Source organism: Biomphalaria glabrata, chromosome 9, assembly GCF_947242115.1.
Source record: "Biomphalaria glabrata chromosome 9, xgBioGlab47.1, whole genome shotgun sequence".
NCBI lineage: Eukaryota > Metazoa > Mollusca > Gastropoda > Planorbidae > Biomphalaria > Biomphalaria glabrata.
This window is the reverse complement of record NC_074719.1, coordinates 15,736,135-15,980,789: the sequence shown is the minus strand read 5'-3', so window position 1 is coordinate 15,980,789 and position 244,655 is coordinate 15,736,135. Positions and strand designations below refer to the sequence as shown.

Below are 244,655 nucleotides of genomic sequence, written 5' to 3'. Positions count from 1 at the left end.
CTTTCAAACTGTCAGCAATTTGGGTTACTGGGTTACAATAACGAGACGGGTCTGACAAAACAATAACATTTAGTATCACAGTTTGTATCAATGTTTAATAGTTTTACACCTACAAGTGCTTTTGCCATGTAAATACGCCTAAAGGGAAATAGAACTCATAAAACATTTCTTTATTTATTTGAAACATCTTTTAAAGTCGTTTAATTATGCTAAGAAATTGTATAAACATGACTTTAAATGCACTATAACTTGTTGGAGTCCAGGGGCGGACTGGGTATCAAAATCGGCCCGGGCATTACCTTATAAACCGGCCCACAAATGGCATGTCATATATTTTCGGTGGGGGGGGGGGGTTAACCCACTCCGCAATTTATATATATATATATATTAGTGTGTGTGTGTATGTAATTAATCTTCATTACATTCTGATCTTTCATTCTTTCAAAGTTTTTTTCTACCCTAGAATACTCTCTTCCTATAATTAGTGGAAAGACAGTAGCCTACACACCGCCAAGGGACAGCTAGGGAGTGTGGGGGAGCGCTGCGAGCTCGCCCCAGTGGGGTCCGGTGCGAAGCTCCGGAACCAAGCATTATTTCTGTTATTTTAAGCTTTAAAAATGCATATTCTGAGGTATCTACATTGCAATTAGCCTGCTACTCTTTCGCTAAAAAAATTCAAAAACCAAATCTGCTATTCATTGGAGTCCAGCGACTGGTAGAAAATGGTAAAATGGTTTAGTTTTTGTATTGGAGGGGAAAGGGAAACCACAAAACCCCTTTTGGCTGCGCTCATGAAATTTGGAAACTGTAGTTTGCTTACGTTGGCTGCACTGGGCTGCACGGGGGCAGTAAGTAAAGTTTCCCTTTCTGACAATGAGGTCTGAGGCAAGTGATGTTTTGAAGACCCTCCCCTCCCGGCTACGTCCATGTGTTATATTATAGGTGTAAGCCTAATTCTCTACAAAATATATAAAGTTTGATAACGCATCGAAAACTGGATCTATGCATTCGTAGGATTACATAATGTATTCTATTTATACATGTATGTAGTCTGAAAACTATAAACTATAAACAATGCAATAGCAGCCTAATGAGTTTGAAGCTTTTTGGTATTACCTCTGTACAACAAACGTTTCTTCAAAAAATAAGATTGTTACGTCTTGCGCATTTCATGTGTCAATCTAGTCATGCATGTTGATCTGTGACTTAAAATATGCTAAATCATTGGTTTTCCTGGCTGACTCAGGCAACCCATTCCATTAAAAGATAAGAGATAGCAGAACGGTTATGGAGGCACTTACTTAATGTGAAAAGCTCTTGCTTCCTCCTAGTACATTCTCAAAAAACGAGATTTGTATATGAATATACCATGACCCATTATTTAAAATATAATTCTCCTTTCATTAAATATTGGATGTGACAGCGCTATATAAATTATTGTAATTATTGTAATAATTTTCATCATTAATGACTTCATACTAAGCATAAGTTTGCCCATTAATTATAATAGCATAAATTTGTTTGTTTTGTTTTTTTTTAAGGAAAAAAAAAAGAGAGGGGGGGGGGGGGGTAACAGAAGTTCTGCGTCTAGCTAGCATACCATTCCTATTTTAATAATTGTCTTTTGGTTAATTGTTTTTAAATTTACTTTCACATTTTTTTAATTCAAGTAACGACCGCTGTGCACATCGCAGTGAAGGCCTATCTAAAGGCGACGTTGAAGAAACCCAGCAAATATTCTGTATCAGTTACAAAGAACTTCTGACTAAATAAGGACTTCTCAATGTCTAAACAGCTTGCATGTAGGTCATTCAAAACTGCAAAGTAGAAACAACGAGACTTCCATCTTTTTTACCTTTTGATTTTACAGGGTTTTTTTTTGTTGTTTTTTTTTCCACTGAAAACTATGTTTAAATTAGGCCTAATCAGTTTAGACTAAGAATATTATCATATGAAATATATTAATCCATTAAAAATATTAAGAAAGGAAAACAGTATATATTTCATTCACTTTTTAAAAATATAATTTTCATAAATATGCATTTTAATTGTTAACTCTTTATCTCCCAATTACTTTCCGCGTTCTGACATATTTTTTTCCTTTTTCATATTTGTACTGATTTGTTTTGATTAAACTTCAATTACATCAGAAAACGTTACTTTTGGTATAGAATTATAGGAAAATGCATGCTCTTTTTATATAACACAAATGAAAGTTAATAAAGACAAAAAATTAATTTAATTTCATGGGGTTAAATCAACGATGGTAGCGTTAGTTTGGAGAGAAAGAGTTAACGTTGTTAACATTTTATTATTTTTTGAATCCGTTCTACCTTGTTTGTAAGTGAGATTACAATTAGTGACTTACTATTAGACATGACTTTTGAAAAGCCTAATGATGAACTTGCCTATAAGCTGTACATCTCTGAAGATTTTGGAGCCACGTGACCATGCTGCTTACTAGGTCTAGCAGCTCAACTTAATATGTCCCTGGGGTTTCAGTTAATATGTTTTACTTATTTCCACAAACACTGCAGGTGGGAAAAAAGGGGGGGGTGTAAGTATAGTTACACTAGCAGAAATTCACATGTTGATATCCGTGTATATATCTGTTTAGACGAATACATTTGGATATATTTACTTTGAATTTTGGTATTTCGAATGTTCATTACAACAAGATATCTGTAAGCACTAAAATTACAAATCCTTTGATAATAAATTACAATTACAACCAAACCAAGTAGTTAAAAAAGACACTGCCTAGAAAAGTTATTGCGGAGAACTATGGTATTCAGCGAACACTTTCAAAGTAACAAAAATAAATGATCTTTTTTTATATACAAGAGAAGTAATTTTTAAAGAATATTAAGCTTAATGAGTTGTCTCCCTTATTGGCATGCTCTTAAATTCGAAAGTTGTTATTACCACTTCGAATCAAGCGAATGGAGAGATAGAGAGAGAGAGAGAGAGAGAGAGAGAGAGAGATAGAGAGAGAGAGAGAGAGAGAGAGAGAGAGAGAGAGAGAGAGAGAGAGAGAGAGAGAGAGAGAAGTTAGACTTAAGAAGTCGCTAGTTTAAAGAGAGAGAGAGAGAGAGAGAGAGAGAGAGAGAGAGAGAGAGAGAGAGAGAGAGAGAGAGAGAGAGAGAGAAATTAGACTTAAGAAGTCGCTAGTTTAAAATTAAATAGTTACTCATTTTAATGATCATTATTACTGTATCCTGTGTCTGCTTTATATATATAATTTGTACATATATTTATTATTTCAAGTTTGATTTGTAAATTATTAAAACTTAAGAAAAGCATATCAGCACTTTGTTACTTCATTAATTATCTAGGCTAAGTGTTTGAATTATAATCAAGGCACCTCCGAACCTGCAAGTTTACCTTATCAAGATCTTCAAGTCAAACCAACATAATAAACACGTGACAGACATGGTGTAACCCTTGGGCAAACATTGGTCTGCACTATAAATTACCAAGAAACATCACTTATTCCTGTCCGCTAGTATATGTACGTTTCTAATTATAGTTTTTATTGATCAAATTCATTATGAACATTTATAGGTTTCGTTTCGATGAATATGCATGTATTATTCAATTTACTTGTATTGTTCTCTCAGGCCTGTTACTAAAGAAAGGACTGTAAATCTTTGCTCTTCAGAGTACCCGTTTTTAACGTGTCTTTCTATTGAGGCTACAATAGTGCCATTCTTTCTTTTATTCCACCTCTTTCCCGAAGATATTTACATATCACACTGTGCTGTATGATTCAGAGTCGGATATTCATTAATCTTAACTAAATAGCCTTCCCCTATCAGTGTTTTCAGTCGTCCTAATAGAGTGTCTGAAACATGCATTTTTTTTTTGCGAACGCTTTGTCAATAAAATATTACAATACTTGATTGTGTGTTCTAAACAAATTTTTAATCCTTAATTATTACAAAAACAAAAATCTTTATTATTTAGTAGACTCCATTAGGATAGTTGTATTTTTTACAGTAAGTTTTTTCCCCTGTAAATTATGTTCAATATTTTTTTGGTAGACTGTAATAATTGGACCTATTTTGCAGGGCCGGCCTTAGGCCACTGTAACGTATGCGGCCGCAGTGGGTCCCGCACTTCCATAGGACCCGCGCTAATTCTAGGTGTAAATTTTTAAATTAAACCATTTTATAACTCACAACAGATTTCCCGCGGCCGCCTGATTTACCAGGAGCTCCTGGAAATCTCCTGAAATTGCAAAATACACGAAAAAGTCATGGAAATCTCCGGAAATTATAAAAAATCTTTTGAAAACTCATACAAATCTCATGAAATCTATAGACAAAAATTGTCATCTTGGGGTGTCATTCAATATGGAAAACGCCAATCCGACGCGCGATAAATAAAATCTGGTGAAAGAAGCTTCTCGCGCCTCAAATTAATGAAGAATTACTTGAGGTCAACAATTCTCGTAGATAGATTGAAACATTTGGTAATTCTTGCTATTGAGCGTGATCTATGTAGGAAATAAAATTTGTATGATATACTGTATGACTTCGCAATAAGCAAGGTTCGTAAAGTAATTCTGTACGTAGTAAAGAATTAATAAAATGCAAAGACGATTTTATTTTTTAATACAAACTCTTAAAGTTCACTTATTATCCGTATCCCTACCCAAACTTGGCCCCGCGAAATCTGTTTCACATAGGGCCCCACAACGGTTGAGTCCAGCCCTGATATTTAGTGACGGGTGAATACAGAGTAGATTACTTGTTCTCCTAGTCCACCCCCCCCCCTCTTTTTTTGCACCGCTAAAACTACGTGGGGTAGAAATAAAAAATAGTGATATTTCCATGACTTCTTGGTCACAACGGTTAAGTCCGACCCTGCTATTTTGTGACGGGTGAATACTACTTGTTCTCCCCCCCCTCCTCATTTTTTTCGTAGGGTAACTCTAGTCCGAATTGCAGAAATAAAAGAGTGATGTTTCCTTTACTTCTTGTCCATTAGCGCTGGGTGGACTCAGAGGCGCTCAATGATCCCGAAATTAAAAATTCCAGTCTTCACCAGGATTCGAACCCGAACCCTGGTTCGGAAGCGAAGCGCATTACCGCTCAGCCACCTCGTCTCCCAAATTGTTCTCTTAATACATAAATCTAGTCTTTAATATTTACATTTTTTTACCAAGCTTATATATACCTAGAAAATAATAGGGGGTTGCTTAGTTACTCTAAGTTTGATATTGAATGTTTATAATAAATGTTATAATTTGTTTGTATTGTCTGTCATTATGGAAATGAATGAATTCCACCACGACTAAAACACCAAGTTTAATATCATAGAAATACACAGAATACTCAAGATGTTGTTCTGTCACAACCTCTTGCTAACAACATTTGTGTCATGAAATATGTACAAACAAAATAAGGAATCTAAAATCAATTGGTTCACAATAGCTAAAGGTCTAAAACTAATGTCTATTGGACAGGAAGTCTTTGTTTCTTGTCTGATCACTTCAGAATGCACATCTACACATGTCTCAATGAGAACTAAGGGGAAACATCGACATTAAAAAAATAGCTACCCTTTAGTCAGCGGCCACATCCGGAATTTTCATCCTGATATAACAATCGAATATGGTGGGAAAAAAATAAACAACATTGGACAATTATCAGGCTGGAGTCAAGGACAATGAACAAAAAAAGTGTATTATCAGTATACACAAAAATGAACTTCTTGTATTCCGAATTGTTGATTTATCAATTTTCGTTAGTTTCACTAGCTGTTTATTTCAATCAAAGATATTATACATGTTATATTTCATTTGAATAAATTTAGACATATGCAAGTGTAAGCGAAATAATGCTTTTAGCGTCAAAGAATCTGCATCAAGTTGTGCCTGTTTAAAGGCGAAAGTTAAAGATCAAAGAAACATGTACCATTAATCTTTAAGCACTATAACACCATAGTGTTGATTGGTTGATCAATTACACAGAATGCATTATGCATCTTTATGTCCCACGTGCTTGGGATGTGGAAGCATGGTCGAGAGGCTAAGTACTTGAACTCGGCTACCAATAAAGGGGGCTTGAGATTCGACACCGACTCGAGCAGAGTTGTGTTTACTAACCGCCTAAAGGCAGCACGGAAAGCCTTCTCCCAGTTTAAATGCAGCACGGAAAGCCTTCTCCCAGTTTAAATGCAGCTCGGAAAGCCTTCTCCCAGATACCCCCTCTCCCCACTTGTCCACAAATGAGAACATGCTATAAGCATGAAAGTAGCGCTATATAAAAGCTATAATTATTATGTATGGATAGATCTGGATAAAAGTAACCATTCCAATTGGTAGCCTTCTCGTTCCCTATTTATTGAAAGGTTGCTGAGCAGAAGGATCTACACACATCTCCTCCATTGAACATCTCAATTCATACATTGAAAACTTTCGTCGCTTTAGACATCATCTCACCCCCTCCCCCCATTACTACAAGCATTTGTTTAAATTAGAGCTCTACCGTCTGGCCTGATCGTCTATCCAATGATCATGTCCTGCTCTACATGTTACAGTTTGAAGACAAGGCTGTTACAGAGAACTGAACATTACAAGGACAAATATCAAAGTAACTTCTCAAATAATGAACACAAAATATGTATAGAGTAATATCATTTCCGGCTTGATGAGCTAGAATAAGAAATGTGAAGGTCAGTCTTGTTATAAATGCAATGAATCAAATAAATGAGTTATTTACAAGACGAGACGAACACGCTCATAGTTAACAAAGTCAAACACACATACACACACACTTCATGGACCTGATAGGTCAAACACACATACACACACTTCATGGACCTGATAGGTCAAACAAAACAATCTTGGTTTAAATAAATGATCAGGGTGTTTGTCTAACACTACAGACTGACTTCCTCCTATCTTTAGAAAGAACCTGAAATATCCTCAATGTAAAGACAAAACTGTTGGTACTAGAATATTAAGGTATATCTTCGTGATGTGTTTCAATGTATTTCAGTTCGTCGTCATGTAGTCCAGGAGAATGTTTAGCACAAAACAACTTCACATATTTGTAGGCAATGCTTCGAGCTAAATGTTCAAAGAAAAAATTACCCAGCTTCTCTGTTTTTATATCTAATATGAAAATGAAATTTAAGCCTTTGATTTTTTATTTATTTTTTTTTTGCTTTGCGAATACATACATAAATGTGAAATGTGATGTGTGGATGACTTGCTCAGACTTGACTTAAAACACAAATAGGAAGGCAAGAACAGTAACTCCAAACAAGAAACTGGGACAAACAAAAATTTCTACAAAACGTTAGACACGCAATTAAAATTTAAAAAAAAAATAATAAAAATTCAATTATCAATAAACATTTCAAAGTAGGCCTACAATCCCCAAAGGATTGAACAACAATTAAAATAGGCAGGCGAGCAGAATTAGACATTACCAAAGTTATTAACTCAAAACCATTTTAATGGCTACAAAGAATAAAAAAAAAACGTAAACGATAGTGTTGTAGTTCGACAATGGCCAGAGGTAAACTTCTCAATTAAAGACAAAAAAAAGTAGGCCCCTTTGCTTAAGATGGGTGAGATAAGACTTCAAAACCCAAGTTACTGGTAAAAACTAAAGTTTGCGTTCTCTTTAAATGCACAAGAATTATTCTAACGAGACAAAGAAACAAAAACACGACTCTAGTAGGCCTGTGTAAGTAAAACCACAACAGTTGTGCCATTGGAGATGATAATTGAACAAAACAAGAATTTTAGTTTCACTTTCTCAAAAAAAGACCGCACTTTACGAAACATACATAAAAGTACTATTTATTTGAGACTATCCACTTCACTAGGAGCTTGCTACAACAGGCCACTCAGTAATACATTTTCCCTTTAGGATTCTCCTCGTAAGGTTTCCATATTTTGTTGAAAAGTGTGTGCCGGGAGCGCAGACAGCGGGGTTTTTCACCGGGGCTCCACTTGCCATTCACACAGGCCGCTCCTCTGGGCCCCTCAAGCTTGAAGTTTCTCTTGCATTCGTAGATCAGGCGTTCTCCGTGCTTGATAGTCACTATGTAGTCATTGAACAGAAACTTGCCCAAGCTGCCCACTTTGTAGATGTTGCCGTCAAGCAGCGTGCCAGGGTTGGGGCAATAACCTGGCAACAAAATGATATGTACAAATAAAGAGGAAACTTGTTCACAAAGTGGAAGGTTGTCATGATGGCAAGACACTCTAATACAGGTCATACTAAATCTTGTCTTATAAATTAAGGACGTTCTTTCAAAAAGACGAGTTTTAAGTCCTACGCGTAGCCATCTCTTAAGACGTTAGTTTTCTGGTAACCCAGTGGCATAGCTAGGAATTTGCCATTATTCGGGGGTCCCGGGGGGAAGCTTGACCTCTTTTGGGGTCCCTGCATTTTGCGTAATATTTAATATATAATGTAACCCCCTCCCCCCCCCCACACACACACACATTTGGGGGAACCGGGGGTATTTTGAAATTTTCCTCTTCCATCCCCCAACCCTAACTACGCCTCTGGTTTCATGATCTAATGGCACTAGGGAAGTTAGAGCACTTCTATACGAATTAGTCCTAGCATATGGACTATGACATGAAAGGTCAGTGGAATGAAACATGGATAGGCTATTGGTGAGAACAAGACTGGCTCCCAGTGGCTCTTGGAGATTAACGCCTCCGAGGCTTTGGGGTGAAACCTTAACGTCATTCTAACTTCTGAGCTTTAAAAAAATAATTAGGTTTCCATGACGACCAAGGTAAAAATATAGAAAAAATATTTTCTTTTGGCATAAAAAACTATGATAACAACTAAACTATATGTATCATTTTGAAAAAAAAAAAGTGGTGTCAGAATAGGATTCAATATTATAGCCTCATTAGTTTGTGGTATCTAGGCTACATGGTTGTCTGCGCGCTGGACTGTCGTTCAGACTTATCGATGGTCCAGGGTTCAAACCCTACCCCATCCCATCCCCCGTCGTCCTGCGGGAGGTTTGGACTGGGGAATAAATTGAGGGAACATTCAAAACAAGTAAACCATTTGACTTGGCAACGAGCCGGGAAGTTGACAAATCATTTGACATGGCATCGAGCCGGGAAGTTGACAAACCATTTGACATGGCATCGAGCCGGGAAGTTGACAAATCATTTGACATGGCATCGAGCCGGGAAGTTGACAAACCATTTGACATGGCATCGAGCCGGGAAGTTGACAAATCATTTGACATGGCATCGAGCCGGGAAGTTGACAAATCATTTGACATGGCATCGAGCCGGGAAGTTGACAAATCATTTGTATTTCTATTAGATGTGTTACTTTTTAAAATCTCATCAAATAGAACCTAGTGTGCATCAAGATTTCTATGACACATTGACAATTGAAAGAGGAACAATTAATGCATTATAATAAATATTTACGTAGATCATGCTCTGGGTACGATATGGCGGACATATCATGCCTAATAAGATCAGAGAATGAGATGAATTATGAATGAAGACACTTACTCTCTTCACAGGCTGGCTTGATGCCAGTCCACTGCCCGTATTCACAGCTCATGTAGCGGTTATTGTCCACTAGTTTAAAGCCAGCCATACAAAAGTAGCGGGCCTTGCTCCCGTGAGATAAATCGAAGAATGTTCTGTGTCCGTTCTCAACTTGTGGTGGGGGCTGGTCACAAGGAGCTGCAAGAGAATGAACAGTTCTTAAGTTTGGTAACAGGCAATGAAATCAACAGAAGAACAATTTAAACATCATTAAGTTAACAGAGGGACCTGTATTACGTATGGCGCACAATTTAAAACTATTATAAGGACTGCAGGCACAGCATTGCAGGCAGTTAAGTGTTGCGCTATAGTGAATGTAGGCAACACATACTAATCATATCGGACCCGAGCCCAGGGATAGAACAGTATAAACAAAAAGAAAAACAACAAGCAAAAAATAAAACAAGGTTATAAAGACAGTTTGTGTGGAAACACAAACTGAAAATCCGACCCCGAAGTGGTCCACCCAGGCAGGTAAAAAGGCAGGTTTCAATATTATCAGAAAGAACATAAGAATGAAATTCTATCAAAGACAAATGACAGAGAAAAATGGAGACAGATGTTATGTGGTGCCCCCGCGGTCCAGCTGACCCTAACAAAAAAATCAGCATGTACGCAATGAAACTTACGTAACTTAACAATACCAATGTAAGAAAAAAATTGTTGACAAAAATTCTAAAACCATTTGCATAAATGTCTTTAAAAATATAGTATATTGTCATCACCCCTACTAAAGAGCCTTCAGTGCTTGTTACTATTAATAGTGAATAGTTGTAAAGTGGTTTATTTTTATGAAAAAACTGCTTGCATAAGTGATTTTAAAAAATTAGATTTTTCGCTTTTAGAAAAGAAAAAAAGTAGCCGTTGCATCAGAACTATGAATGGACTAAAATATTATGATGTAAGATTTTCACTAACTTTTCTAGTTTACGAGATCTAAACGGGACGGACGGACGGACAGACATTCCACACAAAACTAATAGCGTCTTTTCCCCTTTCGGAGGCCGCTAAAAAATCCTTAAAAAAACAAAGCTTATCTAAAGGGAAATCATTTGCCCTAAAAACCATATTTATCGATATTGTACAAGTTATTTCCCACTAATTAATTGACTTAATTGATTCATGTTCTGTTAGGTAGCCTATCAGATTGTTCAGAGAATGTGTAAGGGAGAAATAGCGTTAACAAGTAAGGGGACTAAAACAAACAAATTTAGCCATATCTGTGAATACTAAAGGATAAGTTTCCCTTGTTGGTATTAAAAAATTAAAATAAAAAACATAGCTTATTAGTTGTATGAATTAGTTTGGCTCAGTCAATTAAATGTGTAATAGATCTAGGCTAACAACAATAAATCTGTGCGATTACAAATATTTTACCAATTGTTTTTGTTTAGCGCTACCTCATGCTTTTAGCTTTTCTCACTAAGTTATGACCCTATCACTTGTCTGGACCAGTTGGGAAAGGGTAGAGAAGAAAGAAAGGGGTATCTGGGTGATCGCTTTTTAAATGTATTTTTTTTTTTTATGAAACGACCTGAATTTGAACTTTTGGGCTAAAGCCTATTCAAGCCAACTCGGTAATCTCTCTACCAGCGAAAAGTATATGAACATAACATGGAAAATTGTATATTTATCGATTGTTTCTATTTCAAATTTGTATTCAATGAGCCTTACATGACGATCTATAATGGGGAATAATTCAGCTTACACTACCACCTCAGTCACGTACAAATTGTTTCCCTTGTTTGAGATACCAAACAAAATAATTTATTAACAATAGTTAATTTACTAATTAGTTAATTTTTAAAAAATATTTCTTGTGTTGTAAGGTAAAATAAATAATTGTTCAAAATTTCAGTTTGATCCGAAAATGGGTGTCGGAGAAATAACGTGTACAAACTTTGGCCAGACCGACAGACAACCAGAGTGAGTTAATATAAGCTTTGTAAAAAAGAATGAGACATTGATTCATGCACCACACAGTTCACCACTTGGTAAAGCTTGAAGTACTAGTGGTATGTAAACCACATTTTCAAAAGACACTGATATAATTAAATAAGTATGGTTGCTTATAGAAATAACAAGTGAACGGCTTGACGGACGGATAGAGCGATAGACGCATAGAGTGCTAGACGGATAGAATGATAGACAGATACAACGACAGACTGATAGAAGGATAGACAGATAAACAGACATGTAGAATAGATAGACAAATAGACGGATAGAACTATACATTGATAGACGCTAAAATTATTAACAGAACAGATAGAAAAGACACTTCGATAAACAGATTGACGGATAGAACGATAGATTGAACGACAGACGGATAGACAAATAGACGGTCGCTAAAATTGTCACCAGAAGTATATGAACGTAATAGGAAACACTGACCTGGAACACATCTAGGTATCACGTTCCAGGTTCCATTGACACAGGTGACTGGCCTGGAGTCGTTGAGCACCAAGCCATTCAGACAGCGGGGTTCAATGACAGTGCCTGGGTCCACCCAGATCTCTTCTCTAGCGTTTGTGATAGTGCCATTCATGATGTAAGGGATCTGACATTGACCTGAGGATACACACAGATAGTCAGACAAAAAGATGGATAAACTAATGCATTGGAATGACGAACAGACAAAGATATTGCTATATTTGAAAGATTGATAGATAGATAGATAGATAGATAGATAGATAGATAGATAGACACACAGACAGACAGACAGACAGACAGATAGATAGATAGATAGATAGATAGATAGATAGATAGATAGATAGATAGATAGATAGATAGATAGATAGAAAAATAGATAGATAGATAGATAGATAGATAGATAGATAGATAGATAGATAGATACTTACCTAAACACAGAGGGGGAGGGTTTGACCACTGTCCATTCTCCATACACTGTGTAGAAAAATGTTCTCCACTAAACTTCGTCCTGGTGTTACATCTGGTACAGACAGACAACAAAAAGACAATAAAGCTACACCGAACTATTTGATTGCATAGCGGAGGAATATAAACAGGGAGGCTGCGAAGAGGTCACGTGAATGTGAAAACAAAAATATTTAAAGAAAATAACTGCTATCAGTTGTTCTGGGAAATACATTTTCTGGAAACACACTCGGTATGTCATGTTGATTGACTAGTCGGTATGTCACGTTGATTGACTAGTCGGTATGTCATGTTGATTGACTAGTCGGTATGTCACGTTGATTGACTAATCGGTATGTCATGTTGATTGACTAAGTCCTTACCTGACATGTAACATATATTAATATCAGCACTAAGGTAACAAGGCACTGTCCAGAGGCACTGGATTGCAGATGGTCTACACACTGGAAGTAGAAAGAAGTGTGAAAATGCTGCAGCACCTGGTAATTACAGATGCCCAACCTGTGACCGCAGCTGTGTATCAAGGATTGGCCTTTTTAGTCACATTAGAAGTAGCTAAAGGAAAAGACCATCTAGAAATGTAAAATGCCACATAATGGACTAATAGCCTTGCTATCTTAGTGTTGCTATTAATTTATCTTATTTGTCGTGTCTACTCATTTGTTTCATCACTAAAAGTTTTAAATTCCATTTAAAAGGTCATTACCTGTAAAAATAAAGGGCTCCGACTGTAGTTCTGTGACCATCCAGATAGCCATTGAAGATAGGCCCAGGTATTCCACAATTGATTTCTGGGGAAGAGTGGTCAGTTTGAAATAAAACTTGTCCAAGGAAATCAGAACGTTTGCTCTGTCCTCCTCCTCCTCCCTTTCTCTCTCATATCCCTCTTTGTACCCTCTCGTTCACACTCTGTTTCCTCCTCTTTTCTTTTCCTTTTCTCCAGTTTTTTTCTCTCGCGCTCTCCCAGTCCATTTTTTTTCTCATTCTCTGACTTTCACTCTCTTTGTCTCTCTCTCTTTCGGATACACTTTTTTTTTTCTTATAAAGTTCTTATAATTTTGAAACATATACATGTCTGCTTAACCTTCTCTTAAGTGTATCAAGTAGCACGTATGGTATCTTCTAATATGAGGAAACTGACAAGAAATATACATGGCCGCACTAGATCAATTGTATCGATTTCTCAGGAAACTCTGGCCTGTGACATTGGCTATTATTTGACATCAATATTCATTAGACAGAATAGAGCGTCCTATGAATGAATTTGAGTGGATAGAGAAACTGAGGGACTCTAGTCTCCTTCTTGCAATGCGCGAAATTTTGCACTTCAAAGTAACCGCTGGGGCAAAAGTTAAGAGGTCAAAGTTCACGAGGAAAGTAGGACATAGTTTCCTGGTGATGATGATTCTGAAAGACTGTCCTTGACCAAAGGGAAACAATCTCAAATCATACAAGGAAGCACAACTCAGAGATGGGGAAATAGAAGAATATACAAAAATACCGAAGGAACTATCTCAGCCTTCAACAGGAGCCACACATGAGATCCTCGTTACAGAGGCTGAGGACCACTCTTCTACCTGCATTTGTTATATTTCTCGAAGTTCATCAGATCCTTAGTGTAAGTTCTGCTAGTCCACAATGCTTACACAAGTTTTAAACCTAGATATTTTACTAACTAACACAAGTTTAAAACCTAGATATTTTACTAACACAAGTTTAAAACATAGATATTTTACTAACTAACACAAGTTTAAAACATAGATATTTTACTAACTAACACAAGTTTAAAACCTAGATCTTGTACTAACCAACACAAGTTTAAAAACCTAGATCTGGTACTAACCAACACAAGTAGATTCCTGCCCACTCCATGTTCTATCCGCCTGGCATGTTCTCTCCTGTGATCCCACCACCTTGTACCCGTTGTTGCACACGAACCTAATGACAGAGTTGAAGGACGTTGACGAGCCAATCATCGTGCCGTAAACTGGAGGGATCAGTTCTGTACAATGGACGGCTGCAGATATAAATCCAACAGAATGGGAATGAAAAAGACATTTGGTTTAAAACGATTTAACTAAAAAGGGAACACATTCAGCTGATACCACCACTTCAGTCAAGTACAATTTCTTTCCCTTGTTCGATATTCCAAAAAATAAATAATTACCAATAGTTAATTAAATAATTAATTTTTTTAAATTGATTCTTGTGTTGTCGAGTAAAAAAAAATAATTGTGCAAAATTTCATCTTGAACCGAGATTGGGTGTGGGAGAAATAAGGTGTAGAAGCTTTCCCCAGACAGGCAGACAGACAGACAGAGTTGATATACATTTGTGAGGACCTTTTAGCACCCCATGTGATAGTACGAATTATTTTGAATAAATTAAGCAATTGATATAAAAAATGTAGGTATTAACAATGAATGTGTGAGATTAGAAATATTTGTATTAATTGTTTTTGTTTAACGCAACTTTCGTGCTTCTAGATTGCTCAGTGCCATATGGTCCGTAATGCTTTTTTCAAAAGCTATTTTTGTTTAAATTGTTTTATAGTATCAAAAATCTTGAGTTTAAATTTTTAAGCAAGTGCTATAATGTAACACAGAAGGTTTATCTCCCCATAGCTTTGTTTTATTTTTTTACATATAAAACAAAATAAATTAGTTACGACTAATTGAATAACTAATTGGTTCATTTTTTTTTTTTTGGATTGCTTCATTTGTTGGCATCGAGAATTAGTAATTGTGCAAAGTTTCACCTTGATCCGAGAAGGAAGGAGAATTAACGTGGACAAGATTTGTACCAGACAGACAGACAGACAGACGGAGTGAGTGAAGGTTGGTAAAATGTACGTACGGACACACTCTGGCAAAGTTCCAGACCACTCCCCGTTGGCCTGGCACTCTCTGTATGGTCGCCCGGTCATCTCAAACCCTTCGTTACAGTGGTAGGTCACCCTGGTCGGGTATGTGAAGCGGTAGCCCGTGTCACGATAACCGTTGTTGATCTCACCTGGTGCCCCACAATCTCTGGCTGAAATGAAATGCTAATGAACTAAAATTCACTGGAGACAGAAATTTTCTGCTATATCTATATGGCTAACGAGAAATGAAAATATATAGACACAATGGACCTCATTCACCAATCGTAAACAAACAACATTGAGTCACGTGCTTCTCTATCTCTTCTAGACAATTACGATCTAATTTTAATCCACAATGGTTATCACGTGACAGTTTTTTTTTTTCGTTTTTTTATCAGAATTATCACATGACCGTTCGTTTCAGTGTATGAGGTCCATTGGTGTAAAAATGTTACGTATAAATGTAAACAAAACTAGAAGAAATCTAGGTCTTAAGACTTTTAATACTTTTCTGCATCAATGAATGCATATTTTTAAATTTAAACAAATTGCATATGAAATCTATATTTTTAGATCTATTCTTATTCTATATGCCACAAGTTCTGTAGGCCTACTACAGATAGCGATCGGTTTCTTTTTTTTTAAACTCAAAGTTTGGATGTTGTTTTTCAATCTACTGACCTTTACATGTCATGGTGGGCCCAATCCACTGACCTTCGGCCCCACTACAGATTGCTCTTTCACTCCCCTCCCTGTAATAACCAAACTGACACGTGTACATCAGGTGGGTGCCAGTTAGAAATCGAAACTGGTCCTTTGGGGCGTCGTGCTCTGCGTGCTCCACGTGTGGGGGAGGTCCACACACCACTGGGATACATTAGTAGAAATACATGTATAAGAATACAAATGCGTGTTTTCTAAAAATAAAATGAAATCATAAGCTTGCAAGCCTGTTGATCTTGAAACTGATATTGCAGTCTTGCTAAATTTAAAATACGCTCTTCGCAAGTAAAAATATTTCATGCATAGAACAGCAACACTTATATGCAGTAAATTTATCATCCCCCCCCCCCCCGTGTAAAACGTAATGTTGTATTATGTAGTATTGCGGTCATTGGCCATTATCGCTTCTCAGCCTTCAAAAGCTGGCTCAGTCAGTTTCGTATATCCTACAATACACGTAATCAAAAGTTATGATTTATTTATGGTTGAAATTACACACCTAACTTTCGAAACACAATTTTATTCTGAATAAATTTTGTTTCCTTAACACTGTGAATGTCTATATGTGAACTCAAAGAACATTTGATCAGAACGTGACAACGTAAAATGTACAGCAAACAGCTAAGTCAATAATTATGAATATGTCATTATTCTTTTTTGTATTTGGCATTGGCCTCCTTCAGTCGTGAAACGACTGTAGTTCTTCTCGAACACTTTGTCATATGACTGTGGAGCTTTATTTTGGAGAGACACTCCCGTCCACATATCGTATTATTGAAGATAAAAATAACAAAGTCTTAATTCTTTATTATTAAATATTGGTCTTAATTTGAAGGAATATATTCAGTTTGTATTAAAGGCACATTCCTTGTCCCATATGCTAGGACAAATTTGTACAAATACTCCTTCTTCCCTAGTGCTATTAGAGCATGGAATGGGTTGCCTGAGCTAGCCAGGAAAACCAGTGGCTTGGCAGAATTTAAGACATTGGTTAATATGCATCACGCGTAGGACGTAATCATCTTCTTTTTGAAGTAACGTCTGTATTATATAAGATAAGATAAGATAAGATAAAGTGTTCTCGTGCGTGCAACATTATAGATAAACTAGTTCCAAGTTGTATAAAAACTCAATTATTAAAATGGGTTTATCTTTCAACAGAAGCCTCTACTACTCGGCTCTTTACCTACCTTGTTCACAGCTGGGAGATCTACCATCCCACGTACCGTCCCTGAGGCAAGTTCTTTCAGCGTTGCCCACCAGGAAGTAGCCCTTGTTGCAATGGTACCTCATCTTGCTGCCCACGGTACTGGGGCCCAGCAGATCAAAGTAGCCGTTGTCTATCTCAGATGGGGTAGCGCATCCCGAAGCTAGGCAAGACAAATGACAAATGAGATGAAACAGGTGACATCAAATTAAAACTAATTACCCTAGAAGATCTCTATTGTAAGCAAGTTTAAAACAAAAAGCTCACAGCGTGGACAATAAGAGAAATCAAAATCAATTAGGATTGTTGTCACAAATGTGACAGATGAGCACTGTAAATCAAAACAAAGCTAAAAAAAACAACAAAAGGCTAAAAAAAGGTTAATAAAAAACAACAACAAAAGGCTTAAAAAGCCAAAAGGCTATAAATAAAAACCAAAAGGCCAATCACAACATCCCGTTGCACATTTAATATTCATGTAGTGTTCATGTCATTGTAATACTATGTCCTTAATACAAATAAAGAAGCACAGATGTCATGTCTTCATTCATTGGATCTTCATTCAAGATGTCATGTCTTCATTCATTGGATCTTCATTCAAGATGTCATGTCTTCATTCATTGGATCTTCATTCAAGATGTCATGTCTTCATTCATTGGATCTTCATTCAAGATGTCATGTCTTCATTCATTGGATCTTCATTCAAGATGTCATGTCTTCATTCATTGGATCTTCATTCAAGATGTCATGTCTTCATTCATTGGATCTTCATTCAAGATGTCATATCTTCATTCGTTGGATCGTCATTCAAGATGTCATGTCTTCATTCATTGGATCTTCATTCAAGATGTCATGTCTTCATTCGTTGGATCGTCATTCACGATGTCATGCCTTTATTCATTGCAGATTCATTCAAGTTGCCCAATCCCAATTCGTTATAGACATAAGTACAAACCTAAATGCAGACTCATTAAAAACTAGGATTCGTTACTTACTGGTACATGTGATGTTTGGTCCTACCCACACCCCGGCGCCCACACACCACGCCCGCTCGACACTGTCTTTGAGCTGAGTGAAACCTGGTAGGCAGGTATACTGGATGTTGGCGCCCAGTTTGAACCGAGTCTGACCAGGAGGCCCGTTGTGCGTGGCATGATGGACTGACGGAGGTGTCCTACATTCCTGATTGCCGTCTGGAGACAGAGAGAAACATTACATCTTGTATTAGTTACACAGTGTAATGACACTAGCTAGTTTGATGACACCATCAAATTGAAAGATTATTCTTAAGTAGTAGTAGCAATGAGCAACATTTACACATCAAAGCTAAGATATTTGCTTTTAAACAACTGTCAAGATGACATTATTTATTTCTTCAAGACGAGTACAGAGCACACAATGGGGGTGGGGGGGGGGTGGAGGAGGCTCTTTGTTACATCTCAAGCCTTTAAACGTGCTGATTTTTTATGAATTTGATTAGAAAACCAAACCAAGTCACTAAGTGCCGAGTCCTGGTGGTAGAAGGTGAAATAAGTAAAAGGTAAATTTGTTGAAAAATTCAATTCTATAAAGTAGAGATGTAACTAAAACTTGAGCAGGTGGCGCTTTAAAAGACGAGTATAATATTTTAATTTCAAAGAATAACAACAAAATTTGATAATATTTTGTTCCAGGTTTGTTTAATTCTTGGTGGTGTTTCAAAGATACATAAGACCGCTAAACTCAAAATCATCTATTTATGATGGCTTCACTCGGACTTCATTGATTCAACACATTTAATATTATAGATACTCTCTAAAACTGTCATAGCACTAAATGTGCTTTGACACTAAACCTGTCATAACACACTCATTAGTCATAACACTAAACCGATCATAAAACTAAACCTGTCTTCAATCATAACACTAAACCTGTCATAACACTAAAAGTTGTCATAAGTCATAACACTAAACATGTCATAACAGTAAACCTGTCATTACAGGTTTAGACCTGTCATAAGTTATAACATGACCTGACATTCATGACAATCAGGGGCGTAACTAGGGATTTGGGGGCCCGGGGGGATAGACCTCTTTGGGGGCCCCTTGCATTTTGACATTCGACATATGACATGAGATAATGTACGCAAAAATATATAAGCCCCAAATCAAATTGGTTCAGTATATCAGTAAACTTAACAAAAAGTAATCATCAAGACTCTTTTAATGAATAATACCGTTGTTTATTAGTTAAATAATGCACAAGTGACAAATCTCAATTAATATCGCTTCACGTCGTGCATTCTGTGCAGCAAAGACATCTATAACATCAACTACATCGATACTTTCTAGTATTTGTGACTTCACTGACATTAAAGCCATGATAAGCCTTTCTTGTGTCATTGTGCTCATGAGATAGTTTTTGATGAACTTGAGCTTTGAGAATGATATCTCACATGACGTAATGGAAGTGGCCTGAGTTAGCGGTATTCGGAGGAGGTTGCAAAGTCTGAGCACACGTAATTCCCATATGAAGCCTGTTTCCTCAATATGTCTATTGGTGATTGTATTACTGGTTGTTAATGAAAAGTGCTCGTACATCAATGACATCATTGAAAAAGCGATTTGCCATTTATTTCCATACAAACAGGAAAAGTAGCACAGTTTGTCATAAGCGGGTCTTCATTTAATAGGTGTCTTGGTTCAAGAAGAAACCCAAAGGTATCCATTTTCTTTCCAGCCTTTGGAATCTGCCCTTCATCTCCATATGAAATCTGTCCAGCACTTCTGTCGCAACACGTTTGAATTGCAGTTCTTTTGACAGTCCTACATTAGAACTCAACTTCCCATCAAGTCTTTTCTTTCTTCTGGTTGTTTTGATTACAGGGAATCCATAGTATTCACTACCTTCTTTTGCTTTTTCGATGGATTGGGTTTTTGTCAGTTTCTCATCATTTTGCAGAAAGCATAAAAGGGTACTAATTTCTTTAGCAGCTTCCCGTATAAGCAGTCCAGACTTTTGTTATTTTGTTCTGAACTATATTAATTGGGCGCATGAGCTTTGACCAGAATTCAAGATAAGCAAAAAATTCTTAATTTTCCACTGCATGAAGAAGATTCTGTGCTAATATTATATGGTATTACGTCATTGTTGGTTGTTTATGTTTTGTGCGAAAGCAAAAGGATTCCGAGCATACAAAAGTGGGAAAGATCCATATCTCGTTATGCTCGAAAATAGAAATACTCCGATAAGTTGACAACTGCTGACGAGTAGAAGACTAAGGAAATCATTCCAACTGATCCCAAACTATTGAAACCATCGGTAGCTGAAAATGCAGAGACATTACTCAACGAACGACAGATGAAAAGCAAAGTGAAATACGATGCAAAAGCAAGACTACCTAAAGATTATTCTGTCGGAGAGTTCGTCTAGGTCAAACATGGCAGAAAGCAGTTGTCATAAAAAAAACATTCAGCACACAGATCTTACATCATAAAGACAAACGATGGAAAAACATACAGAAGAAATCAACGCTTTTTGAATAAGAGTTTCGATGAAGACATCTCTGGGTGCTATAATACCGATGAAGACAATGAACTGCAAACTGTTGGAACAAACGAAACAGACAGTTATAGACCAACGTCTAGAGAACTTGTGCCAGTCAAGACAACCAGAAGTGGACGAATTGTTAAAGTTCCTATGTATAGTAGACAGGGCCGGCCTTAGACCACTGCAGCCTATGCGGTCGCAGTGGGCGCCGCGCTTTCATAGGCCCCGCGCTAATTCCAAGTGTACATTATTAAATTAAACCATTATAACGTATATAAAATAACAGGGTTTTCGCGACCTCCTGATTTTCCAGGGCCTCCAGGAAGTCTCAAGAAAAGGCAAAATATACGATAAAGTACTGAACTTTTTTTGAATTTATTCAAATCTCCTGAAGAATAGACGAAATTGACATTTTGGGGTGCCAATAAATAAAAAGTGGCATTGCGAGCTTTCATTAGATAAAAATTTATTGCAAAGACGAAAGTAGGCCTATTTTCTAATTCAAAAAAATAATTTTGACATTATGCTTATCCCTACCCAGACTAGGCCCCGCGCGATCTGTTTCGCATAGGGCCCCGCAAATGCTAAGCCCTGCTAGTAGATATCACTCTTAATAACTTTAAAGGAAGGGTGTGATAATAACTTCAAAAGGAAGGATGTGCTAATATTATATGATATTACGTCATTGTTTTTTGTTTATGTTTTGTGCAAAAGCAAAAGGATTAGATGTAAATAAAAAGAGAGTTTCCATTGGATTGAGGAAAGATGAATAGAGGGGTAATAACTCGAGTGTGAAGTTTAATTCTGAAATTATAGACGCCAAACCCGAATAATGGACTATTTTAGCATTATTAAGAATAACTTTTAGATCTGTTATATTCGATTCTGTAAATTTTCCTTCAAGGTTAATTAGTGTAGCCATACAATACTTGCCATTTAGATCTATTATTAGTAAAGGTAACAAGATACCTGGAACTCGCTGTATATCATGCAGTTTTATTCGTGGCAACAACGTTTAAAATGTAAGAATAACTTTAAAGAAAACTTTCATCTCTGTGGGAAAATTTATTTTTTTTAAATGTCAACAAAGTCAACGTACTGATAGACCTAGATCTAGTTTTAGTCTTTGTGATAAATTTAATCCATAAATGTTGAAAAAAAAAAGACACTATTTGTCAATCAAATATATTAATTTATGTATTTACAAATAAATTTCGGACACCCATTTGGGGCCCCCCCAGGTGGGGGCCCGGGGGGATTTTAAAATTCTCCCCCCCATCCCCCCCCCCCTTAGTTACGCCACTGATGACAATAAACCTATCCTGTCACCTGTCTAATGCAACAACAAAAAGAACTAATGGTAAGTTTTTACCCGAGGGATCAGTTTTGAGCTCACATCTCGGCTCCTCTCCCATCCAAGTCTCGTCACCTTGACACACACGTGCAGGCAGCCCAACTATGACGTAGCCTTCGTTGCAAGTATACGTGGCAATAGCCTCAAACCTACAGGGAGTGGCAGGACTTTACATTTTAATACACACAGACAAACCTCAAGACATGACTTGACATTTAAATAGATGTACATTAAGAATCCCATGCATTAACACCATTTTAACGCTAGACTTTATGGCAGTGAAATGATTCAATGGAACACTTGTCACATTCTAGACAAAGAAATCGATGAAGATCTTTCACTTTTAGTGTTGACACATAACACGATCATTATTTTCAAAAAATGTTTTACAAAACTTTTTCGTATAAACTTTTGACTAGATCCGCACAGGTGTGTGTGTGTGTGTGGAGGGACTCTAGTCCTGAACCACAACAGAAGGCCTTCAATGTTTGCTGACTTTATACTCATTGGAAGAGGGTTTGGTGTGTGGGAGGGGGAAGGCAGACGGTCCACACGTTCCCAGTTGCCTAGGGCCTACACAGTTCAGAAGGCGGGCCTGTTGGATTTTAAGTTGTGATTACAACAGAACCAATGTCTGATTTGGTAGAAACTGTTTTAAACGTTAAAAACTAAAAGCATAGAAATGGCTCATTCTAAAATCCTGTGTTTCTCAAACTATGGGGCCCATCTGGGGGGAGCCTACAGCGTCCCAAACCCACTCGCTGAGAGGGTGCGAACGTAAATTGCTTCATTGGGGGGGGGGGGAGGGAGCTAGCAAAAGTTTTAGAAACAGTGTTCAAATGTCTTTTGTAATTTGTGAGTTGTTTTCTTATCCTGGGGTAAAAAAGACAAACTATTGAATATGAATTGTTTGTTAGGAACAAAATACGAAAGCAATTAAATAAATATACCAATTTTAAAAAATTCTATTTAGAATTTAGATCACATTTCCCATTTCTCAGATGCTGTCTCACTCTGTGGCTATTCACTAGCGTAAGAGGAGCTCCAATCAAATGAATCACTCTCTAAAGACTTACTTGTTGTATGGTTTGATGTCAACACGACCATTGGGAATATTGGTTGGTATCGGGTAGCATCTCAGGTCTAAAAAACGACAGAGATAATAATAAGCTGGTCATGACTTGGCTTAAATACTTTGACAATTTCTTGAGTATTTTATTTCAAATGTATTGAGTTCATTATTGAAACACAGGATGTACTGCTAGATACAATATTAAGTTGCTCTTACTTTTTTTTTTTTTTTTTTTTGCACATTTTCAAAATTCACTAAACAATGTCAAGGACGCTCAATTGAAATGAACTGTTGCCAACTAAAAAAAGGAAATTGAGCAATAATTTCAATTGTAATAATATATCGTCTGCGCAACAGTTGATTTTCGTCTCAAGTCTCCTTTAGTGCTGCTAGTTGCCTGTTTGTTTTGAATTAAGTGTTCAGTCAAAGAGTAAACATTTAATGCTTCCTCCATATTGAAATAAATAGAAAATGTGTTTGTGCAGCTCTAATAAAAAGTACACTAAAACTAAAATGATCCTAGACCTTTAAAAAAAAACTTATCAACACTTTTTTTTACCTTTGTACACCGGATAGACTAATAAACTTGCTCTACACTATTACTAATAACCTTGTCTCCAAAATAAACAACGAATAACAAACGAATATTCATCTTCAGTTCCATGGTTAAATCATTAAATTTAGAGACCGTTCAGGATAAAAGACTTAAAAGTAAAGTAGCGATTATTCACAAAACACTGAACCCTAACTTTCAAAACAAAACCTAACAATAAAAGACTTTAAAGTAAAGTAGCGATTATTCACATAGCACTGAACCCTAACTTTCAAAACAAAACCTAACAAACTACTAAGAACGACCCAAAGATAAAGGCATGACTTCCATACCCTATACTAGGACAACTCTACACAAATGCTCCTTCTTCCGCTGTGCTATTAGAGCACCGTATGGGTTGCCTGAGTCAGCCAATGACTTAGCAGACTTAAAGTTATCGATGAACATGCATGACTAGATTGACCCAGGGATACAGTGACGACTGTATTTTAGAAGACACCAAAGAGAGACAATGACTAATGGCAGTACTAACTGTATTTTAGAAGACACCAAAGAGAGACAATGACTAATGGCAGTACTAACTGTATTTTAGAAGACACCAAAGAGAGACAATGACTAATGGCAGTACTAACTGTATTTTAGAAGACACCAAAGAGAGACAATGACTAATGGCAGTACTAACTGTATTTTAGAAGACACCAAAGAGAGACAATGACTAATGGCAGTACTAACTGTATTTTAGAAGACACCAAAGAGAGACAATGACTAATGGCAGTACTAACTGTATTTTAGAAGACACCAAAGAGAGACAATGACCAATGGCAGTACTAACTGTATTTTAGAAGACACCAAAGAGAGACAATGACCAATGGCAGTACTAACTGTATTTTAGAAGACACCAAAGAGAGACAATGACCAATGGCAGTACTAACTGTATTTTAGAAGACACCAAAGAGAGACAATGACCAATGGCAGTACTAACTGTATTTTAGAAGACACCAAAGAGAGACAATGACCAATGGCAGTACTAACTGTATTTTAGAAGACACCAAAGAGAGACAATGACCAATGGCAGTACTAACTGTATTTTAGAAGACACCAAAGAGAGACAATGACCAATGGCAGTACTAACTGTATTTTAGAAGACACCAAAGAGAGACAATGACCAATGGCAGTACTAACTGTATTTTAGAAGACACCAAAGAGAGACAATGACCAATGGCAGTACTAACTGTATTTTAGAAGACACCAAAGAGAGACAATGACCAATGGCAGTACTAACTGTATTTTAGAAGACACCAAAGAGAGACAATGACCAATGGCAGTACTAACTGTATTTTAGAAGACACCAAAGAGAGACAATGACCAATGGCAGTACTAACTGTATTTTAGAAGACACCAAAGAGAGACAATGACCAATGGCAGTACTAACTGTATTTTAGAAGACACCAAAGAGAGACAATGACCAATGGCAGTACTAACTGTATTTTAGAAGACACCAAAGAGAGACAATGACCAATGGCAGTACTAACTGTATTTTAGAAGACACCAAAGAGAGACAATGACCAATGGCAGTACTAACTGTATTTTAGAAGACACCAAAGAGAGACAATGACCAATAACAGTACTAACTGTATTTTAGAAGACACCAAAGAGAGACAATGACCAATGGCAGTACTAACTGTATTTTAGAAGACACCAAAGAGAGACAATGACCAATGGCAGTACTAACTGTATTTTAGAAGACACCAAAGAGAGACAATGACTAATGGCAGTACTAACTGTATTTTAGAAGACACCAAAGAGAGACAATGACTAATGGCAGTACTAACTGTATTTTAGAAGACACCAAAGAGAGACAATGACTAATGGCAGTACTAACTGTATTTTAGAAGACACCAAAGAGAGACAATGACTAATGGCAGTACTAACTGTATTTTAGAAGACACCAAAGAGAGACAATGACTAATGGCAGTACTAACTGTATTTTAGAAGACACCAAAGAGAGACAATGACTAATGGCAGTACTAACTGTATTTTAGAAGACACCAAAGAGAGACAATGACTAATGGCAGTACTAACTGTATTTTAGAAGACACCAAAGAGAGACAATGACTAATGGCAGTACTAACTGTATTTTAGAAGACACCAAAGAGAGACAATGACTAATGGCAGTACTAACTGTATTTTAGAAGACACCAAAGAGAGACAATGACTAATGGCAGTACTAACTGTATTTTAGAAGACACCAAAGAGAGACAATGACTAATGGCAGTACTAACTGTATTTTAGAAGACACCAAAGAGAGACAATGACTAATGGCAGTACTAACTGTATTTTAGAAGACACCAAAGAGAGACAATGACTAATGGCAGTACTAACTGTATTTTAGAAGACACCAAAGAGAGACAATGACTAATGGCAGTACTAACTGTATTTTAGAAGACACCAAAGAGAGACAATGACTAATGGCAGTACTAACTGTATTTTAGAAGACACCAAAGAGAGACAATGACTAATGGCAGTACTAACTGTATTTTAGAAGACACCAAAGAGAGACAATGACTAATGGCAGTACTAACTGTATTTTAGAAGACACCAAAGAGAGACAATGACTAATGGCAGTACTAACTGTATTTTAGAAGACACCAAAGAGAGACAATGACTAATGGCAGTACTAACTGTATTTTAGAAGACACCAAAGAGAGACAATGACTAATGGCAGTACTAACTGTATTTTAGAAGACACCAAAGAGAGACAATGACTAATGGCAGTACTAACTGTATTTTAGAAGACACCAAAGAGAGACAATGACTAATGGCAGTACTAACTGTATTTTAGAAGACACCAAAGAGAGACAATGACTAATGGCAGTACTAACTTGGATTGACGCAACTCTTGCCACACTTTCCGTCACACATACACTTCTTCCTGGAACTGTTGCAGTCTAGGTCAGAGTTACATCTCTTGCTACACTTCCTGGAGCCCCTGTCTTCAGACTGGCGCTCGTGATCACAGACAGTTGTGTCTGAGTCTGAGGAAGAGAACATGTTTCTGATCATTTCAATGGTCCATGCTAAATGTTGTTCAAACGTAATCTGCGAAATGAAAACCGTTCAAAGGGCGACTAATGGTAAGTTAACATGTTTGAGAACTCAACAGACACTATCTTGTAGTTTACTGGTTTACTTTGCATTCAAGGCCGAATAGAGGTGGTGGACTTGGAAAGTATTTTTTGTGGAGCGCTGTACCTTCTATTGAAGTCTTTAACGACAATGCGTTGCCTTAATGGACAGTTACTGACAAAATATATTAATTGTAAATAAAATCAGATTTTTCTTTAACAAAAAAAAATATGCATGTTTGAATAAAACTGTACATATTTTATTTTGTGGGCGCCTTCCTCAAATTCGGCTTTAGGTGGTGGCGGAGTAAGGCAACTGCTCCAGGCCACGCGCCCTAGTGGGGCACCAGGATAATATAATCTTTATCTCCGTCAGTCCATCGTACTAATATTTGTGGCCCTAAAAGGACACTCGCCCAGGGACCCCACTTTATCTTTATATCCTTAAAAGCAACCTGTTTTCAGCAATTAAAAGTTTTTTTAAAAACTTAATAACCTCTCCGTTTTTGTTTTTTTTAGAATAGCATAATTCTTTAAGATACATAACAGCATTTACTATAGGACTGCATTTATTACACGTCATCATTTAATACATGACTGCATTTATTACACGACATCATTTAATACATGACTGCATTTATTACACGTCAGCATTTAATCCATGACTGCATTTATTCCAAGAAAGCATTTAATAAGCAAGTTTGTTGAATATAGTCGATGTCGTTAGAACTTCCAAATGCATTATGGGAAGGGAGTATAGCGGGTGGATACAAGTTGTTTTTTTTTTTTTTTTTGAAAAGCATAGTCCGAGCATTACGTACAAATCTTGTGATCCCTTCACAAGTGCGAAACTATAACTTGAATTAAAGAGCTGACTCCGTGCCATTGAATATCTTCCTGACAATTATCTCGAGTTGCTTTCCAAAGTGACAGACGTCCAGTTTTGTCACATGTGTATTGGAGGTCAGGAGAGTAGCACAGGCTGCTGGTCATTGGAGGAATGTGTGTCATATGTTTCATTTTTTTTTCACAAATATTTGTAGCATTCTAAGATCACAATATTGTGTCAGAGTTTCCTTTCTGTCATTCTTTCTAACATTTCACTATCACTCTCTTTCTCTCTTCTATCGCCTATCTCTCTCTCATCTTTTTCACGTTTCTTTCTCTGATTTCTCTTATTTCTATTTCCATACTCTGTCTCAATCTCATCTTTCTCTCTTATCTCTTAATATCCCTAAACTCTTTTTCTTTTCTCTATATTTCTCTCATCTCTCTATCTATCTATCTATGTTCACGTAATCTCTCTTTTCTCTAAATCGCACTTTTCAATTTGTTTCTTCTTTCTCTCTCTCTCTCTCTTACTATTTCCTCTCTTTTCTCTCTCTCTCTCTCTCTCTCAACTCTTATTATGTCGTACTCAACAATTACACACAATCGTATCATTCACGTCCTAGTATTTATAAGTTTCTAAAACTGAAAGAAAAATAGAAAAATAAAAAAAAAACATCCAGACAGCAGCACGCTATAAAACTTGTGCTGAATGAAGAGATGATGAGGGGAGGTAATAACTGGAGACAACAAGAAGGGAATTAAGAATTTTAAAGAAATTAAGGGGAAGTAAGAACAGAAAGATATATATATATCTTTCATATATATATATATATATATATATATATATATATATATAAATACTAGCCGGATATTATTCGCGGCTTGAGGGCCTTAGTTTGTGTATTACTAATCTAGTGAATTGGATTTAGATCAATGTCAAACTTAGCTAATGTACCTCTCAATTTTATTTTGTTTCGCCACGAAAATAAAATAGATTTGTTTAAAAGTTTATTTAATAGACATAAATTTAGATTTTTTTTTAGGGCTGCAAGGGGGGGGGGGGAGGTCCCGTTGGACATTAAACATACACTACGGTCTCTGCCATTATCTAAGAAACATTTATGCCTAGTTTATCAAGATTGGTCAAACGGTTTTGATTTCTATGCGGGACATACATACAAACATACGCCTAAATATATATAGAGAGAGGAGTCAATGATAGATTGAGATTACATCAAGAAAGTGTTAAAACAGATCTAGACTAAACTACAGCGGCGCTGCACAGAATAGATCTAGACTAAACTACAGCGGCGCTGCACAGAATAGATCTAGACTAAACTACAGCGGCGCTGCACAGAATAGATCTAGACTAAACTACAGCGGCGCTGCACAGAATAGATCTAGACTTAACTACAGCGGCGCTGCACAGAATAGATCTAGACTAAACTACAGCGGCGCTGCACAGAATAGATCTAGACTAAACTACAGCGGCGCTGCACAGAATAGATCTAGACTAAACTACAGCGGCGCTGCACAGAATAGATCTAGACTAAACTACAGCGGCGCTGCAGAGAATAGATCTAGACTAAACTACAGCGGCGCTGCAGAGAATAGATCTAGACTAAACTACAGCGGCGCTGCACAGAATAGATCTAGACTAAACAACAGCGGCGCTGCACAGAATAGATCTAGACTTAACTAAAGCGGCGCTGCACAGAATAGATCTAGACTAAACTACAGCGGCGCTGCACAGAATAGATCTAGACTAAACTACAGCGGCGCTGCACAGAATAGATCTAGACTAAACTACAGCGGCGCTGCACAGAATAGATCTCATTGTTTGGAGACATCAAGGGGGACTGAGAAGCGTGAAGCTAAGAAAGACAACTCGGACAAATGTAGTTTATCTCCCCTCACAACTCCAGATAGTCGTGTCCTCAATAATTCATGACACTTGGTCTAAGCAGTGTCATCCCAGTGTCACTGATCTGTCATTTTGTCTACCGGACCCCCGGACTCGTGGTGTCGTCTGGGACTGTATGTGGACTGCTAATGGTGGTATCTTTTTTTTTTTAAGTCTCACTGGTGTTATAGATGAGGGTGAGGTGTGGTGTAGTTGAAAAAACAAAACAGAAAAGTGTAAACACAGTTGTATGGCAGCCAGAAATATGTGTAGACTATTGGCTCGTTCGCTTTTCTTTCTCCCCTCTCCCTGTGTTTGTATATCTCTCTTTCACACTCTCTTTCACACTCTCTTTCACAATTCTCTTTCACACTTCTCGTTCACACTCTCTTTCACACTCTCTTTCACACTTCTCTTTCACACTTCTCTTTCACACTCTCTTTCACACTTCTCTTTCACACTCTCTTTCACACTCTCTTTCACACTTCTCTTTCACACTCTCTTTCACACTTCTCTTTCACACTCTCTTTCACACTCTCTTTCACACTCTCTTTCACACTCTCTTTCACACTTTTCTTTCACACTCTCTTTCACACTTCTCTTTCACACTTCTCTTTCACACTCTCTTTCACACTTCTCTTTCACACTCTCTTTCACACTTCTCTTTCACACTCTCTTTCACACTTCTCTTTCACACTCTCTTTCACACTTCTCTTTCACACTTCTCTTTCACACTTCTCTTTCATACTTCTCTTTCACACTCTCTTTCACACTTCTCTTTCACACTTCTCGTTCACACTTCTCTTTCACACTCTCTTTCACAATCTCTTTCACACTTCTCTTTCACACTCTTTTTCACACTTCTCTTTCACACTTCTCTTTCACACTCTCTTTCACACTCTCTTTCACACTCTCTTTCACACTTCTCTTTCACACTCTCTTTCACACTCTCTTTCACACTCTCTTTCACACTTCTTTTTCACACTTCTCTTTCACACTCTCTTTCACACTCTCTTTCACACTTTTCTTTCACACTTCTCTTTCACACTTCTCTTTCACACTTCTCTTTCACACTTCTCTTTCACACTCTCTTTCACACTCTCTTTCACACTTCTCTTTCACACTCTCTTTCACACTTCTCTTTCACAATCTCTTTCACACTCTCTTTCACACTTGTCTTTCACACTTCTCTTTCACACTTTTCTTTCACACTCTCTTTCACACTTCTCTTTCACACTCTCTTTCACACTTCTCTTTCACACTTCTCTTTCACAATCTCTTTCACACTCTCTTTCACACTTCTCTTTCACACTTCTCTTTCACACTTCTCTTTCACACTCTCTTTCACACTTCTCTTTCACACTTCTCGTTCACACTCTCTTTCACACTCTCTTTCACACTCTCTTTCACTCTCTCTTTCACACTTTTCTTTCACACTCTCTTTCACACTTCTCTTTCACACTCTCTTTCACACTTCTCTTTCACACTTCTCTTTCACACTCTCTTTCACACTTCTCTTTCACACTCTCTTTCACACTTCTCTTTCACGCTTCTCTTTCACACTCCCTTTCACACTTCTCTTTCAAATCTCTTTCACACTCTCTTTCACACTTCTCTTTCACACTTCTCTTTCACACTTCTCTTTCACACTCTCTTTCACACTTCACTTTCACACTTCTCGTTCACACTCTCTTTCACACTTCTCTTTCACACTTCTCTTTCACACTCTCTTTCACAATCTCTTTCACACTCTCTTTCACACTCTCTCTCACACTCTCTTTCACACTCTCTTTCACAATCTCTTTCACACCCTCTTTCGTAGAGTCTCTCTGTATTTTTCCCTTCCATCCTTGGTTACTCAGCCTTTTCTTCTCACTTTCTTGTTATCATTGTCTTTCGCTCTTCACTTTCTCTCTCTCTTTCTCTCTCTCTCTCTCTGTCACCTCTCGTCTTGTCCTATCAGACAAAATGGTGCCGCAGGGGAAACTAAAAAGAAGTCGAGATCCCAACAGACTCGGACAAACAAACCAACAAACAAACAAACAAACAAACAAACAAACAAACAAACGGTTGAGCTAAAATACATTGAAGAAACATGAACATGTCAGAATTAAGTTTTAAAAAGTTTACCAACAGTCATTGTGTTGAGAGAAAGTTGAAGAAAAAAAGTAATTTAAAAAAAAAAAGAAAGAAAATAGTTTGATTAGACAACGGCTTGAAACACAGTAAGTAGAGTGCGATCATAAGGGATTGCATTATTCAAAGTAAGACTCGTCACATCGATAGAATAATTCTCCAATAGATAAAATCATTCTGTTTTCTTTTAATATACTCGTACGACTGTAGTAGCAAAGTTTGTTTTTTCGTATTGCTAGTCAATTCACGCAATGCGGGCATGTTTCAGCACATGAGAAAGTAGTTCTGAATATAAAACACCTCATATGTCTTTCACAAATACTTCTGAACATAAACATCTCGTATGTCTTGTGACAATTTAGTTCTGACCATAAAACATCTCGTATGTCTTGTAACAATTTAGTTCTGAACATAAAACATCTCGTATATCTTGTGACAATTTAGTTCTGAACATAAAACATCTCGTATATCTTGTGACAATTTAGTTCTGAACATAAAACATCTCGTATATCTTGTGACAATTAAGTTCTGAACATAAAACAACTCGTATATCTTGTGACAATTTAGTTCTGACCATAAAACATCTCGTATGTCTTGTGACAATTTAGTTCTGACCATAAAACATCTCGTATATCTTGTGACAATTTAGTTCTGAACATAAAACAACTCGTATATCTTGTGACAATTTAGTTCTGACCATAAAACTTCTCGTATGTCTTGTGACAAATAAGTTCTGAACATAAAACATCTCGTATGTCTTGTGACAAATAAGTTCTGACCATAAAACATCTCGTATATCTTGTGACAAATAAGTTCTGAACATAAAACATCTCTTATGTCTTGTGACAAATAAGTTCTGAACATAAAACACCTCTTATGTCTTGTGACAAATAAGTTCTGAACATAAAACATCTCGTATATCTTGTGACAAATAAGTTCTGAACATAAAACATCTCTTATGTCTTGTGACAAATAAGTTCTGAACATAAAACATCTCTTATGTCTTGTGACAAATAAGTTCTGAACATAAAACACCTCTTATGTCTTGTGACAAATAAGTTCTGAACATAAAACATCTCGTATATCTTGTGACAAATAAGTTCTGAACATAAAACACCTCTTATGTCTTGTGACAAATAAGTTCTGAACATAAAACACCTCTTATGTCTTGTGACAAATAAGTTCTGAACATAAAACATCTCTTATGTCTTGTGACAAATAAGTTCTGAACATAAAACATCTCTTATGTCTTGTGACAAATAAGTTCTGAACATAAAACACCTCTTATGTCTTGTGACAAATAAGTTCTGAACATAAAACATCTCTTATGTCTTGTGACAAATAAGTTCTGAACATAAAACATCTCTTATTTCTTGTGACAAATAAGTTCTGAACATAAAACATCTCTTATTTCTTGTGACAAATAAGTTCTGAACATAAAACATCTCTTATTTCTTGTGATATCTGTTACACCAACAAGTTCCCACAGCTTTCATCCAAGATGCTTAAAGCTAAAAATAGCTCCTTGACTCACAGATCTGTATCCTGGGCATGCACTTGTCCCCGTGAGCCAGGGTCAACTCCAGGGCCGGCTGACAGCAGTTATTGCTTGCACCCGATGTTTGGAAGAGAGAGAGAGAGAGAGAGAGAGAGAGAGAGAGAGAGAGAGGAAGGCGCAAGAGTTGGGAGAGAGAGAGGGAGAAAGTTTAATGACATGAATATTTCAGACCAGGCAATAACTTAACGAAATGGAACGATTCTGTTTGTGTTCCCTGCATTTATGTCAAGATGGTTTGTTTTTATTTGATGAATAGATTTAACCTCCAGCTCAACTCTTTTAACTCCAGCTCAACTCTTTTAACTCTTAGATCGTATATATATATATATATATATATATATATATATATATATATATATATATATATATATATGACATATAGCACTCTTCTCAGTGGCGTATCGAGGGTGCTAGGCGACCGGGGCTGCAAGTCCTTTTCTAACCTCTCACCTTAAATTTGCAATGAGTCAACAGTAAGTCATACAATAAGTCATACAAAACTTACATCTTCTGTAAACGAATTTAATGAACGAACAATCTGTAGCGAATAAAATATATTAATAGTTTATGCAGTGTTTTGATACACATTTTGGCGCCCCTCCGACATCCGGGGAGTCTCACCACTAGCACCCCCTTACCTCTTTTAGACACTGAATTTGTAAAAATCTTCTGACTCCAAGAAAAATCTAATTATTAGCAAACTTTAAAGATATTTTTTTTTTTTTAAATCTTGATACACTAGAAGAAATAAACGTAGGCACTGCTGGCCGAGGCTTCGGTGGAGACTTCTGGCAGAGGCGTTTTTAGGGACTGCTGGCTGATGCTTCTCTAGGGACATGACGCTTAAAGCCAAATTTTTAGGATTCAGAGAATGGAGTAAAAGCGTCCACACGAGAATACATACTGCATCCAATTAAACTTAGCCTTATTAGAGTCTCCCTTTATCAGCGAAAAATCGGATCATTATTAGTGTCTTTTTCTGGATGGATGACCTTGTCCGACAGGGGATACAGCTTGCTGTTCATCAAGGAATGATTTACTCTTTAAAGAGCCTCTCCCACAGCTCAATGCAAACTAATATCACACTTTTTAGAATAATACAACAGACATTCGTGTATATCGACTCTGATCTGTTGGATAATTGGCGAGATAAAGATACGAAAGTGGATACTTATTTAAGTTTGCACAATAGTAGGCTTAATTATATTATGACAGAAACATTTGAAATGTGACATTATCGTAATTAAAAAGCGGTGACATTTACGCAGATATTCCTTTTTTTTTTTTTACCTCCCCCTTTCTTTTCCCAACTGGTCCAGACAAGTGATAGGATTATAGCGCATTGACACAAATGATAGGATTATAGCGCATTGAGACAAGTGATAGGATCATACCGTAGTGAGACAAGTGATAGGATCATACCGTAGTGAGACCAGTGATAGGATCATACCGTAGTGAGACCAGTGATAGGATCATACCGTAGTGAGACAAGTGATAGGATCATACCGTAGTGAGACAAGTGATAGGATCATACCGTAGTGAGACAAGTGATAGGATCATACCGTAGAGAGACCAGTGATAGGATCATACCGTAGTGAGACAAGTGATAGGATCATACCGTAGTGAGACAAGTGATAGGATCATACCGTAGTGAGACCAGTGATAGGATCATACCGTAGTGAGACCAGTGATAGGATCATACCGTAGTGAGACAAGTGATAGGATCATACCGTAGTGAGACAAGTGATAGGATCATACCGTAGTGAGACCTGTGATAGGATCATACCGTAGTGAGACCAGTGATAGGATCATACCGTAGTGAGACCAGTGATAGGATCATACAGTAGTGAGACCAGTGATAGGATCATAGCGTAGTGAGACCAGTGATAGGATCATACCGTAGTGAGACCAGTGATAGGATCATACCGTAGTGAGACCAGTGATAGGATCATAGCGTAGTGAGACCAGTGATAGGATCATACCGTAGTGAGACCAGTGATAGGATCATAGCGTAGTGAGACCAGTGATAGGATCATACCGTAGTGAGACCAGTGATAGGATCATAGCGTAGTGAGACCAGTGATAGGATCATAGCGTAGTGAGACCAGTGATAGGATCATAGCGTAGTGAGACCAGTGATAGGATCATAGCGTAGTGAGACCAGTGATAGGATCATAGCGTAGTGAGACCAGTGATAGGATCATAGCGTAGTGAGACCAGTGATAGGATCATACCGTAGTGAGACCAGTGATAGGATCATAGCGTAGTGAGACCAGTGATAGGATCATACCGTAGTGAGACCAGTGATAGGATCATAGCGTAGTGAGACCAGTGATAGGATCATAGCGTAGTGAGACAAGTGATAGGATCATAGCGTAGTGAGACCAGTGATAGGATCATACCGTAGTGAGACCAGTGATAGGATCATAGCGTAGTGAGACCAGTGATAGGATCATACCGTAGTGAGACCAGTGATAGGATCATAGCGTAGTGAGACCAGTGATAGGATCATACCGTAGTGAGACCAGTGATAGGATCATACCGTAGTGAGACCAGTGATAGGATCATACCGTAGTGAGACAAGTGATAGGATCATACCGTAGTGAGACCAGTGATAGGATCATACCGTATTAAGAAAGCTAAAAACATGTAATTGCTCTTTAAAAAAAACAACAATTGGTACAAATCCTATACTCTTAAGCGAGCAATTCTTGTATGTATGTATGTATATATATTTATATTTATATATATATATATAAATTTTATTTCGAAAACGGCTCTAACGATTTTCTTTAAAAGTTCACGGTATGTGCATAATAGTGAGAAAAAAATTCTCAACTCATTGGCCACATCGGGAAAACTCGAGGTCGACCGTTATATCGGTTTGAAAATGCCTCATTATCGAAAAATTAATTTTGGCTAGAATGTTTTATGAATGAAAATTTTCCATGACGTAAACGGGAAAAACGCTGCTTACGTCACTAGGCTTACCGCAGTACACTAAAATATTTCTTTGCAAACAAGAACAAGTTTTAAAGAATCAATAGACCTAATTAAACATTTGCGCACCATCTTACTGTAGATTGATTTATTATAGAACTATGAAAGAGAAGTAATGAAATTAAATGTGCCGATGTATGATTAGTATAGTTCCATGATTAGTTATTGTGTTTTAAGTGCTTAATAAGTTGTTTACACTTTAATTGTGTAGAGCGGTGTAGATACCTTTTACTTTGTTGTTTATTTTGCTGGTGACCTCCAGCTGTCTCGTTCTGAGGTTGCATGCAACCATGTGCTCTCTTCTATGTCAGCTAAGTCAAGTTTGCGCCATAAGCTGGTCTTTTAAGGGTTTCGGTGTTACGTCGACCACTTTTTAGCTCACCAAAAAAGACTGCCTTTGGCATGTGTTCGTCTGAGATTCGTCTCCCATACAGGATACTGCTCTGTCCAGCGTAACTGTCGGACTTAAAGAATTCCCTCTATACAAAGGCCGCGGATACACATTTGAGACCAAAAGAAAATTTCTGCCGAGGACAGACGCAGACGCTAAAAGAAAATCTTAATCGAGCACCGCGGACAATGGTTATGCTTGCCCTGGATGTGGCAAGATATGTAGGTCACAGCTGCAATCCTCATTAATTTTCGGACTCTAAGACAAGCCTTATTATTATAATTATTTTGCTGGTGAATTATTACCATGTGTTCATGCTTCAGTGTCTACCTCTACTGTACCAAAACAAAGGAAATGGTCATAACACAGCTTCTCTACGCCTTACTTGCTCACACTAAACATGATATCCATCTAGCGGTCAACGAGTTTGCGTACACTGCAGCCTCTTTTGATTTAACTATAAACCTCAGTAAAAAGCTTGGAGTTAGGGCCAGGATAGATCTGAATGGATGGATGTGTAAAAGCAGGCCATAGCACCACTAGGATGGATGGATGGCAAAAGCCGGTATGAACTTCCTATAGTCCGACAGTCAGGCTGGGCAGGGCAGTATCCCGTATGGGTAACGAGCATATTGTTTGGCGTAACAGAGGTGCCCCACGGAAACGTTTCTTTAGAAAACTAATGCCATGATTTAAGTCTAATAAAAAAAAATGCGCCATTTTACTTTGTCACTAAGTGCATGTTTTACCCTATAACGTAGAGAAGTTACATTGCAAAGACTTTCTTCCAAGCCAATAATAGTAGGCCTACAATAGTTTTACGCAAAAGATGGATTGTAAAACTATAAGACGGACGTGAGCTGTAGTTTGTCTAGACTGTAGGAGGACTTAAGACTTTAAATTTAATCGACATGTACAATTAGGCCTACAATTAGAACTAACAGAACACTAAAACAACTCTTCAGATTAGTAGTCTTTATCCGGTCGTTCATTTTCGTAATTACAATAATATTCCCAAAATGACTTCGGGTATATAGCCTTCCGAAATTATTTAACAGAGCGAGGTTCGGCCACCTGGTACAAAAATATTCTCAAAATTACTTCGGGTATATATCCTTCCTTAACAAATTATTCATCCAAGCGAGGCTCGGTCACCTGATATTATTTCTAATCGTAGAGTTTTATTATTGTTAGTCTAGATCTAATACAAATTTAATTACATGACTCGTCCAAAATAATTGATAAAATTACACGTTTTTTCAAGTATTTTTTATGTTTTTCATTTTTACATCAGATGATTAGATTGTTGTAGGTCTTTGACATCAAGCATACAATTTGGTTGAGAGAATGTCCATTCATTTTGTATTGATGACAAGCACACAATTTGGTTGAGAGAATGTCCCTTCATTTTGTATTGATGACAAGCACTCAATTTGGTGAGAGAATGTCCATTTATTTTGTATGGATGACAAGCATCAACATTGTATAAATGTAACTACATTTTTTACTAAGGTTTTGATAACATCTTTCTTACAGATTTAATAACATCTTTGTAATGGTTTAAATAACATCTATGTAATGGTTTAAATAACATCTATGTAAAGGTTTAAATAACATCATTGTAAAAGTTTTGATAACATCATTGTAAAAGTTTTGATGACATCATTGTAAAAGTTTTGATGACATCATTGTAAAGGTTTTGATGACATCATTGTAAAAGTTTTGATGACATCATTGTAAAGGTTTTGATGACATCATTGTAAAAGTTTACAGCTGAACTCTTTCATTTCCAAAGTTTTTGTCTTCAAACAAGCTTTAAAAGAAAAGTTGCTTTTATATTTTGTTTGAAGATTTTAGCAAATCACTTTATCGGAAAGTTATGAAAATTCTTACTTGAGTAAAAACAATTTTCTGTAAAAACATATAACTGAATTATCGATAACTGTACTGAGGTTTCAGAAGCCATAAATTGTTCTTGCAACAACTAACTTCTAAGAGATATATCTTTACAATTTTTTTAGAGTTCAATTGACATGTGTCAAAGCATTACCTTTATATAATACAGAACACAAAACTGTGGAGTTATTAGTGTATAGGCGCGTTTTAGAATAACAGACAGCCGAAAAGCAATATAAGACTTTTACATCTTGTTTTAGAAATGGTGTTCATGTGTAAAATAAAACCTATTTGTGTATCAATTTTAAAAACAAAAAGGATTTTGCTTTCTGGAAACCAAACGCAGCCATTGTGATTATTCTGAGCACAACACATGCGACGGTGAAATCTGATTTTCAAAAGAACTTTTACTTACAGACAGACAAAAAGCAATTCAAAAAGCTGGCATGAAAAGAAGTCGATGTGAAAGCCCACCTCCCTGTAGGCAATGAAAGATGCACATCGAAAAGGTCGTTAGAATAAATAGCTCTATGTGACATAGTAATTAGCCTAGAGAGTCTTTGTAGGGGACATAGTAACAGCAAATCAAGTGTGTAGTGCGGTGACAGATCGATAAGGAAACATCATATAGTCAATAACAATGGCAAGGAAGGACATATACTACGTAATGAGTCAAACGATTGCGCCGATTTGACGGTCATAAAAAAAAGCGTTAAAAAAAAAAAGGCACAGACCCCCTCCCATATTTGAATCAAATTTGTGAACAAATTCGTCTCAACAAAGTTGAAAATAGTTTTAGAAGATAACCGCCACTCGCGCCATCATAATTACGGCCGGATTTAAGTATGTGAAGGCCTCGGAGAAGGATCTGTGTAGAGGCCCCTACTCTTTTTTTTAAAGTTTTAATAAAAATCCACTTATTAAAAATAATATTTATATTTTACAGCAAGCTGTATTTTAGAAATATGAGTACTTGCAAATTTTATTTTCTTTATTTAAAAAATATTTAATGTGCATATTTTAGTACAAAAAAATGTATATTTTTGAGTTTATGGTTAGGTTTAGTCCCTGGGATGACGCAATGCCGTAGATCCGGAGTTTCATTTCTTTCTAATGAGCTCGCACCAAGCAAACTTTTCTTCATCACGATTGTGTTGCCAGCCTTAAGATTTTAAGTACTTATAGATTTTTTAAAAATGCGACTTTGGGGGGGGGGGGGGGGGGGGGGGGGGGGGCTTTTTAGTGAATGCCCGCCTGCTCACCCTTAAATCAGGCCCTGATCATAATTATATCTGGACGTCATGAGCGACTTCTGTCCATTCAGAACTGAACGCGACATAAACTGGTTTGTTCCTTATCCAGTGAGTCTGAAACTAGACCCATACGTCTGTGTGGGTAGTTCATGAACTTCTCTGAATGTTGTGTCTGTTCAATAAATGTAGAATGTTGTTGTTCTTAAAATGAAAAAAGAGTCCTTGTAATAACTACACAACTCCAATAAGAATCAATGAAGCAGTCTTAGTTTTAGTCTTAAACAATCTGGCAATGAATATTTAGAAAAACAAAATATGTTCCTAATAACATGAAGAGAACAATCTGGAAATGGAAGCTATAAAGATACGATACAAAGCTCTCACACTTAATTTCTATCGGCTATTTATGTCCTGGCTGTTTATTTGAAGTTGACAGCGTATCTTAAAACCTTCAAGAGAAAGTGGACCAATTTATTTCAATCATAGGCCACCTCACACCGGAAGTCTCCCATAATCTAAACACGTTCATGCAAATCGCCTCCCGTGTCACCCCGCTTCTCCAGCCAATCGAATTTGGACAATCTAATTTCACGGCTCCTGATTGGTTAAACGTGGAGGATCAACGTAACCACACCGTGTAAGTTTCTCTTTCTCTCCAGCACCCCCGCCCCTCTCTTTTCTCTCTAACGTCCATGTAGTAACAACAAAAAAAATGTTTAGTCCAAAGCAGTGGTTCCCAAACTTTTTACTTAACGGAACACTTTGCATATTCTGAGTATTTAGCGGAACACTTTGCTTATTTTTTTAGAGATGTTAATTCACTTGGTGGCCTACTGGTTAATTATTCCAGTAGTTCGTGGACACACCTATTCAGGCCTCGCGGAACACAAGGGTTCCGTGGAACACAGTTTGGGAAACACTGGTCCAAAGGATTTATTGGCGCGAGAAATTGAGTCGGTCTTGCGAGACATGCAGGGTTGCAATCCCCGCATTGTCACAACTCCTTTCCCCCTCCTCTCTGTCTAGGTTTTTATTTTCAGGCTAGGGGAGGAACAGGTTTGGGGCGGACGTTCCGTAGAATCAATTGCATGCCCGTGATTTCATTTACTACAGTGTAGTGTCAATAATGTAAGGATCATTCGTTACATGTCCTCAGCTAGAGACGATGTACTTACGGATAGACCACCACACGTAAGGGGAAACTGTTTCCTTTTGTCAAAATCAATAGTGTAGCTCTATTTGATAATGTTAAATCTCCCTCTGTCTCTCTCATTCTCTCAGTTTCTCTCTCAGTCTTTCTCTCTGTCTTTCCCAGTCTCTCTCTCTCTCAGTCTCTCTCTGTCTCTCTCTCTCTCAGTCTTTCTCTCAGTCTCTCTCTCAGTCTTTCTCTCTGTCTCTCCCAGTCTCTCTCTCTCTCTGTCTCTCTCTCTCAGTCTTTCTCAGTCTCTGTCTCTGTCTCTCCCAGTCTCTCTCTTAGTCTCTCTCTCAGTCTCTCTCTTAGTCTCTCTTTCTCTCTCTCAGTCTCCCTCTTCCACTCTCTATCTCTCAGTCGCTCTCATTTTCTCTCTCTCTATCTCCCACTCTCTATCTCTCAGTCGCTCTCATTCTTTGTATCTCTCTCTCCCACTCTCTATCTCTCAGTCGCTCTCATTCTTTGTATCTCTCTCTCCCACTCTCTATCTCTCAGTCGCTCTCATTCTCTGTCTCTCTCTCCCACTCTCTATCTCTCAGTCGCTCTCATTCTTTGTATCTCTCTCTCCCACTCTCTATCTCTCAGTCGCTCTCATTCTCTGTCTCTCTCTCCCACTCTCTATCTCTCAGTCGCTCTCATTCTTTGTATCTCTCTCTCCCACTCTCTATCTCTCAGTCGCTCTCATTCTCTCTCTCTCTCTATCTCTCACTCTCTATCTCTCAGTCGCTCTCATTCTCTGTCTGTCTCTCTCCCACTCTCTATCTCTCAGTCGCTCTCATTCTCTGTCTCTCTCTCTCCCACTCTCTATCTCTCAGTCGCTCTCATTTTCTGTCTCTCTCTCTCCCACTCTCTATCTCTCAGTCGCTCTCATTCTCTGTCTCTCTCTCCCACTCTCTATCTTTCAGTCGCTCTCATTCTCTGTCTCTCTCTCTCCCACTCTCTATCTTTCAGTCTATCTCCGTCTAAGTCTCTTTCTCCATCTCTCACACACTCTCTCTTTATCCTCTCCTTGTTCCCCTCTATTCTCTCATGGCTTCTCTCTCCCTTTCTTTCTCTACCGTTCAATTTATATTTGTGTCATTGTTTTATTTCCCCTCTGACCCGGCCATGCTTATTGTGTCTTGTGTCTTGTTTCCCCAATAGTTTGTTTTGTTTTTTGAATAGACAATCTAAAGACAGACATAAATACATGTCCAAACACAAATTTTAAAACAAAACAAGTCTTGTAAAATATATAGAAAAATATATAAAGCAAACATTGCATTTAGCAGCAGACGTCACTTGTAATCATATTTAAGTATAATTTTAATTTCAGACCTTGTGGTCTATAGGACAGATGATGTAAATGTCATCTGTTTCTGTGGCCTACAGTTAACGAGGGTGTCATGTAGCCAGCACAACGACAAACCGCCTTTACTTTTCCCCAACTAATATTAGGTTCCCATTAGAGCTGGGTAGGCTCAGAGGCGCCCGAAGATCCCGAAAAATCTCATTCTTCACCCAGTCTTCGAACCCCGGTTTGGAAGCCAAATGCTTTACCGATCAGCCTCCAAAAATATATAATATTATAAAATATTTGGCTCCATCCTAGACATTTTCTCTTATTGACCTATATACATATATTAGGGAAGAGTGCAGTATTTCTGGACGATTCAAAATACATTTCCTCCAGCCTGCGTTCAGTATTTTTAAAGGGATGATTGTCTTGCGCATGTCCAGAGACCTCTCTTTACACTAAATGTCATCCATAGTGGCCCAGAAGTTCTTGACAGCTGCGAACAACATACAGTCTTAGCTTTTGCACGTGAATGGTACATGATTTGTGATTGGTTGGAGTGATTGGTATGTCTGTAAATACGCCAGATACGTACTCGTAGTCATCTCAGCAACTCTCATGAATCTATACAGGGGTCAACTCAGAAGGTGGTTCCAGATACTGAAATGGCAAACAAAAATTCTAACTAGTTGGACATCTGAGGACATTTGAGGTTCTCTCCAGTTAATAGTCTGAGCAGACTTCCATTAAGGCCGACCAAAGGCATTGGCAAATTAGGCCGCCGCCTAGTGTCTCCAATAGATAGATGCCTCGGAAAGGACTCCGTAGACAATATTTAGAGAAGAAATGGTTGAACTTGTTCTCAATGGTATTGTTGGAGTACAGAAGTTTTAAATATTCTGATTTTATTTTTTAGCTGTTTTTTTTTTTATTTTTCTATTTCATTTGTGGCCACCACATTCACTTTAGCTAGGGCCTCCAATTATCTAAGACGGCCCTGCTTCCATTGTGGTCACATGACAGAGTGCCAGGGAATACTTCAATATCTTCAATAATTAAGTCACTTAATCTTCTAGCCTGATGCCTAGAGTATAGTGAGAGCAGTAGTTTACATTATAAGTTACAAAGCATTCTGTAAGTCTTGATTAAAACCAACTCCTAAGCCTAAGTTTTTAAACCCATGTTTTAATAGTGTCCAACTTTCTAAGCATGTCCAACTTTTGCTAGACAGCCCTGTTATAGGAGAGTCACTTGAGGTCTAATTCCCTTGAACCGTGGGCTACTGAAACATATGGCCTTTTACGTCCTCTAACTCACAGATGGCAAGGTCTGAATGAGGGAACTTTACTCTGAATGAGGGAACTTTACTCTGAATGAGGGAACTTTACTCTGAATGAGGGAACTTTACTCTGAATGAGGGAACTTTACTCTGAATGAGGGAACTTTACTCTGAATGAGGGAACTTTACTCTGAATGAGGGAACTTTACTTTTTTTTTGTACAAAGCTTATATCGACTCACTCTTTTGTCTGCCTGGTACAAACATGTAAATAGTTGGTAATTAAATGTGTTTGTTTGATGTCGGCAAGTTCAATAGATCCCACAGTATTGATATAGATGTACTATGAGTGTGTAGTTCTTTCACTTAAATACGCTAGCCTGTTAATATTTTAAATTTTTCTTTTTTTTTTAATTCCCCTATTTATTGTTGAAGAGATGTTTAGAAAAAGTCTACATAAATGCAGAAAGACAAGAAATAATATTGTGTACAAGACTAGAAATATGCTTTAGAATAGTTTGGAGGCTTCCCTAAATTGTAAATAAAGTCCTGTGAATGATATAGATGATACAGATGTGTCTAAAGTCCTGTGAATGGTAAATATGTGTCTAAAGTCCTGTGAATGGTACAGATGTGTCTAAAGTCCTGTGAATGATATAGATGATACAGATGTGTCTAAGGTCCTGTGAATGGTACAGATGTGTCTAAAGTCCTGTGAATGATACAGATGATACAGATGTGTCTAAAGTCCTGTGAATGATACAGATGATACAGATGTGTCTAAAGTCCTGTGAATGATACAGATGTGTCTAAAGTCCTGTGAATGGTACAGATGTGTCTAAAGTCCTGTGAATGATACAGATGTGTCTTAAGTCCTGTGAATGATACAGATGTGTCTAAAGTCCTGTGAATGATACAGATGTGTCTAAAGTCCTGTGAATGATACAGATGTGTCTTAAGTCCTGTGAATGGTACAGATGTGTCTAAAGTCCTGTGAATGATACAGATGATACAGATGTGTCTTAAGTCCTGTGAATGATACAGATGATACAGATGTGTCTTAAGTCCTATACGTTTAGCAATATATTGCTTGTTGATCTGAAAACAAGTGTAAATTGAAGATTATGAAATTGTTGTCTCGTAACATTATAATATTTTAAGTTTAAACCTTGATGTTTTAACCTTCTTATAGAATGGAAAGTGTCAAAGTATTATTGTCTTACGATGACACAACAGGATGACTCGTTCAGACACACTAACGCTTTCAAGGCAATGTCTTCGATTCCGAAGATTAAGGATGAGTACAGTATTTCAGTAACTCTAAACTTTAAAAAAAAAAAAAAAACAACCACCAAATATCAACATTATAAAGTAGGATATTTGATCTTGATACTGCTTTATTCAGCATGACAGCTAGGCGTGTTACTGTGTCTTCCTGTAGTAACGTAATCCCTCGCAGGAGTTTTTTGTTGAACAGATCTATCTAATATTTCTTTCGTGTTTTTTTGTCTGTTTGTTTGTTCGTCTGAATTTCAACCTCAATGAAATCAATAGTTTAAGAGCAATACAGTGTTGGCTAGTAATAAGTCAAGTTGAGGATCGAGAGAGAGAGAGAGAGAGAGAGCAAAGAGAAGGAGAGAAATAGAGAAGAGAATGCAGGTAAGAAAGAGATAGAGAAGTAAGGAGATGAAGAAGAAAAGAGAGGAAGTGAAATAGAGAAAAGAAAGGGGTAGAAAAAGAGAAAAAGAAGACAGAGAGAGAGAAAGCAAAAGAAAAAAAGATTAAGAAAAAATAATTATTTGTTAGGGTTTTGCTATTTTTAATATGAGTAATTTGTAATATATAAATAAAACTAGACTTATAACTAGACATGGAATTGAAGAATTTATTCAAAAATACAATACCAACTATACAACTTTCAAGACACAATTTGAAACGTGTTTTACGTTAGCGATATTGTACTGAATACGAGTGATACATTAAAATTCCTCTATACGAGAGATCTAGATATGTATTAGAAACATGATTGTCACTTCAATAAATTGTGCGATATGACCAAACATAACCATTCGCATTCTAACTGAAACAGTTTTATTACACCAGCAGACCAGTTATAACATGTTTAAGTTGACGTCTGCTGTGCAGATAGCCGTAGTGTTTTAAAGTAGGTCATGTCGACGTAACCTTTACTTATCTAAAACTTCCCCAAACACCTAGAGTAGTGTAAGACTCTTTAAGTTTCATTGACAGTTTATTACATGATATTATTTTCAGAGCGTTCAGGATTTCACGTACATCAGGTATTGACATAGAAACTGTTCTCTTCTTTAAGGACTCTACATAAAGTGGCAGAACAATGGGACACTGTGTACATAAATAGATCTAGACTATTTGTTTACAACAGACTAGGAGGAGGTAACGATATCGAGGCTGCCGGTGTCAGTTTAGTTTAGTATACCAAGAAGAAATAGTTGTTTTTTCTTTATACACCAAAATGTGGAAAGCACAGCTTGTTGTACTCGTTGCTTTAGCCGCTGTTTTAATCCATTACTATCTGAACAAAGACCAAGGCAAAGGAAATCAGTTCACCCAACGACCACGAGACTTCTATGATTATATTATAGGTGAGCACACAGTGAATATACAGTGACTTCTATTAGTTACTCGAGTGCTACCCAAACTGTGTTCCGGGGAACCAAGGTGTGTTCCGCGAGGCCTGGACAGGTGTTCTACGAACTACTGGAGTAACTAACTAGTAGCCAACCACGTGAATCAATCTCTCTAATAAGAAAATTAAAAAAATACTTAAAAAAAAAGCCTTTATTAAGCGTACTTGTATAAATTAGTTTGGATCAGTCACGTATTATTACTAGACTAACAATAAAAAAAAAAGAATTTATAAAAAAATTCTACAAAAAAAAAAGAGAACAACCTGAATTCGAACTCATGGCTATGAACATGGAAGATTGTCTAGTTATCTATTGTTTCAATAGTCTCGTTCTATTTCTCAGGTTGTGTTCACTTAGACCAGGGGTTCTCAACCTGTGGGTGGCGACCCCCTTGGGGGTCGATTGACCATTTGCCAGGGGTCGCCTAAGACCATCGAAAATATGGATTGGTATTGTCTACTCTTCTATTGCTGTATGTGTGTGTGTGTGGGGGGGGGGTCGCGGCAGAGTGGGAGATTGTAAAAAGGAGTCGCCGAGCTTAAAAGGTTGAGAACCGCTGACTTAGACTCAGACAAAGACCTATAAAGGGGACTTATTCTGCTAATACCACCACTTCAATCAAGTAAAATTTCTTCCCCTTGTTCAAGATACCAGACAAAATAATTTATTACCAATAGTTTTTTTTTCATTGATTCCTGTGTTGTGAGGTAAAACAAATAATTGTGCAAAATGTCAGCTTGATTGGTCGAGGGAGAAATAACGTGTACAAACTTTGACCAGACATAGTGAGGTGATAGAAGCTTTGTACAAATAATCAGGGAGTGTTCCGCTAAATACCCAGAATGTGGGAAGTGTTCCGCTAAATACTCAGAATCTGGGAAGTGTTCCGCTAAATACTCAGAATGTAGAAAGTGTTCCGCTAAATACTCAGAATGTGGGAAGTGTTCCGCTAAATACTCAGAATCTGGGAAGTGTTCAGCTAAATACTCAGAATGTGTGAAGTGTTCCGCTTAGTACTCAGATTGTGGGAAGTGTTCCGCTAAATACTCAGAATCTGGGAAGTGTTCAGCTAAATACTCAGAATGTGTGAAGTGTTCCGCTTAGTACTCAGATTGTGGGAAGTGTTCCGCTAAATACTCAGATTGTGGGAAGCGTTCCGTTAAGTAGAAATGCTTGGGAAGAACTGGTCTAAGAGATATCAAATGTGGCGTTCTTAAACCTCGTGGCATCTAAATAGTTACGCAAACTGCAACGAGGCTCGATGAGACTTTTTAAGTTCAGATTTAAAGACACTTTGCGTTGGTACGTTTTATCAATGACCAAACTCCGCTACACACGGCAGAATTAAATACACATTACAACTAAGTTTTTAACTCATTTAAAGCGGAAGTAATGGTTGAGGTTTAGTTGAAGTAGCACCCCACCCCCCAATCCCATAAAGGAAGTTAGCACACATTTTTATTTAAGAAGAAGAAGTGTTTAATATAACACTCTCAACCTGGAACTGCATGTAATATCATCATCATCTCATCTCTACCTGTGGTCCCTTCTGGAGCATAGGCCACGAACCAGCTTCCTCAAGGCATCTCTGATCTGGGCGAGTCTCTCCAACTGTCCCCACGTCTTGCCCATCTGCTTGGCATCTGCTTCGAAATCACGGCGCCATGTATTCCTGGGCCGTCCCCTCTTGCTCTTTTATTTGGGGGTTCCAGGTTAGGGCTTGCATTGTTATGTTGGATATATTCTGCCGAAGGGTGTGACCTATCCATCTCCAGTGTCTCTGAAGAATATCTTCTTCAATTGGCTGCTGCTTTGTTCGTTGCCACAGTTCCTCATTCGAGATCTTGTTTGACCAGCGGATCATAAGAATCTTCCTCAGGCAGGTATTGATGAATACCGGGATTTTTTTCATGGTGGTGATGGTGGTTCTCCAGGTCTCTGCTCCATACGAGCTTTTGCATGCAGTATACACAGTCCAAAATTGACAAAGAACAATTAGAAATTATAACACACGGACAATTATAATTTTTTAATACATGTATAATTGAGGGCTTCTAAGATTTAGAAAAATTGTCCTTAACTTTTAGTTTACAACTAACGCCTATCAGTACTAGTCCATTGACCAGGTGACAGACATATTGCTTCACGTATGAAACTAGCCTCGAATCTGTTCTTTCAAAGTACCCGGTACTGTAACTTCTTTACTTTCTTATATTACATGCTTCAACTTAAGTGCACAACAAGACATGACCCTGACCTAGTTGGAATGTACCATTATTAACTATTAACTTCAGACACACCATGTGACCTTTGCCCTATATTCTTTTTTTATGTAGTCATATTACAACAACACTCCCATTGTTGTCTGCTGTAGTTCATCTAATTGTCACTTGACCTGGACGCTATCAAGGCAACTAGGTCAATTAACATGCGACTATAATAAATTTACCATTATTCTAACCATATTTTTCCTTGTCTGCGATTCAGTGGGCGATTTTATACCTGTACACAAATTAACTGCATAGTGCGGTAATGGTTTATATTACCGTATACTATAAAGTCTAACTAAACAATAGGCAAACGAATGGTCACAAAAGCTCGTGTGCTTTTGGACTTATATGCTTGCATTGGTGACGGGCTGTAACTAATGGCATAGAATGACGTTCTCGTATTTTCGAAGAAAGGTTATCTATGTAATGAATCTAATAATTGATATTATGGATGAAACTCTGTTGCAGTTGGTGCAGGCTCAGCTGGTGCAGTCCTTGCTCATCGACTTTCTGAAGATGCAGACGTCACGGTGTTACTTGATGAGGCAGGGGGAGACGACCGAGGTATCGCTGAAATTTCAACCCCAGGTCTAGCTCTGTCCACACAGAAAAAGTCGGACTTGGTCAGAACATTTGCTACTGGTACATCAGTCTAGATCTTTGTGTTATTTATTTTTAAAAATCTTCTTTATTTATATGTTAGCTCAAATTTAGTTTATTCCTTATAAAAGACTATACAATTAAATAATAGGATTATATCCTGACCTATTTATTGTCTCCAGCGTTTGATACTTCAGACCTTGCGACTATCGTCGATTTATCAATCGATCATTTACTATTAATGATCGAACACTAGTCAATGATTCTGTGCATGTTTAAATCCCCCATCAAGTTCGTCATATTGAATGATCCCTGTCAGGGCTGGCCCTAACTATTACGGGGCCCTGTGCGAAACAGTCTGGGTGAGGAATATGGATAAGAACTGAAAATTAAGATTTTGTAAAAGACAATAAATGTGTCTTTGTTTTAACCTTTTTTCAATGAAAGTTGATTATCCCCCCCCCCTTTTTTTTTTTCTTATCGCGCGAAGAATTGACGTTTTCCATTTTGAGTGACACCCCAAAATGACAAATGTGTCTATTTTCTAGGAGAGTTTTATGAGTTTTTAGGAGATTTTCATAATTTCAGGAAATTTCCAGAACTTTTTTGGGGCATTTTTTGCAATTTTCTGAGCTTTTAAGGAGCTCCTGAAAGATCGTGAGAACCCTGGTAGAAGTTATAATAGTTTAATTTAACAATTTACATCTAGAATTAGCGCGGGGCTTTGAAAGTGCGAGACCCACCGCGGCCGCATTGGTTGAAGTGGCCTAAAGCCGGCCCTGATCCCTCTAACGTATTCCATGCCAATGAGGTAAACAGCGGGCATTAAATGCCATGATTATATTGAAATAAAGGGGGATAACACTTGAAAAAAGATGTTATGAATGCATAAACATTAAAGGGGGATAACATATAATAAGGTGACATTAACAATAAAGGTAAGATTACACCAAGGACTACACAAAGAAGAAATAGGTTGTTTTTTTTTATAATAACAATTACAATGTCTTCACATACTAACTGCATATTTTTCCACACTCTGTGGCATTTTACGTCTCGAGGGACCATTTTTTCCCTTTCCCATTTCTGATGCAGCAATGTCGTTGTCCTCCTGGGGCTTATTCCTTTTCCTCTTCTGCACTCGAGTTTGACAAATGCTGTTCTCTAGACCTCAAATGTGTGTCCTGGGTCCTTCGTGTGAGTCCTCCATCTGTCTCTTTCAGAGGCCATCTGCGTCCAGCTCCTTTCCTCTATGCCAGTTAGATACATTTAAACTATTTTAGTAACTACTCATGACTGTATTTTGTTTTTCTAGAGCCAAACACTCATAAGTACAAAGGTCTTCCTAATGGACAAAGCATCTGGCCACGTGGGCGTGTTCTCGGAGGTAGCAGCAGCGTCAACTACATGCACTACGTCAGAGGCTCCAGTCACGACTTTAACCAGTGGGCGAACTACTCAAGAGACCCTAACTGGGGCTACGACCATGTTTTGTCGTACTTTAGAAAGTCACAGAAGGTGACAGATCAGTCTCTGAGCGAGTCGACCAAATATCACAGTCGATCAGGAGTCATGGGGGTTAGCAAGGTGAAGGCCACGTCTTTATTTAGCAGTAAAATATTAAAAGGCTTTCAAGAGATGGGGTTCCCTCTCAACGATGACTACAATGGTAAGTCAATGGATGGCATTTCTACGCTACAGGTGACGCTGGAAAATGGAATCAGGTCGAGTACATCTAAAGCGTTTCTTCATCCCATCCTTGACCGCCCAAACCTAGACATCATGGTCAACGCCTTTGTTCATAAAGTTGTCATCAAAGACAAGCACGCCGAAGGTGTGGAGGTGATATTCCAAAATAAAAAGTATGTCGTTAAAAGCAACAAAGAAATCATTCTATCAGCTGGAGCTATACAATCCCCTCAGATATTAATGTTATCTGGAGTAGGTCCGAAAAAGCATTTGGAAGAACTGGGAATACCCGTTGTTGTGGATCTTCCTGTTGGACAAAATCTTCAGGATCACGTGTTTTCACATTTCCAATTCAGTTTGAAGGAGCCTACCTCGCCTTGGTTTAGTAAGCTAAAGTCTCTATTTTCATCCATTGAATACTTGGTTTTCAAGACTGGACAGCTGTCAACGTTTGGGGTAGAAGTCAATCTCTTCACGTCAATCTCTGAGCAAGCAAGAGCTATTGACTGGCCAGAACTTCATATTATCTTTCTACCCATGTGCTTCTCTGCTCAACTGTCCAGCTGCTGGACATGTTTGCCTTATGCTACCAGGCCAGCAAGCAGGGGATACTTGAAGCTACGAAGTACTGACCCATTCGACGACCCAATTACTTTGACGAGCAAGCTGATGCCGACATAAATTACAAAGGCCTAGAACTTTGTAAGAATTTAATAGACACTTCTGCCTTTAAGGAATTAGACTCAAAATTACTACGCAATGTTCCAGATGTTTGCCAGCAACAAAAGTTCAATTCCAAAGAGTATTGGATGTGTGTCATACGTTCCTATCCCTACAGTGTGTTCCATCCTGCTGGAACTTGTAAAATGGGACATGCCAATGACGCCAGTGCCGTTGTGGACTCTAAACTGAAGGTACTTGGTGTCGGCGGCCTTAGAGTGGCCGACGCTTCGGTTATGCCGTTCATTGTTAGCGGCAATATCAACGCTGCTACTATAATGATTGGTGAGAAAGCTGCTGATATGATAAGACAATTCAAAACGTAAATTGCTTAGGTTAAAATGTGTACATAAAGTAGCAAGAATTAAAATTGATGATACTATTGAGAATGATTCAACATGTAGCTTGAGCTGACATCAACTTGAAGTAGACCAAATAGAGCAACGCTCTTTTAATAATAAAATAGTTGACATATTCGAATTCTAAGAAGGTAAATATATACAATATTTACTGATACGAAAACCGAAAAACATTAAAAATAATTTTTGAAATAAGTGAAAGTATAAGTCTGTTCGAATATATAATATACTGCTGATAGGCCTTAAGATCTAGACATTGAAAACGATGCGAAAAATTGTCCTGAATATTAATAAATTAAACTCTGTAATCAATAATGCCTCACATTCGGAAATTTCCTAACAGGATAGTCTTTTCAAGAATGCGATAGTCCATTCAAAACGGATGTTGGAACAAGATGTAGACCTAGTTCTCTAGCCAAATTTTAAATTTTTTTTTTTTTTTACTTTGCAAAATTATAAGTCAAACTAGATTTTTCGCAGTGTAACCTACGAGCTAGTAATTCTGTACTCAGTGACATACATCAACTTATGGGAAAATCGATAGAGACGTTTTTTAAAAATCCGAGTCCAGGTTCCAAGTTCCTCCATGAAGTTGTGAAGTGAATGGAAGTATTGTAAAAATTCCGTGAACTAGTCACGCTTATGTATAGGAAGGTCCAATTAAAAAACTCTGGCGTGAGTTACTTCCTGGTTTGCTAAATGTTACATAATGAGTGCATGAGATTTTTTTAAATCTTTCAAACTGCATCTTTAAAAAATGTGTTTAATTATTTAGCCTTCAATTGTATAGAATAAAACGAGAATCTACTGAAGGTAGGACTCTATGTTAAATGAGTTTTTACTTTTTTCATTTCTTTTTTTGGATAACATAATTGTATACGGTTAATTTGCTACTAGTGCATTTAGTGTGGCCCATCAAATATAGATATTAGATATTATGGTCAGCCAATATTCTAATAACATTAACTAAGTACTTGTAAGATTAAATCCTACAACCCATGAAGAGCGTGCAAGCCAATAGCCTCATGTGAATGTTTCTGTTGTGTTGTGTTTAAATTAGAAAAGAGTCCTTGTAATCTCAACGAATTTCCATAAGGATCAATCAAGCAGTCTTAGTCTTAGTCTTAGCAGTCATAGTAAAAATGCTAAGTTAATGATGGAAGTGCTACATGAACCGTGATGACAGTCACGAGGTTAAATCACAATTGAGGCTTAATATTTCTTAATTCGAATTACAATTTCCGCTTTTTAAAATACCTCAATTCAATGGCACCTTCCAAATGGGTGGGTAAGACCGAAACAATTTGGAAACGCACTTCGGCATGTATTTCATTAAATTATTTTAAAATGTTATGTTCAGGGACATTTTTGCGCACTGCCTTATAAGTCTAGATTTAAAGGCCTATCATTAGAATATTATGCATGAAGTCTAGTAGATTTCTACTTTCCATTAACCAGGATTAGTTTCTCCTGGAGGGGTGGAGAAATGGAACGGGATAAAAACAATTTACCATATTTGTTTAAATCTAGCATTCATTAGTTATTAAGAGCAAGTTAATCGCTTTATAAAATTATATGATGTTTAAAGGAGGTATTGTCTTTAAAAAACAATATGTATGACCTGAACAAGTCCACATAATGTTGGATTCAATGTATGACCAATTCAATTAACTGTATTAACTCAATCGCTCCTAACTGACGATACCAACGTAGTGGTACATTGTCTCGACATTAAAGGTTCTCGGTCACATGACCACAACGTTGTCTTATTTGGCGTGTACAAACAGTAATGTCCCTTGTTCAACAGCCGTTGACCCGTTGACCTGTGTGATTGGCCTGAGTCGAGTGTATCAGTAGGCCGCACACACATTAACCCTTTCAGTCCGCCACTGGAGTTACTACAGTATATATGGGAATTTCAATTAACCTAATGAATGTTAATTAAAGAAGATTCCATTAGTCCTTTTTTACAATTCTTCTATTCAGCTTGCGAATTCATCTGGTCAAAAAAAAACAAAAACCTGGGTGGGTGGAGAGGTCCTCGGAAACGGCTCTAACGATTTTCTTAGAATTTAGACACTTGATGTATACCTTTGGGAAAAGATAGCTATTTGGCCATGGTGGGAAAACTCTAGTTTGACCATTATAAATTTTCAAAGTAGAAAACAAAATCGAACATCGATTACTCATTAAGAGTAAACTAATGTAATTGTAATGTAACTGTAATAAGGAGGTAGTGTCTCTTTTTTAAAGGTGTTTTGGTATTTTATTTTTCGAAAAAAGCATACAAGATCACTTATAAGTGTTTTGTATATTTAAAAATTATTTCTGATAGTATTGTTTATATAAGATATGCCTACTTTGACTGACAAAACGGTGGATTTTAATCGCCCTGATCTGCTGTTTATAGACAGAAAAGAAGAAAAAAACGCTACCATGATTGACATTGCCGTACCACTGTCTCATAATATACGGAAAACTGAAATGGAAAAACAAAGAAAATATGGAAACCTAAGATTAGAGATCAAGGGATTATGGAAGTTGTCTAACATAACAATATACCCTGTTGTTATATCAACTGAGGGGATAAAGACAACTGACATCACAGATAACTTCAAGGCCCTTAACATCCCTAAGAATGTTGCTTGTCAGAGGTTGGTACTGCTGCAGAGCTGCCACATCACCAGAAAATTTCTCAGTGGACACTGTTAAAGGGATTACAATTAATTTGGTTTCTCTCTAACGAAGCCCCTCGCTGGCAGTGCCAGAGAATGAATATTAGTTAGTTTTTAGCATAATAATATCTGTATAGTTCAATATTTGATGCCTGTAATTTACAATTGGGCAGAACACTTGGCACAAACAAGGGACACCGAATAATTAATTTCTGTCAAGAAATTGTAAGAAAGTAAAAAGAATTCCTAGTATCATTTGTTTTTTTTTCCTCAATGGTGAAGAGAGACACTATATCCTCAAATAAAAATATATAACGTCCCTCAGGATTTCAAATTAAGAAACTCGGTTAACGAAAATTTTTTAACAGTTTTCTCCGCCATGGTTTCTAATTACAATAAGATGATAAGGTCTCAACTTTGTTACAGTATTATTTTCTTTTCGTTCGAGATGAGAACCACTGGCGTCTTGGGCCTATTGATGTGTGTATAAGTACTTCATGCACTGTTTCAGTTGGTATCTAGATCTAGGTCAATGAAGAAGTCTCCCTCCGTCTCAACTTTCACGCAAAGCAGTCTCGCTTATGCCGTGATACGGAAACAAATCAAATAATGTTTAAGTTGATTGTCATTGTTCTGATTTGTGCATTGCTAATCAGTCGGTATTTGGACTATCCAGCATCCCTCAACAATGGCAGTCAGTTCGTCCAAAGACCGAAAGAAACGTACGATTATATTATCGGTAAGTATCTTTTCATTCAGAAACTTTGGTAATACGTTGTAAAAGCATTAGCAATAATAAAAAAAAATAAGTACTACTTTAAAAAACAATTTTTTTGTAAAGACAACTGACATTTTTCTGGGTGGAAAGACATGCTCCAATTTGATTCCCATTTCTGTAATTCATCTAATTCTCTTTGTAAAATATCTGTGTTTTGTGTTGTTTTTATTGTTCTATATATTATGCAATCGTCTGCAAACAATCTGACCTTTGTTCCTGAAGTAATACAATTTGGTAAATCATTTATGTAAATTAAAAATAGTAGTGGACCCAAGACTGTTCCTTGAGGTACACCTGAGTTTACTGTTATCTGTGTTGATTTAGAGCCATTTATTATTACAGTTTGTTCCCTCCCTATCAGAAAATCTTTAATCCGCTGATGCAGTGGACCATTAATGCCGAAATATTTTAATTTTTTAAGCAAACTATGGTGGTGAACTTTGTCAAAAGCCTTAGAAAAATCTAGTAAGATAGCATCTATTTGTTCTCTATTATCTAAACCTTTTGAAAAATCATCAATTAGTCCTATTAGTTGTGTTTCACATGATCTATATTTCCTAAAGCCATGTTGCTATGGTGTGAGGACATTATGTTTGTCTAAATGGTTTATGATGTTGCTACATATTATGTGTTCTAGGATTTTACATGTGATGCTGGTAAGTGATACTGATCTGTAGTTTCCTGGGTCAGATTTTTTTCCTTTTTTAAATAAGGGGGGGGGGATGACATTAGCTTCTTTCCAGTCCTTTGGTACTCTGCCCTGGTTAAGTGAAACCTGAAAGAGTATTTTGAACACTGGGGCTAGCTCATTGCTTAGTTCTTTGAATAATCTAGCTGGAATACCATCAGGTCCAGACGCTTTATTTGGTTTGGTGTTGGCTAATAGTTTTTGAATTCCATTTTCTTGTACTACTATATCTTCAATGTTGTCTATTTGTTCAAATTCAGTTATATGTCTTTGTCTCCTGGGGCTGAGAATGCTGATGCAAAGTATTTGTTTAGGATGTTTGCTTTAGTTTCATTATCATTATGTATTATGTTATGTTCATCTTTTAATAGCGCTATGCCTGTTGTTTCCATTTTCTTAGACTTAATGTATCTTATTCATATTAAACCAGTAACACAGACTAAAAACGAAAAATACCTAGGTGTTATAATAAATGAAAAACTGTCATGGAATCCCCATAATGATGAAACTAAAAAAAAATCAAACAAAGCATTAGGGTTTATTAGAAGAAATTTCTATAAATCAAATAGGAACATAAAACTAAAATGTTATTTAACCTTGGTTAGGCCAATAACATCCTTTGTTTGGGACCCCTCAACTCAAGAAAACATTAAAAAACAGGAACAGACACAAAATAGAGCAGTGAGTTTCATAACATTTCATTCACATTTGACTAGAGTAACACCTTTAGTAAAATCACTAAATTTAGAAAGCCTTCAGGATAGAAGACTTAAAAGTAAAGTAGCAATTATACATAAAACACTGAACTATAATCTTCAAATACAAAACAAAATTTAATAAAATACTCAGAATGACACAAAGATAAAGGCACATTCCTCGTCCCATATGCTAGGACAAATTTGTAAAAATACTCCTTCTTTCCTAGCGCTGACAGATCATGGAATGGGTTGCCTGAGCTAGCCAGTAAAACCAGTGACTTGGCGGAATTTAGGTCATTGGTTAATATGCATGACTAAATGCATGACGCGTAGGACGTAATCATCTTCTTTTTTGAAGTAACGCCTGTATCATATACGATAAGATAAGAAGATGTATAGATAGATGTAATTCTTTATTAATTCATTCATTTTTTGTTTTAAGTTGGAGCAGGGTCAGCTGGTTCTGTTCTAGCCAATCGTCTGTCAGAAGATGCTCACGTGACGGTGTTACTTGTTGAGGCAGGGGGAGATGATAGTGGTATCCCAGAGATATCAACGCCAGGACTCACCTTAGCTTTAGACACTATACCAGACGTGGCGAGAACGTTTTATACAGGTGAAGTCATGTTACTACATTGAAACAAATAGACTTCTGAATAGTGAATAACTACAATGTTTTTCGATATAGTAATAGATGAGTAATTCTAATTATGCAAACGTTTTTTCTAAAAAAAAATGTTTAAAAAATGTTTATTATTAAATTAAGTATTTTCTGTCACTGTTATAAAAGCAACTTAATGATTAGATAAACTGTTTACTTCAATTTTAAATCAGAGCTAATTCATTTAGTATGTATATAAATTGAATTTAATTTAAAATAACAATTAATAAGCAGTATTTGAAACAGTACAAATACAGTGCAAAGATAGACAGATATATTACCCTTTAAAATATAACAACAGTTAAAAGTTTCTCCCTTGAGGCCTTCAATGAGAGATTGGCTCTTTATCAAACATTTCAATTGATTAGATAATCATTCAATATAATCAGTTTGAATAAGATTAATAAATCTCCGTATCCTGTTGTATCAAGTCGTCAGTCGGGTTGACACTACACTGTTACTTTTATACTACTTAAAATTAATTATATTTTACACTTTTTTTTTCAGAGCCAATGAAAACAAAATGGCCCCGCGGGCGTGCCCTCGGTGGGAGTAGTAGCATTAATTATATGAACTATGTCCGAGGTTCCAAACACGACTTTGACCGATGGGCCAACTACACCAAAGATCCGTCCTGGGACTATGCCCATGCATTGCCTTACTTCAAGAAATCAGAAAAGATGACAGATCCAGAGCTTAAACAATCAGAGTTTCACGGAGGAGATGGTCAACTAGGAGTCACCAAGATGGAGGCGAGATCTTCCTTTAGTTCGTCCATCCTGGCAGGGTTTCAAGACTTAGGGTTCATCTACAACCAAGACTATAATGGAAGGACTATGAACGGGGTCGGGAAAGCTCAAACTACGATAGAAAATGGGATCAGGTCAAGTACCGCTAGAGCGTTTCTTCATCCCATCCTTAACCGCCCAAACCTGGACATCATGGTCAACGCCTTTGTTCAGAAAGTTGTCATCAAAGACAAACACGCTGAAGGTGTGGAGGTGATATTCCAAAATAAAAAGTATGTCGTTAAAAGTAACAAAGAAATCATTCTATCAGCTGGAGCTATACAATCGCCTCAAATATTAATGTTGTCTGGAGTAGGTCCAAAAAAGCATTTGGAAGAACTGGGAATACCCGTTGTTGTGGATCTTCCCGTTGGACAAAATCTTCAGGATCAAGTGTACTCAGCGTTGGAATTTCACATTAAGGACGCAGCAGTTCCGTCTTTCCCTTCTTTGAGGCAATGGTTGTCACATTTACAATACAAGTTTTTCCACACTGGACAGTTGTCTTCCCTTGGTATAGATATAATGGCATTTACTTCGGTGTCGGAAGAAATGAAGCAAATGGGATGGCCTGAAATTCATTTCATCATTGTCCCTATCTGTTTTACCTCCATGGAAGTTTCTAACTGCTGGACCTGCGTGCCCTATTCAACTAGACCAGCAAGCAGGGGGTATATACAGTTGAAAAGCAAAGATCCTTTTGACGACCCTGTAATAGTTCCAAACTACTTCCACCAAAAGGTAGATGCAGAATTAAACTACGAAGGTTTAAAGATTTGTCAAAAGTTATCGCAGACTAAGTCTTTAAAGAGTTTGGGAACTTCTTCTTATCACAATGTTGGGGACATATGCAAGCAATATCAGTTTGATAGCCAAGAGTTTTGGAATTGTTTCATCAGGTCTAGGCCGGACACAGTTTTTCATCCAACCGGAACTTGCAAAATGGGATTTTCTGGAGATCCAAGCGCAGTTTTGGACTCAAAGCTTAGAGTTATTGGCATCAAGGCATTGCGAGTAGCTGATGCTTCAGTAATGCCATTTCTTGTTTCAGGCAATACAAACGCAGCGACAATCATGATTGCAGAGCAAGCATCTGACTTCATCAAAAATCAATCTTAGCTTTGTGAAACAGCAAATCTTGAATTAGTCAAATGTTTTGCTATTTCTCATCTTCTTAACTACCTCATTCATTATGTATTTGTTTGTGAGTGAGTTTGTAAGAGAGAGAGAGAGAGAGAAAGAGAGTGAAAATTTATCTAAGTAATGAAAACATAAACTTATGTTTCACTTATACATTAAAATGTGTTTAAATTGTATAAATAAAATGAATATAATTATATTTTTGCTCATTCTATGTTGTTTTGTTTCTGACTTGAGTCTAAGCAACTTCTGTAACAAGTCACCTCGCGTTACACTTAAAGGGAAACTCCGATGGTTTTGACAATTTTTTTTATAATATGTGTTTTGATTTACAGATAATGAATATATTATTATTTTGTTTTTATTTGCAATAATAACTTAGTAATTAATATTTTTCTGACGTAATTTTCCTGCGCATCCAAAACGGCCAGACTTTCACCGGGTTTCTATGTGACGTCACACATGCCTATTAATTTAATCTATTGACTTACTGTATAACAGAAAACCATACAGTAACGTTAACATTCTCGTAAAAGAGATATATCTTCGTCTATGCAGTTAGATCTAGATCTTGTAAGCAAAGAAAAAAATGCGTGTTAAAGGAGATTTACATGCTTGACTAACTACGGGAGTGTGTATCTTCTCGCCTGACCACTCAACACACAACAAACACTATCGCTGGGTTGTCTTGTCATGACTGACTACACGTAGTCTAGACTAGCCTTACACTGACCAGTCAGACCTGCGATCTATTTACTTCTTGGGACAGGGAGGGGCTAAGATGAAAATGTTACTTTTTTTCTCGAGTTGGTGGTCCTAATGCTTTTAAATCTATCTATCTATATATAACTGTACCATAGCGCTTAACTTAGACTTACAGCCTAACAGCTACTATAGGAATGAAGCGATACGATTGGTCAAAACGAGTTTTCCTTTCAGTATTGTTGAGGGAAGTGACGTATGCCTAACCTAAAAACAAAATATCAAAGAACCCCGTTTGTTTTTTGTTTTTTTTTGAGATGTCAAGAATTTACTGTCTATTTATGAAATATAAATGTTTTTAAGCATTTAAAAAAATGGAAAACTTTTACTACTACAACTTTTTACGCAGAATTTAAATATGTCAATAACTCAAATTTGAAATACCACCGGAGCTTCCCTTTAAGGTGGGTGAGTTTATAACATGAAAGAAATGAGATCTGTTTTAAACTAAACTCAACAATGGAAAAGTCAAACAAAAATATCGATGCTGTAGAAAATGTCTACTAAAAGGAAATTACACCAAAGCAAGATTTCTTTTGTGTCTTAATTGAAGACAATGAAAGCATAAAAATAAAAAACCTTTCCTTTTGACTTTTTTGCATGACAAAACAAAAAAATCAAGTGATCAACAATAGAATTATGATTAAAATGATGTCATCAACCTGTTCGTTGTTTTGTGTTTTCATTATGTCCTGTTCATGTCACAAGGGAAACCCCCCAATCTCTGATCATGTTTGAGAGTGTACAGGGAGATGAAAATGAATTAGCTTCTAGCACGAGCTGGGAAGAAAATGAAGGCGACAAATATTGAAAATGAACAACCCTAACCTACTAAATTCCAAACAGTCAGGTAGTTAAGATTTTGTTATTGCGGATGACGTGGGAAGGGGTTAAAATCTGTGACAGAAGTGTTCGAAACTTGCATGATGTGGTATCGTTGGCATCACACGATCTACAGAGACATCTTTGGCACCACTATAGCAGAGATGAAATATAGCAACAGTGACATCTTAAACATCACACTAGAATCAGTGACATCTTAAACATCACACTAGAATCAGTGACATCTTAAACATCACACTAGAATCAGTGACATCTTAAACATCACACTAGAATCAGTGACATCTTAAACATCACACTAGAATCAGTGACATCTTAAACATCACACTAGAATCAGTGACATCTTAAACATCACACTAGAATCAGTGACATCTTAAACATCACACTAGAATCAGTGACATCTTAAACATCCCACTAGAATCAGTGACATCTTAAACATCACACTAGAATCAGTGACATCTTAAACATCCCACTAGAATCAGTGACATCTTAAACATCACACTAGAATCAGTGACATCTTAAACATCACACTAGAATCAGTGACATCTTCTTGATTTAGCAATAGATCGCAAACAAAAACGAAAGCCTCATTATCAAAAAGCCTACATCAACTCTATTTTCAGTTATTTTTACAAAGCTTCTCTAAACTCAGTCTGTCTGTCTGTCTGGTAAAAAAGTTTGCACACTTTATTTTCTCCCACACCCAATCTCGGATCAAGTTGAAACTTTGTAGAATTATTCATTGGCAGAGACAAGACATGAATCAATAAAAATCAATGAGTCACTTAGTTACTGGTTTGTACATGTCATTTCTCTCCCACGCTCATTCTTGGATCAATTTGAAACTTTAAACAAAAAATTAACAAAATTAACAAATTAATCAAATAATTAATGGTTATTAATTATGTTTGTGATATCGAATAAAGGTAATAACATCTACATTATTGAAAAATATAGTTGTAAGTGCAGAGTTCTTCGCCTTAGATATGCTTGTTTTAAGGATTTAATGAAAACTATTGTTTTAATTGTAGGATTTGGTAATGTTTCAGATCACCCGCCATCTTGTATCGTTATTCTGAAAATCGATATAGATCAACATAAATTTCTTTCTTTTGTGTTATCGATGCCAATTATCCAATCAGGGTCTCACTTTATTTCATTGACCCGAGTCACGTGACTATGTACAACTTTGTTGTGATGTTGTTATCATGAGAAGACTGTCTCTCAGGACAACAATAACAACAACACACACACACACACACAGTCACACACGGGCTCGTGAAACTGTACACTACAGTGATCATGGGCATTTTAATCGTTCGTAAGATAATTATAAAATAAAATTGGTGACAACGACAATGTGGTGGGTGGGGGGGGGGACAGGTGATTTTTAAACTCTCCCCCTCCTCCCCCCACCCTAGCTACTCCACTGGGTGGGGGGTGCAATTGTTCAGCGACGAAGTATGAGCAAACAAACAACATAATAACCTTAGAAGGAGCTAACAAAAGTACTATATATATATATGGCCTCCTTCAGTCGCGAAGCGACTATTGATCATCTCATGGAAATGAGACTAATGCCTGGGCATTAGCTGTGGTCGGCTTTATATCGCCACACATCAGTTCCCCCTTCTCCACGCAGCTGATGTATCCAAAGGAACGGCAATGCCGATACAGTTTGGGTCAGCGGCGTCGCAGGTTCTGCCAAGGTGTAGCACTGGGTGCTGCAAACTGCCTTAGGGTCGCCAGATCCTGATTTTTCCTCAGGGTTGACTCCCGAAACCTTTCCCATGATTGGATATAGCTGCAAGGCAGCAGAGGTTTGAATTCAAAGTTTTCCTTCACCTTGGTGGGTAGCCAGCCATGGCTAACGAGCCCCTCCTGCCCGAAGCTTACTGGTTCCGCAACAAAAGTACTAAATGAATGCTAACCCCTGTCAAAAAAGTAAACTATGGCCACATCACAAGGTCCTCAGAGCTAGCAAAGACCTTTCTTCAGGAAACAGTACCAAGAAGAAGAAGAGGCAGAGAAAGACAACATCAAAGAATGGACAGGTCTGTCATTGAATAAAATGCTATCCAAGGCAAAGACAGAGAGGAAAGGAATGATGGTGAACAAGAAAACATTGGACCAAGACAACGTCAATATATGTCTGCCTGGTCTTGTGGTATGCGCTCTGAATTCTCGTCTCGATCGTCCCGGGTTCTAATCCTGCCTGCTGCAATCTCACGCCGACCTCCTGGAGGATGTAGTAACATTCAATTCTGAAAGGAAATGTTTGTGTAAATATCAGAGTCTCTGAACCACAGACTAGTGATAACTACAATCCTGCGTACATAATGTATACTGAAAGCTTCATTGCTTCTCATAGCATCGGTGTTGCCTTTTTTGATAAGGGCTAGTGTAGGCATTGCAGGATATTTTACACGTAGAATACGGACATACCTTATGTATAGAAAGCCTTCAGGAAGAAGACTCAAAAGTAAAGTAGCAATTATGCATAAAACATTGAACCATAATCTTCAAATACAAAAACAAAAACCTAATAAAATACTCAGAAAGATACAAAGATAAAGGCAGATTCCTCGTCCCATATGCTAGGACAAATCTGTACAAATGCTTCTTCTTCCCTAGTGCTATTGGAGCATGGAATGGCTTGCCTGAGCTAGCCAGGAAAGCCAGTGACTTGGCAGAATTTAAGTCATTGGTTAAGATGTATGACTAGATGCATGACGCGTAAAACGTAATCATCCTTTTTGAAGTTACAGCTGTATCTTATAAGATAAGATAAGATATGATAAAAAAATGATTTCAATTACATTGCAACACGAACTGCCTATTAAATCTTGTTTTAAAACATTTGAAAAATTATTAGCATACAATATGTATATTCTTTTTAGGTAAATAAAAAAAAATACTAAGTATCTAGAATCATATTTTAAAAATATTTTTTATCGCATTCTTTTCAGTAGTAAAATACTTTATGTGTAAATATTTTTTAAAAATAAGAAAGCACCTATGTATTGTACTTATCTAACCTTTGTAACAAACTGTAGTAAACTTGTACATGTTTTTAATGTATTTGATATATATGAGAGAACTGTGTACATAATTAGAACTAAAAACAAATTCAGGCACTTATTTTTAGCACGCTAAGGAATATGAAATTGAATTTAGCTTTTTAATTTTGAAATCTTATCGTGACAGACAGGCGTATAGACGGACAGACAGATAAAGAGACATATAGACTTCGCTAAACAATAGCGGTTTTTCCCATTATGTTCACCCTAAGAAGTTAGGAATCATTTCCTAGTAAGACTTGGTTAGACTGATTTAAAAAGTGGCTTGAGCTAGATAAATGTTTATTGTTTGATTTGTATCAGTTTTCATATAGATAGATGTATTCATATTTTGTGAGCAGCCATTGAGAATGCTACACTAGTTCATATTTTAAAAGACATGTCTATTAGAACTTTAATTACAAATATATGTCTATGAATTTCCTGTTCTCCATTGAGTTACGGATATTTCCGATATTATTTATATTGGACGGCTTCGAGCAACTAAAACAAAGAATCCATTGTGGTCTGATTTCAGCTCATTTCCTAAGTTTTATATCTCTCTATAAATCTATACTATAAATACATAAGCAAATCTAATGAAAGGGAAGTGCACTAATTAAGTTTCTTTGTTCAATACATTTTCTATTTATTGTTATTCTAGTTTTATTTCTTACTAATGCCTGAAAAAGGAAAATTGAATGAAAAAGATTTTAAGCGGCTTCGGGTTAATAGTCTCTATTTAGTGGAACAGATTGAGCCTTTAAATCTTGTTGATTTCTTATTTGAAAAAGATGTGATTGATCTGAATGATCAAGAAAGTATCCGAAGCAAAGTCACTCAAAAAGAGAGAGCTCAGGAGCTGTTGAGGATTCTATTTCACAGTGGTCCAGGACAAAGTTTTAATCTCTTTCTGCAAGCGTTGAAAGAAACAGGATACACACATGTGTTTGAAAAACTTCAAGACTCAGGTTTTGTTTCGTTTTATAGCTCACCTATATTTATACATTGTTATTACAATTCCTCTTTTTAAGTTTGCAAAATCTTCATTGGATAAGGTCGAAAAATTGACAAATCTGCACACGGTTCTCGAAAACAGCTCCAACAATTTTTCTAGAAATTTGACAGTTGATCTGCTAATGTATATCTTTGGGAAAATTATTACTAGCTAATTGGCCACACTGGGAAAACTCTGTTATCTCTATCATCTTACAAAATTAAATTTGGTCTAGACATAATTTATCTTAAACAGGCAAAGCAGGTATTTCAGCTCTCTTCATTGAATATCTATTTAATTAAATAGACGTGAAGGAACAATGTGTGCACCATCTTCTAAGTCTGAATCTATTGGCCCATCTTTAGAATATGTCAATTGTGCACCATCTTCTAAGTCTGAATCTATAGGCCTATCTTTAGAATACGTCAATTGTGCACCATCTTCTAAGTCTGAATCTATAGGCCTATCTTTAGAATACGTCAATTGTGCACCATCTTCTAAGTCTGAATCTATAGGCCTATCTTTAGAATACGTCAATTGTGCACCATCTTCTAAGTCTGAATCTATTGGCCCATCTTTAGAATACGTCAATTGTGCACCATCTTCTAAGTCTGAATCTATAGGCCTATCTTTAGAATATGTCAATTGTGCACCATCTTCTAAGTCTGAATCTATAGGCCTATCTTTAGAATACGTCAATTGTGCACCATCTTCTAAGTCTGAATCTATAGGGCTATCTTTAGAATACGTCAATTGTGCACCATCTTCTAAGTCTGAATCTATAGGGCTATCTTTAGAATATGTCAATTGTGCACCATCTTCTAAGTCTGAATCTATAGGGCTATCTTTAGAATATGTCAATTGTGCACCATCTTCTAAGTCAGAATCTATAGGCCTATCTTTAGAATACGTCAATTGTGCACCATCTTCTAAGTCAGAATCTGTAGGCCTATCTTTAGAATACGTCAATTGTGCACCATCTTCTAAGTCTGAATCTATAGGGCTATCTTTAGAATATGTCAATTGTGCACCATCTTCTAAGTCTGAAGTTATAGGGCTATCTTTAGAATATGTCAATTGTGCACCATCTTCTAAGTCAGAATCTATAGGCCTATCTTTAGAATATGTTTAACTCTGACGAGAGTTATACATTGGCTCAAGATAAATTAAGATATTTGTATTGGTCCATACTAAGGAAGTCCAGTTTCACAGCAGTTGTCCAACTCAGTATTACTACTTGAACAATAACAATAGAGTTGCAAACACTTGGTTTTGGAATCCTACATGACTTAAAGTTGAAAGCGACAACTTTACTGTAAAGTGCTTTATGTTGGCTGGTGGATTATTAGAAGCGTTTGAGGACTGTGTTATGTGAATGTATAAATGTATGCTTCATGGAATCTGACTTAAAAAAATGTTTTTGACCACTCATGCGATGTATAGTTAGTTACCTCCACTTCCTGTTTCTTCTTGTCGTCTCTGAACAAACAATACTACATTATCTATTGTCTTGTGTTGTTTGCATCATAAGTAGCATACATTACTAAAAAGAATAATTAATTTTTATTTTACACATCTATAATGTAAAAACTCAGAAACAGAATTTTGTTTTAAAAAGAATAAAATAAAAATTCAATGAAAATAATAGTAATATCAAAATGACCGAATGAATATTTGATAGAATCAAGAAAATCAAAGAAGCAATATTTGTTAGATTCAAGGAGATCAAAGATGAAACATTTGTTAGAATCAAGAAGATCAAAGTTGAACGCTTAGCTGTTAGTAGACAAAAGACAATATTTAAAAAAAAAATGACCACTATTGATATGTCTTGCTTTATGGTAGAGATAGGAATCACGTTTTCAGGACTGCCCAATATGTTGAAATACATTCCATACATATAATGGTGCGAGGTGGCCGAGTGGCATGTCACGTGACTTTCCAACCAACCAAGGTGTCTCGGGTTGAAATATCTGTGAAGACTGGGGTTTTGTCCTTAAATATTCAATACAACAACATCGCTTCATTATTCTAGACATCCCTCATTGCCAACCCCGAACTTTTAGGCCATCCCAGTTTGTTTGTTTTATCCCTCACAGGAAAGGCCAGTAAAGCAGTTTGAAATAATGCGGGCACTTCTTTGAATCAGAATTTGCATATTACCATATACAAAAGCCCAACATTAAAGTATTACTTATCCCCCGCCCCCCCCACCCCCCACCAAAAACAAATCTCACTTTCACTAGGTCCTTGTATTTTCTGTGACAATTTAAGGAATTTCAATGTTTGCTTTAGAAAAGAGGCCAACTTGTAGTTCTGGATCTTGTCGTTCTCAATTGTTCTGCACAATATACAATGTAACAAATGTCTCCACACACACACATACATACGCTTTCATACACATTGTTCTTGTTCTTTGTTAAAAAAACAACAACTGATCTAAGGGTAATCCCTAACATTCACTCTGACAATCATCTAGATCTAGAGGAGATTTATATCTAGATCTAGATTTGTGTTGAAAAAATCAAAACTTATAAATTGTAATCAAAGTTAAACGCCAAAATACTAAGTATAAGTACTTGAAGCACAAGGAAATTTTTTTTTTTTTTGCATTAATTTAATGTTTGCGTATTAAGTCGAAATGTTGAAAAAAAAAAGTTGTTATTTTCCAAATTGAACCGTAGTGATTTCAATCTTAATCCTAATTGTTCTAGGCTTTAATTATGTAATAACGGGTTGAATTTTCGCATTTTATGGTCCATGGCAAGACGGAGAATTATTAATTCTCTCTCTCTCTCTTTCTCTCTCTTTCTCTATCTCTATATATAAATATGCATGCTGAAAGGAAATTTCCGTTATCATATATTCACAAGTAATACACTTATTCACGCTAACGGATTTAAAATGATTGCAGTTATTTCTAAAATATATTTTTTAAATATATAAGAACTACATTGAAAAGGAGGTTTGTTCAATTGAAATATTCCATAGACCAACTTTATTAGTAATATTCCTGTCTAAACTTTAAACATTTTTTCATCCATGTAACCAGAGCAACTAAACACACCAGCTGCATTACCAATGGCAGATAGTAGTTTGTATGAAAACCTGTTTGCATTTCATGGCGGTAAGTTTTTGAAAGAAAGAGCAATAACTATTTAACTGCTAGTGTCTTCATTTTGTAAAGAAATAAATATAAATATTTATTCTTTTATATACTATTTATATAGAGTGCTTCAATAGTACTTATATAGTTCTTATAGAGCAGGGGTTCTCTACCCGTGGGTTGACCCCCGGAAATAAGGATTTTTTGTCTTTTCATCATTGGAAGATTTGTTTTTTGCTATTTTCTGTTTCTATTCAAACGTCGCTGTAGCAAGTAGTTTTGTTTGTCCAAATTTAAAAAGCAGACTTGGGCCATAAGATGACATTCGTTTTGGCTACTGAAATCCTAATCTGGTGTAACAGAAACAAGCTCAACCTTCGCACTACCATTAGCGTGTTTGTAACTACTGTCGAAACAATGTAGTTTACTGTACCAGTATCAAAGGCTGTTCTCCATACTTCAGCCATATTTGTCATTGTTCACTTAAGTATGCAACATGTATATTGTGAATACACAAGAAAAACACGAAAAAAAAATAAGGCTGGGGGTCGCCTCTTAGTGAGACATTATATTGTTACGAATGAACAGTGACAGGTAGAGGTCACTATGTGTGACCCCGGCGAGATGACACAGCACCGAGTGTTATCTGGAATCTATGCATGTAAACAAAGTCAGGATGGGACGTGCCTCACGTGTTGTTCCAGAGGACGAACAGATTTACGAAGGGGGGCATTGTGACAAATGAACAGTGACAGTTAGAGGTCACTACGTGTGACCTCGGCGAGATGACACTGCAGCAGGCATCCTCTGGAATCGACATGTATAAACAACAACAGGATGTGATGTTTCCTCCCATGTTGTTCCAGAGGGTACTAGCAGTGTTTTTGCAACAATAGACAAGCGATTAGGGACTCTTTATAAACCAGAGAGTTCATGTGAAAAGGGTCAGTACAGTCGTCGATACTGTTCTCTACTGTGCGAGACAGTAGAAGAGAGTGGACTTGAGCCCCATGTTACAGTGACGAATTGTTATAGTTATAATTCAATAAAGTTATATAAAGCTGAAAGTTGAGTCGTCAAGTTCTTTGCAGTGTTTCTTTTATTTGTGTGCCTAGTACATTTAGCCAGAAAATCAGAAATACGTAACAATTGGTGTCAGAAGTGGGATGTTTTCTGGCTGAAATGTCTTCGAGGAAACTTCTTAACCAGCTGTTGGTCAAAGAATTAAGGCAAGAACTTCGTGAGAGAGGTCTGCAGCTCAATGGTAACAAAGAAACACTAACAGAACGCCTAAGACAGGCCCTTATTGAGGAAGATCAAGATCCAGATGAATACGTATTTGAATTAAACCCAGATATGACAGAGATCCTGTGTAACATGCAGGGCCAGATGGACTTAATGAAGGAGAGCTTCAAGAAAATAAACGCCATGAATGAAAAAGTAAATGAACAGATGAGCTCTATGAACGAGAAGATTGACCAGAGAGTCAACACTGTGGAAAAAGAAATGGAAGAGATAAGGACTCATGTCCAAGAACAACTGAGTAAGGAACGGGGTACTAGAACAAAAACATTAGTGCCCGAAATCTCTGGGAAGATAAAGCCGCCTGTGTTTGATGGATCCATCTCATGGACTGTTTACAAAAGACAGTTTGAGGCAGCGGCCAAGGTTAATAACTGGAACACTGAAGAAGAGAAAGCGACTGCTCTGGTGTTAGCTTTAAGAGGGAAGGCAGCAGAACTGCTTCAGTCAATAACAAATCAACAAGATTACGCTGCCATTGTTAAGGCTATGGAGCTCCGTTACGGAGACGAACATTTACAAGAAGTTTATAGAGTTCAGTTGAAAACCCGACAACAACGCTCCGGTGAAACCTTGCAAGAGCTAGAGGCGGACATAGAACGTCTTGCTCATTTGGCATATCCAACAGCAGCACAAGACTTTCTGGACGTCATTATCACTGATGCATTCATTGATGCTATTCGAGATCCAGAACTGAAGAAGGCAATAAGAATCAGTGGTAAGCGCAAATCCAGCGAAGCTCTGGTCTACGCCCTCTCCTATGAAGCCGCCAAAGACGCCTCTAAGAATATCCATCATGGGCGTATGCTGGAAGTCCAAGAAGAAGATCTTACACAACTTCTCAGAAGGGTAACTGAAGTGCTAGAAGAACGCAGACCAAATAAGAAGCAAGAAGGACAGAATAGAACCAGTGTACGTTGTTGGAATTGTGGAGAACCTGGCCATCTACAAAGGAACTGCACGAGAAGATTTCCCCGACAAACAGAGTATCAGCACAGACCGGAGACAGATGCAAGGTCAGGTGCTCATGTCTACCAGGGAAACTAACTTTCGCCGGTTTTATGGGGCAAAAATCGGCGATCAAGAACATGACAGCCCCTGCAACTATAATTCCAGTCGCTGTGTTAGGGAAGAATAAAAGTCTGTACATCAATGGTAGAATTGGATCTCGAAATTACCGTTTTCTTCTAGATACTGGTGCCTCACGTTCAGTCATTCGTCCAGACATTGTCAAAAAGAACGAAATCAAGAGAGTGAACTCTTACTCCTTGAAGACGGCCAGTGGAGAGATGATGCCTATACATGGACTGACAAATATAAACTTTGAGCTCGAGCATCAGTCATTTATACATGAATTTCTGATCGCTAACATTACGGATGACTGTATTATTGGGCTCGATTTTATGCAGAAATGTGAATTCTCTCTGAACATCGGAGGTGGTACTTTGAAATGTGGTGATGTTGAGACTCCCTTGCTCGGGGATGGAGATGAAGAGAATGGTCAAATAAGAAGAATCCTTTTAACAGAAGATACAAGTTTGCCAGCTCAGTCTGAAACAATTATCTGGGGAAAGTTAGAGCATGGTCAAACTGCAACGATGACGGCGATAGTGGAAGGCATTGAAAATGACAACAGCGGAATGGCAGTAGGAAAAACATTGGTCCTTGTCGGAAAAGATCAAAAGGTGCCTGTCAGAATCATGAACCTCGGCCTACAGGAGAGACATCTAGAGAAAGACAGCCCCATCGCAATATGTAACACTCTTGACCTGATCAGAAACTGTAATAATGATATCACGATCGTTAATTCCACCAAACCTTTCAATCCACAAATTACCAAGCTCCTGACAGAAATGAAAGTGAATTTATCAGATGAGCAGTACAGCAAAGCGGAACAGTTGATCATTGAGTTTGAAGATATTCTGCCATCTGATGAAACAGACTGCGGACGGACAAACATGGTACAACATCGAATAGACACTGGAAACACCAGACCGATTCGACAGCCACCACGTCGCTTGCCGCTAGCAAAGCAACAAGAATCTATGGACATGATAGAGGGCATGACGCAGCAAGGAATCATTGAGCCCTCAAATAGTCCTTGGTGTTCGCCTATTGTCTTAGTAAAGAAGAAGGATGGATCTATGCGATTTTGTGTAGATTACAGAGCTCTGAATGAAGTCACACATAAAGATAGTTATCCACTTCCTAGAATCGACGATACTTTGGACACGCTTGCAGGGTCCCAGGTATTTTCTACTCTCGACCTAAAGAGTGGGTATTGGCAAGTTGAAATGCATCCCAATGATAGAGAGAAAACCGCCTTCTCTGCTGGCAATGGCCTCTGGCAATTTACTGTGATGCCATTCGGTCTCTGCAACGCACCAGCCACCTTTGAACGATTGATGGAGAGGGTTTTACGAGGACTTCATTGGACTACATGCCTTGTTTACCTTGATGACATTATTGTCATTGGCAAAACGTTTGAAGAGCACCTTGCAAATCTGAAGGAAGTATTTCAACGGATAAGAAGTGCGGGAATGAGACTCAGCCCAAAGAAGTGTTCCTTATTCAGGAAAAACGTTAAGTACCTTGGTCACATTGTGTCAAATGACGGAGTCAGCACTGACCCTGACAAAGTTGAGGCAGTGAAACGATGGCCTACGCCAAGTAATATCCATGAGCTGAGAAGTTTCTTGGGACTCTGTACATACTACCGACGCTTCGTGCCAAATTTCTCAAACATCTGTAAGGTCCTTCATCAACTGACAGAGCAAAAGAGGCCATTTATTTGGACATCTGAATGTCAAGAAGCTTTCGAGAGGCTGAAAAACACACTATCCTCATCACCAGTATTGGCCTACTCCATTCCAGGGAAGACATTCATACTCGACACAGATGCAAGCAACACTGGAATAGGCGCAGTCTTGTCCCAAAAGGTGGATGAAACTGAACGAGTCATCGCATACTTCAGTCGAAGCCTATCGAGAGCTGAAAGGAACTACTGTGTGACGAGACGTGAATTGCTGGCTGCTGTGGATGCAATAAAACATTTCCACAAGTACCTATACGGGCAGAAATTTATCTTAAGGTCAGATCACGCAGCTCTGCAATGGTTGCTTTCGTTTAAGAGCCCTGAAGGTCAGGTGGCAAGGTGGATCGAACGTCTTCAAACCTATGAATTTGAAACTAAGCACCGAAAAGGGCAAATTCACCAGAATGCTGATGCACTGTCTCGACGACCCTGCAAAGCAGAATGTAAGCACTGCAAGAAGGCTGAAGAAAAGGAGGTAGCTGTCAATTGTCTTCGGCTCGGAGTAGATGTTTCCGGACCCTGGTGTGATAAAAGGATTCGAGAGGACCAAATGCAAGATGAAGATCTGGCTCCCATTCTTCTATGGAAAGAAGATGGACAACGGCCAGATTGGAAAGACATCTCTGAGAAGGGGGTAGCCACCAAGGCGTACTGGGCTCAGTGGGACTCGCTGACGTTGGTCAATGGTGTCATCAAAAGAGTTTGGGAATCTGCTGATGGAACATCCAATCGCCTTCAGCTGATGTTACCGAAGGTGAGAGTTGCTGAAGTACTGAAAGAGATGCATAATGGCGCTAGCGGATCTCATCTTGGTGTCAATAAGACTCTGGAAAAGGTTCGTCAGCGGTTCTACTGGTTCAGATATAGAGAGGATGTAGAGGAATGGTGTCGAAGGTGCGACATATGTGCGGCAGCAAAAGGACCTCGACGCAAAACTAGGGGTCTTTTGCAACAGTATAATGTTGGTGTTCCATTCGAGAGGATCGCAATAGATGTAGCAGGCCCATTTCCTGAAACCAAGAAAGGAAACAAATACATCTTGGTAGTCATGGACTATTTCAGCAAATGGCCAGAAGCTTATGCCATACCAAATCAAGAAGCTATCACAGTGGCCGAAACACTCGTGGATAACTGGATCAGTCGCTTTGGTGTACCTAATGAGTTGCACTCTGACCAGGGCAGGAACTTCGAGTCCAAAGTTTTCCAGGAGATGTGCAAGACACTTGGCATCGAAAAGACTCACACGACAGCTCTCCACCCGCAATCTGATGGAATGGTGGAGCGATTCAACAGAACCCTAGAACAACATCTGTCTAAGGTTACTGATGACCGACAAGACGACTGGGACACCCATATCCCCATGTTCCTCATGTCATACAGAGGATCCGTTCATAGCACCACAGGATATACCCCAGCGAAGATGTTATTTGGTCGTGAGCTTCGTCTACCATGTGACCTGTTATTTGGGATTCCGAGAGATACGCCAGTGTCTTCAACTGAATATGTCACCAATCTCCGAAGACGATTGGAGAATGCTCATGTATTGGCCCGCAGAAACATCAAGACCAACAGTGACCTGATGAAAACGAGGTATGACAAACGGGCCAATACGTCGGGGTTCCATGAGAATGATCTAGTGTGGCTCTATAACCCACAGAGACGAAAAGGCAGATCCCCGAAACTCCAAAGAGACCGGGAAGGTCCATACCGTGTCGTAAAAAGAATAAACGACGTGGTCTACCGGATACAGAAAAGTCCACGGTCCAAGCTGAAGGTTGTCCACGTTGACCGACTCCATCAGTACCGTGGTGAAATAGAATCTGTTCGGGACGAACAGATCTAAGAAGGGGGCAGTGTTACGAATGAACAGTGACAGGTAGAGGTCACTATGTGTGACCCCGGCGAGATGACACAGCACCGAGTGTTATCTGGAATCTATGCATGTAAACAAAGTCAGGATGGGACGTGCCTCACGTGTTGTTCCAGAGGACGAACAGATTTACGAAGGGGGGCATTGTGACAAATGAACAGTGACAGTTAGAGGTCACTACGTGTGACCTCGGCGAGATGACACTGCAGCAGGCATCCTCTGGAATCGACATGTATAAACAACAACAGGATGTGATGTTTCCTCCCATGTTGTTCCAGAGGGTACTAGCAGTGTTTTTGCAACAATAGACAAGCGATTAGGGACTCTTTATAAACCAGAGAGTTCATGTGAAAAGGGTCAGTACAGTCGTCGATACTGTTCTCTACTGTGTGAGACAGTAGAAGAGAGTGGACTTGAGCCCCATGTTACAGTGACGAATTGTTATAGTTATAATTCAATAAAGTTATATAAAGCTGAAAGTTGAGTCGTCAAGTTCTTTGCAGTGTTTCTTTTATTTGTGTGCCTAGTACATTTAGCCAGAAAATCAGAAATACGTAACAATATTAAGGGGTCGTAGAACTATAAAGGTTGAGAACCGCTGTTATATAGTGTTTCGTAATTATAAGAGATACAAAAGCTAGATATTTTTGCTGTGGAAGAAAATGTAATCACATTAAAATAACGCTTTGGTAACTAGGGTAAATGCCTTTATGATGACAATAACAGCATTTCTTTGTATATTTTAGCAGCCCCCCCCCCCCCAAATTGGAGAAGTTTTAGTTAGTTTTGTGTGGTCTGTCTGTCTGTCTGTATGAAAAATAAATTAAGATGGGTCATTTTAAGAAAATGATTTTTTATTTTAATATCAAGTTTTCTTATTGTAATTTTAAATGTTACGTTTCTACATTTAGATGTTCATTATAGTCTGTTGAGTTGTAACTAGTTTTCTTATAACTTCTTATTAAGTATTAAGTGCCAAATTGAAGGTAGTACAGTGTTTGCAGATTCACAGAAACTTTCTTTCTAAGTGGTCCTTAAGTAAATAGAAAATGAGTTCTAAGATTTTTTTTTAAATTTAGATTAAAATTACAATTTCTGCTAAAGTATATATATTTTATGTTAATTTGATTTTAAAACCAATTTTCGAAAATATTTGCACCCATGAATAATTAGTAATTAAAATTGTTGTCTAATTTTAAAAAAAAAAATTGCGTATGCGCGTTTAACTCTTTCTCTCCGTAGTTATTTTTCCACGTTTCAACGGAATTCTTCATTTTGCTCAGTAGTAATTCACTAACCTGTAATGACTAAGCTTTGTCGTTTGTTATCAGAAAATGCTTTATTTGGTACAGAGTTTAAGTGGAATGCATGGTCTAAATTAAAAAGAGAAAGAGTAAATTAGTTATTTTGTTTTCGCAATATTGTAATTGTGTGTACCACCTACAATGTAAAGAAAATATTAATCACTTTTGTATTTATATGTAAATGATTATACTCCTGACTTCAATTTGTAAATAGCTTTATGTCAGGTTCTTTTCTTTCTTGGCTCGTTAGGGTTACTCAATTACAATTAATTATTACTAAATAGACTTCAATTCCAACTCCAGCTATCCATGAAAAACAATAATACTTAAATATCCGATAAAGCACACAATGACATCGACTCTCAGGAAATATTAACTCTTTCTCTCCTAACTGACGATACCAACGTTGATTTCACCAGAATGTAGTAAATAATTACGGTGAGAGAGAGAGTTAATACACAAACACCAGTACATGAAGCAACTGTCTAACCTTCCTGGTCCGGGAACAAGACCTCACTGACTAACACACATTCAAGGAACACTAAACCATTCAGTTCACATCACGTGCAAGACTATTCACATTGATAACCTTGGGAGTACATACAGGGCCGGTCTTAGGCCACTGCAACCTATACGACCGCAGTGGGCCCGCACTTTCATAGGCCCCGCGCGAAATCTAGGTGTAAATTATTAAATTAAACTATTGTAACTTCTTATTAAAGGGTTCCTAGAATTGTCCTGAAATTATTAAAATCTTCTGAAAACTCATGCAAATCTCCATAAAAACAGACAAATTGGCATTTCGGGGTGACCGGGATGTCAATTAATATAGAAAACGCCAATCCTACTCGCGATTAAAAAAAAAAAAACAAAAGCGATATTTTACTAGTCGATAGTAAATCTAAATAGGAGATCTGAATGTTTATCAGCTTTTTGTTCGAAAACTATCTACTGTAGATGGCTCGTAAAGTTCATTTGACAATGATTTTGTAAAGTATGAATAAAATGCAAAGACACATTTATTTTGTACTACAAAATCTTAATGTTCACTTATTACCCTTATCCATACATAGGGCCCCGCAATCCGTAGGACCGGCCCTGGGTACATAAATAGAGGGATATAACTATCATACCAAAATATTAACAAACTAAGATATTTACTCTCGCCATATCTCCCCCCTGACACTTTACATACATTTACTCTTTTTAACAATTTTCTTACTTTCCACATTCTTGTTTGTTTTTTTGTTGTTTTTTTTTTCAAAGCATTTCTTCGTGTGAAATTGTTTTACAGCCCCAAAAGTACTCAATAAATGTATCATTAAAAACGAAATGGTTTTCATGCTAATGAGTTTAGAGTGAGAACAAGCCAAATATAAAAAAAAAAGCTTATATAAGGGGGTAGTACCATTAAACAACTCTTCCCTTATTCGATATCAAACAAAATCATTATATGTACAAAAAATAATTGTCTTATGCTTAAACGTGATCCGAGAATCGGTGTGCAAGAAATAGTACAATTATCTATGTGGACCAAACTGAATAACTGAAGGATTAATTTCGCTTGTTGGTATTAAAACCGAATAATTATCAGAAATTATTTTGACTATCGACCTAGTTTTGTATTAATTTATAACTTGTCTATTTCAATGAATAATTATGTAAAGTTTCAACTTGATCCGAGATTGGGTGTGGGAAAAAAACATGCACAAACGTTTTACCAGACAGAGTGAGTTGTTTGACCAGACAGACAGACAGAGTGAGTTGTTTGACCAGATAGACAGACAGAGTGAGTTGTTTGACCAGACAGAGTGAGTTGTTTGACCAGACAGAGTGAGTTGTTTGACCAGACAGAGTGAGTTGTTTGACCAGACAGAGTGAGTTGTTTGACCAGACAGACAGACAGAGTGACTTGTTTGACCAGACAGAGTGAGTTGTTTGACCAGACAGACAGACAGAGTGAGTTGTTTGACTAGACAGACAGACAGAGTGAGTTGTTTGACCAGACAGAGTGAGTTGTTTGACCAGACAGACAGACAGAGTGAGTTGTTTGACCAGACAGAGTGAGTTGTTTGGCCAGACAGAGTGAGTTGTTTGACCAGAGAGAGTGAGTTGTTTGACCAGACAGACAGACAGAGTGAGTTGTTTGACCAGACAGAGTGAGTTGTTTGACCAGACAGACAGACAGAGTGAGTTGTTTGACCAGACAGAGTGAGTTGTTTGATCAGACAGACAGACAGAGTGAGTTGTTTGACCAGACAGACAGACAGACAGAGTGAGTTGATATCAGCTTTGTAAACATAACTGGACAATAACAAGCAAAAAATGTCACGTGATGACGTCCATGACGTTTTTCATAGAGATGGAGTCTAATTACGTGATGATCTAGGGTCCTAGGTCTAGACTAGACAAGTCCAAGACGTCCTACCTGCACACGTCCAAAGATAAATTGTCAATTTTATGTTGTCTAGTCTATGGACTAGCCTTGGAAAGATCAAAGAGGGAATGGAACAAACAAACAGGGTGAACAAAGAACTTTAGAATCTACTTTTTAAAAAATTAATTCTTCTATTTATACATGGAAATGTCTACGAAATGAACTTTTCTTTTACAGACGGCATTAATGAGCCAAAAAACTGGACACAACTGAACTATTTAGGCAGTGGTCGATTCGGGACAGTTTACCGGGCTAACTATAAGAAGGGTTCTGCTGAGTTTGAGTGCGCTGTGAAGGAAATTAGAGGAGGTTCACCTCGAGACATCATTAAGCATGAGGTACAGGTACAAACCTAGGAATTCATAGCGAACAATACAACTTGTAAAATTTGCACAACTATCCTCAACGCACAAAGTAACGTGCGTTTCTCATTTCTATTTTCATATACTCTCCACGACCTGCAGTGCAGATTTTATAACCTAGTAAATATTCAAAAATGCTTTAACTATTTCATGATCTAAAAAAAAAATAATACCTCAATAACGGAAGGCTGATTTGTACATACCACACTTCATAAAGTAGCTAATTGTTTTTATAATAGACACTTTTCTTGTTCCATATATTAGCTATTGTTTGCTGTTGAAGAATGTCTTTAATCTCATTAAAAACACTTACAACGCCAATATTAGAATTTCGTCAAACACTTAGACACATTTGTTATAGAGCGGGTTGCCTGAACCAGCCATGAAAACCAACGACAGAGTTTAACTCATAGATTAACAGAGATGACTCTAGAAGCTTTTCCCATGTTTGTGTATAACTGCAAATCAACAGAAGTTTAAATTCATTTTTTTCCTTCTCTTAGGTGGGTAGCCAGCCAAGGCTTGCGAGCCCTTTCTGCCTAAAGCTATAGGTTTATGCCCCAGTTATTCGCCTTTCTCCCTTCTCCTGTTAGTGGCAACAGTTCCGCCGACCCAATATTTGAGCCACACGTGAAGTCCAGTACTTAGAATATTTTTATATGTACTCAAATAATACTTTTGTTTATGTGTGCTCAACATAAACAAATGAATAGCAATACATTTTGGAAATGATATGATTTCAGGCATCAGTAAGAAATGAGACAGAGACTCTGGGGAAATTGTCCCATGAAAAGATCATTAAATACTATGGATTTTGTTCAACGAATCAAAAGTTCTTTATATTCCTTGAATACATGAAAGGTGTAAGTAGAATTAGTCACAAGTTGAACTTTTATCATCTGCACTAATTACGGCTTCATTATTGTTTTTATATTATAATTAATATTTTTTAAAAACATAAGCTGCAGACAGACATATGTCTTAAAGACAGACAATTTATCAGACAAACATTAGACATATAGAATATGTGTGCTAATTAAAGTGTGTTTATAATTGTATTTATAATTCATATAATAAAGATTTGGGTTATCTGTTATCTTTAGGGCTCTCTGGAGAATTTTATTGGTGAAAAGTACGACAAAGGGGAAAAGATTGAAGAGCCGTATGCTGGGAAGATAGTCAAACAAGTTTTAGAAGCTGTGGCCTACCTCCATAGTTTAAACCATTTTCATAGGGATATCAAAAGTAACAAAAACTTTTTTTTATGACTGATTAAGTAACTAACTTACACTTTAAATACTAACATAATCGCTATGCTAATTATTACAAAATATTTGCTTCTAGAAGATGGATTTAAAAAACGGTGCGTCTGGTTGTAAATACGTGTTGGTTTTATGTAAATACGGATTATACTAAGTATAAATGGTTCTAAAACTGTAAAGCTATTTGCCAGGTGCCAATGTACTTATGCTGGATGAATGGAATGTAAAGCTTGCTGACTTTGGGCTGACCAAAGAGTTGGCTGAGATCACAAAAACTTACACCAGCTGTGTTGGAACTTATCGCTTCATGGCTCCGGAAATGTTTGACAAAAAACGCAAATACAACAAACCAGTTGACATCTGGTGAGCTTTCTGACATTTTAAGCATGTCATTTAACTAATTACAAGTATTAATGCAACACATCACACTTCATAATAGACTCATCCTTAATATTTCGAAGGACTCATTGATGCTACTTTTAAACAGCTAGCAACAGGGTTAGAAATGTTCAAGTTTTAAGATTTCATTCTCTCAGGGCGATTGGTTGCATCCTGGTTCACTTGCTGTCAGGAAAGCATCCCTTCCATGACGTTGAGGAGAATCAGCTGCACAAAGAAATGGACAACAATCCTTCACCTGCCCAAGAAATTCTTAACAAAGTCTCAGAGAAATGTCGAAGATTTTTCAAACAGACTTTGGCAATAAACGAGGCTGGTAGAGCAACAGCTGAGGCACTTCTGCAGGATCGTTTTATCACAGGTAAGACTTTTTTGTACATATATTCATTCATACGATATTTAATTTTTTGCATTGAGTTTCTTAGATTTGGCTGTACGCCAAAGTGAAGTCACTTAGAGATTAGAAATTACATTAACCAGTGAAGCTGAGTCATTCAGAAAGTTTTTAATTGAAAAAAAACACCTCCATAACATAAAATTTAATATCTCTTAGAAGTCAATCTTTGAGTATTCCATTAGAGTAGTTTGCCATATAAACTATATTCCACTAAATATAAGATTTTATACTGTTGAACTGTGTATTGTCATACATGGCGGAAAAGCTATAAATAACTCGCTTGTTTGGTGTATCCGGTGAATAAAATAATGGAGGTGTGGATAATCTAGGTTTTGTTTTAATGATTTAAGAAAAGTTTGTATGCACTGTTGTAGCACTGCAGACTTCTCGTTTCTAATATCTTACAGTTATAGCACGAACTAATTGTTTAATATAATGTTAGTATTGAGGAACTACTAGACATTCACTCTATGACTTGAAACATATTTAAAACAAATTAGCAGTAATGAAAGAAGATTTGACCAGCTGCAGCAGCCCAAGATTATATCTCAATTCTTTTTAATTTCGTGTCAACAGTCAAGATCAATTAACGACCTTAACACACTAGCGAATTCAGAACTTTGGAGTTGGAAAGGGGGGGGGGCATTTTTTTTTCAAACCCCAACTCTAATGCTAAGTAAACCCTGTGCATAAACGCACACATATATAAATACAACTAAAATATATAACTAAAATACAAAAGAAAAGTTGGCGCGGTGGCTGAGCGGTAAAGCGCTTGGCTTTCGAACCGGGGACCGTGGTTCGAATCCTGGTCGAGACTGGGATTTTTAATTTCGGGATCTTCGAGCGCCCCTGAGTCCACTCAGCTCTAATGGGTACCTGACATTAGTTAGGGAAAAGTAGAGGCGGTTGGTCGTTGTGCTAGCCAATGACCGTAGGCCACAGAAACAGATGACCATCATCTGCCCTATAGACCACAAAGTCTGAAAGGGGAACTTTACTTTTTTTAGTCAGCCCGATATGCGGGGGGCGATTGTATGTATCGCTCATCCCACCTGGTACAACCCTTTTTCATTTAATATTTACACATGAATGAATTAGGGTGTGGTGCTACATAATATACAAATGGGTTGAAATATCAATATGTAGGTTATATTATATAGATATTCAGCTAATATTTTTCATAAACCTTGATTTCTCCATAAAAATAATAGCGCCCCCCCCCACTCAGAGGGCTAGAGTGGTAGGGGGAGTAGAAGCAATCGCCCATCCCCACCCGACCGAATCGGCCAAAATACCAGAAGGGAAGCGACATAATATAAAATTATAAAGTAATTCAACTAATTAGGTTCACAAACTTTATGATTTATCCAGAAATGTAGGACCCCCCCCCACACACTCACAGAGTAATGTTGGGAACGGCACCCCCCCCCAGCACCCCACCAAATCGGGAAACAGGCGAACGATATAATATAAAGATCGGTTAAAATATCAATAACAAGTTTTAATCATATTTAACTGATTCTGTCAACAAGCTGTGTTTTCTATAAATAGGTTGGACCGCCCCCCCCCCAAAAAAAAAAGTTTATGGGGTGGAGAGGGACGGGATTGATGCCATTGCCCTCCCTAAATACCCCACCAAATCTGCCAACATTCTAGAGGAGGGGGCGAAATATTCTAAAAATAGGTTGATATATAAACAATTAATATATATTATAAACATCAGTTATAAATACGTATACAAATTGTGTGATTTCTTTACTAAATTTCATCCGTTCCCTACCGCCCCCCCCCCTCCTGCATACGCCAATGCCTTAACATTGTGAAAATTTCCAATACCTCATTCATTTAATGTTTGACTTGGCATGGGCTATTTTAGTGGCTCTATGGACGGCATGTTTGACTTGGCATGGGCTATTTTAGTGGCTCTATGGACGGCATGTTTGACTCTGCATATGTTTTAGTGGCTCTATGACGGCATGTTTGACTCTGCATGTGTTTTAGTGGCTCTATGGACGGCATGTTTGACTTGGCATATGTTTTAGTGGCTCTATGGACGGCATGTTTGACTTGGCATATGTTTTAGTGGCTCTATGGACGGCATGTTTGACTTGGCATATGTTTTAGTGGCTCTATGGACGGCATGTTTGACTTGGCATATGTTTTAGTGGCTCTATGGACGGCATGTTTGACTTGGCATATGTTTTAGTGGCTCTATGGACGGCATGTTTGACTTGGCATATGTTTTAGTGGCTCTATGGACGGCATGTTTGACTTGGCATATGTTTTAGTGGCTCTATGGACGGCATGTTTGACTTGGCATATGTTTTAGTGGCTCTATGGACGGCATGTTTGACTTGGCATATGTTTTAGTGGCTCTATGGACGGCATGTTTGACTTGGCATATGTTTTAGTGGCTCTGCAAATTATGTCGGACTAGTTGTCCCCTTCTCCACTTCACATTTCTTTTTTATTCTTGCATTCTGGCCTCGTCTGGCGTACTCAAGACAGCTTATAAAAAATGCGGCTAATCTTGCATCATTCACCCAATCGCTAACTCCTTGTCACCGTCATCACAAGCATACACACATACACACACACACACACAAGACATATCACATATCTATTCTTAAAATTAAGGAACGGGCTAGGTACCTAATGAAATGCATAATTTGCGAATTGCGAACATTGTGGATATGTAGGTTGTCCGGAATTTTGAAACTTCAACGAGTCAGAGAAAAAAGTTTAATTAACAGCACAATGATACACAAAAAAACAAAAACATCCCCTAAAGTCTAACAGAGGATACATCTAGAACGAATCTTTACAAAGTTATGAATATTATAGTTAGATAGATATATGTTAACTAATCAGTTGGTACACTATGGTATACTTACCTACAAACTAATTCAATTATCTTTCTATCTCGCATTTATAGCAAGCTTGTAACTCTTTAGTCAGCAGTCCATAAGAAGAAAATAAATCTTGTGAAGCAAAGTTTTAATAGAGATGTAAAAATACGATAATGCCCTCATTGATGTCACATTGTCAATTCTATATTTATTTATTCATCAACAAATTTGAACTCAAACTCTAGGAGCCGAACAGCCAGACATAGAGCCTGATGCTGACTTGGAAGAAAAAAGGTATTTTATCTTTTTAAGGAGAATTTCTTTTTCTTAGAGTTTTTAGTTTTTGATTGTGCGACTCCAAGAAACTACATGTGTATATGTAACAGAGAGAGAGAGAGAGAAAGATAGAGGGTGAGAGTGTGTGAGGGAGAGAGATGAATAGTTGGAAGGATGAATAGATAGATAGATAGATAGATAGATAGATAGATAGATAGATAGATAGATAGATAGATAGATAGATAGATAGATACCGGTGCCTACCGTTACAAAAAAGCCCTGTATGTACATATATATATATTATACTCGCCAGATGTTACCCGCGGCCAGCGGGTCTTCATTTGCGTGTTACTGATGTAAAGTTGTTTTACTAATATCAAAATAACAACTTAAATTTGAAAAAAAAAAAAAAGGTGAAAATACAAACTCAAAATCGGCCCCCGAAGTAGTCCACCCAGGCAAGTAAAAAGGCAGGTTTCAATATTTTCAGAATTCTATCAAAGACAAATGACAGAGAAGAATGGAGAAAGAAGGTTGACAGATCTTGTGTGGTGCCCCAGCGGTCCAGCAGATAGGTGAAAGTGAATGTGAAGTTAGATGTGTCCAACTTATATCCATACTAACTAGTTTTTTTCTCTTAAAAAAGTTTACATTTTTTGTGTGTGTAAATGTAGTAGTTAGTATAACAGACTTTAATTAACTTAGCAATACAAATGTAGAAGTAAATAAATAAAAATTTGACATACATACGTATATACATATATACGTACATACAAACATACATACATACATACATACAAACATACATACATACATACATACATACATACATACATACATACATGCAAGAATTGCTCGCATAAGAGTATAGGACATAGGATATTATTTGCAATATTGCAACGTAACCCTATGAGATGGTACACTGCAAAAACTTCCAAGCCAATTATAGCCCAATACCTTTAGGCAATGTCAACGATTCGACGTGAGCTGCGATTTTCTAGATTATCTCACCTAATGAAATACAGACGTTACTTGAAAAAAAGAAGATGATTACGTCCTACGCGTGTTCTGTGTGGGGACTTACTAATCTTTCTTTCTTAATCCCCATGTACATTGACATTTAGAACTTAAAGAACACGAATCTTTTCGAACTGGGAGTTTTTACACAATTCAAAATAAGTCAATATATTTTCTCAACAAATTAAGTAGAAGAAATTATTGTTTTGTACTTAAGACATTAAAATGTTGGCTTTGATCGGTTAACCACTGCAGTTTTGATCTTGAAAATGACTTAGCTGTCCTAGGCTTCAGTTAAGTAAGAACAGGTCAATTTTCGTATTTAACCTTCTACGGCAAGTGGAAGAATTAGTGATGAGTGGTTAGTACCAAGGACTGTGTATTGTACTGCAGATCTGTCTATGAACGTAGTGGTCTTAAGTTATTTTTTCGCCTTATGTCCTCTTACACCAGCCCCATAGATTCCAGCTTTACATTTTTAGTTCATTTAGTAAAATAGATAACTTAGAATGACTTTTTTTTTTCATCTGTAGTGTAACAAGAAAACCAATTTCGCTTGTGGAATCATTACAATTTGTTGATGCTAAAAATATTCATTTGTAAGTAGTTGAAACTAAGACTACTATTTAGCATTTTTGAAATAGAGCTTTTAATTTAATATAAATTTGTAGCAATACAATTTATTTTGACAGTACCCATCAAGATAATTCAAGCAAATATCAAAGCGGCGGAGATATGCATTTCAATCACGCCGTCAGATTCGACAATGTTGAAAATCTAAGTGCAAATAACATTAATTCGCTGAAAGCTGATGCAGTTACCAACTTGGATACTAAAAATACTGGTAAAGTGGACATTGGTCAAGCTTCCAATGTAAACATCGCCTCTGGAACTGTTAGTGTGGCTAAAGCTGGTAGTGTTAACGCTGGAGAAGCTGAAACTATACATATTGAAACTCTAGGCACTCTAATAATACAATAAAAATAACATCTAATTTAAATTATGTTAAAATTATGTTTTTCAATAATATTTGATTTTTCTTTTTTTTTTCTTTTTTTTAAATTGAGAAAAAAAGAAATTTGTAAAAGGGACGTAATAAATATTGGAGATTTTTGTAAAATGGAGACAACTCTAAATATAGCAAACGTTTTGTTGTATCTGGTGTACAGACGATAGTTTGAGCTATTTTTTTTTTTAGAATTTTTACAATACCTCTATTCAAGTCAGATTTTTATGGAACCAGATAGGAACCAGCCTGGACGCTGACTGCCGATCTCAAAAATGACTCTAACGATTTTTCTAGAAATTTTACAGTTGATGTATATTGCCGAGAAAAGAATGACTAGCTCTTTGGCCACATTAGGAAAACTCTACTTTGACCGTTATAATTTTTCTAAGTAAAAAAATAAATAAATGTAAATTTGGTTTGAGTACTAGTGTTAGAATAACTTAAATCTAGAGGCAACATCGGTTTTGACAATCGCGTTCGGGAATTTCCGAATGTAAGAGATTATAGGTTCAAGAGATAAGTAAATTAATGTTCAGGAAAATTGTGGCATCGTCTTCTAGCTCTAGATCTAAAGGCCTATCATTGGATTTATTCAATAATAACTCTAAACAAGGTTACAAAGACAGTTTGTGATATGATGATATGATGGAAAGAAGATCAGAATGAAATTCTATCAAAGACAAATGTTAGAAGAATAGAGAAAGAAGGTTGACAGATCTTGTGTGGTGCTTCAGGGGTCCAGCAAACCAAAGGATAGGTGAAAGTGAATGTGAAGTTCGATGTGAACCTGGCCTAACTGACGTCTTATAATCAATATCTAATTGATCTTATTGTTTTGTAAAGGGTCAATCTCTTATTCCTCAAGAAAAAAAAATTCCTTTAGTTAATATAGTTCCATGGTTAAGTGTTCTATTGCAATTGTGCACCGTTGCAGTTCACGCGATAATATTAAAAACTATTTATAAATTGTTGTTTTAAATTATGCCAAACTTATATGTATACTAAATAGATTTTTTCTCTTTAAAAAAAGTAAATATTTTGTTTGTGTGTAAATGTAGTAGTTAGTATAACAGAACTTACTTCATTTAACAGTACGAGATCTAAACGAGACGGACGGACTGACAGACATTCCACGCAATACCAAAGTCGTCTTTTCGCCTTTCGGGGGCCGCTTAATAGATGGCGTAGTCACCCGTAGTCTAGGTGTCTGATTAGCTGAATAAATTCAAATTTGCTTTAAGTTTATTGAAAGATTATCTAAGTTATATTTATATTTTTAGGTTTATCTAATGTAAGAGTAAATCTAGATTCTAGATATAGAAGTAGATCTATATTAGATCTTAAGAGTTCAGAAGTCTAGGTCTAGTGTTAAGTTTCGATGTCCATATAATGATAATATCAATACAGGGGCGTAACTAGGGATTTGGGGGCCCGGGGGGATTGACCTCTTTGGGGGCCCCTTGCATTTTGACATTCGACATATGACATGAGATAATGTACGCAAAAATATATAAGCCCCAAATCAAATTGGTTCAGTATATCAGTAAACTTAACAAAAAGTAATCATCAAGACTCTTTTAATGAATAATGCCGTTGTTTATTAGTTAAATAATGCACAAGTGACAAAGCTAAATTGATGTCGCTTCACGTCGTGCATTCTGTGCAGCAAAGACATCTATAACATCAACTACATCGATACTTTCTAGTATTTGTGACTTCACTGACATTAAAACCATGATAAGCCTTTCTTGCGTCATTGTGCTCCTGAGATACTTTTTGATGAGCTTGAGCTTTGAGAATGATCTCTCACATGACGTAATGGAAGTGGCCTGAGTTAGCGGTATTCGGAGGAGGTTGCAAAGTCTGAGCACACGTAATTCCCATATGAAGCCTGTTTCCTTAATATGTCTATTGGTGATTGTATTACTGTTTGTTCATGAAAAGTGCTCGTGCATCAATGACATCATTGAAAAAGCGATTTTCCATTTATTTCATCATACAAACAGGAAAAGTAGCACAGTTTGTCACAAGCGTGTCTTCTAACAGGTGTCTTGGTTCAAGAAGAAACCCAAAGGTATCCATTTTCTTTCCAGCCTTTGGAATCTGCCCTTCATCTCCATATGAAATCTGTCCAGCACTTCTGTCGCAACACGTTTGAATTGCAGTTGTATTGACAGTCCTACATTAGAACTCAACTTCCCATCAAGTCTTTTCTTTCATATGGTTGTTTTGATTACAGGGAATCCATAGTATTCACTACCTTCTTTTGCTTTTTCGATGGATTGGGTTTTTGTCAGTTTCTCATCATTTCGCAGAAAGCATGATAGGGTACTAATTTCTTAAGCAGATTCCCGTATATGCAGTTCAGACTTTTGTAGTTTCTTCCGAACTATATTAATTGGGCACAGGAGCTTTGACCAGAATTCAAGATAGGCGAAAAATTCGTAATTTTCCACTGCATGAAGAAGATTCTGTGCTAATATTATATGGCATTACGTCATTGTTGGTTGTTTATGTTTTGTGCGAAAACAAAAGGATTCAGAGTATACAAAAGTGGGAAAGATCCATATCTCGTTATGCTCGAGTATAGAAATACTCCGATAAGTGGACTGCCGTATTCACCATCACAACTGCTGACGAGTAGAAGACTCAGGGAATCATTCCAACTGATCACAAACTATTGAAACCATTGGTAGCTGAAAATGCAGAGACATTACTCAGTGCATTACTCAACGAACGAAAGATAAAAAGCAAACATTCAGCACCCAGATCTTACATCATAAAGACAAACAATGGAATAACATACAGAAGAAATCAACGCTTTTTAAATAAGAGTTTCGATGAAAACATCTCTGGGTACTATGATACCGATGAAGACAAAGAACTGCAAACTGTTGCAACAAACGAAACAGACAGTTATAGACCAACGTCTAGAGAACTTGTTCAGTCAAGACAACCAGAAGTGGACGAATTGTTAAAGTTCCTAGTAGACAGTGCCGGTCGCAGTGGGCGCCGCGCTTTCATAGGCCCCGCGCTAATTCCAAGTGTATATTATTAAATTAAACAATTATAACGTATATAAAATAACAGGGTTTTCGCGACCTCCTGATTTTTCAGGGCCTCCAGGAAATCTCATGAAAAGGCTAAATATACAATAAAGTCCTGAACTTTTTTGAATTTTTTCAAATCTCCTGAAGAATAGACGAAATTGACGTTTTGGGGTGCCAATAAATAAAAAGTGGCATTGCGAGCTTTCATTTGATAAAAATTTATTGCAAAGACGAAAGTAGGCCTATTTTCTAATTCAAAAAAAAATAAATAATTTTGACATTATGCTTATCCCTACCCAGACTAGGCCCCGCGCGATCCGTTTCGCATAGGGTCCCGCAAATGCTAGGGCCGGCCCTGCTAGTAGATATCACTATTAAGAACTTTAAAAGGAAGGGTGTGATAATAACTTCAATAGGAAGGATGTATTAATATTATATGATATTACGTCATTATTTTTTGTTTATGTTTTGTGCGAAAGCAAAAGGATTAGATCATTAGATGTAAATAAAAAGAGAGAGTTTCCATTGGATTGAGGAAAGATGAATAAAGGGGTAATAACTCGAGTGTGAAGTTTAATTCTGAAATTATAGACGCCAAACCCGAATAATGGACAATTTTAGCATTGTTAAGAATAACTTTTATTTATACTCGATTCTGTAAATTTTGCTTCAAGGTTAATTAGTGTAGCCATATAATACTCGCCATTTAGATCTATTATTAGTAAAGGTAACAAGATACCTGGAATTCGCTGTATATCATGCAGTTTTATTCGTGGCAACAAAGTTTAGAATGGGATGCTATTCCAATGTTTAAAAACCAATCTCTGAGGCAAAAATATTTTTAAAATATCTAGGATTAGTCTTTGTGATAAATTTAATCCATAAATGTTGATTAAAAAAAGACACCCGTTGACACTATTTGTCAATCAAATATATTAATTTATGTATTTACAAATACATTTCGGACACCCATTTGGGGGCCCCCCCTAGGTGGGGGCCCGGGGGGATTTTAAAATTCTCCCCCCCCCCATCCCCCCCCCTTAGTTACGCCACTGTATCAATAAACAATTGCAATAAGTATGCCTTACCCGCTGGCCGAATTCGTAACGACTTACGATCACGCAACTGACTGTGTCAAAATCACTTATTGGATACCCAGTTTGGAGCAAATATTTTTTTTATTTGAAATATTTTTTTATATTTTAAGTTGCATAATTGAGTTATGTCTTTTAAATTTTTTAATTTTTTTTAATGTTTTTCTTATTTTCAATATTTTAGCACATTAGCAATGTAGAGTATAAAAAAAACAAGAAATGAAACTTGTAACAATGAATACATTACAGTGAATTAGCTTCACTAATAAAAAAAACTCCAATAGTATCACTATTTATTTCACAATTATAGAATAGTTATGTAACATGTTAACTTAAGACGTTGAAACTGTAATTACAAAACTCTTCCTTTCATTTTAAAGTTTTTCAATGTTTCAATGCGTTTTGTGTATGAAAATAATTAATAAAGATTTCGTGCTGTTTGGCCTCTGGTTATGATTTAGTTGGCAATATCTGGTGTTTATTCAGATGTTTTCGTCCAAATTAGTCTATGTAAAAAGTCTGCATTTCAAATTTACATTTACTTATTTAATAGGGAGTTGAATGGCCGGATAGGCATTTGGTCAAATGTCCGGTGGGCCTGTTCCAATTGAACCGGGGGCTACCGACGAGCAGGGCGCTTGGAACGTCAGTAAGGCCCGTATTACACTATAAATGATTTTATATTGTTATTATAAAAGTTGCTCATGGCGCTATTTTTGTCACTTGTAGTGCTAGACATTACACAGTTCTTTAGTCCGCGTACACATGTTTTTATGTTTTTTCAGACTTGACATATGAGAATAAAAAAATTAAAAACACGTATCATTGTTCTATACATGCACATATAAGCCAGTTTTAAAACAAGATACATAGCATATATCATCATCATTGGCCTCCTTCAGTGGTGGGATAACTACAGTTCACATCCAACATTTTTTCATATGGCTGTGGAGCCCTATTTTGGAGAGACACTCCCGTCCACATATATTGCAGGTCAAAGTGGCTTTCGCTTTGGTGGTAGAGGAGTTCGACATTTTCCGTGTGGCACGCTTTTCTTCAAGAGCTGAGGCCCATGTTTTGTCGCTATTGGTCGGACTAATCCCAATTAAACTGTAGTATTACGTTTGGAGTTGTCACCTCCCAAGCTGATTGTCATGCTGGCAGACTACAACGGTCTACAGCACCAAGGCAGAGAGATAAGCTTCTGAGACAACGTCCCAATCCAGGAACCTAAGAACTAAGTCATACAAACAACAGGACATTTACACATTTTACAGTCAGGGGTCAATATGATGATTTAATCATCTCATTAATCTTTACTTATAGATATGTTACATTAAGATATATAATTATACTCCTCACCGTTGTAAACCCTCCTCTGTTATCTTTAATTACATTAAACATTTGTATCTTGTTAACTAAAGGGATTCTCTTCTCTATTGTATGCTAACTGTGTGTTCTGTTTCCGATCTGCACGCTGGTCTATGGCGACGATAGAAACCCCTAGACCTGATGTCCCAAAACTAAATTATTTTAATAATTAATTGATTTTAATTACCCTCCCCCCAGAGTCGCGTGGCAATGGGGGTCTTTCCCAGCGGCGCGTGACAATGGCCCGTATACTAAAAGTAAGAAAAAAACTTTATTATCTGTTTTTATTTTACATACATTTTTTACATTTATTTTTCATTAAAAGAGACAATACTTTTTTTTTAAGTTGTTTTACTAATATCAAAATAACAACTTAAATTTGGAAAAAAAAAACAAGGTTACAAAGACAGTTTTTGTGAAAGCACAAACTCATAAATCGGCCCCCGAAGTGGCCCACCCAGTCAGATAAAAAGGCTGGTTTCAAAATTTTCAGAAAGAACATCAGAATGAAATTCTATCAAAGTACAAATGGCAGAAGAATGGAGAAAGAATATTGACAGATCTTGTGTGCTGCCCCCAGCGGTCCAGCAGACCAAGGGATAGGTGAAAGTCAATGTGAAGTTAGATATGAACCTGGCCTAACTGATGTCTTATAATAAATATCTAATTGATCTAATTGTTTTGTACAGGGTCAATTCCTTATTCCTCAAGAAAAAATCTTTCCGTAAAAAAAAAAGATTTCTGTATCATGCGAAAGCGCCGTATTGCACTCAATAATATGAAAAAAACTACTTATTAATTGTTGTTTTAAATTATGTCCAACTTTTATGTATACTACATAAATTTTTTCTCTTTAGAAAAAAGTAAACATTTTTTGTGTAAATGTAGTAGTTAGTATAACAGAACTTACTTAAACTTAGCAATACAAATGTAAAAAAAAATAATTTTTTGAAAAAAAATCTAAAACCGTTTGCATAAATGTGTTTACAATGTTGATGTCCCCCACTAAAGAGCCTCCCGTGTTTGTTACTATAAATAGTGAATAGTTGTAAAAGTGGTTTATTTGTATGAAAAAACTGCTTGCATAAGTGATTTAAAAAAAAATTCGCTTTCAAAAAAGAAAAAAGTAACCGTTGCATCAGAACTTTGAATGATCTAAAATATAATGATGTCGGATTTTCACTATCTTTTCTAGTTTACGAGATCTAAATGGGACGGACGGACAGACATTCCACACAAAACTAATAGCGTCTTTTTCCCTTTCGGGGCTCTAAAAACAATATAAATGAAGAACCTAGTCATCTGCTTAGAAGGCAGTTGTGGGGGAAGGGGGGATACAAGTTAAAGCCCAGGTTCCGCTATTAATTATACCCTCTCAAAGGCCGTACTCATGAATCTCTGAGCTTACACACTGTAATCTGCTCAAATGAGAAAATACAGCTAGACGACCTAGCCTCGTCTTTAAAAGATGAATTCCGCAAGCTTTGTCTTCTGTGAGCTGACATAATTCTTTATGTATCTGCAGACATTTTTTATATCAAAATGTTAAGCTTGTTTGAGTTACTGGCAGGGCAGGATTTACCTATAGGCAACAGAAGCTATAGCTTTGGGCCTCAGCACTGAACATATTATATATGCATTTATAAAGAGCCACCATTATCCCCAAATAGATTAGGGCCTTTGTCAAGTTTTAAAAAGATACTGCCAGGATGACCGGCGTGCACGTAACACTCCCTCTGTATTTAAAGTGAGTTTATATGGAACAAATCGGAGCAGAAAGATACACATTTGTAAACATTATATCATGTGAACACATTTCTTTCTAGTGCGGGGGATACAACAACTTTTTAAAGCCCTATTGAACATCACTTTGCAAATTAAAAAATTGACTTTAAAAATAATTAAATTTCCTAGTAATAAACATCGGTCAAAAACTTGCAGAAGAATATTTATACCTGAAAACAAGCTTGATTCTTTGAACTAGACTATTATTGAAGTTGACGTAGAGATCTTAGATTGAATTGTCTTGCACATTCTTATTTATCCAACGTATGGAATGTGTTTTGTTCCCCACCACATTATTTGGTTATAAGAAAACATAAAATAGCAAACCTGTCTCTGAGCAGACAATAAATAGAGTTCTAGCCATAAAATGAACCTAGCTCTAACAAAACGTTGGCTTCGAATTTCAAGGCTTCATTAAAATGAGTTGAAAAACCAAGAACTGAGACAATATTTAGATCACGATTTCTCTTGTGGTACTTTGTCTGCTATTCAGGAGATCGTCAGAAATAGAATAGGAACGTCCAGCTTACTATAGAAATATTAGAAAGTGTTAATCTGGAGTCAATGAGCTTTCATCAAATGTTACATTTTATTCTGATTAAAAGATAAAAACAAGGCTTATCATGATTCTCATTACAATGTCCATTTTGACAATACAATTATCAATATAGTTATTAGCTAAAGAAATAAATCTAACTAACTTTATTTTTGTGTAAATTTTAGTTATTAAACCTTAATTAAATGTTTTCCCAAAATCCAGGAATCGTTGAAATTCAAACTCAAAGTGGTCCCCTCAGGCAGATAGAATGTCAGGTTTCAATATTTTCAGAAAAACTATCAGAAACTGTGAATTACAAACCACAAACTACATGGAGCAAGACGGTTGACAGATCTTGTGTGGTGCCCCAACGACCCAACAGACCAAGGCATAGGTGAATATTAGAGAGTCAACGTTAGAGAAGTGGACATTAGAAAGTCAACGTTAGAAAAGTGGACGTTAGAGAGTCAACGTTAGAGAAGTGGACATTAGAGAGTCAACGTTAGAGAAGTGGACATTAGAGAGTCAACGTTAGAGAAGTGGACATTAGAGAGTCAACGTTAGAGAAGTGGACATTAGAGTTGTAAACACATAACGAGATTATTACCTCTTACCATTTTTCGTCATTTCTGCCAACCTCGTTCAAAGACTTTTCTCTAGTGATCAACTCTTACGGTGACTATATAAGTCTAGACCGATAGATCGATATAGCGACTGTTGACTAGCTTGATAGAAAAATTATCCAGCGTAAAACATGAGGACATGAATCTATGCATTATATCTAATCAGCAAAATTAAATACGTCACAGTTTTGGATCTGATCTCGAACTGAGAGATTTCATTGTACGTCCATTAGAGAGCTGACGAGTATACAAGTGTGTGTGTGTGTGCTGTGCTGTGTGCATTAGTTTGTATTAAGAAGCCAGCAGTAGTTCTATTTAAGCTTTTACATCGAGTCAGATTTCTAACTAGATAGACATTATATGAACCTCTAATATTGTCAAGTTATATAAGCAAGAATGTTTTTTTGCTCAGGTTGATTCCTACTGTATGAAATTAATGTTGGTCACCCTTTTCTCCTTCAACGTATTTCTAATGCGACATTGTTGCAGGAAGTATTCCAGTGAGCTCTGCACAATCAAACAATCCCGCTCATGATTGTACACGGGCAAGTGGACTAGAACTTTTACATAAGACGGTGCGCAAATGTTAATGGACGTGTCCTTATTGATTCAACTCCTAAATAAATTCAAAGAAACTATTAGGTCGAGTGCGGGAATTCCCACTGAAGCGATTTTTTTTTTTTTTGATATTTTTTTATAAAACCATCTCAGCCAAAGTTAGTTTTAAGATGATTATATTGTGGACAATTAGAACAATCAGACCCAAGTTTTCATCTTTACTTTTTTCCCCCTAAATATATACATATTTAACTCATAGATTGTCATATGCAAATACATTGTGACGACCGTTCTGTCCACAGTCCACCCTGTGTCAAAGTTTTACCCATGATAAACTCGGCAAAGAGTTCGTGTGGAATATGATTAAAGTAAAAATTGTGATAGTCGAAGATTCTCAATTCGATATACTGATAGACTTTAACTTTATTATACTACAGAAAAGTGTGGTGGCTAACATGTCAAAATTGAAAACTTAAAAAAAAAATTCTTTCATGCAGTGCTAATTACGTAAACACAAGTGAGCAAGTCAGATTTTTAAGATGAAATGTGTCAAGTAGTATTTCAGGAAAACCATAAAAACATCAGTAAGTTGATACAACTCCAGTTCGTCTTCAAGCCGCCAAGACATTATTTACTCATTAAGTTATTAGTCATAAACAGACAGGAATATTGCAGCTAGTCATCAAGTCAAGAATTCTCCAGTTAATCATCAAGACAGAACTATTCCAAAACACGGGAAGTCATTTAGACGTGAATGCTCCAGTTAGTCTCTAAGAGGAATATTCTAGCTAGTAATTAAGACTGGAATATTCCAGTTAGTCATTAAGACTAGAATGCTCCAGTCAGTCTCTAAGATAGGAATATTCTAGCTAGTAATTAAGAACGGAATATTCCAGTTAGTCATTAAGACTAGAATGCTCCAGTTAGTCTCTAAGACAGGAATATTCTAGCTAGTGATTAAGACTGGAATATTCCAGTTAGTCATTTAGACCGTAATGTACCGACCAGCCTTACTAATTACCAGTCCTAATAAATTCATTGATAAGCTATAAAGACATCTAGTAGACCTTGCTGGTCTCACATTAAATGTGTAATTAGCAATGCTTTCACCATGTAACTGAGTAGTGTACGTGCGTGTAGTTGTGTTGGGATAGACTTGATTGAGCCAATGTTTAACAGCTTTATATTTTCGTAATCAAAGAAATTCAAGATCTGATTCACTTCCATGTGTTTCCAGCTGTTGGCCTATCTACATCAACTAGTGGGTTTCTTGTCAACTAAATAAATCTCATTTCTCATGATGTCATCTTCTTCATTGTTTTTTTTCGTGTGTTTAATCAAATACAATAAAAGAAGAAAGTAATTCTCTTCCAAGTTTTGCCTTTTATTAAATTATCAAACAAACAACAAAACTGTCAGACGAGAGGCTCTATTTCCGTTTATGGAAAAATAAAAAAGTTAAACAACAAAAAAAGAAAAGGAATCAATTCATTCAGATTTTCTGCAGGCCGCTGGCCGAGTGAGAGAATACACTATCACGTGATGTTATTACAGGCTGTTCTAGCATATTCTCCTGTGACTCGCTAGGCAATCAACACGCCTGTTATGAATCTAATCTATCTGGCATTCTTTGTATAAGATAGACATGTGTTTTTGTAAAACAATAGAAGGGTTTGGATTCAACTCAATGTAGGTCAGATATTTCAAGAACATTTTTTTCCCGAGAAAGTTAGGAAATAGAGCTAGGTCGCTGCTAGGTCTATATCTCCTACTTTAAACGCTGTATACAGCTAGGTCTATATTTCTCACTTTAAACGCTGTATACAGCTAGGTCTATATTTCTAACTTTCAACGCTGTATACAGCTAGGTCTATATCTCTAACTTTCAATGCTGTATACAGCTAGGTCTATATTTCTCACTTTAAACGCTGTATACAGCTAGGTCTATATCTCTAACTTTCAACGCTGTATACAGCTAGGTCTATATTTCTAACTTTCAACGCTGTATACAGCTAGGTCTATATCTCTCACTTTAAACGCTGTATACAGCTAGGTCTATATCTCTCACTTTAAACGCTGTTAATAGCTAGGTCTATATCTCTAACTTTCAATGCTGTATACAGCTAGGTCTATATCTCCAACTTTAAACGCTGTATCTACAGTTTCCTTTACATATTTCTTTGTTTTTCTCGCTTCCTCTCCCTCTCTCGCTTTTCTCTTTGTTTTTCTATCTTTCATTTCCTCTCTTTCTCTTTTTTTCTCCTTGAAAAACAAGTTATGCAATGTACTCTTAATTCCACTAATTCAACATGCAATTCATATCCCAGAGGAAACTCTGGCGGAAGTCCCCCCGGGCATACGACCCTGGGTGAAAACGGTCGTAAGAGGAAAAGATTAGGTCATATGTGTAGCAGAAGAAGACTCCCGTGGGGGTGCCTAAGAGAGCGAGGGTATTACCAATGTCCAATGCACTTTGCGGGGTTGTAAAATAGCTACCAAAACATTGTCAACAATCCAGGCGCCGTTCTTTAAGGGGCCATTTCATAAATGAAGTACCCCGCACAGTTTAGCCTGGTATAGAATAGGAGGATGGCAGTGGTTCTCGATGTACACGCCTTCGAGGGTTGGTCTTCAGCTTCGTTCTACTCTCTACCCAGTGGCGTAGCAACCATGGCGCGAAGGGGTTCATTGCGCCTGGACCCTCGACCACTAGGGGCCCAAACGGGGTTATGTAAGTGAATGTGTTGACTATAAGAGTTTCAATGCATCACATCATTGCAGTGGTGCTCAACCTAATTTGACCAGCGGGCCATTTTAACTTTCGACACATGTGTTGCGGGCCACATCAACAAAATGGTAAAATATGAAATCAAAATTCACCTGAAACCATTTGAAACTTTTGGATCTAGTTCTTACATTAATTAATGGGATAGTTAAAGTCTATCATTTTTTACGCGTCTAAAAATATTGCTTCATTTCTACTTAAAATGAGAGCAGCTTTGTAGCTACTTTTACCACCAACTATTTTCTTGTCTCATTTTGATCAAATCTCTAGGCGTAGTTTAACCAATCTTTTTATACGCGGCTCAAACCAGGAAGGCCGTTCTATTTGTTTTATAATGCCACTGTATATGTTGTTGTTTTAAACATCCAGACTTTCTTTACAATTAAACTATGTTGGCTTATTATCATGTTCCACAAAAAAAAGATCCATTCACTTTTCCTGGTAGATTCTACATTCAGAGTTCCATTTCACAAACTCATACTCGTTAAAGGTCATGGTACCAATCCACCAGAGAAAAAGTGAGGGCCCTAGCAAAGGTAAAGATATATTTTCAACTTTTTTTTGAAGGGGGGAGAATTTATTACTTTTTGTGCCGACTTTTCGGCGGGCCAGTTGCAACCACGTTGCGGGCCGGTTCTGGCCCGCGGGCCGTACTTTGGGCATCACTGATTTATTGTATTACTTTAATGAAATCATGTTCATTGCTCGTAAGTTCTATTTCTGGTGTCCGAGCAAATTAACAAAGCCATGTAAATTCTATCAATGTAGTTATAGTATGTAATCTATAAAAGGAAGATAACTCTTAAATTGTAAGAATAGCGTTTCATTGAGATCTAACGTGTTAAATTTTTTATTTAATAATACTACTAATATAAATAATAATAACTACTTGTAAGCCTATTCATTATGAAAGTGTCCTATATAATGTATATTTGTTGTTTTTTTTTTGGTTCAAATGTTAATTATTTCTTTAATATTAAAATGCATATTTACTAGTTAAAATACTTGAATTAATAATATAAATAAACTGTAAAAATTTTCTCTATTCATTGGCATCGTGCAATAGAAGAGGAAAGTTCAAACAATAATAACGCAACACTTATAGACAATATGTCTTCCAATTATCAGAAGTAACAAACATTTGCGCACAGAAACCGAGCTTGAGATCACAATGGACCCTCCGCTCAGAAAACTAGACGAAGCTGATATAAAACAGGCCCAGTGCGCTGTGGGAAGTCATCAAGTTCCCATACATGTGACGACCATTACACGTTCAGAACATCTGAGGATCCAGCAGGTGAGTCGGAGTCCCGAAACCAGTGGCGCAGCTAGGGTGGGAGGAGGAGGGAGAGAATTTGAAAATCCCACTAGGCCCCTACTTGAGAGGGGCCCCCCAAATGAGTGCCCCTTACATTAAAAATTAAATATAAACGCAAAAAGCACGGACCCAAATAGGTCAAGCACCCCCTGGGCCCCCAAACGATGGGAAACTCCTAGCTACGCTCCTGCCCGAAATGTTACATGGATGACCTATGACATTGGCCATTCAAATGATCTGCAGTAACCTAGCCTTTTTTTTTTTTGAGATTATGTGAGTTTTGTAAATAAATATAGTGTGCATTGTTTTTAGCGTCGGTCAAAGTAGTGACGTAGTGAGACAGACGAGTGACGTTGCAGAACACGGGTATATTTTAGGAGAAGTAGGATGCAAACCAATGTATAGTGAATAGACTGCCAATTACAGTAGCGTAGCTAGGGTATTTGATGCTCTGTGCGGCAGTTCCTCATGGTGCCCTCCAAAAAAAAAAGTTTTAAAACAGCAAAAGGTTTCTGATTTCGAAATAAAGTGTAGTCATTTTAAAGTATTGCTGTTTTGCAAAGAATTGATTTTACAAAAAAGATAATACAAATGAATCTCACGTGCTTTCTCGTCAGCTAACTATCGATAGTTTTATCGAAATCAGTTTGTTCCACCAGGTCTTATTCAATCGACGAAATTGCCAAATTAGGGAGTCGTAAATTCGTCATCGTTGATTGTAAGTATTTCATCAAAGTAAGTTTGGAAAAGCTTCGCTTGCATGTAGCCACACTTAACTCAATGGTAAAAAACAAATATGCGAATCAAGGTGGTTATATTCGGGGATAAAGCTCAATAAATTTCTGTTTTGGAAGTTCGAAGACTTCTGGAGAAACCGCAACAATTACCTTAAGCCCCCCAGACAAAATTAGTTTTTGTCTATGTCGCTGGGAGAACCATCGAAATTAATTTCCATCTGAGGACTCAATAAAGGCTACTAAAATTCATATTTATCATGACGTTGTTATGACGAGGTTATTATTTCATGAACAATACGGTCCAAGGAAGGTATTTCCATCAGTAGCTTTCTTGTGTGTTGATAGAAAATCTATCTTCATCTTTTTGCGCCTGGCAACTTTTATCTTGTGACCAATACATCTTTGAGCATCTGCATGACAATGTACCAAAACATTTTGATCCATATTTTAGATGTTAGAAAGTTTGTCCTCAGTTTGATGCCCCCCACCACTTGATGCCCTGTGCGGCCCGCACCACCCGCACATTGCTTGCTACCCCACTGGCTAATTAAAACTTCGGATAGAAAGACAAACCAATCATCCACATCTGTAAATAAACATCAGTTGAATTCTTCACAAGTCTTATCAAAGTATGTTAGAGTTAATCTTTATGTCCCTTGGATGTGTTTGGACTCGCATAAGAAATTGTTAGAATCAGACAACACACAAAATCCAAGACAGGACAGATCCAAAGCTTGGGGAAATTGTTCTCCTTCACCCCGTAAGGAACAGGTGCACCCTGTGTACTGTCTGGCGTGTAATTTTGTTCATTGACATTTAGTTTCTCATTAGATACGTAGAGCCCAGTTTGGGTTCAGTCACACTATAAGAGGGGGCCAAACTTCACATTCCTGAACCAGGATTCAGGTTTACCCTGCTACGCCACTGTCTCTACCAACCCTCGAGCTGGTATCTAACGTTATCCGCTTTTCAGAGAACCTCTCGTCTCCTGTTGGTTTGGAGCTAGATCTCACCATTGACTTATACCAATCCAACAAAAATATTGCGAAAGGAAAGAATTGCTTTGTATTCATCCGAGATATACAAATATTAGAAACAAGGAGTGAAAAGAAAGATCATACACTTACCTGAATTTTGGTATTCTGTGGTTAAGCCAATAATAAATAGAATAACACAGAACTGGATGGTTCTTCTCATTGTTACATTGAACTGTTAGTTAGATCACTTGTACACTCGGTGAAAGAGTCCCTGTACTCCTTAGCCAGTTGTGTAAGGGAGACAACTTAATGTACTCTGTAAGTTTTCTGTAATAATGATAATAAAGAATTATCAGAGGAGTGATGTTATAGGCCGAAGTAGGGGAGGTAATCTTGAACGTTGACAGCACAAAGTAAAATGGAATATAAAATTCATATACATTCATTCATATTTATACAATTATATATTACATATTGTTTATAAGTTGTAAGTTGTCTGTCTGAGATCGATGGGGAGTGAGTTCCAAACCTTTGGGGCCGTGCACTGAAAAAGCTCCACAGAGATAGGAAATGTTCAATCATTTTTGGAAAAGTAGAAAAGAAAATCTCATTAAAAAGTATTAGTGGTGTGTGCAGAGCAGGTGCTGCAGGTCCCACACCAAACTCTTTTCAATGACTCTCGATGAGTCAACTGAAGTAATGGGTGTTGCACAGTTGGCTATATGCATAATGGCCTGTGACAGGAATTTTGAAATGCATGATGAGCTCCTGAGTTCTGTTCTATGCATAACACCATAGCAAGCGAGGGTGTTTTAGAGAAATAACAGGAGGTGATATTGCAGTACAATTTACATTTGGTAAAGCTAGCTAGTCTAACAACGGATGGCACACGGTGCGCACCAACCTTGATTGGGGTTAGAAATGTTGCTGGTGCAAAGCTGCTTACAAAAATAAGAGAGGCTGATGCTAATTTTCAATGTGATCATTTTCAGTGCATCATTCTCCAAGAAGCATTATGCGCAAAGCAATTACAGTTCCAACATGTACTAGGACCAGTTCCAGTCGCTATCAATTTTATTCGTGCCCGTGGCTTAAATCATCGCCAATGGCAATGGACAGGAATTTGATTGTGTTCCCTACTACACAGAAGTCAGCTGGCTCTCATGTCATAAAGTATAGAAGAGATTTTTTGGACTGCGTGAGGAAATTGTATTGTTTGTGAACATGAAAGGTGAACCTGTTGAACATTTCCAAACTGACGAATAGGTTCAGGATTTGGTATTAGCAGTTGATCCCACTGGTCACCTGCAAGACATGAATTGGAAACTTCAAGGTAAAGACAAAATGGTCACAATCTCGTGTGATGATGTGAAGTGCCTTCAAGCAAGCTTACGAATGTGGATAAACTAAATATCAAGAGAAAACATTGTTCACTTGTCAACGTGTCAGGAACTAAAAAGATTAAATACGACTGCAACATTTGGTAAATATGTCCTACACCTGGAATCGTTAGTAGATGCTTTTCAATGACCGTTTTCGTGACTTTGTTTCATACCAGCAAAAATTTTCATTGTTTGTATCTTCATTTTCATTTGTCTCTGAAAATGCTGCTGGTAATGTGCAATTAAAGCTGATAGAAATAGTCAGAATCTTGGTTAAAAGCGAAGTATATAGAAGTGGCTTTGCCAAAATGTTAGAGCTATTTACCTGAACGGTACGTTGAATTGCGGAAATTTGCAGCCAGAATTCTAGCTATGTTTGCAATCACTGATCTCTGTGAGCAGTTCTTTTCTATAATGAAAGCTACAAATCACCTCATCGTTCGTGATTACCTGATCAAAATTTGTCAGTGATGATAGTGTCAGTGGCAAACAACATTCAACCTGACATTAATAAACGTGTATCCCAGAAAAGATGTCAAGCATCAGGACAACAAAAATAATGCGTAATCATAGTAATTTTTTTAATTACATTTGCGATATTTAAAATTTAGCTAACCAAGGATCAGGTATTCCATTATTTATTGTATTCTATTGTAATGTTTCTAATTTACATAACACTAGTAGGCTACATTTTCTAACTAATTTTTGGCTGCGGCCCTTCATGTCATAGTAAGTTTTGGTTTTTCTTGTGTGGCCCATACACCTTAATGAGTTTGACATGCCTGAATTACATATTGTTTTGTGATTAAATATAAAACTTTGGCAATACATCGATCTATCAGATATTCACATGCGGATTACGTTTAGCAAAAGCACAGTTACCTAGGCTTATGAACGAGATGTATTTTATTGATAGGGGTAGCGCATATTTGGGAATAGTAAAAAGGGGTTACTGAGTTTAGAAGGTTGAGAACCACTGCCTTAGAGTGTCCGTTTATTAAAAAATATTTAATTTATTATTTCACTTGTTGTCAAGCTGAATATAATTAGACTTTTAGGCGTTAAATTCTATACGTACACAATTATGCATATAGTGCCACACCAGAACTAAGCATAAGTTTTATTAAAGTTTTTCACAAATTCTTGTCAAGGCAAGTCATTGACAGACCATTAAATAGAGTTATATTGATTACACAGATTTCCTTTTTAAATAAAATTGACTTTGCCATTATTCAAAACCTATTTTTAACTCTTTCTCTCCTAATCGACCATACCATCGTTGATTTGACATCATAAAATTAATTTTTGGCTTACAAACTAATCTGTGTTTTACAAAAAGAGCATGCATCCTCTTTTAATTCTCTACCAAAGAAAATATTTTCTGATAACAAAGTTATTGAAGTTTAAACATAACTGGAAAGTGAACTTCAAATGAATAATTCCGTCGAGTCAGGAAAAATAATTACGCAGAGAAAGAGTTAATTTAAAAATATATTGCATGTCTTTTCAATAAGTGTTAGCAAGAAGTTGATATTGCCCTATTGGTATTGAAATATCAACTTTTAATGTAAAACGGCAGAAAACAATAGTCAAATATATTAAAGCACTGGTGCACTTCTCATGCACTTTTATTTCAACATTTGAATCATTTGTTGTTTTTTTGAACTATCGAGATTTACGCTAAAACATTTTTGGCTCAGAACATTGAAAATACGTTAAAGAAAAGATAATTAAGTATTGATTTTCTAACACTAGGGAAATATATGCGCTATCAAAATCAGAATGTGTACAATAAATATTGGAATCTGTTTTCAATGAATGGTTTCTGACTTACAGACCTCGGGTCATTTACGGCCGTTGCGCTGTACTATCCGGACCATACATACCTTTGCTTAGAGGGCATAATGAACCAGCAAAGAAAATCCTTTAAGCTCGAGTGATTTTTTAAAAAAAAGTCTACATAAACATAGACTTCAACGCAGACTGAACACACTTGAATGGACATACACGCATGCACAAACACATACACAAATGCAATCATAAGTATTTACACATGCACAGATACCCAATCATTCACCGTCACACATACACATCAGTACCAGCCTTCTTTCGTTTCCAACCCAGACCTAGAGACTAAAACTTGAATGACTTTAACCCGAACAACACACACACACACACACACACACTCATGCTACAAGAGGTCAAAAGAAAATCTCCCAAGCACAACGAGCACGTGACTGAATGACTGAATGAGACTCAAAAACACTCCGCAAGCTACATCTCCCCAAGACTCCTGCCAGAAATATTTCCGACTCCACAATCCTCATTACTGTCATCTTCCAGTGACATCAACTTCCTCCATTTCAAAAGAGCTCAGACCAGCATCCCGTAGAAGTACACTGATCTGCATACATTTGGTTTTATTTTTTTTTTTTACTTTTTTTCTTCCCATAAAACTTTTTAAAAATTCAGAACTCAAGTTATTCTGAATCTGATGACAGTTGAAAAACATCTTCTTTGAACTAGCTTCATTGAGACAGACACAGATCATTGATAACTCGTGCAGTGTTTTTTTAAAGAATAGATCAGCCTATTGAAATCAGAGGAATGGAAATGCCACCCAATCCCTAATTGTGTATGTTGGTCAGACTATTTTCGAATGTTCCTAAGATACATACATAAACGGACTTCGCTAGATTTATTGAATATGATTTATGCTGTACGTGACATTGGCCCAGTGGTTTCGTACGTTGTTAGAAGATCAGTGCTGGATGCTTACAGTCAACGTGGTTTGTTTTGATAGATTTTGATATTTGTGGCACCCTTGTATAATTTTCCTAGACCCATTATTTTATTTTTAAATTAAGTCAAATTTTTTGAATAGACTGTCACACCAATCAACAGATTCCAAAGGCGTAGAAGCGTTTTTATGGAGAGTGTGTGTGTGTGTTGCTATGGTGACGGAGGGCAAAGGTTAGTCATGTAGTGTGAAGGATGCAAGAGAAGCGGCAGTGTCGTCAGCAGGTCTTAGCTAGGACAGGTGACCACGGAACGTCAGACTGAAAAGACGTGATTTTTGTACTGAAATGTTTATTCAGAAAACCATTTTATGTCTACTGCATTTACTACATTGTTTCTGAAGTTGAATTCTGTCTATATTGTAATAAAAGTTCTATGTAACATTGTTCACAAAGGTATTCAAGTCATTACAAGTTTTACAAGTTAAAATATAATATAGCTGTTTAGTTGTCTATTAGCTATTTGGTGCTACAAGTCAACAGTTATCCATTACAAGCGTCCACTTTATAAACCAATTCGTCTGAGAGCAGCAGTCCCGAGAGTAATGTTTATGAGGTACTTATGACTAAAGAAGATTGTATAGTTATATTTCGTTTGTTTCAATTTAGAGCGGAGACCTATAAAGGGGACTAATTCAGCTTATACCACCAATGTCAGTCAAGTACAATTTCTTTCCCTTGTTTGAGATACCAAACAAAATAATTAATCACCTATATTTAATTAACTAATTGGTTTAATTTTGTTTTATATTGATACTTGTGTTGTCAGGTGAAATAATAATTGTGAAAACTTTCAGCTTGAGATTGGGTGTCGGAGTAAGTTGATATAAGCTTTATGAGAACAGAACAAAAACTTCACAAATCATTGAAAGAGAAAACAAATAGAAAGGAAAAACATACACGAACTAGTTTATGTATTTATGAAGCTACGTCTGTATTTTATAAGATAAGATAAGTTGTAAAGCAAGAGGGAAAAAAAGTGCTAACTATAAGCTCAGATAATTGAACATTTAGCGCTGACCACCATCACTGCCACCGGCTCATCAACGACAACACACATGCACGTACACTGACTCATACACAAACACTCACACACACATCACACACACACACTCACACACGCGCGCACGTCCTTTGAGCACTGGTTTAAATTAAATCCAGCCCTAAAAAAAGCATGATACGAGCGACAGTTTTATGCATGTATTTATCAAATGAGATTACTCAGGGAAGTGTCTTTCAGTGTTCAAGACGCTGAATACAGGGGAGATAAGAACGTTTTCTGCAGACAGCATAATTACTGGCCTTGATAAAAGGAAACAAAATAACGTGTTTATGGTTTTAGCTGGAGAGACATCGCAAAAAAAAATATAATCTTTGAGCAGTTGAATGTGTTACTAGAGAACAGTGACGGCAATACACTCACCAGACTTGACTGCAAACGCTAAACACTAGACAGAATAATACAAGACTACAAACACTAAACACAAGACTTGACAAATGATGGATTTCTTGACGTTATATCTATAATCTATAGTACATAAACAGCATACACTTCTTACTATTCACTCTACCCACCATAATAATAATAATTCAGCCAATAAGCCTATTTGCTTTATTTATTTTGTATGATTATTAAATTATGCGTGCGTATATTAACTAGACCAGATTTGATTTAGCAACTGACAACCTTAAGGCACTCATTATCATTCTGTAGTATGCAGAGGCTGCATAAAGGGAAAATTACTGTCAGGTAAAAATGTTTATACGAATGAAGTTTAAATTTTGCACAATTATTAATTATTTCGTGTACCTGGCAAAACATAATACATTTTTTTTAAAAAGCTTATTAACTACTTGTAATTGATTATTTTCTTTGGTATCAAACAAGGAAAAGAAATAGTACTTGGCAGATAATGTGGTATAAGTTGAATTAGTCCCCTTGAGGCGTGAGCCTAGAGTTCTACTTTAAGTCGTACAACTGTTGTATGCATTTAAAAAGCGATCACTGTAACATTTACATCTCATCAATTCCCCAACTGGTCCATACAAGTGATAGGATCATGGCGCATTGAGAAAGCTAAAAGCATGACATAGCGCTAAACAAAAACAATTGATAAAATTATTTCTAATCACACAGACTTATAATTGTTAGTCTAGATCTATTACAAATTTAATTACATGACTGATCCAAACTAATTGATACAGTTACACATAATATCAGCTTTTCCAAAGGATTTCTTATGTTTTTCTTTGTGGATTGTTTAAATTAGTTTTAATTGAGTATTAACTGAATATGTGTTAGTTTAACAGGAAGAATAAGTTTGATCAATGACTTAGCAGAGTTTCAGTCACTGATTAATAATCTCGACGAGATTCACACATGAACTGCGTAGGACGCAATTATCATCCATATAAGTGACGTCTGTAATCTATAGGATAAGTTTACTAATAGAAAAATAAAGGATAAGTTTAATAGAATAAGTTTGATAGATGGACAATGAATACTGCAAACGTTCGACTTGCTCCGAGACTAGGAAGTGGGAGAAACACGTTGCAATACGAAATTAGGGGGCCAAATCCATATATACATCTCTCATTCATCTCATTTCATCTCTGCCTGTGGTCCCTTCTGGGGCATAGGCCACCAACACCAGCTTCCTCCAGGCATCTCTGTTCTGGGCGAGTCTCTGTCCTCATGTCTTGCCCATTTACTTGGCATCTGCTTCCAAATCACGGCGCCATGTATTCCTGGTCCGTCCCCTCTTTCCTTGGAGGATCCAGGTTAGGGCTTGCCTTGTTATGTTGGATGCAGGCTTGCGAAGGGTGTGACCTATTCATCTCCTGCGTCTCTGAAGGCCAGTCTCATACATGGTCCGGACGTTCCATGTACCGATGGTGGTGGTGGTGGTCCTGGTAGAGATGATGGTCTTTCGGCCTGTTGGCTTCTAGATGACTCTGGCTTTCACCAACATGCATCATAAACCTTCCAGCTGGAGATCCATCCTCTCCCAGGTCCGTGACTTCTGTTCATTTGCTGCTTGGTTTTCTGTAGTTAGTGGTTTTTCTACAGGGTAGGGTAGCTAGCCTTACGCCCAACCCTCCTCCTTTCTCAGCCGGGCTTGGGACCGTCCTAAGGCGAAGTTACATCTCTCATTAAGTACCTATTATTCCCCTTATTTCATAAACAAAATAAAAATAATTAATCGCCAAACAACTAATTAACTTTTTTTTTAAATAGATTCACGTTTTGTCAGGTTTAATGAATTATGTACAAAGTTTTAACTTGATCTGAGAATGGAAAATGGGAGAAAAAACATGTTTAAACTTTTTACCAGACACACATACGGACGGACAGACAGACAGGCAGACAGAGTGACTTGATACAAGCTTTGTAATAAAAATAGATTATAATATTTAAAAAAATAATTTAAACGTAATCTTTTTTTTTTCATTGGTTCGCCAATTAACTTTTTTTTTCTCTCTAGATATCCTTTAATTACAAGAATCTGAGAAATGACTTGCAGGCATTGACAGAGAAGGAATGTTATTTTTAGAACTCCTTAGAGCAGCGATATATTAGAGATAGACAATTACAGTGGATTTCTTTTGATGAGGTCTGAAGGGTAAAAGGATCAAGATTACTGGCTATTAGTTGAACACAAGTTTTTTTTTTTTCCTTTTTGATTGGTTTGAAATAATTGGATCTATCAGATATATATGTAGTCTAATGAAGAAAATATCTGGGTTATTTGGAAAAATATAAAGTACATATAAAAAGAATGGGTCTTACATATGGGCTATACAAGAAAAAAAAAGTAATTTTTTAAAAATGTTTTTTTTCAAAAAACAAAGCTTATATGGAATGAAATTGAATCAATACTTTTTTAATCAATGATGTAATTTATTTTTAATAGATTTAGAATGACAGTACTAAATGTGTGCGATTGGAAATATTTTTTTTTTGTATTTGTTCGGATCAACTTTCATGATTGTAGAATGCTTAGTGCGTTAATCTTATAAAATACAGACGTTACTTCAAAAAAAATAAGATGATTACGTCCTAACGCGTCAAGAATCTAAGATAAGATAATTTTATTGATCCAATCAAATGGAAATTCAGTTTAACTACAATGGACAACCTCTAGTCATGCATGTTAACAAATGACTTAAATTCTGCTAAGTCACTGGTTTTCCTGACTAGCTCAGGCAACCCATTCCATGCTCTAATAGCGCTAGAGAAGAAGGAGCTTTTGTACAAATTTCTCCTAGAATATGGAACGAGGAATGTGCCTTTGGTCCATTCACTTTTGTGGAACAGTTGGAGAAAGTTTCCGTCCTTCTTTTTCAAAAGCTTTTTTTTTAAATTCCACGATTCTAAATTCAAACTCGTTGTTTCAAGCCTCCAAGGTGGAAGGCCGACATGTTATCCACTGAGATTTACAAGTGCTAATAAAAAAAAAAAAAGGTTTTATAGTCTAAAAAGTCTAAGGTTTAAATATTTTAGCAAACGACTAACAGAAGTTTGGGGAAAAGAAAAGACTAACAATGATGGAAACATTTCATAAAAGTCGAGACTATATAAGAGAGGCAGAACTATTTATAAGATTCATTGTTCAGTAGTCTGTTCATTAGTCAGCAGTATATGATGGATACTTATGGATACTTAAAGCCAATCCTACTCGCGATAAAAAAAAAACGGCATTGTCAGCTTTTATTTAATAAAAATATAATAATAAGCCGAATTTTAACCAAAACAAGAAGTTCAAATACTTAATTTACTTTTATAGTCACTGGCATATACGTATAGATCTAAATTTATCTCAACTTCTGAGAAAGAAAAAAAAAGCGATATTTTGCTAATCGATAGTAAATCTAAAAGGCAGATCTGAATGATTATCGGATTTTTGTTGGAAAACTACAATCTATTGTAAAGTAAATGTAAAGTTAATTTGATAGTGATTTTATACTTAGTAAAATATAATTACAATGTAAAGACGACTTTATGTTTTAATGCAAAATCTTAATTTTCACTTATTATCCTTATCACAACCCAAATTAGGCCCCGCGCAATCAGTTTCGCATAGGGCCCCGCAACCTGTAGGACCTGTAGCAAGTATTCGGTGTAGTTGAATTCAAGGTAAATATATTCGAAGCCATATTTCTTCAGTGTGTTTATGTAAAAGAATTGAGGTACTTCCAACTCGCATATGTCTTGTACTTTGATAGACAATACTGCTTGACATGGACATTTTCAAGACACAGTCATTCTGTTGTTATTTCCTACAGTGGTTTGGACAAAACTTAACACAATCATAATAAATAATTGACCTTTAAACTTTGTCTGTCACTGACCTAAGAAGTGTGGGACGGTGGCTGAGTGGTTAAGCGATTGGTTTTTGAGCCTGGGGTCCTATGTTCGAATCTCGGTGAAGACTAGGATTTTGTATTTCGGGATTTTAAGGGCACTCCTGAGTCAACCCAGCTCAAATGGGTTCCAGACTTAAGTTGGGGAAAGTAAAGGCGGTTGATCGTTGTGCTGGCCACATGGACACCCTCGTTAACCGTAGGCCTAATAAACAGACGACCTTAACATCACCTGCCCTATAGATCGCAAGGTCTGAAGAGGGAACTTTACTTTTACCTTGACTGATCACTGATCTAACCGTTCAAGCGGGCTTAAAAGTTGACGTTTAAGAAGATAGGAGAAACGCAGACTTCCGGTGCGTATGTAGATAGACACGAGACACTGGCTGCGTATGGACATTGACAGAGCGCAGTCACTTTGTTGTTGTGTCAACTTAGTCCGTTGACTCGGCCCCGGGACGTGGAAATGGAAATCGTATTATCCAGACTCACACCGTCACGCGGTTCCTTGCAGGATTACCATAACCTAATTAAAGATGTGGAACACGATGCCATGCCTAGTTCTTAAAACTAAATGGGAGAGCGGTGGTGTGGGAGAGGGGGGCCTTAGGGTGAAGCCTGAAGAGTATACCTAATGTGTATATGCATAATGTGTACAGATGTACATTAATGTAAAATGTGTACATTTATACTCTCTTTTTTATTTTCTTTTAATCACTTTTGTTTACTCTCTCTCTCTTGCTGTCTCTCTCTTTCTCTCTCTCTCTCTTTCTCTCTCTCTCTTTCTCTCTGTCTCTCTTTCTCTTTCCCTCTTTCTCTCTCTCTCTCTTTCTCCCATACCGAAATGACACATTAGTTGTGTGTGTGTGTGTTTCTTTTTGCTCTACCACTAGCCTTCAGTCGATTTGAAAAAAAAACAAATGTGCAACAAAACAACTTCCGTTGTTATCGGCAACCACTGACATGTTTTATCACGTGACAATGGACCTCCATTTTTCTTCCCACATGTAATTTGACCTAATTAGCTTCAAGGAAATATCATTCTCAGAACGAACTCATATTTGTCAACAATCAAGTCATGAATGTGTAGGAAAACTTTGAATAGTTTTTCGTAAAAGTCCAGATGAAATATCTTGTTATCCTCACGGAGTGAAGCGATAGATTGAATGGATGCTCTAGAAAGGATTGCTACCGCCATGTACACATCTTACTGCATGTATACTTCGTAGGTAAGTTTTTAACATAACAGTGACAAAATAGTATCTAGAATAAAAGCAAGCAAAATATTTCTTCAAAAATAATTTTCAAAAATAAGCTTATATCAAGGAAAATAATGCACATTTACATCCATATCTCTCAAAATTATAAGATTTATTTCCCTTTGCAAAACCAAACAAAATTAATTAAGTACCACTAATATATTTATTAACTTGTTAATTTTTATATTCATTCCCATGTTTTGTTAGGATCGATGAATAATTGGTCAGTTTCAACTTCATCCGAGAATGGGAGATCAGAGAAATAACGTGTACGAAATGTGTACCAGACAGACAGACAGACGTAGGGAGTTGATACAAGATTTGTAAATATAATAACCCGCTTATATGTCTGTATGTTTCACGATTGCATCGCTCGTTATTTGTCCTTATTGTATTTACTACATAACAATACTTTTGTAGTTTACTCTTTGTTATTTCTCTTTATTCCGAGCAAAGAATCTGCAGCCTACTACAGTATAACAAACTCGATCTGTTTTCATCAGATCAAACGTGAGGTACGACTATTATGATTATTGTCTCTATAATGAATGTGTGTTGTTGTTATTTTGTGTGTGTAATTAAATTATTTTGTTTTGTTTTAAGATTTATCCTTTCTTTTATAATCTCCTACATTTTTTTTATAACTTATTGATTATCTCCCTTACGTTGTTCTAAACAACTCTCCCCAGACAATACATTCTTAGATTACCGCCCCTTCTAATAGCTTCGTTTTTTCCTCCTTCCACTTTCCGCTGACAGACCTGTCCAGCTAATGATGAACTAGCCATGTTGGACTACACACGCTACAACAGCCTGATAGTTGAGATAGAAGAGGACATAGTTTATATGTATGAGACCTGTCCAGCTAATGATGAACTAGCCATGTTGGACTACACACACTACAACAGCCTGATACTTGAGACAGAAAACGTAGTTTACATGTATGAGACCTGTCCAGCTAATGATGAACTAGCCATGTTGGACTACACACGCTACAACAGCCTGATACTTGAGATAGAAGAAGACATAGTTTATATGTATGAGACCTGTCCAGCTAATGATGAACTAGCCATGTTGGACTACACACGCTACAACAGCCTGATAGTTGAGATAGAAGAGGACATAGTTTATATGTATGAGACCTGTCCAGCTAATGATGAACTAGCCATGTTGGACTACACACGCTACAACAGCCTGATACTTAAGACAGAAGACGTAGTTTACATGTATGAGACCTGTCCAGCTAATGATGAACTAGCCATGTTGGACTACACACGCTACAACAGCCTGATACTTGAGATAGAAGAAGACATAGTTTATATGTATGAGACCTGTCCAGCTAATGATGAACTAGCCATGTTGGACTACACACGCTACAACAGCCTGATACTTGAGACAGAAGACGTAGTTTACATGTATGAGACCTGTCCAGCTAATGATGAACTAGCCATGTTGGACTACACACGCTACAACAGCCTGATACTTGAGATAGAAGAAGACATAGTTTATATGTATGAGACCTGTCCAGCTAATGATGAACTAGCCATGTTGGACTACACACGCTACAACAGCCTGATACTTGAGACAGAAGACGTAGTTTACATGTATGAGACCTGTCCAGCTAATGATGAACTAGCCATGTTGGACTACACACGCTACTACAGCCTTATACTTGAGATACAAGACGACATAGTTTACATGTATGTTCCTTAAAAAACAAATCTCACTGCTCTAAATGTGATCCAATGACTGTACCGGGAAGTAGACCAACATAACATGATAGTTAGTCGTCTTGTAATACTTCAGTTTGAATTATCTTTGCCCACCAAAAGCGAAGCAAATGATCCTTCAGCAGGAGTCACCACAAGAAGTTTATATACAATAAGTTCTTTATGGTATTGCTTTCAAAGCTTAAATCTATTCTGACTATCAACAAGAGTTGCCCCACCTCCCCCACCCATTCAATGACCTGTTTCACGAAGTGTTTTTTTTTCTTAAATAAATAAAAAAAAAATCTTAAAGAATAGAACCAATCATTATTCATCTTGATCAAAGTCTGTATTTCTGAGTTTTTATGTTGAAAACTAACTTGTTGAATCTGTAAAAGATAGAATCTCCATCACACATGCATCTACTCTTCACACTGCCCAATCAGATTCCATTCTGATCATCCATTAGTTAATTGTCCAATTAGACGGCAGCTTATACAAACGGCTCATGTACGCTTGTTTCAGAATCCGGTTTCCGTGTACACCCAGAATATAAACAAAATCATCGAACTGAAATTGCGCAAAGCTGCAAACAGTTTATATAGGTCAGTGAAATATTTCCACAGCTGAAAACCTTTGTAGCACGAATGTTGTTTTCATTGGCCAGCACATACGTGAACAAACGAATTCAATTTTAAATTTGTTTCAAAAATAAGCTGTGTTCTATGATACCCAAGGCAATGTTCTATGATTCCCGATGCCGTGTTCTATGATTCCCGATGCTGTGTTCTATGATTCCCGATGCCGTGTTCTATGATTCCCGATGCCGTGTTCTATGATTCCCGATGCTGTGTTCTATGATTCCCGATGCTGTGTTCTATGATTCCCGATGCTGTGTTCTATGATACCCGATGCTGTGTTCTATGATTCCCGATGCTGTGTTTTATGATTCCCGATGCTGTGTTCTATGATTCCCGATGCTGTGTTCTGTGATTCCCGATGCTGTGTTCTATGATACCCGATGCTGTGTTCTATGATTCCCGATGCTGTGTTCTATGATTCCCGATGCTATGTTCTATGATTCCTGATGCTATGTTCTATGATTCCTGATGCTATGTTCTATGATTCCTGATGCTGTGTTCTATGATTCCCAAATGCTGTGTTCTATGATTCCCGATGCTATGTTCTATGATTCCTGATGCTATGTTCTATGATTCCCGATGCTGTGTTCTATGATTCCCGATGCTGTGTTCTATGATTCCCGATGCTATGTTCTATGATTCCTGATGCTATGTTCTATGATTCCCGATGCTATGTTCTATGATTCCTGATGCTATGTTCTATGATTCCCGATGCTGTGTTCTATGATTCCCGATGCTGTGTTCTATGATTCCCGATGCTATGTTCTATGATTCCTGATGCTATGTTCTATGATTCCCGATGCTATGTTCTATGATTCCCGATGCTATGTTCTATGATTCCTGATGCTATGTTCTATGATTCCCAATGCTATGTTCTATGATTCCTGATGCTATGTTCTATGATTCCTGATGCTGTGTTCTATGATTCCTGATGCTATGTTCTATGATTCCCGATGCTATGTTCTATGATTCCCGATGCTGTGTTCTATGATTCCTGATGCTATGTTCTATGATTCCTGATGCTATGTTCTATGATTCCCGATGCTGTGTTCTATGATTCCCGATGCTGTGTTCTATGATTCCCGATGCTGTGTTCTATGATTCCTGATGCTGTGTTCTATGATTCCTGATGCTATGTTCTATGATTCCCGATGCTGTGTTCTATGATTCCCGATGCTGTGTTCTATGATTCCCGATGCTGTGTTCTATGATTCCTGATGCTGTGTTCTATGATTCCTGATGCTATGTTCTATGATTCCTGATGCTATGTTCTATGATTCCCGATGCTGTGTTCTATGATTCCCGATGCTGTGTTCTATGATTCCCGATGCTGTGTTCTATGATTCCCAATGCTGTGTGGGTAGATTTCAATAGAAATATTTCAAGTACATAAATAAAAACGTGTTCTCTTCTTGTTACTTTAGTTACTTAAGTCTGAAGCAGTGCATATCCAGATTTGGATTACCTACAGTTAACATAAGTAATTTGACCTGTAACATTTGTGAAGTCAATTCAAAAGTTTTGTCTGACGAAATCATTTGTAAACTGACTTCGCATTCAGTAGATGTCCCACAGAAATAAATTAGTTTTTTAAAAAATTACAGTAGACACTTTTATCTTAATCTATTCCACCCACCGTCTCCGATCTGCACTTTATCTTTCCAATCTTTTGGGCTTTCCCCATGACATCATTTCCAGTTAGTTGCCACGAGACGCCGAGTCTCTCAGGGGAGACACTCATACGTTTCCTGTTCACTTCTGCTCGCATTGTTGTGGCGATGCTCTTCCGGTTTCTTTACTTCTGCCACGGAGATCAATGGAAGCAATTCACTGGCTGTCCCTCGGCCCTGACGGAACTATGCCCTTAAAAGAAATTATCTTTACGCACTAAAGGATTCGAACCCTTTTCGCTTGCTTCCATTTTCACAAAGTTATGAGAAAAAAAAAGTTGTTATGAAGATGGAAAGAGTGTTGATTTCTTCAGATGTTTGCTTGAATCTTTTAATTCAGATGTTTGCTTGAATCTTTTAATTCAGATGTTTGCTTGAATCTTTTAATTCAGATGTTTGCTTGAATCTTTTAATTCAGATGTTTGCTTGAATCTTTTAATTCAGATGTTTGCTTGAATCTTTGAATTTTCGGATCAGTTTGAAACTTTGCACAAATATACATTATTGATGACAATACATGAATCGATCGAAAATTTAGCGAATAAATTAATTCATTAGTGATAACTAATTAATATTCTTTTTTTTTTTTTTTTTTTGTAGTTAAAAGGAACAAAATATTACATTATTGAGAGAAATGGCAGTAATTGATAGGTTATTTCCTTTGTATAAGCTTTACTTTTAAATCATTTTTGTTATTTATTGATTTTCATTTTTTTTTTTTTTGTTTTTTTTTGCTTTTTCTCTTTCTTTATTCCGTAATCCAAGTTCAAGAGAGACAACTCCAGAATCAAGTTTACGCTAGACGGAAGCATGAAGTAACTCTTTCTTCAACCATTGATCTCTTGTTTGGAGGAGAGATAATATCTTCTTCAAAATGTTTTATCAACAAGAAAGACTTTCAAATATCCTAATTACAGCGAAATTGTCCACAAGGGAATACTTCAGAAGATTTGGTTTCTAAAGTGAAATAGTACAAAAGCCGATCCCACTTAGAGCTGATTATGGAAGTGGGAAAACTTTGAAATTGCCTCAAAGTAGGTCACGCTATTCAAGTTGTTTACCAGTATTGCTAATTGTCAGCAGTCGAAAACTTTCTCTTCTTCTCGTCAGCCGAAACAATTTTATTCTAATTTCAAAGATTTCTATTTCCGATAGAAGTAGTGTATTTAAAAAGACAGGAAATGAGGGTATCCATAAATGTTTGAAAAGTTATACCAGAAAATAAACATTAAGACTGGTGTACAAAAGTGAGCCATTAATCCTAGCGCATAATTGACCAGAACGGAATGGCAGACGACAATTATTTTGTTTTCGGTTTCCATGAGGCCAACAATCAAAGACATTTTATGGGTTCTTTTAAGTGACTTCCTAGTTGAACATTGGTCAAATCCCTGGGAATGGACATCGTAGAAAAAAAATTCAAGGGAGGTAGTAAATGGGAAGTGGCTTGATCCTGCCCTTTTGAAGAACCAAGCTGAGCCAATTTTTCATAGGAATCTGGTTAAAAATGAAACTGTCATTAAGTTGAAATTTGGAAAAAAAATGTGATATTATAAAGCGATCCTTTTACCACTAAATAGTTTATAGTCATTATCCTAACCAATGAAAACACTCCCCAGTGACTACAAATCTTCATTGCCCACGCAGTTACCACATTTCACAGTCAGTATTGAAAGCACATACCACTGTCCACAAAACTCACACATTTCACTGTCCACACTGTTAGAACATTTCACTGCCCACATATTTTGAAGTGCCCAGATCTCTTGGTATTATGTTTACTCTGTTAATAACAAAAGCCATTTAACAAACTAAAACGACAGACGAACAACAAACAAACAACATACGGATATGTATAATCCATTTCAATGTTTCAAGACAAAATGGCTGATTGAGAAATAAACACTACAAGAATTAAACATAACACATCTTCTAGTTCTTTGGCCTCACATCTGGACGTCTTCCAAGTCTTCCTAAGAGGACGCTTCCTTTAACTGATATACAGTAAAGTGAACTAAAATAGTGAACAGTTTATTCACTAGTTCATATCTTTGCTAATGAAATCAAGATATCAAAAGGTGTATTTTTAAACTTGTTTACTCCTGCAACCGTAAAGTTAGCAAAGTGTTCCTGTCTTAATTCATGACCGCATTGGACTTGTTTATCATTCACAACATTAGTTACAACATTAGTTACAACAGTTTATACAAAATTTTAAAAAAATAATAATATATCTCTTCAAAGTGGATTTTTTAAACATGAGATATGAAAGAACATCTTTTTTTTTTAAATAAGATATGAAAGAACAGCTTGTTTTCGATTTTTGTTTCACAAGTCAGTAGCAGACGAATAAGAAAGCAGACGTGGGTTTTGAAAGAAAAGTAGGACAAGAACTATAACTGGCCCCCCATGGATTGTCTTTCTCTATCATCCCCTTGACTCTGTCCTTTTGAAAGGGCCCTTTGCTTTTTTTTTTCTGACTAGGGAAATGGCTATTTGCAGAGTGGCGGCATCGCTCGATTCCATGAAGTGTGCATAGATAGCGTGCATAGTCTGACTGCTGCTCTAGATGTCATTTCAATAGAGAATGGAAGCGCTGCGGGGAGACTCTAGACAGACACTTCCAACAGTAATGACTAGTCAATATATAGACTCTACATCTATCATCTTTTATAGAGTCACTTAGAGTGCCCATAACGTAATGACGTTTGATAGGACGAGACAGCCCAGTGTAGTAGATGAGTCTATGAAAGTTTATGTCATACATTTTGTTTGCTCATGTTCAATAGTTATTCAAATGTTTTAGAATTGTTTATTTTTTAAGTCGCGGCAGTAAAAATTTATTGTAGATTTTGTTTAAACTTTTTTCTTTAATTTTATATGACTCTTCCTAATATTACAAACACATTGATTTTCTTTGTTATTATATGTGAAGATTATTTTGTAAATGCATTTCAACCAGTTGAGTTGTGAAGTTAAGTTTTACTCAGAACTCAAGGCTGAAACTAGTAAACACGCAGGACCATTGTATTCTTATGAAATGTATTTTTATTGTCACATCCTGTATGTTTACCTCTAGTATAAAAGATTAAGTTCATGTCTGCTGATTGTGTGTCCACTATCTGATACATGATTCCAACGTATCGTCTTTGAAAATGTTGAATATGTCACGTTTAGGTCTTTGAAGGGTTTAAATTCACTCCATTGATTTGATGCGCATCACGATATCTCGGTTGAATTGTGATGTTTTGATCAGATATAAGATCTAATTTGATGAGATTTTATATTGATATTGTCAGATTTGATATTTTTATTTTATATATTATTTGATTCTCCAACAAGCGTAAAATAAAAAAAAGTCATTTTACCTCTTTATGATGCTTCCTCAGACAACAAAAGTAGCCAAATAGTTGGACCAAATGATTGGACCAAATGATTGGACCAAATGATTGAACCAAATGATTGGACCAAATAATTGAACCAAATGATTGATATATATTGTATTCTCATTCTTACCGTTGTTCATTGCCTTTTTGTTTGTTTTGAAAAGCTCTTCTATTATGGAGATTGTTTTACATTAACAAAAACAACTGGACAATTCAGTCACAAATACTTATCATTCCCCAAATACTAGCTGGGAAGTTAATACCAGCATGGGCTTATCACTTCCGTTGCGTGTATCGCCAGATTTGAGCCACCGATCGCGTGTTTAAAAGGGCTTATGTTTTGCCCAGTAATTACTCATCGGGGACCACTCTCCCCATCATTTGGTGGGAGATAAGATTTATCTTCCCATGTCGACGGCCATCATGACGTAGATCGTGTTACGGCCAAGGGGATGTTCCGACGTAGAGAGCGCGACATTTTGGATGAAGGAGAGATGGGAAGGGACCAGAACTAAGTCGTCAACCTTTTCAATTACTCCTATGATTAGTGGGTAAACCTTAGTGGTTCTCGCTGATCAATTAATAAGGTCAGGCTAGATGAGTTCAATGGCTAATACTTAGGAAGACCTAATTATCTCTAGAATGTTCTATCTCGGCTTAATAAAGATTTCGACTTTCTACTTGATGAATGACTTTCTACGTCGAAATTGATACTTTTGTATCTTTTTGGATTACATTTCAATGGTGATGTCAGCATTATATATATATACTAGCCTGACATTACCCGCGGCCTGCGGGTCTAAGTTTGTATTTACTAATCTAGTGGATTGGATTAAGATGTATGTTAAACTTAGCTAATGATCCTTTCAAGTTTTTTCTCTTTCGCTACGAAAATAAAATTAGGTTTGCGAAAATGGGTTTACCCGAAGCCGATACATTCATATCTATTAAAAACGAAAAGAGCGATAGCTTTGTTAAATGAATGGGATTATAAAGTGAACAATTAAACGAAATAATTTTTAGTACGCGATTCATGAATGAATATAGATCTAGGCCTATCTCAACTCGGCTTCGCAGCTTTCGTAAACGAATGTAGTCTATTAAAAATGCTTTAGAAAACCAAATTTGAATGTTAATTTGATAAAAATGTGAAATGAATGAACTATAATTAGTATGTTCATGTGTTAAAGTATAAAACTATCGGTGCGAAGAGAAGTTTTATCATCCTAGAGATGAATTAGAGTTTTAGGTTTAGGGATGGAAAGAAATATTTTCTAATGAAAGAATGTTCGTCAGGAAATCTGTAGTCACAGATATAAGGAACTAATTTATGTAAAAAATGGTTTTGAAACACAAATTTGAAGGTTAATTTTATTATATAATGAAATCAATGGACCTTCTTTTGTATTTTCATGTGTCAAAGTAAAAAACTAACTCCGCAAAGTGTATTTCTTAAAATTAGATCTAGATCTAAATCCTTTCGATCTTTTCTCAAGTCAACATTGTAAACATGGCCTAGATTCATAAATACTATAGCTTTAATAGAGTCGGTCAACTTTATTTTTTATTTTAGGGTCTTAAGTTTGTTTTAGGGCTACAATACATACACTACGGTGTAAGTTAGTACCCAAGGAACATCCCTGCCTAGTTTTATCAAGATTGGTCAAGCGGTTTTGATTTCTATTCGTCACATACATACATACATACGCCTTACTTTATACTTTATAGTATAGATATATATATATAGAGAGAGAGAGAGATTAGAGAGAGAGAGAGACAGACAGAGACAGAGAGAGAGAGAGAGAGAGCTATGGCTCGATAGAGAGTGAGAGAGAGAGAGAGAGCTATGGCTCGATAGAGAGACAGAGAGAGAGCTGGATTTGATAACTATATATTATGATTTGTTCCGTTACTTTAAGATTCTAACTGACGTAGCGGCTTGTCCGGCGAAGCTGTTGTCCGAATAACCGGATTTGACTGTATATACACAAATAGGAAAATAATAGGCGAAACTACCTTTACATTATGCAATAGGTCTAAAACACGAATCTATATATATATATATAATATATATATATATAGTATTATCTGTAAATAACGGACTTCTATATATACAACATAATAGCATCATAATTAGCCATACCTAATGGGTCAATTTATAAATATACATGTTCCTGTTATTGTCGATGATGTTATTTTTTGTCTGTGGATATAAAGACATTTAAAATAGTTCACGAGACAATATTGACTGTACTAATGATCATTAGTTGAAAAAGAATTATTTTAGCATATATACCCCCCCCCCCTTTTATTTTCTCTCTATTTCTTAGTTGTATTATACTTGGCCTTCACCCCCCCCCCCCAACACCCACCATCCCCTGATCAAATCAATGGATGGACTAACCTTGGCTAGTTTCTCGCAAAGTGAACACATACTCTCTAGACCTGCACTATTTGTCCACAAGTTGAAATGAAGTTCTCTGAGAGATTGTTGATTCGAGAGTACTTCGTGACGTGTGGAGAGGGGAGGTGAGGAGGCTATGCACGTGATGGTGTGTTGGGGTATGTGAGCGTGTGTGTGTACGTCTGTGTCAGTGTGGTTTCTTTACCGGAAAAATTTGGAGGGTCATCTGACAATTGAATTCCATTCCTCACAACGATATTGGATGACCGTCTGCGACTGTCAGTACTGGAAGATGACCACGTAGTGGGCTTACAATAGCCTTCAGTGATCGGTGAGCCAAGGGGAACTAAGTCAGGTCTAGCCAAGTGTAAAATGTTTTGTCTGGAGTTCACAGAATAAAATGATTTGTAGAGGAAAATAACACGAAAAAAATCTGCTAAACATTTATTTTCAAACAAACCTTTTCTATAACATTAATAATAATAACAATAATAACAATTTTGTAGTAGTAGCAGTGGCCAATAATTCTCCGATAAACAAAATGTATTTCGGAGGGGCAGTGGCTGAGTAGCAAAGCGCCTGGCTTCCGAAACGAGAGGCCCCGGTTGAAGACAGATTTTTCATTTCGGATGTCATGGGCGCCCCTGAGTCCATACTGCCCTAATGGGTACCTGAGGTTAGTTGGGGAAAAGCAAAGGCGGTAGGCCGTTGTGCCTCCCACAAAACACCCTCCCTAAACGTGGTTCAAAGAAGCAGATGACCTTTACATCATCTGCCCCATAGCTCGTAAGGTCTGAAAGGGGAACCGCCATTATCTCACAAAGTTAATTCTCGAAAATGAGAGAAAAAACAAATGACAAAGATCCGTTTCATAAACAGAGAGCCATTTGGTTAACTCATTCATTAATTATATACCCCACCATGATACCCCTTAACGGGATTATTTAGATAATTTAAAAAATCTGGAATTGAGTTATTTAAGTTTTTTAACACCAATAATCGCAGGGCAAAGTGGCTACGCTCAAACATATAGTAACTAGCCTCGGGCACTGCAATTGTGTTTATATTATGACACTTCAAACATATAGTAACTAGCCTCGGGCACTGCAATTGTGTTTATATTATGACACTTCAAACATATAGTAACTAGCCTCGGGCACTGCAATTGTGTTCATATTATGACACTTCAAACATATAGTAACTAGCCTCGGGCACTGCAATTGTGTTTATATTATGACACTTCAAACATATAGTAACTAGCCTCGGGCACTGCAATTGTGTTCATATTATGACACTTCAAACATATAGTAACTAGCCTCGGGCACTGCAATTGTGTTCATATTATGACACTTCAAACATATAGTAACTAGCCTCGAGCACTGCAATTGTGTTTATATTATGACACTTCAAACATATAGTAACTAGCCTCGGGCACTGCAATTGTGTTTATATTATGACACTTCAAACATATAGTAACTAGCCTCGGGCACTGCAATTGTGTTCATATTATGACACTTCAAACATATAGTAACTAGCCTCGAGCACTGCAATTGTGTTTATATTATGACACTTCAAACATATAGTAACTAGCCTCGGGCACTGCAATTGTGTTTATATTATGACACTTCAAACATATAGTAACTAGCCTCGGGCACTGCAATTGTGTTCATATTATGACACTTCAAACATATAGTAACTAGCCTCGAGCACTGCAATTGTGTTTATATTATGACACTTCAAACATATAGTAACTAGCCTCGAGCACTGCAATTGTGTTTATATTATGACACTTCAAACATATAGTAACTAGCCTCGGGCACTGCAATTGTGTTTATATTATGACACTTCAAACATATAGTAACTAGCCTCGAGCACTGCAATTGTGTTTATATTATGACACTTCAAACATATAGTAACTAGCCTCGAGCACTGCAATTGTGTTTATATTATGACACTTCAAACATATAGTAACTAGCCTCGAGCACTGCAATTGTGTTTATATTATGACACTTCAAACATATAGTAACTAGCCTCGGGCACTGCAATTGTGTTTATATTATGACACTTCAAACATATAGTAACTAGCCTCGGGCACTGCAATTGTGTTTATATTATGACACTTCAAACATATAGTAACTAGCCTCGGGCACTGCAATTGTGTTTATATTATGACACTTCAAACATATAGTAACTAGCCTCGGGCACTGCAATTGTGTTTATATTATGACACTTCAAACATATAGTAACTAGCCTCGGGCACTGCAATTGTGTTTATATTATGACACTTCAAACATATAGTAACTAGCCTCGGGCACTGCAATTGTGTTTATATTATGACACTTCAAACATATAGTAACTAGCCTCGAGCACTGCAATTGTGTTTATATTATGACACTTCAAACATATAGTAACTAGCCTCGGGCACTGCAATTGTGTTTATATTATGACACTTCAAACACATAGTAACTAGCCTCGAGCACTTCAATTGTGTTTATATTATGACACTTCAAACATATAGTAACTAGCCTCGGGCACTGCAATTGTGTTCATATTATGACACTTCAAACATATAGTAACTAGCCTCGGGCACTGCAATTGTGTTTATATTATGATACTTCAAACATATAGTAACTAGCCTCGGGCACTGCAATTGTGTTTATATTATGACACTTCAAACATATAGTAACTAGCCTCGGGCACTGCAATTGTGTTCATATTATGACACTTCAAACATATAGTAACTAGCCTCGGGCACTGCAATTGTGTTTATATTATGACACTTCAAACATATAGTAACTAGCCTCGGGCACTGCAATTGTGTTTATATTATGACACTTCAAACATATAGTAACTAGCCTCGGGCACTGCAATTGTGTTTATATTATGACACTTCAAACATATAGTAACTAGCCTCGGGCACTGCAATTGTGTTTATATTATGACACTTCAAACATATACTAACTAGCCTCGGGCACTGCAATTGTGTTCATATTATGACACTTCAAACATATAGTAACTAGCCTCGAGCACTGCAATTGTGTTTATATTATGACACTTCAAACATATAGTAACTAGCCTCGGGCACTGCAATTGTGTTTATATTATGACACTTCAAACATATAGTAACTAGCCTCGGGCACTGCAATTGTGTTCATATTATGACACTTCAAACATATACTAACTAGCCTCGGGCACTGCAATTGTGTTTATATTATGACACTTCAAACATATAGTAACTAGCCTCGGGCACTGCAATTGTGTTTATATTATGACACTTCAAACATATAGTAACTAGCCTCGGGCACTGCAATTGTGTTCATATTATGACACTTCAAACATATAGTAACTAGCCTCGGGCACTGCAATTGTGTTCATATTATGACACTTCAAACATATAGTAACTAGCCTCGGGCACTGCAATTGTGTTCATATTATGACACTTCAAACATATAGTAACTAGCCTCGGGCACTGCAATTGTGTTCATATTATGACACTTCAAACACATAGTAACTAGCCTCGGGCACTGCAATTGTGTTTATATTATGACACTTCAAACATATAGTAACTAGCCTCGGGCACTGCAATTGTGTTTATATTATGACACTTCAAACATATAGTAACTAGCCTCGGGCACTGCAATTGTGTTTATATTATGACACTTCAAACATATAGTAACTAGCCTCGGGCACTGCAATTGTGTTCATATTATGACACTTCAAACATATAGTAACTAGCCTCGGGCACTGCAATTGTGTTTATATTATGACACTTCAAACACATAGTAACTAGCCTCGGGCACTGCAATTGTGTTTATATTATGACACTTCAAACATATAGTAACTAGCCTCGGGCACTGCAATTGTGTTTATATTATGACACTTCAAACATATAGTAACTAGCCTCGGGCACTGCAATTGTGTTTATATTATGACACTTCAAACATATAGTAACTAGCCTCGGGCACTGCAATTGTGTTCATATTATGACACTTCAAACACATAGTAACTAGCCTCGGGCACTGCAATTGTGTTTATATTATGACACTTCAAACATATAGTAACTAGCCTCGGGCACTGCAATTGTGTTTATATTATGACACTTCAAACATATAGTAACTAGCCTCGAGCACTGCAATTGTGTTTATATTATGACACTTCAAACATATAGTAACTAGCCTCGGGCACTGCAATTGTGTTTATATTATGACACTTCAAACACATAGTAACTAGCCTCGAGCACTTCAATTGTGTTTATATTATGACACTTCAAACATATAGTAACTAGCCTCGGGCACTGCAATTGTGTTCATATTATGACACTTCAAACATATAGTAACTAGCCTCGGGCACTGCAATTGTGTTTATATTATGATACTTCAAACATATAGTAACTAGCCTCGGGCACTGCAATTGTGTTTATATTATGACACTTCAAACATATAGTAACTAGCCTCGGGCACTGCAATTGTGTTCATATTATGACACTTCAAACATATAGTAACTAGCCTCGGGCACTGCAATTGTGTTTATATTATGACACTTCAAACATATAGTAACTAGCCTCGGGCACTGCAATTGTGTTTATATTATGACACTTCAAACATATAGTAACTAGCCTCGGGCACTGCAATTGTGTTTATATTATGACACTTCAAACATATAGTAACTAGCCTCGGGCACTGCAATTGTGTTTATATTATGACACTTCAAACATATACTAACTAGCCTCGGGCACTGCAATTGTGTTCATATTATGACACTTCAAACATATAGTAACTAGCCTCGAGCACTGCAATTGTGTTTATATTATGACACTTCAAACATATAGTAACTAGCCTCGGGCACTGCAATTGTGTTTATATTATGACACTTCAAACATATAGTAACTAGCCTCGGGCACTGCAATTGTGTTCATATTATGACACTTCAAACATATACTAACTAGCCTCGGGCACTGCAATTGTGTTTATATTATGACACTTCAAACATATAGTAACTAGCCTCGGGCACTGCAATTGTGTTTATATTATGACACTTCAAACATATAGTAACTAGCCTCGGGCACTGCAATTGTGTTCATATTATGACACTTCAAACATATAGTAACTAGCCTCGGGCACTGCAATTGTGTTCATATTATGACACTTCAAACATATAGTAACTAGCCTCGGGCACTGCAATTGTGTTCATATTATGACACTTCAAACATATAGTAACTAGCCTCGGGCACTGCAATTGTGTTCATATTATGACACTTCAAACACATAGTAACTAGCCTCGGGCACTGCAATTGTGTTTATATTATGACACTTCAAACATATAGTAACTAGCCTCGGGCACTGCAATTGTGTTTATATTATGACACTTCAAACATATAGTAACTAGCCTCGGGCACTGCAATTGTGTTTATATTATGACACTTCAAACATATAGTAACTAGCCTCGGGCACTGCAATTGTGTTCATATTATGACACTTCAAACATATAGTAACTAGCCTCGGGCACTGCAATTGTGTTTATATTATGACACTTCAAACACATAGTAACTAGCCTCGGGCACTGCAATTGTGTTTATATTATGACACTTCAAACATATAGTAACTAGCCTCGGGCACTGCAATTGTGTTTATATTATGACACTTCAAACATATAGTAACTAGCCTCGGGCACTGCAATTGTGTTTATATTATGACACTTCAAACATATAGTAACTAGCCTCGGGCACTGCAATTGTGTTCATATTATGACACTTCAAACACATAGTAACTAGCCTCGGGCACTGCAATTGTGTTTATATTATGACACTTCAAACATATAGTAACTAGCCTCGGGCACTGCAATTGTGTTTATATTATGACACTTCAAACATATAGTAACTAGCCTCGGGCACTGCAATTGTGTTTATATTATGACACTTCAAACATATAGTAACTAGCCTCGGGCACTGCAATTGTGTTTATATTATTACACTTCAAACATATTAAACATAAGCAGTGCGGCATTAATTATTATAGGAATATTATTTTTTAAATATATATATAAACCCAAGCATTTATGTTATATAAACTTATTTTTAAATTGAAAGAAATGTTTCTGTATAGAAGCTGCTAAATCTCAAAGTAGTAAAAAAAATATAGAAATAAAAATTAAATACATGCTAAGATAATTTAAAATTTTTTTGTTGATTTTTATGAAATGATTGAATTTTTGTAAAGTCGGTTATACAGTATTTTCAAATAACAAACAAATACCACACGTATATGAATGTCATTGTTTATACGCTTATCTCATTCATATGCACAAAAGCCCTGACACACACCCTCACAGTTACCTAATCTCTCACTTGCTGAGGACCAAAAACACGACCATTAAACCTGTTATCACTTACCTTGCACCTAGAACACGACCATTAAACCTGTTATCACTTACCTTGCACCTAGAACACGACCATTAAACCTGTTATCACTTACCTTGCACCTAGAACACGACCATTAAACCTGTTATCACTTACCTTGCACCTAGAACACGACCATTAAACCTGTTATCACTTACCTTGCACCTAGAACACGACCATTAAACCTGTTATCACTTACCTTGCACCTAGAACACGACCATTAAACCTGTTATCACTTGCCTTGCACCTAGAACAACGAAACAATGGGCACGATTGAAACCGCAGCGGTTTGATTTCCCCGAAACGTTTTGTTTTTTATTTGCAATTTCGTCTCAATGTTTTAAAAGCCGACAAGCTAAAGTCGTTTTGTAAGCGCGATTTCTTCGATGTTACTGACTACTGTAGGATTAATTTTAAAAAAAGAAAACATTTTTAAACCGTACCCAGTCCCCTCCCCCCCCCCCCGTAAAAAAATCAGGGTTACACCTATGCATAAATCTATTTCGAGCATTTTGGAGATATTGATCCAGACATGGTAGATTAAAAGACATTAGTCTAGACTAGTCTAGAGGAATACTAGACCTAGATCTAGCTAGTGATATGTTAAAAAAAAAGGATTAGATTATATTTTATATTGGAGGTGCGGTGGCTAAGCAGTAATGCATTGGCTTTTGAACCTGGAGTTCCGGATTCGAATCCTGATGAAGACTGGGATTTTTAATTTTGGGATCTTTGAGTCCACCCAGCTCTAATGGGTACCTGACATTAGAGGGGAAAAGAAAAGGCACTCTTGTTAACCGTAAGCCACTGAAAGGGATGCCCTTTACTTCATCTGCCATATAGACTACAAGGTCTGAAAGGGGAAATATTAGCTATTCTATTTTATATTATAGATCCAGACTTAGAAAATAAAATATTGCGCATAATGTTTCTGAACGTCGAATTGTTTCTTGCAGTGAATGTGATCGGGAATTTCCACTGATGTGTCATCAAGATCTAAAGTGTCTAGAGCTCCTGACCGACTTGAATTTCAAAGTTATTATATTTTGAAAAAGTATAACCGTCAAATCAGATTTTTTCCTCTGTTGACAATACGCTAGTATATTTTCCCCAAAGATATACTTAAACTATCAAATTTCTAGGTAAAATCGTTAAAGCCGTTTTTGAGATCAGTGTCCACTGTGTCCACCCACTTTTTTATACTCATGAAGAATTAGCAAGGTAACTAAAGGAATCCATGGCCAAATAAACAATATATAGCCTTCGACCAAATAAAGGGGCCCAGCTGGTAGGTAATACTACTACAGTACTGGTACAGTATATATGAAAGTACGATGAATTAAGGTCCATAATGATTTTTGTTCGCTAAATGAAAGACTCATTTCTAATGTCTTTATTACAATTTCCAAGCATCAAAACAAAGACAAGTCACTTTACAATCTAAAGATATAAATGTATCTAGCTGCCTGGTCGTGCGGACTGTTGTTTGCTCGTCTCGATGGTCTCGGGTTCAAACCCTGCCCTCTGCCATCCCCCGTCGTCCTGCGGGAAGTTTGTACTAGAATGTAGATTATTTTAGACTTTGAAGGAACATGCGAAACATGTCAAACATTTTACAAAACATTTTGTACTCATTAGCCTACATCGTACCTGAAACTTGAAACCATTTAAAAAAAAAAAACAGCCAGAAAATATTTGTTAAATATTTTAGAACAAAACAACAAAGCTGATATAAAGTCTAGTTGTATCAATGTTTGACTCATGCATATAATTACAGTTGTAATAAAAAAAGCATTTATAAAAATAAAATTAAACATTATCTCGTTCTGTTTTTCATGTTGTTTTTCTTAAGACTCAGACAACAATGTATAAAGGAGACTAATTCAGCATATACCACCACTTCAATCAAGTACAATTTTTTTCCCTTATTTGAGATACCAAACAAAATAATTAATTGTCAATAGTTAACTAATTGTTTTTTTTTAATTGATTCATGTGTTGTCAGGTAAAAGAAACAAGTGTGCAAAATTTCATCTTGATCCGAAATTTGGTGTGGGAGAAATAACGTGTAGAAACTTTTCACCAGATAGACAGAGTGAAAACCCTTATTCGATACCATTTAGCAAAAGACTAAGAATAAAAAGTCAAAGGTTTGTAAGGATACTCTACACAGCTATTTGTTCCGTACAAGGTTTCCTGCTGCCGACATTTTTATTTTCAGCCTCGCTTCAGCTTTTTTTTTTTTGTTTTCATTGATTATCGCTTTCCATCAACCCCGCCAATTTTCTCTTCGCTTCCGGTGTCAGATGAAACTACATCTGTGACAAGTTTGTTTGGTTACAAGTAATGACTAGCGGGACACCGGCAAGGAATTCTTCACTTCCTGAAGTTTAATTAAACAGAAAGTTTGTCACAGTCCTTCGAAGAGCAAAAGAAATTGAAAACTATATTCATTTAATAGAACTGAATTTGGAAGAGGAACTACATTCTATTTCACGTCAGCTTCAAACTCCAATCATTTTCCTTTTTTGTAAAACGTATACAACGTTTCACGTATGGGTTGAGTGTGGCCAGGAGCGTAGCAAGGCACCGGTGCCCCTGGGTTCAAGAATATGGGTCGGTACCCGTCCAGAAGGTCATAAAAACCACGTTCCGTTGATGGCTCTAATCAGGGGTCTGAGGGAGTGCTGTAAGCTCCGACAGCGGGGTTGGCCCTTACCTCCCCCCCCCCCCCATGATTTAAATTTGAAAAATTTTATATTGCTTTTATATTTTCAAAATGACCCTTGTGGGGCCCCTAGTGGTTACAGGCCCGGGTGGAATGAACCTTTTCGAGTCATTGTTGCTATGCTACTGTGTGTGGCCTATTTAAGGTCTGTGGAAACGTCTTTTGAGAATATCGTACACCGTTTGGACTAGACGTTAGTATTGCGACTTTCTGATGATGTCCTTTTTTTTTTTGGAAGATGTCGTAAAATATAATGTAGTGCCGGTCTACACCACTTGCGTGCCTCAGTAGTGCCGGTCTACACCACTTGCGTGCCTCAGTAGTGCGATACGTAAAAAAATGCAAAGCAATTTATTAAAAGTTAGCCTTCAGCCTTTTTGCATCTATTATTAATGCTAAAACGCTATCGAATCTACGTGTAATTCAAAACGCTTATAAGTTTCTGTTTTATCTAAATGTCTGAAATGTGGACCCATTTCCTTATGGTTATTTTGTGTGTCTGTGGGCGTGTGTGTGTGTGTCTGTGTTTGTGAGTGTGCGTCTGTGAGTGTGTGTCGGTGTTTGAGGGTGTGTGTCTGTGTTTATGAGTGAGTGTGTGTGTGTCTGTGTTTGTGAGTGTGTGTCTGTGTTTGTATGTGTGTGTGTTGTCAAGGTAACGATTAAGAAAAGAATGACGAAACCATGAACTTTTCTGTCATAATTTATGTTAAGTAGTCACGTGGGTGAGGTTTGAACGGGAGACGAGAGATTTGAAAGAGTAGCGACTTGTTTTTTTTTTTTTTTTTTTGTACAGAGATTTCGTTTGAACTACCATTTCCTACTATTATTACTAGATTTATATTTCATTTTAAGTTGAATCTGTGTATTGTGTTAATATAAAAGTTTCGTTTTAAAAAAGAAGTATTTGTAAATTTTTAAAAAGTTCTACAATTAAAACTATTATACGCCTACATCGACTTACTTGTACTAGCAATGGGACGCTACTATGCAACGTCCAAGCATTAACGTTTAAAAGATATATGCTATACTTTAATACAGCTATATATTGACGCCAAAGATTAAGACTATTAAAAAAAAAGGAACGCCACGCTTCCATTAAATATGACATATTTATGATATCAAACAGGTTAAATTTTTTTACGCAATAATTTAATACTAATATTGCTATTTAACTCTTTTTAATTGAATTCAATATTGTGACAATACTACTACTACAACTAATAATAATGATAATAATAATCTTTATTATCCATCCTGGGTGTGATAATTGTTTCGTCTATAATAACTATAATACATAAAAACTAAACCATACTTTGCATAGAAAAACAAAACCTAATGAAATACTCAGAAAGACACAAAGATAAAGGCGCATTTCTTATTCCATACGCTAGAACAAATACATACAAGTGCTCCTTCTTTCCCAGTGCCATAAGAGAATGGAATAGTTTGCCTGAATCAGGCTGGTAAACCAACGACTTAGAAGAGTTTAGATCATTGATTAACATGCATGACTAGACTAGACACATGAAGTGCGTAGGACGTATTTATCTTCCTTTTTTTTTAAAGTAACGTCTGAAATATGTAAGAAGATAAGATTTTTTTTTGTTAATTTAATGCACACAGCGGATATTTTTTTGTTAATTTAATGCACACAGCGGATATTTTTGTGTTAATTGAATGCACACAGCGGATATTTTTTTTTTGTTAATTTAATGCACACAGCGGATATTTTTTAAAAATTAGTTATGCAGGTTGCCTGAATGAGGAAACATTGTCTAGAGTTCGAAATCGTATGAAGTTGGCATCAATCCAGTCTCTAAAAGTTGTCAGTACAATCTATGTTCATCCTATACTTCCTTTAGTTGAATGATTGTTTTGAGACTATCTGTTTAGCACGACACCTCATTTTATTTCTATTTCGCTCCCTAGCAAGAGTGCAAATATTTATGAACCAACACAATCTTGGGATGAAAATTAAGAGGTCTGTTTGCTTGGAGAGATCTTCTTGAGCAAATACATTAAAAAAAATACATCTAGTTTGAATCTACAAACAAAGGGCAATCAATCTCTCCTTCCTATGTAATTATGGCTCTGCAGTAATCTCCCTCTACTCCAGATGAATATTAAAAAAAAAAAAAAGACATCTTTTACAGAAGACCGTGCAAATATGGAGGCTAGATCTTATTTCAAACAAACGGGTCAGTTCCTGGCTGCCGCGATTGTTTGGGAGGAGGGGTGGGGGTGACAGAAAGAATGGATAACAAATACAATCATTGAATTTCAATAGCAGTGTGAGTCCTTTCACTTAACATGTGAAGACGTTGTTTTTTTCTTTCTCTCACCCCCCCCCATCTCTCTCTTTATTTACGACAATTTCTTTCTTTTTTCTCCATCTCTTCCTCTCTATTTCTTTCCATTTCTCTCTTCCTCTCTATTTCTTTCCATTTCTCTCTTCCTCTCTATTTCTTTCCATTTCTCTCTTCCTCTCTATTTCTTTCCATTTCTCTCTTCCTCTCTATTTCTTTCCATTTCTCTCTTCCTCTCTATTTCTTTCCATTTCTCTCTTCCTCTCTATTTCTTTCCATTTCTCTCTTCCTCTCTATTTCTTTCCATTTCTCTCTTCCTCTCTATTTCTTTCCATTTCTCTCTTCCTCTCTATTTCTTTCCATTTCTCTCTTCCTCTCTATTTCTTTCCATTTCTCTCTTCCTCTCTATTTCTTTCCATTTCTCTCTTCCTCTCTATTTCTTTCCATTTCTCTCTTCCTCTCTATTTCTTTCCATTTCTCTCTTCCTCTCTATTTCTTTCCATTTCTCTCTTCCTCTTTATTTCTTTCCATTTCTCTCTTCCTCTCTATTTCTTTCCATTTCTCTCTTCCTCTCTATTTCTTTCCATTTCTCTCTTCCTCTCTATTTCTTTCCATTTCTCTCTTCCTCTCTATTTCTTTCCATTTCTCTCTTCCTCTCTATTTCTTTCCATTTCTCTCTTCCTCTCTATTTCTTTCCATTTCTCTCTTTTCTCGCTCTCTTTCTCTCCCTTTCCTTTCTCAATCTTATCCTCCCTCTTTCTCTTTTTTTTTTCCATTCTCGACCCTCTCTCTTTTTCTTTACCTTCCCCCCCCCCTCTCTCTCCGCTCTGCCTTTCACTGTTTCACTGTTTGTTGTATCTTGTCCTTTCACTCTCTATGTCTTTCTTGAGAACAAACAAACCAACAATGAAACATCCACACTTTCAAACATTCGTCTCTCGTTCTGTCTGTCTGCTTGTCGTCCTGTGTCATTAATCAATTTAAATCACTCGATATAATTACCCTTTTATATACGCCCCTGTGTAACCGGATCTTTCGCAGCCTAGATTATTTACTTTCATATCCACAATATTTGTCAACATTTTTTCTATGTCAGTGTGTTCAGCTCTCTATTTACAAATCCATTTATCTTTCTGCTGGTTCGTTTTTCTTTTCATCTAGAACAGTCTAACACACTTTCATTCGCTTACACACTCTCTTACACATCTATTTATACACACACATTCATTTATACATACACATCTTTTCTCTTTTCCATAAGACTAAATAAATCAACATTCATTTCTCATACCTTGCTAGTAGATCTCCATTATCTGTCAGTCAATCAATCTCTCCATTATCTGTCAGTCAATCAATCTCTCCATTATCTGTCAGTCAATCAATCTCTCCATTATCTGTCAGTCAATCAATCTCTCCATTATCTGTCAGTCAATCAATCTCTCCATTATCTATCAGTCAATCAATCTCTCCATTATCTGTCAGTCAATCAATCTCTCCATTATCTGTCAGTCAATCAATCTCTCCATTATCTGTCAGTCAATCAATCTCAGAACTTTGCTGATGTATGTTCAGTCTTTGATCCATTTTATTTTATAACAGAATAATCACATACCACAGAAACACATTTTATCACAAACACACACTGAGAACCCCTGCAAACTTGACTCTAGACCTATAGGCACACAAAACTACATAGTGTCTGCAAACGAAATATCCTAAGTATCATTGTTGACAAACAAATAACTTCTGTGAAATATTTTTTTTTTTTGCTGCAGGCAATTAATGTGAACTAAGACACAAAGATAAAGGCACAGTTCTTTTTCCATATGCTAGGAGAAATTCACACAAGTCTCTTTCCTAGTGTCATTACTTTAGCTATTTCAGTGCATTGAATCTTTCTTCCCTGTATGAAGTTGTCTTTATAAAATTATTTCTGACCGTGAAGTGGTTGTCTCAACAGTTCATTCAGAAGTAGATCTACTCTGTTTTATTGCCGTAAATTCGGTCGTTGTCCATTTGCATTTAATTACGTCTTGAGTTAGGACGCTGTCATTGAGCCGGCCACTACTATTTCCTCCATAGTATTTTGTGCAACAAACGAAAGACCTTTGATGTTGCCGTGGTGACTTAAAAGTAAGCCTACTCACAAAATTAGCTTATTCCTTTTGAAATACATACGAGGCGAGGTTGCTTAGTGGTAAACGCCTGGCTCACGAACCGTGGTATGGGTTCGAATCCTGGTGTCCACCCAGCTCTAAAGAGTACCTGACAGTTGAGAAAAATAAAGGCTGGCCGCATGACACCATCGTTAACGGTGGGCCACAGAAACAGACGACCCTTTAGATCGCAAGGTCTGAAATGGGAACTTCTTAACTCTTTCTCTCCGTAATTATTTTCCTCGTTTCCAAAGAATTATTCATTTTGCTCATTTGCATTTCACTCTCCTGTTATGATAAAACTCTAATAACGTTTGTTTGTAATCAGAAAATGTTCTATTTGGTATTGAATTATAGGGGAACGCATTCTCTCTTTACACAACATAAATTTAAGTTTATAAATCCAAAAATCAATTTAGCTTAATAAATAGAAATCAACGTTGGTATCGTCAAAGTAGGAGAGAAAGAGTTAAAATACGTAGCATATCAGCACTTCCTATTTCTGTACAACAAATAATCAAAAGGTAGCTATTTATAGATATGTGCCGTAGTCGCTTCTCTCCAATCCTAAGACATCTTTACATTCATTACTGAACGTCTGTCAACGAGGATGTTAGATCTAAGCAGACACAAAGAACTCCTTTGTTCACTCGGTTAGATAGTGTTCTATGTAATGCACAAATAGTAAAACACATTTCCTAACGGATAATCAAGACCATTATTACTTTAAACATGAATTAATAAACCAGGGACGAGATTCGTTAGAGAGAAACAAAATTCTTTGTAGTCCCTTTAACAATGTCAACTCTGGAATTTTCTGGTGATGTGGTTGGTCTGCAGGATCCTCTTAGGAATGCTGGGGACTTAGAATGTGCGGAAACAAGGTTGAGTCAATTGAACTCATAATGGCAGGATGTTCAGCTCATTATTATTATGTATTCTCAACAGACTTTGGTTATTGATATCATCACTGTCTCCTTATAGACATAAAAAAAAATCCTTTAGAGAAACAGCGTCATCTAGCAAAACTTGACGGACAAACAAAATGGGAACTTGTATTTATTTCACTCATTCAAAACAAAAATTAAACATAAGGTAAAATTAAAATTAGTCCTTTCAGACCTTTTGATCTATGAAGACAGATGACGCAAAGGTCATATGCCTCTATGGCCTACGGTTAACGTCATATGCCTCTATGGCCTACGGTTAACGTCATATGTATCTATGGCCTACGGTTAACGACGGTGTCATATAGCCAGCACACCGTTATTACCTCCCCAAACGTATGTCGGGTAGACTCAGGGGCGTCCTAAAAATCCCGAACTACAAAATGACAGTCTTCACCGGGACTCGAACACCAGAACCCCCCGGGACGGAAGCCAAGCACTTCAGTGCTGATCCATCACGACCACATATTTCAAAGTAGCAATATTGTTTCCCCTTTTGACTACGTACTTCAGCAAGAGGCCAACTAAGGGCGTTAATTTGAGTTCATCGATTCACTCTCTCCACTAGAGTAGAATCAGCTAGGGATTAAATCTTTTAAGTATCCTTGAACTTTAGGGGATAAGGTTGAGGATAACGTGAATCAATGTGTCCTTCTTTCAGGGATCAACATCTAATTCTTTTCAAACGTTTTCACCACCAACCACTTTACTTCTGGATTCAGTTGCACGCGTTGATGGCATCTAGCCTTGTGGAGTTCTACACCCAATTCTTCTGGAAGATGTAATCGCTAATTAAATTATCAAATGTTTCTTTTATCTTGAGATTTAATTAAGCTGGTCTTTAGCTAAAAAAAAAGGGGGGGGGGAGGGGGTAATTAATTTTTCTTTCAAAACAAAACAAAATTCCCCCTTGCGATCTATAGAGCAGATGATGTTAAAGTCATCTGATTCTCTTCACATGTGACAACATCTTTAATAGATATACTTATTTAAAAAAAAACTATCACACTAGTTAGAAACAAGGTAATGGAGACTCGCTGACAGTCCTAGGAAAGAAGTATGTACCATTGAAATAAGTTTTAATAAAACGAAAAGACCAAAACTATCATTTCCCCTATTCAGTGTTGTAATCTTAATCTGTTGAATACCTTAACACAGTTCTGGTATGTTTCCTACACTTTTTTTTTGTCTTGGAATCACTTCACGCTATTTCAGCCATTGTTTCTAATTTATTATTCTCTATTCGTTACCCAGTTCATCCAGTGGCGTAGCCAGGGTGGGAGGAGAGGTAGTCCAAATTTGAAAATCGCCTTAAAAGGAGTGTTCAAAATGTTTTGTTTACATTATAAATAAGCCAATGTCATGTTATCTTGCTATTCATGTAAATTAGTGACCATGTTGCAAGTGTTCCACTCATTATAATTATTTATTTAGTAAGTACATTATCTCATGTCATGTTGTCAAAATGCAGGGGCCCATAGAGAGGCCAGACCTTTCATCTGTTTAAAAGGGTGTTATGTGTACTTTTTAGTAAACTGTACATTAAAACGATATTGTCAAGATAGGGAATCAAGTAAAAAATAATTTCAATATTTATGAGTTTCAAACGTTTGATAAGTACAGATGAAACTTTTATACGCAAGCCTTTGATGTCAAAACAACACATAAACAAGCAAAATAAAAAAATAATATTTTTCTTTTTAAATCAAAGCTTATATTAATCGTGATTGTGTCAATTAGTTTGGATAGTCATGGAATTTAATTTGTAATAGAGGTAGACTAATAATAATGAATCTGTGCGATTTGACAAATTCGTTACCAGTTGCTTTTGTTTAGCGCAATTTCATGCTCTTAGGGTTCTTTTTTTCAATGCGCTAAGATCCTGTCACTTGTCTGAAACAGTTGGGAAAAGGGATTGGGTGGGGAGAGAAAGGAGGGGGGTATCTGGCTGAACGTGATCGTGATCGCTTTTTAAATGCATTAAAAAAAAACAACGTTGTACGACTTGAACTCGAAGCTAACCACTGTGCCAACGAATAGCTTATGAAAATAGAAAGATTTTGTATAGTGATCTTTAATTATTTGCAATCCTTAACCTATGACCTAATTCTCTTGTCAAAGTATAAAGGGGACTAACTCATTTTATACCACAACATCTTTCAAGTACCATTTCTTTCCTTTGTTAGATATCAAACAAAATAATTAATTAGTGAATTCTTTTTTTTTTATTGATTCTTGTTTTGTCAGGTATAACAAATAATTGTGCAAATATTTCAACTTGATTCGAGATTGGGTGTGGGAGAAATGGCGTGTACAGAAACTGTACCAGACAGACGGAGTGGGTTGATATTTGCTTTTTAAAAATTAGTTAATGTTTATATTTAAAATTCTAACACGTGACCAGCTAAACAGAGATGCTTGCTGGGTTGTGGTCATAAATACGTCTGAGGATAAAATGAAATCCTCTAAATTGAGACATTTTTTAGTGATGTTTGAATTTTTTTTTAAATCAGCATAGATCTACCTGATGTGAAAACTGAAACACAAAACTCGGCCTCGTTTGAGCTGAAACCAGATAGCGATCCAATTAACTTAAAAAATGGCCGCCGTTACTTTGTTTATTTTTTAATTCTGACAGTAAATTGGATACAGACGTTTAAATGTGGATCAATGAAGGAAAGATGATATACTTTGATGTTGTGTTCTCATTACGAGTGGCATCTGTGTGTTAGAGTCATCTCCAAGTTCTCCAAAGTGAGCAGCTTAGCTGTTAAAATTTCCTAATGTAACGTGTTAGAATTAAATTTATTTTTAACTCTAGTTAGGGATAGACTTGTTTTTTATCTCTAGTTAGGGTTAGTTTTGTTTTAACTATGGTTAGTGTTAGACTTGTTATAACTCTAGTTAGAATTAATATTTTTTTAACTCAAGTTAGAATTACCACTTGTTTTAACTCGAGTTAGAATTACCACTTGTTTTAACTCGAGTTAGAATTACCACTTGTTTTAACTCGAGTTAGAATTACCACTTGTTTTAACTCGAGTTAGAATTACCACTTGTTTTAACTCGAGTTAGAATTAGATCAATAGTGTATCGTTGCACTCAGATTTGGTTTGTTGAAGTGAGGGGCTGTGTGTGTGAGAGAGAGAGAGTGTGTGTGTGTGTTTGTTTGTGTGTGTGTGTGAGAGAGAGAGAGAGTGTGTGTGTTTGTTTGTGTGTGTGTGTGTGAGAGAGACAGAGAGTGTGCGTATTAGTTCGTGAATGGGAAGGTGTGTTTCAGTACAGAGAAAATTAAATTGACTGCATGAAATTTTAATTATTTCTTTTTTTTTTTTTTTTATTCCGCCTCAAGGTTCAAACTTAAAAAAAAATATCTCCAATACATTGGCCCTGGACCAGATGGTTTGTTTTTATCCATTGGTCCTGGAACATATTTTTTGTTTTTATCCATTGGTCCTGGAACATATTGTTTGTTTTTATCCATTGGTCCTGGAACATATTGTTTGTTTGTTCCATTGTTTGTTTTTATCCATTGTTTGTTTTTATCCATTGCTTGTTTTTATCCATTGTTTGTTTTTATCCATTGCTTGTTTTTATCCATTGTTTGTTTTTATCCATTGTTTGTTTTTATCCATTGTTTGTTTTTATACATTGTTTGTTTTTATCCAGTGCTTGTTTTTATCCATTGTTTGTTTTTATCCATTGCTTGTTTTTATCCATTGTTTGTTTTTATCCATTGTTTGTTTTTATCCATTGTTTGTTTTTATCCAGTGCTTGTTTTTATCCATTGTTTGTTTTTATCCATTGTTTGTTTTTTATCCATTGTTTGTTTTTATCCATTGTTTGTTTTTATCCATTGTTTGTTTTTATCCATTGTTTGTTTTTATCCAGTGCTTGTTTTTATCCAGTGCTTGTTTTTATCCATTGTTTGTTTTTATCCATTGTTTGTTTTTATCCATTGTTTGTTTTTATCCATTGTTTGTTTTTATCCATTGTTTGTTTTTATCCAGTGCTTCTTTTTATCCATTGTTTGTTTTATCCATTGTTTGTTTTTATCCATTGTTTGTTTTTATCCAGTGCTTGTTTTTATCCAGTGCTTGTTTTTATCCATTGTTTGTTTTTATCCATTGTTTGTTTTTTATCCAGTGCTTCTTTTTATCCATTGTTTGTATTTATCCATTGTTTGTTTTTATCCATTGTTTGTTTTTATGCATTTGTGCTGGAACATATTGTTTGTTTTTAACCACTGACCCTGGAACAGATTGTTTTTGATTGTATCCATTGGCACTGGACCATATTGTTTGTTTGCATCCAAATAAATGTTGACAAAGCTTCGTAAAATGAAAATATGAGATTGTGTTTTACAAACATGTTTAAAACATAGGCCTTGATGACCTAATACAGTCTTTGAAGTGCATGTTTAAAACATAGGCCTTGATGACCTAATACAGTCTTTGAAGTGCATGTTTAAAACATAGGCCTTGATGACCTAATACAGCCTTTGAAGTGCATGTTTAAAACATAGGCCTTGATGACCTAATACAGCCTTTGAAGTGCATGTTTAAAACATAGGCCTTGATGACCTAATACAGCCTTTGAAGTGCATGTTTAAAACATAGGCCTTGATGACCTAATACAGCCTTTGAAGTGCATGTTTAAAACATAGGCCTTGATGACCTAATACAGCCTTTGAAGTGCATGTTTAAAACATAGGCCTTGATGACCTAAAACAGCCTTTGAAGTGTATGTTGAAAGCAGAGAATTTGATGACCTCATACAACCCATGGTGTGAATGTTGAAAACTTAACATTGATGACTACAAACGATTTATGAATGTGGATTTATATCTCTAGTTTAATTATCGGTTTCATGACAAAACATAAAACAATGGATTTGCTGTTTGGTGTTCCTGCAGCTAGTGGTTTTTCTACAGGGTAGGGTCAGTAAAGTAAAATAAATACATTATGGCTTTTATATAGCGCTACTTTCATGCTTATAGCATGCTCAGAGCGCTTTGGTCCAATCTCAGTTGTGGACCAATGGGGGGACGGGGTATCTAGGAGAAGGTTTTTCCGTGCTGCCTTCAGTAAACAAAACTCTGCCCGTGTCGGGTGTCGAACCTCGAGCCCCCCTTCATGGGTAGCCAAGCCAAGCGCACTCAGCCTCTGGACAACGCTTTCCACAATATAGTCTGTTGTTGTTGTTTTTTCTATATATTGACTATGCTCCAGCTTTATGGAAAACATGCTCATCCTATACTAATTCTAATACTAAGACTAATTCAATAATACATCAATGTATTCAACAGTTTTAAAATTCTGCACAGTTTTACTGTAGACCACATTTTGCCTGGAATTTGTCAACACGATGTGGGTCAAGTCACGTGATAAGACAACGGACACCGAGTTTTGCTCAAGAATGTAGTTGCATCCAAGACCGGAAGTTGTTCCGGAGACCACTGTTATTGAGTGTGTGTGTGTGTGTTTCCACGGCGATGATGAAGAAAGGGAGCATTCATTTTTGGACTTGGAGAATGATGAAATCACAAAAGGGTCTTTCATAATTTATGCTAAGAACGGCAGACGATCTAGAGACAAGAGTAAAAACGTGTTTTTGTTGTTAGATTTTTTTCTATAATAGGCATACATCGCTTAGTTGTACTAGCTGTTTGGGGCTACAAGACAACGACTGACCTACAACAACCAAGCCGTATGGCAATGTGCTGGCTGCATTATCACCCCACTAAAAGTAAGCTCAGTAACAAGCTTTATCAGAGGCTTCATACATTCTGACAAATCTATTAAATAGAAAGCTTTGCTTTTACCAGTGCTCAGACTTAATTAAAAGTACGTATTTGTCAGCACTGTAGAATCAAATCTTAAGCTCTTTCTCTTGTAGCTCTGAGTAATTTTTAATATTTAGTTGGCCACTATGATCTTTCAATATGGCGTCATTGAGAAAGTTACGTTTGAGAAAGTTACGTTTGAGAAAGTTACGTTTGAGAAAGTTCCGTTTGAGAAAGTTACGTTTGAGAAAGTTACGTTTGTCTAGGTTCAAATCTCTCCCAATCTTTCCCTTTTCATTTGCTTCCTTTTTTTAAAAGTTTCTTTACATCGCCTCCTCATTTTTAGATATCGCTCTCTCTTCTTTTTGTTTTTACTGAGCTAAGTATTATGACATCATAATGAAAAGTACATATTTGTCAGCACTGTAGAATCTCATTTCTAAGTTCTTTCCATAGCATGAGCCTAAACAAAGAGCACGTTGTTGTAATTAACTGATTACGAAAATCCTGCTGATACATACTTCGCTTGACCATCCCTTCATAACTCATCTTTGACCACTATATATTTGCTGGCTCAACTTTGACCACTATAAATTTGCAGGCTCAACTTTGACCACTATATATTTGCTGGTTCAACTTTGACCAGCTATTAGAGACAGACAGATATCGACAATGACAACGAATGGCGAGACAATGTGTCGGAGAGTACAAAGTAAGAAATAGTAGCAGACGAGCGAAACAGGAAGTGGGCTGACAGTCTCGTTGTTTATCGCGTTAAAAATGAAAACTTTGATATCGATCTCACTCCCTCCCTCTCTCACGGGAAAAAAATCTTCATTAGTATCGCCCTGGGCACGGGTATCGCAAATTGATTTAGTTGACACACTTGTAGGATGTCTCTCTTGAACTATTCTTTCTTTTTAAACTGTCCCAGTACATTATCTTGAGTACTCCTATGACCTCAAGTATCGACACTATTAAAAAAAAAATGCTTGTACCGAATACCGAATACGCTTGACTTTCAAACTTTATTATTCTTAAGATTACTGCCATTTCAAATATTAAAATTATACAGTGACAGTCTAGTATTGAGACAACTTTAACAGTCTGTAGACGTGAGGCTCAGAGAAGAACAAGCAGGCTTCCGAAGAGGCAGATCATGTTCGAAGAGGCAGATCATGTCCGAAGAGGCAGATCATGTCCGAAGAGGCAGATCATGTCCGAAGAGACAGATCATGTTCGAAGAGGCAGATCATGTCCGAAGAGTCAGATCATGTTCGAAGAGACAGATCATGTTCGAAGAGTCAGATCATGTTCGAAGAGACAGATCATGTTCGAAGAGGCAGATCATGTCCGAAGAGTCAGATCATGTTGGAAGAGGCAGATCATGTTGGAAGAGGCAGATCATGTTTGGAGAAGCTCTTCGCTCTACAAAATATCAGGGATCCAAAGGTCGCGGCCAATTTGAACAATTTGGATTTGAGACAAACACCTATTTAACATGGAAGTCGTCTGCCAAAATCGAGAAAAAACTAAATGTGGCTCAGCAAAAATGGCTAAGACGGATTTTAGGTGTCAGTTCCAGAGATCGGGTCTCAAACAAAGAAATCCTATGCCGAACTGGAACTCAACCATTTAATTAGGTTGTGATCGACCGTCGCATAAGTTTTTTGGAATATGTCCTCCGACAGAATGAATTACACATGCCAACAGCTTCAATGACATGGAGAATGTCAACAGCTTCAGTGACATGGAGACCAATACGAGGTAATCGCAAACATGGACGTTTTCATATTCATCCACTGTCATGGGCTACCTCAGAGCAGTGGACACCAGGTGGGAAGAGGTTTCAGACATTGCCAGTGACAGAATTTTGTGGAGACAGCTTGCCAACCAATGCGTCGAGGTCTAAGTAAGTCTAATATTATACCTTTACGTAGGTAGGGAAGAGTTAATTTATCTCTTTTTGCCATACCATCATTTTGAATGGAGGTAAGATTGTGGTTGTTAGTCGATGGTACTTCATAACTCCTGATAGTCGTGCTGAAAATATCGAAACCTGCCTAAATTGCTTACCAAACAGCAGACCAACGTGCGGTAGGCACTTCCTCTGACTTTGTGTAAAACACAAACTCTCTTTGTTATTTTGTATCTTTTATGTTGAGAAGTCTTTGAAATCTTCTATATAATAGAGTCCTGTTTTGGTGTGAGAAAGAAGGGAATTTCAACAAGACATCTATAGCAAATCTATAGTAGCCGTTTCTTTTGTATCTTCACAAACCTTATATCAAGTCACTCTGTCTGTTTGGTAAAAAGTTTGTTCACGTTATTTCTCCGACACCCAATCTCGGATTAAGCTGAAATTTTGCACAATTATTTCTTTTACCTGACAACACAAGAATCAATAACATAAAAAAAAAGCACATCTTCATGTATCCTTTAATCTGTTGGACCATTGGGACACCATTCAAGAACTGTCAACGTCTTTCTCCATTTCTCTATGTTCTTTGCATTGGATACAATTTCATTCACTGACACGCCTGTCCATTCTTCCTGAGGCATAAAGGGTACTGGAAAAGGGTAGTGCCTTGGAGGGTCAGGCAGCCGCAACTCTGGAGGACGACCTCACTGGTTCACTTTCCAACCCCTAAATCTCTCACATGTGGCTCCTGCTACACAGCTGGCGGACTAAACCATGTTAGGGGGAAGGGGGGAGTGGTGGTGATAACATGGCACCACTGGGCGAAAGGCCTTCTTGACCAAGGTCACCGGCCAGGTTGGAAGAATCCCAAGATGGACTACAACGGCTACATGATCAGGACCAAGGCGAACCATCTAATTGGAGGTACTCGGCTGTGGATAAGTATGGACAGGTAATGCGAGTATCTAGCCCTTGTTACATCAAATATGATCATGTAAATAAATAGGTGGAGAAAAAAAAAGAACATAATTAATTTGTATTATATATAAGATTCTTTCCTCTTTCATAAGAAATACAAATTTTGAAAAATTTTCCAGAGGGGGGGGGGGTAGAGCGTATAAATTTTATTTGTTGGTGGTGGACGGTGTTACAGACATCAGTTTGAGAACCGCGTATATTTGTATGTTAGTTTTAAGATAGCTTATAGAGTAAGATGTGCAGGTACGTAGGTAAACAAGTAGGTAGGTGAAGACTTGTTGTAGATGAGGCTAAATGTGGACGGGTGGAGTACAGTATGGCAGTGATGGAGATATCGACCTAGAGGTCATGTCACGAGGAGGCACGTGCTAATCAGACGTAATGATGGAACAGTGTGAGACATTCAACATCAGTAGCACTTTAGAGACAGACAGTGTGAGACATTCAACATCAGTAGCACTTGAGAGACAGACAGTGTGAGACATTCAACATCAGTAGCACTTGAGAGACAGACAGTGTGAGACATTTAACATCAGTAGCACTTGAGAGACAGACAGTGTGAGACATTCAACATCAGTAGCACTTGAGATCAGACAGTGTGAGACATTCAACATCAGTAGCACTTTAGAGACAAACAGTGTGAGACATTCCACATCAGTTGCACTTTAGAAACAGACAGTGTGAGACATTCAACAACAGTAGCACTTTAGAAACAGACAGTGTGAGACATTCCACAACAGTAGCACTTTAGAAACAGACAGTGTGAGACATTCCACAACAGTAGCACTTTAGAAACAGACAGTGTGAGACATTCAACAACAGTAGCACTTGAGAGACAGACAATGTGAGACATTCAACATCAGTAGCACTTTAGAAACAGACAGTGTGAGAAATTCAACAACAGTAGCACTTTAGAAACAGACAGTGTGAGACATTCCACATCAGTTGCACTTGAGAGACAGACAATGTGAGACATTCCACATCAGTTGCACTTTAGAAACAGACAGTGTGAGACATTCCACATCAGTTGCACTTGAGAGACAGACAATGTGAGACATTCAACATCAGTTGCACTTTAGAAACAGACAGTGTGAGACATTCCACATCAGTTGCACTTGAGAGACAGACAATGTGAGACATTCAACATCAGTTGCACTTTAGAAACAGACAGTGTGAGAAATTCAACATCAGTAGCACTTGAGAGACAGACAATGTGAGACATTCAACATCAGTAGCACTTGAGAGACAGACAATGTGAGACATTCAACATCAGTAGCACTTGAGAGACAGACAGTGTGAGACATTCAACATCAGTAGCACTTGAGAGACAGTGTGAGACATTCAACATCAGTAGCACTTGAGAGACAGACAGTGTGAGACATTCAACAAGAGTAGCCTTTTAGAAACAGACAGTGTGAGACATTCAACATCAGTAGCACTTTAGAAACAGACAGTGAGACAGGAATTAGCTTCAATATCAGTAGCACTTTAGAGACAGTGTGAGACAGGAATTAGCTTCAATATCAGTAGCACTTTAGAGACAGTGTGAGACAGGAATTAGCTTCAATATCAGTAGCACTTTAGAGACAGTGTGAGACAGGAATTAGCTTCAACATCAGCATTTGGACTTAAGACACGAAGTTGTCACACTTTTCTGTAAGAAAAATGTCATCAGTATACCATTATCATGAGGCGCTGTGGATGAGCGGTAAAGCGCTTGGCTTCTGAACAGGGGGTCAAAAGTTCGATTCCTGTTAAAGGCGGTTGGTCGTTGTGCTGGCCTCAAGACACCCTCACTAACCATAGGCCACAGAAACAGATGATCTTTACATCATCTGCCCTTCAGAGCGCAATGTCTGAAAGGGGAACTTTTGTTTTATACTATAACCATTTTGACACGAAATTAATTTAACTTTTTAAGCTATATTTGTAGCATACATTATTTTCCTTTATGTGACTCAATAATAATTTCAGCTCAATAAGTTCAAGTAAAGAAATTTATAAAAGTGTTTAATTTTTAAAATCGTTCTTATAATTAACAATCTTTTAATTTTATTGCCATGCTTCAAGGCCACACACCGTGACCTGTTGGCCTGCATTGTTCCGTCGCTTATAAGGTGAACATCAATGTTCAAAGCCATCCACAGTCAGTCTCGTGTAACAAATTCATCATATGGAACCGCTTAAAAGCACGATCAAATTTTTACTTCAGATTCAGTTTTATTATTGAACAAGCAAAATGTTTTTAAAAAACTAAGCTTAAATAAGGGAAAGAACTGCACATGTACAGCCATATATCTCAATATTGTTAAAAGCTTCCACGCTGTGTCTTATGCGGATAAATCAAACGAATATTGTCAAACCTTTCCATTTTGTGTCATAACAATACTGTGGGATTTATTTCCCCTTTTCTATATCAAACATAATTATTTATATTAATTTATTGGTTAATATTTGTTGATTGGTGCATGTTTTGTGCAAAGTTTCAACTTGATTCGAGAATGGGAAGTGGGAGAGATCACGTGTACAAAATTTGTACCAGACAGACAGACAGACAGACAGACGGAGTGAGTTGATTTAAGCTTTGTAAAAACATTGTCAACAAAGAAAATGAGCAGGCGACAATTTTGTCTTAATTGGGCAATATCTTTATGGCTGGCAGTTGGGGGAGAGGGGGGGGCGACCAATTAGCTGTCTAACAAGGCAACAGAAGGACGTCTGGAGTGCTCTGAATGTCAGCATGACCCGATAAAAGAGTCAAAATCTTGTTGTCAGGATGTGACCGTGTAGAGTCAAAAACACATCATTGTTTACAGTTCTTTCTCATTGTGTTAGGCCACTTTATCATGAACTCTATAGCGTTATGATCACGTGATCTCCAGAACGATAGGGGGTCACACAATAGTGACTTTACATGGCGTCAAGATGTCACGGTATAGGAAGCAATCAAGGTGTAAGTCTCGGTTCAACGCTGGCCGATACAGGAGGTGGAAGTGCTCGGATTTACCTCATTAAACCGACCAGCAGCATTAAGTTAACCTGACCTGAGCTACAGACATTTTCTTATCTTCTTATATATTGGAGGCGAGGTGGCTGAGCAGTAGAGCGCTTGGTTTCTGAACCGGGTGTCCCGGTTCGAATCCTGGTGAAGACTGGGATTTTTTATTTCGGGATCTTTTTGGGGGAAAGTAAAGGCGGTTGGTCGTTGTGATGGCCACATGACACCCTCGTTAACAGTAGGCCACAGAAACAGATGACCTTTACATCATCTGACCTATAGACCACAAGGTCTGAAAGGGAACTTTACTTTTTTTTACTTTTTATATAATTAAAGACGTTACTTCAGAAAAAAAAAGATAATTACGTGCTACGCATTTCATGTGTCAATCTAGTCATGCATGATAATCAATGACTTAAACTCTTCCAAGTCGTTGGTTTTCCAGCCTGATTCAGGCAACCCATTCCATTTTCTAATGGCACTAGGAATGAGGAGCACTTGTACGAGTTTGTTCTAGCGTATGGAATATGAAATGTGCCCCTGTCTTTGTGTTTGTCTAATTATTTCATTAGGTTTTGTTTTTCAATTTGAAAGTTATGGTTCAGTGTTTAATGTATTATATCTACACTACCATTTTATTCTTCTGTCCTGAAGTGCCTATAAGTTTAGTGATTTTATTAATGGTGTTACTCTAATCAATTTGGAATATTCGTTTTTTATAAATCTCACTACTCTATTTTGTATTTGTTTTAGTTTCTTTATGTTTTCTTGAGCTGAGGGGTCCCAAACAGAGGGTGCATATTCTAATATTGGTCTAACTAAAGTTTAATTTTCCTGTCTTGACTTACTTCTGGCATTGGTCTAAATGCTTACCAATTACATTAGAAGTGTGCCCTTTCAGACAATTATCATTTTCATAACACTGATTCGTATTTTTTGTTCATAATAAAAAAAAAATCCAAAGAACGCCTAATTGAACTTGACTGCTGCCAACTCAATAGATAATTAACACTACCCTTATTACCGCTAGTTACTTATTGCCCATTTGTTTTGAATACAGTTAGTAAGTCATAAAGTGAAAGTCTGATGCTTTCTCCATGTTGAAATAATTCTGTGCTACAAACGGAAAGACTAAAAAAAATTGGTTCTATAGTGCTAACAAAGTGCACACACAAAGTGCACACACAAAGTGCACACACACTAATTCTGATACACGTGTAAAAAAAAAAGGTCTAGCTTATCAACACTTCCTATATCTTGTGCACCGGATACACCAAAAAGGTAGCTAGTGCTAGTTCTAGTTTTTCACCTCTGTTTGAACATCTCCAATAGTTTTGTTTTGACAAATGCTAGTTTCCAGAAGAAAAAAGTGGGATATTTGACATTTGACGTTTTTATGTTATTTTAACAAAATATTGTTCTTTAAACACATTTGTCACTTGTATCCACAATTTTGGTTGATTACAAATAAATAAAGTCGTAAACTGCCCAGACAGATGAACTTACCCTAACTGTTCATTCGTACATCCAGTTCTGTGAAAACATGAGTGTACCAAAGACGAAAATTAAAACATTCAGTAATAATGGACCCTGGATGACCAACATTAAAAATTAGTTTTACATAGAAGTCTATTTATAAAGCACTGGTTATGAGTGTGTATGTGTTTTTTGGTGTGTAAATGTCGTTCGTATGTGCATCTATATTGTGCATCTATATTGTTATTGTACAGTAGTTACGCTGAGGTTGTCAATAGTAGTCAAACCGAATTTCCATTTGATTGGATCAATAAAAGTTATATTATCTTATCTTAAAATAACAATGTGCCTCTTACTCTCCTGTTGGAAACGAAGTTTATAAATGTGTTTCTTGGCCTATTAATTCTGAAACCTTGCAGAGGCGCGCATATGTACACAACTTATATAGCTAAATAGTAAGGGAAGCGGTATAGGCTCCCTTATCGGGGTGGGTCCGTGTAGGAGCCCCAGCTCAAAGCAATTTTCTATATTATTATCTACAAAAATGACTTTCCTGTGCCGTCTACAGATCGAACATTAAAACAATAGAATAGTGACAAAAAACGGTATAAGATTTATGAAAGAGATAAATTAATGTCATTATAACGACCTGAACAGATGTAAGGGCCGTAAAAGAGGTCATTAATAGTATTAAATTTTTCATCAATAATTAACATAAAATAAGCCCCCCCCCTTTTTTTTTCCCAGACATGAATCTTTGGCAGACTTCCCCAATAGTGACATCATTGAAAATAAAAAAAAGAGGGGTTTTGGTAATTCAGTAGGAACCAAAAAAAAGGAGGGGTAGGGGATTTAGTGGATGACTTGTGGATAACCTCTTGGATTACTTGCTGGTGCGCCGACGGGGGAATCACTGTTCAAATACAGGATATTTAAAGAAGGACTCACCGTCCCCAAGTTGACAAGAGGGGACGTCTCTTCAATGTGAGTAATTTGGTGGACTTCAATGTTTACATTGTCGCCATGGTGATGCTGAACTACTCCCAGGCAAAGTTCCGTACAGAATTACTTCAAATTATATTTGTAGATACGTAGACGTAACCTGAGATAGAACGTTCGCTGCATTGGTAAAGATCAATTGAAATCTAGGGATCTCCTGGGGAGGTCTCATTGTACGGCTACGTAGTTGATGTCGTTAATGTCAATGTTTACTTTTCTAACATTTTTATCGTTAGTACATTTCTCCTATGTGGGTGAACACGTTTAAAAATAAACTAATTGCATAATGAAATGTCGTCTTTAGCTTAAACAAACCAGAAGTCTCCAGCACGTCTTACTACAGAGGAAGATGATCTAACGACCAAAACAAACCAGGAAGGCTCCAGCACGTCTTACTTCAGAGGAAGATGATCTAACGACCAAAACAAACCAGAAGGCTCCAGCACGTCTTACTTCAGAGGAAGATGATCTAACGACCAAAACAAACCAGAAGGCTTCAGCACGTCTTACTTCAGAGGAAGATGATCTAACGACCAAAACAAACCAGGAAGGCTCCAGCACGTCTTACTTCAGATGAAGATGATCTAACGACCAAAACAAACCAGAAGGCTCCAGCACGTCTTACTTCAGAGGAAGATGATCTAACGACCAAAACAAACCAGAAGGCTCCAGCACGTCTTACTACAGAGGAAGATGATCTAACGACCAAAACAAACCAGGAGGGCTCCAGCACGTCTTACAACAGAGGAAGATGATCTAACGACCAAAACAAACCAGGAAGGCTCCAGCACGTCTTACTTCAGAGGAAGATGATCTAACGACCAAAACAAACCAGAAGGCTTCAGCACGTCTTACAACAGAGGAAGATGATCTAACGACCAAAACAAACCAGAAGGCTTCAGCACGTCTTACAACAGAGGAAGATGATCTAACGACCAAAACAAACCAGAAGGCTTCAGCACGTCTTACTTCAGAGGAAGATGATCTAACGACCAAAACAAACCAGAAGGCCCCAGCATGTCTTACTTCAGAGGAAGATTATCTAACGACCAAAACAAACCAGGAAGGCTCCAGCACGTCTTACTTCAGAGGAAGATGATCTAACGACCAAAACAAACCAGGAAGGCTCCAGCACGTCTTACTTCAGAGGAAGATGATCTAACGACCAAAACAAACCAGAACGCTCCAGCACGTCTTACTTCAGAGGAAGATGATCTAACGACCAAAACAAACCAGAACGCTCCAGCACGTCTTACTTCAGAGGAAGATGATCTAACGACCAAAACAAACCAGAAGGCTTCAGCACGTCTTACTTCAGAGGAAGATGATCTAACGACCAAAACAAACCAGAAGGCCCCAGCACGTCTTACTACAGAGGAAGATGATCTAACGAACAAAACAAACCAGGAAGGCTCCAGCACGTCTTACTACAGAGGAAGATGATCTAACGACCAAAACAAACCAGAAGGCTTCAGCACGTCTTACTACAGAGGAAGATGATCTAACGACCAAAACAAACCAGAAGGCTTCAGCACGTCTTACTACAGAGGAAGATGATCTAACGACCAAAACAAACCAGGAAGGCTCCAGCATGTCTTACTTCAGAGGAAGATGATCTAACGACCAAAACAAACGTTCATAACTACGAGTTGATGTGTTTTAAAAAAAAAAGTAAAATTTAAAAAAAAAATGTTTTTTACATAAATTCCTCGTTTATCAATCCGATGTTGGTCTATAATTTGTCTTTCTTATTGATTTTTTTTTTATTTGCTTCATAATAGCAAGTATTCTTTCTGATGAGCTTTGCACAATCAAGGTCTTCTCTTAAAAGTCCAGCAAATGTTTTCTACCTAAGACAATTCTACCCAAGCACAATACTCACGTACGTCTTATTTATTTAGTCCACTCTTTACTGAGAACAAAGAACATTGGAGTTGAGTGCGGGAATTTCCGTTCAGAGAGATTCATAAACAGAAAGCTGTACGCTAAACTTAATTTTAAGATGATTTTATTTTGAAAAATTATAATGGTCAAACAAGAGTTTTCATTGTGTGGCCAACTAGTTTTTATTCCTCAAAGTTCATGAAGTATAAAATATCTAGTACTGAATATGAATCTAAATTTCATTCTTCACATTTCGAGAGGGAAATCAATCTACTTAGCGATGGAGTGTATATGATTGGCTCTTAGATCCATTGAGCTTTCAATTAATGTGTACAAAATGTTGTTAATAAGTGCAATGCTGTGCTACCCAATGTCAAACCTCAACGGTTCTCAATCTCTTAGCTCAGCGATCCCCTTACTCTTACAATTCCCCACAATGCGGCGACCCCCCCCCTCACCACCTGAAAAATATCCTTGGTCATAACCCTTAGTAATTGTACCCTTGTTATTAATATAAAATCATTTTCATAATGTATATCTAATGTTAAAACAAAAAAAATTATCTGAAATTTAGCATTACCTATTGACCATCTCCAATAAAGGTACGCCGTCTAATCTAAATATGGTTGATACTGTGGTGTGTGTATACAGATCCTGCACTACTTTGTCTTCGTGTCGACGATGCTATGCACATTCCTTTAAATACTCCTTAAATATCAGGCTTAAAGAAACAAAACACGCATGATTAAGTCTCCTTGTTACAAGCCTTAACTAGTGTACGAGTGTTATCACATGACTTTATTTTCACTTTTAGAATGGTTTAACTGTAATGAATCGTTTGACATAGGTCAAGTGTTATTAATGAGGTTTAAACTAACCCTTTTTTATCCAATCCTTTTTTGTATGTTTGCCGCTCCAAACATTTATTGAAATACATTGAATTGGATTTTCAATTCTAGAAACACTCTCAATGCTTCTTTTTCTTATTTTATGGTTTAAAAGATCGTGTGGCTGTTTTTAGAAGTCAATGACGTATATTACATTCTGTTAGATAAATATTTGATTGTTATTAGATCTGGTTTGTTTTCTCATTGGAATGGAATAAAGTGAGAAGGTTGAGCACTTTGTTCTGGGGGCTACAGACCAAGAATAGCTGGAAACTAAATCGTGGCGATATCAATGTTTGTTATCCAATGTTTGTTATCCAATGTTTGTAATCCGATGTTTGAGCTATACACCTATACACTCACAGTCCATTCAGGGGACACAAACACACGCTCACAACAGCAAAAGATGCTATGACATGATAGAAATAGTAAGAGTGTATCTGAAAAAAAGGGGAATGACAAAGGACCCAATATCAATTTTATTCTGTCTCTTTTTTTTTATAAATCTAACTTTATACATTGTGGATTTTCTTAATTCTAATTTATTTATTACATTTGAATACACATTTAGTTTAAATCTAACTAAATAAAATTATTTGCTGAGCTACGTTTATTGTACAAAGACTCACGGTTTAAAACACACTCCATACGTTAGTTTTTGTCAACGCAACGGAGCGAAAAAGAATAGGCTAAAACATTTTCTAGTGATAGTAATATATGTTCTTATATACAATCATTTTTTTTAGTTTTTTTTTGCAAGTAGCATAACAATGTTTTTGTCATTGAATGAGAAATGTTGTACTGCAAACATTAATAAGATAATTACAAAAATAAAAAAGTTATTAAACTTTAAGTACAACACTGTGGAAAAAATAAAATTTAAAAAAAAATTTAGCTCATCTTACGGTTATGGAAATCCATAAATATTAATCCAAAGAAGCTGATTTTTACAAAATTTTTACCAAAATATGTTTGTGAGAAAATAAGAAAGTTTCATTGAAATAGCACAGAAATAAAAAAGTTATGAATTTTTTTGTCCACACACCTGAATTTTGTTTACACATTTCCTAAGGACAACTGAACTTTTTACACTATAGATCTAGTATACAAAATGAAAGAAAAAACGTTTAACAGCCAACTAAGTTATTGCACTTCATAAAAAGAATTGAAGCCTCCTTTAGGAAGTCTAATAGAACTACTTCTGTTTCATGCTTTTACGTGGATTCTGATCTAAATCTAAAGCAGGTTCCTTCCTTTTGTTGCTAGACTAAGACTGAGAGACACAGTCTCTAAGACTGTCAAGTTCTATCTAGATCTAGATCTAAAATATCACTATTTTACTATCACTAGATCTATCATCATCCAATTCAGAATAAATAGAATCATCTGACTGGCTTCTTCAGCCGTTATAAATCTGTATATAATATCCTTACGTCGAGAGCTATCACTGGAAGAAGCCATTGAATCAGCTGCTTTTAGTTGTCACACATTTTTGTGTCAAAAACTGTAACAGGGTACGGTAGAGTGTCTATAACAAAATCAAAAACTGTGCTATAAATAAACCAAAACAACATAAAGGAAGTTGAACCTCTTCTGAATAGAATTAATGAAAAGTATTTAAAATAAAAGTACTTTAAAAAGTAGAAATACTCATTAAAAGAAACAATATACACTTGGCGCAGCCTGCGGCAATACGTAGTCTAGCGAAATCGCCTTGGCGCAGTGTGCGGCTATACGTATCGAATGAGTTTAATTAAAGTTTGTTCGGGTTTTCGTTGATTTGTATTGCATGAGAGGCTGTGAGGTCAACTGAAACATTTAGACTATTGTAGACTAGACTATTGTAGACTAGTATAGATTAGACTATTGTAGATTATTGTAGACTATTATAGACTAGACTATTGTAGACAATTATAGATTAGACTATTGTAGATAATTGTAGACTATTATAGACTAGATTTGTCACTAGACTATTGTAGACTAGACTATTGTAGACTATTATAGATTAGACTATTGTAGATTATTGTAGACTATTATAGACTAGACTATTATAGACTATTCTATTGGCCTCCTTCAGTCGTAAAACGACTATGGTTCATCTCGAACACTTTTTCATATGGCTGTGGAGCCCTATTTTGGAGAGACACTCCCGTCCACATATATTGCAGGTCAAGGTTGTAGAGGAGCCGGCCATTTTCCGTGTGGCACGCTTTTCTTCAAGAGCTGTCCATAGCTCCGACTAGTGCGGTCTAGGGCTATGTCTTTCCAAAGGTCAGTATCAATGTTCACTGATTTGAAGTCCCGTTTTCTCACATCCACGTAACGGAGGTGGGGGGGGGGGGGGTGACCAGTTTTTCTTGAGCCCGACGCAAGTAGCCCGTTCTGGTCCTAACAATCTTTGGAATGCTCTTTTCACTTCTAGTCCACCACGCGTTTGACAAATCCACCGAAGGCATAAATCTTCATTCCAGATTTGATGACCAACTTCTAAATATTGCTAGACTGAGGGCCGAAACTAAAATCAGAACCACCCTCGTAAGACGCAGCGGTAGTGGCACATTCACAAGAGAAGCTTCAGTTACTAATGTCTAGCTTCTCTCAGGCTTGTAAAGAGTATGGCCTAACCATTAGCACAAAGAAAAAATATGTTATGGGACCACCTGCTACAGCACCACCATCCATCCTCATTGATAACAAACTAGATACCGTAAATGAATTCTGCTATCTTGGATCTATAATTCAAGATGACCGGTCTATAGAAGAGAAGATAAAAAAAAAACGCATAGAGAAGGCCACATCGACCTTCGCTAGACTCCGACTAAGAGTTTGTGAAAACCAGAAGCTCACCAAAGCGACCAAAATGGAGGTCTACAAGGCATGCGTTCTTAGCACTGTACGGCAGTGAGTCGTGGATTGACTACACAAAGTAAGAGAGAAAACTAAACTCACTCTTGCGCTGCCTTCGAAGGATCTTGAAAATAACATGGAAAGAAAGAGTGTGCAATACTGAGATCCTCGCGAGAACGGGCCTTCCCAGCATCTTTACAGTCCTCGGACAACGCCGCCTGCGCGGACATGTTCAGCGGATGAACGACTATCGCATCCCGAAAATCATTCTGTACGGGCAACTCGCATCTGTAGACTATTATAAACTAAACTATTGTAGACTATTGTAGACTAGACTAAAGATTTTTTGTAGACTATTGTAGATTAGAATAGACTATTGTGGACTAGACTATTGTAGACTATTGTAGACTAGACTATTGTAGACTATTGTAGACTAGACTAAAAAGACTATTGTAGACTAGACTATTGTAGACTATTGTAGACTAGACTATTGTAGACTATTGTAGTCTAGACTATTGTAGACTAAACTATTGTAGACTATTGTAGACTAGACTAAAAAGACTATTGTAGACTAGACTATTGTAGACTATTGTAGACTAGACTAAAAAGACTATTGTAGTCTAGACTATTGTAGACTAAACTATTGTAGACTATTGTAGACTAGACTAAAGATTTTTTGTAGACTATTGTAGATTAGAATAGACTATTGTGGACTAGACTATTGTAGACTATTGTAGACTAGACTATTGTAGACTATTGTAGACTAGACTAAAAAGACTATTGTAGACTAGACTATTGTAGACTATTGTAGACTAGACTAAAAAGACTATTGTAGACTAGACTATTGTAAACTATTGTAGACTAGACTAAAAAGACTATTGTAGACTAGACTATTGTAGACTATTGTAGACTAGACTAAAAAGACTATTGTAGACTAGACTATTGTAAACTATTGTAGACTAGACTAAAAAGACTATTGTAGACTAGACTATTGTAGACTATTGTAGACTAGACTATAGGATTCAAAGCTTAGTTGAAAAGAAACGGACATTCAACTATGGTTAATAAAGACGACCGGATCCGCAGATCTACTATTACGCGTTGAGATATTGTTGAAAATTATAGATCTATTCTATTTTATTCATTTGGAAACTGACCGTCCCTGACATTGTTGAAATTATCATTTAAAAAATCTCCAATACAACATCAAGAGCATGTGACCGCAAATGTGAACATATACTTCAGTGTTTCCCAAACTGTGTTCCGCGGAACACAGCCTTCATTTTTCTAATGCTTGTGTCTGAATATTGTTTGAACATTTAAGAAAATTATAAATTAAGAATATGATTTAAGTTTTATTATTTTTTATTATTTAAACAAATAGGAAATAGTCCGACAGAAAAAAAACAGTGAAGGGTTCCGCTAAATTCTCCGAAAATGGGAAGTGTTCCGGTAATGAAGAAGTTTAGGAATCACTGGTATAAGTGCATAACAACGTCAAAGAAAGGGTTGTAGAGGGCAAGAAAAAAGTGTATACTTTGTGAGTGTGTGTTTAAATGAATCATGTGTTTAATTGTACCACGTGTTCTTGTGTTGACTTGTTGCACGTGTTTATTTGTATCATGTGTTTGCGTGTAGCAGATGTTTGTGTGTACCATGTCTGTATGTGTTTCAGTGAGCGATATGTTGATGTGGACCACGTACTGATGTGTACTATTATAAGAAAGGCATATTTCGTCACGTGGGTTGATTCATGTTATGTGTGTGTGCGTGTTGGAGAAAGAGAATGTCAGACGAGGAGAAAGAAAGAGTTTATTTCAACTGAACTCACTTTCTCATTAGTCTTGACATCTGGTCAGTACAAGGTCAGTCAGATCGAATACTGCCAGGAAAAGTGCAGGACAACTCAGCTGACCGGAAGAGAGCTTTTTTTTTGAATTCCCACCCACACACATCTACAAAAGTCACGCGATGGCAGAGTTCTACACAAACACTATATATAACCCATACTTTAAGCATTGGACGCGGCCACGCGGGATAAAGAGATATTTATAGATTGTTTATGCCAAATAAACTGCTCAAGGCTTACCATGGGTTTTTTCATTCAAAGACGATATCGAGCGTAAACTAGTAAATAGGGGCTACTTATTTAAAAAAAAAGACATTAGTGATTAAAGATTTGTAGGCCTATGTATGTACTATAAACATAAAATTAACATAAAAATGAAGATAAAATTAATGTTTGAAACAAGGCAAGCTGCTAGTGGTTTTTATAATTTGAAATCACTGAGAAAGTAATCTGCAAGTGAAACTATTTTATCATAAGCTACTAGTCTGTACTTGACTTTTGGGAATATGCATGTTGTGCAAAGCTTTCTTTTGATTCATAGATGGAATATTAATTTTATTTATAAAGGTTATATTAACAGGACCATGGTCAGTATTCATCTGGCAAAATGTTTGTACACGTTATTTCTCCTACACACAATCTCTTAAAATTTTGCACAATTATTTATTGTACCTGACAGAACAAGAATCAATAAAACAAAATACAATTAGATTATTAACCATTGGTAATTAATTGTTATGTTTGGTTTCGAACAAGGGAAAACATTTGTTCTTGATAGATGTGTCGGTATAAACTGAATTAGTTCCCTTGAGGAGGTTTCAGCCCTGAGTGAAACTAAGTTTTGTATGCATTTAGAAAGCGATCACGGTAACATTAACAGAGATACCCCATTTCTCAACTGGTTCAGACATATGACAGTATAATGAAGCATTGATAAAGCTAAAAGCATTAAATTGCGCCAAACAAAAACGATTGGCAAAAATGTTTCTTATCGGACAGATTTATTCTTGTTAAATCTAGATCTATTACAAGTGTAATAACATGACTGATCCGAATTGACTGATACAATTATTCTAAATAAAAGTTTGTTGTTGATTATTTTTATAATACCTCTATTCAAGTCACTCCTTAGTGGAACCTGGACCCAGCAGGAGTCTGAACAGCTAACCTCAAAAGCAGCTCTAACGACTTTCCTATATATTTAACAGTTGATGCATATCGCTTAGAAAAGAATTACTAGCTCGTTGGTTACACGGGGAAAACTCTAGTTTGACAGTTATAATTTTTTCAAAGTAAAAAATAACAAATCTAAATTTGGCTTGACTAGACTTAGAAAAAAACAACAACTATGGCGTAGTCATTCTTTATTTTTTAATTAAGACAAGGTCTAGTTTAGTCAAGATCTAGATGTCCATATGATCATATCAATAAAATAATCACAGAAGTCCCGGTGGCTCAATTGTTAACCGCACACTTTCACGCATATGACGGTACCAAAATGCATGCGGTGCCCATGTCAATGACACTTAATGCCCATGTCAATGACACGTAATGCCCATGTCAATGACACTTATGCACAATCACAAAAGTAAGAGGTATACCACAATGTTAGATCAATTGATGGTCCCGTTTCATACATGTTCAGGGCATCGTGTGGCATCGTATGGGGCACCAAGCTCGAATAAAAAGGGAAAAACTAAAGTCTTGAAATCAAATAATAAGTTGGCAGAATAAAACCCTGTGTAGGTCTACAACCCTGAGTAACTCTACAACCCTGTGTAACTTAGGGATTTTGAATTTCGGGATTTTAATGAGGCTTTAGCCTCAGCTCTGGACCACCCTATCTCTAGAGGCTTTCATCTTGAGCTGTGGGTCACACCAAACAAAAAATCCCCCCTATCTCTAGAGGCTTTCATCTTGAGCTGTGGGTCTCACCAAACAAAAAATCCACCCTATCTCTAGAGGCTTTCATCTTGAGCTGTGGGTCTCACCAAACAAAAAATCCCCCCTATCTCTAGAGGCTTTCATCTTGAGCTGTGGGTCTCATCAAACAAAAAATCCACCCTATCCATTGTGACTTTATCCTGCAAAGTTGTCAAAAGTTTCGAGGCCCCGAGGCTTGGGTTGGATATGCTCCGCAGGTCATAGTTTGGGGCCTCACTGGCATATGGATATAAGATAAAGAAAGCATGTATAATGTCTTTTTTTTTTAATTATAATCTCACAATGACCATGCTTTCACACTGCCCACCAAACTGGAACCAAATTTTAAAAAAAAAGTTTAACCAAGAACCCAACTAAAGACCCATCTATTAAACAGATGATTAAGTAGCGCGTCTATATGTAAAGAAACATCAAGAGTTGTTTTTTTTTTTTTTTTTTGTAATGAAAGCAAAATGTGAGAAAAACGTCAAATTGGATCAAACACAAGCCTTAACTATTGGCTGGCCTTGAGTCACGTGATGCCTATTACAAGAAAACGTTGTTTTTTTTTAACAATGACGTCACAGCATCCCAAGTGGAAGATAATTGGATAAGCTTTTTTTTTTTTTAGAAATTCCCAATAATTAAAGTGAATTTGTTTGAAGACAACTTCCAGACATTGCCACCGCTTTAATTGGATTCAGCACACTGGTATGATCGCATACACACTCACACACACACACGCTGGAACGAACATGCATACTTACAAGTAAGCGGGCGTCAAGTATTTGAACAATTGAAAAATGATAATAATAATGATTCCCTTGGGTCTATATCGTTTAGAATTGGAATGTCAAAGTTTGAATGCTTAGTTGGTTTCGTTTCTTTTTTGGAATTTTATGTTTATGTTTTCATCTATAGGTACGAGTTTAAGTTTAAAACTTTCAATCCACAGACCTATATTATACTATATCTAAACTGGAAAACTTTCAATCCACAAACCTATATATATATATATATATATATATATATATATTAGACTGGAAAACTTTCAATGCACAGACCTATATATAATATATCTAGACTGGAAAAAGAACATTTTTTGTCAAGCTGTAAGTACATTTACCTTGTTTAGTTATTAAACACATCAGAAACAAAACGACTTGGTGAATGCGTGGTCAAAACATCAAGTCATATTTGTTGAAGAAGGAAAGACAACTATAATCTGCAGTGCAGGCAAGAAAAGACAACTTTTTGTCCTCTGGTGACTTAAGCTGCTAACTTTACCTTCTGCTGTAAGGATATTCAGATCCGGGAGTAAAACAAGACACTGCGCAGGTCCTCATGTACTGACCGTGTATCAGAGGCGTAGTGAGCAAAACGTGCGCCCGGGGCAAGGTACTTTATTGGCGCCCCCCCCCCCCCGTATTTTCTATTTTCAGATAGAATTATAGGCTGGGTGTGGCGCCCCCCCCCCCCCCAAAGTGTGGCGCCGGGGAATCATGCCCCCTTGCCTCCCCATTACGCCTCTGCCGTGTAGCTCTATGCATTCATTGTCTTACTATTCTCCATAGCGCTTTCTCTTCTTTTTTTTTTTTACAACGCTCATATCAACTCACTCTGTCAGTCTGCCTATCGGTCTGTTTTTCTGGTAAAAAGTGTGTACACGTCATTTCTCCCACACCCATTCTCGGATCAAGATAAAACTTCACACAATTATTCATTGTCATAGACAAGACAAGGGAAACTAATCCTTCAGTATTTACAAATATGGCTAAATTTGTTGGGTTTAGTCCCCCCAGAAAAAAAATAAATGTTAACGCTATTTCTCCCTCACGCATTCTCCGATCAAGTTGATACTCTAAAAAATTTTTATTGTAGCTAACAAAACCTGAATCAATAAAAAAAAAAAAAAAAGAGGTCTACCCAGTTAATCAATTAATTATTGATAATAAATTATTTTGTTTGATTTGAAATAATAGAAATGACTTCTACATTACTGATAGATATGATTTTAAGGGCGGAGTTCTTCCCCTTTAGATAAGTTTTGTTGTTTTGTTTTTTAAAGAATTGTTGTTGTTTTTTTTATTTTGCGTGTTTCTATTTTACTCTGTTATAATGTACACTATAATCTGGAGCTTTAAAAAAAAAAAAAAACTAAACAAAGAGGAGATTACTGTGTTAACAATTTTTCGTGAGAAGTCCTGAGAGAGACAACACTGAACTGTAAGCCTTTATGTCAAAGATTCTATAGTTCTAAGTTGACTGAACTTCCTGATACAATGAATTTATTTGTCCGCATTAATATTTGAAACTGATTTCTCCATTTAAAAAAAACGTTTTCTCACTATGCTAGAGAGTTCATTCTCTCCATTAGAACTATCAATATCTCCATGGCCATCATTTCCAGCTTAGATGTGGACACGTTTGCAAAAAGAAAGTAAAACTCATCAATAATGTAACCGTGTAATGGAAAAACATTGGCATTGTTCCTAAAGGGGGAGAACTCAATCTTCAGATTCAGGATTATCTTTTCTTTGTTTTTATTTTTGTTGTACAGAAATAATCTAGCCATAAATTACACCAGAAACGAAGACAGCTTATTCAAGTGTGTCACGTTAGAGGTTCAGTTGTCTAGTCACAGTGCTGTGTTAGGAATATTCAACTTTTGAGCTTGACCGCTTCTCTAAGATAGTGTAATGAATACGACAGTTGTGTTCCGTGGACAGACCTGACTTTATTTCAATGTGACCTCGGGAAAGGATCCTGTTTAATATTTATCTAGGACTTTGTCCTTAATTATAAGTGCGTTTCTCGAAACCTGTTTGTTAGTTTTGCTATTTCAATGAAATGTAAAACTTTTCTGGGTCCACAATCTATTCCATACAGCCAATGGAATTACGTCGTTCGTATCCACCAAATATTCAGGGTACCAGAGAGAGAGAGAGAGAAAGAGAGAAAGAGAGAGAGAGCACGTGGGGTCGTTCTGGTAAAAAAAATACAGGTTGGACAAGTGAATAGAGTGGACAAGAACATGTCTTGAGATGATACTTAAAGAGGGGTTGCTGACCAGAAGGTGGACAGCCATTACTGTAACTATCCTCTCAGTACTAATGTGAGCGCTTCATTAAGAGAGTGACCGTTTCATTTTTCTTTTTTTCCTTTGCCTAGGTGTGTCCTTGAGTCTATTACATAACCTGTTTGTTGACACCTTAAGTTGTAGTTCCAGTCTATGTTGCCTAGTTGTGTCCTTGAGTCTACTACATAGCCTGTTTGTTGACATCTTAAGTTCTAGCTCCAGTCTATGTTGCCTAACACACTGTTTTATTTTTCTCAATTAGCCTTTAATCTCTTTATCAGTATCCATTAAAGAATTGCCACGCAGAATGTCAGGTTTGTACTTAAAGGTAACTAGAATCTTATTTTGAATTTCAGGGCCCCGAAGATAGTAGTAGTAGTAGTAGTAAACAAGTAGCAGTAGTAGTTGTATTGTAGTATCTTAATGAACATATCATCACTTTTGATGAAATAGCGAGAAATATAAAAGGAAACACAATAAAAAGAAGAGAATAGAAAGAAATCTGTTTGTTTTCATTAGACATTTAGAGTATTAAAACAAAAAACAGAGAGAAGTGCAGTATTCTAAACCAATGAATGTTATGTTCAGATCAATGTAAATAGAGGCTATAACTGTTAAATTCAAATTGGCTACTCACATAAATCTGGTTCAAAATAGTTTACATCCAAAGTCCGCAATGATAGTAGGAACAGAACAAAGTCATGGATAGCACTGAACTATTTGACCACAAGGAGGATCAAGCAATCTTGAACCTTAGACGACGACGACGAACAATCGCAGCAGACGATGCAAGACACCACATCTCTAATCGAGGCACGTTCCTGCAAGTGGTCTTAACACCCACCAAAAAAAAGCGCGCGAGGAAGTATTTTCGTTTCGTCCTTTTTTTTTTCTTTAATATTATTTTTCTTCTCCGCCCCCCCCCACCCCCCTCTTCCTCTCTCCTGCTTCTCTCCGCGAAGAGAACTGCTAACGTCACTGGCATCGTCTGCTCCCCGCTGCCAGGAATTCTCTCGCCGGTGTTACTGGGCGGGAAAAATCGTGTTAATCTGTTGGGGGGTTGAGGCAGGCGATCGCTGTAGCAGACGTCGCCGTTATTGTCGTTTGATTTCACGTCTGCTCTGCGGCCTGTCGGGTTGAATGCAGACGATGAATGTGGTCATTGCCTCGACCGTACATCTCATGTTTGCTGTCAAAATAAAAGTAAAAATGATTTCTTTTTTTAAGTCTCCTGGGGCCAGATGAAGTAAAGTTGACCAGGCCACTTGTTAACGATGGGGTTGTGTTGTCAGCTCAATGATCTCCCCTTCCCCCCCCCCCCCCCCAGCTGAGAACAGTCACCTAGATCTGAGTGAGCCCGCGGAATTCTGACGTGACGTCATATCATTCATAGCCCCGATCAACGATTATACCGATCAATTTATTTAAAATGACAATGAAAATGTCATAGGTCAAAGGTCAACTAGTTATTGAGACTTTCGGAAATAGTTTTAACTACTAGTCACATGAAACACTGCACTCATCTACGGATTTGAAAACACTTTTCATTTTTTTTGCTATACCTGACAAGCAATAGAAAAAAGAATACGTTTTAAAAACAAAGCTTATCAAAGGGAAAGAACCGCTAATTACTACCATTTATCTGAAAATTACAGGGTTTAGCCCCCCTTCTGCTACATAAAATATAATTAATTAATTAGTACTAAATGATTAAGTATTTGGTTAATTTTTGGATTGATTCGTGTATTATCATCGACTATGAATATTTATGCAAAATTTCTACTTGATCCAAGAATAGGAAGTAGGATAAAAACGTCGAATCTTAGTAAGGGGACTAAATCCAGATATGCATCCAAATATTTCATTAAGTAGTATTTATTTCCATTACTTCGATAGGAAATAAAATAATTAATCACTAACAATTTACTAACTAATTGTTTTTTGTTGTTTCTTTAATTGATTAAATAAATAATTGTGCAAAGCTTTAACTTGATCCGAGAATGGCAAATAGGGAAACAAAACATGTTCAATCGTTATACCAGACAGAGTGAGTTGCTATAAGCTTTGTACAGAGAAATATTAATTTGAAATGCAAAATATGATGTGTGAAAGAAAACAAAATGTAGCCAACACAATAATATATCTAATGTCACTGGTTCACTGCTTTTCTCCTTTCATTGTCAACAACGTAGGCGTTTTAACTACAAAGTAGCTTTGTGTTTATTGTGAGACTTTTTGTAATGGAAAAGGCCTTATGACCCATCATTTTTTTTTGTTACATATTGGTCCAACAGAATTACTCTGAGTATATAATTCTAAGAGTAACTTTGAAGTTTTTTTTCCTTTTTCATTGTACGATGTAGTCTATATCCCTGTAGTGTAATGTAATGACTTATCAACTCTCTGCATTGAATCCATACTCACAATCAATGTTTGGGAATGTGTCCGCCAATTATAAATGTTTTGGACCTTTGCCCACTCATTTGTTTTCGTATTATGCTGGGGACTGCAATCTCCATCAGGTTAGTTATTACTGATAAACATCATAATTGCGAAGTATTGTACAAAATTATTTTTTTTTATGACTGGACTTTGACGAGCCAAGTGATAACAACAGCTCTCGTGTAATGAAATCTCACCTTCCCCTAGTCAGGACTTTGATGCTGCTGTGAATGTACGTCGCCTAATTGTCCACTGAATGGATCTATTGGAGGATGGCGCATGTGCTGACAGAATAGAAAGATTTCCCTGCTTTAATTAAGCCGGTCATTCTGCCGATGAGTTTCGTATGTGAGCTCTGATTGTGTATTTTTTTGCTGGGCAACTTTTTTTTTTACATCATTGCTAGCAATCGTGATGATTGAATGGATTTCTGCTGACCAATTGGTGAACCTAGAGAGAAAGAGAGAATAGGGGCATTTCTAAGGGGGGGGGGGGGGAAAGGGGAGTGTGTATTGACTATTGGGTTTATTCCAGAAAATTCCTGGATAGAAACTGGAATCTTCCAAGAATGTAGAGGCTCTTCAGATATTGTATTTGGTTTTAACGCAACGTATTACTATTACAGCAATGGGTTCAACATGAGGTCATGTCACAGTAATTTAATTATTAGTATGAAGCTACATGCGAAACAGGACACTTGCCAATCAAGGTACTTACAAATAAAGTGCACAAACTTTTTACCAGACAGACAGACAGACAGAGAGATAGACAAAGATGATATAAGCTTTGTAAGGAGTCTAGTAAGCTGTAAACAGTATCGGACACTACAATGACTGATTTCAAAACGTATTTGTGTAAATGTCTCGAAACTGGTACAAATAAAATTGTTACGTAACTTAAAATCAGAAACAAAAACAAGAAGCCAAGGAAAAAGTTGGACGTTAAAATCCTGCGTGGGATGTTTTGGTGTTTTTATTTTTAGGGATTTAAAATACCGGGCGTAGCCGGAGGGTTAAAACTAATGAACCATAAAACTTTAAGTGTTTTCCGACAAAGTCAAACAGCAAATCGAGAGGTCAGTTCTGACGTCATTCACTGTTTGGTTCCAAAGAGCTGCTCACGTCTGTCAAATGCCCTAGTACAAGTCTGTTGACACAGGTAGAGAATTAATCACATTTGGTTATCAGGCAACTGAGCAGTGCTTCAAATATTTAAACAAACCACCCAATACTCGGGTTGGATTTTTTTTTCTTCTTCTGGAAACAAGATTTTATTATTATCTTTTGAGGAAGGTGGGGGGGGGGAGACGTTAAGTCTGAAGGGTGAGAGGTTTACACAGCGGCCTAGGACAAAGTGCAGCAGACTGGTGGGAAATATTGACAAATTTATGGAATAGCGCATGTTCTGTTAATTAGTCCGGTCGATACCATTGTTGTTTTGTGGTTTTTCGGTGGCTAGACTCAACCAACGCAAGCTCGGTGTATTTAGACTCTTTGTAATTTGGTTGTTTTTTGGTTGTTAGTGTCCGTTGTTAGTTTTTTGTTAGAGGATTAGACATTCCATCAAATACCAAATTTCAATATTACAAGCGACAATGGTTATTTCCCTTTCCAGTTAGAATTAAAAATACTTAAAATAGCTTCTAATTAGTTTTCAAGACGACATAACTTTGGAGTTGATGAGTTGATAACTTGGGCAACGTTGAAAAACAAATGGAAAAATAAAATGGATGGAATTTATTTTTTAAATTAGACTATATGCAATTTATGCATGGCTAATTTAGTACAGCAAAATAGAATAACGAAGTTAAGACAATTACCAAAAAAATCCAAGTAAGAATAGTACACTCTATATTAAAGAAGTGTTTAGACCTACATATAATTAGAGTTGAATGTCAATAAACTGACGTGAGACGAGAGGGGGAGAAGTTTGATTATGTATAAATATGGTCAATATTATTGCTTTAATTTTAACCATTTTCTTTAGCTGTAGCAAAGATAAGAGGACGACTAAGTTCTGTTTTTACTCATTACCTCCCTTTTCTATGAGTATTAAAGAAAATGTTTGCATCATATGAGATACAAATTTGTCAGACTTATGGGCTATTAAAATATATTCAATTTTTAGAATGTTGACATCTTCGTCACGCGCAACGTCCCGCTATATTTGTTCTAGAGACTTCGATTGGGTCCATGTCATTTGAAAATTGACGAAATTTTACAAGACACTGATAGAAAAATGGAAAAAAAAAAGTGAGTGCAAAAAAAAAATGGATTTGAGAAAACATCCAGCTAATGGTGGGTGTATCCAATTAGAGATAATTGAGAAGATGGGAAGAAATCTGGCACGGACGAGATTCTTGTGACCAGTTTGGTGTTTGCAGAACTGACAGTCGGAATTTCGGAAGCCAGAGAAAGCGGAGAGATGTTTGAAATTTGGCTCGAATAAATTTAAGAGATATTTAGTCAACTGAGGAAAACTGTTATAGCACTTTAAAGAGCAGTTATGTCCTAGAAGAGGGGAGGGCAGTTATGTCCTAGGAGAGGGGAGGGCAGTTACGTCCTAGGAGAGGGGAGGGCAGTTATGTCTAAGGAGAGTGGAGGGCAGTTATGTCCTAGGAGAGGGGAGGGCAGTTACGTCCTAGGAGAGTGGAGGGCAGTTATGTCCTAGGAGAGGGGAGGGCAGTTATGTCCTAGGAGAGGGGAGGACAGTTACGTCCTAGGAGAGGGGAGGGCTATTACGTCCTAGGAGAGGGGAGGGCAGTTATGTCCTAGGAGAGGGGAGGGCAGTTATGTCCTTGGAGAGGGGAGGGCAGTTACGTCCTATGAGAGGGGAGAGCGAGTTCATAGTTTAGTTAATCAAGTTGTATTTATTGTCGAAGTATTGGAGAGTCTTTAATAGTATTATTTCCATTTTTATCTTTAAAAGTACAGACGTTGCTTCCAAGGAAAAGATTACTACGTCATGGTTGTGTTGACTGATTCGTGAATGTTAATTAGAGACATCAATTCTGCTAAATGCCCAGCATACATCGGACATTCGGTCATCAGATTTAATTTTAAAAATACAAAGCCGTATTAACCAGCCCAAATACAACGTAACAATGAAAAGTGTGTACATTATTTAAACAAATATGGTTATATATATCTACACCAGCTAACGTGGTCAAGTAAGTCTAGAGTAACTTTCCCCCCTCTCTCTACCGAATATTGGTCACTAACCATGCTGGTAGAGATTCTACACAAACCGGTACTAACTGGATTCCATGGACCCAGCAGACTTTGCCCACATCAAGCTGAATGACCAGCTAAGGCTCGAGTAAGTTAATTGACCAGACACTCACGTTCCCGTTTCCGTCTGTCACTTATTGGTCAGTCCAGCTTAGTTGTGTCCACTTCGGCGAAACCTTCGGTCACTCGGCGTCTTCTGGTGTAGAGAGTAAGATGAGGATAAAAACAGTTTTTTAAAGTATAAATAAATTTTATTTTGTAGATCGGCTGCAGCAGAAAGAGAAAAAAATCAGTTTCAATCAACGACATCTTTTTATTTATTTCTTTATGTTCAAATAGAAATCTGATTGCGTTAAATTATACATGCCAAATTATACATGCAATACACACAATGATACATAAAACACTGAACCATAATCTTCAAATACAAAACAAAATCTAATAAAATACTCAGAAAGACACAAAGATAAAGGCACATTCCTCGTTCCATATGCTAGGACAAATTTTTACAAGTGCTCCTTCTTCCCTAGTGCTATTGGAGCATGGAATGGGTTGCCTGAGCCAGTCAGGAAACCCAATGACTTAGCAGAATTTAAGTCATAGGTGCAATTTATTGTTTGTTTGACAGAGGGAATCCATACTAGATCTATAAACTCTAGCTTATTTTAAACAGTGACCATTCTTCAACATTTCTCGGATCTAGATCACTTTTTAGTACATGTTGAGAACCTGTAGACTGACCACTTTCTGTCAACATACAATCCTGAATAACCATTGTGACTTTTTAAAACTACAGGGGCGCGGTGGCTGTGATTTTAAATTTTAGGAGTGAGTTGGAGAAAGACAAAGCGGTTGGTCGTTGGGCTGGCAACATGACACCCTGCTGGTTAACCATTGGCCAAAGAAACAGATGACTTTAACATCATCTGCCCTAAAGATCGCAAGGTTTGAAAGTGGAGCTTTACTTTTCACTTTTGTTTTAACTACAGAAAGAATAAGACTCGAAACAAGTGAACAATTTTTTTAATTTCTCAACCAAGACACTAATTTTTTTTGATCAAGGGACCAATTTTTCAACCAAGCCACTAATTTCTCAACCAAACCACTAATTTCATGTAATTCTCATGTCTTCCTATTGTCAATCTACTATGTCAACAAAATTCCATGTTTTCTATTCTGATCCTGCTTGCTGTCTCGTCTTGTGCAAGTAAATACATTGTGTCCATTCGAGTCGAAATAGTCTTCGAAAGGAGGAGGGAAATCAGAGTAATAACTAATTTCTTTTTATTTCCCTTTACTGATTAAGGGCCGGTTATAAAGCCGAGGCGATGAGTCATTCCTAAGACCCCAGCCATCAACCCTACCCATAACCCTCGTCTTGGTCTGAATAGCAGCCAAATGAAAGTGATTGCAAGAGGGAGGGGGACGGGAGTGAAAGAAAGAGAGGGGGATAAAAGGAGGAACAAAAGAATTTGAAAGAAGAATGATGAGAGAGAAACCACAAGAGGTCGGAGGATTGTCTCCGAAGAGGAAGGAGTGGACAAGGGGGCACGAAAAGGAGGGGTTCGATTTATCGAGTACTTTCTTTTCAATGGTGACTTTCTTCTTATCGAGTAATTCCAACTGCTGCCAACTAAAGTTTCCCATGAGTGCGGCTACTGTAGGTTGATGTATGGCGGCTGCCAACTCTTAAATCTCAGGCAGGATTATAGGATAAAGACAACTTAGTCCCCAAATACGATGGAAACATATTTGAATTGAAAGTGCAAACCATTTTCTAAACCAATTAACACTCTGTAATTAGAAATGATTCTTTGGTGTTTGTTGCATTTTTTTAATTTACAAAACTAATCGCTTCCAACAAGATGGTTATCGAATGTATTTCGCCTTTTCAATAAAAATCAAATAAGTCTGGCAAGGATTGATAGTTGTGTGATTAATATACTTAAAAAAAATATGTTTGCCTTAAAAGAAAAAACAAATCACATGACCAGTGTATTTCAACCCAAATGAAACGTCTAGGTGGCTTACATACTAATATAATAAAAGAGAAAAACTATTTTTATATTTACACAAATTGGAATCAAACCTAGATATCATTGTTTTGCATGCCACTCCCACTACATTTGATTGATATTTTATGTTCACTTTGGTTTTCTGGAGGGCTACAGAATAAACAAACTAATAGGCTGGTCGTGGGGGTCTGCACTTTGGACTGTCATCACGTTGGTATTGAGTTCGAGCTCTGTCATTCCCTGCCGTGGTGTCCGAGACTTGAGCGAGGTTATACTACTCGTCATTTCAGAACGAACTTAAGAAAAGTATAAAAGGAAATTAGAAATAACATTACAAACATAGAAACAACATTACAAACATAGAAATAACATTACAAACATAGAAACAGCATTACAAACATAGAAACAACATTACAAACATAGAAACAACATTACAAACATAGAAACAACATTACAAACATAAAAACAACATTACAAACCTAGAAACAACATTACAAACATAGAAACAACATTACAAACAATCTTGACCGCCAGACTCAATGAAGTGGAATGATTGAAGAAAAAATACGCCAAACATAGATTGTTTCATTTATTTTAGGACTAAATCTACGAGTTTTTAACTGACTGGTGTAAATGGAACGCATTATTTCATATTATATGTTCTAACATTATACTACACATTATTATTAACTTCTGTCTTTACATTTCAATTTCTCTAGATCTAAATCTTATTTTTCTCTAGCTTTAAATCTTATTCTTCTCTAGATCTAAATCTTATTCTTCTCTAGATCTAAATCTTATTCTTCTCTAGATCTAAATCTTATTCTTCTCTAGATCTAAATCTAATTCTTCTCTAGATCTAAATCTTATTCTTCTCTAGATCTAAATCTTATTCTTCTCTAGATCTAAATCTTATTCTTCTCTAGATCTAAATCTTATTCTTCTCTAAATCTCGATGATTGTCAGAGTGAATGTGAGGGATTATCCTTATATCAGTCTGATTATCAAACGTGTTTTTACAAAGAACATGAAACATTTGTATGAAGGTGTGTGCGTGTGTCTGTGTGGAAAAAATGATTACATTTTGAAATGTAAAGACTGTAGTTAATAATAATGTGCAGTATTATGTTAGAACAACCATATCTAGATCTACATGTAGGTCTCTTTTTTAAATCAAAAATCACAGTGAATAGAAGGTCCTAATAAAAGATAACTGCTTTATTTACTTAGCTCCAGTGAAGCGTCCTTGACATTATTTAATGCAATGTAAAAATCTCTTATGCTGATTATTTTCGTTGATTTGCTTTTTTATACTCACAGACATAAACTTGAGTGTATATGTGTGGTGGGGGGGGGGGTCATTGAATTAAATATCTTATTAACTTTTCCATCCCCTGCTGGTATGGTAATACTTCACTGGCACAAAGACTTTGAATAAATAGACTAATTAAAAAAGCATCGTATATCACTCAATTACAGCTACCATCTCTTGAAGAGCTTTTCAAGAAAGATGTCTTTCCAAAACACTCACGATTCTTAAAGACAACCTGCACCCATTAAACCACTGTTACATAAGATCTGAACGAAGTGGTCGTCTCCTTTCCATTAGGACTAAAACTGAAAGATTTAAAAACTCCTTTATCAGGCTTTATCCCACTTTCGGTCAGAGTGTTACAAGATCAGCTATCGTCATCGAGAAAAACATAGAAGTCAAATTCATAAAGCGCTGGTTGTGAATGTGTATGTGTGTGTGAATGTTGTACGAATTTTTATTCAATACTGTTTTGTACAGTAGTTTCGCTGAGCTTGTCAATTGTAGTCAAAATGAATTTCCATTAGATTGGATCAATAAAAATTATCTTATCTTTTTCATTTATTGGGCTATATCAAGCCATTAGTAAAGATCAGAGAAGAGAATATACACATTTCACAGTCATTTCTAAAGTTAAAAAATGGATATATAACTTGATTCTTTTTTATTTCGCTACGCGGGCTTAGATGACTAGATTACGCACACATGTTCTGCTATTTTCTCCTCTACTATAAATGATTGACATACTAAATAGATAACGAGTTCATGCATTAAAAGTTGTGAACAAATATCAAATCATAAACATGCAAACAGCTGACAGAGAGAAGCGGGAGGGGAGTAGTTCACATTGACATGATCAAAGCAACAAACACAAACACACACAAACACAACACTTCCCTCTACCTTGATGTACTTCCATTTAAAAACATTTCCTATTGTCCACATCTTCTCATATTTCTTTCCATAAACATATAGAAAAAAAACTTTTTTCATTTTCAACATCAAAGCATCAAAAATTATAATTCAATCATCAGGTGTGTAGTAGATTAAGCTCGAGTGTATTACATTAAGCTCAGGTGTTTAGTAGATTAAGCTCAGGTGTTTAGTAGATTAAGCTTAGGTTATAGAAAATTAAGCTCGAGTGTGTAGTAGATTAAGCTCAGGTGTGTACTAGATTAAGCTCAAGAGTGTATTACATTAAGCTCAGGTGTTTAGTAGATTAAGCTTAGGTTATAGAAAATTAAGCTCAAGTGTGTATTACATTAAGCTAGAGTGTGTAGTAGATTAAGCTCGAGTGTGTAGTAAATTAAGCTGGAGTGTGTAGTAAATTAAACTCGAGTGTGTAGTAAATTAAACTCGAGTGTGTAGTAAATTAAGCTCGAGTGTGTAGTAAATTAAGCTGGAGTGTGTAGTAAATTAAGCTAGAGTGTGTAGTAGATTAAGCTCGAGTGTGTAGTAAATTAAGCTGGAGTGTGTAGTAAATTAAACTCGAGTGCGTAGTAAATTAAGCTCGAGTGTGTAGTAAATTAAACTCGAGTGTGTAGTAAATTAAACTCGAGTGTGTAGTAAATTAAGCTCGAGTGTGTAGTAAATTAAGCTGGAGTGTGTAGTAAATTAAGCTAGAGTGTGTAGTAGATTAAGCTCGAGTGTGTAGTAAATTAAGCTGGAGTGTGTAGTAAATTAAGCTAGAGTGTGTAGTAAATTAAACTCGAGTGTGTAGTAAATTAAGCTCGAGTGTGTAGTAGATTAAACTCGAGTGTGTAGTAAATTAAACTCGAGTGTGTAGTAAATTAAGCTCGAGTGTGTAGTAGATTAAACTCGAGTGTGTAGTAAATTAAACTCGAGTGTGTAGTAAATTAAACTCGAGTGTGTAGTAAATTAAACTCGAGTGTGTAGTAAATTAAACTCGAGTGTGTAGTAAATTAAACTCGAGTGTGTAGTAAATTAAACTCGAGTGTGTATTAAATTAAACTCGAGTGTGTAGTAAATTAAACTCGAGTGTGTAGTAAATTAAGCTCGAGTGTGTAGTAGATTAAACTCGAGTGTGTAGTAAATTAAACTCGAGTGTGTAGTAAATTAAACTCGAGTGTGTAGTAAATTAAACTCGAGTGTGTAGTAAATTAAACTCGAGTGTGTATTAAATTAAGCTCGAGTGTGTAGTAAATTAAACTCGAGTGTGTAGTAAATTAAGCTCGAGTGTGTAGTAGATTAAACTCGAGTGTGTAGTAAATTAAACTCGAGTGTGTAGTAAATTAAACTCGAGTGTGTAGTAAATTAAGCTCGAGTGTGTAGTAAATTAAACTCGAGTGTGTAGTAAATTAAGCTCGAGTGTGTAGTAAATTAAGCTCGAGTGTGTAGTAAATTAAGCTCGAGTGTGTAGTAAATTAAACTCGAGTGTGTAGTAAATTAAACTCGAGTGTGTAGTAAATTAAACTCGAGTGTGTAGTAAATTAAGCTCGAGTGTGTAGTAAATTAAGCTGGAGTGTGTAGTAAATTAAGCTAGAGTGTGTAGTAGATTAAGCTCGAGTGTGTAGTAAATTAAGCTGGAGTGTGTAGTAAATTAAACTCGAGTGTGTAGTAAATTAAACTCGAGTGTGTAGTAAATTAAGCTCGAGTGTGTAGTAGATTAAACTCGAGTGTGTAGTAAATTAAACTCGAGTGTGTAGTAAATTAAGCTCGAGTGTGTAGTAGATTAAACTCGAGTGTGTAGTAAATTAAGCTCGAGTGTGTAGTAAATTAAGCTGGAGTGTGTAGTAAATTAAACTCGAGTGTGTAGTAAATTAAACTCGAGTGTGTAGTAAATTAAGCTCGAGTGTGTAGTAGATTAAACTCGAGTGTGTAGTAAATTAAACTCGAGTGTGTAGTAAATTAAGCTCGAGTGTGTAGTAGATTAAACTCGAGTGTGTAGTAAATTAAACTCGAGTGTGTAGTAAATTAAGCTCGAGTGTGTAGTAAATTAAGCTCGAGTGTGTAGTAAATTAAACTCGAGTGTGTAGTAGATTAAGCTCGAGTGTGTAGTAGATTAAGCTCGAGTGTGTGGTATAATGTGTATAGCGCGTGATACACATTGACGAGACGTTTAAGTGTTGTTTTTTGTTTTTGTTTGTTTGTTTGTTTGTTTCCATGTTTACGGATGTTCCTTCAGAATTGAAGATTATTACATCCTAGCCCAAACCTCCAGCAGGACAACGGGGCGATGGCGGCGGGCAGTGGTTGAACAGGAGACCCTGATGACGACAGTCCAGAGCGATTAACACTTGACCAGGCCTGTAAAACATTGTATAATATAAACAATGTTTGATCATAAAATGAAGCAACGCCTGCATGAGTACCTCGAAATCAAGTTCCGCACCTACGACAACGTACTTAACAATACGGCGTCTGCTCTCCTGGACTAAAAGGTAACAAAAAGGATGACTGCTGCTGAGCTGCTCTATGTAGATGACTGCGCCCTTCTCGTCGCCCACGAGTCTGCTAAGACTGCTGCCTTGTTTGGTCTGTCTATCAACTTAAAAAAAAAAAGAGATCATGCTTCAGAAGTCCCCGGAACTAAACCAGCTCCTTAAATCAAAGTGAATGCCACTTCCTTACTATTGTCGACCACTTTACGTACACAGTGTCCAATGAGGCATCACTATCTAGAGAAATAGACAAGCGTCTTGCTAAGGCCAACAGCGCGTTTGGTCACCTCCAGTTGAGAGTACGTCACAATAGGTCAACAAAAATCAATGTTTATAAAGCAGTGCTTCTCAACACACTTTTGTATGGCTCTGAGACCTGGGTGCTCTACAGAAGGTATCTAAAGCTCCATTTAAGGTGTCTTCGCTCAAAAATGGGCATACGCTGGAAGGACTACTTTACAGATAACAATGTTCTGCTGGAGGCCGGTGTGGAAAGTATAGAAGCACTACTTACCATTCAATAGGTGCACTGGGTTAGACTCCTATCATGGATGGGAGACGACCTCATGCTTTAGGCGATCTCTTTTGGCGAGCTTAAAAGAGAACAGCATAACAAACTTGCACTTAAAGATCAACTCAGGCGCCATGTTGTTTTCTCTGGCATAGAGGAGAGTAGCTGGCAGCAGATCGCTTTTGAAAGAGGCAGTTTTAGAGGTCTCTCGTAGGCTGCAGGACACACCTTTGAGGTTCAAAGAAAAGCCAGTGTAGAAGACAGGTAGAGAAGAAGTAAAGAAAACTTAAATTGACACCCGGCAGACATCCGCTTTAAGTGCATCAGATGGATCTGGGAATATATACAAGTCTCATCTGGGTTTGCATAGTTATGTGAAACACTGCACTCATTCTTAATCTTCGAAATAAAAGACATTGCCATATTTATCAGTTTGAAAGTGAAATTAATTAAATCTTTGAAACATGCTGTTACAGCTCTGTTCTCATTAAATTGAAACAGCGTTTTTTTTTCCTTGTCATATCGGCTTCACAATTCTATGAGCCGGCCTTGAGATAAGGCGCTCATTAAGAGAGCTATTACACGTGAACTTATCCTAATTGGTATCGACCAGAACATGATTGACTTCGTTTCCCTGCAGTGTGCAGGAGTGTTGGCTTAGTGTGGCCATTGTTTGGTCGTCTGCTGTCTTTTTATGTCAGACGTATCCATTTAAGTGCACGTGTCAGACGACTTGAGCCAGTGGATGGAAGACATGTTTCTCCCCCCCCCCTTTTTAAGTCCCACCCCCGCCCCAACCCACTAAGCGGATCCAGAACTTTGGAGTGGGGGGGGTCGATTTTTTTCCAAACCCTAACCCTAACGCCCAGGGCCGTCGCGATGGTTGTGGCCGCCTGCGTGCGAAATTAAAAAAATGGCGCCCAACCCTTTTTTTTCTTTGAAAAAAAAAATTTAATGCGCCCAATTATTCAAATTCATCTTTGTAGACCATTTTTGTGTTTGCCTCAAATAAAACTTTTGCGGATCCTTTCAATGCGAGACATTGCCGATAATAATTCATTCTATAAAGGATTGCTAAGGCTGCTTTTCAAAATCATGCATTCTTTAATGCGCTGCATCTATTGTAGTTTTCTTTTCAAGTCAATTTTTAGCGGCCCCCGAAAGGGGAAAAGACGCTATTAGTTTTGTGCGAAATGTCTGTCCGTCTGTCCGTCTGTCCGTCCGTCCCGTTTAGATCTCGTAAACTAGAAGAGATATTGAAAATCCGACTTCATAATATTTTAGACCATTCAAAGTTCTGATGCAACGGCTACTTTTTTTTTTTCCTGAAAGCGAAAATTCTAATTTTTTAAATCAATTATGCAAGCAGTTTTTTATAAGAAAAAGCTAATTAGTATGCATTATATGTTAGACCTAATTTAAGACGAATAGTAATCTTATAAATAACATTTTCGTAAAAAATTTTTCTATATAGCGGAAATTTTTTTTTTTTTTTTTTTTTGAGGATTCGAATATGAGATTGAGCCTTTTCCAAACAAATAACTTATTTAGTTCGAACCGAGGGTCCCGGGTTCGAATCCTGGTGAAGACTGGGATTTTCAACTTCTGAGTCTACCCAGCTCTAATGGGTACCTGACATTAGTAGGGAAAAGCAAAGGAGGTTGGTCGTTGTGCTGGCAACATGACACCCTCGTTAACCGTAGGCCACAAAAACAGATGAACTTTACATCATCTGCCCTATAAACCACAAACTAGTTAGGCCAGGTTCACATCTAACTTTACATTCACTTTCACGTATCCTTTGATCTGCGGGACGGTTGGGGCACTACACAAGATCTGTTAACCTTTCTCCATTCTTATCTCTCATTTGTCTTTGATATAATTTCATTCAGATGTTCTTTCTGAAAATATTGAAGCCTACCTGGGTGGACCACTGGTCATGCGGTTTGCGCGCTGGACTGTCGTTTGGATTTATCGACGATCGAAGGTTCAAACACTGCCTGCTCCCATCCCCCGTCGTCCTGCGGGAGGTTTGGACTAGGAAGTAAACTATCTTCAACTCTGTCAGGATTTTGTGATTTTACCATCACAAAAGAGATACAAGACACCGATAGCAAAGACAAACAGACACAAACACTCTTTTGTTCCCCTGGCAATCAAATCATTAAATAAGAACAATCTGGTATAAACTTTGTCACATGTAAATTATGAGTGAGTCTGGTGTGAATGTACACTTTGGTTTCTTATAGTTATAATGTTTTTTGTTTGGTGTAATGCACAAATTGTAAGACAAATTTCCTTACGGATAATAAAGATTATTATTATTATTATTATTATTATCCGAATTATGTAAAACATTTTACTTCGGGGGCCGATTTTGAGTTTGTGTTTCCACACAAACTGTCTTTTGTAACCTTGTTTTAATTTTAAAATATTCTTCTGCATTATGTTCGTGACTTTTCAGAATTAATATGACACTAAACATTTATTCCTTTTGTACCTGTAATGTCGTCTTTTTTAGTTATTTTAGTTATTCTTAAAACAGTCGATACCTACATGACAAAATTATCGTTCAAGCCCCCTTAGAAGCTATGGACCTAGGCGAGCGATCTAGGCACCCACAGTGAGGTTCATGAGTATTTCTAAGCATGAACAAGAAAGGAAACTTAGTCATAATTATAACACAATATTGAAGTGACATTCTTCACTTATAGTACTTTAACACTATGTTTAGAATCCAAAGTCATAATTATAACACAATATTGAAGTGACATTCTTCACTTATAGTACTTTAACACTATGTTTAGAATCCAAAAGTACATCATGACATTTCACTAAAACTAGTCCTTTGTTTTTAACAGTTTCTCGGAAATTGTGTTGCCCACATATTGTGTAAGTGTTGTACAAAGTTCTTTCTGTACATAGAATTGACCATTCGTCACCAGGCACAGCGCTAAGTGTATTCTGGCGTTTTCATCTTCAGAAATGCTTTCTCCTGGCGTGTACACCATCTTTTTCTCATAATAAGACAAAGAATATAAAAAAGCCAAATATCAATGAGTTTTTTCTTTGGAACGCACTTTTCATTCTAGTAAAAAAAAATATAAAGAGGCAGTCCTGGTCAATAGTATTCGAGGGAGTTCTATGTATATATATACATATAGCATACGGACGTCTGTAATAGGCGTGATCTTTTTTAAGATCATCTTTGTGCTAAGTAAGACGTCTCTGTCGCGGACCTTTATTTCATACAAAAATCGTCACTATAATGAAGTGCAATAGTCGGAATAATTCGACCAATCTCAGATAAGAAGTCTCCAGAAGAATAACACTAGCTGAGACTTTTGAAATGGTTTCTTCAAAAAAGTTTTAACCCATATTGTTGCATGCGGCTCTCCCAAAAAAGGTCTACATTTGACAAGGTCTTATTAGAAGATGAAACGACGTCTCTTACTTGGGATATTTTAGTTTGTAAACATTGGTCATTAATTTTAATAACTACAATGAAAAAAACATTTTTTCGCCACCACCCCCCCCCCCTTTTTGTTGTAGGTCGGTCGTTGGCTTGATGCTCCAAACAACTAGTAGCCTGTAACTTAATGTAGATCTACATTGATAATGACCCAAAAATATTCTACGCTTAACTAACAGCCGTTTAACATAAAAGTGAAAATGTTTTTAACATTGTGTTTTTAATTACTAGATCTACTTACAGGGAGGGGTATTCGACTAAACAACAATATTTATATGTAGTAAAAAAAAAAGGTTTTGGCTGCATTTCTTCTGTAAGTGTCTTTCGAAACAAATATTACAGACAACCCGAGAAAATTCAAGGTCAGAAATGATAAGGCGACAATGGAAAAACCCGTGGGAATTCCTCGAGCGTCGCCCCATTTTTCTTATTAAAAGTTTCCAAAATATCTTCTTATGTACGAATATCGTTTATTTTAATAGATCTGAAAAGATAATGGAATAACTAGAATTTCTATAAAATATTAAAATATTTGAGTAATTTTTTTTATCCAACTAAAAATGAAAAAAATAAAGGTAACCTTGGAATATTGGAACAATGATTTGGCCGCCCCCTTACATTGGGTAGCCTGCGTGCAATGCACACATTGCACAATATGCAGCGGCGTGCCTGCAGTAACGCCCCTAAGCATAAACTCGCGTACAGCATATTGATATATATATATATTGGAATTAAAAAAAAAAAACAGTTTCTCAACATTAGGTGAAAAATCGTTTTCTTGCATTTTTCACAGCAGAAACGCATTCTCCTGACATCTACAGCTCATTACTCATCCTATTCATAAAGGACTTTTTGAAAATGTTTTTCTTGAAATGTTCTAATATGAATTTACAGGCCCTTTATACATTGCAAATACAACCGATTTGTTTCTTGAAAAGATAAAGATACCCCACATATTTAGATTAAACAAATTATTCGAAATATAATTTTTAAAAAAAATCCACAAAAACAGACATATTGAGGCCTTTCTCTTGACAGCTAGGCGGTCTTGGGGGGGGGGGCAATCGCCTCTACCGCCCCCCCTCCTGGATCCGCCAGTGCTCCAACCCCTACAAATAATCCACTACAATAATTATGCCGGGCGTTGACCTGTTAGGAGTGCTGACCAGCAAGATTACCCTGAACCTTTTTTTATTTTTCGTACAAGGTAATTAAAGCTGACCTGTGTCGTCCACTGTTATTTTGTTATATTCATACAGGGTGATTTAAGCCATTGGTAAGCCATTTTTTAGTTTTTTTAGTTGTTGCAATGAACTAAAATCAATTTAGCCTATGCCTGGTCCAGCCATATTTTATTGAGTGTTTGACCTAAATCTCCGACCAATCAATTGTATTTCTGTTTAATTGACCAGATTGGGCGAAGCAGTAAATCTAAGAGCTATTATATGATTTCAGCGTCCCCTGTTACGAGAAAACAAACACAAATTACCATTTTGGTTCTGAAGAACATTTCTTTTTAGTCTGACGAATCGACCAATGGCAAAGCGTCTCAATGTCACTTGGTATAAATAATATAATATATATATATGATAATATAATAATATAATATAATATAATATAATATGTATATATATATATATATATATATATATATATATATATATATATATATATATATAATATAAAATACTATAATAAGAATAAATAATATATATTTATACTTAAATTATATATAATTATATACTGATATTATCATTATATGGACATCTAGATCTAATACTATACCCAGACTTCTAAAAATTTAGAACACTTAAGATCTAGTCAAGATCTTCATCTCCTTCTAAATTTAAAATCTAGATGTAATCTAAATTAGATTTACGTAAAACAAAAATATTAGTAAAGCTTAAATATTTTTTCAATAAAATTGAAGCAACTTTACATTTATTCTGTTACCCTATAATTTCGGAACACTATGGCTGACTAAGCCTTGTTGTTGTTGTTTTTTGTTTCTTGATTTTTTTACTAAGTCTAGTCAAGCCAAATTTACATTTATTTGTTTTCTTTGAAAAATCGAAATGGTTAACTAGAGTTTTCCCAAGTGGCCAATTCTTTTATCAGCGATATATATCAACAGTTCAAGTCTTATATGCGTAGGACGTAAACGTCTTAGTTTGTAAGATAAGATAAGAACTACTTCTTGCTTAGCCTAGAACTCATGAAAGCAAGAGAGAGAGAGAGAGAGAGAGAGATAAATATAGGGAGAGAAAGAGAGAGAGAATAAAAAACTAACAAACACATCTAAGTTTAACATAACTCGTATAGATTGAACCTGTTTTCGGAGTTTAACCCCCCTTCCCAAGCATAAAAAATCTGTTTCATTAAAAATGCAGAAACGTTACGCCCCTGAAGGCCATAAGGTTAATGCTGCATTTAGCAGATCGATGGACGGACAACCCGTGACCTGTCTGAGACCGGAGGTCAAGTTAAAGGTTAATGACTGCTTTGCATAAATTCAAGGGAGTGCATATTCCTGCATCAGCAATAGGTATTATTTTCGCTCTGGGAGTTACTGACTCTTTGTATCTCATGGCTCCATTAAGTCTATGTAGTGTTGAGTATGTATTGGTTAATATCTATCTTGTGGTTCTATCAAAGCCTATGTAGTGTTGCGCTTTTATTAGCTAGTAGTGTTGAGTATCTATTAGCTAGTATCTATCTTCAGATTCCAACAAAGTCTATGTAATGTTGAGTATGTATTAGCTAGTATCTATCTTCTAGTTAGATCAAAGTCTATGTAATGTTGAGTATGTATTAGCTAGTATCTATCTTCTAGTTAGATCAAAGTCTATGTAATGTTGAGTATGTTTTAGCTAGTAATCCCAGTATCTATCTTCTGGTTCCATCAAAGTCTGTGTAGTGTTGAGTATGTATTAGCTACTATCTATTTTCTGTTCCATCAAAGTCTATGTGCCTTTATTAGCTATATCTATCTTCTATCTATCTAGTGTTGAGTATCTGTTAGCTGGGATCTATCCTCTGGTTCTATCAAAGTGTATGTAGTGTAGTATCTTTTAGCAAGTAAGCAAATATCAACGGAACTATAAACTATGGTAATACCCTATTCAATAGAGTTTTGTTTAAAAAGATAATACCTAACATTCACACCAATACAAAGTTCGAGAATTGGATGCCACCATTATCTCTAGAGACAGAAGGAGCCGTTCCATTAATACAAATATTGATAAGATTGTCCATAACTATTGCTTGATTGTGAGTTGTCTCAAATGTAATAAAATGTTAAAAATCAACTAGCTGTGTACTAATGTGATGTTAACAACTGTACAGATACCTGGCTACAGTATACACTAATAGTATAGAGTATATATGACTTGCAGTAGAATGTGTAAATATGAGAAGAGACTGATGTCAGCCCTCACAGAAAGGAATGGTGATTACAACACCTGGGCTTAAAGTGATTTTTTAAAAAATTGTCTGATGATATATGTGAGACATGGTGGATTAAAAAGTGACAACTCTAACTAAATTATTATATCATAAATAATGTTTTGAGCAAGAGATCCTCGTTAACCGTTGGCCACGGATGACCACAGTCGGCCACAGATGACCACAGTCGGCCACAGATTACCTTTACATTATCTGTTCCATGGATTGCAAGGTCTGAAAGGGGAACTTACTTTAAAACAAATTTTGAACCAGATAGCCTTGACTTGCCTCAATCAAAACATACATACATGAACATCGCTTGAATAGTTAGTTTTAATCACGTGGTCTCTTTGACTTATCTCTATTGACAACCAAGTTTGTTTACACATCGTGATGCTATTCCAGCATAGATCTAGTATATACAGCCAACTCTACCAGATAAATATTAGATGCCTTGGTCTAGTGTCTTAAAATAAAAAACTAGTAACAGTATTGCGTTGGATCAAGTAAGATTGATTTCAGTACACAAATATATGAGCTTACAAAAGTTGTGTGACAGGTGAAATCTACTGATAAAGAAAAATGTCACCGTGATCCTGGTACTAAAGTAAACAGAAAATATCTAAGTCTTGGCTTTAAAGCAATGTACCAAATAAGTCTGTAGGAACGCGGTCATGGTAGCACGCTGATACACAAGTACTTTGTTACATAAGACCATGCTGAAGGATATATTTAGTGATACTTTGATAACATGTACTCCAGTCATTTAAACTTTAAAGGTAAATAAGTAGTTTTACATTGATGTGTGTACGTGTGTCCGTGTTTATATGTCTGACGCCCTTGTAAAATGTGTTTGAAGTTTTATTTTTCAAGCTTTGATTTTGGTTATAAAATGGCTATTGCATTTTTTAGCTACAAAACACAGAAGTAATTTACATCTTCTTATCTTATCTTATATAATACAGACGTTACTTCAAAAAAGAAGATGATTACGTCCTACGCGTCATGCATTTAGTCATGCATATTAACCAATGACTTAAATTCTGCCAAGTCACTGGTTTTCCTGGCTAGCTCAGGCAACCCATTCCATGCTCTAATAGCACTAGGGAAGAAGGAGTATTTGTACAAATTTGTCCTAGCATATGGGACGAGGAATGTGCCTTTATCTTTGTGTCTTTCAGAGTATTTTATTAAATTTTGTTTTTGTATTTGAAGATTATGGTTCAGTGTTTTATGTATGATTGCTACTTTACTTTTGAGCCTTCTGTCCTGAAGGCTTTCTAAATTTAGTGATTTTACTAAAGGTGTTACTCTAGTCAAATGTGAATATTCGTTTGTTATGAATCGCACTGCTCTATTTTGTGTCTGTTCTAGTTTCTTAATGTTTTCTTGAGTTGAGGGGTCCCAAACAGAGGATGCATATTCTATTATTGGCCTAACCAAGGTTAAATAACATTTTAGTTTTATGTTCTTATTTGATTTATAGAAATTTCTTTTAATAAATCCTAATGCTTTGTTTGATTTTTTTGTAGTTTCATCAATATGTGGATTCCATGACAGTTTTTCATTTATTATAACACCTAGGTATTTTGCGTTTTTAGTCTGTGTTACTGGTTTGCCATGAATAAGATAAGTGGAATTAATTTGTTTTAGTTTTTTTGTTACTCTTAACAACTGACATTTTTCTGGGTGGAAAGACATGCTCCAATTTGATTCCCATTTCTGTAATTCATCTAATTCTCTTTGTAAAATATCTGTGTCTTGTGTTGTTTTTATTGTTCTATATATTATGCAATCGTCTGCAAATAATCTGACTTTTGTTCCTGAACTAATGCAATTTGGTAAATCATTTATGTAAATTAAAAATAGTAGTGGACCCAAGACTGTTCCTTGAGGTACACCTGAGTTTACTGTTATCGGTGTTGATTTAGAGCCATTTATTATTACAGTTTGTTCTCTCCCTATCAGAAAGTCTTTAATCCACTGATGCAGTGGACCATTAATGCCGAAATATTTTAATTTTTTAAGCAAACTATGGTGGTGAACTTTGTCAAAAGCCTTAGAAAAATCTAGTAAGATAGCATCTATTTGTTCACTATTATCTAAACCTTTTGAAAAATCATCAATTAGTCCTATTAGTTGTGTTTCACATGATCTATATTTCCTAAAGCCATGTTGGTATGGTGTGAGGACATTATGTTTGTCTAAGTGGTTTATGATGTTGCTACATATTATGTGTTCTAGGATTTTACATGTGATGCTGGTAAGTGATACTGGTCTGTAGTTTCCTGGGTCAGATTTTTCTCCTTTTTTAAATAGGGGGGTGACATTAGCTTCTTTCCAGTCCTTTGGTACTCTTCTAAACAAGAGTTCTGTATAATTGTTTGTTGTTCTTTGTTTGTGTATGGAAATACTCAAACACTTTTTATATTTTCTATTATGATTTTTTCAAAATAAATTTTGAAGCCTCGTTTTAAAAAAGACAACAACATTGCCATCTGATAGCCTCAAGCTTTTAAAAAAAACAGTTTATACCATTGCAGGTTTATCATAGTCCCAGCTTGCGTGCTCATGTACGATCAAATGAACCAAGCCCAATCTGGCCTTGAAATATGATTTACAGACGACATTGTGCTCTCTTAGGATTAAGGGGTTGGAGCTGGAGGAATTAATACGAAACACAGTGGGCTGGCTATTTTTGTCATCGGAGAATAGTTTGACATAGTAGCTTACAAAAAATACTTTTTGTCTTATGTAGGACAGACTTACGAACGGATTGACAACGTTATAACAACACTTCAATTAGTTCACACTTGTGGGTTTTGTTTTCTAGAATTGTAATGTTGGTTTCTAACAAAATTGTGTTAGAGAAGAAACTTTTTAAAAAAAAAGATTCTTTTGCTAAAACTTAACTAAGTAACTAACTAACTAAGTAGTACTGTTAGAGATTGTTTTTTTAGGTTTACGTAAACACACACTCTGTCTGTCTGTATAGTAAAAAGCAAATTTTGCACAATTATTTATTTTACCTGACAATACAAGAATAAATTTAACAAGATTACAAAGAGAGTTTGTATTACACAAACTCAAAGGCGGCCCCCGTCGAAGTCGGATCCCTGTCGGATCTGCATATTTGCAAATAATATTTGGTGATTTAATTTTGTTGTAAAATGTTTTACATGTTTCGGATGTTCCTTCAGAGTTGAAGATAATTACTTCCTAGTCCAAACCTCCCGCAGGACGACGGGGGATGGGAGCGGGCAGGGTTTGAACCCTGGACCATCCATAAATCTGAACGACAGTCCAGCGCGCAAACCGCACGACCAGGCAGCCATCCGATGGTCAAAAGTAATAATGTTTCAAAGATTCATTTGACGTAAATTTAAATTTAAATTAAGTAAAAAATTGATTAGTTTTAGTATATTAAAACATTACAATATTGATCAAAACGATTGGAAATGAAAATCTACACTTTTTTACACTTTAAGTTTAGAAATTGAAATTCTACATCTTAATCTAGTCTATTTTAGTCTAAACTAGATCTAGAAATTCTAGATATAGACTCTAAAATAATTTTAATTAGAATATAAATCCATATCTAGATATACTGTAATAAAAATCTAGATCTAGTTTAAAAAATCTAGATTAGATCTAAATCAAGATATCATTCCTTTTTTAAACGCGAGTCACATAACGAGGCTTAATAAACATTACTATACCGAGTTCTTTTTTCATTTCATTTGAAGAATTAATTCCATATTACGTCAAAGGAAAAAAAAAACACTACGTCACACGGCCTAGCTAGACTAAAAATCGCCTTCATCGATACGAGCCATTTATCGAGTGTTCATTGACTTTGGTGCACCGAGTGCGTTCTTTAAGCATTTCATTTAAAGAATTCATTCCATATGACGTCAAAGGAAAAAAAAACACTACGTCACACGGCCTAGCTAGAATAAAAATCGCCTTCATCATTACGAGCCATTTATCGAGTGTTCATAGACATTGGTGCACCGAGTGCGTTCTTTTAGCATTTCTTTTAAAGAATTCCTTCCATATGACGTCAAAGGAAAAAAAACACACTACGTCACACGGCTTAGTTAGACTAAAATATGTTTTCATTAATACAAGCAATTTTTCGAGGGTTAATAGACATTGGTGCATCGAGTGCGTTCTTTTAACATTACATTTAAAGAGTCCATTCATATGACGTCAAAGAAAAAAAAATCCATTACCTCACAATAGGCTAGTACCGGTACCAAAAAAAATGTCTTTATTCACACGAGATATTTAACGAGGGTTCATAGACATTGGTGCACTGAGTTCTAATAGAATTTATTTAAAAAGGATCAAAGCCGCATTGTTTTTGCGTTTTGTCTGTCAGTCGGTCTGTCCGTCATCTTGATATAAAAAAAACAACAACTAAAAGTTATTAAAAATTGATTAACCTTTATTCTACGTTTCAAAACATCGCAATAATTTTTAGGTATGAACACAATTGAAAAGTTTATATAATAGATTGTTCCAGATGTTTGTATAAATAGTAAAAGAAAAAGAGAATTCTAGATAAATGAAATACCGTTAATTAAATTTTTTGGATGGTCTCGTAAAAAAATTAGATGTACTACAGCCATGTGGAGAGATTTTCATACCTTACTTTGGTGTTTGGATTCTGTTTTCCTTAAAAATCGGAACATAATATTAACGATAATTAGATTTTTTAATGTTTTAGGTAGAAAGTTAAATGTACTGTAAGAGAGTAGTGAGTTAAAATATTTTTCATAAAAATCCGTAAAAACATTATTTCGTAAATGAGAAGATTATTTGTTTATTAATTAGAAGAGGGAGTTCAAACAATTATTTGGCGTTAGTAGATTTTTAAATAAATTCGGAAATTTCTGGCGACGATTTGTAAGAAACAAAATCCGGAACTTTCTTTATCGATTACAAAACTTCTATGTTATGTTTTAGCAAAAAAATTAAATGTCTAAAAAGTAATTTTCAGTAATCAATTCTAGTAAATTACTTTTTTTTAAAGCCCTGAAAAAACTATTGTCGATATTTTTAAAATTTGTTTAAAGATGAAAATACGGAACAATTTGATATTGATAACCAAATTATAGTGACGCATTGTCAAATAATATAAGTGTAATATTAGTAAATTACGCGATTTCAAACAATCATTAGGCATAATTCATGTTTTATAAAACAATATCCGGAACATTTTTACACTTAATGAAATATAAGTCAGTATAGAGATTTTGATTTAGCATTAATATGCAATTTACATAAAAAACGGAACAACATATTATTGATAATGTGTTTTTGCAACGTTTAAGCATGGAAATTGAATGTAATATAAATTAGAAGAGCAAACAAACATTTGTTGGGGTTGATTAGTTTTGCACAAAAAAATCCGGAACAATCAATTTTTAGATACTTAAAACTATTGAGATGTTACGGGAGGAACATTAAAGTGTAAATCAGATTTTCAATAGCTTTTAGAGTTCTAGTTTTTGTAATCTAATCGTGACGGACAGACCGATCAACAGACAAAACGCACAAAAATAATCTTCTTTTATTCGGATGGGGAACTAAACAAAAAATAAATAAAATCTGATTTTTTTAAAAAGTTTAAGGAATTGGTTTAGCACCTGGTCATGTAGCGACGTTTTCTACTGCACGAAAATCGCTGCATAAAAAGTCCATTTAAAAAAATGTGCGTGATATTTACATACAAAATGCATTATTAGCCTTTATAAACAAACATAAATGTTTTCTTTTAATTTTAGCAGCTAGTTGACCAGAAAAAACATCTTTAACTATTATTTATATTTGTTGTAAACATTTCCTGTACATTTTTAAAATATATTTGACTTAGTGATACTGAAAATACACAGAAAATGTTCATCTTTGTTAGCATATTGTAACATTGCCTCCCTTACATTTACGTAATTGTTTTAGAATTGGTGTATTTTTATGAAAAAATCGCTTGCATAATTAATTTTATAAATTAAACGGTTTGCTTTTAGAAAACCAAAAGTAGCCGTTGCACCTAAACTTTTCAAGCCGCATTTAATGATGAAATAATATTTTTCATATCTCTTCTAGTTTTCGAGATCTGAGTGTGACAGACGGACAGACGGACATTTTGCACAAACCTAATATCGGCTTTTTCCCCCTTACGGGGGCCGCTAAAAAAACAATTCGTTAATTAACTATTATTAATTAATTATTTTGTTAGGTATCTTGAAAAGGGGTAAAATTATTTCTATCGCACAGATTTATATGTCTAGGTCAGCCATGCGTGTAATTATAAGAGTGATCCAAACTAATTGATACAATTACACTTAATATTAGCTTTGTTTTTAAAAAGTATTTTTTATGTTTAACTTGTTCTTTGTGTATTTCAATGAATCCATAAATAAAGTAACTGATGACTTAGATCTACAATTTAATTAATTTAAAGAAAGACAGGAATAAGTTTGAAGCTCATAATTACAATATAAATATTTCAGCTTACAGAATGACAAGCCCAGCGACTGCCAAAATACTATTACCGACTCTGTTGACATTGGTAACAATCGGTGCACTACCTGTTACCGACACACCACTCAACTCTAGGCTCCTTCTTAATCCTTCTCAGCTTCCTAAAGTAGAAGTAATTCATGAGTGGGTCTCTCTGGACTATGACTGGCGCTTCAGCTGGGTCAAAGACTACTACACGGAGAGAGGATGGTTCGATGCTAAGCAGAATCTGCTCTCCAGCATTGACATCTACAACGGTGACATTTATGTCACGGTGATCAGACTGTCCGTCGCTGTGCCCTCAGGATTGAACAAAGTGGTCAGCGTTCAGGGAAAACCCGTTCTCCAGCCGTTTCCTAGCTTCGGTAGAAATGAGATCGGCATATGCAGCAACTTGCAATTTCCTTTCGCTTCCTTCACTGACCCCAACACTGGCTACATGTACGTAGTGGATGTAGGTAGAATAGGGCGCAACCCAAACGCTCAAGCGCCTTGCCCGCCGAAACTCGTCGTTCTCGACCTTAACAACAAGGGCGCCCTACTCCGCAGCCATAGCTTTCCGGAAGCGGTTGTGCCGAGACACACCAACATGGTGAACGACCTTGTCCTGGATTACGTGACCGTGAACTCCACGGAGGTCAAGTACGTGTACATCACAGACACCGGAAACGCGCAGATCATCGTTTTCGATGTACAGACCAACCAGACCTGGGCTTTCCGGGACGTCTCCATGAAGACGGATGCTGATCGGGTGTTTATGATCAACGGAGTCAATTACACTATGGATGTTCCCGTGGACGGGATTGCTATCGACCGCGAGTACAATTTTGTGTATTACAGTGCTGTGGGAAGTAGAAAGTTTTATCAGATTCCGACTTCCGTATTGCGCAACAACAGCGGGGATTTCGCCCCGGACTTGCGGCTTGTCGGGAACAAGGTGTCCAACTCTGATGGCATGGCGTCAGGCAAAACTAACATTTATTATGGAGCTGGTGGACTGAATGCATTGTTCAGGTCTCATTTTTTTTAATTTTTATTTTATCGGTCTGGTAGCCTTTTTTTTTTTACAATTATACTGCATTACAGTAAAACTTTCATTAATTGAGATGAAAAATAAAAATAGATCGATGCATAGAACAAAGAAGCAAAAGTTTTATCTAAAAAATGTGAGTCATATATAAGTTTACTTACTGTACATTTCAGTGTACTAGCTTTAGTAATAAACAACGAAATAAACGAATTACCCACAAGTTAATTACGACTAATGTTCAATTTAAAGAAAATACCAATGATCTAGATGCTATGTCGCGTTTGCGTTTAATCTCCAAAGAACTAATTACAAATAAAAGTATATCGAATAAACTCATTACAGGTATTCTTATAACGAATAACGGAATTGCCAATAAAATAATTTTACAGATATTAATTACAAATAAACAAATTATTTATAAACCAATCAACAATAACCAGATAACGAGTAAAAGGCAATAAACTGATTGCATTTAAAATAAAACTCCCACAAACAAATAGTTTAGACATAAATAATCTATATAAAAAAAATGATCTATAAAAAATGATCTATAAAATAAAATTATTCATTTAAAAAAAAATTATAATATGTCTATTAAAACCATTTTATTCCCCAGAGCCTGCATAGTCGTCCAAAACGTGATCGTTTTATTCCTAGCACTATTTATAGAGATTTACTTCTGTTCAAAAGAAAGATTCGCATAAGTCCTTTTTGTTTCCACCAGTGATTGGACCCTAATGTCACATTGAGTAACTAATGTTGGTTTTGTTGAAAATTCAGGTAGTCTAAGTGAAAAGTAGCTAGAAGGTTTAGGTTCCAGTAAGATTTTCTAAGTGAGATGACTGCTAAACGAAACACATTTGCAAAGTAAGATGACCACTAAACCCAAGAGATTTACTAAGTAAGCTGACCACTAAACGCAACACTTTTACTAAGTAAAATGACAACTAAACGCAACACTTTTACTAAGTGAGATGACCCCTAAACGCAACACATTTACTAAAGGAGATGACCGCTAAACACAACAAATTTTCTAAGTAAGATGACCACTAAACCCAACACATTTACTAAGTAAGCTGACCACTAAACACAACACATTTTCTAAGTAAGATGACCACTAAACCCAACACATTTACTAAGTAAGCTGACCACTAAACACAACACATTTACTAAGTGAGATGACCACTAAACACAACACATTTACTAAGTGAGATGACCACTAAACACAACACATTTACTAAGTAAGATGACCACTAAACCCAACACATTTACTAAGTAAGCTGACCACTAAACACAACACATTTTCTAAGTAAGATGACCACTAAACCCAACACATTTACTAAGTAAGCTGACCACTAAACACAACACATTTACTAAGTGAGATGACCACTAAACACAACACATTTACTAAGTAAGATGACCACTAAACCCAACACATTTACTAAGTAAGCTGACCACTAAACACAACACATTTACTAAGTGAGATGACCACTAAACACAACACATTTACTAAGTGAGATGACCACTAAACACAACACATTTACTTAGTAAGATGACCACTAAACACAACACATTTACTTAGTAAGATAACCAATAAACACAACACATTTACTAAGTGAGATGACTACTAAACACAACACATTTACTAAGTGAGATGACCACTAAACACAACACATTTACTTAGTAAGATGACCACTAAACACAACACATTTACTTAGTAAGATGACCACTAAACACACCACATTTACTAAGTAAGATGACCACTAAACACAACACATTTACTTAGTAAGATAACCAATAAACACAAATAACGTTATTATTTAAACTTTTTAAGACACCTAGGGAAAATTATTTCAAATTCATTGACATTGACACTGATAGAAACGGTCACATTGACACCGACAATGTCAGCACTAAAACGACTTTCACATTGACAAATACCGATACAGTTTTATCGGCACTGACTGACAAAGACAGCATTGACAAGGACAAAGACAGCACTAACAAAGACATTCACTTTGACATGGACATTTACATTGAAAATATCAACTGGATTGATGTTGACATTAATATGTAGCGATGACAATGCAACTACCTTTGATGCTGTCCAAGACTGACACTAACAAAGACACCTGACATCGACAATAAAATGGTATGAATATAACATAGACAATGACATTGACACAGTTAGAGTCAGCCATTTTGCTATTGAAAGGACAGTCACATTGACTCTGACGAAGACAGTCACATTGACTCTGACGAAGACAGTCACATTGACTCTGACGATGACAGTCACATTGACTCTGACGAAGACAGTCACATTGACTCTGACGATGACAGTCACATTGACTCTGACGATGACAGTCACATTGACTCTGACGATGACAGACACATTGACTCTGACGATGACAGACACATTGACTCTGACGATGACAGACACATTGACTCTGACGATGACAGTCACATTGACTGACGATGACAGTCACATTGACTCTGACGATGACAGTCACATTGACTCTGACGATGACAGACACATTGACTCTGACGATGACAGACACATTGACTCTGACGATGACAGACACATTGGCTCTGACGATGACAGACACATTGACTCTGACGATGACAGACACATTGACTCTGACGATGACAGACACATTGGCTCTGACGATGACAGACACATTGGCATAGAAAATGAAAATGGGATTTACTCTAACACTGTTATTGACATTTTGTCTCCCAGTCAAACACAGGTTTGAACCAAACGTACCGTCACTAAATGTCGTGAAGTATTGTACAATGGCTTACTTAGAACGCACTAGAAGACATTCGTCATTATGGTGCTCTAGCACAGTGGTCTTCAACCTTTTTTTAGGGCTACCTACAGCCCCCTTTTCGTATTTGAAGACAGGCGCAAAAGACGGAAAGAAAATTTAAATAGACCGCTAGCGGACAACGGCTTTGTCTGCACTTAATTCGGGGAAATATGCAGGTTACAACTGGGTTTGCTTAGTTATGTGAAACACTGCACTCAGCCTTAATCTTCGGAATCGAAGACATTGTTATTATTATCATTATACAAAAAACTATGTCAAATAATGTGCAGTGATTACACACAAAAATTAATCTCATTGACATGACTTTCTTTAAAATCTTAGGAATAGTCCCTTTTTAAATTATTGAATATTAGGGCCTACTGTTTTTAGGTTTAATTGTAACTTAAGTATTATTTATAATATAAACATTATTATTTCTGAATACACTACAAAATGAAAATAGGCTATTGGAAACCTTGTGCCTCCTGTAGTCTGACGATATTAGAAATTTCAAGCTTTTAATTAGCCAAAGCAAGGCGAAAGTCTCCTCTAGTGGCTACATCCAGTCTATTTCTTTGCTTATTCATTAGGTTTGTTACGCACCAAATTTTAATAGGATCAGTAACTATCTAGATTCTAGATCTAATTAACCCAATCATTTTTCTAAATTTCAAAATTTAAAGCCACATTTAAGGTACACTATGGCAAGGGAGATAATATGTTGTATTACAAGGGATGTAAGATTAAGGTTATATTGGTGGTTTCCCTTGTCATTAGCAGCTTCACCCTCACCTACCCCTTCGTCTGTTAGACCACACAAGATCTGTTTCTCCTAGACCATACAAGATCTGTTATTCCTAGACCACACAAGATCTGTTTCTCCTAGACAACACAAGATCTGTTTCTCCTAGACCACACAAGGTCTGTTTTTCCTAGACCACACAAGATCTGTTTCTCCTAGACCACACAAGGTCTGTTTTTCCTAGACCACACAAGATCTGTTTCTCCATTCCGCTCTTGTCTTTTTATTCTTTTATGTTGTCTTTTCATTGCTTTCTCTGAACACCTCTTCTTCTTTTTTCTGTTCCCTGAAGGAAGTTCTTTGCGAACTCTGAGGACCTTGTGATATGGCCATAGAGTTTTAGTTTCCGTTATTTGACAGTAGTTAGCAGGTCATCGTGGGGTCCAATCGCTTTACCAGTCCTGTTTCTAATCACTTCGTTTGTATTAGACACCTGGGATCTTCTCCATTCCATTGCTAAGATCTTCCTCTCTGCAGTCAGTGTCCAAAATTCGCAAGTATATAAGAATGTGGGAGTACATCAGTCTGATTTTAGTGTCGAGGCCTATACCTTTGTCTCCCAGACCTTTGTCTCCTAGACCCAAGGTCTCCCAGACCTTTGTCTCCTAGACCTTTGTCTCCTAGACCCAAGGTCTCCCAGACCTTTGTCTCCTAGACCTTTGTCTCCTAGACCTTTGTCTCCTAGACCCAAGGTCTCCCAGACCTTTGTCTCCCAGACCTTTGTCTCCTAGACCCAAGGTCTCCCAGACCTTTGTCTCCTAGACCTTTATTATGTCAATCCATGCATCCTTGCTCGATATCAATTTTTATTATTATTAAATTGAAATTGTTTTAAAATTGGTAGACATTTCATTAAAATAAAACTATAGGAAAACTATGAAGACAGTCAACAGAACATCAGAGATTAACTAGATATAGCTGATAAGAGAATGTTTTTATAATGCTATAATGATGTTTATAAACATACTTATATTTCCATTACCTTGGTATATAGGTGGCCCATCACCAAGGATATGGAAACGCAGGGAAGCACGGAAAGCAATGTCACCATGGCAACGCAAAGCCTCCTGGCCCAAGATGATAACCTCTTCCGCTGGGTGGACAGCATGAAGCTGGACACTAACGGCTACTTGTGGTTTGTTTCTAACCGCGCTCCAGAGTACCTCAACGGAAATATGGATTTCACTGGGGCCAAGGGAGCTAACTTTCGAATATGCCGTGTTTTTGTAGATGATCTCCCTTATCTACTAAAATCCTAAAATAGAGACTGCCTATACCTAACAATTGGCAGAACCTCAAATTATGATACCTAGTGTAAATATCTGTACAAGCTAAATCTATATATTAATCATAAAAACAAGAAAAACATTAAAAATATTTTTTAAAGAAAAGCAAAACGTTTATTAGGTGCAATTGTATCAATTAGTTTGGATCAGTCATGTGATTAAACGTGTAATAAATCTAGACTAACAATAATACATTTGGGCGATTAGAAATATTTGTACCAATTAATATCTCATGCTTTTAGTTTTCTCAATGTGCTGTCTGGACCAGTTGGGAAAAATGGGCGGGGGGGAGAGAAGGGGGCGTCTATGTGCATTTACCGTGATTCGGTTTTAAGTACTTTAAAAAATGTTCACTCAGGGTGCAAGCGCCTTAAGGGGACTAATTCAACTTATGCCACCCATAGACACAGATGCCACCACATCTTGTCAAGTACGATTTCTTTCCCTTGTTCAATACTAAACAAAATAATTTATTTCCAATGAACTAATTGTTGTTTTTTCATTGATTGTTGTTTTGTCAGGTACAAGGGAAAAAAAGTGTGCAAAATTTCAACTTGATCCGAAATTGGGTGTGGGAGAAAAAAAAGTGTACAAACTTTTTACCAGACAGACAGACAGAGTTGATATAAGCTTTGTAATTATACTTTTTTTTTCCTCGAGTTTGATCAAACTTCTAAACTTTGATGATGTCAATCAATGATAAATCTAGACACCATCTAGACTGTTTTGTTGATGGGAGTCGTGGAAGTACAACTGTCTCTACCTTCATTTGTTCTTGTCCTAGCGTGCTGTTGTTTCTGTCCTTAGATTCATTCTAATAAATATCTAGTATACAAACTCTAAAGCAGAGTGCTGTTCTACTGTTTATGAATGGTTTGGATGGATTTTGTCACATTTAAATAAGGGAACAAATTTTGATAATAGATTAAAATATTTATATATATGTATGTCAGTAATATAAGCAGCTCTTGTTTTTTAAAGCACTTTGAGCCTACTGTGTGTTTATCAATGAAATTAGATTGTTAGCAATGTACATAAGCAAAGTAAGCTACTGGTAGGCCCAAGATTGTTAGCAATGTGCATAAGCAAGGTAAGCTACTGGTAGGCCCAAGATTGTTAGCAATGTACATAAGCAAGGTAAGCTACTGGTAGGCCCAAGATTGTTAGCAATGTGCATAAGCAAGGTAAGCTACTGGTAGGCCCAAGATTGTTAGCAATGTGCATAAGCAAGGTAAGCTACTTGTAGGCCCAAGATTGTTAGCAATGTACATAAGCAAGGTAAGCCACAGGTAGGCCCAAGATTGTTAGCAATGTACATAAGCAAGGTAAGCTACTGGTAGGCCCAAGATTGTTAGCAATGTACATAAGCAAGGTAAGCTACTGGTAGGCCCAAGATTGTTAGCAATGTACATAAGCAAGGTAAGCTATTGGTAGGCCCAAGATTGTTAGCAATGTACATAAGGAAGGTAAGCTTCTGGTAGGCCCAAGATTGTTAGCAATGTACATAAGCAAGGTAAGCTACTGGTAGGCCCAAGATTGTTAGCAATGTACATAAGCAAGGTAAGCTACTGGTAGGCCCAAGATTGTTAGCAATGTACATAAGCAAGGTAAGCTACTGGTAGGCCCAAGATTGTTAGCAATGTACATAAGCAAGGTAAGCTACTGGTAGGCCCAAGATTGTTAGCAATGTACATAAGCAAGGTAAGCTACTGGTAGGCCCAAGACTGTTAGCAATGTGCATAAGCAAGGTAAGCTACAGGTAGGCCCAAGATTGTTAGCAATGTGCATAAGCAAGGTAAGCTACTGGTAGGCCCAAGATTGTTAGCAATGTACATAAGCAAGGTAAGCTATTGGTAGGCCCAAGATTGTTAGCAATGTACATAAGGAAGGTAAGCTTCTGGTAGGCCCAAGATTGTTAGCAATGTACATAAGCAAGGTAAGCTACTGGTAGGCCCAAGATTGTTAGCAATGTACATAAGCAAGGTAAGCTACTGGTAGGCCCAAGATTGTTAGCAATGTACATAAGCAAGGTAAGCTACTGGTAGGCCCAAGATTGTTAGCAATGTACATAAGCAAGGTAAGCTACTGGTAGGCCCAAGATTGTTAGCAATGTACATAAGCAAGGTAAGCTACTGGTAGGCCCAAGACTGTTAGCAATGTGCATAAGCAAGGTAAGCTACTTGTAGGCCCAAGATTGTTAGCAATGTACATAAGCAAGGTAAGCTACTGGCAGGCCCACAATCAAACGTTACAATAGTCCATGCTACAATCAAATCAGCGACAAGAAGTTGAATGTAACAATCAAACGTATTAATAGTGCATGCTATAATCAAATCAGTGGCCTAGCAACTATGGCGTGATGGGGTTTCAAAAAGTGTACAGGATTTATGTTACTTTTTAAGATTATATATCTATATAAATCAAGAAAAGCAAAACGTCCAGTACTCGTGCAATTTATTCTTTAGCACATAGAATTTACACAAGCTGCTGGGCATTAGTCAATAACAGTCACTAAATAGATCTAATGTTTTGAAAGATTTGAAAAAAAATAAAATAAACATTACAGTCAATCATTAAGTAGAAAGGGAACACACAAATCGATCACTGGAGAACATTTTCTCAAGCTATTGAACATAACTTATAAAGAATACATTGAGAATTAAAAGTGCAATAAAGTTTTTGAAGCTTGCTTTAATTAGCAATGTTTCCATGGAAACAATAAACGTGAATAAAAACATTCCAGTGAGTTGAACTCTGTCACAAGTGAAATAAATAGATGGATGTCTTGACATTGAAATGTTTTTATCACATAACTGTTTAAGCGTCTCCAATGACATGACATGCGCCTTTATTTAAAAAAAAAATGAATTCTTATTTTGATCGTAAGTTGTTTGTTTGCTTTCTATATTTGTTTTGTTCTTAATTTCCTGTCACACATTTTATAGAGCATGAGGCCAGGAAGTGGGCGTTTGAAAAGTAACAACGGCCAATTTCAGACATCAAGCATTTTCTTGAAAGAAAGAACAAGATATTGGGAAATGGATATACTATTTTTATTTACAAGATAATTCTTCTAAAGTGACTTTTTAAATTTAGAAATATGTTTCAACCGTATTACTTTCCAGCTTTTAATTTCTAGCACAAACTGAAACGGCATACACCCGGTGGGTAACAATAAACACAGCAATACAAACACAGCAATACAAACACAACAATACAAACTCAGCAATACAATTCATTCATTCTAGCTAACACCGGGGGGGGGGGGGGGGGGCACAATTGCTTAAGCCTCTAGCAACCCGCTATTATGCGCTATTTATAACAGTTTATTATGAAAAGTGATTTAAAAAAAAATGTTTATGATAAGCACAATGTCCGTCCTGGCAGTCCGGCTAACCAACCACGACTGATGTCCCTTTGACCAGATAACTTTTGTCTCCTACGAATACTTTATTAATCCTGTAGTTGCTACCACTTGCGCCCGTCCAGTCCATGGTGTCAGTAAAAAATTTCTGGGCCCTGCTGGATGTAAACCATAGATAGCCCTCTGTGTCCACTTTCAAACTGTCGACAAACACTAGCTTGATTTCATCTTGCGCCACCACTGTCTGAGTGGCAAGAGTTACTCGCCCTTCTGGTACTTGTTGCTCAGCAACATCTTTATTCTTCTCCCATCTGAAAATATAACAAAAAAAAATATTTTGGATTTTATTTTTCCATAAATTATTTCCCTTTATTTTAAATTGTATTTCTTCATAAATTATTTCCTCTTCTTTTACATTTTATTTCTTCATAATTTATTTCCCCTTCTTTTACATTTTATTTCTTCATAAATTATTCCCCCTTATTTTAGATTTTATTTATTCACAAGTTATTTCATCTTAATTTAGATTTATCATATGTAAAAAAAAGGCGCGCTTGGCTTCCGAATTGGGGGTCCCGGGTTCGAATTCTGGTGAAGACTGGAATTTTAATTTCGGGATCTTTGGGCGCCTCTGAGTCCACACAGTTGGGGAAAAGTAAAGGCGGTTGGTCGTTGCGCTGGCCATATGACATCCTCGTTAACTGTGAGCCACAGAAAGAGATGATCTATACATCATCTGCCCTAGAGATCGCTAGGTCTGAAAGGAGAACTTTCCATATGTAAAACGTCTTTGTCACGCTCGACTGCCCATAATGGCTACCGAGCATGTAGGAACTGACCAGGTTAAAGGTCTAGCTGTGTATGTGTAGAGCCATGATCATCAAAGTACGGGTCAACGTGACGAAGCTTGGTACAAATATTTGTACACGTCATTTGTCCAACTTGCCATTGACGGGTCAAGTTCAAACTTTGCTCAGTTATTCATTGTCGAAGACAACACATGAATCCATCAAAATATATACCAATTAGCTAATAAATTAGTGATAATTTTAAGAAATGTTTCTTAATACAGAATAAGGAAGATGAATTTAGCAGTATTAAAATATATTGCAGTAAGGTGTGGTTCTATCGTTTATATAAGATTTTCTTTTTCGTTGTTTTGGCTTAAAACTAAACGTCGGGAAGTCCCTAAGGAAATGTTTGATTGATAAATGTGCAGGTCAGTGAAAGAAAGAAAATTCTAACTAAAAATGTACATTTATATATTCATCTAGAAAATTCTGTCTGTGATACTATACAAGGAAAACGAGGCAAGATGTCAGGCTCGTAAGTCTTTTGATCAGTTCTTTGTGGCAGTCAAACTATTCTACAACTTATGTACAAGTGAATTATGTTTTATGTGAAATTTGATTATCCTAAAATTAATTATTCCTTTAAATCAATTTTGAAGATATTAAACCAAAGGAAAACTTTGTTTCTTCAAAGTATTTCTGTAGGGACACCTCTGAACCTGTAAAAGTTACTTTGAGAGATCAAAAATCCAATTAACAGTGTGAACAACACAAAGTTATACATGAGCGTAACCAAGATTTGTTTCGGGGGACGGGAATTGGAACGGGGTAACTTATATCCATTTTTTTTATCTATCATTCATTAGTTATTAAGAGCAAATTAATCGTTCTTACAAGAGTTGGTCAGCTGTATATAGGCGAAATTGTCTTTTCCTATTATTATTTATGTTACTTGTTTTATTGTCTTAAGGTGTTTTATTTTAAGATTGCTTACATCGCTATTGCATTTTCCCATATCGCTTTCTCTTCTTGTTCTGTTTTACTGAATTTGATTGATTCAAGAACGTTAACTGGATCTTACAGATAAAAGTGTAAGCAAAGAGCAGATTACCTTGATCAACGTATGCTATAAAAATAGCCAATCGCGATATGGAAATTGAAAAGCGGATGTTCGTTGTATGTTTCCTGAACTCTTCCTCTCCGTAATTATTTTTCCACGTTTCGACGGATTTCTTCATTTCGTTCAATACTATTTCACTCCCCTGTTATGATTGAGCTTCAATAGCTTTGTCGTTTGTTATCAGAAAATGTTTTATTTGGTATAAAATTAAAGGGAAATGCATGATCTTTTTATGTAACACAAAATAAAGTTTATAAAATTAAACATTACTTTAATTTAAGACTAAGACTAAGACTGCTTTATTGATCCTTACGGAAATTTGTTGTGATTACAAGGACTCGTTTCTCATATAAAGACAACACAACAGAAAAAATACACATAAATACAACAGACAACATAAAGAGTTCATTCAGCGACTACACACAGGTATCTTGGTGCATTTCATGTTCCCTGATCAATGAGTGGCGGTGATAGAGTCTGATCGAGTGAGGTCAAATCAACGATGGTATCGTCAATTAGGAGAGAAAGAGCTAATACATTTTAAATCTTCATTTTACAAAGTTTATAATTATAACTTTAGCATTCTCAGTGCGCTCTGATCCAACATCTTTTACAGACAATTGATGGAAAGGGTTGTCTGGAAGAAGGTTTCCTTGACGCTCGACAAACACAAATAATTTGAAGTCTACATCGGGATTTCCAGTCAGGCCTCATCACTTCAGATAACAAAGCGGCTGATTCCATTTAGGCGCGCATCGCATTTGTTAAATCTATCTTTTTGTATGGGAGTGTAGAATGAATAATGAGTTAAATATTTATTTAGAAACGATTAATCCAGAGATAAAAGAAACAAAAACTATGAATTGAAATTTACATAATTCTCATACAAGGAATGTATCTGTTATCGTAGAGCCGGAGGAGGGGGGGGGAGTAAACAAGGGAGAGAAGAATGTATTGATGTACTCTGTATTATGCTAGAAACAATTTTTACTTACTTGTACGCTGCATTGAGGGTCAAGGCCCCGTAGTAGATACTGTTTTGACCTGAGGCCATACCATCAGTGTTGGAGACCTTTTTACCCAGCAGTCTGACGTGACCGGCAAAGTCTCCATTAGGGTCTCGCAGGACCGACGTCGGGATTTGGTACAGCCTTCGACTTCCTATAGCACAGTAGTAGACGTACTGGAAGCTGGAGTCCATGGCGATGCCGTCCACGGGGTAGCCGAGCTCGCTGTTGTTCACGCCGTTAAAGTTGATGACCCTGTCCTCGTCGGGCTTCATGGAGTCGTGACGGAAAGACCAGGACTTGTTGGTCAGGAAGTCGAACACGATAATCTGCACGCTGCCTATGTCCGTGATGTACGCGTACCTGGCCACTTGACCGTCGCGTGTGATGTAGTCCAGCACCAGGTCGTTGAGGATGGACTCATTCTTTGGCGCCAGGCTTTCGGGCAGTTCGTGGCTTCGAATCAAAGCGGCCTTGTCATTAAGGTCGTACACCATAATCTTGGGCGGGCAGGGTGCATAAGAGTTAGGTGGACCTCTCCAGGTTCTACCTACGTCTACCACGTACATCAGACCAGTGTTGGGGTCAGTCAGAGTTGAGAACGGAGACTGAATGCTCGCACAATTCCCAAGTTCGTTGTCCTGCAAGCTTGGAAAAGGCTGCAACAGGGATTTCCCGTTTTTCACCACGATTTTGTTGAGACCCGAAGGCACAGCCGGCGTCATTCTGAGAACCGTCACATAGATGTCATCTTTGTAGACGTCAATTCCAGAGAGGTGGCTTTTTTCTGGGGAGTACAGACCTCTTCTAGTGTAGTTGTCTTTGATTTGATCCGACGGCCAGTCATACTCAATCTGGACCCATTCGTGAACAACATTAAGACTTGAGTTTGTTGCGTCTCCAGACACGTGACTCACTACCGATAGCATAACAAGTAGGTCTATTCTACAGAGAAACATGGTGTAATAGTTGCCAACTTAGAGTGTGACAAAAACACTATGAATTTTACCACTTATAAGATTTTATAATGTAAAGAAAATATAAGTCATCTACAATTTAAAAACAAAATGGCACAAGAAATACAAACTGTCGTTTGTTTTGTTTAAAACTAATTTAAACTTTTACTTTCTCATCTCGAGAGAGACAGCACCTTATATAAGTTTCTCTTATCTTTATTGTTCAATGGCCTAGTTTCATTCAAACTTGGCTCAAAGAAAGAAATGGTTTAGATTTTGGCATGTACATGAAATGCTTATCTTTCATACCTTTAGAAATCTGTTCCAGTCAAGTAGGACATTAGGCTACATCGCGCTGAATAATAGTGACATCCACAATTTGAAGGTTTTCTATTTCTACGCGTAAAGTTCAAGTGCTTAGAGACGCCAGATATTTTCTAGTCAAATGTGTGTTTTGTTGTTTTGTTTTGTTGTTTTTGTTTTTTTAAGTTTCTAGCGTCTAATTTCTAGGTGGCTACAAAAAAGAAATGCTGGCCCTGTTCTCCAATCATCATGTTATTAGAGAATAATGTCCTGATGGTGTGTCGACGAAGTAAAAGATGTTGAACGAGGAGATGATGCTGGAACAACAACAAAAACTCTTGTCATGTACATAGAGGAGGCGCGGTGGTTGAGCGGTTAAGCGCTTGGCTTGCGAACCGGGGACCGGGGCTCGAATCCTGGTGAAGACTGGGATTTTTCATTTCGGGTGCCTCTAAGTCCACCCAGCTCTAATGGGTACCTGACATTAGTTAGGGCAAAGTAAAGGTGGTTGGTCGTTGTACTGGCCACATGACACCCTTGTTAACCGTAGGCCACAGAAACAGATGGCCTTTACATCATCTGCCCTATAGACAACAAGGTCTGAAAGGGGAAATTTACTTTTTACTATGTACATAGAAAGGGACTTACTCCATCAATAGAAGTGACATGGACAAACTGTTTGAATGGACAAAGTTGAACTATAGCCGAGAAGTTTTACATAGAATCTAAACACGCTTCATTGACTGCGTGCTTAGTGAAGAAGTGCTTTATCATAATTTAAATACAGTGAGAGAGAGAGAGAGAGGGGGGGACAGAGAGTGTGTAGGGAGAGAGAGAGAAAGAGAAAAAGAGGAACAGAGAGTATGTAGGGAGAGAGAGAAAGTGTGAAAATGTAGATCGCGTATAACTCCAGAGGCGGGGAAGGTGATGTGATGCTCTTAAAAATGAAAACGTCTGAAATGTTTCTAACGCTATAACTAAACAAACATATGCTGATGACGTATAGTTATAAGATAAGAGAAAAGAGAGAAAAAATAAGGGCAAATCATATGTGCGCATTTGGAAAAAGATTGAGAGAAAGTCTTGACCTATTAATATGTATTTCTGTTTCGGATGCGGTATTTTCTCTTTGCATTCATAAGTTCCCATCTAAAAGTCTGCGTCAATCTGCGTTTCGAGTTATGTAACTTTGACAGTTTTCTTGAGCTGTTTGAAAGGAAGCTATTGAGACACCAACCAGCTAGCCATCAACTTACCCATTGAGCAAGGTAGCGTGTCGGCACTTTCTGTTTACAATAATTATTCTGTGGTAATTATCCTCATTGTGCTCTATGAACAGCCTAATCGTGTAGGCAGCAGCCTTGTCAACTCCGGCCTCTTGAAGCGCAGACGAGAGCTACTCTACCGTGACTAATGATTTAATAACAGACTCCTGTGTTCCCCCAAAGTATGAAACACAACAGACCACTTGTATCTGAAAGCTTGACGTCAACGTCTGGGCGTCATTTTAGTTGAAATTATGTTCATACGTTTAAGTTGAAGACATAGTTTTGAAGCTGTTTTTAAAAGTGCAAAGTTCTATAAGAAGGACAACAAACTACGTGTCAAAGATGTTTGTCAAATGTTAAATAGTCACGCCCATCTGTGGAAGGAGTTGTGAACAGGCTTCTATTTGAAACGCACAAAATGGAGATCCCGAAATCATTTTTTTTTATTTTAAAAGGCAGATCGCAATTTTGTTTCATATTGACACTTTTTACACTTGGACGCTGTTGGGATACTTGCTTCAGTAAATTATTTCAACAGGAAAGGACATTTTTATAAAGCTTATATCAACTCAATTTGTGTGTTTGTCTGTTCAAAAGTTGTACACGTTATTTCTCCCACATCCAATCTCGGATCAAGTTGAAATTTTACGCAATTATTTCTTTTATCTGAGCTTTGTAATAAATGATGGACATTCTTTTCCAAACATGTTTGTCTTCATTAAAAGTGTATAGCCTGTAAACCACCAAACAAAAATCTAATAAATTAAATAATAAATTATTGTCAAAAACATCAGTGCACTATATAGTAGTTGTTAGCGGTCTATGAAATTGTGACTGTGCTGTCTGTCTGTCACGTTTGATCTCAAAATATAAGAGCGCGTTTGGAACTCTGATTTGACCCTAGCCAGCATTGTTCTCACAGTAGATGGTACATTTACTGTTGGTTTTCTGGCAGCAAACTTTTTTTTTTAGCTTTCAAATAAAATAAACAAACAGCATTCTATAGTTTATACAACGATACTGAGACTGGGGACGATGCACCACGGTTAGCCACTCTTATTTCTAAATATGTCAAATAAATGCAACTTTTAAAGAAGGATAAATATATCTTCATAGATGTAATGGCCTCACTAAATCGTTTACATTTACTTTTTTAAAAAAAGTCGGTTTGTATATTTTATATCTATATGCATACATTAAATAATTTTAAATCGTGATTTAAAGACAGTTTTTTTCCTCCTAATTTTAAATGTAGTGTAGATGAGCTTATGAGAGATGAGAGAGTTCTAGTGACCCGCAGGGGTCGCCCACGACACTGTGTGTAAAATAATCTTCATTGATTTGTAAAAAAAAATATAATTTCTTCCTCTTTAAATATTCTTGTAAATCTGCAGATAGAACATGGCTAACAGCAAGTTCATGACCTCTGGTAAGTCTGTGTAGATATAAAAAATACTGCCAGGTGAAACGTCGAGTCATCGTGAATCAGCTCGTCTTTATGGACTCATTTTGGTGAAAACTGTCACATTTATATACGAAACAATGAGGATCTCATGGAATGTCTATATATAGCACCAAGACCCAGATTTCTTATCACGTAGCCTTCCCTAAACCCCAAGTCATGTATTACTCAACATTAGAGCTTCAAACACAACAAACACTGTGGCAAGTGAAATGTTGTAATTAGAAGCAATTGTTTATGAGGTCTCAATGCTGGGCGGCACGGTGCAATAGCAAAGCGGTAAGACTACAATAACAATATACAAGCTGTGCGGTATGACTGTAGAGCTCCGCCATTATCTGAATGTAGAACAAGAGGACAGGACTTTTATTATGAGTCATGGGCGTATCCAGGGGGGGGATGTTGGGGTTCAAACCCTCCCCCGAAATGAAATCCCCCCCCCCGCGGGGCGGGGGGATCGGAATTTATTGACTGATTTTTTGTTTTGATTTTGTTTATTTTAGGTGAGATTTTAATACTAAACCATCACTTGCCCCAGCACAACCAAAATGGTTTTGAGTTTAAAACCCCCTACCAGGGGGTTTTGAGTTTAAAACCCCTACCAGGGGGTTCGAGTTTAAAAACCTCTATCAGGGGGGTTCGAGTTTAAAACCCCTACCAGAGGGGTTCGAGTTTAAAAGCCCCTACCAGGGGTTTTGAGTTTTAAACCCCCTACCTGGGGTTTTCGCAGTTAACTCCCATCTTCTATAAAACAAAACAAAAAAAAATGCAAACGAAAATCCCCTAATTCCAAGAGCACAGTTAAGGAAGATTTTGATTTTAAAACCCCCTCTAAAATTTACGACAAACCCCCTCTTCAACATAAAAAAAGCTAATTACGCACTTAAAATGTTATGAGTGTAGCTAAATGGGTTTTGACTCAGTTTTGAGTTTAAACCCAACTTCAGCGGTGTTTGAAGGTAAAAAATACATCTTTAATAATAAAAAACAAAGCAAATTATACACTCAAAATGTTATGAGTGTAGTCAAATGGGTTTTGAGTTTAAACTCCCCTCCAGTGGAGTTAGTTTGAAGCTAAAAAGTACCTCTTTAATATAAATAAAAGCAAATTACTCACTCTAAAATCTTTGAGCGTAGCTAAAGGGGTTTTGAGTTTAAACCCCCCACCAGGGGGGGGGGTTGAGGCTAAAAAATACATCTTCAGTGTAAGAAAAAAAGCAAATTACACACACAAAATGCTATGAGCGTTGCCAGAAGGGGTTTTGAGTTTAAACCCCCATTCAGAGGGGTTTGATGCTAAAAATACCTCTTCAATATAAAAAAAGCAAATTACACACTAAAATTATTTGAGCGTAGCCAATCCAATCGGGGGTTTTTAGTTTAAACCCCTCTTCTACAGATGGCTTTTTGTAAAGTTTAAAACCCCTCCAGATGGTTTTGAGTTTAAGATCCCCCAACAGAGCATTTTGAGGTGGAAAACCCCCAACAGATGATTTTGACGATAAAACTTCTCTTTTCGATATAAAATCTAAAGCAAACTACAGTCACTTAATTCCAAGAGCGTATTTAAGAGAGGTTACACATTTTTACCAGTGGCAGGGCTCCATTAATAAACTGCATTGAATAGTCATCTGCCGAAATTGAAAAACACTAAATGTTGCTCAACAAAGATGGCTAAGAAAGATTTTAGGAGTCCGTTATAGAGATCGGATCTAAATCAAGGAAATCCTATGCCGAACTGGGAGTCGACCCCTTAGTAAGATTGTGAGAGAGCGACGCATGAGGTTTGCGGGACATGTTCTCCGACAAAATGAATTACGCATAAGAAGAGTTGCAATGATATCCTAGTACAACTTGACGCCACTCATTCGTGGAGGTCCTCATGGCAGGTGGGAAGAGGCTTCAGACATTACCAGTGACAGATTTTTATGGAAACAGTTTGACGGCAAATGCGCCGAACGGCGCGGGAGGGTCTAAGTCAGTAAAAATAGCACATTAGATTTTTGAAATAAAACTTTTTAATAGCAGGAAAATGCAGTGCAGATACCTCAGAATATGCATTTTGTTGGCTTTCAATACCAGAAATAGTGCATGGCAGCGGGGCTTCGCCCCGCGCTGGGGGGAGCTCCTAGCGCTGCACAAGACCCCCTTGCTGGTAATGTCGGGGAGTCTACAATTTTATGGAAACAGCTTGACGGCAAATGCGCCGAACGGCGCGGGAGGATCTAAGTCAGTAAGAATAGCACATTAGGTTTTTGAAATAGAACTTTTCAAAAGCAGGAAAATGCACTGTAGATACCACAGAATATGCATTTTGTTAGTTTTCAATATCAGAAATAGTGCTTGGCGGCGGGGCTTTGCCCCGTGCTGGGGGAGCTCCTAGCGCTCCCCCAGACCCCATGGTTTGTAATGGCGGGGAATCTACAATTTTCCCACTAACTCATGGAAGAACCTATTCTAGGGCACAATAAACGTCTTCCGAAAGAATGAAGGGTCAGAATGTAATAAAGATTATGTACTCACACACACATAAATACATATAATTTTTTTTTTCGCGGGGGGGGGGGGGGGGGGGAAGGGGGTCGGTTGGGGGGAGGGGAGGGAAATCCACCACCTCCAAAGCCCCCCCCCCCCCCCATCCGAAAAAAATCCTGGCTACGCCCATATTATGATTGTTATATTTTGGAATTCAACTCTTAAAGCTCAACTTACTATTTGCTACCGTGTACGTGTTGCGTATTGTAAGGAGATAAGTTTCTTGCTTTTACGGCAGAGATTATCTAATAATCGTTTGGTTTTGTAGAACTTCCATATTTATTCTGAAAACAGTTTTTGACACATTAAATTGACTAAGAATGCCTATAATTTTGTAAGTCAAAGAATTTGTTTTCTAAATTAAACAGACATAAAAATGTAGGCTTGTTTTTACAGACTGAAAAAAAAAACAGCTTTGTGACATTTTAGATTATAAGCATCAAATGTTGGATAAGAAAACCCAAATAGAAATTTTTAAAAAAGTCTTTAAAAGAGTATCAGAAAATAAGAGGGCAAAAGAGAAGGAGAAAGACGAAAGGAATAATTAGACATTGGAAGAATAAGAGAAAAAAAGTGAGAATGAGAGAAATATTTATCAAATAACACTTTCAAACGTGGATCTAGTAGATATCTGACGTGTTTGCTGTTCTCAAATGTATACAAATATCAATTTGAAGCATTTAAAATAGTTTTATTTTTTCAATAGTTTATATGTGTCAGTGACAAAAGATTTAAATTATTATGCCTCTATTTCAGCATTGAACACCAAGCTCATCTCATCTGTCCCTTCACTTTCGCGCGAGAGAAAGAGAGAGGCGTCCATTCTTTCACGGTGTCCAGCCAACTTCTTCTTGGACGATCCTTTCTTCGTGCTCCCTGTGCCTTAAAAGATGACCGAAACAGCTCAGCTTTCGTCTCTTTACAGTAGTGAGGGGTTCCACTTTTTTTTCCCCAGCAAGAGTGTTGACTTGCAAAAGCACAAACTCATTGGTCTCCTTATATCAGTGGTGTAGCTAGGGTATTTGATGTCCTGTGCGGGAGCTCCTCGTGATGCCCTCAAAAAAACAACAACATAACAACAAAACGAAGACTCCCCACCCCCAGAAAATAACTATTGTTAATTCGCAAAAAATTAATCTAACAAAACAAAATATGCTTCCTATGAATTCTACGTGTTTAATTTGCTGGCGAAATCAATTTTTTCCCCCGGAAATTCGTGTATAATAAATGAAATGTCCAATGAAGTCAGTCGTCATTTAGTCATCGTTAGTTCAGGGGCGTAACTAGGGATTTGGGGGCCCGGGGGGATTGACCTCTTTGGGGGCCCCTTGCATTTTGACATTCGACATATGACATGAGATAATGTACGCAAAAATATATAAGCCCAAAATCAAATTGGTTCAGTATATCAGTAAACTTAACAAAAAGTGATCATCAAGACTCTTTTAATGAATAATACCGTTGTTTATTAGTTAAATAATGCACAAGTGACAAATCTAAATTGATATCGCTTCACGTCGTGCATTCTGTGCAGCAAAGACATCTATAACATCAACTACATCGATACTTTCTAGTATTTGTGACTTCACTGACATTAAAACCATGATAAGCCTTTCTTACGTCATTGTGCTCCTGAGATACTTTTTGATGAGCTTGAGCTTTGAGAATGATCTCTCACATGACGTAATGGAAGTGGCCTGAGTTAGCGGTATTTGGAGGAGGTTGCAAAGTCTGAGCACACGTAATTCCCATATGAAGCCTGTTTCCTCAATATGTCTATTGGTGATTGTATTACTGTTTGTTGATGAAAAGTGCTCGTGCATCAATGACATCATTGAAAAAGCGATTTTCCATTTATTTCATCATACAAACAGGAAAAGTAGCACAGTTTGTCACAAGCGTGTCTTCTAACAGGTGTCTTGGTTCAAGAAGAAACCCAAAGGTATCCATTTTCTTTCTAGCCTTTGGAATCTGCCCTTCATCTCCATATGAAATCTGTCCAGCACTTCTGTCGCAACACGTTTGAATTGCAGTTGTATTGACAGTCCTACATTAGAACTCAACTTCCCATCAAGTCTTTTCTTTCATGAGGTTGTTTTAATTACAGGGAATCCATAGTATTCACTACCTTCTTTTGCTTTTTCGATGGATTGGGTTTTTGTCAGTTTCTCATCATGTTGCAGAAAGCATGAAAGGATACTCATTTCTTTAGCAGATTCCCGTATATGCAGTCCAGACTTTTGTAGTTTCTTCCGAACTATATTAATTGGGCGCAGGAGCTTTGACCAGAATTCCAGATAGGCAAAAAATTCTTAATTTTCCACTGCATGGAGAAGATTCTGTGCTAATATTATATGATATAACGTCATTGTTGGTTGTTTATGTTTTTTGCGAAAGCAATAGAATTCAGAGCATACAAAAGTGGGAAAGATCCATGTCTCGTTATGCTCGAGTATAGAAATACTCCGATAAGTGGACTGCCGTATTCAGCATCACAACAAAGTAGAAGACTCAGGGAATCATTCCAGCTGATCACAAACTATTGAAACCATCGGTAGCTGAAAATGCAGAGACATTACTCAACGAACGACAGATGAAAAGCTAAGTGAAATACGACTACCTAAAGATTATTGTGTCGGAGAGTTCGTCTAGGTCAGACATGGCAGAAAGCAGTGGTCATAAAAAAATCAGCACCCAGATCTTACATCATAAAGACAAACAATGGAAAAACATACAGAAGAAATCAACGCTTTTTAAATAAGAGTTTCGATGAAGACATCTCACAAAGATACTATGATACCGATGAAGACAATGAACTGCAAACTGTTGGAACAAACGAAACAGACAGTTGTAGACCAACGTCTAGAGAACTTGTTGTGCCAGTCAAGACAGCCAGAAGTGGACGAATTGTTGAAGTTCCTAGTAGACAGGGCCGGTGACAGTGGGCGCCGCGCTTTCATAGGCCCCGCGCTAATTCCAAGTGTACATTATTAAAATTATAACGTATATGAAATAACATGGTTTTCGCGACCTCCTGATTTTTCAGGGCCTCCAGGAAATCTCATGAAAAGGCAAAATATACGATAAAGTCCTGAACTTTTTTTGAATTTATTCAAATCTCCTGAAGAATAGACGAAATTGACATTTTGGGGTGCCAATAAATAAAAAGTGGCATTGCGAGCATTCATTTGAAAAATTTATTGCAAAGACGAAAGTAGGCCTATTTTCTAATTCAAAAAAAAATAATTTTGACATTATGCTTATCCCTACCCAGACTAGGCCCCGCGCGATCCGTTTCGCATAGGGCCCTGCAAATGCTAGGGCCGGCCCAGCTAGTAGATATCACTATTAAGAACTTTAAAAGGAAGAGTGTGATAATAACTTCAATAGGAAGGATGTGCTAATATTATATGATATTACGTCATTGTTTGTTGTTTATGTTTTGTGCGAAAGCAAAAGGATTAGATCATTAGATGTAAATAAAAAGAGAAAGAGAGTTTCCATTGGATTGAGGAATGATGAATAGAGGGGTAATAACTCGAGTGGGAAGTTTAATTCTGAAATTATAGACGCCAAACCCGAATAACGGACAATTTTAGCATTGTTAAGAATAACTTTTAGATCTGTTATACTCGATTCTATAAATTTTGCTTCAAGGTTAATTAGTGTAGCCATATAATACTCGCCATTTAGATCTATTATTAGTAAAGGTAACAAGATACCTGGAATTCGCTGTATATCATGCAGTTTTATTCGTGGCAACAAAGTTTCAAATGGAAAACTAATTTTATTTTTTTTTAATTGATCTCTGCGGCAAAAATATTTTTAAAATGTCAACAAAGTCAACGTACTGATAGACCTAGATCTAGGTTTAGTCTTTGTGATAAATTTAATCCATAAATGTTGATAAAAAAAAGACACCCGTTGACACTATTTGTCAATCAAATATATTAATTTATGTATTTACAAATAAATTTCGGACACCCATTTGGGGGCCCCCCCTAGGTGGGGGCCCGGGGGGATTTTAAAATTCTCCCCCCCCATCCCCCCCCTTAGTTACGCCACTGCGTTAGTTGCAAATAATTCTTGACCAACTTTTAAACAAACTTCTATGTGAATGTATACAGAAACGTCACATATATGCGAATCAAAATGACGATATTTTGGACTGAGCTATAAAGGCGATATTTTGTTAACTCGAGCTCACCAGGTTTTTGTTTTGAAACATTTGGTACTTCTGCAGAAACTTTGATAAGTCGTTGAAGCCTCATTGGCTCCAGACGAACTTTAAATTTTTAAAATGTCACTAGGAGCACTCAAGATTTGTTTCAATCTGAGGATCCAAAGTTGGGATGGGGCCAAAAAAATCAAAATTTTCAGCAAATATCAAAGTCTTGACCTCTGCAGTCCATTATTTCTGAGCCATACGAACGTAGTTTTTCTAAAATAACCGCAGAGATTCCATAGGCATGCTTATTCTTAGTGTCGATGAAGTCCATGAAAGAATCGTCGTTATTCATTACCGTCAATGTTGGAAGGTAGGTCCAACTTTTAGATGCCAGCTATACAATCGAAAATAAGCGAAAAATAGATGGCTAGTTTTAATTGTTGTATGATCTATTTCCATGACCACCCATAATTACAATAAATTCTTGTGTATTTTTGTAAGTTTGGTTCTAACCCAATGTTCCTTCAGGAGTGGAGTCCACTAGGATAGTAATATCACTAACTCCAACAAATTGCCTTCATTTTTGTTCTTCCAATTATTCTTCAAATTGTTCGTGATGCCCAAGAGTGCCAGGTTCTGATTGGAGAGCAAACCAAATGATGTCCAAGAGTCTCTTTATGTAGGGTTTCCATTTTTTCCTTCTTGTTTCAGTAAATCTTGACCGTCGCTGTGAATACCGCCCATTACACATTTCCTCCCAGCTGTCTGAATGTTCTGCTGGTCTCTTCCTATTCAGTTCTTGGTGATTACCTCCATCTATCGTTTAATCCATGTTCATGCTGATGTAGCCTAATACTTGATCTTGAGAAAAGAGTTTGCAGGGAAGCTAAACAGTTTTTGTTGTTGTTTTTTTTTTTGGGTGGGGGGGGATGGTAACAATTTCTGAAAACTTTTTTTGCCGTTTAGTATTTTCCTTAGAAGAAAGTAGCGTGGACGTCTAAAAGTGCGTTAATTAGAGATGTCAACAAACCTTCGTCAACTCAGGCTAGTCTTTAGTTAATTAGAGATGTCAACAAACCTTGTCAACTCAGGCTAGTCTTTAGTTAATTAGAGATGTCAACAAACCTTGTCAACTCAGGCTAGTCTTTAGTTAATTAGAGATGTCAACAAACCTTCGTCAACTCAGGCTAGTCTTTAGTTAATTAGAGATGTCAACAAACCTTCGTCAACTCAGGCTAGTCTTTAGTTAATTAGAGATGTCAACAAACCTTCGTCAACTCAGGCTAGTCTTTAGTTAATTAGAGATGTCAACAAACCTTGTCAACTCAGGCTAGTCTTTAGTTAATTAGAGATGTCAACAAACCTTGTCAACTCAGGCTAGTCTTTAGTTCATATTTAAGTTTAGAGAGAAGAGAGGATATCAAAAAAGTAGCTCAATAAATAAACGTGTACAGTTCAAATGGACTAGTCTCTGAGTTAGTGCAGTTTTTACTCAGAAAGTTTAAATTGTCTTTTGTTTGATGCCCCTTGTCACTTGATGCCCCGTGCGGCCCGCACCACCCGCACATATACGCCACTGCCTTATATGGTACTGTATGGTACTGTAGCATTTGCTCTTAAAGACTTGAACTTTTCATTCATTCTCAGTGTTCAGTGTCCAACTTTCACAATCATATAATAGTACAGTGAACGTAACGAACAGTTATTGAATTTTCGTCTGTATATATAGTTTTATTATACTTTATAACTATAGGCCTACAAACAAGAAAACTTTCTTAAAATAAAGTACAAAAAATAATAGAATAGGTAAAACTATTAGGGTAACGCTTCTCAATTAAATTGAATTAAATATGTGCATTGTACAAGCGTCATAATTAGATTTCATTTTTACTTGTTTACAAAGATTCCGCGTATAACAGACTACACTCAACTAGCAGAGTCTCGAGTCTAATTTCCTCGCCACAAAGAGGATTTCTCCCCTACATAAACTCGAGATATTCTAAAGTTGGCACCATTTCGTCCACTGGTGTCGAGTTTACCCGCGAAAAACTCGTGAAGCCTGGTAGTTGTAAACCATAAGTAGCCTCGGGTGTCCAGTTTGAGGCTTTCAACCCATCTGCCTCTTGCATCGTCCTGGGCGACTCTTGTCTCTGTCAACAGGCTGATGTTGGAAAGGGGAGAGGTTCTCACGTCTTTTTCAACGTCCCATCTAAAAAAAGAGAATTATTTTTTAAAGGTATTTGAAACGTTTAGAAACAAAAATGTTAAGGAGAATAAAAGAAATACAAATTAAAAATAAAGGAATTGTTGAAAGAAGAAAGTAACGTAGAAGCTAATATTTATCTTCAGCTTACATTTGAAAAGTATCCACACATTTAATATATAAAGAAAATAGAGTAATGATAAACAAAGACGCAATGAATCTAAGAAATGGTGAATCAAGGAAGTAATGAATGAAAGAAATGGTGAATCAAATAAGTAATGAAAGGAAGAAATGGTGAATCAAATAAGTAATGAAAGAAACAAATGGTGAATCAAAGAAGTATTGGAAGAAAGAAATGGTGAATCAAAGAAGTAATGAAAGAAAGAAATGGTGAATCAAAGAAGTAATGAAAGAAAGAAATGGTGAATCAAAGAAGTAATGAAAGAAAGAAATGGTGAATCAAAGAAGTAATGGAAGAAAGAAATGGTGAATCAAAGAAGTAATGAATGAAAGAAATGGTGAATCAAAGAAGTAATGAAAGAAAGAAATGCTGAATCAAAGAAGTAATGAAAGAAAGAAATGGTGAATCAAAGAAGTAATGAAAGAAAGAAATGCTGAATCAAAGAAGTAATGAAAGAAAGAAATGGTGAATCAAAGAAGTAATGAATGAAAGAAATGGTGAATCAAAGAAGTAATGAAAGAAAGAAATGCTGAATCAAAGAAGTAATGAAAGAAAGAAATGGTGAATCAAGGAAGTAATGAATGAAAGAAATGGTGAATCAAATAAGTAATGAAAGGAAGAAATGGTGAATCAAATAAGTATTGGAAGAAAGAAATGGTGAATCAAAGAAGTAATGAAAGAAAGAAAAGGTGAATCAAAGAAGTAATGAAAGAAAGAAATGGTGAATCAAAGAAGTAATGAAAGAAAGAAATGGTGAATCAAAGAAGTAATGGAAGAAAGAAATGGTGAATCAAAGAAGTAATGAATGAAAGAAATGGTGAATCAAAGAAGTAATGAAAGAAAGAAATGCTGAATCAAAGAAGTAATGAAAGAAAGAAATGGTGAATCAAAGAAGTAATGAAAGAAAGAAATGCTGAATCAAAGAAGTAATGAAAGAAAGAAATGCTGAATCAAAGAAGTAATGAAAGAACGAAATGGTGAATCAAAGAAGTAATGAAAGAAAGAAATGCTGAATCAAAGAAGTAATGAAAGAAAGAAATGGTGAATCAAAGAAGTAATGAAAGAAAGAAATGCTGAATCAAAGAAGTAATGAAAGAAAGAAATGGTGAATCAAAGAAGTAATGAAAGAAAGAAATGCTGAATCAAAGAAGTAATGAAAGAAAGAAATGGTGAATCAAAGAAGTAATGAAAGAAAGAAATGCTGAATCAAAGAAGTAATGAAAGAAAGAAATGGTGAATCAAAGAAGTAATGAATGAAAGAAATGGTGAATCAAAGAAGTAATAAAAGAAAGAAATGGTGAATCAAAGAAGTAATGAATGAAAGAAATGGTGAACCAAAAAAGTAATGAAAAAAAGAAATAGTGAATCAAAGAAGTAATGAATGAAAGAAATGGTGAATCAAAGAAATAATGAATGAAAGAGATAGCGATCCGATGCTATTATGAAACGCAAGCAAGCGTCATTTGAATAATGGAAGACTTCTATTTTCACTGTAGGCCTATAACTATTTAATTATTACGAGAATAACTACAAATAATTGTATAGACTTTTCAACTATAAACTAAAGTTACAGACTTACGATGTACAATTACTCCAGAGGTCCAAAATTTACATCTCTCTTTTTACAATATCCAATAAAAAAAAATTTAAATCAATGGTCGATATTTGCTATTCCCTATCTTCTCTTAGCCAACAAATTATTTGAGTCGAAAGTCAGTTTTTTTTTAAAATATATACTACACATTTATGGCCTACTTCAATCGCGAAGCAACTTTTGATCATAAATACACAGAAATATAGAAAAATATGTGAGCAGCACCTACCTAAATATATTTTACAAACTTTTTTATTAACTTTGGGGAATCAGAGTCAAATGCTTACAATGTGCAAATAAATGCTCAAATATTATAGAACAAATAAAATGGGCTTTTATAATACAATAGAATCTAGAGGTTAAACTTTTAGATGCCTTTAAACAGTGATGCCCAAAATACAGCCCGCGGGCCACATCCGGCCTGCGACGTGTTTCCAACTGGCCAACACATTTATGGCCTACTTCAATCGCGAAGCAACTTTTGATCATAAATACACAGAAATATAGAAAAATATGTGAGCAGCACCTACCTAAATATATTTTACAAACTTTTTTATTAACTTTGGGGAATCAGAGTCAAATGCTTACAATGTTCAAATAAATTCTCAAATATTATAGAACAAATAAAATGGGCTTTTATAATACAATAGAATCTAGAGGTTAAACTTTTAGATGCCTTTAAACAGTGATGCCCAAAATACAGCCCGCGGGCCACATCCGGCCTGCGACGTGTTTCCAACTGGCCCCGCCGAAACGTCAGCACAAAGTGTAGAAAATTCCCCTTTCAAAAAAAAAATGTATGTTTACCTACGTTATGGACCTCACTGATGGATTGGTACCATGACCTCTGTGTGTTTATGAACTAGGACTCTAAAAGAAGAATCTTCTAGGAAAGTGAACAGTTCTTTGATTATTTTTTTTTTTGTGTAATATGATAATAAGCCAAGATATTTGTTTTATAAAGCAAGTGTGACTATTTTGAAAAAAAAATATATAAACGACATAAAACAAATATGGTGGCATTCTTGATTTGAGCCACGAATAAAAGATTGTTAAACTACGCCCAGAAATTAGAGGATTGATGGGAATATTTACCAAAAAGAGACTAGAAAATGAGTCAGTGGTAAAGCTAGCTACAATGTTGCTCACATTTTAAGCAGAGAATAAACCTCAAATATCTCATTTAATAATATAAGTACTAGAGCCACGGTTTCTAATAAAATAGTCTGAGGCCAATTTCGATTCGTTTTTGCACCTTTTCGGTGGTACGGCCCGCAACACGAGTATTGGAAATTAAAGTGGCCCGCAGAACGAATTAGGCTGGGCATCACTACCTTAAAAGGTCAAGAATAAAGATACTGTATAATAATACTGACCTATATACAGCATTAAACCCCAAAGCACCATAATACAAATTCCTCTGCCCGAAGACAATGCCATCAGAGTTTGATATTTTCTTGCCAACGAGACGTCTTTGAGCCGTAAAATTAGCAGACGAATTGCGTAGAGTTAAAGTGGGGACTTGGTAAAGATTTTTGCTTCCTACCGAGCAGTAGTACACGTACTCGGATCTTGAATCTATGGCGATACCATCCACTGCGACATCTACCGGGTATTCAGCATTGTTAATGGTGACAACACGATCCTCGTCCGTTGCCATGGTATCGTCATGAAAAGCCCAAGAGAGGTTACTCATGAAATCGAACACGACGATCTGCTGATGAGAAGATTCCGTGATGTAGGCGTAACGAACTTTGTTGTCAGAGGCGTAGTCCAAGACGATGTCGTTCACTAAGTTAGTCCTCTTGGGGACAACGCTTTCTGGGAAATTGTGACTCCGAACAAGAGAACCGCCTTGGTTTATGTTCAAGACGACCAGCTTAGCCGGGCAGCCGTCATCAACTGGGCCTAGGCCAATCTTACCTATATCTATGACGTACATGAAGCCTGTATTGGGGTCGATGGTTACTGAAAGGGGATACTGGAGCTTCGAACAGTTGCCTACTTCGTTAAATAGAAGATCTGGGTATGGTCTCAGTAGAGATTTTCCATAACGAGTGACGACTTTGTTCAGGCCTGAAGGAACAGCCGACGATATTCGTTGAACCGTGACGAAAATGTCCTCTTTGTAAACATCGATACCGGAAAGGACACTCGCTGCAGGATCGTACCAGCCTTTAGACTTATAATACATCTCCACCCAGTCACAAGGCCAATCGTATGCAAGTGAGACCCACTCATGGACAGTTGTTGGTCCATCGGTGGATTTGTCTTTGCTGTTCGAGTGAGAACAGTCTGAATAACGTTGAGGAAGCCTATTCCTGCATTCTACCACACTTGCCACATAAAGTCCAAACACGGCAACCACTATAAAAGTTGGCAACATCTTGGAATAATAATATTGTTGGTAAAATTAAATAGTTGTGAAATTTCTTGATTAAAATTTCTGAAAATAAAACATTATTATTATAATATTACAATAAAATAATTCAAATTCAGTAATATGTATTGGTGCTATGAGATTTAACTCATTTATATAAGTATATGAGGTATAAGTTGAAGTAGTCCCCTTTATACTTTGTAGAGAGAAAAGTTTGAAACTAACAATATATAACTATAAAACCTTCTATTTTCCTAAGCACTTCCCTTGCACAATGGTTAATGTGTATTGGCTTGAGGGTGCTGAGGAGACCATAGCCTTCGCGTTCACCTTTTTCTATAAATGCATTTAAAAAGCAATTTCCCAGATACTCCCTTTTTCTCTCCCCCCCCCCTCCCATCCCGGTCCAGGCAAGTGATAGAATCGTAGCGTATTGAGAAAGCTAAAAGCATGAAATTGTGCAAACAAAAACAATTGGTAAAAAAAAATATGTAATCGCACAGATTTGTTATTGTAAGTCTAGATCTATTAGAAATTTTATGACATGACTAATCTAAAGTAATTGACACAACTACGCTTAATATAAGATTTGTTGTTGTTGTTTTTTAAGTTATTTTATTCCTAGTAGGATATGTCTTTTTACCAAAGAAATTATTTTGTTAGGCACTGTCATGTGATGTTAGTAAGTGCTAATAAGAAAAAGAAATTTAAAAGATAAAAATATATAGTAAAATATGTATTCTAACTAATTTCGATGACTTACCTTCTGTAACATAACTAATGGTGCAGGTTAATAATTCCAACATAAACCTATACGCTGATAAGAATTAAGACTGATGACTAATTCAGCAATTAAGTGACATTCTGATTGTTAAACTATGAATACCATGCATCCCTCGCTACGAACGCTGAAGCCACTAGAAGCCACTAGAAAGGTAAGAACTTGACAAGCCGCGTTCAAATATTGGATGACAGTATTGAGACCAAGTATTCTAAATTGCTATCCGCTCGGTCATGTGACCAAATTAGCGTCACTGAAGCGCGTTGGCAATGAAAACATGGATCTGAATGATTGGACACAGAAAGTAAACAGGCCTTTACGTAAGGCTTATAAAAATATGTACAAATATAGAATATAGACATGATAGATAGAGAGAGAGATAGATAGAGAGAGAGATAGATAGAGAGAGAGAGAGAGACATGACTAATCGTTCACACGACAAATCGATAGTTGCATATTGTTAATATTATATTCTGGTGCCGTGTTTAATTTGTTTACATTACGAGTACAAACAGGGTAGTGATATAACTTTTGTTGCTATTATTTCCAAAAAAATGTGGGATTGCTAGTAATTGAGCCAAATCCAAGTTTCTTTGTGCTTCGAGCCAACGAGATTGGAAATTTATGTTACTTCGCCTATCTCTTGGTCTGTTGAACCATCTTCCTCCATTCCTTGCTTAAAGAAGAATCTCTTACAGTTAGTTCCAGTGACAGGTATGTTCACTTTTTGACAGGGGTCAGCATTGTGATCCTGTTCTGAATCTCCTCCACTGCGGTCTTTGTAGATGTTACGTACAATACTTCTTTCATAAATCTGAAGCATCTCTATTCCATTGGTTCATCCTCCTCTCTAGTTCTGCAGTCAGCGTCCGAGATTCGCAAGCATACAGGAAAGTGGTCATAACCATGTAGCGCATCAGTCTGATTTAATTATAGAGAGCTAGATCTTTGCCTTTGTCTTTCCCAATTGTTTTGAGCTATGGACTCTGCAAATATGGCTAATAGTTCAATATGGATCCTAGTCTGAAACAATAGCTCCGAGGTATTCAAAACTACCGACACATGTCATAGTTTCGCCTCCAATGCTGACGTGTATTTTAAAGCCTTAGTGGCTATTGAGTGTTTTTCGGAATTGATTTGCTGCGGAAGTCTTGTTTATGTGCATTTACCCCTGCCAGTCTATTTCATCCGCGGAGCGCAAGTTAAAAATTGTCAGCCCCATGGAAACGCTTGCCTTACCTGACATAGCAGAAAGCACCTGGTTGCAAGCGGACTCAGAACGAGACAGCTGGAGGTCACTCACAAAGGCTGCGGGATACACATTTGAGACCTAAAGAAAATCCGCTGCCGAGGAAAGACGCAGACGGCGAAAAGAAACTCTTAATCGACCATCTTCATCGGTCAATGGTTATGCTTGACCCGGATGTGGCAAAATATGTATGTCACAGCTGGGGCTGCGTAGCCACGTGACATACTGCATCCCTCATTAATCTTCCGACTCGAAGATAAGCCTTATTATTTTGCACACCAGAAATACTAAAAAGCTGGCTTTTATACCCAGTATTTCACGTGACCACGCAAACCCAGCTGCGACCAATATATTTTGTCACAACTAATGCAGACAAATTTGTTGTTCGCCGGGCGCTATATATGTGTATTTTATTTATGTAACTGTGTGCTTAAGCTAAACTCAGAAACAATTGTATGGTTTTAGATGAAATTGGTAAATTACTAATGTAGGCGTTAATACAAAAAAAATCTTTTTTTTTTATTAAAATATCTACTGAACAATGTAATGGACTTCTAGAACACCAGTTCTCATTATGTACATGAGCATAAATTGTTCAACTAATTCTAGTGACGATGCGAAAAAGTCCGAAAGGGAAGATAGGCACTTTTAATGAAAAAATAAAACATGATAGAGAAGACTGTCCACCCTTTTTAAATAAACTGCCTTATCAAGATGCTTTACCAATTTCTGAAAATTAAAAAATAGAAATAACAATTTCGCAGTAGCATTAGGCCGACATAAAAATTGAACATATCCATTTTGTATTACTGAAATAAATGATGCCTTCCATTGTCTGCTGTTGTGCAGGTCAGCGTTTTGAATTCCTTGGAAAAAAATATTATACAAATTATGATTATTCCAGATCCAATACCGAAACTCCTAAATTCTATATCTGTAATATTACTTAAAAACTTTAGCATTTTCATAAATGTAATACAGTGTTGTTGTTTTTTATAGCTACTCTAATAATACGATTTTTATACCTCTATTTTAACTAGCTTTGACTATGTTAATAGTTTAGTACCCTTTTCGGACCTTTCAATCTATGAAACATAAAATGTGTATATCATGACTGACAATTAACGAGGGTGTTATGTGTCCGCCACGATGACGTGTGGCTAATACAACCACACCTTGCCTTTCCCCAACCTAATGTCCGAAACCCATTTAGAGTTGGGTGGACTCAGGGGCGTCCAAAAAATACTGAAATTCCAAATCCCAAATTTTTTTGAGATTCGAACTCCCCGGTTAGGAAACCAAGCGCTTTACCACCCAGCCACCACTCTCCCTAACTTTCACTATTACTTCATCAAAGTACCTTTCTTACATTCTGTATTGTTACCTTCCTTACATTCTGTATTGTTACCTTCCTTACATTCTGTATTGTTACCTTCCTTAGATTCTGTATTGTTACCTTCCTAACATTCTGTATTGTTACCTTCCTTACATTCTGTATTGTTACCTTTCCTTACATTCTGTAGTGTTACATTCTGTATTGTTACCTTCCTTACATTCTGTATTGTTACCTTCCTTACATTCTGTATTGTTACCTTTCATTACATTCTGTAGTGTTACCTTCCTTACATTCAGTATTGTTACCTTTCCTTACATTCTGTAGTGTTACCTTCCTTACATTCTGTATTGTTACCTTTCCTTACATTCTGTATTGTTACCTTCCTTACATTCTGTATTGTTACCTTCCTTACATTCTGTATTGTTACCTTCCTGACATTCTGTATTGTTACCTTTCCTTACATTCTGTAGTGTTACCTTCCTTACATTCTGTATTGTTACCTTCCTTACATTCTGTAGTGTTACCTTCCTTACATTCTGTTTTGTTACACCTTCTTAACATTCTGTAATGTTACCTTCCTTTACATTCTGTATTCTTACCTTCCTTAGATTCTGTATTGTTACCTTCCTAACATTCTGTATTGTTACCTTCCTTACATTCTGTATTGTTACCTTTCCTTACATTCTGTAGTGTTACATTCTGTATTGTTACCTTCCTTACATTCTGTATTGTTACCTTCCTTACATTCTGTATTGTTACCTTTCATTACATTCTGTAGTGTTACCTTCCTTACATTCAGTATTGTTACCTTTCCTTACATTCTGTAGTGTTACCTTCCTTACATTCTGTATTGTTACCTTTCCTTACATTCTGTATTGTTACCTTCCTTACATTCTGTATTGTTACCTTCCTTACATTCTGTATTGTTACCTTCCTGACATTCTGTATTGTTACCTTTCCTTACATTCTGTAGTGTTACCTTCCTTACATTCTGTATTGTTACCTTCCTTACATTCTGTAGTGTTACCTTCCTTACATTCTGTTTTGTTACACCTTCTTAACATTCTGTAATGTTACCTTCCTTTACATTCTGTATTCTTACCTTCCTTTACATTCTGTATTCTACCTTCCTTACATTCTGTAGTGTTACCTTTCCTTACTTTCTGTATTGTTACCTTTCCTTACATTCTGTAGTGTTACCTTCCTTAGATTCTGTAGTGTTACCTCCCTTATATTATGTAGTGTTACCTCCCTTACATTATGTAGTGTTACCTTCTTTACATTATGTAGTGTTACCTCCCTTACATTATGTAGTGTTACCTCCCTTACATTCTGTATTGCTATTTTTGAAGCCCTGTAGTGCTAAACATTTAACTATTTGCTTAAGTTTGCCAATTGTTTCCCTTCTAATTCAGAGGCGCCGTACACTCTTGGGCCACTTTCATTCTTTATTATTTAATAGATAGCATTTAATCATTTTAATTATTTCTAAAATTACTAATAATAATATATGAACTCTGTCAACAGTTATAAGTACAAAATAAGATCACATGCAGGCCAAAAATCACTAACTTTAATAAGACTTTCGACTTTGTTTTGCTTTCACCTAATAATGTATAATAATGAGTTCAATTCGTTACTGAACACCACAAACAGTTTTTAAAATCTGACAGTTTCGACTTCAGTATGTTCTTTTCATCATTTTCATAGATTTAAATGTATACTTGTATCTGTAAGTACATCCTAATTCAAAGCATAACTTGAAGCTAATTTTCTTAGTTCTGCTGAATGTTCACATTTGCCAAAATTTAAGCATTTCAGATAAGAAATGTTCAGCAGGTTTAACTCTATCTCTCCGTATTATTTTCCGCTCTCAGAAGGAATTATTTATTTTTCCCATTTGTATTTCACTAGCCTGTTAAGGTTATACTTCAATAACGTTTTTATTGTAATCAGACACTGTTATAATTGGTAGAGATATATGCATGCCCTTTTTATGTAACACTAATCAAAGTTTATGAACCCAAAAATTAAGTTAATTTAATGGGGTTAAATCAACGATGGTATCGTCAATCAGGAGAGAGAGTTAAATCCATTCTTAATTCAAACAATGTTTACTTGCTTAGCAATTTTAAATTGAGCACCTTGAGATGGCTTTTAACATCAACTAAAATTGCTAAATCAAACATCCACTTTCCTTAACCCAAACTGCTCTTTCCTCGTGCAGCTCATCTTTCCCTTCTAGAAAATCATGTTTGATCTTTTTCATTTTCCAAAACCAACGCACCTCGCTATGGAGGATAAGATCACCATGTTCCATATCGAACAGTTCACCTTAGTCTTGGAATTCTCTTCTGTTTAATCATCTTGCACTAATTGTATTCATACATTTTACAAATGGTATCATAACATGCTTCGAATTCCACATTTTCCTAGACTTTTAGTATACTGCAACGATAATACAGCATACAAATATTAGCGTGGATGGTTATGTATTGTTTTGTTTTTGTTAATATGGTAACTTTTATCTTCTATTTTTGAATACAAATTACTAGTTGGTCCATAGAGAAGAGGGAGGGCGAAACTGTTATACAAAAAAAATCGAACGTTAATAAAATTGGTTACTTATATTAATAATGTTATTTTTATATGTTAGCCTATTCCTATATTATATCGGACACCACTCTGTAGTAATAGTAGTTCTGTCAGGTCTGATGGATGGTGGGAGGTAGCTGCAATCGTCCCCTTAGAGTCTGTCGCTAACCTTTGCTAATTTAAGAATTCAGTACAATTTAGTCAGTAAACACAACAAAAATATATTTATTTTTGCTTCTTTTATTTTTTCTATTATAAAATGAGTTGAGAGCTCAATTTTAACTTTTTTTAATGCACGAATTTCTGAATTATTTTTTTTTGCACGCGCCTTTTCAGTATTCCTTTTATGTTTTGGTTTCCTCTATATTTTGCAAGACTTACTTTTAGCTCTATAACACGTTTCGCAAACAGGTATTGAAATACAATGCTTTGCTTAAATTAATTTGCTTTTTTTTCTACATTAAAAAATTTTCATTTATTGCGGGCAAACTATAAATAGCTAACACAATTTGGTGTATGAAGTGTACAAACTAAAGGAAGTATTGATAGGCTGTAGTAGTACAGAGTTACAAGAATATTGGCAGTTGTACATTCAATTTCATTTCCCTTTTTTTTTTTTTAAATGTTGATTAAATTCCTAACAATTTGCTCTCTCGTCAACTGAAAGGCAAAATTTGATTCGTTTATTTTGACTTTTCATTATTCTATGGAGCTGAAATTAGCGCCTAAACTGGTGCTGCGCAACAACTAGTTTTGTTAAAATTTCATAAAGATCTTAATGGACTCATGGGAACTAACAATTAGATCGTACATTTTTTAAAAAATAACAAGTGTCAGTAATGTCCCTTTTACATAAGGCGACCTCCCACCCCAATCCTCCCAAATTTAATCTAGGCCTATTATTTGAACCAAACGTAGGAATTGATTTTGTATATACATATACTACAGGGTTCCTAGACTTTTAAAATAAGTCCACTGAATGCCAGACTATTCTAACATTTTTCCATAGCCTACTCAAAAATGATCATGTACGGTATCAATTGTTTAAAAGACAAATAATGTATAACAAAGACATGAAATATTTTACTTTCAATGTAGTATTAATATATTTACAAAATGTACAAAGTATTTATGATTCAAGTAACTTAAGTCTAAAAACTCCTCAAGCTCCTCAAGCTATGACTATTATTCTCTGTAACATATTTAGTTCCCCAAATTTTGACTGTTTCCTGACATTAAATAAGGACAAAAGTTTAAAATTTCAAAATTGCCTGACATTCTGCCTCATCTGCATATACTGTATCAATATGTTTCCAGATGTCATTAGAAATTGTTCTTCAAATATAAGCTTTGCGTTTTGCTTTTAGTTTTACTTTGGTGGCAAATAAATACTCCGCAATAAAGGGTGATGCGGGCTGATATATATATAAAGTATGGCTAACATTGCTTTAAAAGTCAATAAACCACTGAAATAATCAGTTTTTATTCAAAACTTGGCTAACAATATTCTCATTAGTTTGAAGTTTGGTACTGCAACTTATAGTTCCCTACCAAATAGAACAATAATGAGAACTTCTACCAAAAATATGTTGGATTTTTGTTTTTGTTAATTAATTAATTAAATTAAATTAAAAAAAAATAGATAAAAATAAAAACAATACTAACAGTAGTACAAAATTTATGAGAACAAATAAAATGTTTAAAAAAAAAAGCTTGTTTATGTTAAAAATTTAGAGATAAATAAAAATAGGTTCAATAGCAGGAGATCAAGTAAAAATATACTCTGTTGTTGTTTTTTTAAACAATACAGGCAATACTAGATTATTATATGATATATATATTTGGCAAAAAAAAAAAGGATACTGAATATGGAGCTACAATATTTGATTGTTTGACTGTGTTGGTTTTTTTTAACATAGTTCAAGCATCCATTGTAAAAAATGTTTAAGTGTAATGTTTGTAAAACATTAGTATGTTCTAAACAATTTCTAGTTTAACTGGGAAAAAGCAAGTCAAGAGTTTCATTGGCATTAATAAGTAGCATTTAGGCTTTCATGTAATTGGGTAAAAAAGATATTTTCTTCTCTAAGTCAATCTAAATCATATCATATTGAAATCATACAATGACTACAACAAAAAATGAAACCTATTGGCAGCCTTTTACAAATGACATAGAGTAATTCTGTTGTGCATCTGACTTTTGTTCTTTCGCAGCCTCTTCCAATATTCCACCACTTCTTTCATTCAGCTCTCTCATGACATCTGGAGGATATGAGCAACCATAGACTGCTACATTGACAAAACAACGGGAAAGGCAGATAAGACGGTCAAGGCTCAGGCTATTACAGTTAGACTGTAGAAATTTTCTTCTGATTCTCCATTCACTACTGCTTTCAAATTCATCACGAAGTGCGTCCACATCAACTGATGGCAGCTCATCTGTCGTTGTTTCCATCTGCTGGAGTGTTTTGGACTTTGTACCCTTCATCACTTTATCCTTAAAAATAATTTTTTAAAAATTCAGCTATCATAAATAAATATATATATACATTTATTATAACATATATCCATAGGTTAACATGTATTTTTAAGCTACCAGTATTGTAAAAATATTGAACCATACTTTTTGTCTCCATGTCATAAAAAAGAAAATGGGAAAATTAAAATTCTTGTGTGCTTAATTTTTAATTTTACATACCACAGCACTTCTTATTGATTTTATAACTTACTAGCAGTACACACTGGCTACGTCCATTGATTTGTTCCTAGGCTTTATATTGTTTATAATGGCCAGAACACCCCTTCTGAGCTTTCTTTTTTATATTTTAATAAACAGGCCTCATTTTAATAATCAAACTAACTTATTTTTTTAGCCTGCGAATTATTGTATTTCTTACTATGAAATTTCATGGCCCACTTTCTGTTTCCTGAACACCCCTTTTTTTTATAATTAAATTGACCAGATTGTAACAATCTACCTACGTAAAATGCCTGTGAATCAGTGTAGCTGTTACAATAAAATTTCACTCTCTGGAACCCCTATTTTGTTTTTTTTAACCTTCACATTTCTCCCACATAAACTTATTACTTGATTTGGAAAGACCCAACATCAACATGCTCTCATATTTTGGGCCTGTTAATTTTAGTACTTTTAGTAATTTTACTTATCCCCCTCCCCCTGCCAACAAAAAGTTTGTCCTTTGTACACATCGCCGTCCCCATTTCTAAATTTATCTTGTAAAATGTTTTTAAAATGTCTGTAAAATGTTTTACACGTGTTTTGGAAGTTGCTTCAGAGTTGATGATAATTTACTTCCTAGTCCAAACCTCCCCCAGGATGATGGGGGATGGGAGCAGGCAGGGTTTGAACCTAGGACCGTTGAGAAGTCCGAACGAAAGTACAGCTCACAAACTGCACAACCAGGCACCGTCATTGGTATTTTGTTCTCTTATATATATATTAATATTAATATGCATGACTTCTTTTTTGAAATAATGCCTGTATTATATAAGATAAGATATAGAAATATAGATAATAATATAGTATATATACTATAATATTATCTATATTTCTATATCTTAATATTATCTATATTTCTATATCTTATCTTATATAATACAGACATTTGAAGAGGGTAAAGTAGAAGTTATGGGAGTCAATATCTGCACTTGAAAGTAGCAGTATTAAAAAATGTTGTTAAACATCTTTTGCCAAAAGCTTCTCTATGCAATATTATGAATGGGGTTGTTTAGAATTTTTTTCAAAGTCACATGGTGGTGTTTAATTTCTGTTTATAGTGGGAATCTGATTAGCAATTTAGGTCAATATTTAGTGGTTTTTAATCAATTCATTTGAGGCAAAAAATAATTTATTAACTGCAGGAATATCAATATATCAAGTACACCCTTTTTATAGCTTAATTCTTACATGAAGCCGAAACGTATCTATATTGATATAATAGAGATTCTAGTCTCTAGACTTATTATTGAGATCTAGGTCTAAATTGACAGTTAGGCCTATATAGATCTAAAAGCATTAGGATAACCAACTCTAGAAAAAAAACACATCTTAATCCACATTGCACCCTCCCTGAACAAAAAATAGTGTCCGACTGATTTTAACGACTTGGTCAGGTAGACATACACATGTTGGCCTAGTGTACTGTACGTGTGTATTCGATGATACTACAAGACTACCCTGTGTTTTTTTCATTGTGCGTTATGCAATAGTGTTTGCTTATTGTCGAGTGGTCAGACAAGAAAATAATACACTGGCATGGTTAGTCAAGCATGTACATTTCATAAAACTCCAAAAATTTTGTTTCTATTTCTTTGGTTACTAGAAATGTGAAATTCTAAATGTTAATTTAATGAGATTTTAAACTTTATTGGTATAAGTATAAAAGTAAGATTTTCCGTTATATAATTTATAGATATATTTTTTTTTTAAAGTACCATTCTTTTCTAAAAAGGTTTTAATAAAAGGCAAAAATACAAGCACGCATATTTATTCAAATTTTATTGTGCACTAGATATAGTAACACTACACTATTACTATATAAATCTACTGTTTAACTATAGTATTAGTGACACTATACTGACTATAGTTATAGTGACAGTCTATAAGTCTATAGTTATATTTTATAGTATATAAATGATTTTACTATAAATATATATTTTACATAACAGTCATAATGAAGTCTAGATCTAGACTAGATAAGTGACTGATACTGATAAACTAGATTGTCATCGCTAGATTTAGATTAGATCTATCTAATCTTATCTAGATCTAGTAGTTTATTTAATTCGGACATTACATGAATTCGGACATTCGCTGTTTTTGTGGTCATAAAATAATTATTTTAATATTTATTATAAAACTAGCGCGCTGCATAATGTGCTTGTCCATTATCCAATAATTCTGACCCAATTTCCTTCCATTTAGCTGTCTTTTATGTAAGAAATATGAATTTCAAATTTGTAAGTCAGGTTGTTGTTTTTTCCTATGTTACCCGGATAAGCCAAGTTGTTTGATTCCATACAAAAAATTAATAGGGTGTCCGAATTAAATTACGATTTTCTTACCAAAATTTATTTCGGACTGATAGTTTTGGACATCAATGTTAATGATCTTTTATTATATTTGTTTGTTTGTTGTTTTTTTTTACATAGAATAAATGAGGCAAATGTTTGGAGTGAGCTTGGTACATTGAACGAAGTTACTTGATCTAGATTTATAGAGAGGATTCAGTTAGGCAAAAATGGCTATCCTAACCTGTACTATACTACAAAAGATCATCTGTATTAGAAATTTATTAAATTAATAAACAAAAAACACAAACATTCAACACACATCTAATCATGCAAACATAAAATAAGTCTAAAAGTTGGTATAGAAGTCAGTATCCCAGTGACCTAAAGGTAGAATAAGTGTGTTCATATTTTTATTTTTTGTGTTCATATTTATGCATAATTTTAAAACATCTTAATGATTTTTCGTGAGGGTCTATGCCTGGGGTCTTAAAATTTAGTAAAAATGTTAATATAGAATTAAATTCTTAGTTTATTGATGCCTAAATATAGAGACTGTCCGAAATAAATTATGGTGTCCGGAATCAAATAATGTGGGTCAAATTTGTCAGAATTAAATAAAACACACAGCCTCTTTGACCTTAAATATAATAACAAATATAGGTTAGGCCCAGTTAGGGGTACAAATATAAGTATTAATCATCCTTATTCTCCTTAAACTTAAACTAAAGAATATTTTGATACTTCATTTTCTTCTCTATGACTATGTCGAACCATTGTAAAATAATGCACTGTCAAAGACGTCAAAGTCAAACTTTCTAATTTGGGCCTATAGTGGCTAGAGTGCCTATTAGATAAAAGATAGTATAGCCTATGCTATAGGAGTATAGGTGTCCGAATAGCATAAAAACTACTCTAGATTCTAGAATATTCTAGATTAGATAAGAAATATTAGAAATCATAGTAGTCGTAGACGTAGAGTCCTAGACTAGTAGACTATCTTAACTATCTAGATCTACTATAAAAGTAATAAGTATACAGTATACTACATAATAATCTACTCTAGAATGATGATCTCACTGCTCAGATTAGTCAGATTGAGATTGACTCAGATCTCTCTTTTTTATGCCATTTTTATTTTTAGATTTATCATTATCATTTTATGGAGGATTATAATTATTTTTTTTTTATCGACTAGGACTAGACACTAGACTTAGACTTAAAGACTACCTAATCAAGGCGAATCTAGATTTCTAAACTAAGAAATAACCTAAGCTAAACTAATACTAATACCACAGTTACACTTACAATGAATTTAGTAATATCACTAGATCTAATATAAATAGATCTATTTTAAATAGATGTCCTAAGATGTCTAGTTAGCCTGACCCAATAGTGCAATACTTAAACTTAAAACTGGGGACATGTTGTTGACAAGCATTATGATCTCCCTTGTCTAGATTGAACTTTTAATAACTTTTTTTTTATGAGAGTTTTTTCCTGATGTCTAGCTATGTTTTTTTCTATTTGTTGACTTTTAGGTCTATAAATGCAAAAGTCCTGTGTTTTTTTTTTATAGTTGAAAGGTGGTCGACATAACAGAGATGCCCCACGGAAACGCTTTAAAAACCACCCCTTAATTCCTTAATTCTTTGTCAAACTGGTGACATTTTGTAAGAGCGTTTACGTTTTTAAATTCGCTCTTAATATTATAATAATAACTATAATGTAATATATGATTGATAAAAAAAAAACACATTTTTACCAACCCCACTCTCCGAATAAAATCCTGATTACACCAAAGTATAATCGGTAAAACTTTACATCGCAGGACCCTAGTTTTTCAGGTCAATTATTTGGCAGCTGTCTATCCGCACGTATGATGACGTACTGACGTGACCTCACCTGCTCGCGCGCAGAGCGCGCCCGGTCACTGCCCTCTCTCTCTCTCTTCTTTTAGTACGTTAAATCGTAGATCTATGTAATATAGATTTAGATTTTTTTTGTACAAATTATTCTTGGAATAACTATTAATGTTTAAATGGTATTTTATGTTTTTAATTGGGGAATTTTAATTAATATATTATTAATTAATTACAGACCTACGTATCTTTGCTAAAAAAATAATATTATAAATCTAATCGTGATAAATCTAATCGTGTGTTAACTGTTTTGTTTCTTTTAAATACGTATTGAAATACATTTTTTTCTGCTCTCGTTTTTTTTTTTAGAGTATGTAATCTTATTTTTCTACTTTAAAAAATAATTATAATTATTAAATATGCAAGCAAAAAATGTGTATTTTGTATATCTTTATGTTTGCGGAAATATAGGCACAGGACAGGGTTGACGTACTGCCGTAAATCCATAACTGGATTTTTATATTACGAGTACGCTACAAATGGACATTTTGTTAACCATGACGAAGTTGCCGACCGTAATATGTCTCCTTCTGTCTTGAAAGACAAAGGATGTAAATAATGTACTCACATGAAAAACTAGTTTGTGTTTCTTTTTGAGTCCACGAACAATCGGATCCTACTAAGTAAGCCGATTCCGAAGCGGCAAAGTTAGCCACTGTTCGTATGTCTGAATGCTCCTGTTTTAGGGCTATCTAACAGGGCTGCTTTTTTGTGCATCCCCTTTTTTATGGCAACTTCATTTCTTTCGCTATCGGCGAGGTTCGTACCAGCACGCTCAGTTTGTCCTGTTGTCCATCCTGCGCGATGTTCTCAAACTATTTGTTTATACCTGTAGTCGTCAAGATAGGGACGGCCCAGGAATATATGGTGCCGCAATTTGGAAGCAGATGTCAAGCAGATGGGCAAGACGTGGGGACAGTTGGAGAGAGTCTAACTTGACTCGCTGATTCTTAAGATGAAGGTTTATGTTTCTCATCTTTGCTGCCACTTGCAGTTTTCTCAGTCTCGTAAATGGTCTTGACGTTCCTTGTACTGATGATGGTGAAGGTCGGATAATCCTGGCGCCGAACAGCTGGAGATCCATCTTCTTCCAGGTCCGCTGTTTGGTTTTTCAAGTTCTTTATTGTTTAGGTCAAGTGACCCTAGCATCATATAAGTAGATAATTTTTTTACGGAATAGGCTACTTCCAAATATTTGAGATTTTCTCTACTCCTCGACTAAGCTAAGCCGAAATAAACTAAGATACACGTCCAAAAATCTCTATAAAATGTTTACAAAGCTGTGCGTTTTCTAGTTTGTGAACCTAGTATAAAATGCAAAGGTTTATAGACGCCAACTAAATTAGGTAACTTTTGGTGTGCTTGGAGTGAATGGAAAAATTCAAATCCAGCAGTGCGCGGGGACCTGGGCGGGTATCTTGTGGGGGGGGGGGCCTGAGCCGTAAGGGTAAACTACAGGGTGCGTCAAAAAAATGGTTCAAAGTTCCTCTAGTCCTGTAGCCCAGATGGCCCGCTCTGAGTCAATCGGCTGGTCGAGCTGAGCTACCTGAGATGAACTCCTATTGAAAAATCAGAGCAGGAAGGACTAGTCCTCCCGTAGTGCTCTGGCAAGAAACTTAGCCGTCCGGCGTAGTGCCTCATAGCTACCATACAAGTCGAGTGACTGCACAGGCAAGTCCCCCCTTAGCTCGCGGAGCTGGGGACACTCGTACAAGACATGCGACACTGTTTCGACGCTCTCTCCACAGTGACGGCATCGGGAGTCAAAGTTAGTGCGGAACCGGGCAAAGTATGCCCCAATAGGACAATGTTCCGTCCTGCACTGCGCAACTATTGACTGCTCTGACCTCCTCAGTCGCCACCATGGATCGTCGCGATCTGGGTGACGCATGCGCTGCCAGACACCACGTGCTCTGTCGGATTCCTCCCAGGATTTTAACCACTTCTCATGAATGAGTGCTCGGATTTGTGCCGTTGCTTGTAAGTACGTGCTTGGTGCTTCGAGGTGTGTGGCTGCCATTGCACCCTCCCTTGCGAGGGCGTCTGCCGTTTCATTGCCCCTCACGCCGCAATGTGAAGGCGCCCACTGCATAAAAACGACAGCTCCAATAGCTCGGCGGATGTTATCTGCGGCGCCGATTGCCTCTTCTATTACGGGCGACCCTCCCCCGCCGCCACCCATAACTAGGAGACTGGAGCGAGAGTCAGTGACCAACACCACCGTAGTGGCGCTAGTCTCGCGTTGGAGCATTCGGGCCCTAATGGCCTCGAACGCCCTAGTTATCCCTGTAAGTTCGGCATCCATGGAGCATGCAGCGTAGCCGCATGGACCAGAGAGCCTATCTGGTTCAGTCCGGTCGGGTAGACAATAAGGGCCCCATACCCCGATCTATCGGGGTCTCTCATTACCGACCCATCGGTATAACAGAATATGGCATCTGATGGGTAGGATTTTATAGTTATGGATGCCAAATTTTGGAGAATGGCAGGTGTTAATCGCCTCTTGGTGGCTCCCTCTTGCCCTATCAGGGACAGGTTTATTTGTGGGGCCGGCAATCTCCTCCACGGAGGGCACGTACTGATTCTCCTAATAGGGATTCTATCAGTGGAGAGTCCAGCTGAATTTGACAAATTGACCGCTATATGTAGGAACGATCGCATTTTGATGCGGTTCCTCTCTCTCCACTGTCGCACTAAGATTGAGGTGGGTAGCATGTCAGCTTTGGCGCCCCACTTTGTGCTGGCCAGCTTTCTTAGTAACGCTAACTTCTCCGAGGCTTTTCGTTCAACTTCCTGGGCGTGCTGGAGCATTGACAGTTTTCTATCCAGGGTCACCCCTAGATATTTTGGCGTATTTTCACGCTGGAGTCGCAGCCCACCGAGTTGAAGCTCGAATGGAGCCTTAAGGATGTCGATTCCTAGGCTGAACAGGGACCAGGTCGTTTTGGCAACGTTTATCTGAATCTGCCATTTGTCGCAATACGAGGAGATGGTATGGAGGTCTGCTTGAAGTGCCGCCTGGATTTGGTCGGCTTTCTTCCCGGTTGACCAGAGGACAATATCGTCAGCATATAGCAGTTTTTTGGACCGTAGTGAGCTGGGCAAATCATTAAGAAAGGCTATGAAAAGTGTACAGGACAGCCTCGTAGCTGGCCAGTTCGCCTTGGTGTAACTCCATCTACGCGGGGCTTTTGGGGTTACACCACTGGCCTCTGAGAGGGCAATTGTGACTAGTATGGGTCTATGGTCGCTTCCAATGTCATCTAGGACTTGAAACTGAGTATGTGATTCTAAATTAGCTGTGATTAGAGTAAGGTCTGGTCTAGATTGGCTGCCATTTCCGGTATGGTATAGAGTTGGGGGAGTATGTTTATTTTGCAGACAGAACAAATTAGAATTATTTAGAAGTTCGTGGATTTTATGTCCCGACGAGTCGGTTGAATCATAGCCCCACTGCTGAGACTTAGCATTAAAGTCTCCTGCGATGACGTTGTGAGTATTGAAGCTGAGCTACCAGCATAGGTCATCGACCTAAAGGGTCAATCAGGGAGCTGTTGTATCCAGTTTCAAAGCTCCTGATTTGAAACACGATCCTCCAAGAATTACACATTACGGTATAATGCTGTCTAAGCGGGCTCAGAGGGCACTTATAGGATGAGAAGCGCATGGAGCACGGATAATAACAGCCTCATTCCATTCAGTGAAGAAGAGGATTAACTTAGATATTGTCTTAACAACAAATGACAGTGAAGAGGAAGAGAAGGATAATATTTACAACAGACTGACTATCATCATACTCGACAGACTTAAAAAGAGAAAGATAGGGACGGCCCAGGAATATATGGCGCCGCAATTAGGAAGCAGATGGGCAAGACGTGTATTTTCTATTGTATTAATACATTTGGGACTATCACTCACAATTTATGCTTGAATCCTAAAATTGCCAAAAATTTAGAGTATAATCTAATTGGTCCACTTAATTTCTCCTCCCACATTTTTTTTTTGTTTAGAGCTTGGAATTATAGTTCTGTAACAAAACAAAGTTACAAACAGGCCTGTTGAACAAAATGTATCACTTACAAATGAGATTATTACTTAGGTGTCTGTGAGGGTGGGTCGGGGTTGGTAGGTGGTGGGGGGGGGGGCTCCATTCTGTCTAGCGCTATGTCATGTGCCAAACTGTCCAATGGGGAGAAATGGAGGAAAGGAACGACGTAGGTATTAAGAGGATTGACCTTAATTGCTGGATGGCATAGATATGTTAAAAAAAAGTGGACAAGATTAGAGGGCGATAGCCACATAGCCGTAGGGAAAGAGCAAACATTCGCATGTATGTAAATAGAATGTATATACGGCGTACCGGCACCTTTTTCAATTTTGGGAAAAAATATTACTTCTCTTGTATTTTAACGTTTATTATTAATTTATTAGTGAGTACCGGCACCTATTTCTTTAGAAAAAAAAAAAGCACCGAATAGAAGTAAGTATGATGCTGATACCATCCCCTTACCAGGCTAATTGACCCCACTTTTTATTGGGGGGGGGGGGGGAGAGTCAATATGTCCGTGTTTTATGGCCGACCGTCTAGCGAGTTTGATAGCAGACGTGAGAAGAACTATTGCGCCGGAGAACAGAGATCCTATACGTTGGTTACGGTAAGACACAACGCCGACGGGGCAGTAAAGCACGCGTAGAAAATAAATAGGAAATGGTGAAAATGTTTCAAATAACTATACAAATGGGATTTTTATATAGCTTATTTAAATAAACACACTTTTTATTTAATTATTCTAATAATTAGCTAAATAAATAAACAAAATCTACGTATCTCTCTTTCTATGCATCCATTTATCTATCCTCTCTCTGTCTAACTTCTCTCTCTCTCTCTCTATCTATCCCTCTCTATCTATCTATCCTTTCTCTATCTATCTATCCTTTCTCTATCTATCCCTCCCTCTCTCTCTCTACCTATCTATCCTCTCTCTGTCTAACTTATCTCTATCTATCTATCCCTCTCTCTCTACCTATCTATCCTCTCTCTGTCTAACTTATCTCTCGCTATCTATCCATCTCTCTCTCTATCTATCCATCTCTCTCTCTACCTATCTATCCTCTCTCTGTCTAACTTATCTCTCTCTATCTATCTATCCTTTCTCTATCTGTCCCTCTCTCTCTATCTATCCTCTCTCTGTCTAACTTATCTCTATCTATATATCTATCTATCCCTCTCTCTACCTATCTATCCTCTCTCTGTCTAACTTATCTCTATCTCTCTATCTATCCCTCTCTCTACCTATCTATCCTCTCTCTATCTATCCCTCTCTCTACCTATCTATCCTCTCTCTGTCTAACTTATCTCTCTCTCTATCTATTTATCTCTCTATCCATCTATCTATCTATCCTTTATCTCTCTACCTCATCTCTGTCTATATATCTAAAATGTTTCTTTTTAAAAGCTATACAGTTGAAGATACATGAATCTATTTAAGTACTAAATGTAGGTTTACATACTCAATACATACAATACATCATGAGCCCGCAGGCCATATAAGACAGATGGACATGTTGCGTAACTCCCTCGCCACATGCTAGACTGTCAACATCCACCCATCCCTCCCCCTGCTGTTTTTTCATGTAACCCTCACTTAAATGGTCAAATCACACACATTTGGATAACCCACGACAGATTTGCATGATTGGTTTGTTTGTCTTAAGTCACGTGTCCACGTTTTAGTTAGGGCAGTTTATTATCAAGCTATCCAACAGTGAACATCGCATCGTCGCTTTCAATTTTTTATTCCTGATTGATTCGGATACAAAACCCAGTGTGAGTTTCAATCTTTTCAATTCTTTAGTTGTCTCATATAGTTTCATGTCATGACATAATAGATTCCGTTAGCTTATCTGCTTCTCACTTTCCCAACTGATTATTTTTTTCATAGTTTCCTATTCACTTAATGCTTACTTTATTACATTGGAAGTTACAACTTACGTCACTTGACTTTGTATCTATAAATATTTCTTTGATCATAAATTGGTACCTAGCTGTAATTCACTTAAACATCAGTGTAGAAAATGGGGAGACATATGTTATCATTATCTATTAATACAGTTGATATCAATTCACTTCACTGGTTTTATGTAAAAGCCTTAGAGTTGCTTCTAGTCTCACTCTAGTGTAGCTGAAATAAGTATTTAATTTAATTATGACATTTGCGAAGCCTATGTGGACATAAAAGTAGTCGCTATAGTTTAAATATATCATTCTTCATACATACAATTAATGATGTAGCTCGAAACTATGTCTATCCCAAATTAATACCGAGCGCTCATTTATTATCGGTTCCCGAAGACAAAAGTGGACATCATGGTCATGGTAATCTATGTATCTTTCTTTACACAAAAGCCTCTATACAATTAATATTTGAGCGTTGTATGTTTTACGGTGGATTTCACAACTTGAAATAATAAAAAAAAAAAAAAGATTTGTAGAGATCTGGCAGAAATAAGACCACTGTTCAATGAAACTGGATTTTTTTTAGTTGTGGGGTAAATTTTTAGCGTGTTATTTCCACTGTGACTCCAGTGTAGGCCTACTTTCTTAAATTTTATGCTTGAGAGCCACACGTTAGAACTGAATCACAAATATTCTTATATTTGAACATCTTCTAGTTTAGGCTTAGCTTTCATCTCTTTTTTTTATATCTATATTCGTTTATACGGTTTAAATGCAGCTGCAACTTATTTCATTTACATCAGCACTGAGCCTTTGTATTGTATAGCATATGTCTCCTCTACCGGCTTTAAATAAAAAAAAAAAAAAAAAACAGTTACATTTTAGTTAAAATGCCGGTAACTCCTCCGTTGTCTGGTTCCAAGTCCAGAATGTGAAAGGAGGAGGGGCGAGCATATGTTAGGCTACACACTACTCTTCATAAACATCTAGCGGTATATACCCATCTAGCTACTGTTATTGAAAATGCGTGGATTTCAGATAAATATAATAAAATAAAATAAAGAATATGTTGCACATATACGAAACCCAATATGATTGGTTTACTTCATAGACTATGGTTTACTTTAATTTTAAAGTAAAATTACATTAAATCAATAAATTAAAAAATAATAATTTTAAAAAAAATAAATAGTGTCAGCAAAAATATATAAATATATATAGGCCTATAACCCGTACATATATAGGATAACGGTACCATACATTTGTGACACAAACAAAAAAAAAACAAATTAAAAAAATAAAGATTAATTCATTCTCATTATTTATTTTTTATAGCCTTTTAAATATTTTTTTTATTACATAATATAGATCCAGAGTTTTCATATCATTAGCGAATGACTAGATCTATCACGAACTATTAGGCCTACATGATACTACCGACACCGTCTAGCCGGTAGTGACCTTGTGACCTGATTACCGTAGCGATAGACAGCGCGGTGCTGCCACTTGCGTAACATTCTTCATAAGGGTCCTGCGATGTAAAGTTTTACCGCACATTCCTCGTTCCATATGCCAAATTTGTACAAATGTTCCTTCTTAATTTCGCTAGTGCCACTAGAGCACGGAATGGTTTGCCTGAACCAGCCAGGAAAACCAGTGACTTGGCAGAATATAAGTCATTGGTTAACATGCATGATTAGATGCATGACGTGTAGGACGTATATATTAGCCTAATCATCTTCTTTTCTGAAGTAACGTCTGTATTGTATAAGATAAGACCCCTTACAAAACGTGCCATAACAGACTCCTACATATATAAATGCATAGTAGGCCTACATGAGTTACCAATAAAAAAAAAAAAAATTTGTTCAAGGATTGTTTATTGATATAAATTTGTTTAAAATAAAATGGGTGAGGGGGAAGAGTAATGACTTAGATGACATTTAAGAAATTATTTATAGATCAGCTTATAATGTTTGTAAGTAGCAACTGGTAATCTCCACTACCACAAATGTATGCTCAGTTGTTTTTTTTTTTTTTATTTGTGACGATTCGAGGCTCGCATATCTGCACTGAATCCACATTCTACCAAATAAGAAGACGGGAAAGCAGCAACAGCTTCTGTATAATGACCCATAATGCAGATTATAACACATTGGAATCTGTTGTTGTTTTTGTAACCGAAATTTGCTATCTAGATCTTATAGGGCAGATGATGAAAAGACCATGTATTTCTGTGGCCCACGGTTAACAAAGGTGTCATGTGGCCAGTACAACGACTAATCTTAAATTTAAAAAATCCCAGGATTCGAACCAGGGATCCCCGATTCCTAAGCCAAGCGCTATACCACGGCGCCTCTAGATCCATATTTCTAGAGTTTATATATTATTTAGATTTGTGTCATTTTGAACCATTTCGGCTTCTCAACTTTTACTTTTCGTATTTTAGTATGTCCATTTTTTCATTGAGAACAAATATCGGTTACATGTAAACAATAGTCAGAGACGAGTACTGTCTCTAGAGTAGATCTAGTGATTTATATAGACTAGAATTGACTAGATCTAGATCTTTATTATTTTAGGTAATATAGATCTATAAATCTAATTCTAGATGTATTATAATTGTTATACTATTATTTATTATATAATTATATATTATTTTATAATATAGACTTATATTATATTTATATAGTAATACTATTACTAGTACTAGCATATAGATGTAGATGTATATATAAAATAGTATATTCAAAAATATTGTCTATATAATTATATATTATAGAGAATAGAGAGGATCTAGAATCTAGATTTAGATCTAGATAGATTCTGATAGATCTAGATCATATAATCATAGTAATCATACATACTAACATAGCCATAGCATAGGCCTTACTTAGTACTTCTAGTCTAGAAAAAATAAACATTTAAAACAATACTTACTTACTAGAATCTAGATGATAGATCTACTTAGCCTGGGACTGGGATTACTCAATTTTATTACTGGGAACAAATCCACAGGCAAAGCTGGTGGAAAGCTAGTACTATAGACTATAGAATAGATTATACTGATCTATATATTATATATAATATAGTTATCGACAGAACTTCAAGAAGCAAAATTATGCTGTAGGTGCCAAATGTTGCATACTTATGATACTATCTAATAGTCTATTTAACTGTCGCCTGTGTGCACAATACTTTTCTATATAATATGCATGCTTTCCTGTTAAGTTACAATGATGGTTGTTTAATAAAGTTGACATATTATATATATATATATCAATTCTAGACAACGAAAAGTTCTTATACATACTTAGTTTTGTTTGCATCTCTACAATTACTGAACGAAGGCCGATGCCACAGCCGATGCTATTACACTAGATACAAGTGCTTAACAAATCGATGCAGATTTAAAAATAACAATCTGTTGTGTAATTCGAAATGTCTTTTTATAAATATATGATCATCTTGTTGTAAAAAGTAATACAAATTGATAATTTTCTGAAATAAATCAATTAGACAGATCTTTTAATATTTCATGTTATTATCATTATGGTATTTAAAATAAAACCCTCACAAAATCTCCTTATGATCATTTCCTCATGACTCTGGCCAATTATCTCTAGCTTCTTTGCCTTTCTTGCTGTCTTGTAAATGTGGCAAAAAGGCCAGTCATTTTGAGCATTGGCCTCTCAATCTGAAGAAAAAAATGGCTAATAGGGAAAGGGCTGGCCAGATTGCGAATTGGACAATTTCAGGCTTTGGCTGTAACACATGCAAACACGCACACACATTGTTTTATTTATAATATTTTACTAATAATCTATTAATTTTCTTTTAGCGTAGAAAAGTTCAGCCAGCAGAAGATATGGCTAAAGATCCACCATCATTAGATGTAGATAATCTTCGTGATGAATTTGAAAGCAGCACTGAGTGGAGTATTAGAAGGAAATTTCTATTATCTAACTTTGACAGTCTGAGTCTTGATAGGCTTCTTTGCCTTTCTCGCTGTCTTGTAAATGTTGCAGTATATGGATGTTCATATCCACTGGAAGTAATGAAAGAGCTCAGTGAAAGAAGTGCTGGTATTTTAGAAGAGGTGGAGAAGGAAAAAGCAGCAGCAAGAAAAGAAATTTATTCTGCATCATTTATTAAAGCTTCTGGTAATAAAAGTAATTAATTATTTTCTTTAAAGATTCCTTAGAATGCATTCTTATTATAGATCTATATATTGTATTTATATCTTTTTAAATAAAGTAAATATCGAATAAAAATAATGAAAGCTAGTCACTTCACTACTTTTGTTCTGTTGTCACAGATTAATAATAAATTACTGTAGACGTAACTATTTAATAATGATAATAACGAGACTGTCTTTATCAAGGTAGACATATATAACTAACTTTTTATTTCCGTCCGATTCTTTGCTTTCGCATAAAACATAAACAACAAACAATGACGTAATATCTTCTAATATTAACACATCCTTCCTTTTGAAGCTATCATCACATCCATGTTCTGTAGTCACAGATTAATAATAAATTACTGTAGACGTTACTAATTAATAATGAAATAACGAGACTGTCTTTATCAAGGTAGACATATATAACTAACTTTTTATTTCCGTCCGATTCTTTGCTTTCGCATAAAACATAAACAACAAACAATGACGTAATATCTTCTAATATTAACACAACTTTCTATGCCTATGTCACTGCTTATCTTTTCTGGTCTTATTGAGAACCTAAAGCATATTAGCAGAAGTCATTATTGGTAATGTCAGCATCTCAGCAATCTAATTTGGCATGGTCTTGTTCTGATGAATACTAACTTAAACTACCAATGATGTGATATAAACATATGTTTATATTAATGATTGTTTCCCAAATAAAAATCACTTGAACACTAAATTCATCTTCTCTGTTTCCTTTAGGCTGCCAAAAAAAATAAAATTAACACCCATGCCTAACAAATATAACGCATTCGAGTAATGTACATGTGAATAGTTAAATATGAACTTGTCTTTTTTTGCTTGAATTTCAGACAATGCAGATACTCACAACAGCCAGACTGAGAATGTGTATCAAACAAAGTCTAATGCATTTTATAACCATCATCCTTTGAGTGGAACTAGGAAGCGTAAGGGTAAAGCTGCGTCAAGCAAAGAAATACAATTTGTCAAGGCCTCTGAGAGTCTCAGTCCAGACAATCAGAAAATAGAAACAAGAGATTCTACAGAAGAAAAGATGACGATGCTCGAAAGGGTTGACAATCCAGGGGACAGTGGTAGCTGGGTGAAACCTTTATTGCTTTTGCCTGATCATATTGATGACAAAGCAGCTGGATCTGTTCAAGCACAAGACATTGAACAGCTTAAAACTGAAGTGGCTGTCACGTCCAAAATACCTTCCAAAGTATCAACTGCACAACCACTCTTTTCCAAGGAGGAATACTTTGCTGCTTGGAAAGCGGAAAAAGATGTTAATCTCATTAAATTTCGAAAGTTGGCCTATGAAGTAATGGCTCTGAAAAACTTTTTAAGCCTCAACACGATAGAAAGATTGCAAGCAGCAGTTAACAAAGTGCCTCTCACTATTACAAGCAGTAAAAATCCTCGGACACGATCCAAGAACAAAATCAAGAAGAAAAACAATAATCCAGTTATATGTCATGTTTTTTTGAATGGCATAAAGATAGCTTCAGGTGAAGAATATGAAATGAAGAATGCCAGGATTCATGCTTATGAAGCTGCTTTGCAAAAGATTTTTATGCCTTACCTTCGTCTAGTCAACCTTGATGATCCATCCAGTGCTGAATTGCATGCATCAGTAACACCTTTTTCCTCTGACTCACAGAGAGTTGACACACTGTCCCCAACTTTAAACTCAGAGAAAGTAGAAACAAATACTGCAAAGAAGCGACGAGAGGATTCTACAAATAATGATTTACTTAATTTGAAGCAACATTTTTTTAGGGAGTTCAAGCCAATAGAAGATTTTGTAATTGTTGAACCACTGATGCCTGACTCAGAAAATCGGCCTACTTGCACTTTAGAAAGAAGTGCTTCATTTAATCAGATGATTGTAGAGTATGACTATTTGCCCTGTGGTGATGGTTGTTCTCGATGCATACTGAAAATAGAGGGTAAAGTTTTGGCTGACATGAAAGGTGTAACGAAGCCTGAGGCTAAAAATGAGGCTGCAGCTGAAGGTTTGAAAAAATTAAGACAATTGTGCTGGACTATTAAAATAAAAAAGGTGGTAGACTCAGATTTTACAGTTACCAAAGAGGAAATGTTGAGCCATATCAATGAGCAGTCAAATGTCATCTATAATGACAATAGTAACATTGGAAATAAGATGCTTAGAAAAATGGGTTGGTCAGGGGGTGGTGTTGGCAAAGATGGGTCTGGTATTTCAGAACCTATAACGCTGACCAGTGTGTTTAACAGACAGGGTTTTGGTCTTGATGCAGGTAATGGAGTCACTGGTGAGTTTCGAAAGCGAGTAAGGGAAGTTATTCAGAACTATGCTGCATCCAGTGACCAGGAAGATCTCATGTTTTCAAATGAATTTAGCTCAGAGCAGAGAAAGGTGATACATGACATATCCAGGAAGTTCAAACTGCAGAGCAAAAGCAGGGGCAAAGGTCAGGAGAGGTACCTTTGTATCCACAGAAAGAGAACATCCGATCAGCTTATTTCTCACATCATGTCCTGTGGTGGTGAGACGGCTAAATATAAACTGGTCCCTCCTGGTGAAACTAATTAATTTAATTACGGCAAAGTTCTCATCATTAACTTGCTGATATTTCTCTTGTAGTGAAGAGTAGTCTTGTTCTACAAATGCCACTAACTTGCTAAGTCTCATTGCCATAGTGTTATTCAAATTAAATTTTCATAGTTAAGAAAACCCATAAAATAATTGTGAATAAAACAAATGGTACCATATGTTGTGAATTATGAGATCCAAAAAATGTTTTTCTAGCTTAAATAACACGTTATTTTTTATACATTTAGTCAAGCGCTAATGTTATTTATTTTTTAATTTAATTTGATAAATTGTATTTAATTTAGTTTAATAATAATTTTTTTATTGATTTTGAGAAAAATCATTGCTGTGCAAATATTTTAAGTTCTCTTTACATTATAAAGGAGGTGCAGTGGCTGAGTGGTAAAGCCCTTGGCTTCAGAACTGGGAGTCCTGGGTTTGAATCCTGGTGAAGACTGTGTTTTTCAATTTCAGGATCTTTGGGTGCCTCTTAGTCCACCTAGCTCTAATGGGTACCTGGCATTAGTTGGGGAAAAATAAAGGCGGTTGGTCCTTGTGTTAACCGTAGGTCAGTGAAACAGATGACCTTTACATCATCTGCCATTATAAGCTAGAATGGTAATATTTAAATTATTTGTCAGATAATCATGTTTAGTGTGCCGACTTTCTAAACAATCCAGATGGATATTTTAAAATGTAGGTATATCATTTTTTTTTTTAAATAAAAATTACTTTTGAAAAACATCTATCAATTTTTGCATTTTCATTGGTTTAAACAATTGTTTGGGGGGGGGGGGGGGGTCAAAGTAGCAATGAAACAGCTGACATAGCCAAAGCTCAACTTATGACAACAGAAACGATACATTTGTTAGTATTATGGGCCAGGACTTAGTATGAACCTTTCTTGACCACTAACTCTTAGCAAACAGTATCCTGGCCACTAATACTTACAATCAGTACGCCATGCATAATTACCAAGTACTGGTGTAGTTGCTGTTCTTCATGATATGGAAATGATAATTGAATATCATTTTTTTTTGGTTATAAAGTTAAATGTTAAAAAAGAATCAGATACTGTGTACAATTTTCAAGAACCAGATTAATTTTTACAAATAAAATACATTTTTAATATAATTTTTTGGTTTGTTCTTGTTTTTTCCAAAGTTAATCTAAATTTTTTTCCCACTAGTGACACATATTGCACAGTATTTTCATTTAGAATAAGAGCACTTGGGACTGCAATAATCAAGTCAAATGTCTATTCTTTTTCCAATCTATTTTATTTTCAACCTCTATGTAGAGAAAAATATTTTCACTAATTGCTCTGAATTCATTTTAATAGTTTAAAAAAAAAGGGGGGGGGGGTGTGAGGGCGATGCGTATTAGTAAACCAAATA

General features: G+C 36.5%; 8 protein-coding genes and 1 long non-coding RNA gene across 15 annotated transcripts; 5 read left to right on the top strand and 4 right to left on the bottom strand.

Annotated features, from left to right (window-relative positions):
- Nucleotides 1-5,297: 5,297 nt before the first annotated feature.
- Nucleotides 5,298-162,893, bottom strand: LOC106062087 (protein lev-9-like). 2 transcript variants are annotated; one of them, XM_056042692.1, is made up of 15 exons: nucleotides 162,638-162,893; nucleotides 100,381-100,557; nucleotides 26,637-26,789; nucleotides 23,206-23,272; nucleotides 22,148-22,278; nucleotides 18,243-18,440; nucleotides 17,231-17,410; nucleotides 15,999-16,184; nucleotides 15,311-15,487; nucleotides 14,298-14,471; nucleotides 13,161-13,245; nucleotides 12,418-12,509; nucleotides 11,951-12,127; nucleotides 9,521-9,697; nucleotides 5,298-8,150 (listed from the first exon to the last, which is right to left on the bottom strand). In XM_056042692.1, exons 2-15 carry the CDS (start codon nucleotides 100,448-100,450, stop codon nucleotides 7,867-7,869), a joined length of 2,151 nt encoding a protein of 716 aa, XP_055898667.1. In that variant the 5' UTR covers nucleotides 100,451-100,557; nucleotides 162,638-162,893; the 3' UTR covers nucleotides 5,298-7,866. The 2 variants fall into 2 exon arrangements, with proteins under 2 accessions (XP_055898667.1, XP_055898668.1); XM_056042693.1 differs by lacking the exons at nucleotides 100,381-100,557; nucleotides 162,638-162,893 and adding an exon at nucleotides 45,498-45,645.
- Nucleotides 45,758-51,653, top strand: LOC106071091 (glucose dehydrogenase [FAD, quinone]-like). The gene is made up of 3 exons (XM_013231128.2): nucleotides 45,758-46,217; nucleotides 49,001-49,174; nucleotides 50,448-51,653. Exons 1-3 carry the CDS (start codon nucleotides 46,088-46,090, stop codon nucleotides 51,500-51,502), a joined length of 1,359 nt encoding a protein of 452 aa, XP_013086582.2. The 5' UTR covers nucleotides 45,758-46,087; the 3' UTR covers nucleotides 51,503-51,653.
- Nucleotides 55,111-59,527, top strand: LOC106071088 (glucose dehydrogenase [FAD, quinone]-like). The gene is made up of 3 exons (XM_056042694.1): nucleotides 55,111-55,314; nucleotides 57,182-57,355; nucleotides 57,908-59,527. Exons 1-3 carry the CDS (start codon nucleotides 55,185-55,187, stop codon nucleotides 59,305-59,307), a joined length of 1,704 nt encoding a protein of 567 aa, XP_055898669.1. The 5' UTR covers nucleotides 55,111-55,184; the 3' UTR covers nucleotides 59,308-59,527.
- LOC106071090 (aurora kinase C-like) lies at nucleotides 64,212-85,385 on the top strand. Of its 2 annotated transcripts, none has more exons than XM_056042696.1 (10): nucleotides 64,212-64,960; nucleotides 68,039-68,113; nucleotides 77,998-78,158; nucleotides 78,926-79,045; nucleotides 79,286-79,427; nucleotides 79,636-79,807; nucleotides 79,981-80,204; nucleotides 83,338-83,386; nucleotides 84,919-84,984; nucleotides 85,078-85,385. In XM_056042696.1, exons 1-10 carry the CDS (start codon nucleotides 64,669-64,671, stop codon nucleotides 85,364-85,366), a joined length of 1,590 nt encoding a protein of 529 aa, XP_055898671.1. In that variant the 5' UTR covers nucleotides 64,212-64,668; the 3' UTR covers nucleotides 85,367-85,385. The 2 variants fall into 2 exon arrangements, with proteins under 2 accessions (XP_055898671.1, XP_055898672.1); XM_056042697.1 differs by lacking the exon at nucleotides 64,212-64,960 and adding an exon at nucleotides 67,821-67,951.
- A 19,441-nt stretch (nucleotides 162,894-182,334) lies between the features above and the next one.
- On the top strand, nucleotides 182,335-194,537 carry LOC106052404 (major royal jelly protein 5-like). The gene is made up of 3 exons (XM_056042698.1): nucleotides 182,335-182,606; nucleotides 188,346-189,369; nucleotides 193,995-194,537. The coding sequence occupies exons 1-3, from the start codon at nucleotides 182,579-182,581 to the stop codon at nucleotides 194,257-194,259; spliced, it is 1,317 nt and encodes a 438-aa protein (XP_055898673.1). The 5' UTR covers nucleotides 182,335-182,578; the 3' UTR covers nucleotides 194,260-194,537.
- A 2,193-nt stretch (nucleotides 194,538-196,730) lies between these two features.
- On the bottom strand, nucleotides 196,731-201,706 carry LOC106063081 (protein yellow-like). The gene is made up of 2 exons (XM_013221401.2): nucleotides 200,557-201,706; nucleotides 196,731-197,961 (listed from the first exon to the last, which is right to left on the bottom strand). Exons 1-2 carry the CDS (start codon nucleotides 201,525-201,527, stop codon nucleotides 197,679-197,681), a joined length of 1,254 nt encoding a protein of 417 aa, XP_013076855.2. The 5' UTR covers nucleotides 201,528-201,706; the 3' UTR covers nucleotides 196,731-197,678.
- Nucleotides 201,707-213,000: 11,294 nt separating this feature from the next.
- On the bottom strand, nucleotides 213,001-218,624 carry LOC106063068 (protein yellow-like). Its single transcript, XM_013221388.2, has 3 exons — nucleotides 218,382-218,624; nucleotides 216,615-217,684; nucleotides 213,001-213,469 (listed from the first exon to the last, which is right to left on the bottom strand). Exons 2-3 carry the CDS (start codon nucleotides 217,622-217,624, stop codon nucleotides 213,208-213,210), a joined length of 1,272 nt encoding a protein of 423 aa, XP_013076842.2. The 5' UTR covers nucleotides 217,625-217,684; nucleotides 218,382-218,624; the 3' UTR covers nucleotides 213,001-213,207.
- Nucleotides 218,625-223,803: 5,179 nt separating this feature from the next.
- LOC106063069 (uncharacterized) lies at nucleotides 223,804-230,104 on the bottom strand. Its single transcript, XR_001216932.2, has 2 exons — nucleotides 229,919-230,104; nucleotides 223,804-226,076 (listed from the first exon to the last, which is right to left on the bottom strand). It is a non-coding gene; the product is annotated as an uncharacterized LOC106063069 (long non-coding RNA).
- LOC129928137 (uncharacterized) lies at nucleotides 226,195-244,392 on the top strand. 5 transcript variants are annotated; one of them, XM_056040925.1, is made up of 3 exons: nucleotides 226,195-227,015; nucleotides 240,330-240,660; nucleotides 241,532-244,392. In XM_056040925.1, exons 1-3 carry the CDS (start codon nucleotides 226,833-226,835, stop codon nucleotides 243,256-243,258), a joined length of 2,241 nt encoding a protein of 746 aa, XP_055896900.1. In that variant the 5' UTR covers nucleotides 226,195-226,832; the 3' UTR covers nucleotides 243,259-244,392. The 5 variants fall into 5 exon arrangements, with proteins under 5 accessions (XP_055896900.1, XP_055896901.1, XP_055896905.1 ...); XM_056040926.1 differs by having other exon boundaries at nucleotides 226,202-227,015; nucleotides 240,330-240,651; XM_056040930.1 differs by lacking the exon at nucleotides 226,195-227,015 and adding an exon at nucleotides 238,807-238,936.
- Nucleotides 244,393-244,655: the final 263 nt, after the last annotated feature.

Bases quoted from the DNA above. Each gene is read 5' to 3' on its own strand.
- LOC106062087 (XM_056042692.1), bottom strand. From the start codon at position 100,450: ATGAGAAGAACCATCCAGTTCTGTGTTATTCTATTTATTATTGGCTTA. The intron at 22,279-23,205 runs GTAAGTCTTTAG...CACTCCCTGTAG, and splicing joins GACATCAAACCATACAACAA to GTTTGAGGCTATTGCCACGT. The intron at 18,441-22,147 runs GTAAAAACTTAC...CTCTGTCTCCAG, and splicing joins GCTCAAAACTGATCCCTCGG to ACGGCAATCAGGAATGTAGG.
- LOC106071090 (XM_056042696.1), top strand. From the start codon at position 64,669: ATGCCTGAAAAAGGAAAATTGAATGAAAAAGATTTTAAGCGGCTTCGG. The intron at 79,046-79,285 runs GTAAGTAGAATT...TGTTATCTTTAG, and splicing joins TCCTTGAATACATGAAAGGT to GGCTCTCTGGAGAATTTTAT. The intron at 79,808-79,980 runs GTGAGCTTTCTG...TCATTCTCTCAG, and splicing joins AACAAACCAGTTGACATCTG to GGCGATTGGTTGCATCCTGG.
- LOC106063081 (XM_013221401.2), bottom strand. From the start codon at position 201,527: ATGTTTCTCTGTAGAATAGACCTACTTGTTATGCTATCGGTAGTGAGT. The intron at 197,962-200,556 runs GTAAGTAAAAAT...TTATATTTTCAG, and splicing joins ACCCTCAATGCAGCGTACAA to ATGGGAGAAGAATAAAGATG.
- LOC106063068 (XM_013221388.2), bottom strand. From the start codon at position 217,624: ATGTTGCCAACTTTTATAGTGGTTGCCGTGTTTGGACTTTATGTGGCA. The intron at 213,470-216,614 runs GTCAGTATTATT...CTCTTTTTTTAG, and splicing joins GGGTTTAATGCTGTATATAG to ATGGGACGTTGAAAAAGACG.
- LOC129928137 (XM_056040925.1), top strand. From the start codon at position 226,833: ATGTCTGTAAAATGTTTTACACGTGTTTTGGAAGTTGCTTCAGAGTTG. The intron at 227,016-240,329 runs GTATTTTGTTCT...ATTTTCTTTTAG, and splicing joins ACAACCAGGCACCGTCATTG to CGTAGAAAAGTTCAGCCAGC. The intron at 240,661-241,531 runs GTAATTAATTAT...CTTGAATTTCAG, and splicing joins TAAAGCTTCTGGTAATAAAA to ACAATGCAGATACTCACAAC.
- LOC106052404 (XM_056042698.1), top strand. From the start codon at position 182,579: ATGTACTCCAGTCATTTAAACTTTAAAG. The intron at 182,607-188,345 runs GTAAATAAGTAG...TAAATATTTCAG, and splicing joins CAGTCATTTAAACTTTAAAG to CTTACAGAATGACAAGCCCA. The intron at 189,370-193,994 runs GTCTCATTTTTT...CTTGGTATATAG, and splicing joins GGACTGAATGCATTGTTCAG to GTGGCCCATCACCAAGGATA.
- LOC106071088 (XM_056042694.1), top strand. From the start codon at position 55,185: ATGTTTAAGTTGATTGTCATTGTTCTGATTTGTGCATTGCTAATCAGT. The intron at 55,315-57,181 runs GTAAGTATCTTT...TTTTGTTTTAAG, and splicing joins AACGTACGATTATATTATCG to TTGGAGCAGGGTCAGCTGGT. The intron at 57,356-57,907 runs GTGAAGTCATGT...TTTTTTTTTCAG, and splicing joins GGCGAGAACGTTTTATACAG to AGCCAATGAAAACAAAATGG.
- LOC106071091 (XM_013231128.2), top strand. From the start codon at position 46,088: ATGTGGAAAGCACAGCTTGTTGTACTCGTTGCTTTAGCCGCTGTTTTA. The intron at 46,218-49,000 runs GTGAGCACACAG...ACTCTGTTGCAG, and splicing joins CTTCTATGATTATATTATAG to TTGGTGCAGGCTCAGCTGGT. The intron at 49,175-50,447 runs GTACATCAGTCT...TTGTTTTTCTAG, and splicing joins GGTCAGAACATTTGCTACTG to AGCCAAACACTCATAAGTAC.